Genomic DNA, 287,284 nt, shown 5'->3' on the forward strand with positions numbered 1-287,284 from the left:
TCAAGTTGGTTACCGACCATAAGCCCCTCATCCACATGCTCAGCTCAGGTGGCACCAAAGTGTCAACACCCCGATTAGCACGCATAGCAGCAAAACTGCAGGAATACACCTTCGAGGTGCAACACATCTCCGGATGGAAGAATTTGCAGGCAGACTGCATGTCAAGATTGCCAGAGGGCAAGGACAATGCCACCACTTTCTTACAAGAAGAATGCATTGTAGCATCCATTACAGATCTCAAGGCGCCCGACTACCTGGAACTCAGCGAAAAACACTGGATGGAAGAAGACGGAAAGGATCCTACCATGGTGAGAATCAGAGAATGGATCAAAAACGGATGGCCAGACGAAAGGGCAGTGCCAGAAGGTATGAGACCTTATTGGAAAGTGGCAGATGAGATCTCAGAAGCCGACGCCATAATTATGAAAACCGACCAGATAATCCCACCCGCAGGCATGAGAAAAATCATTCTGTGCAGGGCCCCTGCGGGCCATCTGGGGAACACCATGACACGTTGCAGAGTGAGAGAAGCCTACTGGTGGCCGTCCATGGACCTGGAGATCCGCACCATGATTGAGAGATGCCATGAGTGTCTCAACAGTGACAAGCGCCTGAAAATCGGACAGGCGCCCATGATTCCCACATAAACCCCGGAAGCGGTGTGGTCAAAAGTGGGTCTAGACTTCATAGGACCTTTGGAGACGATGGCGCCCGAGCATCGGTACGGCATAGTACTATTGGACTATTTATCGAAATGGTCGAGGCCGAGTTTGTTCCTAACATCACGACCGAAACCGTAATAGAGGTCCTGACGGCCATTTTTCAGAGCGAAGGGCTCCCCAACGAGTTAGTAACAGACAACGGAGTACAACTTATATCCAGAGACATGGAACTGTTTCTGAGGAAGCACAACATACACCAGAAGAAAGCAGCACTCTACCATCCCCAAGCAAATGGGCTCGTCGAGAGGGACAATAGGTTAATTAAGGGAGCCATCCAATTAGCAACCGCTTCAGGATTGGATCCCCTCAAAACAACAAAAGAGGCCATCGCAGCTCACAGACTGACCCCCAACGGGATCACCCAAATTTCTCCTTTTCGCATGCTGAGAGGGAGGAGAGCAGCATCCACGCTAGTACCGCCATGGTTGGCCAAAGTAAGAGAAGACGAAGAAGTAAACATGTCGGAAGTGGTGTGGAGAATAGAGAACAACAAGGCACGCATGAAAAGGTGGAGCGACAGAAGAAGAAGGACCAAACAAGAGTCAGAAGTAAAAGAAGGAGATTGGATCAAAATACGGTTACCGACCAAGGATCAGATCACGGGCTCACGGTTCAGCGGACCTGTGAAGGTGATTCACCGAGGAGCCAACGATGTCCGCACCGAAGATGGGCACACATGGAACATGGAAAGAGTAGCCACGTTTGAAAAGAGGCAAGAGAGAGAAAAGACTTATGAAAGGTCTGAAGCTGAAGGAGTAATGGACAATGAGAGGGGGGAAGAACGAGAGCCGGAGACAGACAGAAGAGAAGTTGAAGGAAATGAGATTCAAGTGGATGCCCCAACTCTCGAGCGAGAAAATGACCAGCAGGACGTGTGCAGTGAGAGAGGCGATCGTCCGCGAAGGGAACACAGAAGACCGGTGAGATACAATGACTATGTATTGCAATGAACTGCCTTTGCATTATCAGGGGGAGGTGTGTAGAGATATCGCAAGACCTGCTGGTCTCGCGAGATCTCATGCGCGGCCGGAAGTGCGGGCCCCGCGCGCTCTTCGAGGCATTCGAGCGGGAGAAAGCCACGGAGCAGGACGCGCTCCGGGGCGCTCCTCCCAAGAAGAGGCCTCCAAGCCGCAAGAGAGACTCTCAGCATGTACACGAGTTGTGTCGCAGCTCCAGGGCCTGTTGCCGATCATTGACTCATATCATATATGTTGCAGATTTACTTGAGTGGCACAGAAGAATAAAAGCACACAACTTACAACCACACCGCCTCCTATCATTTATTGTGAGAATTATACAACAAATTGCTCTAATAACTTACAGGTAATCTTCATTACTCTTAGTCGTACCCTTCCTCGTCACAGCATTTACTTCATGAGGCCCCTGCCTCCGATACAGGACTTTCTTCTATTTCTTTTCTTTTGTCTAACTTCTCCCCTTGACCCTCAGCTTCCTGTTTAACGTATTCAAGCCGCAGCATGGGAACCCCCGTAGGGAGGGAGAGGCGGGTCGTCAGTACTGTGACGAGGAAGAGTAGGATTAGGAGTAATGAAGATTGCTGGTAAGTAATCAGAGCATTACCTCCACGTCCACTCTTCCTCGACCCAGTACTTACTTCATGAGGCATACCATAGGAGCAACAGGGAGAGGTCCCAATGAGACACAGAGACAGAAGTGCAGCAACAAAAAAAACACCTTTATTGACTCCAATAATCACATCCCAACAGACAAAACACCAACCCTGAAGGAACCATCCCTAGAGTGAGAGACGTTCAACTGATAGTGGTTGACAAAGGTGCTCTGATCCGCCCAGGTTTCAGCCAAACCCCTGTAGAGAAACGCCCAAATCTTCTGTAGAGATAACAGCATCTGGCCAGGAAGCAGCCTAACCCCCTGGTAGATCGACCCTGAACGTAGTCAGGTACAGGCAGGCCAGAAACCAAATAGGACATGGAGACAACAGTACGGATCCACCGGCTAATGAAAACCACAGAGGCCTTACGCCCCGCTCCACGGGGCCACAAGTAACCAAGAGACTATCAGACTGCCGGAAAGGGGCAGTCCGAGCCAAATATTCCAGAACTGCCCGCCGCACCTTAATGGCATGCCAAGCCACCTCGTTCGGCGCCTGGGGTTTCTGAAAAACCGCAGGGAGAACCAGATCCTGAGAAGTGTGAAACTGAGACACAACTTTAGGCAGAAACTTGGGATCACACCGCAAAACCACAGAGTCCGGCAGAACTCTCAAGAAAGAGGGTTGACACAACAGAGCCCCAACCTCCCCAAGCCTATGGGCAGACGTGATGGCAATCAGGAAAGCAGTCTTCAGAGTAAGGTGCTTGATATCAATTTCCGACAGGAGCTCAAAGGGATGCCCCTGAAGGAACTTTAAGTCTGGAGGACGATCCCTGGGGGAAGGCCCTTATAGGTACAAGGATGGGAAGCAGAGACACCCCGAAGAAACTTCCCCACCAACACCTCCCCATCCAGGTGGCCATCAGAGTCCCCCAAGAGGATTTTAATGGAGGCCCATTGGGAGCAAGGTGTGGAGATCGCTATGCCCTTGTCAAAACCCTCCTGGAGGAACTGGAGAATAGCGGGTAGAGGGTAAGTGATGCAAGTACTCTCCCACCCTCGACACAGTCTGGGCCAAACTTTGCCAGTGTAGGCCAGGTAGCTTGTAGGTTCAACCCCTGCAGTTGCACGTTGCTCTGGCTCTCAGCAGCTGCGGGACAGGACGATCGTCTGTGGCGGGACAGTAGCCTTTTCTCAGCTCACGATGAAGAAAAGAGGACAGTTCCAGTGCAGCACATCACAGGGCACAAGGGGGCAGGCAGGCAAGGCTAATACAATAACCGTCACCACATCCGGGCAATGCAGGTACTGCAAATGCTCACGGCATGACACACTCTTTTAAATCGCGACCCAGAGGAGCTAGGACAACATTTGGCGGGAGAGGGCCCAGGACCACAAGCTAGCGATTCCCCAAGTCTCGAGTTTCAACTCGGAACAGCAGTGCTCCTATGCGATACCCCAGGTTCAAGCTTGTCAGTTTGCTGGATGGCCCAGGAACACTTCTGATGAGGCTCTTTTTGAGGGTAATCAGGAGGTGCTGAGAGTAGTTGTTCCCCCTACTCCAAAGGGTCGAAGCGCACTTGCAGGCCTTCTGTGGTGGATACAAGAGCAGGGGTCTGACGGAACAACAGCAGGCTCAGGGTGCCAAACCTTCCAGCACTTCTCTGGTGGTTCCAAAGGTCTCCTTTGGCAATTCAGGATACTTGGTCCTTATGTAGTTTGGAGAGAACTTCAGTTGATAGACCTGGAATGGATACAGAGCCCCCTCTCTCATCCGAAATTCGTTTCATGCTCAAATCTAGGATAGCCAACAAAAGATATGCTCTCTTGCATGAACGTCAGGCATGAACCAATCGCGGTCCACATTGGTTCCAGTCATTCAGGCATACCAGACATACTGGCACCAGTAGTGTAGATTGGGACCAGAGAGTCCCAATCCTCTTCCTGGGCATTAGCACACGTGACATGCAGGAGCCCGCGAAAGTTGTGGTTTTCACGGGTGGCTGCATGCCCAAAGCCCTTGTCTGATCGAGCTGGGGGAAGACAAAGGGACAAAATGGACAAAGGACAGAACAAAAGACTTTGTGCCACAGCCATTTCGGCAGTGGCCACAGTCTTGAGCCAAACGCAGTAAACGCAGTATGGTTAACTAAAAAGAATTACAAATACTATAAAAGTAAACTGCTGCCACCAGTTTGTCCTAGGCACACCTGTACAGTCACCAGAAAATCCTTAGAGTGTGTCTAGGGCCATAAAACAAAAGGACCCCTATGTGCGGTACTGTAAGGTACTTGGCACATAGATCAAAAGTTATCAAGAAATGACAACATAATCAAAGACTAAGGGAAATATAGTTTGTCAGTACTGACAGTATGAAGGACGTGTCAGTATCCCCATAACAGATGAACAAAAGCCCAGAGGAGTGCAGCTGAAGGCTGCGCTCCACAGAAAAAAGTCCGGTTAGGTTAGCCAAACAAAAGCAAAAAGTTTGGAGCGGTCCATAAACAGAGGGAAAATTGCACCTAAGGAAAATCTTCCCTAGCGGTGCTTTATTTGGCAAGAGTTAACTTAGTACGATTCTGCTCTGCACTGGCATCCTGGATATGCCGGTGAAGACATTCTTGGCCTCCTCATCCAGGCACCCGGGCAAATGGCACTAAGGTTGGCAGCTTGAACACTCCTTTCATGGGGGCAAAGCTCCCAGCTGAAACCAGTGACCGACCACTTCCCTTGCTGAAATCTCGTAACTCCCTCCATTCCTATCCTTTCCCTCTTTCCCCTTTTCTTTATTTGACCCTCCTCATTTCAATGTACATACTTACCTGTTAGCTGGCAGCTTAGCCCCATGGCAGACGCTGTCTCTTGTTGCAGTTCCCAAACCCCCCCACAACCCTCCTCAATCATTGGATTGCCCTGTGGCCATTACTAAGGACTTGTACCCCTGGGTGCCGTGCTCTAACTCCTGGTTGCAGTGGACCCTTGTGGTCTCAACCTGCACTTTTTTTATGTATACACCTCACAACTCCGCCTCGGGGCTCTGAAAAAACGAACAAAGTAGTGCTCAGTACGACAGTAAAATAGAGAGAAAATTGATACAGAAACAATATAGTTATGAGAGAGAGGGAGGGTAGTTTTCGGTTGCACCCGTGCTCGATCACTGTCTGGGGACTGGATAGGACCGGGATGTATAAAACCTTGCCTGGGGGAACGAAACGCCCCTCTGATCTTCTGCCACTGCCTAGATCCTGCCTCTGATCCGCAGACCGCCTCCGACGTTCAGCCCTGCGACTCTCTACCAGATATACAGACAAAGCCCGGCACCGTGGTGGATCCATCTCCGCTCCATCCTTTTTTGCACCCCTTGTCTCCCTATCCAGTCCTGTGTGATTGGTGCGGTACCCGGCTTAGCCGCATCAACACACACTTGCCCTCCGCAAGATAAATTAGAAAATTGGAACACTTATACTGCTTTATGGGGCATAGCTGCACCCCCCACCCCCCGATCTTGAAACATTTGACGCCCCCGCCCTTACCCCCTTCCCGAACCACCATCACCTTAGCCGGACAAAAACAATAGACACGAGTGGTGTGTGTTGAAAGAAAACACCTGCTGCGTGCTTTATTTGGCAAGAGTTAATTTACGGGTGCTCCGTGTACAGTGCATCACAGTGACAGGATTCTACTCTGCACTGGTGTTTTGTATATGCTGGTGAAGATATTCTTGGCCAACATAATTATAGGGAAGGTTACACAGAAGAATGGCACGTGCCAGTGATTATGACTTCTGCAAAACCTTAAATCCATCACTTTTTGTTTTGGTGGGAAACTGGACATCATTAACAAGGACTGTGTGTCGCTCACAGGTAATTGGATGTCACTGCTTATGATGTCATGTTGTGTGATGGCATTCTGTAGAATATAATTTCCCAGGACATCATCTGGGTCAAAAGTTGCACCAAATGGTTCACCCACCTACCCTACCCCACCCCACCCGCGCAAATTCAAAAGTTGTCACCACTTCACCTATTCCTTCAACCGCAGCCCTTTAAAAAAAAAAACACCTATGCAACTGGAAATCTTTGCAAAAGCATTAAACTAAATAATGCCCAGTACTGTGAGTTGTAAATTATGGCCATATGTGCCCTGAGTCACATTGAAATATTATGACCCCTATAAGTCTCTTTTTTCCATTTCATGGCACAGACAGAACATGTTGAAATGAGCAACAAGTTTTAACATGGAAATTACATTTGGGGAGATATAGTAGAAAAATAAGAATTAGAGATTTATTTCCACTGCATCGTCTGCCATTCAATGATAACTTTAAGTGTGAAAAGATTCTGATTATCAAATGGAGCAGCATGAAAAACCTTTAAAAAATATCCCCTGCCGAAACCCGGGATCGAACCAGGGACCTTTAGATCTTCAGTCTAACGCTCTCCCAACTGAGCTATTTCGGCTGATTGATTTTGCTCTTCGGTCGTCTTGCAAAGAAACAGACATCTGCAATCCTAGACCTCATTTCCTTCCTTTTTTGTTGTTGTAATATTGCCCCAGTTATAGCATCGGATTTTCCATTTCTTTGTTTATTCTGTAACCAGCAAGTACAATGGAACAAAACGGGTGGGATGTCAGGAAGGAGATCAATAGAGCTGCTCGCCAAATCATTTCGAAAGAAAAATCGCATTTTCGGCTCCAGGTGCAACTATCACGTGCACTCCATCGTGCCGTTTCTTGTAGATGTGTGATGGGCCCTTGGCTGTGTTCTAAGTTGATCTTTAAGTACTTTCGAACCAAACCCGCACGGTACTCTTGGTGTCAAAAAATCACGCGGTATACAGCCTGATAATGAATTTAAGGCATTGAAGTGCAACTATAGGGAGCAGGATCAATATTGAAATCACACGTATAAACAATGATATCTTTCACGTTGTGTGCTGGTCATTCAGCATGCTATTTGCAAGCGCTCGTACATGTATCCCTCGATAGCTCAGTTGGTAGAACGGAGGACTGTAGTGAGGTAATCGGATATCCTTAGGTCGCTGGTTCAAATCCGGCTCGAAGGACATTTTGCTAATAAAACACTTCTGCCACGTAATATCAATGGAAACCGCACACTTATACTGCGCTGTATTTGGTCACATTGAACGACCGGTTCTCAACATTTTTATGACTTTTGGAAACCAGATTGTGATCGTTTGTGCTGGTTGAAAGGTGAGTTGTCTTCCTTTTTAGCAGGACAAGGTTGCCTGTGCTCGGATTCTGTGTCAAGACTGGAGGCCCGAATTATGCTTACTCTTCTCTTTTCTCGAGCAGCATTAAAGCAAAGAATATTAAAAAGAAACCATCACAAAAACGACATTTCCCATTAAAACAGCTGTTTGTCGTCCGTTTATGATAGGTCGAATGTTGTTTCCATGTGACTATTGTATCCAATCCTCTCTAACTGCGTCCATAAACCTGGCTTCCTTTCTCTTCCCTTCCTCTTTCTTTGCTGCTTGGGCAGCAGTTAAGTCAAACTTTATTTACAATTGTGTAGAGATATGCGAGACCTACCGGTCTCGCGAGATCTCGTGCGCGGCCGGAAGTGCGGGCCCCGCACGCTCAGCGAGGCATTCGAGCGGGAGAAAGCCACGGAGCAGGACGTGCTCCCGGGCGCTCCTCCCAAGAAGAGGCCTCCAAGCCGCAAGAGAGACTCTCAGCATGTACACGAGTTGCATCGCAGCTCCAGGGCCTGTTGCCCATCATTGACTCATATCATATATGTTGCAGATTTACTTGAGTGGCACAGAAGAATAAAAGCACACAACTTGTAACCACACCGCCTCCTATCATTTATTGTGAGAATTACACAACATAATTGGCGACGAGGATCATCACTAAAACCCGCATGGAGCCATGCAAGGAGCGACACCACCACCGCCCTTCCTGCAAACTCCAGGTAGGCTTGCCATTCCGTGGACACAATGGCAACCCTTATTCACAACGTATGTAGAGGCCATGGGCGGTGCGGGCTACTCGGCGGCGAGACACAGAGCGATGTTACTAAATGCCCTGGGCGTTGAAGGACAGAGGGTGTTTGAGAGTCTCACCCCGGAGCCGGTAGCTGGTGATAATGATGATGAATTCAAGGAGGCTGTGCGAAGGATTGTTAAAAGGTTCGCCAGCAAGGAGAATACCGTCCTGCACAGGATTCGGTTCTACAGCCGCAAACAGGAGGCGTCCGAACCCGTTGATGATTATGTCACCAAACTGCGCGAACTGGCGGTGCTCTGCAGTTTTGGTAACAACGCTGAGACTCTCATCTGCGACATGCTGGTGGTCCACACCAACAGCAGAAAAGTACAAGATAAGTTCATTTTAGAGAAGGAATTGCAGCTGGAAAAAGCTATTGAAATAGCGAGAGCAGTTGAGGAGATGGTAGGCAGAAGGAAAGAATTTGCAAGCGGCCACGGCCCTACCGAATTTCAATCAGTGGCAATCCGCCCAAAGAAGGAGAGGCCGGTCCTCGATGCGAGAGAAGGAAAATGGGGGAAGAAAGAACCGTTGAAATGCCACAGGTGAACCAGCACGAAGCATCTAGACTTCGATAGAGAGTGCCCAGCAAGAGACAAGGAGTGCTCAGTATGCAAAAAGATTGGTCACTTCTCAATCATGTCTCGGTGGCGCAACAAGAAGATCACGAGTGTTAACGCTGAACACAACACAGAGAGGGATTCGTCCTCGGAAGATGAAGGGAGACCGACAGTCATCATGGTGAACAGCTCACGGGCCAGAAGGGAAAAGCCCCACTGTGCAATCAAAATAAATGGACTGGAAACAAGGGTCATGGCTGATTCGGGTTCTGATCTCACCATAATACCCCTACGCACGTACAAAGAGATGATGGGTACAGAGACGGTCCAAGTACTCAGCACACGGCACAAGCCTACAGTTTTTGGTGGTGCGTCTGTAGACTTGTTGGGCTACATCAAAGGGAAAGTAGAGTTCAAAGGAAGAGAGACCACCACCAAAGTTTACTTTAGTCAAGAAGGCCCAGCGGTATTAGGGTGGGACGACCAGGCGAAACTGAAAATCAAGCTGGACCCCAGCACAGAGGATCAGGTACTGTCAGTCAGTTGGAGGAGCGCACCAGTAGTGAAAAGTGATTACCCCAAACTATTTTTGGAAGAATCTGGTCACATCAAGGGCTTCGTCCACAAAATATTACTCAAAACCAACGCAGTTCCGGTCAAGCACAGATTAAGGCCAGTACCGACAACGGCAAGAGACACACTCAGAAGCCAACTGGACAGAATGAAGAAAGATGGCGTCATCGAAGAAATTGAAGCTTCTGAGTGGCTGAGCCCAGTGGTACTCATAAAGAAACAGAACTCACAAGAGCTAAGAGTATGCATTGACCTCCGCAGCCTAAACCCGGAAGTTATTGCAGACAGCTACCCGCTGCCGAGCATAAATGAGTTAATCCTCATGATGAAGGAAGCCAAAGTATTCTCGAAACTGGACATGAGGAACGCCTACCATCAAATTCAACTGCACAAGGAGTCCAAGCCACTCACCGCTTTCATCACCCTGTTTGGCACGTACGAGTTCACCAAAATGCCATTTGGTTTATCATCTGCAGCCTCAGCGTTTCAACGCATGATGGATGCTCTACTGCGGAACGTCAGGAACGTGGCTTATTTCCAGGATGACATCCTTATCTACGCAAAGGACGAACAGATGCACGACGTCACATTGAGAACAGTCCTCACCAAACTGCAAGAGGCGGGTGTGAGATTAAGGTACAAAAAATGTGTGTTCAAAGCAAAAGAAGTTGTGTATTTGTGGTACAAAATATCAGAGAAAGGTATAAGTCCCAAGCAAAACTTACTGCAGGCCTTAATTAAAGCTCCAGAACCCACCAACAAAGACGAAGTGAGGTCATTCCTCGGGATGGTGGAGTACTATGCAAAATTCATCCCCAAATTCTCAGAAACCTCAGCACCGCTCCGAGAGCTCCTCAAAAAAGGGTGGGAGTACAGGTGGCAGGAAGATCAGAAGAAAGCGGTGGAAAGCATAAAACAACACATAGTTGAAGCGCCATGCTTGCAACCGTTCAACCCAGAGTGGAGTACAGTCATGACTACAGACGCCAGTGCATATGGACTAGGGGCGGTCCTCACTCAGAAGAAGGGCGACACGGAACATGTGGTAGCGTTTGCCTCGAAAGCCCTATCGTCAGCTGAACAAAACTACTCCACCATAGAGAAGGAGATGTTAGCGTGTACATGGGCTGTGGAACATTTCAGGACATATGTGTGGGGCACGAAGTTCAAGTTGGTTACCGACCATAAGCCCCTCATCCACATGCTCAGCTCAGGTGGCACCAAAGTGTCAACACCCCGATTAGCACGCATAGCAGCAAAACTGCAGGAATACACCTTCGAGGTGCAACACATCTCCGGATGGAAGAATTTGCAGGCAGACTGCATGTCAAGATTGCCAGAGGGCAAGGACAATGCCACCACTTTCTTACAAGAAGAATGCATTGTAGCATCCATTACAGATCTCAAGGCGCCCGACTACCTGGAACTCAGCGAAAAACACTGGATGGAAGAAGACGGAAAGGATCCTACCATGGTGAGAATCAGAGAATGGATCAAAAACGGATGGCCAGACGAAAGGGCAGTGCCAGAAGGTATGAGACCTTATTGGAAAGTGGCAGATGAGATCTCAGAAGCCGACGGCATAATTATGAAAACCGACCAGATAATCCCACCCGCAGGCATGAGAAAAATCATTCTGTGCAGGGCCCCTGCGGGCCATCTGGGGAACACTATGACACGTTGCAGAGTGAGAGAAGCCTACTGGTGGCCGTCCATGGACCTGGAGATCCGCACCATGATTGAGAGATGCCATGAGTTTCTCAACAGTGACAAGCGCCTGAAAATCGGACAGGCGCCCATGATTCCCACATAAACCCCGGAAGCGGTGTGGTCAAAAGTGGGTCTAGACTTCATAGGACCTTTGGAGACGATGGCGCCCGAGCATCGGTACGGCATAGTACTAGTGGACTATTTATCGAAATGGTCGAGGCCGAGTTTGTTCCTAACATCACGACCGAAACCGTAATAGAGGTCCTGACGGCCATTTTTCAGAGCGAAGGGCTCCCCAACGAGTTAGTAACAGACAACGGAGTACAACTTATATCCAGAGACATGGAACTGTTTCTGAGGAAGCACAACATACACCAGAAGAAAGCAGCACTCTACCATCCCCAAGCAAATGGGCTCGTCGAGAGGGACAATAGGTTAATTAAGGGAGCCATCCAATTAGCAACCGCTTCAGGATTGGATCCCCTCAAAACAACAAAAGAGGCCATCGCAGCTCACAGACTGACCCCCAACGGGATCACCCAAATTTCTCCTTTTCGCATGCTGAGAGGGAGGAGAGCAGCATCCACGCTAGTACCGCCATGGTTGGCCAAAGTAAGAGAAGACGAAGAAGTAAACATGTCGGAAGTGGTGTGGAGAATAGAGAACAACAAGGCACGCATGAAAAGGTGGAGCGACAGAAGAAGAAGGACCAAACAAGAGTCAGAAGTAAAAGAAGGAGATTGGATCAAAATACGGTTACCGACCAAGGATCAGATCACGGGCTCACGGTTCAGCGGACCTGTGAAGGTGATTCACCGAGGAGCCAACCATGTCCGCACCGAAGATGGGCACACATGGAACATGGAAAGAGTAGCCACGTTTGAAAAGAGGCAAGAGAGAGAAAAGACTTATGAAAGGTCTGAAGCTGAAGGAGTAATGGACAATGAGAGGGGGGAAGAACGAGAGCCGGAGACAGACAGAAGAGAAGTTGAAGGAAATGAGATTCAAGTGGATGCCCCAACTCTCGAGCGAGAAAATGACCAGCAGGACGTGTGCAGTGAGAGAGGCGATCGTCCGCGAAGGGAACACAGAAGACCGGTGAGATACAATGACTATGTATTGCAATGAACTGCCTTTGCATTATCAGGGGGAGGTGTGTAGAGATATCGCAAGACCTGCTGGTCTCGCGAGATCTCATGCGCGGCCGGAAGTGCGGGCCCCGCGCGCTCAGCGAGGCATTCGAGCGGGAGAAAGCCACGGAGCAGGACGCGCTCCGGGGCGCTCCTCCCAAGAAGAGGCCTCCAAGCCGCAAGAGAGACTCTCAGCATGTACACGAGTTGTGTCGCAGCTCCAGGGCCTGTTGCCGATCATTGACTCATATCATATATGTTGCAGATTTACTTGAGTGGCACAGAAGAATAAAAGCACACAACTTGCAACCACACCGCCTCCTATCATTTATTGTGAGAATTATACAACAAATTGCTCTAATAACTTACAGGTAATCTTCATTACTCTTAGTCGTACCCTTCCTCGTCACAGCATTTACTTCATGAGGCCCCTGCCTCCGATAAAGGACTTTCTTCTATTTCTTTTCTTTTGTCTAACTTCTCCCCTTGACCCTCAGCTTCCTGTTTAACGTATTCAAGCCGCAGCATGGGAACCCCCGTAGGGAGGGAGAGGCGGGTCGTCAGTACTGTGACGAGGAAGAGTAGGATTAGGAGTAATGAAGATTGCTGGTAAGTAATCAGAGCATTACCTCCACGTCCACTCTTCCTCGACCCAGTACTTACTTCATGAGGCATACCATAGGAGCAACAGGGAGAGGTCCCAATGAGACACAGAGACAGAAGTGCAGCAACAAAAAAAACACCTTTATTGACTCCAATAATCACATCCCATCAGACAAAACACCAACCCTGAAGGAACCATCCCTAGAGTGAGAGACGTTCAACTGATAGTGGTTGACAAAGGTGCTCTGATCCGCCCAGGTTTCAGCCAAACCCCTGTAGAGAAACGCCCAAATCTTCTGTAGAGATAACAGCATCTGGCCAGGAAGCAGCCTAACCCCCTGGTAGATCGACCCTGAACGTGGTCAGGTACAGGCAGGCCAGAAACCAAATAGGACGTGGAGACAACAGTACGGATCCACCGGCTAATGAAAACCACAGAGGCCTTACGCCCCGCTCCACGGGGCCACAAGTAACCAAGAGACTATCAGACTGCCGGAAAGGGGCAGTCCGAGCCAAATATTCCAGAACTGCCCGCCGCACCTTAATGGCATGCCAAGCCACCTCGTTCGGCGCCTGGGGTTTCTGAAAAACCGCAGGGATAACCAGATCCTGAGAAGTGTGAAACTGAGACACAACTTTAGGCAGAAACTTGGGATCACACCGCAAAACCACAGAGTCCGGCAGAACTCTCAAGAAAGAGGGTTGACACAACAGAGCCCCAACCTCCCCAAGCCTATGGGCAGACGTGATGGCAATCAGGAAAGCAGTCTTCAGAGTAAGGTGCTTGATATCAATTTCCGACAGGAGCTCAAAGGGATGCCCCTGAAGGAACTTTAAGTCTGGAGGACGATCCCTGGGGGAAGGCCCTTAAAGGTACAAGGATGGGAAGCAGAGACACCCCGAAGAAACTTCCCCACCAACACCTCCCCATCCAGGTGGCCATCAGAGTCCCCCAAGAGGATTTTAATGGAGGCCCATTGGGAGCAAAGTGTGGAGATCGCTATGCCCTTGTCAAAACCCTCCTGGAGGAACTGGAGAATAGCGGGTAGAGGGTAAGTGATGCAAGTACTCTCCCACCCTCGACACAGTCTGGGCCAAACTTTGCCAGTGTAGGCCAGGTAGCTTGTAGGTTCAACCCCTGCAGTTGCACGTTGCTCTGGCTCTCAGCAGCTGCGGGACAGGACGATCGTCTGTGGCGGGACAGTAGCCTTTTCTCAGCTCACGATGAAGAAAAGAGGACAGTTCCAGTGCAGCACATCACAGGGCACAAGGGGGCAGGCAGGCAAGGCTAATACAATAACCGTCACCACATCCGGGCAATGCAGGTACTGCAAATGCTCACGGCATGACACACTCTTTTAAATCGCGACCCAGAGGAGCTAGGACAACATTTGGCGGGAGAGGGCCCAGGACCACAAACTAGCGATTCCCCAAGTCTCGAGTTTCAACTCGGAACAGCAGTGCTCCTATGCGATACCCCAGGTTCAAGCTTGTCAGTTTGCTGGATGGCCCAGGAACACTTCTGATGAGGCTCTTTTTGAGGGTAATCAGGAGGTGCTGAGAGTAGTTGTTCCCCCTACTCCAAAGGGTCGAAGCGCACTTGCAGGCCTTCTGTGGTGGATACAAGAGCAGGGGTCTGACGGAACAACAGCAGGCTCAGGGTGCCAAACCTTCCAGCACTTCTCTGGTGGTTCCAAAGGTCTCCTTTGGCAATTCAGGATACTTGGTCCTTATGTAGTTTGGAGAGAACTTCAGTTGATAGACCTGGAATGGATACAGAGCCCCCTCTCTCATCCGAAATTCGTTTCATGCTCAAATCTAGGATAGCCAACAAAAGATATGCTCTCTTGCATGAACGTCAGGCATGAACCAATCGCGGTCCACATTGGTTCCAGTCATTCAGGCATACCAGACATACTGGCACCAGTAGTGTAGATTGGGACCAGAGAGTCCCAATCCTCTTCCTGGGCATTAGCACACGTGACATGCAGGAGCCCGCGAAAGTTGTGGTTTTCACGGGTGGCTGCATGCCCAAAGCCCTTGTCTGATCGAGCTGGGGGAAGACAAAGGGACAAAATGGACAAAGGACAGAACAAAAGACTTTGTGCCACAGCCATTTCGGCAGTGGCCACAGTCTTGAGCCAAACGCAGTAAACGCAGTATGGTTAACTAAAAAGAATTACAAATACTATAAAAGTAAACTGCTGCCACCAGTTTGTCCTAGGCACACCTGTACAGTCACCAGAAAATCCTTAGAGTGTGTCTAGGGCCATAAAACAAAAGGACCCCTATGTGCGGTACTGTAAGGTACTTGGCACATAGATCAAAAGTTATCAAGAAATGACAACATAATCAAAGACTAAGGGAAATATAGTTTGTCAGTACTGACAGTATGAAGGACGTGTCAGTATCCCCATAACAGATGAACAAAAGCCCAGAGGAGTGCAGCTGAAGGCTGCGCTCCACAGAAAAAAGTCCGGTTAGGTTAGCCAAACAAAAGCAAAAAGTTTGGAGCGGTCCATAAACAGAGGGAAAATTGCACCTAAGGAAAATCTTCCCTAGCGGTGCTTTATTTGGCAAGAGTTAACTTAGTACGATTCTGCTCTGCACTGGCATCCTGGATATGCCGGTGAAGACATTCTTGGCCTCCTCATCCAGGCACCCGGGCAAATGGCACTAAGGTTGGCAGCTTGAACACTCCTTTCATGGGGGCAAAGCTCCCAGCTGAAACCAGTGACCGACCACTTCCCTTGCTGAAATCTCGTAACTCCCTCCATTCCTATCCTTTCCCTCTTTCCCCTTTTCTTTATTTGACCCTCCTCATTTCAATGTACATACTTACCTGTTAGCTGGCAGCTTAGCCCCATGGCAGACGCTGTCTCTTGTTGCAGTTCCCAAACCCCCCCACAACCCTCCTCAATCATTGGATTGCCCTGTGGCCATTACTAAGGACTTGTACCCCTGGGTGCCGTGCTCTAACTCCTGGTTGCAGTGGACCCTTGTGGTCTCAACCTGCACTTTTTTTATGTATACACCTCACAACTCCGCCTCGGGGCTCTGAAAAAACGAACAAAGTAGTGCTCAGTACGACAGTAAAATAGAGAGAAAATTGATACAGAAACAATATAGTTATGAGAGAGAGGGAGGGTAGTTTTCGGTTGCACCCGTGCTCGATCACTGTCTGGGGACTGGATAGGACCGGGATGTATAAAACCTTGCCTGGGGGAACGAAACGCCCCTCTGATCTTCTGCCACTGCCTAGATCCTGCCTCTGATCCGCAGACCGCCTCCGACGTTCAGCCCTGCGACTCTCTACCAGATATACAGACAAAGCCCGGCACCGTGGTGGGTCCATCTCCGCTCCATCCTTTTTTGCACCCCTTGTCTCCCTATCCAGTCCTGTGTGATTGGTGCGGTACCCGGCTTAGCCGCATCAACACACACTTGCCCTCCGCAAGATAAATTAGAAAATTGGAACACTTACACTGCTTCATGGGGCATAGCTGCACCCCCCACCCCCCGATCTTGAAACATTTGACGCCCCCGCCCTTACCCCCTTCCCGAACCACCATCACCTTAGCCGGACAAAAACAATAGACACGAGTGGTGTGTGTTGAAAGAAAACACCTGCTGCGTGCTTTATTTGGCAAGAGTTAATTTACGGGTGCTCCGTGTACAGTGCATCACAGTGACAGGATTCTACTCTGCACTGGTGTTTTGTATATGCTGGTGAAGATATTCTTGGCCAACATAATTATAGGGAAGGTTACACAGAAGAATGGCACGTGCCAGTGATTATGACTTCTGCAAAACCTTAAATCCATCACTTTTTGTTTTGGTGGGAAACTGGACATCATTAACAAGGACTGTGTGTCGCTCACAGGTAATTGGATGTCACTGCTTATGATGTCATGTTGTGTGATGGCATTCTGTAGAATATAATTTCCCAGGACATCATCTGGGTCAAAAGTTGCACCAAATGGTTCACCCACCTACCCTACCCCACCGCACCCGCGCAAATTCAAAAGTTGTCACCACTTCACCTATTCCTTCAACCGCAGCCCTTTAAAAAAAAAACACCAATGCAACTGGAAATCTTTGCAAAAGCATTAAACTAAATAATGCCCAGTACTGTGAGTTGTGAATTATGGCCATATGTGCCCTGAGTCACATTGAAATATTATGACCCCTATAAGTCTCTTTTCCATTTCATGGCACAGACAGAACATGTTGAAATGAGCAATAAGTTTTAACATGGAAATTACATTTGGGGAGATATAGTAGAAAAATAAGAATTAGAGATTTATTTCCACTGCATCGTCTGCCATTCAATGATAACTTTAAGTGTGAAAAGATTCTGATTATCAAATGGAGCAGCATGAAAAACCTTTAAAAAATATCCCCTGCCGAAACCCGGGATCGAACCAGGGACCTTTAGATCTTCAGTCTAACGCTCTCCCAACTGAGCTATTTCGGCTGATTGATTTTGCTCTTCGGTCGTCTTGCAAAGAAACAGACATCTGCAATCCTAGACCTCATTTCCTTCCTTTTTTGTTGTTGTAATATTGCCCCAGTTATAGCATCGGATTTTCCATTTCTTTGTTTATTCTGTAACCAGCAAGTACAATGGAACAAAACGGGTGGGATGTCAGGAAGGAGATCAATAGAGCTGCTCGCCAAATCATTTCGAAAGAAAAATCGCATTTTCGGCTCCAGGTGCAACTATCACGTGCACGGAGCCTCTCTCCATCGTGCTGTTTCTTGTAGATGTGTGATGGGCCCTTGGCTGTGTTCTAAGTTGATCTTTAAGTACTTTCGAACCAAACCCGCACGGTACTCTTGGTGTCAAAAAATCACGCGGTATACAGTCTGATAATGAATTTAAGGCATTGAAGTGCAACTATAGGGAGCAGGATCAATATTGAAATCACACGTATAAACAATGATATCTTTCACGTTGTGTGCTGGTCATTCAGCATGCCATTTGCAAGCGCTCGTTCATGTATCCTTCGATAGCTCAGTTGGTAGAGCGGAGGACTGTAGTGAGGTAATCAGGTATCCTTAGGTCGCTGGTTCAAATCCGGCTCGAAGGACATTTTGCTAATAAAACACTTCTGCCACGTAATATCAATGGAAACCGCACACTTATACTGCGCTGTATTTGGTCACATTGAACGACCGGTTCTCAACATTTTTATGACTTTTGGAAACCAGATTGTGATCGTTTGTGCTGGTTGAAAGGTGAGTTGTCTTCCTTTTTAGCAGGACAAGGTTGCCTGTGCTCGGATTCTGTGTCAAGACTGGAGGCCCGAATTATGCTTACTCTTCTCTTTTCTCGAGCAGCATTAAAGCAAAGAATATTAAAAAGAAACCATCACAAAAACGACATTTCCCATTAAAAAAGCTGTTTGTCGTCCGTTTATGATAGGTCGAATGTTGTTTCCATGTGACTATTGTATCCAATCCTCTCTAACTGCGTCCATAAACCTGGCTTCCTTTCTCTTCCCTTCCTCTTTCTTTGCTGCTTGGGCAGCAGTTAAGTCAAACTTTATTTACAATTGTGTAGAGATATGCGAGACCTACCGGTCTCGCGAGATCTCGTGCGCGGCCGGAAGTGCGGGCCCCGCACGCTCAGCGAGGCATTCGAGCGGGAGAAAGCCACGGAGCAGGACGTGCTCCCGGGCGCTCCTCCCAAGAAGAGGCCTCCAAGCCGCAAGAGAGACTCTCAGCATGTACACGAGTTGCATCGCAGCTCCAGGGCCTGTTGCCCATCATTGACTCATATCATATATGTTGCAGATTTACTTGAGTGGCACAGAAGAATAAAAGCACACAACTTGTAACCACACCGCCTCCTATCATTTATTGTGAGAATTACACAACATAATTGGCGACGAGGATCATCACTAAAACCCGCATGGAGCCATGCAAGGAGCGACACCACCACCGCCCTTCCTGCAAACTCCAGGTAGGCTTGCCATTCCGTGGACACAATGGCAACCCTTATTCACAACGTATGTAGAGGCCATGGGCGGTGCGGGCTACTCGGCGGCGAGACACAGAGCGATGTTACTAAATGCCCTGGGCGTTGAAGGACAGAGGGTGTTTGAGAGTCTCACCCCGGAGCCGGTAGCTGGTGATAATGATGATGAATTCAAGGAGGCTGTGCGAAGGATTGTTAAAAGGTTCGCCAGCAAGGAGAATACCGTCCTGCACAGGATTCGGTTCTACAGCCGCAAACAGGAGGCGTCCGAACCCGTTGATGATTATGTCACCAAACTGCGCGAACTGGCGGTGCTCTGCAGTTTTGGTAACAACGCTGAGACTCTCATCTGCGACATGCTGGTGGTCCACACCAACAGCAGAAAAGTACAAGATAAGTTCATTTTAGAGAAGGAATTGCAGCTGGAAAAAGCTATTGAAATAGCGAGAGCAGTTGAGGAGATGGTAGGCAGAAGGAAAGAATTTGCAAGCGGCCACGGCCCTACTGAATTTCAATCAGTGGCAATCCGCCCAAAGAAGGAGAGGCCGGTCCTCGATGCGAGAGAAGGAAAATGGGGGAAGAAAGAACCGTTGAAATGCCACAGGTGCACCAGCACGAAGCATCTAGACTTCTATAGAGAGTGCCCAGCAAGAGACAAGGAGTGCTCAGTATGCAAAAAGATTGGTCACTTCTCAATCATGTCTCGGTGGCGCAACAAGAAGATCACGAGTGTTAACGCTGAACACAACACAGAGAGGGATTCGTCCTCGGAAGATGAAGGGAGACCGACAGTCATCATGGTGAACAGCTCACGGGCCAGAAGGGAAAAGCCCCACTGTGCAATCAAAATAAATGGACTGGAAACAAGGGTCATGGCTGATTCGGGTTCTGATCTCACCATAATACCCCTACGCACGTACAAAGAGATGATGGGTACAGAGACGGTCCAAGTACTCAGCACACGGCACAAGCCTACAGTTTTTGGTGGTGCGTCTGTAGACTTGTTGGGCTACATCAAAGGGAAAGTAGAGTTCAAAGGAAGAGAGACCACCACCAAAGTTTACTTTAGTCAAGAAGGCCCAGCGGTATTAGGGTGGGACGACCAGGCGAAACTGAAAATCAAGCTGGACCCCAGCACAGAGGATCAGGTACTGTCAGTCAGTTGGAGGAGCGCACCAGTAGTGAAAAGTGATTACCCCAAACTATTTTTGGAAGAATCTGGTCACATCAAGGGCTTCGTCCACAAAATATTACTCAAAACCAACGCAGTTCCGGTCAAGCACAGATTAAGGCCAGTACCGACAACGGCAAGAGACACACTCAGAAGCCAACTGGACAGAATGAAGAAAGATGGCGTCATCGAAGAAATTGAAGCTTCTGAGTGGCTGAGCCCAGTGGTACTCATAAAGAAACAGAACTCACAAGAGCTAAGAGTATGCATTGACCTCCGCAGCCTAAACCCGGAAGTTATTGCAGACAGCTACCCGCTGCCGAGCATAAATGAGTTAATCCTCATGATGAAGGAAGCCAAAGTATTCTCGAAACTGGACATGAGGAACGCCTACCATCAAATTCAACTGCACAAGGAGTCCAAGCCACTCACCGCTTTCATCACCCTGTTTGGCACGTACCAGTTCACCAAAATGCCATTTGGTTTATCATCTGCAGCCTCAGCGTTTCAACGCATGATGGATGCTCTACTGCGGAACGTCAGGAACGTGGCTTATTTCCAGGATGACATCCTTATCTACGCAAAGGACGAACAGATGCACGACGTCACATTGAGAACAGTCCTCACCAAACTGCAAGAAGCGGGTGTGAGATTAAGGTACAAAAAATGTGTGTTCAAAGCAAAAGAAGTTGTGTATTTGTGGTACAAAATATCAGAGAAAGGTATAAGTCCCAAGCAAAACTTACTGCAGGCCTTAATTAAAGCTCCAGAACCCACCAACAAAGACGAAGTGAGGTCATTCCTCGGGATGGTGGAGTACTTTGCAAAATTCATCCCCAAATTCTCGGAAACCTCAGCACCGCTCCGAGAGCTCCTCAAAAAAGGGTCGGAGTACACGTGGCAGGAAGATCAGAAGAAAGCGGTGGAAAGCATAAAACAACACATAGTTGAAGCGCCATGCTTGCAACCGTTCAACCCAGAGTGGAGTACAGTCATGACTACAGACGCCAGTGCATATGGACTAGGGGCGGTCCTCACTCAGAAGAAGGGCGACACGGAACATGTGGTAGCGTTTGCCTCGAAAGCCCTATCGTCAGCTGAACAAAACTACTCCACCATAGAGAAGGAGATGTTAGCGTGTACATGGGCTGTGGAACATTTCAGGACATATGTGTGGGGCACGAAGTTCAAGTTGGTTACCGACCATAAGCCCCTCATCCACATGCTCAGCTCAGGTGGCACCAAAGTGTCAACACCCCGATTAGCACGCATAGCAGCAAAACTGCAGGAATACACCTTCGAGGTGCAACACATCTCCGGATGGAAGAATTTGCAGGCAGACTGCATGTCAAGATTGCCAGAGGGCAAGGACAATGCCACCACTTTCTTACAAGAAGAATGCATTGTAGCATCCATTACAGATCTCAAGGCGCCCGACTACCTGGAACTCAGCGAAAAACACTGGATGGAAGAAGACGGAAAGGATCCTACCATGGTGAGAATCAGAGAATGGATCAAAAACGGATGGCCAGACGAAAGGGCAGTGCCAGAAGGTATGAGACCTTATTGGAAAGTGGCAGATGAGATCTCAGAAGCCGACGGCATAATTATGAAAACCGACCAGATAATCCCACCCGCAGGCATGAGAAAAATCATTCTGTGCAGGGCCCCTGCGGGCCATCTGGGGAACACCATGACACGTTGCAGAGTGAGAGAAGCCTACTGGTGGCCGTCCATGGACCTGGAGATCCGCACCATGATTGAGAGATGCCATGAGTGTCTCAACAGTGACAAGCGCCTGAAAATCGGACAGGCGCCCATGATTCCCACATAAACCCCGGAAGCGGTGTGGTCAAAAGTGGGTCTAGACTTCATAGGACCTTTGGAGACGATGGCGCCCGAGCATCGGTACGGCATAGTACTATTGGACTATTTATCGAAATGGTCGAGGCCGAGTTTGTTCCTAACATCACGACCGAAACCGTAATAGAGGTCCTGACGGCCATTTTTCAGAGCGAAGGGCTCCCCAACGAGTTAGTAACAGACAACGGAGTACAACTTATATCCAGAGACATGGAACTGTTTCTGAGGAAGCACAACATACACCAGAAGAAAGCAGCACTCTACCATCCCCAAGCAAATGGGCTCGTCGAGAGGGACAATAGGTTAATTAAGGGAGCCATCCAATCAGCAACCGCTTCAGGATTGGATCCCCTCAAAACAACAAAAGAGGCCATCGCAGCTCACAGACTGACCCCCAACGGGATCACCCAAATTTCTCCTTTTCGCATGCTGAGAGGGAGGAGAGCAGCATCCACGCTAGTACCGCCATGGTTGGCCAAAGTAAGAGAAGACGAAGAAGTAAACATGTCGGAAGTGGTGTGGAGAATAGAGAACAACAAGGCACGCATGAAAAGGTGGAGCGACAGAAGAAGAAGGACCAAACAAGAGTCAGAAGTAAAAGAAGGAGATTGGATCAAAATACGGTTACCGACCAAGGATCAGATCACGGGCTCACGGTTCAGCGGACCTGTGAAGGTGATTCACCGAGGAGCCAACGATGTCCGCACCGAAGATGGGCACACATGGAACATGGAAAGAGTAGCCACGTTTGAAAAGAGGCAAGAGAGAGAAAAGACTTATGAAAGGTCTGAAGCTGAAGGAGTAATGGACAATGAGAGGGGGGAAGAACGAGAGCCGGAGACAGACAGAAGAGAAGTTGAAGGAAATGAGATTCAAGTGGATGCCCCAACTCTCGAGCGAGAAAATGACCAGCAGGACGTGTGCAGTGAGAGAGGCGATCGTCCGCGAAGGGAACACAGAAGACCGGTGAGATACAATGACTATGTATTGCAATGAACTGCCTTTGCATTATCAGGGGGAGGTGTGTAGAGATATCGCAAGACCTGCTGGTCTCGCGAGATCTCATGCGCGGCCGGAAGTGCGGGCCCCGCGCGCTCAGCGAGGCATTCGAGCGGGAGAAAGCCACGGAGCAGGACGCGCTCCGGGGCGCTCCTCCCAAGAAGAGGCCTCCAAGCCGCAAGAGAGACTCTCAGCATGTACACGAGTTGTGTCGCAGCTCCAGGGCCTGTTGCCGATCATTGACTCATATCATATATGTTGCAGATTTACTTGAGTGGCACAGAAGAATAAAAGCACACAACTTACAACCACACCGCCTCCTATCATTTATTGTGAGAATTATACAACAAATTGCTCTAATAACTTACAGGTAATCTTCATTACTCTTAGTCGTACCCTTCCTCGTCACAGCATTTACTTCATGAGGCCCCTGCCTCCGATACAGGACTTTCTTCTATTTCTTTTCTTTTGTCTAACTTCTCCCCTTGACCCTCAGCTTCCTGTTTAACGTATTCAAGCCGCAGCATGGGAACCCCCGTAGGGAGGGAGAGGCGGGTCGTCAGTACTGTGACGAGGAAGAGTAGGATTAGGAGTAATGAAGATTGCTGGTAAGTAATCAGAGCATTACCTCCACGTCCACTCTTCCTCGACCCAGTACTTACTTCATGAGGCATACCATAGGAGCAACAGGGAGAGGTCCCAATGAGACACAGAGACAGAAGTGCAGCAACAAAAAAAACACCTTTATTGACTCCAATAATCACATCCCAACAGACAAAACACCAACCCTGAAGGAACCATCCCTAGAGTGAGAGACGTTCAACTGATAGTGGTTGACAAAGGTGCTCTGATCCGCCCAGGTTTCAGCCAAACCCCTGTAGAGAAACGCCCAAATCTTCTGTAGAGATAACAGCATCTGGCCAGGAAGCAGCCTAACCCCCTGGTAGATCGACCCTGAACGTAGTCAGGTACAGGCAGGCCAGAAACCAAATAGGACATGGAGACAACAGTACGGATCCACCGGCTAATGAAAACCACAGAGGCCTTACGCCCCGCTCCACGGGGCCACAAGTAACCAAGAGACTATCAGACTGCCGGAAAGGGGCAGTCCGAGCCAAATATTCCAGAACTGCCCGCCGCACCTTAATGGCATGCCAAGCCACCTCGTTCGGCGCCTGGGGTTTCTGAAAAACCGCAGGGAGAACCAGATCCTGAGAAGTGTGAAACTGAGACACAACTTTAGGCAGAAACTTGGGATCACACCGCAAAACCACAGAGTCCGGCAGAACTCTCAAGAAAGAGGGTTGACACAACAGAGCCCCAACCTCCCCAAGCCTATGGGCAGACGTGATGGCAATCAGGAAAGCAGTCTTCAGAGTAAGGTGCTTGATATCAATTTCCGACAGGAGCTCAAAGGGATGCCCCTGAAGGAACTTTAAGTCTGGAGGACGATCCCTGGGGGAAGGCCCTTATAGGTACAAGGATGGGAAGCAGAGACACCCCGAAGAAACTTCCCCACCAACACCTCCCCATCCAGGTGGCCATCAGAGTCCCCCAAGAGGATTTTAATGGAGGCCCATTGGGAGCAAGGTGTGGAGATCGCTATGCCCTTGTCAAAACCCTCCTGGAGGAACTGGAGAATAGCGGGTAGAGGGTAAGTGATGCAAGTACTCTCCCACCCTCGACACAGTCTGGGCCAAACTTTGCCAGTGTAGGCCAGGTAGCTTGTAGGTTCAACCCCTGCAGTTGCACGTTGCTCTGGCTCTCAGCAGCTGCGGGACAGGACGATCGTCTGTGGCGGGACAGTAGCCTTTTCTCAGCTCACGATGAAGAAAAGAGGACAGTTCCAGTGCAGCACATCACAGGGCACAAGGGGGCAGGCAGGCAAGGCTAATACAATAACCGTCACCACATCCGGGCAATGCAGGTACTGCAAATGCTCACGGCATGACACACTCTTTTAAATCGCGACCCAGAGGAGCTAGGACAACATTTGGCGGGAGAGGGCCCAGGACCACAAGCTAGCGATTCCTCAAGTCTCGAGTTTCAACTCGGAACAGCAGTGCTCCTATGCGATACCCCAGGTTCAAGCTTGTCAGTTTGCTGGATGGCCCAGGAACACTTCTGATGAGGCTCTTTTTGAGGGTAATCAGGAGGTGCTGAGAGTAGTTGTTCCCCCTACTCCAAAGGGTCGAAGCGCACTTGCAGGCCTTCTGTGGTGGATACAAGAGCAGGGGTCTGACGGAACAACAGCAGGCTCAGGGTGCCAAACCTTCCAGCACTTCTCTGGTGGTTCCAAAGGTCTCCTTTGGCAATTCAGGATACTTGGTCCTTATGTAGTTTGGAGAGAACTTCAGTTGATAGACCTGGAATGGATACAGAGCCCCCTCTCTCATCCGAAATTCGTTTCATGCTCAAATCTAGGATAGCCAACAAAAGATATGCTCTCTTGCATGAACGTCAGGCATGAACCAATCGCGGTCCACATTGGTTCCAGTCATTCAGGCATACCAGACATACTGGCACCAGTAGTGTAGATTGGGACCAGAGAGTCCCAATCCTCTTCCTGGGCATTAGCACACGTGACATGCAGGAGCCCGCGAAAGTTGTGGTTTTCACGGGTGGCTGCATGCCCAAAGCCCTTGTCTGATCGAGCTGGGGGAAGACAAAGGGACAAAATGGACAAAGGACAGAACAAAAGACTTTGTGCCACAGCCATTTCGGCAGTGGCCACAGTCTTGAGCCAAACGCAGTAAACGCAGTATGGTTAACTAAAAAGAATTACAAATACTATAAAAGTAAACTGCTGCCACCAGTTTGTCCTAGGCACACCTGTACAGTCACCAGAAAATCCTTAGAGTGTGTCTAGGGCCATAAAACAAAAGGACCCCTATGTGCGGTACTGTAAGGTACTTGGCACATAGATCAAAAGTTATCAAGAAATGACAACATAATCAAAGACTAAGGGAAATATAGTTTGTCAGTACTGACAGTATGAAGGACGTGTCAGTATCCCCATAACAGATGAACAAAAGCCCAGAGGAGTGCAGCTGAAGGCTGCGCTCCACAGAAAAAAGTCCGGTTAGGTTAGCCAAACAAAAGCAAAAAGTTTGGAGCGGTCCATAAACAGAGGGAAAATTGCACCTAAGGAAAATCTTCCCTAGCGGTGCTTTATTTGGCAAGAGTTAACTTAGTACGATTCTGCTCTGCACTGGCATCCTGGATATGCCGGTGAAGACATTCTTGGCCTCCTCATCCAGGCACCCGGGCAAATGGCACTAAGGTTGGCAGCTTGAACACTCCTTTCATGGGGGCAAAGCTCCCAGCTGAAACCAGTGACCGACCACTTCCCTTGCTGAAATCTCGTAACTCCCTCCATTCCTATCCTTTCCCTCTTTCCCCTTTTCTTTATTTGACCCTCCTCATTTCAATGTACATACTTACCTGTTAGCTGGCAGCTTAGCCCCATGGCAGACGCTGTCTCTTGTTGCAGTTCCCAAACCCCCCCACAACCCTCCTCAATCATTGGATTGCCCTGTGGCCATTACTAAGGACTTGTACCCCTGGGTGCCGTGCTCTAACTCCTGGTTGCAGTGGACCCTTGTGGTCTCAACCTGCACTTTTTTTATGTATACACCTCACAACTCCGCCTCGGGGCTCTGAAAAAACGAACAAAGTAGTGCTCAGTACGACAGTAAAATAGAGAGAAAATTGATACAGAAACAATATAGTTATGAGAGAGAGGGAGGGTAGTTTTCGGTTGCACCCGTGCTCGATCACTGTCTGGGGACTGGATAGGACCGGGATGTATAAAACCTTGCCTGGGGGAACGAAACGCCCCTCTGATCTTCTGCCACTGCCTAGATCCTGCCTCTGATCCGCAGACCGCCTCCGACGTTCAGCCCTGCGACTCTCTACCAGATATACAGACAAAGCCCGGCACCGTGGTGGGTCCATCTCCGCTCCATCCTTTTTTGCACCCCTTGTCTCCCTATCCAGTCCTGTGTGATTGGTGCGGTACCCGGCTTAGCCGCATCAACACACACTTGCCCTCCGCAAGATAAATTAGAAAATTGGAACACTTATACTGCTTCATGGGGCATAGCTGCACCCCCCACCCCCCGATCTTGAAACATTTGACGCCCCCGCCCTTACCCCCTTCCCGAACCACCATCACCTTAGCCGGACAAAAACAATAGACACGAGTGGTGTGTGTTGAAAGAAAACACCTGCTGCGTGCTTTATTTGGCAAGAGTTAATTTACGGGTGCTCCGTGTACAGTGCATCACAGTGACAGGATTCTACTCTGCACTGGTGTTTTGTATATGCTGGTGAAGATATTCTTGGCCAACATAATTATAGGGAAGGTTACACAGAAGAATGGCACGTGCCAGTGATTATGACTTCTGCAAAACCTTAAATCCATCACTTTTTGTTTTGGTGGGAAACTGGACATCATTAACAAGGACTGTGTGTCGCTCACAGGTAATTGGATGTCACTGCTTATGATGTCATGTTGTGTGATGGCATTCTGTAGAATATAATTTCCCAGGACATCATCTGGGTCAAAAGTTGCACCAAATGGTTCACCCACCTACCCTACCCCACCCCACCCGCGCAAATTCAAAAGTTGTCACCACTTCACCTATTCCTTCAACCGCAGCCCTTTAAAAAAAAAAACACCTATGCAACTGGAAATCTTTGCAAAAGCATTAAACTAAATAATGCCCAGTACTGTGAGTTGTGAATTATGGCCATATGTGCCCTGAGTCACATTGAAATATTATGACCCCTATAAGTCTCTTTTCCATTTCATGGCACAGACAGAACATGTTGAAATGAGCAACAAGTTTTAACATGGAAATTACATTTGGGGAGATATAGTAGAAAAATAAGAATTAGCGATTTATTTCCACTGCATCGTCTGCCATTCAATGATAACTTTAAGTGTGAAAAGATTCTGATTATCAAATGGAGCAGCATGAAAAACCTTTAAAAAATATCCCCTGCCTATACCCGGGATCGAACCAGGGACCTTCAGATCTTCAGTCTAACGCTCTCCCAACTGAGCTATTTCGGCTGATTGATTGTGCTCTTCGGTCGTCTTGCAAAGAAACAGACATCTGCAATCCTAGACCTCATTTCCTTCCTTTTTTGTTGTTGTAATATTGCCCCAGTTATAGCATCGGATTTTCCATTTCTTTGTTTATTCTGTAACCAGCAAGTACAATGGAACAAAACGGGTGGGATGTCAGGAAGGAGATCAATAGAGCTGCTCGCCAAATCATTTCGAAAGAAAAATCGCATTTTCGGCTCCAGGTGCAACTATCACGTGCACGGAGCCTCTCTCCATCGTGCTGTTTCTTGTAGATGTGTGATGGGCCCTTGGCTGTGTTCTAAGTTGATCTTTAAGTACTTTCGAACCAAACCCGCACGGTACTCTTGGTGTCAAAAAATCACGCGGTATACAGCCTGATAATGAATTTAAGGCATTGAAGTGCAACTATAGGGAGCAGGATCAATATTGAAATCACACGTATAAACAATGATATCTTTCACGTTGTGTGCTGGTCATTCAGCATGCCATTTGCAAGCGCTCGTACATGTATCCTTCGATAGCTCAGTTGGTAGAGCGGAGGACTGTAGTGAGGTAATCAGATATCCTTAGGTCGCTGGTTCAAATCCGGCTCGAAGGACATTTTGCTAATAAAACACTTCTGCCACGTAATATCAATGGAAACCGCACACTTATACTGCGCTGTATTTGGTCACATTGAACGACCAGTTCTCAACATTTTTATGACTTTTGGAAACCAGATTGTGATCGTTTGTGCTGGTTGAAAGGTGAGTTGTCTTCCTTTTTAGCAGGACAAGGTTGCCTGTGCTCGGATTCTGTGTCAAGACTGGAGGCCCGAATTATGCTTACTCTTCTCTTTTCTCGAGCAGCATTAAAGCAAAGAATATTAAAAAGAAACCATCACAAAAACGACATTTCCCATTAAAACAGCTGTTTGTAGTCCGTTTATGATAGGTCGAATGTTGTTTCCATGTGACTATTGTATCCAATCCTCTCTAACTGCGTCCATAAACCTGGCTTCCTTTCTCTTCCCTTCCTCTTTCTTTGCTGCTTGGGCAGCAGTTAAGTCAAACTTTATTTACAATTGTGTAGAGATATGCGAGACCTACCGGTCTCGCGAGATCTCGTGCGCGGCCGGAAGTGCGGGCCCCGCACGCTCAGCGAGGCATTCGAGCGGGAGAAAGCCACGGAGCAGGACGTGCTCCCGGGCGCTCCTCCCAAGAAGAGGCCTCCAAGCCGCAAGAGAGACTCTCAGCATGTACACGAGTTGCATCGCAGCTCCAGGGCCTGTTGCCCATCATTGACTCATATCATATATGTTGCAGATTTACTTGAGTGGCACAGAAGAATAAAAGCACACAACTTGTAACCACACCGCCTCCTATCATTTATTGTGAGAATTACACAACATAATTGGCGACGAGGATCATCACTAAAACCCGCATGGAGCCATGCAAGGAGCGACACCACCACCGCCCTTCCTGCAAACTCCAGGTAGGCTTGCCATTCCGTGGACACAATGGCAACCCTTATTCACAACGTATGTAGAGGCCATGGGCGGTGCGGGCTACTCGGCGGCGAGACACAGAGCGATGTTACTAAATGCCCTGGGCGTTGAAGGACAGAGGGTGTTTGGGAGTCTCACCCCGGAGCCGGTAGCTGGTGATAATGATGATGAATTCAAGGAGGCTGTGCGAAGGATTGTTAAAAGGTTCGCCAGCAAGGAGAATACCGTCCTGCACAGGATTCGGTTCTACAGCCGCAAACAGGAGGCGTCCGAACCCGTTGATGATTATGTCACCAAACTGCGCGAACTGGCGGTGCTCTGCAGTTTTGGTAACAACGCTGAGACTCTCATCTGCGACATGCTGGTGGTCCACACCAACAGCAGAAAAGTACAAGATAAGTTCATTTTAGAGAAGGAATTGCAGCTGGAAAAAGCTATTGAAATAGCGAGAGCAGTTGAGGAGATGGTAGGCAGAAGGAAAGAATTTGCAAGCGGCCACGGCCCTACCGAAGTTCAATCAGTGGCAATCCGCCCAAAGAAGGAGAGGCCGGTCCTCGATGCGAGAGAAGGAAAATGGGGGAAGAAAGAACCGTTGAAATGCCACAGGTGCACCAGCACGAAGCATCTAGACTTCGATAGAGAGTGCCCAGCAAGAGACAAGGAGTGCTCAGTATGCAAAAAGATTGGTCACTTCTCAATCATGTCTCGGTGGCGCAACAAGAAGATCACGAGTGTTAACGCTGAACACAACACAGAGAGGGATTCGTCCTCGGAAGATGAAGGGAGACCGACAGTCATCATGGTGAACAGCTCACGGGCCAGAAGGGAAAAGCCCCACTGTGCAATCAAAATAAATGGACTGGAAACAAGGGTCATGGCTGATTCGGGTTCTGATCTCACCATAATACCCCTACGCACGTACAAAGAGATGATGGGTACAGAGACGGCCCAAGTACTCAGCACACGGCACAAGCCTACAGTTTTTGGTGGTGCGTCTGTAGACTTGTTGGGCTACATCAAAGGGAAAGTAGAGTTCAAAGGAAGAGAGACCACCACCAAAGTTTACTTTAGTCAAGAAGGCCCAGCGGTATTAGGGTGGGACGACCAGGTGAAACTGAAAATCAAGCTGGACCCCAGCACAGAGGATCAGGTACTGTCAGTCAGTTGGAGGAGCGCACCAGTAGTGAAAAGTGATTACCCCAAACTATTTTTGGAAGAATCTGGTCACATCAAGGGCTTCGTCCACAAAATATTACTCAAAACCAACGCAGTTCCGGTCAAGCACAGATTAAGGCCAGTACCGACAACGGCAAGAGACACACTCAGAAGCCAACTGGACAGAATGAAGAAAGATGGCGTCATCGAAGAAATTGAAGCTTCTGAGTGGCTGAGCCCAGTGGTACTCATAAAGAAACAGAACTCACAAGAGCTAAGAGTATGCATTGACCTCCGCAGCCTAAACCTGGAAGTTATTGCAGACAGCTACCCGCTGCCGAGCATAAATGAGTTAATCCTCATGATGAAGGAAGCCAAAGTATTCTCGAAACTGGACATGAGGAACGCCTACCATCAAATTCAACTGCACAAGGAGTCCAAGCCACTCACCGCTTTCATCACCCTGTTTGGCACGTACCAGTTCACCAAAATGCCATTTGGTTTATCATCTGCAGCCTCAGCGTTTCAACGCATGATGGATGCTCTACTGCGGAACGTCAGGAACGTGGCTTATTTCCAGGATGACATCCTTATCTACGCAAAGGACGAACAGATGCACGACGTCACATTGAGAACAGTCCTCACCAAACTGCAAGAAGCGGGTGTGAGATTAAGGTACAAAAAATGTGTGTTCAAAGCAAAAGAAGTTGTGTATTTGTGGTACAAAATATCAGAGAAAGGTATAAGTCCCAAGCAAAACTTACTGCAGGCCTTAATTAAAGCTCCAGAACCCACCAACAAAGACGAAGTGAGGTCATTCCTCGGGATGGTGGAGTACTATGCAAAATTCATCCCCAAATTCTCGGAAACCTCAGCACCGCTCCGAGAGCTCCTCAAAAAAGGGTCGGAGTACACGTGGCAGGAAGATCAGAAGAAAGCGGTGGAAAGCATAAAACAACACATAGTTGAAGCGCCATGCTTGCAACCGTTCAACCCAGAGTGGAGTACAGTCATGACTACAGACGCCAGTGCATATGGACATGGGGCGGTCCTCACTCAGAAGAAGGGCGACACGGAACATGTGGTAGCGTTTGCCTCGAAAGCCCTATCGTCAGCTGAACAAAACTACTCCACCATAGAGAAGGAGATGTTAGCGTGTACATGGGCTGTGGAACATTTCAGGACATATGTGTGGGGCACGAAGTTCAAGTTGGTTACCGACCATAAGCCCCTCATCCACATGCTCAGCTCAGGTGGCACCAAAGTGTCAACACCCCGATTAGCACGCATAGCAGCAAAACTGCAGGAATACACCTTCGAGGTGCAACACATCTCCGGATGGAAGAATTTGCAGGCAGACTGCATGTCAAGATTGCCAGAGGGCAAGGACAATGCCACCACTTTCTTACAAGAAGAATGCATTGTAGCATCCATTACAGATCTCAAGGCGCCCGACTACCTGGAACTCAGCGAAAAACACTGGATGGAAGAAGACGGAAAGGATCCTACCATGGTGAGAATCAGAGAATGGATCAAAAACGGATGGCCAGACGAAAGGGCAGTGCCAGAAGGTATGAGACCTTATTGGAAAGTGGCAGATGAGATCTCAGAAGCCGACGGCATAATTATGAAAACCGACCAGATAATCCCACCCGCAGGCATGAGAAAAATCATTCTGTGCAGGGCCCCTGCGGGCCATCTGGGGAACACCATGACACGTTGCAGAGTGAGAGAAGCCTACTGGTGGCCGTCCATGGACCTGGAGATCCGCACCATGATTGAGAGATGCCATGAGTGTCTCAACAGTGACAAGCGCCTGAAAATCGGACAGGCGCCCATGATTCCCACATAAACCCCGGAAGCGGTGTGGTCAAAAGTGGGTCTAGACTTCATAGGACCTTTGGAGACGATGGCGCCCGAGCATCGGTACGGCATAGTACTAGTGGACTATTTATCGAAATGGTCGAGGCCGAGTTTGTTCCTAACATCACGACCGAAACCGTAATAGAGGTCCTGACGGCCATTTTTCAGAGCGAAGGGCTCCCCAACGAGTTAGTAACAGACAACGGAGTACAACTTATATCCAGAGACATGGAACTGTTTCTGAGGAAGCACAACATACACCAGAAGAAAGCAGCACTCTACCATCCCCAAGCAAATGGGCTCGTCGAGAGGGACAATAGGTTAATTAAGGGAGCCATCCAATTAGCAACCGCTTCAGGATTGGATCCCCTCAAAACAACAAAAGAGGCCATCGCAGCTCACAGACTGACCCCCAACGGGATCACCCAAATTTCTCCTTTTCGCATGCTGAGAGGGAGGAGAGCAGCATCCACGCTAGTACCGCCATGGTTGGCCAAAGTAAGAGAAGACGAAGAAGTAAACATGTCGGAAGTGGTGTGGAGAATAGAGAACAACAAGGCATGCATGAAAAGGTGGAGCGACAGAAGAAGAAGGACCAAACAAGAGTCAGAAGTAAAAGAAGGAGATTGGATCAAAATACGGTTACCGACCAAGGATCAGATCACGGGCTCACGGTTCAGCGGACCTGTGAAGGTGATTCACCGAGGAGCCAACGATGTCCGCACCGAAGATGGGCACACATGGAACATGGAAAGAGTAGCCACGTTTGAAAAGAGGCAAGAGAGAGAAAAGACTTATGAAAGGTCTGAAGCTGAAGGAGTAATGGACAATGAGAGGGGGGAAGAACGAGAGCCGGAGACAGACAGAAGAGAAGTTGAAGGAAATGAGATTCAAGTGGATGCCCCAACTCTCGAGCGAGAAAATGACCAGCAGGACGTGTGCAGTGAGAGAGGCGATCGTCCGCGAAGGGAACACAGAAGACCGGTGAGATACAATGACTATGTATTGCAATGAACTGCCTTTGCATTATCAGGGGGAGGTGTGTAGAGATATCGCAAGACCTGCTGGTCTCGCGAGATCTCATGCGCGGCCGGAAGTGCGGGCCCCGCGCGCTCAGCGAGGCATTCGAGCGGGAGAAAGCCACGGAGCAGGACGCGCTCCGGGGCGCTCCTCCCAAGAAGAGGCCTCCAAGCCGCAAGAGAGACTCTCAGCATGTACACGAGTTGTGTCGCAGCTCCAGGGCCTGTTGCCGATCATTGACTCATATCATATATGTTGCAGATTTACTTGAGTGGCACAGAAGAATAAAAGCACACAACTTACAACCACACCGCCTCCTATCATTTATTGTGAGAATTATACAACAAATTGCTCTAATAACTTACAGGTAATCTTCATTACTCTTAGTCGTACCCTTCCTCGTCACAGCATTTACTTCATGAGGCCCCTGCCTCCGATACAGGACTTTCTTCTATTTCTTTTCTTTTGTCTAACTTCTCCCCTTGACCCTCAGCTTCCTGTTTAACGTATTCAAGCCGCAGCATGGGAACCCCCGTAGGGAGGGAGAGGCGGGTCGTCAGTACTGTGACGAGGAAGAGTAGGATTAGGAGTAATGAAGATTGCTGGTAAGTAATCAGAGCATTACCTCCACGTCCACTCTTCCTCGACCCAGTACTTACTTCATGAGGCATACCATAGGAGCAACAGGGAGAGGTCCCAATGAGACACAGAGACAGAAGTGCAGCAACAAAAAAAACACCTTTATTGACTCCAATAATCACATCCCAACAGACAAAACACCAACCCTGAAGGAACCATCCCTAGAGTGAGAGACGTTCAACTGATAGTGGTTGACAAAGGTGCTCTGATCCGCCCAGGTTTCAGCCAAACCCCTGTAGAGAAACGCCCAAATCTTCTGTAGAGATAACAGCATCTGGCCAGGAAGCAGCCTAACCCCCTGGTAGATCGACCCTGAACGTGGTCAGGTACAGGCAGGCCAGAAACCAAATAGGACATGGAGACAACAGTACGGATCCACCGGCTAATGAAAACCACAGAGGCCTTACGCCCCGCTCCACGGGGCCACAAGTAACCAAGAGACTATCAGACTGCCGGAAAGGGGCAGTCCGAGCCAAATATTCCAGAACTGCCCGCCGCACCTTAATGGCATGCCAAGCCACCTCGTTCGGCGCCTGGGGTTTCTGAAAAACCGCAGGGAGAACCAGATCCTGAGAAGTGTGAAACTGAGACACAACTTTAGGCAGAAACTTGGGATCACACCGCAAAACCACAGAGTCCGACAGAACTCTCAAGAAAGAGGGTTGACACAACAGAGCCCCAACCTCCCCAAGCCTATGGGCAGACGTGATGGCAATCAGGAAAGCAGTCTTCAGAGTAAGGTGCTTGATATCAATTTCCGACAGGCGCTCAAAGGGATGCCCCTGAAGGAACTTTAAGTCTGGAGGACGATCCCTGGGGGAAGGCCCTTATAGGTACAAGGATGGGAAGCAGAGACACCCCGAAGAAACTTCCCCACCAACACCTCCCCATCCAGGTGGCCATCAGAGTCCCCCAAGAGGATTTTAATGGAGGCCCATTGGGAGCAAAGTGTGGAGATCGCTATGCCCTTGTCAAAACCCTCCTGGAGGATCTGGAGAATAGCGGGTAGAGGGTAAGTGATGCAAGTACTCTCCCACCCTCGACACAGTCTGGGCCAAACTTTGCCAGTGTAGGCCAGGTAGCTTGTAGGTTCAACCCCTGCAGTTGCACGTTGCTCTGGCTCTCAGCAGCTGCGGGACAGGACGATCGTCTGTGGCGGGACAGTAGCCTTTTCTCAGCTCACGATGAAGAAAAGAGGACAGTTCCAGTGCAGCACATCACAGGGCACAAGGGGGCAGGCAGGCAAGGCTAATACAATAACCGTCACCACATCCGGGCAATGCAGGTACTGCAAATGCTCACGGCATGACACACTCTTTTAAATCGCGACCCAGAGGAGCTAGGACAACATTTGGCGGGAGAGGGCCCAGGACCACAAGCTAGCGATTCCCCAAGTCTCGAGTTTCAACTCGGAACAGCAGTGCTCCTATGCGATACCCCAGGTTCAAGCTTGTCAGTTTGCTGGATGGCCCAGGAACACTTCTGATGAGGCTCTTTTTGAGGGTAATCAGGAGGTGCTGAGAGTAGTTGTTCCCCCTACTCCAAAGGGTCGAAGCGCACTTGCAGGCCTTCTGTGGTGGATACAAGAGCAGGGGTCTGACGGAACAACAGCAGGCTCAGGGTGCCAAACCTTCCAGCACTTCTCTGGTGGTTCCAAAGGTCTCCTTTGGCAATTCAGGATACTTGGTCCTTATGTAGTTTGGAGAGAACTTCAGTTGATAGACCTGGAATGGATACAGAGCCCCCTCTCTCATCCGAAATTCGTTTCATGCTCAAATCTAGGATAGCCAACAAAAGATATGCTCTCTTGCATGAACGTCAGGCATGAACCAATCGCGGTCCACATTGGTTCCAGTCATTCAGGCATACCAGACATACTGGCACCAGTAGTGTAGATTGGGACCAGAGAGTCCCAATCCTCTTCCTGGGCATTAGCACACGTGACATGCAGGAGCCCGCGAAAGTTGTGGTTTTCACGGGTGGCTGCATGCCCAAAGCCCTTGTCTGATCGAGCTGGGGGAAGACAAAGGGACAAAATGGACAAAGGACAGAACAAAAGACTTTGTGCCACAGCCATTTCGGCAGTGGCCACAGTCTTGAGCCAAACGCAGTAAACGCAGTATGGTTAACTAAAAAGAATTACAAATACTATAAAAGTAAACTGCTGCCACCAGTTTGTCCTAGGCACACCTGTACAGTTACCAGAAAATCCTTAGAGTGTGTCTAGGGCCATAAAACAAAAGGACCCCTATGTGCGGTACTGTAAGGTACTTGGCACATAGATCAAAAGTTATCAAGAAATGACAACATAATCAAAGACTAAGGGAAATATAGTTTGTCAGTACTGACAGTATGAAGGACGTGTCAGTATCCCCATAACAGATGAACAAAAGCCCAGAGGAGTGCAGCTGAAGGCTGCGCTCCACAGAAAAAAGTCCGGTTAGGTTAGCCAAACAAAAGCAAAAAGTTTGGAGCGGTCCATAAACAGAGGGAAAATTGCACCTAAGGAAAATCTTCCCTAGCGGTGCTTTATTTGGCAAGAGTTAACTTAGTACGATTCTGCTCTGCACTGGCATCCTGGATATGCCGGTGAAGACATTCTTGGCCTCCTCATCCAGGCACCCGGGCAAATGGCACTAAGGTTGGCAGCTTGAACACTCCTTTCATGGGGGCAAAGCTCCCAGCTGAAACCAGTGACCGACCACTTCCCTTGCTGAAATCTCGTAACTCCCTCCATTCCTATCCTTTCCCTCTTTCCCCTTTTCTTTATTTGACCCTCCTCATTTCAATGTACATACTTACCTGTTAGCTGGCAGCTTAGCCCCATGGCAGACGCTGTCTCTTGTTGCAGTTCCCAAACCCCCCCACAACCCTCCTCAATCATTGGATTGCCCTGTGGCCATTACTAAGGACTTGTACCCCTGGGTGCCATGCTCTAACTCCTGGTTGCAGTGGACCCTTGTGGTCTCAACCTGCACTTTTTTTATGTATACACCTCACAACTCCGCCTCGGGGCTCTGAAAAAACGAACAAAGTAGTGCTCAGTACGACAGTAAAATAGAGAGAAAATTGATACAGAAACAATATAGTTATGAGAGAGAGGGAGGGTAGTTTTCGGTTGCACCCGTGCTCGATCACTGTCTGGGGACTGGATAGGACCGGGATGTATAAAACCTTGCCTGGGGGAACGAAACGCCCCTCTGATCTTCTGCCACTGCCTAGATCCTGCCTCTGATCCGCAGACCGCCTCCGACGTTCAGCCCTGCGACTCTCTACCAGATATACAGACAAAGCCCGGCACCGTGGTGGGTCCATCTCCGCTCCATCCTTTTTTGCACCCCTTGTCTCCCTATCCAGTCCTGTGTGATTGGTGCGGTACCCGGCTTAGCCGCATCAACACACACTTGCCCTCCGCAAGATAAATTAGAAAATTGGAACACTTATACTGCTTCATGGGGCATAGCTGCACCCCCCACCCCCCGATCTTGAAACATTTGACGCCCCCGCCCTTACCCCCTTCCCGAACCACCATCACCTTAGCCGGACAAAAACAATAGACACGAGTGGTGTGTGTTGAAAGAAAACACCTGCTGCGTGCTTTATTTGGCAAGAGTTAATTTACGGGTGCTCCGTGTACAGTGCATCACAGTGACAGGATTCTACTCTGCACTGGTGTTTTGTATATGCTGGTGAAGATATTCTTGGCCAACATAATTATAGGGAAGGTTACACAGAAGAATGGCACGTGCCAGTGATTATGACTTCTGCAAAACCTTAAATCCATCACTTTTTGTTTTGGTGGGAAACTGGACATCATTAACAAGGACTGTGTGTCGCTCACAGGTAATTGGATGTCACTGCTTATGATGTCATGTTGTGTGATGGCATTCTGTAGAATATAATTTCCCAGGACATCATCTGGGTCAAAAGTTGCACCAAATGGTTCACCCACCTACCCTACCCCACCCCACCCGCGCAAATTCAAAAGTTGTCACCACTTCACCTATTCCTTCAACCGCAGCCCTTTAAAAAAAAAAACACCTATGCAACTGGAAATCTTTGCAAAAGCATTAAACTAAATAATGCCCAGTACTGTGAGTTGTGAATTATGGCCATATGTGCCCTGAGTCACATTGAAATATTATGACCCCTATAAGTCTCTTTTCCATTTCATGGCACAGACAGAACATGTTGAAATGAGCAACAAGTTTTAACATGGAAATTACATTTGGGGAGATATAGTAGAAAAATAAGAATTAGCGATTTATTTCCACTGCATCGTCTGCCATTCAATGATAACTTTAAGTGTGAAAAGATTCTGATTATCAAATGGAGCAGCATGAAAAACCTTTAAAAAATATCCCCTGCCGAAACCCGGGATCGAACCAGGGACCTTTAGATCTTCAGTCTAACGCTCTCCCAACTGAGCTATTTCGGCTGATTGATTGTGCTCTTCGGTCGTCTTGCAAAGAAACAGACATCTGCAATCCTAGACCTCATTTCCTTCCTTTTTTGTTGTTGTAATATTGCCCCAGTTATAGCATCGGATTTTCCATTTCTTTGTTTATTCTGTAACCAGCAAGTACAATGGAACAAAACGGGTGGGATGTCAGGAAGGAGATCAATAGAGCTGCTCGCCAAATCATTTCGAAAGAAAAATCGCATTTTCGGCTCCAGGTGCAACTATCACGTGCACGGAGCCTCTCTCCATCGTGCTGTTTCTTGTAGATGTGTGATGGGCCCTTGGCTGTGTTCTAAGTTGATCTTTAAGTACTTTCGAACCGAACCCGCACGGTACTCTTGGTGTCAAAAAATCACGCGGTATACAGCCTGATAATGAATTTAAGGCATTGAAGTGCAACTATAGGGAGCAGGATCAATATTGAAATCACACGTATAAACAATGATATCTTTCACGTTGTGTGCTGGTCATTCAGCATGCTATTTGCAAGCGCTCGTCCATGTATCCCTCGATAGCTCAGTTGGTAGAGCGGAGGACTGTAGTGAGGTAATCGGATATCCTTAGGTCGCTGGTTCAAATCCGGCTCGAAGGACATTTTGCTAATAAAACACTTCTGCCACGTAATATCAATGGAAACCGCACACTTATACTGCGCTGTATTTGGTCACATTGAACGACCGGTTCTCAACATTTTTATGACTTTTGGAAACCAGATTGTGATCGTTTGTGCTGGTTGAAAGGTGAGTTGTCTTCCTTTTTAGCAGGACAAGGTTGCCTGTGCTCGGATTCTGTGTCAAGACTGGAGGCCCGAATTATGCTTACTCTTCTCTTTTCTCTAGCAGCATTAAAGCAAAGAATATTAAAAAGAAACCATCACAAAAACGACATTTCCCATTAAAACAGCTGTTTGTAGTCCGTTTATGATAGGTCGAATGTTGTTTCCATGTGACTATTGTATCCAATCCTCTCTAACTGCGTCCATAAACCTGGCTTCCTTTCTCTTCCCTTCCTCTTTCTTTGCTGCTTGGGCAGCAGTTAAGTCAAACTTTATTTACAATTGTGTAGAGATATGCGAGACCTACCGGTCTCGCGAGATCTCGTGCGCGGCCGGAAGTGCGGGCCCCGCACGCTCAGCGAGGCATTCGAGCGGGAGAAAGCCACGGAGCAGGACGTGCTCCCGGGCGCTCCTCCCAAGAAGAGGCCTCCAAGCCGCAAGAGAGACTCTCACATTGTACACGAGTTGCATCGCAGCTCCAGGGCCTGTTGCCCATCATTGACTCATATCATATATGTTGCAGATTTACTTGAGTGGCACAGAAGAATAAAAGCACACAACTTGTAACCACACCGCCTCCTATCATTTATTGTGAGAATTACACAACATAATTGGCGACGAGGATCATCACTAAAACCCGCATGGAGCCATGCAAGGAGCGACACCACCACCGCCCTTCCTGCAAACTCCAGGTAGGCTTGCCATTCCGTGGACACAATGGCAACCCTTATTCACAACGTATGTAGAGGCCATGGGCGGTGCGGGCTACTCGGCGGCGAGACACAGAGCGATGTTACTAAATGCCCTGGGCGTTGAAGGACAGAGGGTGTTTGAGAGTCTCACCCCGGAGCCGGTAGCTGGTGATAATGATGATGAATTCAAGGAGGCTGTGCGAAGGATTGTTAAAAGGTTCGCCAGCAAGGAGAATACCGTCCTGCACAGGATTCGGTTCTACAGCCGCAAACAGGAGGCGTCCGAACCCGTTGATGATTATGTCACCAAACTGCGCGAACTGGCGGTGCTCTGCAGTTTTGGTAACAACGCTGAGACTCTCATCTGCGACATGCTGGTGGTCCACACCAACAGCAGAAAAGTACAAGATAAGTTCATTTTAGAGAAGGAATTACAGCTGGAAAAAGCTATTGAAATAGCGAGAGCAGTTGAGGAGATGGTAGGCAGAAGGAAAGAATTTGCAAGCGGCCATGGCCCTACCGAAGTTCAATCAGTGGCAATCCGCCCAAAGAAGGAGAGGCCGGTCCTCGATGCGAGAGAAGGAAAATGGGGGAAGAAAGAACCGTTGAAATGCCACAGGTGCACCAGCACGAAGCATCTAGACTTCGATAGAGAGTGCCCAGCAAGAGACAAGGAGTGCTCAGTATGCAAAAAGATTGGTCACTTCTCAATCATGTCTCGGTGGCGCAACAAGAAGATCACGAGTGTTAACGCTGAACACAACACAGAGAGGGATTCGTCCTCGGAAGATGAAGGGAGACCGACAGTCATCATGGTGAACAGCTCACGGGCCAGAAGGGAAAAGCCCCACTGTGCAATCAAAATAAATGGACTGGAAACAAGGGTCATGGCTGATTCGGGTTCTGATCTCACCATAATACCCCTACGCACGTACAAAGAGATGATGGGTACAGAGACGGTCCAAGTACTCAGCACACGGCACAAGCCTACAGTTTTTGGTGGTGCGTCTGTAGACTTGTTGGGCTACATCAAAGGGAAAGTAGAGTTCAAAGGAAGAGAGACCACCACCAAAGTTTACTTTAGTCAAGAAGGCCCAGCGGTATTAGGGTGGGACGACCAGGCGAAACTGAAAATCAAGCTGGACCCCAGCACAGAGGATCAGGTACTGTCAGTCAGTTGGAGGAGCGCACCAGTAGTGAAAAGTGATTACCCCAAACTATTTTTGGAAGAATCTGGTCACATCAAGGGCTTCGTCCACAAAATATTACTCAAAACCAACGCAGTTCCGGTCAAGCACAGATTAAGGCCAGTACCGACAACGGCAAGAGACACACTCAGAAGCCAACTGGACAGAATGAAGAAAGATGGCGTCATCGAAGAAATTGAAGCTTCTGAGTGGCTGAGCCCAGTGGTACTCATAAAGAAACAGAACTCACAAGAGCTAAGAGTATGCATTGACCTCCGCAGCCTAAACCTGGAAGTTATTGCAGACAGCTACCCGCTGCCGAGCATAAATGAGTTAATCCTCATGATGAAGGAAGCCAAAGTATTCTCGAAACTGGACATGAGGAACGCCTACCATCAAATTCAACTGCACAAGGAGTCCAAGCCACTCACCGCTTTCATCACCCTGTTTGGCACGTACCAGTTCACCAAAATGCCATTTGGTTTATCATCTGCAGCCTCAGCGTTTCAACGCATGATGGATGCTCTACTGCGGAACGTCAGGAACGTGGCTTATTTCCAGGATGACATCCTTATCTACGCAAAGGACGAACAGATGCACGACGTCACATTGAGAACAGTCCTCACCAAACTGCAAGAAGCGGGTGTGAGATTAAGGTACAAAAAATGTGTGTTCAAAGCAAAAGAAGTTGTGTATTTGTGGTACAAAATATCAGAGAAAGGTATAAGTCCCAAGCAAAACTTACTGCAGGCCTTAATTAAAGCTCCAGAACCCACCAACAAAGACGAAGTGAGGTCATTCCTCGGGATGGTGGAGTACTATGCAAAATTCATCCCCAAATTCTCGGAAACCTCAGCACCGCTCCGAGAGCTCCTCAAAAAAGGGTCGGAGTACACGTGGCAGGAAGATCAGAAGAAAGCGGTGGAAAGCATAAAACAACACATAGTTGAAGCGCCATGCTTGCAACCGTTCAACCCAGAGTGGAGTACAGTCATGACTACAGACGCCAGTGCATATGGACTAGGGGCGGTCCTCACTCAGAAGAAGGGCGACACGGAACATGTGGTAGCGTTTGCCTCGAAAGCCCTATCGTCAGCTGAACAAAACTACTCCACCATAGAGAAGGAGATGTTAGCGTGTACATGGGCTGTGGAACATTTCAGGACATATGTGTGGGGCACGAAGTTCAAGTTGGTTACCGACCATAAGCCCCTCATCCACATGCTCAGCTCAGGTGGCACCAAAGTGTCAACACCCCGATTAGCACGCATAGCAGCAAAACTGCAGGAATACACCTTCGAGGTGCAACACATCTCCGGATGGAAGAATTTGCAGGCAGACTGCATGTCAAGATTGCCAGAGGGCAAGGACAATGCCACCACTTTCTTACAAGAAGAATGCATTGTAGCATCCATTACAGATCTCAAGGCGCCCGACTACCTGGAACTCAGCGAAAAACACTGGATGGAAGAAGACGGAAAGGATCCTACCATGGTGAGAATCAGAGAATGGATCAAAAACGGATGGCCAGACGAAAGGGCAGTGCCAGAAGGTATGAGACCTTATTGGAAAGTGGCAGATGAGATCTCAGAAGCCGACGGCATAATTATGAAAACCGACCAGATAATCCCACCCGCAGGCATGAGAAAAATCATTCTGTGCAGGGCCCCTGCGGGCCATCTGGGGAACACCATGACACGTTGCAGAGTGAGAGAAGCCTACTGGTGGCCGTCCATGGACCTGGAGATCCGCACCATGATTGAGAGATGCCATGAGTGTCTCAACAGTGACAAGCGCCTGAAAATCGGACAGGCGCCCATGATTCCCACATAAACCCCGGAAGCGGTGTGGTCAAAAGTGGGTCTAGACTTCATAGGACCTTTGGAGACGATGGCGCCTGAGCATCGGTACGGCATAGTACTAGTGGACTATTTATCGAAATGGTCGAGGCCGAGTTTGTTCCTAACATCACGACCGAAACCGTAATAGAGGTCCTGACGGCCATTTTTCAGAGCGAAGGGCTCCCCAACGAGTTAGTAACAGACAACGGAGTACAACTTATATCCAGAGACATGGAACTGTTTCTGAGGAAGCACAACATACACCAGAAGAAAGCAGCACTCTACCATCCCCAAGCAAATGGGCTCGTCGAGAGGGACAATAGGTTAATTAAGGGAGCCATCCAATTAGCAACCGCTTCAGGATTGGATCCCCTCAAAACAACAAAAGAGGCCATCGCAGCTCACAGACTGACCCCCAACGGGATCACCCAAATTTCTCCTTTTCGCATGCTGAGAGGGAGGAGAGCAGCATCCACGCTAGTACCGCCATGGTTGGCCAAAGTAAGAGAAGACGAAGAAGTAAACATGTCGGAAGTGGTGTGGAGAATAGAGAACAACAAGGCATGCATGAAAAGGTGGAGCGACAGAAGAAGAAGGACCAAACAAGAGTCAGAAGTAAAAGAAGGAGATTGGATCAAAATACGGTTACCGACCAAGGATCAGATCACGGGCTCACGGTTCAGCGGACCTGTGAAGGTGATTCACCGAGGAGCCAACGATGTCCGCACCGAAGATGGGCACACATGGAACATGGAAAGAGTAGCCACGTTTGAAAAGAGGCAAGAGAGAGAAAAGACTTATGAAAGGTCTGAAGCTGAAGGAGTAATGGACAATGAGAGGGGGGAAGAACGAGAGCCGGAGACAGACAGAAGAGAAGTTGAAGGAAATGAGATTCAAGTGGATGCCCCAACTCTCGAGCGAGAAAATGACCAGCAGGACGTGTGCAGTGAGAGAGGCGATCGTCCGCGAAGGGAACACAGAAGACCGGTGAGATACAATGACTATGTATTGCAATGAACTGCCTTTGCATTATCAGGGGGAGGTGTGTAGAGATATCGCAAGACCTGCTGGTCTCGCGAGATCTCATGCGCGGCCGGAAGTGCGGGCCCCGCGCGCTCAGCGAGGCATTCGAGCGGGAGAAAGCCACGGAGCAGGACGCGCTCCGGGGCGCTCCTCCCAAGAAGAGGCCTCCAAGCCGCAAGAGAGACTCTCAGCATGTACACGAGTTGTGTCGCAGCTCCAGGGCCTGTTGCCGATCATTGACTCATATCATATATGTTGCAGATTTACTTGAGTGGCACAGAAGAATAAAAGCACACAACTTACAACCACACCGCCTCCTATCATTTATTGTGAGAATTATACAACAAATTGCTCTAATAACTTACAGGTAATCTTCATTACTCTTAGTGGTACCCTTCCTCGTCACAGCATTTACTTCATGAGGCCCCTGCCTCCGATACAGGACTTTCTTCTATTTCTTTTCTTTTGTCTAACTTCTCCCCTTGACCCTCAGCTTCCTGTTTAACGTATTCAAGCCGCAGCATGGGAACCCCCGTAGGGAGGGAGAGGCGGGTCGTCAGTACTGTGACGAGGAAGAGTAGGATTAGGAGTAATGAAGATTGCTGGTAAGTAATCAGAGCATTACCTCCACGTCCACTCTTCCTCGACCCAGTACTTACTTCATGAGGCATACCATAGGAGCAACAGGGAGAGGTCCCAATGAGACACAGAGACAGAAGTGCAGCAACAAAAAAAACACCTTTATTGACTCCAATAATCACATCCCAACAGACAAAACACCAACCCTGAAGGAACCATCCCTAGAGTGAGAGACGTTCAACTGATAGTGGTTGACAAAGGTGCTCTGATCCGCCCAGGTTTCAGCCAAACCCCTGTAGAGAAACGCCCAAATCTTCTGTAGAGATAACAGCATCTGGCCAGGAAGCAGCCTAACCCCCTGGTAGATCGACCCTGAACGTGGTCAGGTACAGGCAGGCCAGAAACCAAATAGGACATGGAGACAACAGTACGGATCCACCGGCTAATGAAAACCACAGAGGCCTTACGCCCCGCTCCACGGGGCCACAAGTAACCAAGAGACTATCAGACTGCCGGAAAGGGGCAGTCCGAGCCAAATATTCCAGAACTGCCCGCCGCACCTTAATGGCATGCCAAGCCACCTCGTTCGGCGCCTGGGGTTTCTGAAAAACCGCAGGGAGAACCAGATCCTGAGAAGTGTGAAACTGAGACACAACTTTAGGCAGAAACTTGGGATCACACCGCAAAACCACAGAGTCCGGCAGAACTCTCAAGAAAGAGGGTTGACACAACAGAGCCCCAACCTCCCCAAGCCTATGGGCAGACGTGATGGCAATCAGGAAAGCAGTCTTCAGAGTAAGGTGCTTGATATCAATTTCCGACAGGCGCTCAAAGGGATGCCCCTGAAGGAACTTTAAGTCTGGAGGACGATCCCTGGGGGAAGGCCCTTATAGGTACAAGGATGGGAAGCAGAGACACCCCGAAGAAACTTCCCCACCAACACCTCCCCATCCAGGTGGCCATCAGAGTCCCCCAAGAGGATTTTAATGGAGGCCCATTGGGAGCAAAGTGTGGAGATCGCTATGCCCTTGTCAAAACCCTCCTGGAGGAACTGGAGAATAGCGGGTAGAGGGTAAGTGATGCAAGTACTCTCCCACCCTCGACACAGTCTGGGCCAAACTTTGCCAGTGTAGGCCAGGTAGCTTGTAGGTTCAACCCCTGCAGTTGCACGTTGCTCTGGCTCTCAGCAGCTGCGGGACAGGACGATCGTCTGTGGCGGGACAGTAGCCTTTTCTCAGCTCACGATGAAGAAAAGAGGACAGTTCCAGTGCAGCACATCACAGGGCACAAGGGGGCAGGCAGGCAAGGCTAATACAATAACCGTCACCACATCCGGGCAATGCAGGTACTGCAAATGCTCACGGCATGACACACTCTTTTAAATCGCGACCCAGAGGAGCTAGGACAACATTTGGCGGGAGAGGGCCCAGGACCACAAGCTAGCGATTCCCCAAGTCTCGAGTTTCAACTCGGAACAGCAGTGCTCCTATGCGATACCCCAGGTTCAAGCTTGTCAGTTTGCTGGATGGCCCAGGAACACTTCTGATGAGGCTCTTTTTGAGGGTAATCAGGAGGTGCTGAGAGTAGTTGTTCCCCCTACTCCAAAGGGTCGAAGCGCACTTGCAGGCCTTCTGTGGTGGATACAAGAGCAGGGGTCTGACGGAACAACAGCAGGCTCAGGGTGCCAAACCTTCCAGCACTTCTCTGGTGGTTCCAAAGGTCTCCTTTGGCAATTCAGGATACTTGGTCCTTATGTAGTTTGGAGAGAACTTCAGTTGATAGACCTGGAATGGATACAGAGCCCCCTCTCTCATCCGAAATTCGTTTCATGCTCAAATCTAGGATAGCCAACAAAAGATATGCTCTCTTGCATGAACGTCAGGCATGAACCAATCGCGGTCCACATTGGTTCCAGTCATTCAGGCATACCAGACATACTGGCACCAGTAGTGTAGATTGGGACCAGAGAGTCCCAATCCTCTTCCTGGGCATTAGCACACGTGACATGCAGGAGCCCGCGAAAGTTGTGGTTTTCACGGGTGGCTGCATGCCCAAAGCCCTTGTCTGATCGAGCTGGGGGAAGACAAAGGGACAAAATGGACAAAGGACAGAACAAAAGACTTTGTGCCACAGCCATTTCGGCAGTGGCCACAGTCTTGAGCCAAACGCAGTAAACGCAGTATGGTTAACTAAAAAGAATTATAAATACTATAAAAGTAAACTGCTGCCACCAGTTTGTCCTAGGCACACCTGTACAGTCACCAGAAAATCCTTAGAGTGTGTCTAGGGCCATAAAACAAAAGGACCCCTATGTGCGGTACTGTAAGGTACTTGGCACATAGATCAAAAGTTATCAAGAAATGACAACATAATCAAAGACTAAGGGAAATATAGTTTGTCAGTACTGACAGTATGAAGGACGTGTCAGTATCCCCATAACAGATGAACAAAAGCCCAGAGGAGTGCAGCTGAAGGCTGCGCTCCACAGAAAAAAGTCCGGTTAGGTTAGCCAAACAAAAGCAAAAAGTTTGGAGCGGTCCATAAACAGAGGGAAAATTGCACCTAAGGAAAATCTTCCCTAGCGGTGCTTTATTTGGCAAGAGTTAACTTAGTACGATTCTGCTCTGCACTGGCATCCTGGATATGCCGGTGAAGACATTCTTGGCCTCCTCATCCAGGCACCCGGGCAAATGGCACTAAGGTTGGCAGCTTGAACACTCCTTTCATGGGGGCAAAGCTCCCAGCTGAAACCAGTGACCGACCACTTCCCTTGCTGAAATCTCGTAACTCCCTCCATTCCTATCCTTTCCCTCTTTCCCCTTTTCTTTATTTGACCCTCCTCATTTCAATGTACATACTTACCTGTTAGCTGGCAGCTTAGCCCCATGGCAGACGCTGTCTCTTGTTGCAGTTCCCAAACCCCCCCACAACCCTCCTCAATCATTGGATTGCCCTGTGGCCATTACTAAGGACTTGTACCCCTGGGTGCCATGCTCTAACTCCTGGTTGCAGTGGACCCTTGTGGTCTCAACCTGCACTTTTTTTATGTATACACCTCACAACTCCGCCTCGGGGCTCTGAAAAAACGAACAAAGTAGTGCTCAGTACGACAGTAAAATAGAGAGAAAATTGATACAGAAACAATATAGTTATGAGAGAGAGGGAGGGTAGTTTTCGGTTGCACCCGTGCTCGATCACTGTCTGGGGACTGGATAGGACCGGGATGTATAAAACCTTGCCTGGGGGAACGAAACGCCCCTCTGATCTTCTGCCACTGCCTAGATCCTGCCTCTGATCCGCAGACCGCCTCCGACGTTCAGCCCTGCGACTCTCTACCAGATATACAGACAAAGCCCGGCACCGTGGTGGGTCCATCTCCGCTCCATCCTTTTTTGCACCCCTTGTCTCCCTATCCAGTCCTGTGTGATTGGTGCGGTACCCGGCTTAGCCGCATCAACACACACTTGCCCTCCGCAAGATAAATTAGAAAATTGGAACACTTATACTGCTTCATGGGGCATAGCTGCACCCCCCACCCCCCGATCTTGAAACATTTGACGCCCCCGCCCTTACCCCCTTCCCGAACCACCATCACCTTAGCCGGACAAAAACAATAGACACGAGTGGTGTGTGTTGAAAGAAAACACCTGCTGCGTGCTTTATTTGGCAAGAGTTAATTTACGGGTGCTCCGTGTACAGTGCATCACAGTGACAGGATTCTACTCTGCACTGGTGTTTTGTATATGCTGGTGAAGATATTCTTGGCCAACATAATTATAGGGAAGGTTACACAGAAGAATGGCACGTGCCAGTGATTATGACTTCTGCAAAACCTTAAATCCATCACTTTTTGTTTTGGTGGGAAACTGGACATCATTAACAAGGACTGTGTGTCGCTCACAGGTAATTGGATGTCACTGCTTATGATGTCATGTTGTGTGATGGCATTCTGTAGAATATAATTTCCCAGGACATCATCTGGGTCAAAAGTTGCACCAAATGGTTCACCCACCTACCCTACCCCACCCGCGCAAATTCAAAAGTTGTCACCACTTCACCTATTCCTTCAACCGCAGCCCTTTAAAAAAAAAAACACCTATGCAACTGGAAATCTTTGCAAAAGCATTAAACTAAATAATGCCCAGTACTGTGAGTTGTGAATTATGGCCATATGTGCCCTGAGTCACATTGAAATATTATGACCCCTATAAGTCTCTTTTCCATTTCATGGCACAGACAGAACATGTTGAAATGAGCAACAAGTTTTAACATGGAAATTACATTTGGGGAGATATAGTAGAAAAATAAGAATTAGCGATTTATTTCCACTGCATCGTCTGCCATTCAATGATAACTTTAAGTGTGAAAAGATTCTGATTATCAAATGGAGCAGCATGAAAAACCTTTAAAAAATATCCCCTGCCTATACCCGGGATCGAACCAGGGACCTTCAGATCTTCAGTCCAACGCTCTCCCAACTGAGCTATTTCGGCTGATTGATTGTGCTCTTCGGTCGTCTTGCAAAGAAACAGACATCTGCAATCCTAGACCTCATTTCCTTCCTTTTTTGTTGTTGTAATATTGCCCCAGTTATAGCATCGGATTTTCCATTTCTTTGTTTATTCTGTAACCAGCAAGTACAATGGAACAAAACGGGTGGGATGTCAGGAAGGAGATCAATAGAGCTGCTCGCCAAATCATTTCGAAAGAAAAATCGCATTTTCGGCTCCAGGTGCAACTATCACGTGCACGGAGCCTCTCTCCATCGTGCTGTTTCTTGTAGATGTGTGATGGGCCCTTGGCTGTGTTCTAAGTTGATCTTTAAGTACTTTCGAACCAAACCCGCACGGTACTCTTGGTGTCAAAAACTCACGCGGTATACAGCCTGATAATGAATTTAAGGCATTGAAGTGCAACTATAGGGAGCAGGATCAATATTGAAATCACACGTATAAACAATGATATCTTTCACGTTGTGTGCTGGTCATTCAGCATGCCATTTGCAAGCGCTCGTACATGTATCCTTCGATAGCTCAGTTGGTAGAGCGGAGGACTGTAGTGAGGTAATCAGATATCCTTAGGTCGCTGGTTCAAATCCGGCTCGAAGGACATTTTGCTAATAAAACACTTCTGCCACGTAATATCAATGGAAACCGCACACTTATACTGCGCTGTATTTGGTCACATTGAACGACCAGTTCTCAACATTTTTATGACTTTTGGAAACCAGATTGTGATCGTTTGTGCTGGTTGAAAGGTGAGTTGTCTTCCTTTTTAGCAGGACAAGGTTGCCTGTGCTCGGATTCTGTGTCAAGACTGGAGGCCCGAATTATGCTTACTCTTCTCTTTTCTCGAGCAGCATTAAAGCAAAGAATATTAAAAAGAAACCATCACAAAAACGACATTTCCCATTAAAACAGCTGTTTGTAGTCCGTTTATGATAGGTCGAATGTTGTTTCCATGTGACTATTGTATCCAATCCTCTCTAACTGCGTCCATAAACCTGGCTTCCTTTCTCTTCCCTTCCTCTTTCTTTGCTGCTTGGGCAGCAGTTAAGTCAAACTTTATTTACAATTGTGTAGAGATATGCGAGACCTACCGGTCTCGCGAGATCTCGTGCGCGGCCGGAAGTGCGGGCCCCGCACGCTCAGCGAGGCATTCGAGCGGGAGAAAGCCACGGAGCAGGACGTGCTCCCGGGCGCTCCTCCCAAGAAGAGGCCTCCAAGCCGCAAGAGAGACTCTCAGCATGTACACGAGTTGCATCGCAGCTCCAGGGCCTGTTGCCCATCATTGACTCATATCATATATGTTGCAGATTTACTTGAGTGGCACAGAAGAATAAAAGCACACAACTTGTAACCACACCGCCTCCTATCATTTATTGTGAGAATTACACAACATAATTGGCGACGAGGATCATCACTAAAACCCGCATGGAGCCATGCAAGGAGCGACACCACCACCGCCCTTCCTGCAAACTCCAGGTAGGCTTGCCATTCCGTGGACACAATGGCAACCCTTATTCACAACGTATGTAGAGGCCATGGGCGGTGCGGGCTACTCGGCGGCGAGACACAGAGCGATGTTACTAAATGCCCTGGGCGTTGAAGGACAGAGGGTGTTTGGGAGTCTCACCCCGGAGCCGGTAGCTGGTGATAATGATGATGAATTCAAGGAGGCTGTGCGAAGGATTGTTAAAAGGTTCGCCAGCAAGGAGAATACCGTCCTGCACAGGATTCGGTTCTACAGCCGCAAACAGGAGGCGTCCGAACCCGTTGATGATTATGTCACCAAACTGCGCGAACTGGCGGTGCTCTGCAGTTTTGGTAACAACGCTGAGACTCTCATCTGCGACATGCTGGTGGTCCACACCAACAGCAGAAAAGTACAAGATAAGTTCATTTTAGAGAAGGAATTGCAGCTGGAAAAAGCTATTGAAATAGCGAGAGCAGTTGAGGAGATGGTAGGCAGAAGGAAAGAATTTGCAAGCGGCCACGGCCCTACCGAAGTTCAATCAGTGGCAATCCGCCCAAAGAAGGAGAGGCCGGTCCTCGATGCGAGAGAAGGAAAATGGGGGAAGAAAGAACCGTTGAAATGCCACAGGTGCACCAGCACGAAGCATCTAGACTTCGATAGAGAGTGCCCAGCAAGAGACAAGGAGTGCTCAGTATGCAAAAAGATTGGTCACTTCTCAATCATGTCTCGGTGGCGCAACAAGAAGATCACGAGTGTTAACGCTGAACACAACACAGAGAGGGATTCGTCCTCGGAAGATGAAGGGAGACCGACAGTCATCATGGTGAACAGCTCACGGGCCAGAAGGGAAAAGCCCCACTGTGCAATCAAAATAAATGGACTGGAAACAAGGGTCATGGCTGATTCGGGTTCTGATCTCACCATAATACCCCTACGCACGTACAAAGAGATGATGGGTACAGAGACGGCCCAAGTACTCAGCACACGGCACAAGCCTACAGTTTTGGGTGGTGCGTCTGTAGACTTGTTGGGCTACATCAAAGGGAAAGTAGAGTTCAAAGGAAGAGAGACCACCACCAAAGTTTACTTTAGTCAAGAAGGCCCAGCGGTATTAGGGTGGGACGACCAGGCGAAACTGAAAATCAAGCTGGACCCCAGCACAGAGGATCAGGTACTGTCAGTCAGTTGGAGGAGCGCACCAGTAGTGAAAAGTGATTACCCCAAACTATTTTTGGAAGAATCTGGTCACATCAAGGGCTTCGTCCACAAAATATTACTCAAAACCAACGCAGTTCCGGTCAAGCACAGATTAAGGCCAGTACAGACAACGGCAAGAGACACACTCAGAAGCCAACTGGACAGAATGAAGAAAGATGGCGTCATCGAAGAAATTGAAGCTTCTGAGTGGCTGAGCCCAGTGGTACTCATAAAGAAACAGAACTCACAAGAGCTAAGAGTATGCATTGACCTCCGCAGCCTAAACCTGGAAGTTATTGCAGACAGCTACCCGCTGCCGAGCATAAATGAGTTAATCCTCATGATGAAGGAAGCCAAAGTATTCTCGAAACTGGACATGAGGAACGCCTACCATCAAATTCAACTGCACAAGGAGTCCAAGCCACTCACCGCTTTCATCACCCTGTTTGGCACGTACCAGTTCACCAAAATGCCATTTGGTTTATCATCTGCAGCCTCAGCGTTTCAACGCATGATGGATGCTCTACTGCGGAACGTCAGGAACGTGGCTTATTTCCAGGATGACATCCTTATCTACGCAAAGGACGAACAGATGCACGACATCACATTGAGAACCGTCCTCACCAAACTGCAAGAAGCGGGTGTGAGATTAAGGTACAAAAAATGTGTGTTCAAAGCAAAAGAAGTTGTGTATTTGTGGTACAAAATATCAGAGAAAGGTATAAGTCCCAAGCAAAACTTACTGCAGGCCTTAATTAAAGCTCCAGAACCCACCAACAAAGACGAAGTGAGGTCATTCCTCGGGATGGTGGAGTACTATGCAAAATTCATCCCCAAATTCTCGGAAACCTCAGCACCGCTCCGAGAGCTCCTCAAAAAAGGGTCGGAGTACACGTGGCAGGAAGATCAGAAGAAAGCGGTGGAAAGCATAAAACAACACATAGTTGAAGCGCCATGCTTGCAACCGTTCAACCCAGAGTGGAGTACAGTCATGACTACAGACGCCAGTGCATATGGACTAGGGGCGGTCCTCACTCAGAAGAAGGGCGACACGGAACATGTGGTAGCGTTTGCCTCGAAAGCCCTATCGTCAGCTGAACAAAACTACTCCACCATAGAGAAGGAGATGTTAGCGTGTACATGGGCTGTGGAACATTTCAGGACATATGTGTGGGGCACGAAGTTCAAGTTGGTTACCGACCATAAGCCCCTCATCCACATGCTCAGCTCAGGTGGCACCAAAGTGTCAACACCCCGATTAGCACGCATAGCAGCAAAACTGCAGGAATACACCTTCGAGGTGCAACACATCTCCGGATGGAAGAATTTGCAGGCAGACTGCATGTCAAGATTGCCAGAGGGCAAGGACAATGCCACCACTTTCTTACAAGAAGAATGCATTGTAGCATCCATTACAGATCTCAAGGCGCCCGACTACCTGGAACTCAGCGAAAAACACTGGATGGAAGAAGACGGAAAGGATCCTACCATGGTGAGAATCAGAGAATGGATCAAAAACGGATGGCCAGACGAAAGGGCAGTGCCAGAAGGTATGAGACCTTATTGGAAAGTGGCAGATGAGATCTCAGAAGCCGACGGCATAATTATGAAAACCGACCAGATAATCCCACCCGCAGGCATGAGAAAAATCATTCTGTGCAGGGCCCCTGCGGGCCATCTGGGGAACACCATGACATGTTGCAGAGTGAGAGAAGCCTACTGGTGGCCGTCCATGGACCTGGAGATCCGCACCATGATTGAGAGATGCCATGAGTGTCTCAACAGTGACAAGCGCCTGAAAATCGGACAGGCGCCCATGATTCCCACATAAACCCCGGAAGCGGTGTGGTCAAAAGTGGGTCTAGACTTCATAGGACCTTTGGAGACGATGGCGCCCGAGCATCGGTACGGCATAGTACTAGTGGACTATTTATCGAAATGGTCGAGGCCGAGTTTGTTCCTAACATCACGACCGAAACCGTAATAGAGGTCCTGACGGCCATTTTTCAGAGCGAAGGGCTCCCCAACGAGTTAGTAACAGACAACGGAGTACAACTTATATCCAGAGACATGGAACTGTTTCTGAGGAAGCACAACATACACCAGAAGAAAGCAGCACTCTACCATCCCCAAGCAAATGGGCTCGTCGAGAGGGACAATAGGTTAATTAAGGGAGCCATCCAATTAGCAACCGCTTCAGGATTGGATCCCCTCAAAACAACAAAAGAGGCCATCGCAGCTCACAGACTGACCCCCAACGGGATCACCCAAATTTCTCCTTTTCGCATGCTGAGAGGGAGGAGAGCAGCATCCACGCTAGTACCGCCATGGTTGGCCAAAGTAAGAGAAGACGAAGAAGTAAACATGTCGGAAGTGGTGTGGAGAATAGAGAACAACAAGGCATGCATGAAAAGGTGGAGCGACAGAAGAAGAAGGACCAAACAAGAGTCAGAAGTAAAAGAAGGAGATTGGATCAAAATACGGTTACCGACCAAGGATCAGATCACGGGCTCACGGTTCAGCGGACCTGTGAAGGTGATTCACCGAGGAGCCAACGATGTCCGCACCGAAGATGGGCACACATGGAACATGGAAAGAGTAGCCACGTTTGAAAAGAGGCAAGAGAGAGAAAAGACTTATGAAAGGTCTGAAGCTGAAGGAGTAATGGACAATGAGAGGGGGGAAGAACGAGAGCCGGAGACAGACAGAAGAGAAGTTGAAGGAAATGAGATTCAAGTGGATGCCCCAACTCTCGAGCGAGAAAATGACCAGCAGGACGTGTGCAGTGAGAGAGGCGATCGTCCGCGAAGGGAACACAGAAGACCGGTGAGATACAATGACTATGTATTGCAATGAACTGCCTTTGCATTATCAGGGGGAGGTGTGTAGAGATATCGCAAGACCTGCTGGTCTCGCGAGATCTCATGCGCGGCCGGAAGTGCGGGCCCCGCGCGCTCAGCGAGGCATTCGAGCGGGAGAAAGCCACGGAGCAGGACGCGCTCCGGGGCGCTCCTCCCAAGAAGAGGCCTCCAAGCCGCAAGAGAGACTCTCAGCATGTACACGAGTTGTGTCGCAGCTCCAGGGCCTGTTGCCGATCATTGACTCATATCATATATGTTGCAGATTTACTTGAGTGGCACAGAAGAATAAAAGCACACAACTTACAACCACACCGCCTCCTATCATTTATTGTGAGAATTATACAACAAATTGCTCTAATAACTTACAGGTAATCTTCATTACTCTTAGTGGTACCCTTCCTCGTCACAGCATTTACTTCATGAGGCCCCTGCCTCCGATACAGGACTTTCTTCTATTTCTTTTCTTTTGTCTAACTTCTCCCCTTGACCCTCAGCTTCCTGTTTAACGTATTCAAGCCGCAGCATGGGAACCCCCGTAGGGAGGGAGAGGCGGGTCGTCAGTACTGTGACGAGGAAGAGTAGGATTAGGAGTAATGAAGATTGCTGGTAAGTAATCAGAGCATTACCTCCACGTCCACTCTTCCTCGACCCAGTACTTACTTCATGAGGCATACCATAGGAGCAACAGGGAGAGGTCCCAATGAGACACAGAGACAGAAGTGCAGCAACAAAAAAAACACCTTTATTGACTCCAATAATCACATCCCAACAGACAAAACACCAACCCTGAAGGAACCATCCCTAGAGTGAGAGACGTTCAACTGATAGTGGTTGACAAAGGTGCTCTGATCCGCCCAGGTTTCAGCCAAACCCCTGTAGAGAAACGCCCAAATCTTCTGTAGAGATAACAGCATCTGGCCAGGAAGCAGCCTAACCCCCTGGTAGATCGACCCTGAACGTGGTCAGGTACAGGCAGGCCAGAAACCAAATAGGACATGGAGACAACAGTACGGATCCACCGGCTAATGAAAACCACAGAGGCCTTACGCCCCGCTCCACGGGGCCACAAGTAACCAAGAGACTATCAGACTGCCGGAAAGGGGCAGTCCGAGCCAAATATTCCAGAACTGCCCGCCGCACCTTAATGGCATGCCAAGCCACCTCGTTCGGCGCCTGGGGTTTCTGAAAAACCGCAGGGAGAACCAGATCCTGAGAAGTGTGAAACTGAGACACAACTTTAGGCAGAAACTTGGGATCACACCGCAAAACCACAGAGTCCGGCAGAACTCTCAAGAAAGAGGGTTGACACAACAGAGCCCCAACCTCCCCAAGCCTATGGGCAGACGTGATGGCAATCAGGAAAGCAGTCTTCAGAGTAAGGTGCTTGATATCAATTTCCGACAGGCGCTCAAAGGGATGCCCCTGAAGGAACTTTAAGTCTGGAGGACGATCCCTGGGGGAAGGCCCTTATAGGTACAAGGATGGGAAGCAGAGACACCCCGAAGAAACTTCCCCACCAACACCTCCCCATCCAGGTGGCCATCAGAGTCCCCCAAGAGGATTTTAATGGAGGCCCATTGGGAGCAAAGTGTGGAGATCGCTATGCCCTTGTCAAAACCCTCCTGGAGGAACTGGAGAATAGCGGGTAGAGGGTAAGTGATGCAAGTACTCTCCCACCCTCGACACAGTCTGGGCCAAACTTTGCCAGTGTAGGCCAGGTAGCTTGTAGGTTCAACCCCTGCAGTTGCACGTTGCTCTGGCTCTCAGCAGCTGCGGGACAGGACGATCGTCTGTGGCGGGACAGTAGCCTTTTCTCAGCTCACGATGAAGAAAAGAGGACAGTTCCAGTGCAGCACATCACAGGGCACAAGGGGGCAGGCAGGCAAGGCTAATACAATAACCGTCACCACATCCGGGCAATGCAGGTACTGCAAATGCTCACGGCATGACACACTCTTTTAAATCGCGACCCAGAGGAGCTAGGACAACATTTGGCGGGAGAGGGCCCAGGACCACAAGCTAGCGATTCCCCAAGTCTCGAGTTTCAACTCGGAACAGCAGTGCTCCTATGCGATACCCCAGGTTCAAGCTTGTCAGTTTGCTGGATGGCCCAGGAACACTTCTGATGAGGCTCTTTTTGAGGGTAATCAGGAGGTGCTGAGAGTAGTTGTTCCCCCTACTCCAAAGGGTCGAAGCGCACTTGCAGGCCTTCTGTGGTGGATACAAGAGCAGGGGTCTGACGGAACAACAGCAGGCTCAGGGTGCCAAACCTTCCAGCACTTCTCTGGTGGTTCCAAAGGTCTCCTTTGGCAATTCAGGATACTTGGTCCTTATGTAGTTTGGAGAGAACTTCAGTTGATAGACCTGGAATGGATACAGAGCCCCCTCTCTCATCCGAAATTCGTTTCATGCTCAAATCTAGGATAGCCAACAAAAGATATGCTCTCTTGCATGAACGTCAGGCATGAACCAATCGCGGTCCACATTGGTTCCAGTCATTCAGGCATACCAGACATACTGGCACCAGTAGTGTAGATTGGGACCAGAGAGTCCCAATCCTCTTCCTGGGCATTAGCACACGTGACATGCAGGAGCCCGCGAAAGTTGTGGTTTTCACGGGTGGCTGCATGCCCAAAGCCCTTGTCTGATCGAGCTGGGGGAAGACAAAGGGACAAAATGGACAAAGGACAGAACAAAAGACTTTGTGCCACAGCCATTTCGGCAGTGGCCACAGTCTTGAGCCAAACGCAGTAAACGCAGTATGGTTAACTAAAAAGAATTATAAATACTATAAAAGTAAACTGCTGCCACCAGTTTGTCCTAGGCACACCTGTACAGTCACCAGAAAATCCTTAGAGTGTGTCTAGGGCCATAAAACAAAAGGACCCCTATGTGCGGTACTGTAAGGTACTTGGCACATAGATCAAAAGTTATCAAGAAATGACAACATAATCAAAGACTAAGGGAAATATAGTTTGTCAGTACTGACAGTATGAAGGACGTGTCAGTATCCCCATAACAGATGAACAAAAGCCCAGAGGAGTGCAGCTGAAGGCTGCGCTCCACAGAAAAAAGTCCGGTTAGGTTAGCCAAACAAAAGCAAAAAGTTTGGAGCGGTCCATAAACAGAGGGAAAATTGCACCTAAGGAAAATCTTCCCTAGCGGTGCTTTATTTGGCAAGAGTTAACTTAGTACGATTCTGCTCTGCACTGGCATCCTGGATATGCCGGTGAAGACATTCTTGGCCTCCTCATCCAGGCACCCGGGCAAATGGCACTAAGGTTGGCAGCTTGAACACTCCTTTCATGGGGGCAAAGCTCCCAGCTGAAACCAGTGACCGACCACTTCCCTTGCTGAAATCTCGTAACTCCCTCCATTCCTATCCTTTCCCTCTTTCCCCTTTTCTTTATTTGACCCTCCTCATTTCAATGTACATACTTACCTGTTAGCTGGCAGCTTAGCCCCATGGCAGACGCTGTCTCTTGTTGCAGTTCCCAAACCCCCCCACAACCCTCCTCAATCATTGGATTGCCCTGTGGCCATTACTAAGGACTTGTACCCCTGGGTGCCATGCTCTAACTCCTGGTTGCAGTGGACCCTTGTGGTCTCAACCTGCACTTTTTTTATGTATACACCTCACAACTCCGCCTCGGGGCTCTGAAAAAACGAACAAAGTAGTGCTCAGTACGACAGTAAAATAGAGAGAAAATTGATACAGAAACAATATAGTTATGAGAGAGAGGGAGGGTAGTTTTCGGTTGCACCCGTGCTCGATCACTGTCTGGGGACTGGATAGGACCGGGATGTATAAAACCTTGCCTGGGGGAACGAAACGCCCCTCTGATCTTCTGCCACTGCCTAGATCCTGCCTCTGATCCGCAGACCGCCTCCGACGTTCAGCCCTGCGACTCTCTACCAGATATACAGACAAAGCCCGGCACCGTGGTGGGTCCATCTCCGCTCCATCCTTTTTTGCACCCCTTGTCTCCCTATCCAGTCCTGTGTGATTGGTGCGGTACCCGGCTTAGCCGCATCAACACACACTTGCCCTCCGCAAGATAAATTAGAAAATTGGAACACTTATACTGCTTCATGGGGCATAGCTGCACCCCCCACCCCCCGATCTTGAAACATTTGACGCCCCCGCCCTTACCCCCTTCCCGAACCACCATCACCTTAGCCGGACAAAAACAATAGACACGAGTGGTGTGTGTTGAAAGAAAACACCTGCTGCGTGCTTTATTTGGCAAGAGTTAATTTACGGGTGCTCCGTGTACAGTGCATCACAGTGACAGGATTCTACTCTGCACTGGTGTTTTGTATATGCTGGTGAAGATATTCTTGGCCAACATAATTATAGGGAAGGTTACACAGAAGAATGGCACGTGCCAGTGATTATGACTTCTGCAAAACCTTAAATCCATCACTTTTTGTTTTGGTGGGAAACTGGACATCATTAACAAGGACTGTGTGTCGCTCACAGGTAATTGGATGTCACTGCTTATGATGTCATGTTGTGTGATGGCATTCTGTAGAATATAATTTCCCAGGACATCATCTGGGTCAAAAGTTGCACCAAATGGTTCACCCACCTACCCTACCCCACCCGCGCAAATTCAAAAGTTGTCACCACTTCACCTATTCCTTCAACCGCAGCCCTTTAAAAAAAAAAACACCTATGCAACTGGAAATCTTTGCAAAAGCATTAAACTAAATAATGCCCAGTACTGTGAGTTGTGAATTATGGCCATATGTGCCCTGAGTTACATTGAAATATTATGACCCCTATAAGTCTCTTTTCCATTTCATGGCACAGACAGAACATGTTGAAATGAGCAACAAGTTTTAACATGGAAATTACATTTGGGGAGATATAGTAGAAAAATAAGAATTAGCGATTTATTTCCACTGCATCGTCTGCCATTCAATGATAACTTTAAGTGTGAAAAGATTCTGATTATCAAATGGAGCAGCATGAAAAACCTTTAAAAAATATCCCCTGCCTATACCCGGGATCGAACCAGGGACCTTCAGATCTTCAGTCCAACGCTCTCCCAACTGAGCTATTTCGGCTGATTGATTGTGCTCTTCGGTCGTCTTGCAAAGAAACAGACATCTGCAATCCTAGACCTCATTTCCTTCCTTTTTTGTTGTTGTAATATTGCCCCAGTTATAGCATCGGATTTTCCATTTCTTTGTTTATTCTGTAACCAGCAAGTACAATGGAACAAAACGGGTGGGATGTCAGGAAGGAGATCAATAGAGCTGCTCGCCAAATCATTTCGAAAGAAAAATCGCATTTTCGGCTCCAGGTGCAACTATCACGTGCACGGAGCCTCTCTCCATCGTGCTGTTTCTTGTAGATGTGTGATGGGCCCTTGGCTGTGTTCTAAGTTGATCTTTAAGTACTTTCGAACCAAACCCGCACGGTACTCTTGGTGTCAAAAAATCACGCGGTATACAGCCTGATAATGAATTTAAGGCATTGAAGTGCAACTATAGGGAGCAGGATCAATATTGAAATCACACGTATAAACAATGATATCTTTCACGTTGTGTGCTGGTCATTCAGCATGCCATTTGCAAGCGCTCGTACATGTATCCTTCGATAGCTCAGTTGGTAGAGCGGAGGACTGTAGTGAGGTAATCAGATATCCTTAGGTCGCTGGTTCAAATCCGGCTCGAAGGACATTTTGCTAATAAAACACTTCTGCCACGTAATATCAATGGAAACCGCACACTTGTACTGCGCTGTATTTGGTCACATTGAACGACCAGTTCTCAACATTTTTATGACTTTTGGAAACCAGATTGTGATCGTTTGTGCTGGTTGAAAGGTGAGTTGTCTTCCTTTTTAGCAGGACAAGGTTGCCTGTGCTCGGATTCTGTGTCAAGACTGGAGGCCCGAATTATGCTTACTCTTCTCTTTTCTCGAGCAGCATTAAAGCAAAGAATATTAAAAAGAAACCATCACAAAAACGACATTTCCCATTAAAACAGCTGTTTGTAGTCCGTTTATGATAGGTCGAATGTTGTTTCCATGTGACTATTGTATCCAATCCTCTCTAACTGCGTCCATAAACCTGGCTTCCTTTCTCTTCCCTTCCTCTTTCTTTGCTGCTTGGGCAGCAGTTAAGTCAAACTTTATTTACAATTGTGTAGAGATATGCGAGACCTACCGGTCTCGCGAGATCTCGTGCGCGGCCGGAAGTGCGGGCCCCGCACGCTCAGCGAGGCATTCGAGCGGGAGAAAGCCACGGAGCAGGACGTGCTCCCGGGCGCTCCTCCCAAGAAGAGGCCTCCAAGCCGCAAGAGAGACTCTCAGCATGTACACGAGTTGCATCGCAGCTCCAGGGCCTGTTGCCCATCATTGACTCATATCATATATGTTGCAGATTTACTTGAGTGGCACAGAAGAATAAAAGCACACAACTTGTAACCACACCGCCTCCTATCATTTATTGTGAGAATTACACAACATAATTGGCGACGAGGATCATCACTAAAACCCGCATGGAGCCATGCAAGGAGCGACACCACCACCGCCCTTCCTGCAAACTCCAGGTAGGCTTGCCATTCCGTGGACACAATGGCAACCCTTATTCACAACGTATGTAGAGGCCATGGGCGGTGCGGGCTACTCGGCGGCGAGACACAGAGCGATGTTACTAAATGCCCTGGGCGTTGAAGGACAGAGGGTGTTTGGGAGTCTCACCCCGGAGCCGGTAGCTGGTGATAATGATGATGAATTCAAGGAGGCTGTGCGAAGGATTGTTAAAAGGTTCGCCAGCAAGGAGAATACCGTCCTGCACAGGATTCGGTTCTACAGCCGCAAACAGGAGGCGTCCGAACCCGTTGATGATTATGTCACCAAACTGCGCGAACTGGCGGTGCTCTGCAGTTTTGGTAACAACGCTGAGACTCTCATCTGCGACATGCTGGTGGTCCACACCAACAGCAGAAAAGTACAAGATAAGTTCATTTTAGAGAAGGAATTGCAGCTGGAAAAAGCTATTGAAATAGCGAGAGCAGTTGAGGAGATGGTAGGCAGAAGGAAAGAATTTGCAAGCGGCCACGGCCCTACCGAAGTTCAATCAGTGGCAATCCGCCCAAAGAAGGAGAGGCCGGTCCTCGATGCGAGAGAAGGAAAATGGGGGAAGAAAGAACCGTTGAAATGCCACAGGTGCACCAGCACGAAGCATCTAGACTTCGATAGAGAGTGCCCAGCAAGAGACAAGGAGTGCTCAGTATGCAAAAAGATTGGTCACTTCTCAATCATGTCTCGGTGGCGCAACAAGAAGATCACGAGTGTTAACGCTGAACACAACACAGAGAGGGATTCGTCCTCGGAAGATGAAGGGAGACCGACAGTCATCATGGTGAACAGCTCACGGGCCAGAAGGGAAAAGCCCCACTGTGCAATCAAAATAAATGGACTGGAAACAAGGGTCATGGCTGATTCGGGTTCTGATCTCACCATAATACCCCTACGCACGTACAAAGAGATGATGGGTACAGAGACGGCCCAAGTACTCAGCACACGGCACAAGCCTACAGTTTTGGGTGGTGCGTCTGTAGACTTGTTGGGCTACATCAAAGGGAAAGTAGAGTTCAAAGGAAGAGAGACCACCACCAAAGTTTACTTTAGTCAAGAAGGCCCAGCGGTATTAGGGTGGGACGACCAGGCGAAACTGAAAATCAAGCTGGACCCCAGCACAGAGGATCAGGTACTGTCAGTCAGTTGGAGGAGCGCACCAGTAGTGAAAAGTGATTACCCCAAACTATTTTTGGAAGAATCTGGTCACATCAAGGGCTTCGTCCACAAAATATTACTCAAAACCAACGCAGTTCCGGTCAAGCACAGATTAAGGCCAGTACAGACAACGGCAAGAGACACACTCAGAAGCCAACTGGACAGAATGAAGAAAGATGGCGTCATCGAAGAAATTGAAGCTTCTGAGTGGCTGAGCCCAGTGGTACTCATAAAGAAACAGAACTCACAAGAGCTAAGAGTATGCATTGACCTCCGCAGCCTAAACCTGGAAGTTATTGCAGACAGCTACCCGCTGCCGAGCATAAATGAGTTAATCCTCATGATGAAGGAAGCCAAAGTATTCTCGAAACTGGACATGAGGAACGCCTACCATCAAATTCAACTGCACAAGGAGTCCAAGCCACTCACCGCTTTCATCACCCTGTTTGGCACGTACCAGTTCACCAAAATGCCATTTGGTTTATCATCTGCAGCCTCAGCGTTTCAACGCATGATGGATGCTCTACTGCGGAACGTCAGGAACGTGGCTTATTTCCAGGATGACATCCTTATCTACGCAAAGGACGAACAGATGCACGACATCACATTGAGAACCGTCCTCACCAAACTGCAAGAAGCGGGTGTGAGATTAAGGTACAAAAAATGTGTGTTCAAAGCAAAAGAAGTTGTGTATTTGTGGTACAAAATATCAGAGAAAGGTATAAGTCCCAAGCAAAACTTACTGCAGGCCTTAATTAAAGCTCCAGAACCCACCAACAAAGACGAAGTGAGGTCATTCCTCGGGATGGTGGAGTACTATGCAAAATTCATCCCCAAATTCTCGGAAACCTCAGCACCGCTCCGAGAGCTCCTCAAAAAAGGGTCGGAGTACACGTGGCAGGAAGATCAGAAGAAAGCGGTGGAAAGCATAAAACAACACATAGTTGAAGCGCCATGCTTGCAACCGTTCAACCCAGAGTGGAGTACAGTCATGACTACAGACGCCAGTGCATATGGACTAGGGGCGGTCCTCACTCAGAAGAAGGGCGACACGGAACATGTGGTAGCGTTTGCCTCGAAAGCCCTATCGTCAGCTGAACAAAACTACTCCACCATAGAGAAGGAGATGTTAGCGTGTACATGGGCTGTGGAACATTTCAGGACATATGTGTGGGGCACGAAGTTCAAGTTGGTTACCGACCATAAGCCCCTCATCCACATGCTCAGCTCAGGTGGCACCAAAGTGTCAACACCCCGATTAGCACGCATAGCAGCAAAACTGCAGGAATACACCTTCGAGGTGCAACACATCTCCGGATGGAAGAATTTGCAGGCAGACTGCATGTCAAGATTGCCAGAGGGCAAGGACAATGCCACCACTTTCTTACAAGAAGAATGCATTGTAGCATCCATTACAGATCTCAAGGCGCCCGACTACCTGGAACTCAGCGAAAAACACTGGATGGAAGAAGACGGAAAGGATCCTACCATGGTGAGAATCAGAGAATGGATCAAAAACAGATGGCCAGACGAAAGGGCAGTGCCAGAAGGTATGAGACCTTATTGGAAAGTGGCAGATGAGATCTCAGAAGCCGACGGCATAATTATGAAAACCGACCAGATAATCCCACCCGCAGGCATGAGAAAAATCATTCTGTGCAGGGCCCCTGCGGGCCATCTGGGGAACACCATGACATGTTGCAGAGTGAGAGAAGCCTACTGGTGGCCGTCCATGGACCTGGAGATCCGCACCATGATTGAGAGATGCCATGAGTGCCTCAACAGTGACAAGCGCCTGAAAATCGGACAGGCGCCCATGATTCCCACATAAACCCCGGAAGCGGTGTGGTCAAAAGTGGGTCTAGACTTCATAGGACCTTTGGAGACGATGGCGCCCGAGCATCGGTACGGCATAGTACTAGTGGACTATTTATCGAAATGGTCGAGGCCGAGTTTGTTCCTAACATCACGACCGAAACCGTAATAGAGGTCCTGACGGCCATTTTTCAGAGCGAAGGGCTCCCCAACGAGTTAGTAACAGACAACGGAGTACAACTTATATCCAGAGACATGGAACTGTTTCTGAGGAAGCACAACATACACCAGAAGAAAGCAGCACTCTACCATCCCCAAGCAAATGGGCTCGTCGAGAGGGACAATAGGTTAATTAAGGGAGCCATCCAATTAGCAACCGCTTCAGGATTGGATCCCCTCAAAACAACAAAAGAGGCCATCGCAGCTCACAGACTGACCCCCAACGGGATCACCCAAATTTCTCCTTTTCGCATGCTGAGAGGGAGGAGAGCAGCATCCACGCTAGTACCGCCATGGTTGGCCAAAGTAAGAGAAGACGAAGAAGTAAACATGTCGGAAGTGGTGTGGAGAATAGAGAACAACAAGGCATGCATGAAAAGGTGGAGCGACAGAAGAAGAAGGACCAAACAAGAGTCAGAAGTAAAAGAAGGAGATTGGATCAAAATACGGTTACCGACCAAGCATCAGATCACGGGCTCACGGTTCAGCGGACCTGTGAAGGTGATTCACCGAGGAGCCAACGATGTCCGCACCGAAGATGGGCACACATGGAACATGGAAAGAGTAGCCACGTTTGAAAAGAGGCAAGAGAGAGAAAAGACTTATGAAAGGTCTGAAGCTGAAGGAGTAATGGACAATGAGAGGGGGGAAGAACGAGAGCCGGAGACAGACAGAAGAGAAGTTGAAGGAAATGAGATTCAAGTGGATGCCCCAACTCTCGAGCGAGAAAATGACCAGCAGGACGTGTGCAGTGAGAGAGGCGATCGTCCGCGAAGGGAACACAGAAGACCGGTGAGATACAATGACTATGTATTGCAATGAACTGCCTTTGCATTATCAGGGGGAGGTGTGTAGAGATATCGCAAGACCTGCTGGTCTCGCGAGATCTCATGCGCGGCCGGAAGTGCGGGCCCCGCGCGCTCAGCGAGGCATTCGAGCGGGAGAAAGCCACGGAGCAGGACGCGCTCCGGGGCGCTCCTCCCAAGAAGAGGCCTCCAAGCCGCAAGAGAGACTCTCAGCATGTACACGAGTTGTGTCGCAGCTCCAGGGCCTGTTGCCGATCATTGACTCATATCATATATGTTGCAGATTTACTTGAGTGGCACAGAAGAATAAAAGCACACAACTTACAACCACACCGCCTCCTATCATTTATTGTGAGAATTATACAACAAATTGCTCTAATAACTTACAGGTAATCTTCATTACTCTTAGTCGTACCCTTCCTCGTCACAGCATTTACTTCATGAGGCCCCTGCCTCCGATACAGGACTTTCTTCTATTTCTTTTCTTTTGTCTAACTTCTCCCCTTGACCCTCAGCTTCCTGTTTAACGTATTCAAGCCGCAGCATGGGAACCCCCGTAGGGAGGGAGAGGCGGGTCGTCAGTACTGTGACGAGGAAGAGTAGGATTAGGAGTAATGAAGATTGCTGGTAAGTAATCAGAGCATTACCTCCACGTCCACTCTTCCTCGACCCAGTACTTACTTCATGAGGCATACCATAGGAGCAACAGGGAGAGGTCCCAATGAGACACAGAGACAGAAGTGCAGCAACAAAAAAAACACCTTTATTGACTCCAATAATCACATCCCAACAGACAAAACACCAACCCTGAAGGAACCATCCCTAGAGTGAGAGACGTTCAACTGATAGTGGTTGACAAAGGTGCTCTGATCCGCCCAGGTTTCAGCCAAACCCCTGTAGAGAAACGCCCAAATCTTCTGTAGAGATAACAGCATCTGGCCAGGAAGCAGCCTAACCCCCTGGTAGATCGACCCTGAACGTGGTCAGGTACAGGCAGGCCAGAAACCAAATAGGACATGGAGACAACAGTACGGATCCACCGGCTAATGAAAACCACAGAGGCCTTACGCCCCGCTCCACGGGGCCACAAGTAACCAAGAGACTATCAGACTGCCGGAAAGGGGCAGTCCGAGCCAAATATTCCAGAACTGCCCGCCGCACCTTAATGGCATGCCAAGCCACCTCGTTCGGCGCCTGGGGTTTCTGAAAAACCGCAGGGAGAACCAGATCCTGAGAAGTGTGAAACTGAGACACAACTTTAGGCAGAAACTTGGGATCACACCGCAAAACCACAGAGTCCGACAGAACTCTCAAGAAAGAGGGTTGACACAACAGAGCCCCAACCTCCCCAAGCCTATGGGCAGACGTGATGGCAATCAGGAAAGCAGTCTTCAGAGTAAGGTGCTTGATATCAATTTCCGACAGGCGCTCAAAGGGATGCCCCTGAAGGAACTTTAAGTCTGGAGGACGATCCCTGGGGGAAGGCCCTTATAGGTACAAGGATGGGAAGCAGAGACACCCCGAAGAAACTTCCCCACCAACACCTCCCCATCCAGGTGGCCATCAGAGTCCCCCAAGAGGATTTTAATGGAGGCCCATTGGGAGCAAAGTGTGGAGATCGCTATGCCCTTGTCAAAACCCTCCTGGAGGAACTGGAGAATAGCGGGTAGAGGGTAAGTGATGCAAGTACTCTCCCACCCTCGACACAGTCTGGGCCAAACTTTGCCAGTGTAGGCCAGGTAGCTTGTAGGTTCAACCCCTGCAGTTGCACGTTGCTCTGGCTCTCAGCAGCTGCGGGACAGGACGATCGTCTGTGGCGGGACAGTAGCCTTTTCTCAGCTCACGATGAAGAAAAGAGGACAGTTCCAGTGCAGCACATCACAGGGCACAAGGGGGCAGGCAGGCAAGGCTAATACAATAACCGTCACCACATCCGGGCAATGCAGGTACTGCAAATGCTCACGGCATGACACACTCTTTTAAATCGCGACCCAGAGGAGCTAGGACAACATTTGGCGGGAGAGGGCCCAGGACCACAAGCTAGCGATTCCCCAAGTCTCGAGTTTCAACTCGGAACAGCAGTGCTCCTATGCGATACCCCAGGTTCAAGCTTGTCAGTTTGCTGGATGGCCCAGGAACACTTCTGATGAGGCTCTTTTTGAGGGTAATCAGGAGGTGCTGAGAGTAGTTGTTCCCCCTACTCCAAAGGGTCGAAGCGCACTTGCAGGCCTTCTGTGGTGGATACAAGAGCAGGGGTCTGACGGAACAACAGCAGGCTCAGGGTGCCAAACCTTCCAGCACTTCTCTGGTGGTTCCAAAGGTCTCCTTTGGCAATTCAGGATACTTGGTCCTTATGTAGTTTGGAGAGAACTTCAGTTGATAGACCTGGAATGGATACAGAGCCCCCTCTCTCATCCGAAATTCGTTTCATGCTCAAATCTAGGATAGCCAACAAAAGATATGCTCTCTTGCATGAACGTCAGGCATGAACCAATCGCGGTCCACATTGGTTCCAGTCATTCAGGCATACCAGACATACTGGCACCAGTAGTGTAGATTGGGACCAGAGAGTCCCAATCCTCTTCCTGGGCATTAGCACACGTGACATGCAGGAGCCCGCGAAAGTTGTGGTTTTCACGGGTGGCTGCATGCCCAAAGCCCTTGTCTGATCGAGCTGGGGGAAGACAAAGGGACAAAATGGACAAAGGACAGAACAAAAGACTTTGTGCCACAGCCATTTCGGCAGTGGCCACAGTCTTGAGCCAAACGCAGTAAACGCAGTATGGTTAACTAAAAAGAATTACAAATACTATAAAAGTAAACTGCTGCCACCAGTTTGTCCTAGGCACACCTGTACAGTTACCAGAAAATCCTTAGAGTGTGTCTAGGGCCATAAAACAAAAGGACCCCTATGTGCGGTACTGTAAGGTACTTGGCACATAGATCAAAAGTTATCAAGAAATGACAACATAATCAAAGACTAAGGGAAATATAGTTTGTCAGTACTGACAGTATGAAGGACGTGTCAGTATCCCCATAACAGATGAACAAAAGCCCAGAGGAGTGCAGCTGAAGGCTGCGCTCCACAGAAAAAAGTCCGGTTAGGTTAGCCAAACAAAAGCAAAAAGTTTGGAGCGGTCCATAAACAGAGGGAAAATTGCACCTAAGGAAAATCTTCCCTAGCGGTGCTTTATTTGGCAAGAGTTAACTTAGTACGATTCTGCTCTGCACTGGCATCCTGGATATGCCGGTGAAGACATTCTTGGCCTCCTCATCCAGGCACCCGGGCAAATGGCACTAAGGTTGGCAGCTTGAACACTCCTTTCATGGGGGCAAAGCTCCCAGCTGAAACCAGTGACCGACCACTTCCCTTGCTGAAATCTCGTAACTCCCTCCATTCCTATCCTTTCCCTCTTTCCCCTTTTCTTTATTTGACCCTCCTCATTTCAATGTACATACTTACCTGTTAGCTAGCAGCTTAGCCCCATGGCAGACGCTGTCTCTTGTTGCAGTTCCCAAACCCCCCCACAACCCTCCTCAATCATTGGATTGCCCTGTGGCCATTACTAAGGACTTGTACCCCTGGGTGCCATGCTCTAACTCCTGGTTGCAGTGGACCCTTGTGGTCTCAACCTGCACTTTTTTTATGTATACACCTCACAACTCCGCCTCGGGGCTCTGAAAAAACGAACAAAGTAGTGCTCAGTACGACAGTAAAATAGAGAGAAAATTGATACAGAAACAATATAGTTATGAGAGAGAGGGAGGGTAGTTTTCGGTTGCACCCGTGCTCGATCACTGTCTGGGGACTGGATAGGACCGGGATGTATAAAACCTTGCCTGGGGGAACGAAACGCCCCTCTGATCTTCTGCCACTGCCTAGATCCTGCCTCTGATCCGCAGACCGCCTCCGACGTTCAGCCCTGCGACTCTCTACCAGATATACAGACAAAGCCCGGCACCGTGGTGGGTCCATCTCCGCTCCATCCTTTTTTGCACCCCTTGTCTCCCTATCCAGTCCTGTGTGATTGGTGCGGTACCCGGCTTAGCCGCATCAACACACACTTGCCCTCCGCAAGATAAATTAGAAAATTGGAACACTTATACTGCTTCATGGGGCATAGCTGCACCCCCCACCCCCCGATCTTGAAACATTTGACGCCCCCGCCCTTACCCCCTTCCCGAACCACCATCACCTTAGCCGGACAAAAACAATAGACACGAGTGGTGTGTGTTGAAAGAAAACACCTGCTGCGTGCTTTATTTGGCAAGAGTTAATTTACGGGTGCTCCGTGTACAGTGCATCACAGTGACAGGATTCTACTCTGCACTGGTGTTTTGTATATGCTGGTGAAGATATTCTTGGCCAACATAATTATAGGGAAGGTTACACAGAAGAATGGCACGTGCCAGTGATTATGACTTCTGCAAAACCTTAAATCCATCACTTTTTGTTTTGGTGGGAAACTGGACATCATTAACAAGGACTGTGTGTCGCTCACAGGTAATTGGATGTCACTGCTTATGATGTCATGTTGTGTGATGGCATTCTGTAGAATATAATTTCCCAGGACATCATCTGGGTCAAAAGTTGCACCAAATGGTTCACCCACCTACCCTACCCCACCCGCGCAAATTCAAAAGTTGTCACCACTTCACCTATTCCTTCAACCGCAGCCCTTTAAAAAAAAAAACACCTATGCAACTGGAAATCTTTGCAAAAGCATTAAACTAAATAATGCCCAGTACTGTGAGTTGTGAATTATGGCCATATGTGCCCTGAGTCACATTGAAATATTATGACCCCTATAAGTCTCTTTTCCATTTCATGGCACAGACAGAACATGTTGAAATGAGCAACAAGTTTTAACATGGAAATTACATTTGGGGAGATATAGTAGAAAAATAAGAATTAGCGATTTATTTCCACTGCATCGTCTGCCATTCAATGATAACTTTAAGTGTGAAAAGATTCTGATTATCAAATGGAGCAGCATGAAAAACCTTTAAAAAATATCCCCTGCCTATACCCGGGATCGAACCAGGGACCTTCAGATCTTCAGTCTAACGCTCTCCCAACTGAGCTATTTCGGCTGATTGATTGTGCTCTTCGGTCGTCTTGCAAAGAAACAGACATCTGCAATCCTAGACCTCATTTCCTTCCTTTTTTGTTGTTGTAATATTGCCCCAGTTATAGCATCGGATTTTCCATTTCTTTGTTTATTCTGTAACCAGCAAGTACAATGGAACAAAACGGGTGGGATGTCAGGAAGGAGATCAATAGAGCTGCTCGCCAAATCATTTCGAAAGAAAAATCGCATTTTCGGCTCCAGGTGCAACTATCACGTGCACGGAGCCTCTCTCCATCGTGCTGTTTCTTGTAGATGTGTGATGGGCCCTTGGCTGTGTTCTAAGTTGATCTTTAAGTACTTTCGAACCAAACCCGCACGGTACTCTTGGTGTCAAAAAATCACGCGGTATACAGCCTGATAATGAATTTAAGGCATTGAAGTGCAACTATAGGGAGCAGGATCAATATTGAAATCACACGTATAAACAATGATATCTTTCACGTTGTGTGCTGGTCATTCAGCATGCCATTTGCAAGCGCTCGTACATGTATCCTTCGATAGCTCAGTTGGTAGAGCGGAGGACTGTAGTGAGGTAATCAGATATCCTTAGGTCGCTGTTTCAAATCCGGCTCGAAGGACATTTTGCTAATAAAACACTTCTGCCACGTAATATCAATGGAAACCGCACACTTATACTGCGCTGTATTTGGTCACATTGAACGACCAGTTCTCAACATTTTTATGACTTTTGGAAACCAGATTGTGATCGTTTGTGCTGGTTGAAAGGTGAGTTGTCTTCCTTTTTAGCAGGACAAGGTTGCCTGTGCTCGGATTCTGTGTCAAGACTGGAGGCCCGAATTATGCTTACTCTTCTCTTTTCTCGAGCAGCATTAAAGCAAAGAATATTAAAAAAAACCATCACAAAAACGACATTTCCCATTAAAACAGCTGTTTGTAGTCCGTTTATGATAGGTCGAATGTTGTTTCCATGTGACTATTGTATCCAATCCTCTCTAACTGCGTCCATAAACCTGGCTTCCTTTCTCTTCCCTTCCTCTTTCTTTGCTGCTTGGGCAGCAGTTAAGTCAAACTTTATTTACAATTGTGTAGAGATATGCGAGACCTACCGGTCTCGCGAGATCTCGTGCGCGGCCGGAAGTGCGGGCCCCGCACGCTCAGCGAGGCATTCGAGCGGGAGAAAGCCACGGAGCAGGACGTGCTCCCGGGCGCTCCTCCCAAGAAGAGGCCTCCAAGCCGCAAGAGAGACTCTCAGCATGTACACGAGTTGCATCGCAGCTCCAGGGCCTGTTGCCCATCATTGACTCATATCATATATGTTGCAGATTTACTTGAGTGGCACAGAAGAATAAAAGCACACAACTTGTAACCACACCGCCTCCTATCATTTATTGTGAGAATTACACAACATAATTGGCGACGAGGATCATCACTAAAACCCGCATGGAGCCATGCAAGGAGCGACACCACCACCGCCCTTCCTGCAAACTCCAGGTAGGCTTGCCATTCCGTGGACACAATGGCAACCCTTATTCACAACGTATGTAGAGGCCATGGGCGGTGCGGGCTACTCGGCGGCGAGACACAGAGCGATGTTACTAAATGCCCTGGGCGTTGAAGGACAGAGGGTGTTTGGGAGTCTCACCCCGGAGCCGGTAGCTGGTGATAATGATGATGAATTCAAGGAGGCTGTGCGAAGGATTGTTAAAAGGTTCGCCAGCAAGGAGAATACCGTCCTGCACAGGATTCGGTTCTACAGCCGCAAACAGGAGGCGTCCGAACCCGTTGATGATTATGTCACCAAACTGCGCGAACTGGCGGTGCTCTGCAGTTTTGGTAACAACGCTGAGACTCTCATCTGCGACATGCTGGTGGTCCACACCAACAGCAGAAAAGTACAAGATAAGTTCATTTTAGAGAAGGAATTGCAGCTGGAAAAAGCTATTGAAATAGCGAGAGCAGTTGAGGAGATGGTAGGCAGAAGGAAAGAATTTGCAAGCGGCCACGGCCCTACCGAAGTTCAATCAGTGGCAATCCGCCCAAAGAAGGAGAGGCCGGTCCTCGATGCGAGAGAAGGAAAATGGGGGAAGAAAGAACCGTTGAAATGCCACAGGTGCACCAGCACGAAGCATCTAGACTTCGATAGAGAGTGCCCAGCAAGAGACAAGGAGTGCTCAGTATGCAAAAAGATTGGTCACTTCTCAATCATGTCTCGGTGGCGCAACAAGAAGATCACGAGTGTTAACGCTGAACACAACACAGAGAGGGATTCGTCCTCGGAAGATGAAGGGAGACCGACAGTCATCATGGTGAACAGCTCACGGGCCAGAAGGGAAAAGCCCCACTGTGCAATCAAAATAAATGGACTGGAAACAAGGGTCATGGCTGATTCGGGTTCTGATCTCACCATAATACCCCTACGCACGTACAAAGAGATGATGGGTACAGAGACGGCCCAAGTACTCAGCACACGGCACAAGCCTACAGTTTTTGGTGGTGCGTCTGTAGACTTGTTGGGCTACATCAAAGGGAAAGTAGAGTTCAAAGGAAGAGAGACCACCACCAAAGTTTACTTTAGTCAAGAAGGCCCAGCGGTATTAGGGTGGGACGACCAGGCGAAACTGAAAATCAAGCTGGACCCCAGCACAGAGGATCAGGTACTGTCAGTCAGTTGGAGGAGCGCACCAGTAGTGAAAAGTGATTACCCCAAACTATTTTTGGAAGAATCTGGTCACATCAAGGGCTTCGTCCACAAAATATTACTCAAAACCAACGCAGTTCCGGTCAAGCACAGATTAAGGCCAGTACAGACAACGGCAAGAGGCACACTCAGAAGCCAACTGGACAGAATGAAGAAAGATGGCGTCATCGAAGAAATTGAAGCTTCTGAGTGGCTGAGCCCAGTGGTACTCATAAAGAAACAGAACTCACAAGAGCTAAGAGTATGCATTGACCTCCGCAGCCTAAACCTGGAAGTTATTGCAGACAGCTACCCGCTGCCGAGCATAAATGAGTTAATCCTCATGATGAAGGAAGCCAAAGTATTCTCGAAACTGGACATGAGGAACGCCTACCATCAAATTCAACTGCACAAGGAGTCCAAGCCACTCACCGCTTTCATCACCCTGTTTGGCACGTACCAGTTCACCAAAATGCCATTTGGTTTATCATCTGCAGCCTCAGCGTTTCAACGCATGATGGATGCTCTACTGCGGAACGTCAGGAACGTGGCTTATTTCCAGGATGACATCCTTATCTACGCAAAGGACGAACAGATGCACGACGTCACATTGAGAACCGTCCTCACCAAACTGCAAGAAGCGGGTGTGAGATTAAGGTACAAAAAATGTGTGTTCAAAGCAAAAGAAGTTGTGTATTTGTGGTACAAAATATCAGAGAAAGGTATAAGTCCCAAGCAAAACTTACTGCAGGCCTTAATTAAAGCTCCAGAACCCACCAACAAAGACGAAGTGAGGTCATTCCTCGGGATGGTGGAGTACTATGCAAAATTCATCCCCAAATTCTCGGAAACCTCAGCACCGCTCCGAGAGCTCCTCAAAAAAGGGTCGGAGTACACGTGGCAGGAAGATCAGAAGAAAGCGGTGGAAAGCATAAAACAACACATAGTTGAAGCGCCATGCTTGCAACCGTTCAACCCAGAGTGGAGTACAGTCATGACTACAGACGCCAGTGCATATGGACTAGGGGCGGTCCTCACTCAGAAGAAGGGCGACACGGAACATGTGGTAGCGTTTGCCTCGAAAGCCCTATCGTCAGCTGAACAAAACTACTCCACCATAGAGAAGGAGATGTTAGCGTGTACATGGGCTGTGGAACATTTCAGGACATATGTGTGGGGCACGAAGTTCAAGTTGGTTACCGACCATAAGCCCCTCATCCACATGCTCAGCTCAGGTGGCACCAAAGTGTCAACACCCCGATTAGCACGCATAGCAGCAAAACTGCAGGAATACACCTTCGAGGTGCAACACATCTCCGGATGGAAGAATTTGCAGGCAGACTGCATGTCAAGATTGCCAGAGGGCAAGGACAATGCCACCACTTTCTTACAAGAAGAATGCATTGTAGCATCCATTACAGATCTCAAGGCGCCCGACTACCTGGAACTCAGCGAAAAACACTGGATGGAAGAAGACGGAAAGGATCCTACCATGGTGAGAATCAGAGAATGGATCAAAAACGGATGGCCAGACGAAAGGGCAGTGCCAGAAGGTATGAGACCTTATTGGAAAGTGGCAGATGAGATCTCAGAAGCCGACGGCATAATTATGAAAACCGACCAGATAATCCCACCCGCAGGCATGAGAAAAATCATTCTGTGCAGGGCCCCTGCGGGCCATCTGGGGAACACCATGACACGTTGCAGAGTGAGAGAAGCCTACTGGTGGCCGTCCATGGACCTGGAGATCCGCACCATGATTGAGAGATGCCATGAGTGTCTCAACAGTGACAAGCGCCTGAAAATCGGACAGGCGCCCATGATTCCCACATAAACCCCGGAAGCGGTGTGGTCAAAAGTGGGTCTAGACTTCATAGGACCTTTGGAGACGATGGCGCCCGAGCATCGGTACGGCATAGTACTAGTGGACTATTTATCGAAATGGTCGAGGCCGAGTTTGTTCCTAACATCACGACCGAAACCGTAAAAGAGGTCCTGACGGCCATTTTTCAGAGCGAAGGGCTCCCCAACGAGTTAGTAACAGACAACGGAGTACAACTTATATCCAGAGACATGGAACTGTTTCTGAGGAAGCACAACATACACCAGAAGAAAGCAGCACTCTACCATCCCCAAGCAAATGGGCTCGTCGAGAGGGACAATAGGTTAATTAAGGGAGCCATCCAATTAGCAACCGCTTCAGGATTGGATCCCCTCAAAACAACAAAAGAGGCCATCGCAGCTCACAGACTGACCCCCAACGGGATCACCCAAATTTCTCCTTTTCGCATGCTGAGAGGGAGGAGAGCAGCATCCACGCTAGTACCGCCATGGTTGGCCAAAGTAAGAGAAGACGAAGAAGTAAACATGTCGGAAGTGGTGTGGAGAATAGAGAACAACAAGGCACGCATGAAAAGGTGGAGCGACAGAAGAAGAAGGACCAAACAAGAGTCAGAAGTAAAAGAAGGAGATTGGATCAAAATACGGTTACCGACCAAGGATCAGATCACGGGCTCACGGTTCAGCGGACCTGTGAAGGTGATTCACCGAGGAGCCAACGATGTCCGCACCGAAGATGGGCACACATGGAACATGGAAAGAGTAGCCACGTTTGAAAAGAGGCAAGAGAGAGAAAAGACTTATGAAAGGTCTGAAGCTGAAGGAGTAATGGACAATGAGAGGGGGGAAGAACGAGAGCCGGAGACAGACAGAAGAGAAGTTGAAGGAAATGAGATTCAAGTGGATGCCCCAACTCTCGAGCGAGAAAATGACCAGCAGGACGTGTGCAGTGAGAGAGGCGATCGTCCGCGAAGGGAACACAGAAGACCGGTGAGATACAATGACTATGTATTGCAATGAACTGCCTTTGCATTATCAGGGGGAGGTGTGTAGAGATATCGCAAGACCTGCTGGTCTCGCGAGATCTCATGCGCGGCCGGAAGTGCGGGCCCCGCGCGCTCAGCGAGGCATTCGAGCGGGAGAAAGCCACGGAGCAGGACGCGCTCCGGGGCGCTCCTCCCAAGAAGAGGCCTCCAAGCCGCAAGAGAGACTCTCAGCATGTACACGAGTTGTGTCGCAGCTCCAGGGCCTGTTGCCGATCATTGACTCATATCATATATGTTGCAGATTTACTTGAGTGGCACAGAAGAATAAAAGCACACAACTTACAACCACACCGCCTCCTATCATTTATTGTGAGAATTATACAACAAATTGCTCTAATAACTTACAGGTAATCTTCATTACTCTTAGTGGTACCCTTCCTCGTCACAGCATTTACTTCATGAGGCCCCTGCCTCCGATACAGGACTTTCTTCTATTTCTTTTCTTTTGTCTAACTTCTCCCCTTGACCCTCAGCTTCCTGTTTAACGTATTCAAGCCGCAGCATGGGAACCCCCGTAGGGAGGGAGAGGCGGGTCGTCAGTACTGTGACGAGGAAGAGTAGGATTAGGAGTAATGAAGATTGCTGGTAAGTAATCAGAGCATTACCTCCACGTCCACTCTTCCTCGACCCAGTACTTACTTCATGAGGCATACCATAGGAGCAACAGGGAGAGGTCCCAATGAGACACAGAGACAGAAGTGCAGCAACAAAAAAAACACCTTTATTGACTCCAATAATCACATCCCAACAGACAAAACACCAACCCTGAAGGAACCATCCCTAGAGTGAGAGACGTTCAACTGATAGTGGTTGACAAAGGTGCTCTGATCCGCCCAGGTTTCAGCCAAACCCCTGTAGAGAAACGCCCAAATCTTCTGTAGAGATAACAGCATCTGGCCAGGAAGCAGCCTAACCCCCTGGTAGATCGACCCTGAACGTGGTCAGGTACAGGCAGGCCAGAAACCAAATAGGACATGGAGACAACAGTACGGATCCACCGGCTAATGAAAACCACAGAGGCCTTACGCCCCGCTCCACGGGGCCACAAGTAACCAAGAGACTATCAGACTGCCGGAAAGGGGCAGTCCGAGCCAAATATTCCAGAACTGCCCGCCGCACCTTAATGGCATGCCAAGCCACCTCGTTCGGCGCCTGGGGTTTCTGAAAAACCGCAGGGAGAACCAGATCCTGAGAAGTGTGAAACTGAGACACAACTTTAGGCAGAAACTTGGGATCACACCGCAAAACCACAGAGTCCGGCAGAACTCTCAAGAAAGAGGGTTGACACAACAGAGCCCCAACCTCCCCAAGCCTATGGGCAGACGTGATGGCAATCAGGAAAGCAGTCTTCAGAGTAAGGTGCTTGATATCAATTTCCGACAGGCGCTCAAAGGGATGCCCCTGAAGGAACTTTAAGTCTGGAGGACGATCCCTGGGGGAAGGCCCTTATAGGTACAAGGATGGGAAGCAGAGACACCCCGAAGAAACTTCCCCACCAACACCTCCCCATCCAGGTGGCCATCAGAGTCCCCCAAGAGGATTTTAATGGAGGCCCATTGGGAGCAAAGTGTGGAGATCGCTATGCCCTTGTCAAAACCCTCCTGGAGGATCTGGAGAATAGCGGGTAGAGGGTAAGTGATGCAAGTACTCTCCCACCCTCGACACAGTCTGGGCCAAACTTTGCCAGTGTAGGCCAGGTAGCTTGTAGGTTCAACCCCTGCAGTTGCACGTTGCTCTGGCTCTCAGCAGCTGCGGGACAGGACGATCGTCTGTGGCGGGACAGTAGCCTTTTCTCAGCTCACGATGAAGAAAAGAGGACAGTTCCAGTGCAGCACATCACAGGGCACAAGGGGGCAGGCAGGCAAGGCTAATACAATAACCGTCACCACATCCGGGCAATGCAGGTACTGCAAATGCTCACGGCATGACACACTCTTTTAAATCGCGACCCAGAGGAGCTAGGACAACATTTGGCGGGAGAGGGCCCAGGACCACAAGCTAGCGATTCCCCAAGTCTCGAGTTTCAACTCGGAACAGCAGTGCTCCTATGCGATACCCCAGGTTCAAGCTTGTCAGTTTGCTGGATGGCCCAGGAACACTTCTGATGAGGCTCTTTTTGAGGGTAATCAGGAGGTGCTGAGAGTAGTTGTTCCCCCTACTCCAAAGGGTCGAAGCGCACTTGCAGGCCTTCTGTGGTGGATACAAGAGCAGGGGTCTGACGGAACAACAGCAGGCTCAGGGTGCCAAACCTTCCAGCACTTCTCTGGTGGTTCCAAAGGTCTCCTTTGGCAATTCAGGATACTTGGTCCTTATGTAGTTTGGAGAGAACTTCAGTTGATAGACCTGGAATGGATACAGAGCCCCCTCTCTCATCCGAAATTCGTTTCATGCTCAAATCTAGGATAGCCAACAAAAGATATGCTCTCTTGCATGAACGTCAGGCATGAACCAATCGCGGTCCACATTGGTTCCAGTCATTCAGGCATACCAGACATACTGGCACCAGTAGTGTAGATTGGGACCAGAGAGTCCCAATCCTCTTCCTGGGCATTAGCACACGTGACATGCAGGAGCCCGCGAAAGTTGTGGTTTTCACGGGTGGCTGCATGCCCAAAGCCCTTGTCTGATCGAGCTGGGGGAAGACAAAGGGACAAAATGGACAAAGGACAGAACAAAAGACTTTGTGCCACAGCCATTTCGGCAGTGGCCACAGTCTTGAGCCAAACGCAGTAAACGCAGTATGGTTAACTAAAAAGAATTACAAATACTATAAAAGTAAACTGCTGCCACCAGTTTGTCCTAGGCACACCTGTACAGTTACCAGAAAATCCTTAGAGTGTGTCTAGGGCCATAAAACAAAAGGACCCCTATGTGCGGTACTGTAAGGTACTTGGCACATAGATCAAAAGTTATCAAGAAATGACAACATAATCAAAGACTAAGGGAAATATAGTTTGTCAGTACTGACAGTATGAAGGACGTGTCAGTATCCCCATAACAGATGAACAAAAGCCCAGAGGAGTGCAGCTGAAGGCTGCGCTCCACAGAAAAAAGTCCGGTTAGGTTAGCCAAACAAAAGCAAAAAGTTTGGAGCGGTCCATAAACAGAGGGAAAATTGCACCTAAGGAAAATCTTCCCTAGCGGTGCTTTATTTGGCAAGAGTTAACTTAGTACGATTCTGCTCTGCACTGGCATCCTGGATATGCCGGTGAAGACATTCTTGGCCTCCTCATCCAGGCACCCGGGCAAATGGCACTAAGGTTGGCAGCTTGAACACTCCTTTCATGGGGGCAAAGCTCCCAGCTGAAACCAGTGACCGACCACTTCCCTTGCTGAAATCTCGTAACTCCCTCCATTCCTATCCTTTCCCTCTTTCCCCTTTTCTTTATTTGACCCTCCTCATTTCAATGTACATACTTACCTGTTAGCTGGCAGCTTAGCCCCATGGCAGACGCTGTCTCTTGTTGCAGTTCCCAAACCCCCCCACAACCCTCCTCAATCATTGGATTGCCCTGTGGCCATTACTAAGGACTTGTACCCCTGGGTGCCATGCTCTAACTCCTGGTTGCAGTGGACCCTTGTGGTCTCAACCTGCACTTTTTTTATGTATACACCTCACAACTCCGCCTCGGGGCTCTGAAAAAACGAACAAAGTAGTGCTCAGTACGACAGTAAAATAGAGAGAAAATTGATACAGAAACAATATAGTTATGAGAGAGAGGGAGGGTAGTTTTCGGTTGCACCCGTGCTCGATCACTGTCTGGGGACTGGATAGGACCGGGATGTATAAAACCTTGCTTGGGGGAACGAAACGCCCCTCTGATCTTCTGCCACTGCCTAGATCCTGCCTCTGATCCGCAGACCGCCTCCGACGTTCAGCCCTGCGACTCTCTACCAGATATACAGACAAAGCCCGGCACCGTGGTGGGTCCATCTCCGCTCCATCCTTTTTTGCACCCCTTGTCTCCCTATCCAGTCCTGTGTGATTGGTGCGGTACCCGGCTTAGCCGCATCAACACACACTTGCCCTCCGCAAGATAAATTAGAAAATTGGAACACTTATACTGCTTCATGGGGCATAGCTGCACCCCCCACCCCCCGATCTTGAAACATTTGACGCCCCCGCCCTTACCCCCTTCCCGAACCACCATCACCTTAGCCGGACAAAAACAATAGACACGAGTGGTGTGTGTTGAAAGAAAACACCTGCTGCGTGCTTTATTTGGCAAGAGTTAATTTACGGGTGCTCCGTGTACAGTGCATCACAGTGACAGGATTCTACTCTGCACTGGTGTTTTGTATATGCTGGTGAAGATATTCTTGGCCAACATAATTATAGGGAAGGTTACACAGAAGAATGGCACGTGCCAGTGATTATGACTTCTGCAAAACCTTAAATCCATCACTTTTTGTTTTGGTGGGAAACTGGACATCATTAACAAGGACTGTGTGTCGCTCACAGGTAATTGGATGTCACTGCTTATGATGTCATGTTGTGTGATGGCATTCTGTAGAATATAATTTCCCAGGACATCATCTGGGTCAAAAGTTGCACCAAATGGTTCACCCACCTACCCTACCCCACCCGCGCAAATTCAAAAGTTGTCACCACTTCACCTATTCCTTCAACCGCAGCCCTTTAAAAAAAAAAACACCTATGCAACTGGAAATCTTTGCAAAAGCATTAAACTAAATAATGCCCAGTACTGTGAGTTGTGAATTATGGCCATATGTGCCCTGAGTCACATTGAAATATTATGACCCCTATAAGTCTCTTTTCCATTTCATGGCACAGACAGAACATGTTGAAATGAGCAACAAGTTTTAACATGGAAATTACATTTGGGGAGATATAGTAGAAAAATAAGAATTAGCGATTTATTTCCACTGCATCGTCTGCCATTCAATGATAACTTTAAGTGTGAAAAGATTCTGATTATCAAATGGAGCAGCATGAAAAACCTTTAAAAAATATCCCCTACCTATACCCGGGATCGAACCAGGGACCTTCAGATCTTCAGTCTAACGCTCTCCCAACTGAGCTATTTCGGCTGATTGATTGTGCTCTTCGGTCGTCTTGCAAAGAAACAGACATATGCAATCCTAGACCTCATTTCCTTCCTTTTTTGTTGTTGTAATATTGCCCCAGTTATAGCATCGGATTTTCCATTTCTTTGTTTATTCTGTAACCAGCAAGTACAATGGAACAAAACGGGTGGGATGTCAGGAAGGAGATCAATAGAGCTGCTCGCCAAATCATTTCGAAAGAAAAATCGCATTTTCGGCTCCAGGTGCAACTATCACGTGCACGGAGCCTCTCTCCATCGTGCTGTTTCTTGTAGATGTGTGATGGGCCCTTGGCTGTGTTCTAAGTTGATCTTTAAGTACTTTCGAACCAAACCCGCACGGTACTCTTGGTGTCAAAAAATCACGCGGTATACAGCCTGATAATGAATTTAAGGCATTGAAGTGCAACTATAGGGAGCAGGATCAATATTGAAATCACACGTATAAACAATGATATCTTTCACGTTGTGTGCTGGTCATTCAGCATGCCATTTGCAAGCGCTCGTACATGTATCCTTCGATAGCTCAGTTGGTAGAGCGGAGGACTGTAGTGAGGTAATCAGATATCCTTAGGTCGCTGGTTCAAATCCGGCTCGAAGGACATTTTGCTAATAAAACACTTCTGCCACGTAATATCAATGGAAACCGCACACTTATACTGCGCTGTATTTGGTCACATTGAACGACCAGTTCTCAACATTTTTATGACTTTTGGAAACCAGATTGTGATCGTTTGTGCTGGTTGAAAGGTGAGTTGTCTTCCTTTTTAGCAGGACAAGGTTGCCTGTGCTCGGATTCTGTGTCAAGACTGGAGGCCCGAATTATGCTTACTCTTCTCTTTTCTCGAGCAGCATTAAAGCAAAGAATATTAAAAAGAAACCATCACAAAAACGACATTTCCCATTAAAACAGCTGTTTGTAGTCCGTTTATGATAGGTCGAATGTTGTTTCCATGTGACTATTGTATCCAATCCTCTCTAACTGCGTCCATAAACCTGGCTTCCTTTCTCTTCCCTTCCTCTTTCTTTGCTGCTTGGGCAGCAGTTAAGTCAAACTTTATTTACAATTGTGTAGAGATATGCGAGACCTACCGGTCTCGCGAGATCTCGTGCGCGGCCGGAAGTGCGGGCCCCGCACGCTCAGCGAGGCATTCGAGCGGGAGAAAGCCACGGAGCAGGACGTGCTCCCGGGCGCTCCTCCCAAGAAGAGGCCTCCAAGCCGCAAGAGAGACTCTCAGCATGTACACGAGTTGCATCGCAGCTCCAGGGCCTGTTGCCCATCATTGACTCATATCATATATGTTGCAGATTTACTTGAGTGGCACAGAAGAATAAAAGCACACAACTTGTAACCACACCGCCTCCTATCATTTATTGTGAGAATTACACAACATAATTGGCGACGAGGATCATCACTAAAACCCGCATGGAGCCATGCAAGGAGCGACACCACCACCGCCCTTCCTGCAAACTCCAGGTAGGCTTGCCATTCCGTGGACACAATGGCAACCCTTATTCACAACGTATGTAGAGGCCATGGGCGGTGCGGGCTACTCGGCGGCGAGACACAGAGCGATGTTACTAAATGCCCTGGGCGTTGAAGGACAGAGGGTGTTTGGGAGTCTCACCCCGGAGCCGGTAGCTGGTGATAATGATGATGAATTCAAGGAGGCTGTGCGAAGGATTGTTAAAAGGTTCGCCAGCAAGGAGAATACCGTCCTGCACAGGATTCGGTTCTACAGCCGCAAACAGGAGGCGTCCGAACCCGTTGATGATTATGTCACCAAACTGCGCGAACTGGCGGTGCTCTGCAGTTTTGGTAACAACGCTGAGACTCTCATCTGCGACATGCTGGTGGTCCACACCAACAGCAGAAAAGTACAAGATAAGTTCATTTTAGAGAAGGAATTGCAGCTGGAAAAAGCTATTGAAATAGCGAGAGCAGTTGAGGAGATGGTAGGCAGAAGGAAAGAATTTGCAAGCGGCCACGGCCCTACCGAAGTTCAATCAGTGGCAATCCGCCCAAAGAAGGAGAGGCCGGTCCTCGATGCGAGAGAAGGAAAATGGGGGAAGAAAGAACCGTTGAAATGCCACAGGTGCACCAGCACGAAGCATCTAGACTTCGATAGAGAGTGCCCAGCAAGAGACAAGGAGTGCTCAGTATGCAAAAAGATTGGTCACTTCTCAATCATGTCTCGGTGGCGCAACAAGAAGATCACGAGTGTTAACGCTGAACACAACACAGAGAGGGATTCGTCCTCGGAAGATGAAGGGAGACCGACAGTCATCATGGTGAACAGCTCACGGGCCAGAAGGGAAAAGCCCCACTGTGCAATCAAAATAAATGGACTGGAAACAAGGGTCATGGCTGATTCGGGTTCTGATCTCACCATAATACCCCTACGCACGTACAAAGAGATGATGGGTACAGAGACGGCCCAAGTACTCAGCACACGGCACAAGCCTACAGTTTTTGGTGGTGCGTCTGTAGACTTGTTGGGCTACATCAAAGGGAAAGTAGAGTTCAAAGGAAGAGAGACCACCACCAAAGTTTACTTTAGTCAAGAAGGCCCAGCGGTATTAGGGTGGGACGACCAGGCGAAACTGAAAATCAAGCTGGACCCCAGCACAGAGGATCAGGTACTGTCAGTCAGTTGGAGGAGCGCACCAGTAGTGAAAAGTGATTACCCCAAACTATTTTTGGAAGAATCTGGTCACATCAAGGGCTTCGTCCACAAAATATTACTCAAAACCAACGCAGTTCCGGTCAAGCACAGATTAAGGCCAGTACAGACAACGGCAAGAGACACACTCAGAAGCCAACTGGACAGAATGAAGAAAGATGGCGTCATCGAAGAAATTGAAGCTTCTGAGTGGCTGAGCCCAGTGGTACTCATAAAGAAACAGAACTCACAAGAGCTAAGAGTATGCATTGACCTCCGCAGCCTAAACCTGGAAGTTATTGCAGACAGCTACCCGCTGCCGAGCATAAATGAGTTAATCCTCATGATGAAGGAAGCCAAAGTATTCTCGAAACTGGACATGAGGAACGTTTACCATCAAATTCAACTGCACAAGGAGTCCAAGCCACTCACCGCTTTCATCACCCTGTTTGGCACGTACCAGTTCACCAAAATGCCATTTGGTTTATCATCTGCAGCCTCAGCGTTTCAACGCATGATGGATGCTCTACTGCGGAACGTCAGGAACGTGGCTTATTTCCAGGATGACATCCTTATCTACGCAAAGGACGAACAGATGCACGACGTCACATTGAGAACCGTCCTCACCAAACTGCAAGAAGCGGGTGTGAGATTAAGGTACAAAAAATGTGTGTTCAAAGCAAAAGAAGTTGTGTATTTGTGGTACAAAATATCAGAGAAAGGTATAAGTCCCAAGCAAAACTTACTGCAGGCCTTAATTAAAGCTCCAGAACCCACCAACAAAGACGAAGTGAGGTCATTCCTCGGGATGGTGGAGTACTATGCAAAATTCATCCCCAAATTCTCGGAAACCTCAGCACCGCTCCGAGAGCTCCTCAAAAAAGGGTCGGAGTACACGTGGCAGGAAGATCAGAAGAAAGCGGTGGAAAGCATAAAACAACACATAGTTGAAGCGCCATGCTTGCAACCGTTCAACCCAGAGTGGAGTACAGTCATGACTACAGACGCCAGTGCATATGGACTAGGGGCGGTCCTCACTCAGAAGAAGGGCGACACGGAACATGTGGTAGCGTTTGCCTCGAAAGCCCTATCGTCAGCTGAACAAAACTACTCCACCATAGAGAAGGAGATGTTAGCGTGTACATGGGCTGTGGAACATTTCAGGACATATGTGTGGGGCACGAAGTTCAAGTTGGTTACCGACCATAAGCCCCTCATCCACATGCTCAGCTCAGGTGGCACCAAAGTGTCAACACCCCGATTAGCACGCATAGCAGCAAAACTGCAGGAATACACCTTCGAGGTGCAACACATCTCCGGATGGAAGAATTTGCAGGCAGACTGCATGTCAAGATTGCCAGAGGGCAAGGACAATGCCACCACTTTCTTACAAGAAGAATGCATTGTAGCATCCATTACAGATCTCAAGGCGCCCGACTACCTGGAACTCAGCGAAAAACACTGGATGGAAGAAGACGGAAAGGATCCTACCATGGTGAGAATCAGAGAATGGATCAAAAACGGATGGCCAGACGAAAGGGCAGTGCCAGAAGGTATGAGACCTTATTGGAAAGTGGCAGATGAGATCTCAGAAGCCGACGGCATAATTATGAAAACCGACCAGATAATCCCACCCGCAGGCATGAGAAAAATCATTCTGTGCAGGGCCCCTGCGGGCCATCTGGGGAACACCATGACACGTTGCAGAGTGAGAGAAGCCTACTGGTGGCCGTCCATGGACCTGGAGATCCGCACCATGATTGAGAGATGCCATGAGTGTCTCAACAGTGACAAGCGCCTGAAAATCGGACAGGCGCCCATGATTCCCACATAAACCCCGGAAGCGGTGTGGTCAAAAGTGGGTCTAGACTTCATAGGACCTTTGGAGACGATGGCGCCCGAGCATCGGTACGGCATAGTACTAGTGGACTATTTATCGAAATGGTCGAGGCCGAGTTTGTTCCTAACATCACGACCGAAACCGTAAAAGAGGTCCTGACGGCCATTTTTCAGAGCGAAGGGCTCCCCAACGAGTTAGTAACAGACAACGGAGTACAACTTATATCCAGAGACATGGAACTGTTTCTGAGGAAGCACAACATACACCAGAAGAAAGCAGCACTCTACCATCCCCAAGCAAATGGGCTCGTCGAGAGGGACAATAGGTTAATTAAGGGAGCCATCCAATTAGCAACCGCTTCAGGATTGGATCCCCTCAAAACAACAAAAGAGGCCATCGCAGCTCACAGACTGACCCCCAACGGGATCACCCAAATTTCTCCTTTTCGCATGCTGAGAGGGAGGAGAGCAGCATCCACGCTAGTACCGCCATGGTTGGCCAAAGTAAGAGAAGACGAAGAAGTAAACATGTCGGAAGTGGTGTGGAGAATAGAGAACAACAAGGCACGCATGAAAAGGTGGAGCGACAGAAGAAGAAGGACCAAACAAGAGTCAGAAGTAAAAGAAGGAGATTGGATCAAAATACGGTTACCGACCAAGGATCAGATCACGGGCTCACGGTTCAGCGGACCTGTGAAGGTGATTCACCGAGGAGCCAACGATGTCCGCACCGAAGATGGGCACACATGGAACATGGAAAGAGTAGCCACGTTTGAAAAGAGGCAAGAGAGAGAAAAGACTTATGAAAGGTCTGAAGCTGAAGGAGTAATGGACAATGAGAGGGGGGAAGAACGAGAGCCGGAGACAGACAGAAGAGAAGTTGAAGGAAATGAGATTCAAGTGGATGCCCCAACTCTCGAGCGAGAAAATGACCAGCAGGACGTGTGCAGTGAGAGAGGCGATCGTCCGCGAAGGGAACACAGAAGACCGGTGAGATACAATGACTATGTATTGCAATGAACTGCCTTTGCATTATCAGGGGGAGGTGTGTAGAGATATCGCAAGACCTGCTGGTCTCGCGAGATCTCATGCGCGGCCGGAAGTGCGGGCCCCGCGCGCTCAGCGAGGCATTCGAGCGGGAGAAAGCCACGGAGCAGGACGCGCTCCGGGGCGCTCCTCCCAAGAAGAGGCCTCCAAGCCGCAAGAGAGACTCTCAGCATGTACACGAGTTGTGTCGCAGCTCCAGGGCCTGTTGCCGATCATTGACTCATATCATATATGTTGCAGATTTACTTGAGTGGCACAGAAGAATAAAAGCACACAACTTACAACCACACCGCCTCCTATCATTTATTGTGAGAATTATACAACAAATTGCTCTAATAACTTACAGGTAATCTTCATTACTCTTAGTGGTACCCTTCCTCGTCACAGCATTTACTTCATGAGGCCCCTGCCTCCGATACAGGACTTTCTTCTATTTCTTTTCTTTTGTCTAACTTCTCCCCTTGACCCTCAGCTTCCTGTTTAACGTATTCAAGCCGCAGCATGGGAACCCCCGTAGGGAGGGAGAGGCGGGTCGTCAGTACTGTGACGAGGAAGAGTAGGATTAGGAGTAATGAAGATTGCTGGTAAGTAATCAGAGCATTACCTCCACGTCCACTCTTCCTCGACCCAGTACTTACTTCATGAGGCATACCATAGGAGCAACAGGGAGAGGTCCCAATGAGACACAGAGACAGAAGTGCAGCAACAAAAAAAACACCTTTATTGACTCCAATAATCACATCCCAACAGACAAAACACCAACCCTGAAGGAACCATCCCTAGAGTGAGAGACGTTCAACTGATAGTGGTTGACAAAGGTGCTCTGATCCGCCCAGGTTTCAGCCAAACCCCTGTAGAGAAACGCCCAAATCTTCTGTAGAGATAACAGCATCTGGCCAGGAAGCAGCCTAACCCCCTGGTAGATCGACCCTGAACGTGGTCAGGTACAGGCAGGCCAGAAACCAAATAGGACATGGAGACAACAGTACGGATCCACCGGCTAATGAAAACCACAGAGGCCTTACGCCCCGCTCCACGGGGCCACAAGTAACCAAGAGACTATCAGACTGCCGGAAAGGGGCAGTCCGAGCCAAATATTCCAGAACTGCCCGCCGCACCTTAATGGCATGCCAAGCCACCTCGTTCGGCGCCTGGGGTTTCTGAAAAACCGCAGGGAGAACCAGATCCTGAGAAGTGTGAAACTGAGACACAACTTTAGGCAGAAACTTGGGATCACACCGCAAAACCACAGAGTCCGACAGAACTCTCAAGAAAGAGGGTTGACACAACAGAGCCCCAACCTCCCCAAGCCTATGGGCAGACGTGATGGCAATCAGGAAAGCAGTCTTCAGAGTAAGGTGCTTGATATCAATTTCCGACAGGCGCTCAAAGGGATGCCCCTGAAGGAACTTTAAGTCTGGAGGACGATCCCTGGGGGAAGGCCCTTATAGGTACAAGGATGGGAAGCAGAGACACCCCGAAGAAACTTCCCCACCAACACCTCCCCATCCAGGTGGCCATCAGAGTCCCCCAAGAGGATTTTAATGGAGGCCCATTGGGAGCAAAGTGTGGAGATCGCTATGCCCTTGTCAAAACCCTCCTGGAGGATCTGGAGAATAGCGGGTAGAGGGTAAGTGATGCAAGTACTCTCCCACCCTCGACACAGTCTGGGCCAAACTTTGCCAGTGTAGGCCAGGTAGCTTGTAGGTTCAACCCCTGCAGTTGCACGTTGCTCTGGCTCTCAGCAGCTGCGGGACAGGACGATCGTCTGTGGCGGGACAGTAGCCTTTTCTCAGCTCACGATGAAGAAAAGAGGACAGTTCCAGTGCAGCACATCACAGGGCACAAGGGGGCAGGCAGGCAAGGCTAATACAATAACCGTCACCACATCCGGGCAATGCAGGTACTGCAAATGCTCACGGCATGACACACTCTTTTAAATCGCGACCCAGAGGAGCTAGGACAACATTTGGCGGGAGAGGGCCCAGGACCACAAGCTAGCGATTCCCCAAGTCTCGAGTTTCAACTCGGAACAGCAGTGCTCCTATGCGATACCCCAGGTTCAAGCTTGTCAGTTTGCTGGATGGCCCAGGAACACTTCTGATGAGGCTCTTTTTGAGGGTAATCAGGAGGTGCTGAGAGTAGTTGTTCCCCCTACTCCAAAGGGTCGAAGCGCACTTGCAGGCCTTCTGTGGTGGATACAAGAGCAGGGGTCTGACGGAACAACAGCAGGCTCAGGGTGCCAAACCTTCCAGCACTTCTCTGGTGGTTCCAAAGGTCTCCTTTGGCAATTCAGGATACTTGGTCCTTATGTAGTTTGGAGAGAACTTCAGTTGATAGACCTGGAATGGATACAGAGCCCCCTCTCTCATCCGAAATTCGTTTCATGCTCAAATCTAGGATAGCCAACAAAAGATATGCTCTCTTGCATGAACGTCAGGCATGAACCAATCGCGGTCCACATTGGTTCCAGTCATTCAGGCATACCAGACATACTGGCACCAGTAGTGTAGATTGGGACCAGAGAGTCCCAATCCTCTTCCTGGGCATTAGCACACGTGACATGCAGGAGCCCGCGAAAGTTGTGGTTTTCACGGGTGGCTGCATGCCCAAAGCCCTTGTCTGATCGAGCTGGGGGAAGACAAAGGGACAAAATGGACAAAGGACAGAACAAAAGACTTTGTGCCACAGCCATTTCGGCAGTGGCCACAGTCTTGAGCCAAACGCAGTAAACGCAGTATGGTTAACTAAAAAGAATTACAAATACTATAAAAGTAAACTGCTGCCACCAGTTTGTCCTAGGCACACCTGTACAGTTACCAGAAAATCCTTAGAGTGTGTCTAGGGCCATAAAACAAAAGGACCCCTATGTGCGGTACTGTAAGGTACTTGGCACATAGATCAAAAGTTATCAAGAAATGACAACATAATCAAAGACTAAGGGAAATATAGTTTGTCAGTACTGACAGTATGAAGGACGTGTCAGTATCCCCATAACAGATGAACAAAAGCCCAGAGGAGTGCAGCTGAAGGCTGCGCTCCACAGAAAAAAGTCCGGTTAGGTTAGCCAAACAAAAGCAAAAAGTTTGGAGCGGTCCATAAACAGAGGGAAAATTGCACCTAAGGAAAATCTTCCCTAGCGGTGCTTTATTTGGCAAGAGTTAACTTAGTACGATTCTGCTCTGCACTGGCATCCTGGATATGCCGGTGAAGACATTCTTGGCCTCCTCATCCAGGCACCCGGGCAAATGGCACTAAGGTTGGCAGCTTGAACACTCCTTTCATGGGGGCAAAGCTCCCAGCTGAAACCAGTGACCGACCACTTCCCTTGCTGAAATCTCGTAACTCCCTCCATTCCTATCCTTTCCCTCTTTCCCCTTTTCTTTATTTGACCCTCCTCATTTCAATGTACATACTTACCTGTTAGCTGGCAGCTTAGCCCCATGGCAGACGCTGTCTCTTGTTGCAGTTCCCAAACCCCCCCACAACCCTCCTCAATCATTGGATTGCCCTGTGGCCATTACTAAGGACTTGTACCCCTGGGTGCCATGCTCTAACTCCTGGTTGCAGTGGACCCTTGTGGTCTCAACCTGCACTTTTTTTATGTATACACCTCACAACTCCGCCTCGGGGCTCTGAAAAAACGAACAAAGTAGTGCTCAGTACGACAGTAAAATAGAGAGAAAATTGATACAGAAACAATATAGTTATGAGAGAGAGGGAGGGTAGTTTTCGGTTGCACCCGTGCTCGATCACTGTCTGGGGACTGGATAGGACCGGGATGTATAAAACCTTGCCTGGGGGAACGAAACGCCCCTCTGATCTTCTGCCACTGCCTAGATCCTGCCTCTGATCCGCAGACCGCCTCCGACGTTCAGCCCTGCGACTCTCTACCAGATATACAGACAAAGCCCGGCACCGTGGTGGGTCCATCTCCGCTCCATCCTTTTTTGCACCCCTTGTCTCCCTATCCAGTCCTGTGTGATTGGTGCGGTACCCGGCTTAGCCGCATCAACACACACTTGCCCTCCGCAAGATAAATTAGAAAATTGGAACACTTATACTGCTTCATGGGGCATAGCTGCACCCCCCACCCCCCGATCTTGAAACATTTGACGCCCCCGCCCTTACCCCCTTCCCGAACCACCATCACCTTAGCCGGACAAAAACAATAGACACGAGTGGTGTGTGTTGAAAGAAAACACCTGCTGCGTGCTTTATTTGGCAAGAGTTAATTTACGGGTGCTCCGTGTACAGTGCATCACAGTGACAGGATTCTACTCTGCACTGGTGTTTTGTATATGCTGGTGAAGATATTCTTGGCCAACATAATTATAGGGAAGGTTACACAGAAGAATGGCACGTGCCAGTGATTATGACTTCTGCAAAACCTTAAATCCATCACTTTTTGTTTTGGTGGGAAACTGGACATCATTAACAAGGACTGTGTGTCGCTCACAGGTAATTGGATGTCACTGCTTATGATGTCATGTTGTGTGATGGCATTCTGTAGAATATAATTTCCCAGGACATCATCTGGGTCAAAAGTTGCACCAAATGGTTCACCCACCTACCCTACCCCACCCGCGCAAATTCAAAAGTTGTCACCACTTCACCTATTCCTTCAACCGCAGCCCTTTAAAAAAAAAAACACCTATGCAACTGGAAATCTTTGCAAAAGCATTAAACTAAATAATGCCCAGTACTGTGAGTTGTGAATTATGGCCATATGTGCCCTGAGTCACATTGAAATATTATGACCCCTATAAGTCTCTTTTCCATTTCATGGCACAGACAGAACATGTTGAAATGAGCAACAAGTTTTAACATGGAAATTACATTTGGGGAGATATAGTAGAAAAATAAGAATTAGCGATTTATTTCCACTGCATCGTCTGCCATTCAATGATAACTTTAAGTGTGAAAAGATTCTGATTATCAAATGGAGCAGCATGAAAAACCTTTAAAAAATATCCCCTGCCTATACCCGGGATCGAACCAGGGACCTTCAGATCTTCAGTCTAACGCTCTCCCAACTGAGCTATTTCGGCTGATTGATTGTGCTCTTCGGTCGTCTTGCAAAGAAACAGACATCTGCAATCCTAGACCTCATTTCCTTCCTTTTTTGTTGTTGTAATATTGCCCCAGTTATAGCATCGGATTTTCCATTTCTTTGTTTATTCTGTAACCAGCAAGTACAATGGAACAAAACGGGTGGGATGTCAGGAAGGAGATCAATAGAGCTGCTCGCCAAATCATTTCGAAAGAAAAATCGCATTTTCGGCTCCAGGTGCAACTATCACGTGCACGGAGCCTCTCTCCATCGTGCTGTTTCTTGTAGATGTGTGATGGGCCCTTGGCTGTGTTCTAAGTTGATCTTTAAGTACTTTCGAACCAAACCCGCACGGTACTCTTGGTGTCAAAAAATCACGCGGTATACAGCCTGATAATGAATTTAAGGCATTGAAGTGCAACTATAGGGAGCAGGATCAATATTGAAATCACACGTATAAACAATGATATCTTTCACGTTGTGTGCTGGTCATTCAGCATGCCATTTGCAAGCGCTGGTACATGTATCCTTCGATAGCTCAGTTGGTAGAGCGGAGGACTGTAGTGAGGTAATCAGATATCCTTAGGTCGCTGGTTCAAATCCGGCTCGAAGGACATTTTGCTAATAAAACACTTCTGCCACGTAATATCAATGGAAACCGCACACTTATACTGCGCTGTATTTGGTCACATTGAACGACCAGTTCTCAACATTTTTATGACTTTTGGAAACCAGATTGTGATCGTTTGTGCTGGTTGAAAGGTGAGTTGTCTTCCTTTTTAGCAGGACAAGGTTGCCTGTGCTCGGATTCTGTGTCAAGACTGGAGGCCCGAATTATGCTTACTCTTCTCTTTTCTCGAGCAGCATTAAAGCAAAGAATATTAAAAAGAAACCATCACAAAAACGACATTTCCCATTAAAACAGCTGTTTGTAGTCCGTTTATGATAGGTCGAATGTTGTTTCCATGTGACTATTGTATCCAATCCTCTCTAACTGCGTCCATAAACCTGGCTTCCTTTCTCTTCCCTTCCTCTTTCTTTGCTGCTTGGGCAGCAGTTAAGTCAAACTTTATTTACAATTGTGTAGAGATATGCGAGACCTACCGGTCTCGCGAGATCTCGTGCGCGGCCGGAAGTGCGGGCCCCGCACGCTCAGCGAGGCATTCGAGCGGGAGAAAGCCACGGAGCAGGACGTGCTCCCGGGCGCTCCTCCCAAGAAGAGGCCTCCAAGCCGCAAGAGAGACTCTCAGCATGTACACGAGTTGCATCGCAGCTCCAGGGCCTGTTGCCCATCATTGACTCATATCATATATGTTGCAGATTTACTTGAGTGGCACAGAAGAATAAAAGCACACAACTTGTAACCACACCGCCTCCTATCATTTATTGTGAGAATTACACAACATAATTGGCGACGAGGATCATCACTAAAACCCGCATGGAGCCATGCAAGGAGCGACACCACCACCGCCCTTCCTGCAAACTCCAGGTAGGCTTGCCATTCCGTGGACACAATGGCAACCCTTATTCACAACGTATGTAGAGGCCATGGGCGGTGCGGGCTACTCGGCGGCGAGACACAGAGCGATGTTACTAAATGCCCTGGGCGTTGAAGGACAGAGGGTGTTTGGGAGTCTCACCCCGGAGCCGGTAGCTGGTGATAATGATGATGAATTCAAGGAGGCTGTGCGAAGGATTGTTAAAAGGTTCGCCAGCAAGGAGAATACCGTCCTGCACAGGATTCGGTTCTACAGCCGCAAACAGGAGGCGTCCGAACCCGTTGATGATTATGTCACCAAACTGCGCGAACTGGCGGTGCTCTGCAGTTTTGGTAACAACGCTGAGACTCTCATCTGCGACATGCTGGTGGTCCACACCAACAGCAGAAAAGTACAAGATAAGTTCATTTTAGAGAAGGAATTGCAGCTGGAAAAAGCTATTGAAATAGCGAGAGCAGTTGAGGAGATGGTAGGCAGAAGGAAAGAATTTGCAAGCGGCCACGGCCCTACCGAAGTTCAATCAGTGGCAATCCGCCCAAAGAAGGAGAGGCCGGTCCTCGATGCGAGAGAAGGAAAATGGGGGAAGAAAGAACCGTTGAAATGCCACAGGTGCACCAGCACGAAGCATCTAGACTTCGATAGAGAGTGCCCAGCAAGAGACAAGGAGTGCTCAGTATGCAAAAAGATTGGTCACTTCTCAATCATGTCTCGGTGGCGCAACAAGAAGATCACGAGTGTTAACGCTGAACACAACACAGAGAGGGATTCGTCCTCGGAAGATGAAGGGAGACCGACAGTCATCATGGTGAACAGCTCACGGGCCAGAAGGGAAAAGCCCCACTGTGCAATCAAAATAAATGGACTGGAAACAAGGGTCATGGCTGATTCGGGTTCTGATCTCACCATAATACCCCTACGCACGTACAAAGAGATGATGGGTACAGAGACGGCCCAAGTACTCAGCACACGGCACAAGCCTACAGTTTTTGGTGGTGCGTCTGTAGACTTGTTGGGCTACATCAAAGGGAAAGTAGAGTTCAAAGGAAGAGAGACCACCACCAAAGTTTACTTTAGTCAAGAAGGCCCAGCGGTATTAGGGTGGGACGACCAGGCGAAACTGAAAATCAAGCTGGACCCCAGCACAGAGGATCAGGTACTGTCAGTCAGTTGGAGGAGCGCACCAGTAGTGAAAAGTGATTACCCCAAACTATTTTTGGAAGAATCTGGTCACATCAAGGGCTTCGTCCACAAAATATTACTCAAAACCAACGCAGTTCCGGTCAAGCACAGATTAAGGCCAGTACAGACAACGGCAAGAGACACACTCAGAAGCCAACTGGACAGAATGAAGAAAGATGGCGTCATCGAAGAAATTGAAGCTTCTGAGTGGCTGAGCCCAGTGGTACTCATAAAGAAACAGAACTCACAAGAGCTAAGAGTATGCATTGACCTCCGCAGCCTAAACCTGGAAGTTATTGCAGACAGCTACCCGCTGCCGAGCATAAATGAGTTAATCCTCATGATGAAGGAAGCCAAAGTATTCTCGAAACTGGACATGAGGAACGCCTACCATCAAATTCAACTGCACAAGGAGTCCAAGCCACTCACCGCTTTCATCACCCTGTTTGGCACGTACCAGTTCACCAAAATGCCATTTGGTTTATCATCTGCAGCCTCAGCGTTTCAACGCATGATGGATGCTCTACTGCGGAACGTCAGGAACGTGGCTTATTTCCAGGATGACATCCTTATCTACGCAAAGGACGAACAGATGCACGACGTCACATTGAGAACCGTCCTCACCAAACTGCAAGAAGCGGGTGTGAGATTAAGGTACAAAAAATGTGTGTTCAAAGCAAAAGAAGTTGTGTATTTGTGGTACAAAATATCAGAGAAAGGTATAAGTCCCAAGCAAAACTTACTGCAGGCCTTAATTAAAGCTCCAGAACCCACCAACAAAGACGAAGTGAGGTCATTCCTCGGGATGGTGGAGTACTATGCAAAATTCATCCCCAAATTCTCGGAAACCTCAGCACCGCTCCGAGAGCTCCTCAAAAAAGGGTCGGAGTACACGTGGCAGGAAGATCAGAAGAAAGCGGTGGAAAGCATAAAACAACACATAGTTGAAGCGCCATGCTTGCAACCGTTCAACCCAGAGTGGAGTACAGTCATGACTACAGACGCCAGTGCATATGGACTAGGGGCGGTCCTCACTCAGAAGAAGGGCGACACGGAACATGTGGTAGCGTTTGCCTCGAAAGCCCTATCGTCAGCTGAACAAAACTACTCCACCATAGAGAAGGAGATGTTAGCGTGTACATGGGCTGTGGAACATTTCAGGACATATGTGTGGGGCACGAAGTTCAAGTTGGTTACCGACCATAAGCCCCTCATCCACATGCTCAGCTCAGGTGGCACCAAAGTGTCAACACCCCGATTAGCACGCATAGCAGCAAAACTGCAGGAATACACCTTCGAGGTGCAACACATCTCCGGATGGAAGAATTTGCAGGCAGACTGCATGTCAAGATTGCCAGAGGGCAAGGACAATGCCACCACTTTCTTACAAGAAGAATGCATTGTAGCATCCATTACAGATCTCAAGGCGCCCGACTACCTGGAACTCAGCGAAAAACACTGGATGGAAGAAGACGGAAAGGATCCTACCATGGTGAGAATCAGAGAATGGATCAAAAACGGATGGCCAGACGAAAGGGCAGTGCCAGAAGGTATGAGACCTTATTGGAAAGTGGCAGATGAGATCTCAGAAGCCGACGGCATAATTATGAAAACCGACCAGATAATCCCACCCGCAGGCATGAGAAAAATCATTCTGTGCAGGACCCCTGCGGGCCATCTGGGGAACACCATGACACGTTGCAGAGTGAGAGAAGCCTACTGGTGGCCGTCCATGGACCTGGAGATCCGCACCATGATTGAGAGATGCCATGAGTGTCTCAACAGTGACAAGCGCCTGAAAATCGGACAGGCGCCCATGATTCCCACATAAACCCCGGAAGCGGTGTGGTCAAAAGTGGGTCTAGACTTCATAGGACCTTTGGAGACGATGGCGCCCGAGCATCGGTACGGCATAGTACTAGTGGACTATTTATCGAAATGGTCGAGGCCGAGTTTGTTCCTAACATCACGACCGAAACCGTAAAAGAGGTCCTGACGGCCATTTTTCAGAGCGAAGGGCTCCCCAACGAGTTAGTAACAGACAACGGAGTACAACTTATATCCAGAGACATGGAACTGTTTCTGAGGAAGCACAACATACACCAGAAGAAAGCAGCACTCTACCATCCCCAAGCAAATGGGCTCGTCGAGAGGGACAATAGGTTAATTAAGGGAGCCATCCAATTAGCAACCGCTTCAGGATTGGATCCCCTCAAAACAACAAAAGAGGCCATCGCAGCTCACAGACTGACCCCCAACGGGATCACCCAAATTTCTCCTTTTCGCATGCTGAGAGGGAGGAGAGCAGCATCCACGCTAGTACCGCCATGGTTGGCCAAAGTAAGAGAAGACGAAGAAGTAAACATGTCGGAAGTGGTGTGGAGAATAGAGAACAACAAGGCACGCATGAAAAGGTGGAGCGACAGAAGAAGAAGGACCAAACAAGAGTCAGAAGTAAAAGAAGGAGATTGGATCAAAATACGGTTACCGACCAAGGATCAGATCACGGGCTCACGGTTCAGCGGACCTGTGAAGGTGATTCACCGAGGAGCCAACGATGTCCGCACCGAAGATGGGCACACATGGAACATGGAAAGAGTAGCCACGTTTGAAAAGAGGCAAGAGAGAGAAAAGACTTATGAAAGGTCTGAAGCTGAAGGAGTAATGGACAATGAGAGGGGGGAAGAACGAGAGCCGGAGACAGACAGAAGAGAAGTTGAAGGAAATGAGATTCAAGTGGATGCCCCAACTCTCGAGCGAGAAAATGACCAGCAGGACGTGTGCAGTGAGAGAGGCGATCGTCCGCGAAGGGAACACAGAAGACCGGTGAGATACAATGACTATGTATTGCAATGAACTGCCTTTGCATTATCAGGGGGAGGTGTGTAGAGATATCGCAAGACCTGCTGGTCTCGCGAGATCTCATGCGCGGCCGGAAGTGCGGGCCCCGCGCGCTCAGCGAGGCATTCGAGCGGGAGAAAGCCACGGAGCAGGACGCGCTCCGGGGCGCTCCTCCCAAGAAGAGGCCTCCAAGCCGCAAGAGAGACTCTCAGCATGTACACGAGTTGTGTCGCAGCTCCAGGGCCTGTTGCCGATCATTGACTCATATCATATATGTTGCAGATTTACTTGAGTGGCACAGAAGAATAAAAGCACACAACTTACAACCACACCGCCTCCTATCATTTATTGTGAGAATTATACAACAAATTGCTCTAATAACTTACAGGTAATCTTCATTACTCTTAGTGGTACCCTTCCTCGTCACAGCATTTACTTCATGAGGCCCCTGCCTCCGATACAGGACTTTCTTCTATTTCTTTTCTTTTGTCTAACTTCTCCCCTTGACCCTCAGCTTCCTGTTTAACGTATTCAAGCCGCAGCATGGGAACCCCCGTAGGGAGGGAGAGGCGGGTCGTCAGTACTGTGACGAGGAAGAGTAGGATTAGGAGTAATGAAGATTGCTGGTAAGTAATCAGAGCATTACCTCCACGTCCACTCTTCCTCGACCCAGTACTTACTTCATGAGGCATACCATAGGAGCAACAGGGAGAGGTCCCAATGAGACACAGAGACAGAAGTGCAGCAACAAAAAAAACACCTTTATTGACTCCAATAATCACATCCCAACAGACAAAACACCAACCCTGAAGGAACCATCCCTAGAGTGAGAGACGTTCAACTGATAGTGGTTGACAAAGGTGCTCTGATCCGCCCAGGTTTCAGCCAAACCCCTGTAGAGAAACGCCCAAATCTTCTGTAGAGATAACAGCATCTGGCCAGGAAGCAGCCTAACCCCCTGGTAGATCGACCCTGAACGTGGTCAGGTACAGGCAGGCCAGAAACCAAATAGGACATGGAGACAACAGTACGGATCCACCGGCTAATGAAAACCACAGAGGCCTTACGCCCCGCTCCACGGGGCCACAAGTAACCAAGAGACTATCAGACTGCCGGAAAGGGGCAGTCCGAGCCAAATATTCCAGAACTGCCCGCCGCACCTTAATGGCATGCCAAGCCACCTCGTTCGGCGCCTGGGGTTTCTGAAAAACCGCAGGGAGAACCAGATCCTGAGAAGTGTGAAACTGAGACACAACTTTAGGCAGAAACTTGGGATCACACCGCAAAACCACAGAGTCCGGCAGAACTCTCAAGAAAGAGGGTTGACACAACAGAGCCCCAACCTCCCCAAGCCTATGGGCAGACGTGATGGCAATCAGGAAAGCAGTCTTCAGAGTAAGGTGCTTGATATCAATTTCCGACAGGCGCTCAAAGGGATGCCCCTGAAGGAACTTTAAGTCTGGAGGACGATCCCTGGGGGAAGGCCCTTATAGGTACAAGGATGGGAAGCAGAGACACCCCGAAGAAACTTCCCCACCAACACCTCCCCATCCAGGTGGCCATCAGAGTCCCCCAAGAGGATTTTAATGGAGGCCCATTGGGAGCAAAGTGTGGAGATCGCTATGCCCTTGTCAAAACCCTCCTGGAGGAACTGGAGAATAGCGGGTAGAGGGTAAGTGATGCAAGTACTCTCCCACCCTCGACACAGTCTGGGCCAAACTTTGCCAGTGTAGACTAGGTAGCTTGTAGGTTCAACCCCTGCAGTTGCACGTTGCTCTGGCTCTCAGCAGCTGCGGGACAGGACGATCGTCTGTGGCGGGACAGTAGCCTTTTCTCAGCTCATGATGAAGAAAAGAGGACAGTTCCAGTGCAGCACATCACAGGGCACAAGGGGGCAGGCAGGCAAGGCTAATACAATAACCGTCACCACATCCGGGCAATGCAGGTACTGCAAATGCTCACGGCATGACACACTCTTTTAAATCGCGACCCAGAGGAGCTAGGACAACATTTGGCGGGAGAGGGCCCAGGACCACAAGCTAGCGATTCCCCAAGTCTCGAGTTTCAACTCGGAACAGCAGTGCTCCTATGCGATACCCCAGGTTCAAGCTTGTCAGTTTGCTGGATGGCCCAGGAACACTTCTGATGAGGCTCTTTTTGAGGGTAATCAGGAGGTGCTGAGAGTAGTTGTTCCCCCTACTCCAAAGGGTCGAAGCGCACTTGCAGGCCTTCTGTGGTGGATACAAGAGCAGGGGTCTGACGGAACAACAGCAGGCTCAGGGTGCCAAACCTTCCAGCACTTCTCTGGTGGTTCCAAAGGTCTCCTTTGGCAATTCAGGATACTTGGTCCTTATGTAGTTTGGAGAGAACTTCAGTTGATAGACCTGGAATGGATACAGAGCCCCCTCTCTCATCCGAAATTCGTTTCATGCTCAAATCTAGGATAGCCAACAAAAGATATGCTCTCTTGCATGAACGTCAGGCATGAACCAATCGCGGTCCACATTGGTTCCAGTCATTCAGGCATACCAGACATACTGGCACCAGTAGTGTAGATTGGGACCAGAGAGTCCCAATCCTCTTCCTGGGCATTAGCACACGTGACATGCAGGAGCCCGCGAAAGTTGTGGTTTTCACGGGTGGCTGCATGCCCAAAGCCCTTGTCTGATCGAGCTGGGGGAAGACAAAGGGACAAAATGGACAAAGGACAGAACAAAAGACTTTGTGCCACAGCCATTTCGGCAGTGGCCACAGTCTTGAGCCAAACGCAGTAAACGCAGTATGGTTAACTAAAAAGAATTACAAATACTATAAAAGTAAACTGCTGCCACCAGTTTGTCCTAGGCACACCTGTACAGTCACCAGAAAATCCTTAGAGTGTGTCTAGGGCCATAAAACAAAAGGACCCCTATGTGCGGTACTGTAAGGTACTTGGCACATAGATCAAAAGTTATCAAGAAATGACAACATAATCAAAGACTAAGGGAAATATAGTTTGTCAGTACTGACAGTATGAAGGACGTGTCAGTATCCCCATAACAGATGAACAAAAGCCCAGAGGAGTGCAGCTGAAGGCTGCGCTCCACAGAAAAAAGTCCGGTTAGGTTAGCCAAACAAAAGCAAAAAGTTTGGAGCGGTCCATAAACAGAGGGAAAATTGCACCTAAGGAAAATCTTCCCTAGCGGTGCTTTATTTGGCAAGAGTTAACTTAGCACGATTCTGCTCTGCACTGGCATCCTGGATATGCCGGTGAAGACATTCTTGGCCTCCTCATCCAGGCACCCGGGCAAATGGCACTAAGGTTGGCAGCTTGAACACTCCTTTCATGGGGGCAAAGCTCCCAGCTGAAACCAGTGACCGACCACTTCCCTTGCTGAAATCTCGTAACTCCCTCCATTCCTATCCTTTCCCTCTTTCCCCTTTTCTTTATTTGACCCTCCTCATTTCAATGTACATACTTACCTGTTAGCTGGCAGCTTAGCCCCATGGCAGACGCTGTCTCTTGTTGCAGTTCCCAAACCCCCCCACAACCCTCCTCAATCATTGGATTGCCCTGTGGCCATTACTAAGGACTTGTACCCCTGGGTGCCATGCTCTAACTCCTGGTTGCAGTGGACCCTTGTGGTCTCAACCTGCACTTTTTTTATGTATACACCTCACAACTCCGCCTCGGGGCTCTGAAAAAACGAACAAAGTAGTGCTCAGTACGACAGTAAAATAGAGAGAAAATTGATACAGAAACAATATAGTTATGAGAGAGAGGGAGGGTAGTTTTCGGTTGCACCCGTGCTCGATCACTGTCTGGGGACTGGATAGGACCGGGATGTATAAAACCTTGCCTGGGGGAACGAAACGCCCCTCTGATCTTCTGCCACTGCCTAGATCCTGCCTCTGATCCGCAGACCGCCTCCGACGTTCAGCCCTGCGACTCTCTACCAGATATACAGACAAAGCCCGGCACCGTGGTGGGTCCATCTCCGCTCCATCCTTTTTTGCACCCCTTGTCTCCCTATCCAGTCCTGTGTGATTGGTGCGGTACCCGGCTTAGCCGCATCAACACACAATTGCCCTCCGCAAGATAAATTAGAAAATTGGAACACTTATACTGCTTCATGGGGCATAGCTGCACCCCCCACCCCCCGATCTTGAAACATTTGACGCCCCCGCCCTTACCCCCTTCCCGAACCACCATCACCTTAGCCGGACAAAAACAATAGACACGAGTGGTGTGTGTTGAAAGAAAACACCTGCTGCGTGCTTTATTTGGCAAGAGTTAATTTACGGGTGCTCCGTGTACAGTGCATCACAGTGACAGGATTCTACTCTGCACTGGTGTTTTGTATATGCTGGTGAAGATATTCTTGGCCAACATAATTATAGGGAAGGTTACACAGAAGAATGGCACGTGCCAGTGATTATGACTTCTGCAAAACCTTAAATCCATCACTTTTTGTTTTGGTGGGAAACTGGACATCATTAACAAGGACTGTGTGTCGCTCACAGGTAATTGGATGTCACTGCTTATGATGTCATGTTGTGTGATGGCATTCTGTAGAATATAATTTCCCAGGACATCATCTGGGTCAAAAGTTGCACCAAATGGTTCACCCACCTACCCTACCCCACCCGCGCAAATTCAAAAGTTGTCACCACTTCACCTATTCCTTCAACCGCAGCCCTTTAAAAAAAAAAACACCTATGCAACTGGAAATCTTTGCAAAAGCATTAAACTAAATAATGCCCAGTACTGTGAGTTGTGAATTATGGCCATATGTGCCCTGAGTCACATTGAAATATTATGACCCCTATAAGTCTCTTTTCCATTTCATGGCACAGACAGAACATGTTGAAATGAGCAACAAGTTTTAACATGGAAATTACATTTGGGGAGATATAGTAGAAAAATAAGAATTAGCGATTTATTTCCACTGCATCGTCTGCCATTCAATGATAACTTTAAGTGTGAAAAGATTCTGATTATCAAATGGAGCAGCATGAAAAACCTTTAAAAAATATCCCCTGCCTATACCCGGGATCGAACCAGGGACCTTTAGATCTTCAGTCTAACGCTCTCCCAACTGAGCTATTTCGGCTGATTGATTATGCTCTTCGGCCGTCTTGCAAAGAAACAGACATCTGCAATCCTAGACCTCATTTCCTTCCTTTTTTGTTGTTGTAATATTGCCCCAGTTATAGCATCGGATTTTCCATTTCTTTGTTTATTCTGTAACCAGCAAGTACAATGGAAAAAAACGGGTGGGATGTCAGGAAGGAGATCAATAGAGCTGCTCGCCAAATCATTTCGAAAGAAAAATCGCATTTTCGGCTCCAGGTGCAACTATCACGTGCACGGAGCCTCTCTCCATCGTGCTGTTTCTTGTAGATGTGTGATGGGCACTTGGCTGTGTTCTAAGTTGATCTTTAAGTACTTTCGAACCAAACCCGCACGGTACTCTTGGTGTCAAAAAATCACGCGGTATACAGCCTGATAATGAATTTAAGGCATTGAAGTGCAACTATAGGGAGCAGGATCAATATTGAAATCACACGTATAAACAATGATATCTTTCACGTTGTGTGCTTGTCATTCAGCATGCCATTTGCAAGCGCTCGTACATGTATCCTTCGATAGCTCAGTTGGTAGAGCGGAGGACTGTAGTGAGGTAATCAGATATCCTTAGGTCGCTGGTTCAAATCCGGCTCGAAGGACATTTTGCTAATAAAACACTTCTGCCACGTAATATCAATGGAAACCGCACACTTATACTGCGCTGTATTTGGTCACATTGAACGACCAGTTCTCAACATTTTTATGACTTTTGGAAACCAGATTGTGATCGTTTGTGCTGGTTGAAAGGTGAGTTGTCTTCCTTTTTAGCAGGACAAGGTTGCCTGTGCTCGGATTCTGTGTCAAGACTGGAGGCCCGAATTATGCTTACTCTTCTCTTTTCTCGAGCAGCATTAAAGCAAAGAATATTAAAAAGAAACCATCACAAAAACGACATTTCCCATTAAAACAGCTGTTTGTAGTCCGTTTATGATAGGTCGAATGTTGTTTCCATGTGACTATTGTATCCAATCCTCTCTAACTGCGTCCATAAACCTGGCTTCCTTTCTCTTCCCTTCCTCTTTCTTTGCTGCTTGGGCAGCAGTTAAGTCAAACTTTATTTACAATTGTGTAGAGATATGCGAGACCTACCGGTCTCGCGAGATCTCGTGCGCGGCCGGAAGTGCGGGCCCCGCACGCTCAGCGAGGCATTCGAGCGGGAGAAAGCCACGGAGCAGGACGTGCTCCCGGGCGCTCCTCCCAAGAAGAGGCCTCCAAGCCGCAAGAGAGACTCTCAGCATGTACACGAGTTGCATCGCAGCTCCAGGGCCTGTTGCCCATCATTGACTCATATCATATATGTTGCAGATTTACTTGAGTGGCACAGAAGAATAAAAGCACACAACTTGTAACCACACCGCCTCCTATCATTTATTGTGAGAATTACACAACATAATTGGCGACGAGGATCATCACTAAAACCCGCATGGAGCCATGCAAGGAGCGACACCACCACCGCCCTTCCTGCAAACTCCAGGTAGGCTTGCCATTCCGTGGACACAATGGCAACCCTTATTCACAACGTATGTAGAGGCCATGGGCGGTGCGGGCTACTCGGCGGCGAGACACAGAGCGATGTTACTAAATGCCCTGGGCGTTGAAGGACAGAGGGTGTTTGGGAGTCTCACCCCGGAGCCGGTAGCTGGTGATAATGATGATGAATTCAAGGAGGCTGTGCGAAGGTTTGTTAAAAGGTTCGCCAGCAAGGAGAATACCGTCCTGCACAGGATTCGGTTCTACAGCCGCAAACACGAGGCGTCCGAACCCGTTGATGATTATGTCACCAAACTGCGCGAACTGGCGGTGCTCTGCAGTTTTGGTAACAACGCTGAGACTCTCATCTGCGACATGCTGGTGGTCCACACCAACAGCAGAAAAGTACAAGATAAGTTCATTTTAGAGAAGGAATTGCAGCTGGAAAAAGCTATTGAAATAGCGAGAGCAGTTGAGGAGATGGTAGGCAGAAGGAAAGAATTTGCAAGCGGCCACGGCCCTACCGAAGTTCAATCAGTGGCAATCCGCCCAAAGAAGGAGAGGCCGGTCCTCGATGCGAGAGAAGGAAAATGGGGGAAGAAAGAACCGTTGAAATGCCACAGGTGCACCAGCACGAAGCATCTAGACTTCGATAGAGAGTGCCCAGCAAGAGACAAGGAGTGCTCAGTATGCAAAAAGATTGGTCACTTCTCAATCATGTCTCGGTGGCGCAACAAGAAGATCACGAGTGTTAACGCTGAACACAACACAGAGAGGGATTCGTCCTCGGAAGATGAAGGGAGACCGACAGTCATCATGGTGAACAGCTCACGGGCCAGAAGGGAAAAGCCCCACTGTGCAATCAAAATAAATGGACTGGAAACAAGGGTCATGGCTGATTCGGGTTCTGATCTCACCATAATACCCCTACGCACGTACAAAGAGATGATGGGTACAGAGACGGCCCAAGTACTCAGCACACGGCACAAGCCTACAGTTTTTGGTGGTGCGTCTGTAGACTTGTTGGGCTACATCAAAGGGAAAGTAGAGTTCAAAGGAAGAGAGACCACCACCAAAGTTTACTTTAGTCAAGAAGGCCCAGCGGTATTAGGGTGGGACGACCAGGCGAAACTGAAAATCAAGCTGGACCCCAGCACAGAGGATCAGGTACTGTCAGTCAGTTGGAGGAGCGCACCAGTAGTGAAAAGTGATTACCCCAAACTATTTTTGGAAGAATCTGGTCACATCAAGGGCTTCGTCCACAAAATATTACTCAAAACCAACGCAGTTCCGGTCAAGCACAGATTAAGGCCAGTACAGACAACGGCAAGAGACACACTCAGAAGCCAACTGGACAGAATGAAGAAAGATGGCGTCATCGAAGAAATTGAAGCTTCTGAGTGGCTGAGCCCAGTGGTACTCATAAAGAAACAGAACTCACAAGAGCTAAGAGTATGCATTGACCTCCGCAGCCTAAACCTGGAAGTTATTGCAGACAGCTACCCGCTGCCGAGCATAAATGAGTTAATCCTCATGATGAAGGAAGCCAAAGTATTCTCGAAACTGGACATGAGGAACGCCTACCATCAAATTCAACTGCACAAGGAGTCCAAGCCACTCACCGCTTTCATCACCCTGTTTGGCACGTACCAGTTCACCAAAATGCCATTTGGTTTATCATCTGCAGCCTCAGCGTTTCAACGCATGATGGATGCTCTACTGCGGAACGTCAGGAACGTGGCTTATTTCCAGGATGACATCCTTATCTACGCAAAGGACGAACAGATGCACGACGTCACATTGAGAACCGTCCTCACCAAACTGCAAGAAGCGGGTGTGAGATTAAGGTACAAAAAATGTGTGTTCAAAGCAAAAGAAGTTGTGTATTTGTGGTACAAAATATCAGAGAAAGGTATAAGTCCCAAGCAAAACTTACTGCAGGCCTTAATTAAAGCTCCAGAACCCACCAACAAAGACGAAGTGAGGTCATTCCTCGGGATGGTGGAGTACTATGCAAAATTCATCCCCAAATTCTCGGAAACCTCAGCACCGCTCCGAGAGCTCCTCAAAAAAGGGTCGGAGTACACGTGGCAGGAAGATCAGAAGAAAGCGGTGGAAAGCATAAAACAACACATAGTTGAAGCGCCATGCTTGCAACCGTTCAACCCAGAGTGGAGTACAGTCATGACTACAGACGCCAGTGCATATGGACTAGGGGCGGTCCTCACTCAGAAGAAGGGCGACACGGAACATGTGGTAGCGTTTGCCTCGAAAGCCCTATCGTCAGCTGAACAAAACTACTCCACCATAGAGAAGGAGATGTTAGCGTGTACATGGGCTGTGGAACATTTCAGGACATATGTGTGGGGCACGAAGTTCAAGTTGGTTACCGACCATAAGCCCCTCATCCACATGCTCAGCTCAGGTGGCACCAAAGTGTCAACACCCCGATTAGCACGCATAGCAGCAAAACTGCAGGAATACACCTTCGAGGTGCAACACATCTCCGGATGGAAGAATTTGCAGGCAGACTGCATGTCAAGATTGCCAGAGGGCAAGGACAATGCCACCACTTTCTTACAAGAAGAATGCATTGTAGCATCCATTACAGATCTCAAGGCGCCCGACTACCTGGAACTCAGCGAAAAACACTGGATGGAAGAAGACGGAAAGGATCCTACCATGGTGAGAATCAGAGAATGGATCAAAAACGGATGGCCAGACGAAAGGGCAGTGCCAGAAGGTATGAGACCTTATTGGAAAGTGGCAGATGAGATCTCAGAAGCCGACGGCATAATTATGAAAACCGACCAGATAATCCCACCCGCAGGCATGAGAAAAATCATTCTGTGCAGGACCCCTGCGGGCCATCTGGGGAACACCATGACACGTTGCAGAGTGAGAGAAGCCTACTGGTGGCCGTCCATGGACCTGGAGATCCGCACCATGATTGAGAGATGCCATGAGTGTCTCAACAGTGACAAGCGCCTGAAAATCGGACAGGCGCCCATGATTCCCACATAAACCCCGGAAGCGGTGTGGTCAAAAGTGGGTCTAGACTTCATAGGACCTTTGGAGACGATGGCGCCCGAGCATCGGTACGGCATAGTACTAGTGGACTATTTATCGAAATGGTCGAGGCCGAGTTTGTTCCTAACATCACGACCGAAACCGTAAAAGAGGTCCTGACGGCCATTTTTCAGAGCGAAGGGCTCCCCAACGAGTTAGTAACAGACAACGGAGTACAACTTATATCCAGAGACATGGAACTGTTTCTGAGGAAGCACAACATACACCAGAAGAAAGCAGCACTCTACCATCCCCAAGCAAATGGGCTCGTCGAGAGGGACAATAGGTTAATTAAGGGAGCCATCCAATTAGCAACCGCTTCAGGATTGGATCCCCTCAAAACAACAAAAGAGGCCATCGCAGCTCACAGACTGACCCCCAACGGGATCACCCAAATTTCTCCTTTTCGCATGCTGAGAGGGAGGAGAGCAGCATCCACGCTAGTACCGCCATGGTTGGCCAAAGTAAGAGAAGACGAAGAAGTAAACATGTCGGAAGTGGTGTGGAGAATAGAGAACAACAAGGCACGCATGAAAAGGTGGAGCGACAGAAGAAGAAGGACCAAACAAGAGTCAGAAGTAAAAGAAGGAGATTGGATCAAAATACGGTTACCGACCAAGGATCAGATCACGGGCTCACGGTTCAGCGGACCTGTGAAGGTGATTCACCGAGGAGCCAACGATGTCCGCACCGAAGATGGGCACACATGGAACATGGAAAGAGTAGCCACGTTTGAAAAGAGGCAAGAGAGAGAAAAGACTTATGAAAGGTCTGAAGCTGAAGGAGTAATGGACAATGAGAGGGGGGAAGAACGAGAGCCGGAGACAGACAGAAGAGAAGTTGAAGGAAATGAGATTCAAGTGGATGCCCCAACTCTCGAGCGAGAAAATGACCAGCAGGACGTGTGCAGTGAGAGAGGCGATCGTCCGCGAAGGGAACACAGAAGACCGGTGAGATACAATGACTATGTATTGCAATGAACTGCCTTTGCATTATCAGGGGGAGGTGTGTAGAGATATCGCAAGACCTGCTGGTCTCGCGAGATCTCATGCGCGGCCGGAAGTGCGGGCCCCGCGCGCTCAGCGAGGCATTCGAGCGGGAGAAAGCCACGGAGCAGGACGCGCTCCGGGGCGCTCCTCCCAAGAAGAGGCCTCCAAGCCGCAAGAGAGACTCTCAGCATGTACACGAGTTGTGTCGCAGCTCCAGGGCCTGTTGCCGATCATTGACTCATATCATATATGTTGCAGATTTACTTGAGTGGCACAGAAGAATAAAAGCACACAACTTACAACCACACCGCCTCCTATCATTTATTGTGAGAATTATACAACAAATTGCTCTAATAACTTACAGGTAATCTTCATTACTCTTAGTGGTACCCTTCCTCGTCACAGCATTTACTTCATGAGGCCCCTGCCTCCGATACAGGACTTTCTTCTATTTCTTTTCTTTTGTCTAACTTCTCCCCTTGACCCTCAGCTTCCTGTTTAACGTATTCAAGCCGCAGCATGGGAACCCCCGTAGGGAGGGAGAGGCGGGTCGTCAGTACTGTGACGAGGAAGAGTAGGATTAGGAGTAATGAAGATTGCTGGTAAGTAATCAGAGCATTACCTCCACGTCCACTCTTCCTCGACCCAGTACTTACTTCATGAGGCATACCATAGGAGCAACAGGGAGAGGTCCCAATGAGACACAGAGACAGAAGTGCAGCAACAAAAAAAACACCTTTATTGACTCCAATAATCACATCCCAACAGACAAAACACCAACCCTGAAGGAACCATCCCTAGAGTGAGAGACGTTCAACTGATAGTGGTTGACAAAGGTGCTCTGATCCGCCCAGGTTTCAGCCAAACCCCTGTAGAGAAACGCCCAAATCTTCTGTAGAGATAACAGCATCTGGCCAGGAAGCAGCCTAACCCCCTGGTAGATCGACCCTGAACGTGGTCAGGTACAGGCAGGCCAGAAACCAAATAGGACATGGAGACAACAGTACGGATCCACCGGCTAATGAAAACCACAGAGGCCTTACGCCCCGCTCCACGGGGCCACAAGTAACCAAGAGACTATCAGACTGCCGGAAAGGGGCAGTCCGAGCCAAATATTCCAGAACTGCCCGCCGCACCTTAATGGCATGCCAAGCCACCTCGTTCGGCGCCTGGGGTTTCTGAAAAACCGCAGGGAGAACCAGATCCTGAGAAGTGTGAAACTGAGACACAACTTTAGGCAGAAACTTGGGATCACACCGCAAAACCACAGAGTCCGGCAGAACTCTCAAGAAAGAGGGTTGACACAACAGAGCCCCAACCTCCCCAAGCCTATGGGCAGACGTGATGGCAATCAGGAAAGCAGTCTTCAGAGTAAGGTGCTTGATATCAATTTCCGACAGGCGCTCAAAGGGATGCCCCTGAAGGAACTTTAAGTCTGGAGGACGATCCCTGGGGGAAGGCCCTTATAGGTACAAGGATGGGAAGCAGAGACACCCCGAAGAAACTTCCCCACCAACACCTCCCCATCCAGGTGGCCATCAGAGTCCCCCAAGAGGATTTTAATGGAGGCCCATTGGGAGCAAAGTGTGGAGATCGCTATGCCCTTGTCAAAACCCTCCTGGAGGAACTGGAGAATAGCGGGTAGAGGGTAAGTGATGCAAGTACTCTCCCACCCTCGACACAGTCTGGGCCAAACTTTGCCAGTGTAGACTAGGTAGCTTGTAGGTTCAACCCCTGCAGTTGCACGTTGCTCTGGCTCTCAGCAGCTGCGGGACAGGACGATCGTCTGTGGCGGGACAGTAGCCTTTTCTCAGCTCATGATGAAGAAAAGAGGACAGTTCCAGTGCAGCACATCACAGGGCACAAGGGGGCAGGCAGGCAAGGCTAATACAATAACCGTCACCACATCCGGGCAATGCAGGTACTGCAAATGCTCACGGCATGACACACTCTTTTAAATCGCGACCCAGAGGAGCTAGGACAACATTTGGCGGGAGAGGGCCCAGGACCACAAGCTAGCGATTCCCCAAGTCTCGAGTTTCAACTCGGAACAGCAGTGCTCCTATGCGATACCCCAGGTTCAAGCTTGTCAGTTTGCTGGATGGCCCAGGAACACTTCTGATGAGGCTCTTTTTGAGGGTAATCAGGAGGTGCTGAGAGTAGTTGTTCCCCCTACTCCAAAGGGTCGAAGCGCACTTGCAGGCCTTCTGTGGTGGATACAAGAGCAGGGGTCTGACGGAACAACAGCAGGCTCAGGGTGCCAAACCTTCCAGCACTTCTCTGGTGGTTCCAAAGGTCTCCTTTGGCAATTCAGGATACTTGGTCCTTATGTAGTTTGGAGAGAACTTCAGTTGATAGACCTGGAATGGATACAGAGCCCCCTCTCTCATCCGAAATTCGTTTCATGCTCAAATCTAGGATAGCCAACAAAAGATATGCTCTCTTGCATGAACGTCAGGCATGAACCAATCGCGGTCCACATTGGTTCCAGTCATTCAGGCATACCAGACATACTGGCACCAGTAGTGTAGATTGGGACCAGAGAGTCCCAATCCTCTTCCTGGGCATTAGCACACGTGACATGCAGGAGCCCGCGAAAGTTGTGGTTTTCACGGGTGGCTGCATGCCCAAAGCCCTTGTCTGATCGAGCTGGGGGAAGACAAAGGGACAAAATGGACAAAGGACAGAACAAAAGACTTTGTGCCACAGCCATTTCGGCAGTGGCCACAGTCTTGAGCCAAACGCAGTAAACGCAGTATGGTTAACTAAAAAGAATTACAAATACTATAAAAGTAAACTGCTGCCACCAGTTTGTCCTAGGCACACCTGTACAGTCACCAGAAAATCCTTAGAGTGTGTCTAGGGCCATAAAACAAAAGGACCCCTATGTGCGGTACTGTAAGGTACTTGGCACATAGATCAAAAGTTATCAAGAAATGACAACATAATCAAAGACTAAGGGAAATATAGTTTGTCAGTACTGACAGTATGAAGGACGTGTCAGTATCCCCATAACAGATGAACAAAAGCCCAGAGGAGTGCAGCTGAAGGCTGCGCTCCACAGAAAAAAGTCCGGTTAGGTTAGCCAAACAAAAGCAAAAAGTTTGGAGCGGTCCATAAACAGAGGGAAAATTGCACCTAAGGAAAATCTTCCCTAGCGGTGCTTTATTTGGCAAGAGTTAACTTAGCACGATTCTGCTCTGCACTGGCATCCTGGATATGCCGGTGAAGACATTCTTGGCCTCCTCATCCAGGCACCCGGGCAAATGGCACTAAGGTTGGCAGCTTGAACACTCCTTTCATGGGGGCAAAGCTCCCAGCTGAAACCAGTGACCGACCACTTCCCTTGCTGAAATCTCGTAACTCCCTCCATTCCTATCCTTTCCCTCTTTCCCCTTTTCTTTATTTGACCCTCCTCATTTCAATGTACATACTTACCTGTTAGCTGGCAGCTTAGCCCCATGGCAGACGCTGTCTCTTGTTGCAGTTCCCAAACCCCCCCACAACCCTCCTCAATCATTGGATTGCCCTGTGGCCATTACTAAGGACTTGTACCCCTGGGTGCCATGCTCTAACTCCTGGTTGCAGTGGACCCTTGTGGTCTCAACCTGCACTTTTTTTATGTATACACCTCACAACTCCGCCTCGGGGCTCTGAAAAAACGAACAAAGTAGTGCTCAGTACGACAGTAAAATAGAGAGAAAATTGATACAGAAACAATATAGTTATGAGAGAGAGGGAGGGTAGTTTTCGGTTGCACCCGTGCTCGATCACTGTCTGGGGACTGGATAGGACCGGGATGTATAAAACCTTGCCTGGGGGAACGAAACGCCCCTCTGATCTTCTGCCACTGCCTAGATCCTGCCTCTGATCCGCAGACCGCCTCCGACGTTCAGCCCTGCGACTCTCTACCAGATATACAGACAAAGCCCGGCACCGTGGTGGGTCCATCTCCGCTCCATCCTTTTTTGCACCCCTTGTCTCCCTATCCAGTCCTGTGTGATTGGTGCGGTACCCGGCTTAGCCGCATCAACACACAATTGCCCTCCGCAAGATAAATTAGAAAATTGGAACACTTATACTGCTTCATGGGGCATAGCTGCACCCCCCACCCCCCGATCTTGAAACATTTGACGCCCCCGCCCTTACCCCCTTCCCGAACCACCATCACCTTAGCCGGACAAAAACAATAGACACGAGTGGTGTGTGTTGAAAGAAAACACCTGCTGCGTGCTTTATTTGGCAAGAGTTAATTTACGGGTGCTCCGTGTACAGTGCATCACAGTGACAGGATTCTACTCTGCACTGGTGTTTTGTATATGCTGGTGAAGATATTCTTGGCCAACATAATTATAGGGAAGGTTACACAGAAGAATGGCACGTGCCAGTGATTATGACTTCTGCAAAACCTTAAATCCATCACTTTTTGTTTTGGTGGGAAACTGGACATCATTAACAAGGACTGTGTGTCGCTCACAGGTAATTGGATGTCACTGCTTATGATGTCATGTTGTGTGATGGCATTCTGTAGAATATAATTTCCCAGGACATCATCTGGGTCAAAAGTTGCACCAAATGGTTCACCCACCTACCCTACCCCACCCGCGCAAATTCAAAAGTTGTCACCACTTCACCTATTCCTTCAACCGCAGCCCTTTAAAAAAAAAAACACCTATGCAACTGGAAATCTTTGCAAAAGCATTAAACTAAATAATGCCCAGTACTGTGAGTTGTGAATTATGGCCATATGTGCCCTGAGTCACATTGAAATATTATGACCCCTATAAGTCTCTTTTCCATTTCATGGCACAGACAGAACATGTTGAAATGAGCAACAAGTTTTAACATGGAAATTACATTTGGGGAGATATAGTAGAAAAATAAGAATTAGCGATTTATTTCCACTGCATCGTCTGCCATTCAATGATAACTTTAAGTGTGAAAAGATTCTGATTATCAAATGGAGCAGCATGAAAAACCTTTAAAAAATATCCCCTGCCTATACCCGGGATCGAACCAGGGACCTTTAGATCTTCAGTCTAACGCTCTCCCAACTGAGCTATTTCGGCTGATTGATTATGCTCTTCGGCCGTCTTGCAAAGAAACAGACATCTGCAATCCTAGACCTCATTTCCTTCCTTTTTTGTTGTTGTAATATTGCCCCAGTTATAGCATCGGATTTTCCATTTCTTTGTTTATTCTGTAACCAGCAAGTACAATGGAAAAAAACGGGTGGGATGTCAGGAAGGAGATCAATAGAGCTGCTCGCCAAATCATTTCGAAAGAAAAATCGCATTTTCGGCTCCAGGTGCAACTATCACGTGCACGGAGCCTCTCTCCATCGTGCTGTTTCTTGTAGATGTGTGATGGGCACTTGGCTGTGTTCTAAGTTGATCTTTAAGTACTTTCGAACCAAACCCGCACGGTACTCTTGGTGTCAAAAAATCACGCGGTATACAGCCTGATAATGAATTTAAGGCATTGAAGTGCAACTATAGGGAGCAGGATCAATATTGAAATCACACGTATAAACAATGATATCTTTCACGTTGTGTGCTTGTCATTCAGCATGCCATTTGCAAGCGCTCGTACATGTATCCTTCGATAGCTCAGTTGGTAGAGCGGAGGACTGTAGTGAGGTAATCAGATATCCTTAGGTCGCTGGTTCAAATCCGGCTCGAAGGACATTTTGCTAATAAAACACTTCTGCCACGTAATATCAATGGAAACCGCACACTTATACTGCGCTGTATTTGGTCACATTGAACGACCAGTTCTCAACATTTTTATGACTTTTGGAAACCAGATTGTGATCGTTTGTGCTGGTTGAAAGGTGAGTTGTCTTCCTTTTTAGCAGGACAAGGTTGCCTGTGCTCGGATTCTGTGTCAAGACTGGAGGCCCGAATTATGCTTACTCTTCTCTTTTCTCGAGCAGCATTAAAGCAAAGAATATTAAAAAGAAACCATCACAAAAACGACATTTCCCATTAAAACAGCTGTTTGTAGTCCGTTTATGATAGGTCGAATGTTGTTTCCATGTGACTATTGTATCCAATCCTCTCTAACTGCGTCCATAAACCTGGCTTCCTTTCTCTTCCCTTCCTCTTTCTTTGCTGCTTGGGCAGCAGTTAAGTCAAACTTTATTTACAATTGTGTAGAGATATGCGAGACCTACCGGTCTCGCGAGATCTCGTGCGCGGCCGGAAGTGCGGGCCCCGCACGCTCAGCGAGGCATTCGAGCGGGAGAAAGCCACGGAGCAGGACGTGCTCCCGGGCGCTCCTCCCAAGAAGAGGCCTCCAAGCCGCAAGAGAGACTCTCAGCATGTACACGAGTTGCATCGCAGCTCCAGGGCCTGTTGCCCATCATTGACTCATATCATATATGTTGCAGATTTACTTGAGTGGCACAGAAGAATAAAAGCACACAACTTGTAACCACACCGCCTCCTATCATTTATTGTGAGAATTACACAACATAATTGGCGACGAGGATCATCACTAAAACCCGCATGGAGCCATGCAAGGAGCGACACCACCACCGCCCTTCCTGCAAACTCCAGGTAGGCTTGCCATTCCGTGGACACAATGGCAACCCTTATTCACAACGTATGTAGAGGCCATGGGCGGTGCGGGCTACTCGGCGGCGAGACACAGAGCGATGTTACTAAATGCCCTGGGCGTTGAAGGACAGAGGGTGTTTGGGAGTCTCACCCCGGAGCCGGTAGCTGGTGATAATGATGATGAATTCAAGGAGGCTGTGCGAAGGATTGTTAAAAGGTTCGCCAGCAAGGAGAATACCGTCCTGCACAGGATTCGGTTCTACAGCCGCAAACAGGAGGCGTCCGAACCCGTTGATGATTATGTCACCAAACTGCGCGAACTGGCGGTGCTCTGCAGTTTTGGTAACAACGCTGAGACTCTCATCTGCGACATGCTGGTGGTCCACACCAACAGCAGAAAAGTACAAGATAAGTTCATTTTAGAGAAGGAATTGCAGCTGGAAAAAGCTATTGAAATAGCGAGAGCAGTTGAGGAGATGGTAGGCAGAAGGAAAGAATTTGCAAGCGGCCACGGCCCTACCGAAGTTCAATCAGTGGCAATCCGCCCAAAGAAGGAGAGGCCGGTCCTCGATGCGAGAGAAGGAAAATGGGGGAAGAAAGAACCGTTGAAATGCCACAGGTGCACCAGCACGAAGCATCTAGACTTCGATAGAGAGTGCCCAGCAAGAGACAAGGAGTGCTCAGTATGCAAAAAGATTGGTCACTTCTCAATCATGTCTCGGTGGTGCAACAAGAAGATCACGAGTGTTAACGCTGAACACAACACAGAGAGGGATTCGTCCTCGGAAGATGAAGGGAGACCGACAGTCATCATGGTGAACAGCTCACGGGCCAGAAGGGAAAAGCCCCACTGTGCAATCAAAATAAATGGACTGGAAACAAGGGTCATGGCTGATTCGGGTTCTGATCTCACCATAATACCCCTACGCACGTACAAAGAGATGATGGGTACAGAGACGGCCCAAGTACTCAGCACACGCCACAAGCCTACAGTTTTTGGTGGTGCGTCTGTAGACTTGTTGGGCTACATCAAAGGGAAAGTAGAGTTCAAAGGAAGAGAGACCACCACCAAAGTTTACTTTAGTCAAGAAGGCCCAGCGGTATTAGGGTGGGACGACCAGGCGAAACTGAAAATCAAGCTGGACCCCAGCACAGAGGATCAGGTACTGTCAGTCAGTTGGAGGAGCGCACCAGTAGTGAAAAGTGATTACCCCAAACTATTTTTGGAAGAATCTGGTCACATCAAGGGCTTCGTCCACAAAATATTACTCAAAACCAACGCAGTTCCGGTCAAGCACAGATTAAGGCCAGTACAGACAACGGCAAGAGACACACTCAGAAGCCAACTGGACAGAATGAAGAAAGATGGCGTCATCGAAGAAATTGAAGCTTCTGAGTGGCTGAGCCCAGTGGTACTCATAAAGAAACAGAACTCACAAGAGCTAAGAGTATGCATTGACCTCCGCAGCCTAAACCTGGAAGTTATTGCAGACAGCTACCCGCTGCCGAGCATAAATGAGTTAATCCTCATGATGAAGGAAGCCAAAGTATTCTCGAAACTGGACATGAGGAACGCCTACCATCAAATTCAACTGCACAAGGAGTCCAAGCCACTCACCGCTTTCATCACCCTGTTTGGCACGTACCAGTTCACCAAAATGCCATTTGGTTTATCATCTGCAGCCTCAGCGTTTCAACGCATGATGGATGCTCTACTGCGGAACGTCAGGAACGTGGCTTATTTCCAGGATGACATCCTTATCTACGCAAAGGACGAACAGATGCACGACGTCACATTGAGAACAGTCCTCACCAAACTGCAAGAAGCGGGTGTGAGATTAAGGTACAAAAAATGTGTGTTCAAAGCAAAAGAAGTTGTGTATTTGTGGTACAAAATATCAGAGAAAGGTATAAGTCCCAAGCAAAACTTACTGCAGGCCTTAATTAAAGCTCCAGAACCCACCAACAAAGACGAAGTGAGGTCATTCCTCGGGATGGTGGAGTACTATGCAAAATTCATCCCCAAATTCTCGGAAACCTCAGCACCGCTCCGAGAGCTCCTCAAAAAAGGGTCGGAGTACACGTGGCAGGAAGATCAGAAGAAAGCGGTGGAAAGCATAAAACAACACATAGTTGAAGCGCCATGCTTGCAACCGTTCAACCCAGAGTGGAGTACAGTCATCACTACAGATGCCAGTGCATATGGACTAGGGGCGGTCCTCACTCAGAAGAAGGGCGACACGGAACATGTGGTAGCGTTTGCCTCGAAAGCCCTATCGTCAGCTGAACAAAACTACTCCACCATAGAGAAGGAGATGTTAGCGTGTACATGGGCTGTGGAACATTTCAGGACATATGTGTGGGGCACGAAGTTCAAGTTGGTTACCGACCATAAGCCCCTCATCCACATGCTCAGCTCAGGTGGCACCAAAGTGTCAACACCCCGATTAGCACGCATAGCAGCAAAACTGCAGGAATACACCTTCGAGGTGCAACACATCTCCGGATGGAAGAATTTGCAGGCAGACTGCATGTCAAGATTGCCAGAGGGCAAGGACAATGCCACCACTTTCTTACAAGAAGAATGCATTGTAGCATCCATTACAGATCTCAAGGCGCCCGACTACCTGGAACTCAGCGAAAAACACTGGATTGAAGAAGACGGAAAGGATCCTACCATGGTGAGAATCAGAGAATGGATCAAAAACGGATGGCCAGACGAAAGGGCAGTGCCAGAAGGTATGAGACCTTATTGGAAAGTGGCAGATGAGATCTCAGAAGCCGACGGCATAATTATGAAAACCGACCAGATAATCCCACCCGCAGGCATGAGAAAAATCATTCTGTGCAGGGCCCCTGCGGGCCATCTGGGGAACACCATGACACGTTGCAGAGTGAGAGAAGCCTACTGGTGGCCGTCCATGGACCTGGAGATCCGCACCATGATTGAGAGATGCCATGAGTGTCTCAACAGTGACAAGCGCCTGAAAATCGGACAGGCGCCCATGATTCCCACATAAACCCCGGAAGCGGTGTGGTCAAAAGTGGGTCTAGACTTCATAGGACCTTTGGAGACGATGGCGCCCGAGCATCGGTACGGCATAGTACTAGTGGACTATTTATCGAAATGGTCGAGGCCGAGTTTGTTCCTAACATCACGACCGAAACCGTAATAGAGGTCCTGACGGCCATTTTTCAGAGCGAAGGGCTCCCCAACGAGTTAGTAACAGACAACGGAGTACAACTTATATCCAGAGACATGGAACTGTTTCTGAGGAAGCACAACATACACCAGAAGAAAGCAGCACTCTACCATCCCCAAGCAAATGGGCTCGTCGAGAGGGACAATAGGTTAATTAAGGGAGCCATCCAATTAGCAACCGCTTCAGGATTGGATCCCCTCAAAACAACAAAAGAGGCCATCGCAGCTCACAGACTGACCCCCAACGGGATCACCCAAATTTCTCCTTTTCGCATGCTGAGAGGGAGGAGAGCAGCATCCACGCTAGTACCGCCATGGTTGGCCAAAGTAAGAGAAGACGAAGAAGTAAACATGTCGGAAGTGGTGTGGAGAATAGAGAACAACAAGGCATGCATGAAAAGGTGGAGCGACAGAAGAAGAAGGACCAAACAAGAGTCAGAAGTAAAAGAAGGAGATTGGATCAAAATACGGTTACCGACCAAGGATCAGATCACGGGCTCACGGTTCAGCGGACCTGTGAAGGTGATTCACCGAGGAGCCAACGATGTCCGCACCGAAGATGGGCACACATGGAACATGGAAAGAGTAGCCACGTTTGAAAAGAGGCAAGAGAGAGAAAAGACTTATGAAAGGTCTGAAGCTGAAGGAGTAATGGACAATGAGAGGGGGGAAGAACGAGAGCCGGAGACAGACAGAAGAGAAGTTGAAGGAAATGAGATTCAAGTGGATGCCCCAACTCTCGAGCGAGAAAATGACCAGCAGGACGTGTGCAGTGAGAGAGGCGATCGTCCGCGAAGGGAACACAGAAGACCGGTGAGATACAATGACTATGTATTGCAATGAACTGCCTTTGCATTATCAGGGGGAGGTGTGTAGAGATATCGCAAGACCTGCTGGTCTCGCGAGATCTCATGCGCGGCCGGAAGTGCGGGCCCCGCGCGCTCAGCGAGGCATTCGAGCGGGAGAAAGCCACGGAGCAGGACGCGCTCCGGGGCGCTCCTCCCAAGAAGAGGCCTCCAAGCCGCAAGAGAGACTCTCAGCATGTACACGAGTTGTGTCGCAGCTCCAGGGCCTGTTGCCGATCATTGACTCATATCATATATGTTGCAGATTTACTTGAGTGGCACAGAAGAATAAAAGCACACAACTTACAACCACACCGCCTCCTATCATTTATTGTGAGAATTATACAACAAATTGCTCTAATAACTTACAGGTAATCTTCATTACTCTTAGTCGTACCCTTCCTCGTCACAGCATTTACTTCATGAGGCCCCTGCCTCCGATACAGGACTTTCTTCTATTTCTTTTCTTTTGTCTAACTTCTCCCCTTGACCCTCAGCTTCCTGTTTAACGTATTCAAGCCGCAGCATGGGAACCCCCGTAGGGAGGGAGAGGCGGGTCGTCAGTACTGTGACGAGGAAGAGTAGGATTAGGAGTAATGAAGATTGCTGGTAAGTAATCAGAGCATTACCTCCACGTCCACTCTTCCTCGACCCAGTACTTACTTCATGAGGCATACCATAGGAGCAACAGGGAGAGGTCCCAATGAGACACAGAGACAGAAGTGCAGCAACAAAAAAAACACCTTTATTGACTCCAATAATCACATCCCAACAGACAAAACACCAACCCTGAAGGAACCATCCCTAGAGTGAGAGACGTTCAACTGATAGTGGTTGACAAAGGTGCTCTGATCCGCCCAGGTTTCAGCCAAACCCCTGTAGAGAAACGCCCAAATCTTCTGTAGAGATAACAGCATCTGGCCAGGAAGCAGCCTAACCCCCTGGTAGATCGACCCTGAACGTGGTCAGGTACAGGCAGGCCAGAAACCAAATAGGACATGGAGACAACAGTACGGATCCACCGGCTAATGAAAACCACAGAGGCCTTACGCCCCGCTCCACGGGGCCACAAGTAACCAAGAGACTATCAGACTGCCGGAAAGGGGCAGTCCGAGCCAAATATTCCAGAACTGCCCGCCGCACCTTAATGGCATGCCAAGCCACCTCGTTCGGCGCCTGGGGTTTCTGAAAAACCGCAGGGAGAACCAGATCCTGAGAAGTGTGAAACTGAGACACAACTTTAGGCAGAAACTTGGGATCACACCGCAAAACCACAGAGTCCGACAGAACTCTCAAGAAAGAGGGTTGACACAACAGAGCCCCAACCTCCCCAAGCCTATGGGCAGACGTGATGGCAATCAGGAAAGCAGTCTTCAGAGTAAGGTGCTTGATATCAATTTCCGACAGGCGCTCAAAGGGATGCCCCTGAAGGAACTTTAAGTCTGGAGGACGATCCCTGGGGGAAGGCCCTTATAGGTACAAGGATGGGAAGCAGAGACACCCCGAAGAAACTTCCCCACCAACACCTCCCCATCCAGGTGGCCATCAGAGTCCCCCAAGAGGATTTTAATGGAGGCCCATTGGGAGCAAAGTGTGGAGATCGCTATGCCCTTGTCAAAACCCTCCTGGAGGATCTGGAGAATAGCGGGTAGAGGGTAAGTGATGCAAGTACTCTCCCACCCTCGACACAGTCTGGGCCAAACTTTGCCAGTGTAGGCCAGGTAGCTTGTAGGTTCAACCCCTGCAGTTGCACGTTGCTCTGGCTCTCAGCAGCTGCGGGACAGGACGATCGTCTGTGGCGGGACAGTAGCCTTTTCTCAGCTCACGATGAAGAAAAGAGGACAGTTCCAGTGCAGCACATCACAGGGCACAAGGGGGCAGGCAGGCAAGGCTAATACAATAACCGTCACCACATCCGGGCAATGCAGGTACTGCAAATGCTCACGGCATGACACACTCTTTTAAATCGCGACCCAGAGGAGCTAGGACAACATTTGGCGGGAGAGGGCCCAGGACCACAAGCTAGCGATTCCCCAAGTCTCGAGTTTCAACTCGGAACAGCAGTGCTCCTATGCGATACCCCAGGTTCAAGCTTGTCAGTTTGCTGGATGGCCCAGGAACACTTCTGATGAGGCTCTTTTTGAGGGTAATCAGGAGGTGCTGAGAGTAGTTGTTCCCCCTACTCCAAAGGGTCGAAGCGCACTTGCAGGCCTTCTGTGGTGGATACAAGAGCAGGGGTCTGACGGAACAACAGCAGGCTCAGGGTGCCAAACCTTCCAGCACTTCTCTGGTGGTTCCAAAGGTCTCCTTTGGCAATTCAGGATACTTGGTCCTTATGTAGTTTGGAGAGAACTTCAGTTGATAGACCTGGAATGGATACAGAGCCCCCTCTCTCATCCGAAATTCGTTTCATGCTCAAATCTAGGATAGCCAACAAAAGATATGCTCTCTTGCATGAACGTCAGGCATGAACCAATCGCGGTCCACATTGGTTCCAGTCATTCAGGCATACCAGACATACTGGCACCAGTAGTGTAGATTGGGACCAGAGAGTCCCAATCCTCTTCCTGGGCATTAGCACACGTGACATGCAGGAGCCCGCGAAAGTTGTGGTTTTCACGGGTGGCTGCATGCCCAAAGCCCTTGTCTGATCGAGCTGGGGGAAGACAAAGGGACAAAATGGACAAAGGACAGAACAAAAGACTTTGTGCCACAGCCATTTCGGCAGTGGCCACAGTCTTGAGCCAAACGCAGTAAACGCAGTATGGTTAACTAAAAAGAATTACAAATACTATAAAAGTAAACTGCTGCCACCAGTTTGTCCCAGGCACACCTGTACAGTCACCAGAAAATCCTTAGAGTGTGTCTAGGGCCATAAAACAAAAGGACCCCTATGTGCGGTACTGTAAGGTACTTGGCACATAGATCAAAAGTTATCAAGAAATGACAACATAATCAAAGACTAAGGGAAATATAGTTTGTCAGTACTGACAGTATGAAGGACGTGTCCGTATCCCCATAACAGATGAACAAAAGCCCAGAGGAGTGCAGCTGAAGGCTGCGCTCCACAGAAAAAAGTCCGGTTAGGTTAGCCAAACAAAAGCAAAAAGTTTGGAGCGGTCCATAAACAGAGGGAAAATTGCACCTAAGGAAAATCTTCCCTAGCGGTGCTTTATTTGGCAAGAGTTAACTTAGTACGATTCTGCTCTGCACTGGCATCCTGGATATGCCGGTGAAGACATTCTTGGCCTCCTCATCCAGGCACCCGGGCAAATGGCACTAAGGTTGGCAGCTTGAACACTCCTTTCATGGGGGCAAAGCTCCCAGCTGAAACCAGTGACCGACCACTTCCCTTGCTGAAATCTCGTAACTCCCTCCATTCCTATCCTTTCCCTCTTTCCCCTTTTCTTTATTTGACCCTCCTCATTTCAATGTACATACTTACCTGTTAGCTGGCAGCTTAGCCCCATGGCAGACGCTGTCTCTTGTTGCAGTTCCCAAACCCCCCCACAACCCTCCTCAATCATTGGATTGCCCTGTGGCCATTACTAAGGACTTGTACCCCTGGGTGCCATGCTCTAACTCCTGGTTGCAGTGGACCCTTGTGGTCTCAACCTGCACTTTTTTTATGTATACACCTCACAACTCCGCCTCGGGGCTCTGAAAAAACCGAACAAAGTAGTGCTCAGTACGACAGTAAAATAGAGAGAAAATTGATACAGAAACAATATAGTTATGAGAGAGAGGGAGGGTAGTTTTCGGTTGCACCCGTGCTCGATCACTGTCTGGGGACTGGATAGGACCGGGATGTATAAAACCTTGCCTGGGGGAACGAAACGCCCCTCTGATCTTCTGCCACTGCCTAGATCCTGCCTCTGATCCGCAGACCGCCTCCGACGTTCAGCCCTGCGACTCTCTACCAGATATACAGACAAAGCCCGGCACCGTGGTGGGTCCATCTCCGCTCCATCCTTTTTTGCACCCCTTGTCTCCCTATCCAGTCCTGTGTGATTGGTGCGGTACCCGGCTTAGCCGCATCAACACACACTTGCCCTCCGCAAGATAAATTAGAAAATTGGAACACTTATACTGCTTCATGGGGCATAGCTGCACCCCCCACCCCCCGATCTTGAAACATTTGACGCCCCCGCCCTTACCCCCTTCCCGAACCACCATCACCTTAGCCGGACAAAAACAATAGACACGAGTGGTGTGTGTTGAAAGAAAACACCTGCTGCGTGCTTTATTTGGCAAGAGTTAATTTACGGGTGCTCCGTGTACAGTGCATCACAGTGACAGGATTCTACTCTGCACTGGTGTTTTGTATATGCTGGTGAAGATATTCTTGGCCAACATAATTATAGGGAAGGTTACACAGAAGAATGGCACGTGCCAGTGATTATGACTTCTGCAAAACCTTAAATCCATCACTTTTTGTTTTGGTGGGAAACTGGACATCATTAACAAGGACTGTGTGTCGCTCACAGGTAATTGGATGTCACTGCTTATGATGTCATGTTGTGTGATGGCATTCTGTAGAATATAATTTCCCAGGACATCATCTGGGTCAAAAGTTGCACCAAATGGTTCACCCACCTACCCTACCCCACCCGCGCAAATTCAAAAGTTGTCACCACTTCACCTATTCCTTCAACCGCAGCCCTTTAAAAAAAAAAACACCTATGCAACTGGAAATCTTTGCAAAAGCATTAAACTAAATAATGCCCAGTACTGTGAGTTGTGAATTATGGCCATATGTGCCCTGAGTCACATTGAAATATTATGACCCCTATAAGTCTCTTTTCCATTTCATGGCACAGACAGAACATGTTGAAATGAGCAACAAGTTTTAACATGGAAATTACATTTGGGGAGATATAGTAGAAAAATAAGAATTAGCGATTTATTTCCACTGCATCGTCTGCCATTCAATGATAACTTTAAGTGTGAAAAGATTCTGATTATCAAATGGAGCAGCATGAAAAACCTTTAAAAAATATCCCCTGCCTATACCCGGGATCGAACCAGGGACCTTCAGATCTTCAGTCTAACGCTCTCCCAACTGAGCTATATCGGCTGATTGATTGTGCTCTTCGGTCGTCTTGCAAAGAAACAGACATCTGCAATCCTAGACCTCATTTCCTTCCTTTTTTGTTGTTGTAATATTGCCCCAGTTATAGCATCGGATTTTCCATTTCTTTGTTTATTCTGTAACCAGCAAGTACAATGGAACAAAACGGGTGGGATGTCAGGAAGGAGATCAATAGAGCTGCTCGCCAAATCATTTCGAAAGAAAAATCGCATTTTCGGCTCCAGGTGCAACTATCACGTGCACGGAGCCTCTCTCCATCGTGCTGTTTCTTGTAGATGTGTGATGGGCCCTTGGCTGTGTTCTAAGTTGATCTTTAAGTACTTTCGAACCAAACCCGCACGGTACTCTTGGTGTCAAAAAATCACGCGGTATACAGCCTGATAATGAATTTAAGGCATTGAAGTGCAACTATAGGGAGCAGGATCAATATTGAAATCACACGTATAAACAATGATATCTTTCACGTTGTGTGCTGGTCATTCAGCATGCCATTTGCAAGCGCTCGTACATGTATCCTTCGATAGCTCAGTTGGTAGAGCGGAGGACTGTAGTGAGGTAATCAGATATCCTTAGGTCGCTGGTTCAAATCCGGCTCGAAGGACATTTTGCTAATAAAACACTTCTGCCACGTAATATCAATGGAAACCGCACACTTATACTGCTCTGTATTTGGTCACATTGAACGACCAGTTCTCAACATTTTTATGACTTTTGGAAACCAGATTGTGATCGTTTGTGCTGGTTGAAAGGTGAGTTGTCTTCCTTTTTAGCAGGACAAGGTTGCCTGTGCTCGGATTCTGTGTCAAGACTGGAGGCCCGAATTATGCTTACTCTTCTCTTTTCTCGAGCAGCATTAAAGCAAAGAATATTAAAAAGAAACCATCACAAAAACAACATTTCCCATTAAAACAGCTGTTTGTAGTCCGTTTATGATAGGTCGAATGTTGTTTCCATGTGACTATTGTATCCAATCCTCTCTAACTGCGTCCATAAACCTGGCTTCCTTTCTCTTCCCTTCCTCTTTCTTTGCTGCTTGGGCAGCAGTTAAGTCAAACTTTATTTACAATTGTGTAGAGATATGCGAGACCTACCGGTCTCGCGAGATCTCGTGCGCGGCCGGAAGTGCGGGCCCCGCACGCTCAGCGAGGCATTCGAGCGGGAGAAAGCCACGGAGCAGGACGTGCTCCCGGGCGCTCCTCCCAAGAAGAGGCCTCCAAGCCGCAAGAGAGACTCTCAGCATGTACACGAGTTGCATCGCAGCTCCAGGGCCTGTTGCCCATCATTGACTCATATCATATATGTTGCAGATTTACTTGAGTGGCACAGAAGAATAAAAGCACACAACTTGTAACCACACCGCCTCCTATCATTTATTGTGAGAATTACACAACATAATTGGCGACGAGGATCATCACTAAAACCCGCATGGAGCCATGCAAGGAGCGACACCACCACCGCCCTTCCTGCAAACTCCAGGTAGGCTTGCCATTCCGTGGACACAATGGCAACCCTTATTCACAACGTATGTAGAGGCCATGGGCGGTGCGGGCTACTCGGCGGCGAGACACAGAGCGATGTTACTAAATGCCCTGGGCGTTGAAGGACAGAGGGTGTTTGGGAGTCTCACCCCGGAGCCGGTAGCTGGTGATAATGATGATGAATTCAAGGAGGCTGTGCGAAGGATTGTTAAAAGGTTCGCCAGCAAGGAGAATACCGTCCTGCACAGGATTCGGTTCTACAGCCGCAAACAGGAGGCGTCCGAACCCGTTGATGATTATGTCACCAAACTGCGCGAACTGGCGGTGCTCTGCAGTTTTGGTAACAACGCTGAGACTCTCATCTGCGACATGCTGGTGGTCCACACCAACAGCAGAAAAGTACAAGATAAGTTCATTTTAGAGAAGGAATTGCAGCTGGAAAAAGCTATTGAAATAGCGAGAGCAGTTGAGGAGATGGTAGGCAGAAGGAAAGAATTTGCAAGCGGCCACGGCCCTACCGAAGTTCAATCAGTGGCAATCCGCCCAAAGAAGGAGAGGCCGGTCCTCGATGCGAGAGAAGGAAAATGGGGGAAGAAAGAACCGTTGAAATGCCACAGGTGCACCAGCACGAAGCATCTAGACTTCGATAGAGAGTGCCCAGCAAGAGACAAGGAGTGCTCAGTATGCAAAAAGATTGGTCACTTCTCAATCATGTCTCGGTGGCGCAACAAGAAGATCACGAGTGTTAACGCTGAACACAACACAGAGAGGGATTCGTCCTCGGAAGATGAAGGGAGACCGACAGTCATCATGGTGAACAGCTCACGGGCCAGAAGGGAAAAGCCCCACTGTGCAATCAAAATAAATGGACTGGAAACAAGGGTCATGGCTGATTCGGGTTCTGATCTCACCATAATACCCCTACGCACGTACAAAGAGATGATGGGTACAGAGACGGTCCAAGTACTCAGCACACGGCACAAGCCTACAGTTTTTGGTGGTGCGTCTGTAGACTTGTTGGGCTACATCAAAGGGAAAGTAGAGTTCAAAGGAAGAGAGACCACCACCAAAGTTTACTTTAGTCAAGAAGGCCCAGCGGTATTAGGGTGGGACGACCAGGCGAAACTGAAAATCAAGCTGGACCCCAGCACAGAGGATCAGGTACTGTCAGTCAGTTGGAGGAGCGCACCAGTAGTGAAAAGTGATTACCCCAAACTATTTTTGGAAGAATCTGGTCACATCAAGGGCTTCGTCCACAAAATATTACTCAAAACCAACGCAGTTCCGGTCAAGCACAGATTAAGGCCAGTACCGACAACGGCAAGAGACACACTCAGAAGCCAACTGGACAGAATGAAGAAAGATGGCGTCATCGAAGAAATTGAAGCTTCTGAGTGGCTGAGCCCAGTGGTACTCATAAAGAAACAGAACTCACAAGAGCTAAGAGTATGCATTGACCTCCGCAGCCTAAACCTGGAAGTTATTGCAGACAGCTACCCGCTGCCGAGCATAAATGAGTTAATCCTCATGATGAAGGAAGCCAAAGTATTCTCGAAACTGGACATGAGGAACGCCTACCATCAAATTCAACTGCACAAGGAGTCCAAGCCACTCACCGCTTTCATCACCCTGTTTGGCACGTACCAGTTCACCAAAATGCCATTTGGTTTATCATCTGCAGCCTCAGCGTTTCAACGCATGATGGATGCTCTACTGCGGAACGTCAGGAACGTGGCTTATTTCCAGGATGACATCCTTATCTACGCAAAGGACGAACAGATGCACGACGTCACATTGAGAACAGTCCTCACCAAACTGCAAGAAGCGGGTGTGAGATTAAGGTACAAAAAATGTGTGTTCAAAGCAAAAGAAGTTGTGTATTTGTGGTACAAAATATCAGAGAAAGGTATAAGTCCCAAGCAAAACTTACTGCAGGCCTTAATTAAAGCTCCAGAACCCACCAACAAAGACGAAGTGAGGTCATTCCTCGGGATGGTGGAGTACTATGCAAAATTCATCCCCAAATTCTCGGAAACCTCAGCACCGCTCCGAGAGCTCCTCAAAAAAGGGTCGGAGTACACGTGGCAGGAAGATCAGAAGAAAGCGGTGGAAAGCATAAAACAACACATAGTTGAAGCGCCATGCTTGCAACCGTTCAACCCAGAGTGGAGTACAGTCATGACTACAGACGCCAGTGCATATGGACTAGGGGCGGTCCTCACTCAGAAGAAGGGCGACACGGAACATGTGGTAGCGTTTGCCTCGAAAGCCCTATCGTCAGCTGAACAAAACTACTCCACCATAGAGAAGGAGATGTTAGCGTGTACATGGGCTGTGGAACATTTCAGGACATATGTGTGGGGCACGAAGTTCAAGTTGGTTACCGACCATAAGCCCCTCATCCACATGCTCAGCTCAGGTGGCACCAAAGTGTCAACACCCCGATTAGCACGCATAGCAGCAAAACTGCAGGAATACACCTTCGAGGTGCAACACATCTCCGGATGGAAGAATTTGCAGGCAGACTGCATGTCAAGATTGCCAGAGGGCAAGGACAATGCCACCACTTTCTTACAAGAAGAATGCATTGTAGCATCCATTACAGATCTCAAGGCGCCCGACTACCTGGAACTCAGCGAAAAACACTGGATGGAAGAAGACGGAAAGGATCCTACCATGGTGAGAATCAGAGAATGGATCAAAAACGGATGGCCAGACGAAAGGGCAGTGCCAGAAGGTATGAGACCTTATTGGAAAGTGGCAGATGAGATCTCAGAAGCCGACGGCATAATTATGAAAACCGACCAGATAATCCCACCCGCAGGCATGAGAAAAATCATTCTGTGCAGGGCCCCTGCGGGCCATCTGGGGAACACCATGACACGTTGCAGAGTGAGAGAAGCCTACTGGTGGCCGTCCATGGACCTGGAGATCCGCACCATGATTGAGAGATGCCATGAGTGTCTCAACAGTGACAAGCGCCTGAAAATCGGACAGGCGCCCATGATTCCCACATAAACCCCGGAAGCGGTGTGGTCAAAAGTGGGTCTAGACTTCATAGGACCTTTGGAGACGATGGCGCCCGAGCATCGGTACGGCATAGTACTAGTGGACTATTTATCGAAATGGTCGAGGCCGAGTTTGTTCCTAACATCACGACCGAAACCGTAATAGAGGTCCTGACGGCCATTTTTCAGAGCGAAGGGCTCCCCAACGAGTTAGTAACAGACAACGGAGTACAACTTATATCCAGAGACATGGAACTGTTTCTGAGGAAGCACAACATACACCAGAAGAAAGCAGCACTCTACCATCCCCAAGCAAATGGGCTCGTCGAGAGGGACAATAGGTTAATTAAGGGAGCCATCCAATTAGCAACCGCTTCAGGATTGGATCCCCTCAAAACAACAAAAGAGGCCATCGCAGCTCACAGACTGACCCCCAACGGGATCACCCAAATTTCTCCTTTTCGCATGCTGAGAGGGAGGAGAGCAGCATCCACGCTAGTACCGCCATGGTTGGCCAAAGTAAGAGAAGACGAAGAAGTAAACATGTCGGAAGTGGTGTGGAGAATAGAGAACAACAAGGCACGCATGAAAAGGTGGAGCGACAGAAGAAGAAGGACCAAACAAGAGTCAGAAGTAAAAGAAGGAGATTGGATCAAAATACGGTTACCGACCAAGGATCAGATCACGGGCTCACGGTTCAGCGGACCTGTGAAGGTGATTCACCGAGGAGCCAACGATGTCCGCACCGAAGATGGGCACACATGGAACATGGAAAGAGTAGCCACGTTTGAAAAGAGGCAAGAGAGAGAAAAGACTTATGAAAGGTCTGAAGCTGAAGGAGTAATGGACAATGAGAGGGGGGAAGAACGAGAGCCGGAGACAGACAGAAGAGAAGTTGAAGGAAATGAGATTCAAGTGGATGCCCCAACTCTCGAGCGAGAAAATGACCAGCAGGACGTGTGCAGTGAGAGAGGCGATCGTCCGCGAAGGGAACACAGAAGACCGGTGAGATACAATGACTATGTATTGCAATGAACTGCCTTTGCATTATCAGGGGGAGGTGTGTAGAGATATCGCAAGACCTGCTGGTCTCGCGAGATCTCATGCGCGGCCGGAAGTGCGGGCCCCGCGCGCTCAGCGAGGCATTCGAGCGGGAGAAAGCCACGGAGCAGGACGCGCTCCGGGGCGCTCCTCCCAAGAAGAGGCCTCCAAGCCGCAAGAGAGACTCTCAGCATGTACACGAGTTGTGTCGCAGCTCCAGGGCCTGTTGCCGATCATTGACTCATATCATATATGTTGCAGATTTACTTGAGTGGCACAGAAGAATAAAAGCACACAACTTACAACCACACCGCCTCCTATCATTTATTGTGAGAATTATACAACAAATTGCTCTAATAACTTACAGGTAATCTTCATTACTCTTAGTGGTACCCTTCCTCGTCACAGCATTTACTTCATGAGGCCCCTGCCTCCGATACAGGACTTTCTTCTATTTCTTTTCTTTTGTCTAACTTCTCCCCTTGACCCTCAGCTTCCTGTTTAACGTATTCAAGCCGCAGCATGGGAACCCCCGTAGGGAGGGAGAGGCGGGTCGTCAGTACTGTGACGAGGAAGAGTAGGATTAGGAGTAATGAAGATTGCTGGTAAGTAATCAGAGCATTACCTCCACGTCCACTCTTCCTCGACCCAGTACTTACTTCATGAGGCATACCATAGGAGCAACAGGGAGAGGTCCCAATGAGACACAGAGACAGAAGTGCAGCAACAAAAAAAACACCTTTATTGACTCCAATAATCACATCCCAACAGACAAAACACCAACCCTGAAGGAACCATCCCTAGAGTGAGAGACGTTCAACTGATAGTGGTTGACAAAGGTGCTCTGATCCGCCCAGGTTTCAGCCAAACCCCTGTAGAGAAACGCCCAAATCTTCTGTAGAGATAACAGCATCTGGCCAGGAAGCAGCCTAACCCCCTGGTAGATCGACCCTGAACGTGGTCAGGTACAGGCAGGCCAGAAACCAAATAGGACATGGAGACAACAGTACGGATCCACCGGCTAATGAAAACCACAGAGGCCTTACGCCCCGCTCCACGGGGCCACAAGTAACCAAGAGACTATCAGACTGCCGGAAAGGGGCAGTCCGAGCCAAATATTCCAGAACTGCCCGCCGCACCTTAATGGCATGCCAAGCCACCTCGTTCGGCGCCTGGGGTTTCTGAAAAACCGCAGGGAGAACCAGATCCTGAGAAGTGTGAAACTGAGACACAACTTTAGGCAGAAACTTGGGATCACACCGCAAAACCACAGAGTCCGGCAGAACTCTCAAGAAAGAGGGTTGACACAACAGAGCCCCAACCTCCCCAAGCCTATGGGCAGACGTGATGGCAATCAGGAAAGCAGTCTTCAGAGTAAGGTGCTTGATATCAATTTCCGACAGGCGCTCAAAGGGATGCCCCTGAAGGAACTTTAAGTCTGGAGGACGATCCCTGGGGGAAGGCCCTTATAGGTACAAGGATGGGAAGCAGAGACACCCCGAAGAAACTTCCCCACCAACACCTCCCCATCCAGGTGGCCATCAGAGTCCCCCAAGAGGATTTTAATGGAGGCCCATTGGGAGCAAAGTGTGGAGATCGCTATGCCCTTGTCAAAACCCTCCTGGAGGAACTGGAGAATAGCGGGTAGAGGGTAAGTGATGCAAGTACTCTCCCACCCTCGACACAGTCTGGGCCAAACTTTGCCAGTGTAGGCTAGGTAGCTTGTAGGTTCAACCCCTGCAGTTGCACGTTGCTCTGGCTCTCAGCAGCTGCGGGACAGGACGATCGTCTGTGGCGGGACAGTAGCCTTTTCTCAGCTCATGATGAAGAAAAGAGGACAGTTCCAGTGCAGCACATCACAGGGCACAAGGGGGCAGGCAGGCAAGGCTAATACAATAACCGTCACCACATCCGGGCAATGCAGGTACTGCAAATGCTCACGGCATGACACACTCTTTTAAATCGCGACCCAGAGGAGCTAGGACAACATTTGGCGGGAGAGGGCCCAGGACCACAAGCTAGCGATTCCCCAAGTCTCGAGTTTCAACTCGGAACAGCAGTGCTCCTATGCGATACCCCAGGTTCAAGCTTGTCAGTTTGCTGGATGGCCCAGGAACACTTCTGATGAGGCTCTTTTTGAGGGTAATCAGGAGGTGCTGAGAGTAGTTGTTCCCCCTACTCCAAAGGGTCGAAGCGCACTTGCAGGCCTTCTGTGGTGGATACAAGAGCAGGGGTCTGACGGAACAACAGCAGGCTCAGGGTGCCAAACCTTCCAGCACTTCTCTGGTGGTTCCAAAGGTCTCCTTTGGCAATTCAGGATACTTGGTCCTTATGTAGTTTGGAGAGAACTTCAGTTGATAGACCTGGAATGGATACAGAGCCCCCTCTCTCATCCGAAATTCGTTTCATGCTCAAATCTAGGATAGCCAACAAAAGATATGCTCTCTTGCATGAACGTCAGGCATGAACCAATCGCGGTCCACATTGGTTCCAGTCATTCAGGCATACCAGACATACTGGCACCAGTAGTGTAGATTGGGACCAGAGAGTCCCAATCCTCTTCCTGGGCATTAGCACACGTGACATGCAGGAGCCCGCGAAAGTTGTGGTTTTCACGGGTGGCTGCATGCCCAAAGCCCTTGTCTGATCGAGCTGGGGGAAGACAAAGGGACAAAATGGACAAAGGACAGAACAAAAGACTTTGTGCCACAGCCATTTCGGCAGTGGCCACAGTCTTGAGCCAAACGCAGTAAACGCAGTATGGTTAACTAAAAAGAATTACAAATACTATAAAAGTAAACTGCTGCCACCAGTTTGTCCTAGGCACACCTGTACAGTCACCAGAAAATCCTTAGAGTGTGTCTAGGGCCATAAAACAAAAGGACCCCTATGTGCGGTACTGTAAGGTACTTGGCACATAGATCAAAAGTTATCAAGAAATGACAACATAATCAAAGACTAAGGGAAATATAGTTTGTCAGTACTGACAGTATGAAGGACGTGTCAGTATCCCCATAACAGATGAACAAAAGCCCAGAGGAGTGCAGCTGAAGGCTGCGCTCCACAGAAAAAAGTCCGGTTAGGTTAGCCAAACAAAAGCAAAAAGTTTGGAGCGGTCCATAAACAGAGGGAAAATTGCACCTAAGGAAAATCTTCCCTAGCGGTGCTTTATTTGGCAAGAGTTAACTTAGTACGATTCTGCTCTGCACTGGCATCCTGGATATGCCGGTGAAGACATTCTTGGCCTCCTCATCCAGGCACCCGGGCAAATGGCACTAAGGTTGGCAGCTTGAACACTCCTTTCATGGGGGCAAAGCTCCCAGCTGAAACCAGTGACCGACCACTTCCCTTGCTGAAATCTCGTAACTCCCTCCATTCCTATCCTTTCCCTCTTTCCCCTTTTCTTTATTTGACCCTCCTCATTTCAATGTACATACTTACCTGTTAGCTGGCAGCTTAGCCCCATGGCAGACGCTGTCTCTTGTTGCAGTTCCCAAACCCCCCCACAACCCTCCTCAATCATTGGATTGCCCTGTGGCCATTACTAAGGACTTGTACCCCTGGGTGCCATGCTCTAACTCCTGGTTGCAGTGGACCCTTGTGGTCTCAACCTGCACTTTTTTTATGTATACACCTCACAACTCCGCCTCGGGGCTCTGAAAAAACGAACAAAGTAGTGCTCAGTACGACAGTAAAATAGAGAGAAAATTGATACAGAAACAATATAGTTATGAGAGAGAGGGAGGGTAGTTTTCGGTTGCACCCGTGCTCGATCACTGTCTGGGGACTGGATAGGACCGGGATGTATAAAACCTTGCCTGGGGGAACGAAACGCCCCTCTGATCTTCTGCCACTGCCTAGATCCTGCCTCTGATCCGCAGACCGCCTCCGACGTTCAGCCCTGCGACTCTCTACCAGATATACAGACAAAGCCCGGCACCGTGGTGGGTCCATCTCCGCTCCATCCTTTTTTGCACCCCTTGTCTCCCTATCCAGTCCTGTGTGATTGGTGCGGTACCCGGCTTAGCCGCATCAACACACACTTGCCCTCCGCAAGATAAATTAGAAAATTGGAACACTTATACTGCTTCATGGGGCATAGCTGCACCCCCCACCCCCCGATCTTGAAACATTTGACGCCCCCGCCCTTACCCCCTTCCCGAACCACCATCACCTTAGCCGGACAAAAACAATAGACACGAGTGGTGTGTGTTGAAAGAAAACACCTGCTGCGTGCTTTATTTGGCAAGAGTTAATTTACGGGTGCTCCGTGTACAGTGCATCACAGTGACAGGATTCTACTCTGCACTGGTGTTTTGTATATGCTGGTGAAGATATTCTTGGCCAACATAATTATAGGGAAGGTTACACAGAAGAATGGCACGTGCCAGTGATTATGACTTCTGCAAAACCTTAAATCCATCACTTTTTGTTTTGGTGGGAAACTGGACATCATTAACAAGGACTGTGTGTCGCTCACAGGTAATTGGATGTCACTGCTTATGATGTCATGTTGTGTGATGGCATTCTGTAGAATATAATTTCCCAGGACATCATCTGGGTCAAAAGTTGCACCAAATGGTTCACCCACCTACCCTACCCCACCCGCGCAAATTCAAAAGTTGTCACCACTTCACCTATTCCTTCAACCGCAGCCCTTTAAAAAAAAAAACACCTATGCAACTGGAAATCTTTGCAAAAGCATTAAACTAAATAATGCCCAGTACTGTGAGTTGTGAATTATGGCCATATGTGCCCTGAGTCACATTGAAATATTATGACCCCTATAAGTCTCTTTTCCATTTCATGGCACAGACAGAACATGTTGAAATGAGCAACAAGTTTTAACATGGAAATTACATTTGGGGAGATATAGTAGAAAAATAAGAATTAGCGATTTATTTCCACTGCATCGTCTGCCATTCAATGATAACTTTAAGTGTGAAAAGATTCTGATTATCAAATGGAGCAGCATGAAAAACCTTTAAAAAATATCCCCTGCCTATACCCGGGATCGAACCAGGGACCTTCAGATCTTCAGTCTAACGCTCTCCCAACTGAGCTATTTCGGCTGATTGATTGTGCTCTTCGGTCGTCTTGCAAAGAAACAGACATCTGCAATCCTAGACCTCATTTCCTTCCTTTTTTGTTGTTGTAATATTGCCCCAGTTATAGCATCGGATTTTCCATTTCTTTGTTTATTCTGTAACCAGCAAGTACAATGGAACAAAACGGGTGGGATGTCAGGAAGGAGATCAATAGAGCTGCTCGCCAAATCATTTCGAAAGAAAAATCGCATTTTCGGCTCCAGGTGCAACTATCACGTGCACGGAGCCTCTCTCCATCGTGCTGTTTCTTGTAGATGTGTGATGGGCCCTTGGCTGTGTTCTAAGTTGATCTTTAAGTACTTTCGAACCAAACCCGCACGGTACTCTTGGTGTCAAAAAATCACGCGGTATACAGCCTGATAATGAATTTAAGGCATTGAAGTGCAACTATAGGGAGCAGGATCAATATTGAAATCACACGTATAAACAATGATATCTTTCACGTTGTGTGCTGGTCATTCAGCATGCCATTTGCAAGCGCTCGTACATGTATCCTTCGATAGCTCAGTTGGTAGAGCGGAGGACTGTAGTGAGGTAATCAGATATCCTTAGGTCGCTGGTTCAAATCCGGCTCGAAGGACATTTTGCTAATAAAACACTTCTGCCACGTGATATCAATGGAAACCGCACACTTATACTGCTCTGTATTTGGTCACATTGAACGACCAGTTCTCAACATTTTTATGACTTTTGGAAACCAGATTGTGATCGTTTGTGCTGGTTGAAAGGTGAGTTGTCTTCCTTTTTAGCAGGACAAGGTTGCCTGTGCTCGGATTCTGTGTCAAGACTGGAGGCCCGAATTATGCTTACTCTTCTCTTTTCTCGAGCAGCATTAAAGCAAAGAATATTAAAAAGAAACCATCACAAAAACGACATTTCCCATTAAAACAGCTGTTTGTAGTCCGTTTATGATAGGTCGAATGTTGTTTCCATGTGACTATTGTATCCAATCCTCTCTAACTGCGTCCATAAACCTGGCTTCCTTTCTCTTCCCTTCCTCTTTCTTTGCTGCTTGGGCAGCAGTTAAGTCAAACTTTATTTACAATTGTGTAGAGATATGCGAGACCTACCGGTCTCGCGAGATCTCGTGCGCGGCCGGAAGTGCGGGCCCCGCACGCTCAGCGAGGCATTCGAGCGGGAGAAAGCCACGGAGCAGGACGTGCTCCCGGGCGCTCCTCCCAAGAAGAGGCCTCCAAGCCGCAAGAGAGACTCTCAGCATGTACACGAGTTGCATCGCAGCTCCAGGGCCTGTTGCCCATCATTGACTCATATCATATATGTTGCAGATTTACTTGAGTGGCACAGAAGAATAAAAGCACACAACTTGTAACCACACCGCCTCCTATCATTTATTGTGAGAATTACACAACATAATTGGCGACGAGGATCATCACTAAAACCCGCATGGAGCCATGCAAGGAGCGACACCACCACCGCCCTTCCTGCAAACTCCAGGTAGGCTTGCCATTCCGTGGACACAATGGCAACCCTTATTCACAACGTATGTAGAGGCCATGGGCGGTGCGGGCTACTCGGCGGCGAGACACAGAGCGATGTTACTAAATGCCCTGGGCGTTGAAGGACAGAGGGTGTTTGGGAGTCTCACCCCGGAGCCGGTAGCTGGTGATAATGATGATGAATTCAAGGAGGCTGTGCGAAGGATTGTTAAAAGGTTCGCCAGCAAGGAGAATACCGTCCTGCACAGGATTCGGTTCTACAGCCGCAAACAGGAGGCGTCCGAACCCGTTGATGATTATGTCACCAAACTGCGCGAACTGGCGGTGCTCTGCAGTTTTGGTAACAACGCTGAGACTCTCATCTGCGACATGCTGGTGGTCCACACCAACAGCAGAAAAGTACAAGATAAGTTCATTTTAGAGAAGGAATTGCAGCTGGAAAAAGCTATTGAAATAGCGAGAGCAGTTGAGGAGATGGTAGGCAGAAGGAAAGAATTTGCAAGCGGCCACGGCCCTACCGAAGTTCAATCAGTGGCAATCCGCCCAAAGAAGGAGAGGCCGGTCCTCGATGCGAGAGAAGGAAAATGGGGGAAGAAAGAACCGTTGAAATGCCACAGGTGCACCAGCACGAAGCATCTAGACTTCGATAGAGAGTGCCCAGCAAGAGACAAGGAGTGCTCAGTATGCAAAAAGATTGGTCACTTCTCAATCATGTCTCGGTGGCGCAACAAGAAGATCACGAGTGTTAACGCTGAACACAACACAGAGAGGGATTCGTCCTCGGAAGATGAAGGGAGACCGACAGTCATCATGGTGAACAGCTCACGGGCCAGAAGGGAAAAGCCCCACTGTGCAATCAAAATAAATGGACTGGAAACAAGGGTCATGGCTGATTCGGGTTCTGATCTCACCATAATACCCCTACGCACGTACAAAGAGATGATGGGTACAGAGACGGTCCAAGTACTCAGCACACGGCACAAGCCTACAGTTTTTGGTGGTGCGTCTGTAGACTTGTTGGGCTACATCAAAGGGAAAGTAGAGTTCAAAGGAAGAGAGACCACCACCAAAGTTTACTTTAGTCAAGAAGGCCCAGCGGTATTAGGGTGGGACGACCAGGCGAAACTGAAAATCAAGCTGGACCCCAGCACAGAGGATCAGGTACTGTCAGTCAGTTGGAGGAGCGCACCAGTAGTGAAAAGTGATTACCCCAAACTATTTTTGGAAGAATCTGGTCACATCAAGGGCTTCGTCCACAAAATATTACTCAAAACCAACGCAGTTCCGGTCAAGCACAGATTAAGGCCAGTACCGACAACGGCAAGAGACACACTCAGAAGCCAACTGGACAGAATGAAGAAAGATGGCGTCATCGAAGAAATTGAAGCTTCTGAGTGGCTGAGCCCAGTGGTACTCATAAAGAAACAGAACTCACAAGAGCTAAGAGTATGCATTGACCTCCGCAGCCTAAACCTGGAAGTTATTGCAGACAGCTACCCGCTGCCGAGCATAAATGAGTTAATCCTCATGATGAAGGAAGCCAAAGTATTCTCGAAACTGGACATGAGGAACGCCTACCATCAAATTCAACTGCACAAGGAGTCCAAGCCACTCACCGCTTTCATCACCCTGTTTGGCACGTACCAGTTCACCAAAATGCCATTTGGTTTATCATCTGCAGCCTCAGCGTTTCAACGCATGATGGATGCTCTACTGCGGAACGTCAGGAACGTGGCTTATTTCCAGGATGACATCCTTATCTACGCAAAGGACGAACAGATGCACGACGTCACATTGAGAACAGTCCTCACCAAACTGCAAGAAGCGGGTGTGAGATTAAGGTACAAAAAATGTGTGTTCAAAGCAAAAGAAGTTGTGTATTTGTGGTACAAAATATCAGAGAAAGGTATAAGTCCCAAGCAAAACTTACTGCAGCCTTAATTAAAGCTCCAGAACCCACCAACAAAGACGAAGTGAGGTCATTCCTCGGGATGGTGGAGTACTATGCAAAATTCATCCCCAAATTCTCGGAAACCTCAGCACCGCTCCGAGAGCTCCTCAAAAAAGGGTCGGAGTACACGTGGCAGGAAGATCAGAAGAAAGCGGTGGAAAGCATAAAACAACACATAGTTGAAGCGCCATGCTTGCAACCGTTCAACCCAGAGTGGAGTACAGTCATGACTACAGACGCCAGTGCATATGGACTAGGGGCGGTCCTCACTCAGAAGAAGGGCGACACGGAACATGTGGTAGCGTTTGCCTCGAAAGCCCTATCGTCAGCTGAACAAAACTACTCCACCATAGAGAAGGAGATGTTAGCGTGTACATGGGCTGTGGAACATTTCAGGACATATGTGTGGGGCACGAAGTTCAAGTTGGTTACCGACCATAAGCCCCTCATCCACATGCTCAGCTCAGGTGGCACCAAAGTGTCAACACCCCGATTAGCACGCATAGCAGCAAAACTGCAGGAATACACCTTCGAGGTGCAACACATCTCCGGATGGAAGAATTTGCAGGCAGACTGCATGTCAAGATTGCCAGAGGGCAAGGACAATGCCACCACTTTCTTACAAGAAGAATGCATTGTAGCATCCATTACAGATCTCAAGGCGCCCGACTACCTGGAACTCAGCGAAAAACACTGGATGGAAGAAGACGGAAAGGATCCTACCATGGTGAGAATCAGAGAATGGATCAAAAACGGATGGCCAGACGAAAGGGCAGTGCCAGAAGGTATGAGACCTTATTGGAAAGTGGCAGATGAGATCTCAGAAGCCGACGGCATAATTATGAAAACCGACCAGATAATCCCACCCGCAGGCATGAGAAAAATCATTCTGTGCAGGGCCCCTGCGGGCCATCTGGGGAACACCATGACACGTTGCAGAGTGAGAGAAGCCTACTGGTGGCCGTCCATGGACCTGGAGATCCGCACCATGATTGAGAGATGCCATGAGTGTCTCAACAGTGACAAGCGCCTGAAAATCGGACAGGCGCCCATGATTCCCACATAAACCCCGGAAGCGGTGTGGTCAAAAGTGGGTCTAGACTTCATAGGACCTTTGGAGACGATGGCGCCCGAGCATCGGTACGGCATAGTACTAGTGGACTATTTATCGAAATGGTCGAGGCCGAGTTTGTTCCTAACATCACGACCGAAACCGTAATAGAGGTCCTGACGGCCATTTTTCAGAGCGAAGGGCTCCCCAACGAGTTAGTAACAGACAACGGAGTACAACTTATATCCAGAGACATGGAACTGTTTCTGAGGAAGCACAACATACACCAGAAGAAAGCAGCACTCTACCATCCCCAAGCAAATGGGCTCGTCGAGAGGGACAATAGGTTAATTAAGGGAGCCATCCAATTAGCAACCGCTTCAGGATTGGATCCCCTCAAAACAACAAAAGAGGCCATCGCAGCTCACAGACTGACCCCCAACGGGATCACCCAAATTTCTCCTTTTCGCATGCTGAGAGGGAGGAGAGCAGCATCCACGCTAGTACCGCCATGGTTGGCCAAAGTAAGAGAAGACGAAGAAGTAAACATGTCGGAAGTGGTGTGGAGAATAGAGAACAACAAGGCACGCATGAAAAGGTGGAGCGACAGAAGAAGAAGGACCAAACAAGAGTCAGAAGTAAAAGAAGGAGATTGGATCAAAATACGGTTACCGACCAAGGATCAGATCACGGGCTCACGGTTCAGCGGACCTGTGAAGGTGATTCACCGAGGAGCCAACGATGTCCGCACCGAAGATGGGCACACATGGAACATGGAAAGAGTAGCCACGTTTGAAAAGAGGCAAGAGAGAGAAAAGACTTATGAAAGGTCTGAAGCTGAAGGAGTAATGGACAATGAGAGGGGGGAAGAACGAGAGCCGGAGACAGACAGAAGAGAAGTTGAAGGAAATGAGATTCAAGTGGATGCCCCAACTCTCGAGCGAGAAAATGACCAGCAGGACGTGTGCAGTGAGAGAGGCGATCGTCCGCGAAGGGAACACAGAAGACCGGTGAGATACAATGACTATGTATTGCAATGAACTGCCTTTGCATTATCAGGGGGAGGTGTGTAGAGATATCGCAAGACCTGCTGGTCTCGCGAGATCTCATGCGCGGCCGGAAGTGCGGGCCCCGCGCGCTCAGCGAGGCATTCGAGCGGGAGAAAGCCACGGAGCAGGACGCGCTCCGGGGCGCTCCTCCCAAGAAGAGGCCTCCAAGCCGCAAGAGAGACTCTCAGCATGTACACGAGTTGTGTCGCAGCTCCAGGGCCTGTTGCCGATCATTGACTCATATCATATATGTTGCAGATTTACTTGAGTGGCACAGAAGAATAAAAGCACACAACTTACAACCACACCGCCTCCTATCATTTATTGTGAGAATTATACAACAAATTGCTCTAATAACTTACAGGTAATCTTCATTACTCTTAGTGGTACCCTTCCTCGTCACAGCATTTACTTCATGAGGCCCCTGCCTCCGATACAGGACTTTCTTCTATTTCTTTTCTTTTGTCTAACTTCTCCCCTTGACCCTCAGCTTCCTGTTTAACGTATTCAAGCCGCAGCATGGGAACCCCCGTAGGGAGGGAGAGGCGGGTCGTCAGTACTGTGACGAGGAAGAGTAGGATTAGGAGTAATGAAGATTGCTGGTAAGTAATCAGAGCATTACCTCCACGTCCACTCTTCCTCGACCCAGTACTTACTTCATGAGGCATACCATAGGAGCAACAGGGAGAGGTCCCAATGAGACACAGAGACAGAAGTGCAGCAACAAAAAAAACACCTTTATTGACTCCAATAATCACATCCCAACAGACAAAACACCAACCCTGAAGGAACCATCCCTAGAGTGAGAGACGTTCAACTGATAGTGGTTGACAAAGGTGCTCTGATCCGCCCAGGTTTCAGCCAAACCCCTGTAGAGAAACGCCCAAATCTTCTGTAGAGATAACAGCATCTGGCCAGGAAGCAGCCTAACCCCCTGGTAGATCGACCCTGAACGTGGTCAGGTACAGGCAGGCCAGAAACCAAATAGGACATGGAGACAACAGTACGGATCCACCGGCTAATGAAAACCACAGAGGCCTTACGCCCCGCTCCACGGGGCCACAAGTAACCAAGAGACTATCAGACTGCCGGAAAGGGGCAGTCCGAGCCAAATATTCCAGAACTGCCCGCCGCACCTTAATGGCATGCCAAGCCACCTCGTTCGGCGCCTGGGGTTTCTGAAAAACCGCAGGGAGAACCAGATCCTGAGAAGTGTGAAACTGAGACACAACTTTAGGCAGAAACTTGGGATCACACCGCAAAACCACAGAGTCCGGCAGAACTCTCAAGAAAGAGGGTTGACACAACAGAGCCCCAACCTCCCCAAGCCTATGGGCAGACGTGATGGCAATCAGGAAAGCAGTCTTCAGAGTAAGGTGCTTGATATCAATTTCCGACAGGCGCTCAAAGGGATGCCCCTGAAGGAACTTTAAGTCTGGAGGACGATCCCTGGGGGAAGGCCCTTATAGGTACAAGGATGGGAAGCAGAGACACCCCGAAGAAACTTCCCCACCAACACCTCCCCATCCAGGTGGCCATCAGAGTCCCCCAAGAGGATTTTAATGGAGGCCCATTGGGAGCAAAGTGTGGAGATCGCTATGCCCTTGTCAAAACCCTCCTGGAGGAACTGGAGAATAGCGGGTAGAGGGTAAGTGATGCAAGTACTCTCCCACCCTCGACACAGTCTGGGCCAAACTTTGCCAGTGTAGGCTAGGTAGCTTGTAGGTTCAACCCCTGCAGTTGCACGTTGCTCTGGCTCTCAGCAGCTGCGGGACAGGACGATCGTCTGTGGCGGGACAGTAGCCTTTTCTCAGCTCATGATGAAGAAAAGAGGACAGTTCCAGTGCAGCACATCACAGGGCACAAGGGGGCAGGCAGGCAAGGCTAATACAATAACCGTCACCACATCCGGGCAATGCAGGTACTGCAAATGCTCACGGCATGACACACTCTTTTAAATCGCGACCCAGAGGAGCTAGGACAACATTTGGCGGGAGAGGGCCCAGGACCACAAGCTAGCGATTCCCCAAGTCTCGAGTTTCAACTCGGAACAGCAGTGCTCCTATGCGATACCCCAGGTTCAAGCTTGTCAGTTTGCTGGATGGCCCAGGAACACTTCTGATGAGGCTCTTTTTGAGGGTAATCAGGAGGTGCTGAGAGTAGTTGTTCCCCCTACTCCAAAGGGTCGAAGCGCACTTGCAGGCCTTCTGTGGTGGATACAAGAGCAGGGGTCTGACGGAACAACAGCAGGCTCAGGGTGCCAAACCTTCCAGCACTTCTCTGGTGGTTCCAAAGGTCTCCTTTGGCAATTCAGGATACTTGGTCCTTATGTAGTTTGGAGAGAACTTCAGTTGATAGACCTGGAATGGATACAGAGCCCCCTCTCTCATCCGAAATTCGTTTCATGCTCAAATCTAGGATAGCCAACAAAAGATATGCTCTCTTGCATGAACGTCAGGCATGAACCAATCGCGGTCCACATTGGTTCCAGTCATTCAGGCATACCAGACATACTGGCACCAGTAGTGTAGATTGGGACCAGAGAGTCCCAATCCTCTTCCTGGGCATTAGCACACGTGACATGCAGGAGCCCGCGAAAGTTGTGGTTTTCACGGGTGGCTGCATGCCCAAAGCCCTTGTCTGATCGAGCTGGGGGAAGACAAAGGGACAAAATGGACAAAGGACAGAACAAAAGACTTTGTGCCACAGCCATTTCGGCAGTGGCCACAGTCTTGAGCCAAACGCAGTAAACGCAGTATGGTTAACTAAAAAGAATTACAAATACTATAAAAGTAAACTGCTGCCACCAGTTTGTCCTAGGCACACCTGTACAGTCACCAGAAAATCCTTAGAGTGTGTCTAGGGCCATAAAACAAAAGGACCCCTATGTGCGGTACTGTAAGGTACTTGGCACATAGATCAAAAGTTATCAAGAAATGACAACATAATCAAAGACTAAGGGAAATATAGTTTGTCAGTACTGACAGTATGAAGGACGTGTCAGTATCCCCATAACAGATGAACAAAAGCCCAGAGGAGTGCAGCTGAAGGCTGCGCTCCACAGAAAAAAGTCCGGTTAGGTTAGCCAAACAAAAGCAAAAAGTTTGGAGCGGTCCATAAACAGAGGGAAAATTGCACCTAAGGAAAATCTTCCCTAGCGGTGCTTTATTTGGCAAGAGTTAACTTAGTACGATTCTGCTCTGCACTGGCATCCTGGATATGCCGGTGAAGACATTCTTGGCCTCCTCATCCAGGCACCCGGGCAAATGGCACTAAGGTTGGCAGCTTGAACACTCCTTTCATGGGGGCAAAGCTCCCAGCTGAAACCAGTGACCGACCACTTCCCTTGCTGAAATCTCGTAACTCCCTCCATTCCTATCCTTTCCCTCTTTCCCCTTTTCTTTATTTGACCCTCCTCATTTCAATGTACATACTTACCTGTTAGCTGGCAGCTTAGCCCCATGGCAGACGCTGTCTCTTGTTGCAGTTCCCAAACCCCCCCACAACCCTCCTCAATCATTGGATTGCCCTGTGGCCATTACTAAGGACTTGTACCCCTGGGTGCCATGCTCTAACTCCTGGTTGCAGTGGACCCTTGTGGTCTCAACCTGCACTTTTTTTATGTATACACCTCACAACTCCGCCTCGGGGCTCTGAAAAAACGAACAAAGTAGTGCTCAGTACGACAGTAAAATAGAGAGAAAATTGATACAGAAACAATATAGTTATGAGAGAGAGGGAGGGTAGTTTTCGGTTGCACCCGTGCTCGATCACTGTCTGGGGACTGGATAGGACCGGGATGTATAAAACCTTGCCTGGGGGAACGAAACGCCCCTCTGATCTTCTGCCACTGCCTAGATCCTGCCTCTGATCCGCAGACCGCCTCCGACGTTCAGCCCTGCGACTCTCTACCAGATATACAGACAAAGCCCGGCACCGTGGTGGGTCCATCTCCGCTCCATCCTTTTTTGCACCCCTTGTCTCCCTATCCAGTCCTGTGTGATTGGTGCGGTACCCGGCTTAGCCGCATCAACACACACTTGCCCTCCGCAAGATAAATTAGAAAATTGGAACACTTATACTGCTTCATGGGGCATAGCTGCACCCCCCACCCCCCGATCTTGAAACATTTGACGCCCCCGCCCTTACCCCCTTCCCGAACCACCATCACCTTAGCCGGACAAAAACAATAGACACGAGTGGTGTGTGTTGAAAGAAAACACCTGCTGCGTGCTTTATTTGGCAAGAGTTAATTTACGGGTGCTCCGTGTACAGTGCATCACAGTGACAGGATTCTACTCTGCACTGGTGTTTTGTATATGCTGGTGAAGATATTCTTGGCCAACATAATTATAGGGAAGGTTACACAGAAGAATGGCACGTGCCAGTGATTATGACTTCTGCAAAACCTTAAATCCATCACTTTTTGTTTTGGTGGGAAACTGGACATCATTAACAAGGACTGTGTGTCGCTCACAGGTAATTGGATGTCACTGCTTATGATGTCATGTTGTGTGATGGCATTCTGTAGAATATAATTTCCCAGGACATCATCTGGGTCAAAAGTTGCACCAAATGGTTCACCCACCTACCCTACCCCACCCGCGCAAATTCAAAAGTTGTCACCACTTCACCTATTCCTTCAACCGCAGCCCTTTAAAAAAAAAAACACCTATGCAACTGGAAATCTTTGCAAAAGCATTAAACTAAATAATGCCCAGTACTGTGAGTTGTGAATTATGGCCATATGTGCCCTGAGTCACATTGAAATATTATGACCCCTATAAGTCTCTTTTCCATTTCATGGCACAGACAGAACATGTTGAAATGAGCAACAAGTTTTAACATGGAAATTACATTTGGGGAGATATAGTAGAAAAATAAGAATTAGCGATTTATTTCCACTGCATCGTCTGCCATTCAATGATAACTTTAAGTGTGAAAAGATTCTGATTATCAAATGGAGCAGCATGAAAAACCTTTAAAAAATATCCCCTGCCTATACCCGGGATCGAACCAGGGACCTTTAGATCTTCAGTCTAACGCTCTCCCAACTGAGCTATTTCGGCTGATTGATTATGCTCTTCGGTCGTCTTGCAAAGAAACAGACATCTGCAATCCTAGACCTCATTTCCTTCCTTTTTTGTTGTTGTAATATTGCCCCAGTTATAGCATCGGATTTTCCATTTCTTTGTTTATTCTGTAACCAGCAAGTACAATGGAACAAAACGGGTGGGATGTCAGGAAGGAGATCAATAGAGCTGCTCGCCAAATCATTTCGAAAGAAAAATCGCATTTTCGGCTCCAGGTGCAACTATCACGTGCACGGAGCCTCTCTCCATCGTGCTGTTTCTTGTAGATGTGTGATGGGCCCTTGGCTGTGTTCTAAGTTGATCTTTAAGTACTTTCGAACCAAACCCGCTCGGTACTCTTGGTGTCAAAAAATCACGCGGTATACAGCCTGATAATGAATTTAAGGCATTGAAGTGCAACTATAGGGAGCAGGATCAATATTGAAATCACACGTATAAACAATGATATCTTTCACGTTGTGTGCTGGTCATTCAGCATGCCATTTGCAAGCGCTCGTACATGTATCCTTCGATAGCTCAGTTGGTAGAGCGGAGGACTGTAGTGAGGTAATCAGATATCCTTAGGTCGCTGGTTCAAATCCGGCTCGAAGGACATTTTGCTAATAAAACACTTCTGCCACGTAATATCAATGGAAACCGCACACTTATACTGCGCTGTATTTGGTCACATTGAACGACCAGTTCTCAACATTTTTATGACTTTTGGAAACCAGATTGTGATCGTTTGTGCTGGTTGAAAGGTGAGTTGTCTTCCTTTTTAGCAGGACAAGGTTGCCTGTGCTCGGATTCTGTGTCAAGACTGGAGGCCCGAATTATGCTTACTCTTCTCTTTTCTCGAGCAGCATTAAAGCAAAGAATATTAAAAAGAAACCATCACAAAAACGACATTTCCCATTAAAACAGCTGTTTGTCGTCCGTTTATGATAGGTCGAATGTTGTTTCCATGTGACTATTGTATCCAATCCTCTCTAACTGCGTCCATAAACCTGGCTTCCTTTCTCTTCCCTTCCTCTTTCTTTGCTGCTTGGGCAGCAGTTAAGTCAAACTTTATTTACAATTGTGTAGAGATATGCGAGACCTACCGGTCTCGCGAGATCTCGTGCGCGGCCGGAAGTGCGGGCCCCGCACGCTCAGCGAGGCATTCGAGCGGGAGAAAGCCACGGAGCAGGACGTGCTCCCGGGCGCTCCTCCCAAGAAGAGGCCTCCAAGCCGCAAGAGAGACTCTCAGCATGTACACGAGTTGCATCGCAGCTCCAGGGCCTGTTGCCCATCATTGACTCATATCATATATGTTGCAGATTTACTTGAGTGGCACAGAAGAATAAAAGCACACAACTTGTAACCACACCGCCTCCTATCATTTATTGTGAGAATTACACAACATAATTGGCGACGAGGATCATCACTAAAACCCGCATGGAGCCATGCAAGGAGCGACACCACCACCGCCCTTCCTGCAAACTCCAGGTAGGCTTGCCATTCCGTGGACACAATGGCAACCCTTATTCACAACGTATGTAGAGGCCATGGGCGGTGCGGGCTACTCGGCGGCGAGACACAGAGCGATGTTACTAAATGCCCTGGGCGTTGAAGGACAGAGGGTGTTTGAGAGTCTCACCCCGGAGCCGGTAGCTGGTGATAATGATGATGAATTCAAGGAGGCTGTGCGAAGGATTGTTAAAAGGTTCGCCAGCAAGGAGAATACCGTCCTGCACAGGATTCGGTTCTACAGCCGCAAACAGGAGGCGTCCGAACCCGTTGATGATTATGTCACCAAACTGCGCGAACTGGCGGTGCTCTGCAGTTTTGGTAACAACGCTGAGACTCTCATCTGCGACATGCTGGTGGTCCACACCAACAGCAGAAAAGTACAAGATAAGTTCATTTTAGAGAAGGAATTGCAGCTGGAAAAAGCTATTGAAATAGCGAGAGCAGTTGAGGAGATGGTAGGCAGAAGGAAAGAATTTGCAAGCGGCCACGGCCCTACCGAAGTTCAATCAGTGGCAATCCGCCCAAAGAAGGAGAGGCCGGTCCTCGATGCGAGAGAAGGAAAATGGGGGAAGAAAGAACCGTTGAAATGCCACAGGTGCACCAGCACGAAGCATCTAGACTTCGATAGAGAGTGCCCAGCAAGAGACAAGGAGTGCTCAGTATGCAAAAAGATTGGTCACTTCTCAATCATGTCTCGGTGGCGCAACAAGAAGATCACGAGTGTTAACGCTGAACACAACACAGAGAGGGATTCGTCCTCGGAAGATGAAGGGAGACCGACAGTCATCATGGTGAACAGCTCACGGGCCAGAAGGGAAAAGCCCCACTGTGCAATCAAAATAAATGGACTGGAAACAAGGGTCATGGCTGATTCGGGATCTGATCTCACCATAATACCCCTACGCACGTACAAAGAGATGATGGGTACAGAGACGGTCCAAGTACTCAGCACACAGCACAAGCCTACAGTTTTTGGTGGTGCGTCTGTAGACTTGTTGGGCTACATCAAAGGGAAAGTAGAGTTCAAAGGAAGAGAGACCACCACCAAAGTTTACTTTAGTCAAGAAGGCCCAGCGGTATTAGGGTGGGACGACCAGGCGAAACTGAAAATCAAGCTGGACCCCAGCACAGAGGATCAGGTACTGTCAGTCAGTTGGAGGAGCGCACCAGTAGTGAAAAGTGATTACCCCAAACTATTTTTGGAAGAATCTGGTCACATCAAGGGCTTCGTCCACAAAATATTACTCAAAACCAACGCAGTTCCGGTCAAGCACAGATTAAGGCCAGTACCGACAACGGCAAGAGACACACTCAGAAGCCAACTGGACAGAATGAAGAAAGATGGCGTCATCGAAGAAATTGAAGCTTCTGAGTGGCTGAGCCCAGTGGTACTCATAAAGAAACAGAACTCACAAGAGCTAAGAGTATGCATTGACCTCCGCAGCCTAAACCTGGAAGTTATTGCAGACAGCTACCCGCTGCCGAGCATAAATGAGTTAATCCTCATGATGAAGGAAGCCAAAGTATTCTCGAAACTGGACATGAGGAACGCCTACCATCAAATTCAACTGCACAAGGAGTCCAAGCCACTCACCGCTTTCATCACCCTGTTTGGCACGTACCAGTTCACCAAAATGCCATTTGGTTTATCATCTGCAGCCTCAGCGTTTCAACGCATGATGGATGCTCTACTGCGGAACGTCAGGAACGTGGCTTATTTCCAGGATGACATCCTTATCTACGCAAAGGACGAACAGATGCACGACGTCACATTGAGAACAGTCCTCACCAAACTGCAAGAAGCGGGTGTGAGATTAAGGTACAAAAAATGTGTGTTCAAAGCAAAAGAAGTTGTGTATTTGTGGTACAAAATATCAGAGAAAGGTATAAGTCCCAAGCAAAACTTACTGCAGGCCTTAATTAAAGCTCCAGAACCCACCAACAAAGACGAAGTGAGGTCATTCCTCGGGATGGTGGAGTACTATGCAAAATTCATCCCCAAATTCTCGGAAACCTCAGCACCGCTCCGAGAGCTCCTCAAAAAAGGGTCGGAGTACACGTGGCAGGAAGATCAGAAGAAAGCGGTGGAAAGCATAAAACAACACATAGTTGAAGCGCCATGCTTGCAACCGTTCAACCCAGAGTGGAGTACAGTCATGACTACAGACGCCAGTGCATATGGACTAGGGGCGGTCCTCACTCAGAAGAAGGGCGACACGGAACATGTGGTAGCGTTTGCCTCGAAAGCCCTATCGTCAGCTGAACAAAACTACTCCACCATAGAGAAGGAGATGTTAGCGTGTACATGGGCTGTGGAACATTTCAGGACATATGTGTGGGGCACGAAGTTCAAGTTGGTTACCGACCATAAGCCCCTCATCCACATGCTCAGCTCAGGTGGCACCAAAGTGTCAACACCCCGATTAGCACGCATAGCAGCAAAACTGCAGGAATACACCTTCGAGGTGCAACACATCTCCGGATGGAAGAATTTGCAGGCAGACTGCATGTCAAGATTGCCAGAGGGCAAGGACAATGCCACCACTTTCTTACAAGAAGAATGCATTGTAGCATCCATTACAGATCTCAAGGCGCCCGACTACCTGGAACTCAGCGAAAAACACTGGATGGAAGAAGACGGAAAGGATCCTACCATGGTGAGAATCAGAGAATGGATCAAAAACGGATGGCCAGACGAAAGGGCAGTGCCAGAAGGTATGAGACCTTATTGGAAAGTGGCAGATGAGATCTCAGAAGCCGACGGCATAATTATGAAAACCGACCAGATAATCCCACCCGCAGGCATGAGAAAAATCATTCTGTGCAGGGCCCCTGCGGGCCATCTGGGGAACACCATGACACGTTGCAGAGTGAGAGAAGCCTACTGGTGGCCGTCCATGGACCTGGAGATCCGCACCATGATTGAGAGATGCCATGAGTGTCTCAACAGTGACAAGCGCCTGAAAATCGGACAGGCGCCCATGATTCCCACATAAACCCCGGAAGCGGTGTGGTCAAAAGTGGGTCTAGACTTCATAGGACCTTTGGAGACGATGGCGCCTGAGCATCGGTACGGCATAGTACTAGTGGACTATTTATCGAAATGGTCGAGGCCGAGTTTGTTCCTAACATCACGACCGAAACCGTAATAGAGGTCCTGACAGCCATTTTTCAGAGCGAAGGGCTCCCCAACGAGTTAGTAACAGACAACGGAGTACAACTTATATCCAGAGACATGGAACTGTTTCTGAGGAAGCACAACATACACCAGAAGAAAGCAGCACTCTACCATCCCCAAGCAAATGGGCTCGTCGAGAGGGCCAATAGGTTAATTAAGGGAGCCATCCAATTAGCAACCGCTTCAGGATTGGATCCCCTCAAAACAACAAAAGAGGCCATCGCAGCTCACAGACTGACCCCCAACGGGATCACCCAAATTTCTCCTTTTCGCATGCTGAGAGGGAGGAGAGCAGCATCCACGCTAGTACCGCCATGGTTGGCCAAAGTAAGAGAAGACGAAGAAGTAAACATGTCGGAAGTGGTGTGGAGAATAGAGAACAACAAGGCATGCATGAAAAGGTGGAGCGACAGAAGAAGAAGGACCAAACAAGAGTCAGAAGTAAAAGAAGGAGATTGGATCAAAATACGGTTACCGACCAAGGATCAGATCACGGGCTCACGGTTCAGCGGACCTGTGAAGGTGATTCACCGAGGAGCCAACGATGTCCGCACCGAAGATGGGCACACATGGAACATGGAAAGAGTAGCCACGTTTGAAAAGAGGCAAGAGAGAGAAAAGACTTATGAAAGGTCTGAAGCTGACGGAGTAATGGACAATGAGAGGGGGGAAGAACGAGAGCCGGAGACAGACAGAAGAGAAGTTGAAGGAAATGAGATTCAAGTGGATGCCCCAACTCTCGAGCGAGAAAATGACCAGCAGGACGTGTGCAGTGAGAGAGGCGATCGTCCGCGAAGGGAACACAGAAGACCGGTGAGATACAATGACTATGTATTGCAATGAACTGCCTTTGCATTATCAGGGGGAGGTGTGTAGAGATATCGCAAGACCTGCTGGTCTCGCGAGATCTCATGCGCGGCCGGAAGTGCGGGCCCCGCGCGCTCAGCGAGGCATTCGAGCGGGAGAAAGCCACGGAGCAGGACGCGCTCCGGGGCGCTCCTCCCAAGAAGAGGCCTCCAAGCCGCAAGAGAGACTCTCAGCATGTACACGAGTTGTGTCGCAGCTCCAGGGCCTGTTGCCGATCATTGACTCATATCATATATGTTGCAGATTTACTTGAGTGGCACAGAAGAATAAAAGCACACAACTTACAACCACACCGCCTCCTATCATTTATTGTGAGAATTATACAACAAATTGCTCTAATAACTTACAGGTAATCTTCATTACTCTTAGTGGTACCCTTCCTCGTCACAGCATTTACTTCATGAGGCCCCTGCCTCCGATACAGGACTTTCTTCTATTTCTTTTCTTTTGTCTAACTTCTCCCCTTGACCCTCAGCTTCCTGTTTAACGTATTCAAGCCGCAGCATGGGAACCCCCGTAGGGAGGGAGAGGCGGGTCGTCAGTACTGTGACGAGGAAGAGTAGGATTAGGAGTAATGAAGATTGCTGGTAAGTAATCAGAGCATTACCTCCACGTCCACTCTTCCTCGACCCAGTACTTACTTCATGAGGCATACCATAGGAGCAACAGGGAGAGGTCCCAATGAGACACAGAGACAGAAGTGCAGCAACAAAAAAAACACCTTTATTGACTCCAATAATCACATCCCAACAGACAAAACACCAACCCTGAAGGAACCATCCCTAGAGTGAGAGACGTTCAACTGATAGTGGTTGACAAAGGTGCTCTGATCCGCCCAGGTTTCAGCCAAACCCCTGTAGAGAAACGCCCAAATCTTCTGTAGAGATAACAGCATCTGGCCAGGAAGCAGCCTAACCCCCTGGTAGATCGACCCTGAACGTGGTCAGGTACAGGCAGGCCAGAAACCAAATAGGACATGGAGACAACAGTACGGATCCACCGGCTAATGAAAACCACAGAGGCCTTACGCCCCGCTCCACGGGGCCACAAGTAACCAAGAGACTATCAGACTGCCGGAAAGGGGCAGTCCGAGCCAAATATTCCAGAACTGCCCGCCGCACCTTAATGGCATGCCAAGCCACCTCGTTCGGCGCCTGGGGTTTCTGAAAAACCGCAGGGAGAACCAGATCCTGAGAAGTGTGAAACTGAGACACAACTTTAGGCAGAAACTTGGGATCACACCGCAAAACCACAGAGTCCGGCAGAACTCTCAAGAAAGAGGGTTGACACAACAGAGCCCCAACCTCCCCAAGCCTATGGGCAGACGTGATGGCAATCAGGAAAGCAGTCTTCAGAGTAAGGTGCTTGATATCAATTTCCGACAGGCGCTTAAAGGGATGCCCCTGAAGGAACTTTAAGTCTGGAGGACGATCCCTGGGGGAAGGCCCTTATAGGTACAAGGATGGGAAGCAGAGACACCCCGAAGAAACTTCCCCACCAACACCTCCCCATCCAGGTGGCCATCAGAGTCCCCCAAGAGGATTTTAATGGAGGCCCATTGGGAGCAAAGTGTGGAGATCGCTATGCCCTTGTCAAAACCCTCCTGGAGGAACTGGAGAATAGCGGGTAGAGGGTAAGTGATGCAAGTACTCTCCCACCCTCGACACAGTCTGGGCCAAACTTTGCCAGTGTAGGCTAGGTAGCTTGTAGGTTCAACCCCTGCAGTTGCACGTTGCTCTGGCTCTCAGCAGCTGCGGGACAGGACGATCGTCTGTGGCGGGACAGTAGCCTTTTCTCAGCTCACGATGAAGAAAAGAGGACAGTTCCAGTGCAGCACATCACAGGGCACAAGGGGGCAGGCAGGCAAGGCTAATACAATAACCGTCACCACATCCGGGCAATGCAGGTACTGCAAATGCTCACGGCATGACACACTCTTTTAAATCGCGACCCAGAGGAGCTAGGACAACATTTGGCGGGAGAGGGCCCAGGACCACAAGCTAGCGATTCCCCAAGTCTCGAGTTTCAACTCGGAACAGCAGTGCTCCTATGCGATACCCCAGGTTCAAGCTTGTCAGTTTGCTGGATGGCCCAGGAACACTTCTGATGAGGCTCTTTTTGAGGGTAATCAGGAGGTGCTGAGAGTAGTTGTTCCCCCTACTCCAAAGGGTCGAAGCGCACTTGCAGGCCTTCTGTGGTGGATACAAGAGCAGGGGTCTGACGGAACAACAGCAGGCTCAGGGTGCCAAACCTTCCAGCACTTCTCTGGTGGTTCCAAAGGTCTCCTTTGGCAATTCAGGATACTTGGTCCTTATGTAGTTTGGAGAGAACTTCAGTTGATAGACCTGGAATGGATACAGAGCCCCCTCTCTCATCCGAAATTCGTTTCATGCTCAAATCTAGGATAGCCAACAAAAGATATGCTCTCTTGCATGAACGTCAGGCATGAACCAATCGCGGTCCACATTGGTTCCAGTCATTCAGGCATACCAGACATACTGGCACCAGTAGTGTAGATTGGGACCAGAGAGTCCCAATCCTCTTCCTGGGCATTAGCACACGTGACATGCAGGAGCCCGCGAAAGTTGTGGTTTTCACGGGTGGCTGCATGCCCAAAGCCCTTGTCTGATCGAGCTGGGGGAAGACAAAGGGACAAAATGGACAAAGGACAGAACAAAAGACTTTGTGCCACAGCCATTTCGGCAGTGGCCACAGTCTTGAGCCAAACGCAGTAAACGCAGTATGGTTAACTAAAAAGAATTACAAATACTATAAAAGTAAACTGCTGCCACCAGTTTGTCCTAGGCACACCTGTACAGTCACCAGAAAATCCTTAGAGTGTGTCTAGGGCCATAAAACAAAAGGACCCCTATGTGCGGTACTGTAAGGTACTTGGCACATAGATCAAAAGTTATCAAGAAATGACAACATAATCAAAGACTAAGGGAAATATAGTTTGTCAGTACTGACAGTATGAAGGACGTGTCAGTATCCCCATAACAGATGAACAAAAGCCCAGAGGAGTGCAGCTGAAGGCTGCGCTCCACAGAAAAAAGTCCGGTTAGGTTAGCCAAACAAAAGCAAAAAGTTTGGAGCGGTCCATAAACAGAGGGAAAATTGCACCTAAGGAAAATCTTCCCTAGCGGTGCTTTATTTGGCAAGAGTTAACTTAGTACGATTCTGCTCTGCACTGGCATCCTGGATATGCCGGTGAAGACATTCTTGGCCTCCTCATCCAGGCACCCGGGCAAATGGCACTAAGGTTGGCAGCTTGAACACTCCTTTCATGGGGGCAAAGCTCCCAGCTGAAACCAGTGACCGACCACTTCCCTTGCTGAAATCTCGTAACTCCCTCCATTCCTATCCTTTCCCTCTTTCCCCTTTTCTTTATTTGACCCTCCTCATTTCAATGTACATACTTACCTGTTAGCTGGCAGCTTAGCCCCATGGCAGACGCTGTCTCTTGTTGCAGTTCCCAAACCCCCCCACAACCCTCCTCAATCATTGGATTGCCCTGTGGCCATTACTAAGGACTTGTACCCCTGGGTGCCATGCTCTAACTCCTGGTTGCAGTGGACCCTTGTGGTCTCAACCTGCACTTTTTTTATGTATACACCTCACAACTCCGCCTCGGGGCTCTGAAAAAACGAACAAAGTAGTGCTCAGTACGACAGTAAAATAGAGAGAAAATTGATACAGAAACAATATAGTTATGAGAGAGAGGGAGGGTAGTTTTCGGTTGCACCCGTGCTCGATCACTGTCTGGGGACTGGATAGGACCGGGATGTATAAAACCTTGCCTGGGGGAACGAAACGCCCCTCTGATCTTCTGCCACTGCCTAGATCCTGCCTCTGATCCGCAGACCGCCTCCGACGTTCAGCCCTGCGACTCTCTACCAGATATACAGACAAAGCCCGGCACCGTGGTGGGTCCATCTCCGCTCCATCCTTTTTTGCACCCCTTGTCTCCCTATCCAGTCCTGTGTGATTGGTGCGGTACCCGGCTTAGCCGCATCAACACACACTTGCCCTCCGCAAGATAAATTAGAAAATTGGAACACTTATACTGCTTCATGGGGCATAGCTGCACCCCCCACCCCCCGATCTTGAAACATTTGACGCCCCCGCCCTTACCCCCTTCCCGAACCACCATCACCTTAGCCGGACAAAAACAATAGACACGAGTGGTGTGTGTTGAAAGAAAACACCTGCTGCGTGCTTTATTTGGCAAGAGTTAATTTACGGGTGCTCCGTGTACAGTGCATCACAGTAACAGGATTCTACTCTGCACTGGTGTTTTGTATATGCTGGTGAAGATATTCTTGGCCAACATAATTATAGGGAAGGTTACACAGAAGAATGGCACGTGCCAGTGATTATGACTTCTGCAAAACCTTAAATCCATCACTTTTTGTTTTGGTGGGAAACTGGACATCATTAACAAGGACTGTGTGTCGCTCACAGGTAATTGGATGTCACTGCTTATGATGTCATGTTGTGTGATGGCATTCTGTAGAATATAATTTCCCAGGACATCATCTGGGTCAAAAGTTGCACCAAATGGTTCACCCACCTACCCTACCCCACCCGCGCAAATTCAAAAGTTGTCACCACTTCACCTATTCCTTCAACCGCAGCCCTTTAAAAAAAAAAACACCTATGCAACTGGAAATCTTTGCAAAAGCATTAAACTAAATAATGCCCAGTACTGTGAGTTGTGAATTATGGCCATATGTGCCCTGAGTCACATTGAAATATTATGACCCCTATAAGTCTCTTTTCCATTTCATGGCACAGACAGAACATGTTGAAATGAGCAACAAGTTTTAACATGGAAATTACATTTGGGGAGATATAGTAGAAAAATAAGAATTAGCGATTTATTTCCACTGCATCGTCTGCCATTCAATGATAACTTTAAGTGTGAAAAGATTCTGATTATCAAATGGAGCAGCATGAAAAACCTTTAAAAAATATCCCCTGCCTATACCCGGGAACGAACCAGGGACCTTTAGATCTTCAGTCTAACGCTCTCCCAACTGAGCTATTTCGGCTGATTGATTATGCTCTTCGGTCGTCTTGCAAAGAAACAGACATCTGCAATCCTAGACCTCATTTCCTTCCTTTTTTGTTGTTGTAATATTGCCCCAGTTATAGCATCGGATTTTCCATTTCTTTGTTTATTCTGTAACCAGCAAGTACAATGGAACAAAACGGGTGGGATGTCAGGAAGGAGATCAATAGAGCTGCTCGCCAAATCATTTCGAAAGAAAAATCGCATTTTCGGCTCCAGGTGCAACTATCACGTGCACGGAGCCTCTCTCCATCGTGCTGTTTCTTGTAGATGTGTGATGGGCCCTTGGCTGTGTTCTAAGTTGATCTTTAAGTACTTTCGAACCAAACCCGCACGGTACTCTTGGTGTCAAAAAATCACGCGGTATACAGCCTGATAATGAATTTAAGGCATTGAAGTGCAACTATAGGGAGCAGGATCAATATTGAAATCACACGTATAAACAATGATATCTTTCACGTTGTGTGCTGGTCATTCAGCATGCCATTTGCAAGCGCTCGTATATGTATCCTTCGATAGCTCAGTTGGTAGAGCGGAGGACTGTAGTGAGGTAATCAGATATCCTTAGGTCGCTGGTTCAAATCCGGCTCGAAGGACATTTTGCTAATAAAACACTTCTGCCACGTAATATCAATGGAAACCGCACACTTATACTGCGCTGTATTTGGTCACATTGAACGACCAGTTCTCAACATTTTTATGACTTTTGGAAACCAGATTGTGATCGTTTGTGCTGGTTGAAAGGTGAGTTGTCTTCCTTTTTAGCAGGACAAGGTTGCCTGTGCTCGGATTCTGTGTCAAGACTGGAGGCCCGAATTATGCTTACTCTTCTCTTTTCTCGAGCAGCATTAAAGCAAAGAATATTAAAAAGAAACCATCACAAAAACGACATTTCCCATTAAAACAGCTGTTTGTCGTCCGTTTATGATAGGTCGAATGTTGTTTCCATGTGACTATTGTATCAAATCCTCTCTAACTGCGTCCATAAACCTGGCTTCCTTTCTCTTCCCTTCCTCTTTCTTTGCTGCTTGGGCAGCAGTTAAGTCAAACTTTATTTACAATTGTGTAGAGATATGCGAGACCTACCGGTCTCGCGAGATCTCGTGCGCGGCCGGAAGTGCGGGCCCCGCACGCTCAGCGAGGCATTCGAGCGGGAGAAAGCCACGGAGCAGGACTTGCTCCCGGGCGCTCCTCCCAAGAAGAGGCCTCCAAGCCGCAAGAGAGACTCTCAGCATGTACACGAGTTGCATCGCAGCTCCAGGGCCTGTTGCCCATCATTGACTCATATCATATATGTTGCAGATTTACTTGAGTGGCACAGAAGAATAAAAGCACACAACTTGTAACCACACCGCCTCCTATCATTTATTGTGAGAATTACACAACATAATTGGCGACGAGGATCATCACTAAAACCCGCATGGAGCCATGCAAGGAGCGACACCACCACCGCCCTTCCTGCAAACTCCAGGTAGGCTTGCCATTCCGTGGACACAATGGCAACCCTTATTCACAACGTATGTAGAGGCCATGGGCGGTGCGGGCTACTCGGCGGCGAGACACAGAGCGATGTTACTAAATGCCCTGGGCGTTGAAGGACAGAGGGTGTTTGAGAGTCTCACCCCGGAGCCGGTAGCTGGTGATAATGATGATGAATTCAAGGAGGCTGTGCGAAGGATTGTTAAAAGGTTCGCCAGCAAGGAGAATACCGTCCTGCACAGGATTCGGTTCTACAGCCGCAAACAGGAGGCGTCCGAACCCGTTGATGATTATGTCACCAAACTGCGCGAACTGGCGGTGCTCTGCAGTTTTGGTAACAACGCTGAGACTCTCATCTGCGACATGCTGGTGGTCCACACCAACAGCAGAAAAGTACAAGATAAGTTCATTTTAGAGAAGGAATTGCAGCTGGAAAAAGCTATTGAAATAGCGAGAGCAGTTGAGGAGATGGTAGGCAGAAGGAAAGAATTTGCAAGCGGCCACGGCCCTACCGAAGTTCAATCAGTGGCAATCCGCCCAAAGAAGGAGAGGCCGGTCCTCGATGCGAGAGAAGGAAAATGGGGGAAGAAAGAACCGTTGAAATGCCACAGGTGCACCAGCAAGAAGCATCTAGACTTCGATAGAGAGTGCCCAGCAAGAGACAAGGAGTGCTCAGTATGCAAAAAGATTGGTCACTTCTCAATCATGTCTCGGTGGCGCAACAAGAAGATCACGAGTGTTAACGCTGAACACAACACAGAGAGGGATTCGTCCTCGGAAGATGAAGGGAGACCGACAGTCATCATGGTGAACAGCTCACGGGCCAGAAGGGAAAAGCCCCACTGTGCAATCAAAATAAATGGACTGGAAACAAGGGTCATGGCTGATTCGGGTTCTGATCTCACCATAATACCCCTACGCACGTACAAAGAGATGATGGGTACAGAGACGGTCCAAGTACTCAGCACACGGCACAAGCCTACAGTTTTTGGTGGTGCGTCTGTAGACTTGTTGGGCTACATCAAAGGGAAAGTAGAGTTCAAAGGAAGAGAGACCACCACCAAAGTTTACTTTAGTCAAGAAGGCCCAGCGGTATTAGGGTGGGACGACCAGGCGAAACTGAAAATCAAGCTGGACCCCAGCACAGAGGATCAGGTACTGTCAGTCAGTTGGAGGAGCGCACCAGTAGTGAAAAGTGATTACCCCAAACTATTTTTGGAAGAATCTGGTCACATCAAGGGCTTCGTCCACAAAATATTACTCAAAACCAACGCAGTTCCGGTCAAGCACAGATTAAGGCCAGTACCGACAACGGCAAGAGACACACTCAGAAGCCAACTGGACAGAATGAAGAAAGATGGCGTCATCGAAGAAATTGAAGCTTCTGAGTGGCTGAGCCCAGTGGTACTCATAAAGAAACAGAACTCACAAGAGCTAAGAGTATGCATTGACCTCCGCAGCCTAAACCTGGAAGTTATTGCAGACAGCTACCCGCTGCCGAGCATAAATGAGTTAATCCTCATGATGAAGGAAGCCAAAGTATTCTCGAAACTGGACATGAGGAACGCCTACCATCAAATTCAACTGCACAAGGAGTCCAAGCCACTCACCGCTTTCATCACCCTGTTTGGCACGTACCAGTTCACCAAAATGCCATTTGGTTTATCATCTGCAGCCTCAGCGTTTCAACGCATGATGGATGCTCTACTGCGGAACGTCAGGAACGTGGCTTATTTCCAGGATGACATCCTTATCTACGCAAAGGACGAACAGATGCACGACGTCACATTGAGAACAGTCCTCACCAAACTGCAAGAAGCGGGTGTGAGATTAAGGTACAAAAAATGTGTGTTCAAAGCAAAAGAAGTTGTGTATTTGTGGTACAAAATATCAGAGAAAGGTATAAGTCCCAAGCAAAACTTACTGCAGGCCTTAATTAAAGCTCCAGAACCCACCAACAAAGACGAAGTGAGGTCATTCCTCGGGATGGTGGAGTACTATGCAAAATTCATCCCCAAATTCTCGGAAACCTCAGCACCGCTCCGAGAGCTCCTCAAAAAAGGGTCGGAGTACACGTGGCAGGAAGATCAGAAGAAAGCGGTGGAAAGCATAAAACAACACATAGTTGAAGCGCCATGCTTGCAACCGTTCAACCCAGAGTGGAGTACAGTCATGACTACAGACGCCAGTGCATATGGACTAGGGGCGGTCCTCACTCAGAAGAAGGGCGACACGGAACATGTGGTAGCGTTTGCCTCGAAAGCCCTATCGTCAGCTGAACAAAACTACTCCACCATAGAGAAGGAGATGTTAGCGTGTACATGGGCTGTGGAACATTTCAGGACATATGTGTGGGGCACGAAGTTCAAGTTGGTTACCGACCATAAGCCCCTCATCCACATGCTCAGCTCAGGTGGCACCAAAGTGTCAACACCCCGATTAGCACGCATAGCAGCAAAACTGCAGGAATACACCTTCGAGGTGCAACACATCTCCGGATGGAAGAATTTGCAGGCAGACTGCATGTCAAGATTGCCAGAGGGCAAGGACAATGCCACCACTTTCTTACAAGAAGAATGCATTGTAGCATCCATTACAGATCTCAAGGCGCCCGACTACCTGGAACTCAGCGAAAAACACTGGATGGAAGAAGACGGAAAGGATCCTACCATGGTGAGAATCAGAGAATGGATCAAAAACGAATGGCCAGACGAAAGGGCAGTGCCAGAAGGTATGAGACCTTATTGGAAAGTGGCAGATGAGATCTCAGAAGCCGACGGCATAATTATGAAAACCGACCAGATAATCCCACCCGCAGGCATGAGAAAAATCATTCTGTGCAGGGCCCCTGCGGGCCATCTGGGGAACACCATGACACGTTGCAGAGTGAGAGAAGCCTACTGGTGGCCGTCCATGGACCTGGAGATCCGCACCATGATTGAGAGATGCCATGAGTGTCTCAACAGTGACAAGCGCCTGAAAATCGGACAGGCGCCCATGATTCCCACATAAACCCCGGAAGCGGTGTGGTCAAAAGTGGGTCTAGACTTCATAGGACCTTTGGAGACGATGGCGCCTGAGCATCGGTACGGCATAGTACTAGTGGACTATTTATCGAAATGGTCGAGGCCGAGTTTGTTCCTAACATCACGACCGAAACCGTAATAGAGGTCCTGACGGCCATTTTTCAGAGCGAAGGGCTCCCCAACGAGTTAGTAACAGACAACGGAGTACAACTTATATCCAGAGACATGGAACTGTTTCTGAGGAAGCACAACATACACCAGAAGAAAGCAGCACTCTACCATCCCCAAGCAAATGGGCTCGTCGAGAGGGACAATAGGTTAATTAAGGGAGCCATCCAATTAGCAACCGCTTCAGGATTGGATCCCCTCAAAACAACAAAAGAGGCCATCGCAGCTCACAGACTGACCCCCAACGGGATCACCCAAATTTCTCCTTTTCGCATGCTGAGAGGGAGGAGAGCAGCATCCACGCTAGTACCGCCATGGTTGGCCAAAGTAAGAGAAGACGAAGAAGTAAACATGTCGGAAGTGGTGTGGAGAATAGAGAACAACAAGGCATGCATGAAAAGGTGGAGCGACAGAAGAAGAAGGACCAAACAAGAGTCAGAAGTAAAAGAAGGAGATTGGATCAAAATACGGTTACCGACCAAGGATCAGATCACGGGCTCACGGTTCAGCGGACCTGTGAAGGTGATTCACCGAGGAGCCAACGATGTCCGCACCGAAGATGGGCACACATGGAACATGGAAAGAGTAGCCACGTTTGAAAAGAGGCAAGAGAGAGAAAAGACTTATGAAAGGTCTGAAGCTGAAGGAGTAATGGACAATGAGAGGGGGGAAGAACGAGAGCCGGAGACAGACAGAAGAGAAGTTGAAGGAAATGAGATTCAAGTGGATGCCCCAACTCTCGAGCGAGAAAATGACCAGCAGGACGTGTGCAGTGAGAGAGGCGATCGTCCGCGAAGGGAACACAGAAGACCGGTGAGATACAATGACTATGTATTGCAATGAACTGCCTTTGCATTATCAGGGGGAGGTGTGTAGAGATATCGCAAGACCTGCTGGTCTCGCGAGATCTCATGCGCGGCCGGAAGTGCGGGCCCCGCGCGCTCAGCGAGGCATTCGAGCGGGAGAAAGCCACGGAGCAGGACGCGCTCCGGGGCGCTCCTCCCAAGAAGAGGCCTCCAAGCCGCAAGAGAGACTCTCAGCATGTACACGAGTTGTGTCGCAGCTCCAGGGCCTGTTGCCGATCATTGACTCATATCATATATGTTGCAGATTTACTTGAGTGGCACAGAAGAATAAAAGCACACAACTTACAACCACACCGCCTCCTATCATTTATTGTGAGAATTATACAACAAATTGCTCTAATAACTTACAGGTAATCTTCATTACTCTTAGTGGTACCCTTCCTCGTCACAGCATTTACTTCATGAGGCCCCTGCCTCCGATACAGGACTTTCTTCTATTTCTTTTCTTTTGTCTAACTTCTCCCCTTGACCCTCAGCTTCCTGTTTAACGTATTCAAGCCGCAGCATGGGAACCCCCGTAGGGAGGGAGAGGCGGGTCGTCAGTACTGTGACGAGGAAGAGTAGGATTAGGAGTAATGAAGATTGCTGGTAAGTAATCAGAGCATTACCTCCACGTCCACTCTTCCTCGACCCAGTACTTACTTCATGAGGCATACCATAGGAGCAACAGGGAGAGGTCCCAATGAGACACAGAGACAGAAGTGCAGCAACAAAAAAAACACCTTTATTGACTCCAATAATCACATCCCAACAGACAAAACACCAACCCTGAAGGAACCATCCCTAGAGTGAGAGACGTTCAACTGATAGTGGTTGACAAAGGTGCTCTGATCCGCCCAGGTTTCAGCCAAACCCCTGTAGAGAAACGCCCAAATCTTCTGTAGAGATAACAGCATCTGGCCAGGAAGCAGCCTAACCCCCTGGTAGATCGACCCTGAACGTGGTCAGGTACAGGCAGGCCAGAAACCAAATAGGACATGGAGACAACAGTACGGATCCACCGGCTAATGAAAACCACAGAGGCCTTACGCCCCGCTCCACGGGGCCACAAGTAACCAAGAGACTATCAGACTGCCGGAAAGGGGCAGTCCGAGCCAAATATTCCAGAACTGCCCGCCGCACCTTAATGGCATGCCAAGCCACCTCGTTCGGCGCCTGGGGTTTCTGAAAAACCGCAGGGAGAACCAGATCCTGAGAAGTGTGAAACTGAGACACAACTTTAGGCAGAAACTTGGGATCACACCGCAAAACCACAGAGTCCGGCAGAACTCTCAAGAAAGAGGGTTGACACAACAGAGCCCCAACCTCCCCAAGCCTATGGGCAGACGTGATGGCAATCAGGAAAGCAGTCTTCAGAGTAAGGTGCTTGATATCAGTTTCCGACAGGCGCTCAAAGGGATGCCCCTGAAGGAACTTTAAGTCTGGAGGACGATCCCTGGGGGAAGGCCCTTATAGGTACAAGGATGGGAAGCAGAGACACCCCGAAGAAACTTCCCCACCAACACCTCCCCATCCAGGTGGCCATCAGAGTCCCCCAAGAGGATTTTAATGGTTGCCCATTGGGAGCAAAGTGTGGAGATCGCTATGCCCTTGTCAAAACCCTCCTGGGGGAACTGGAGAATAGCGGGTAGAGGGTAAGTGATGCAAGTACTCTCCCACCCTCGACACAGTCTGGGCCAAACTTTGCCAGTGTAGGCTAGGTAGCTTGTAGGTTCAACCCCTGCAGTTGCACGTTGCTCTGGCTCTCAGCAGCTGCGGGACAGGACGATCGTCTGTGGCGGGACAGTAGCCTTTTCTCAGCTCACGATGAAGAAAAGAGGACAGTTCCAGTGCAGCACATCACAGGGCACAAGGGGGCAGGCAGGCAAGGCTAATACAATAACCGTCACCACATCCGGGCAATGCAGGTACTGCAAATGCTCACGGCATGACACACTCTTTTAAATTGCGACCCAGAGGAGCTAGGACAACATTTGGCGGGAGAGGGCCCAGGACCACAAGCTAGCGATTCCCCAAGTCTCGAGTTTCAACTCGGAACAGCAGTGCTCCTATGCGATACCCCAGGTTCAAGCTTGTCAGTTTGCTGGATGGCCCAGGAACACTTCTGATGAGGCTCTTTTTGAGGGTAATCAGGAGGTGCTGAGAGTAGTTGTTCCCCCTACTCCAAAGGGTCGAAGCGCACTTGCAGGCCTTCTGTGGTGGATACAAGAGCAGGGGTCTGACGGAACAACAGCAGGCTCAGGGTGCCAAACCTTCCAGCACTTCTCTGGTGGTTCCAAAGGTCTCCTTTGGCAATTCAGGATACTTGGTCCTTATGTAGTTTGGAGAGAACTTCAGTTGATAGACCTGGAATGGATACAGAGCCCCCTCTCTCATCCGAAATTCGTTTCATGCTCAAATCTAGGATAGCCAACAAAAGATATGCTCTCTTGCATGAACGTCAGGCATGAACCAATCGCGGTCCACATTGGTTCCAGTCATTCAGGCATACCAGACATACTGGCACCAGTAGTGTAGATTGGGACCAGAGAGTCCCAATCCTCTTCCTGGGCATTAGCACACGTGACATGCAGGAGCCCGCGAAAGTTGTGGTTTTCACGGGTGGCTGCATGCCCAAAGCCCTTGTCTGATCGAGCTGGGGGAAGACAAAGGGACAAAATGGACAAAGGACAGAACAAAAGACTTTGTGCCACAGCCATTTCGGCAGTGGCCACAGTCTTGAGCCAAACGCAGTAAACGCAGTATGGTTAACTAAAAAGAATTACAAATACTATAAAAGTAAACTGCTGCCACCAGTTTGTCCTAGGCACACCTGTACAGTCACCAGAAAATCCTTAGAGTGTGTCTAGGGCCATAAAACAAAAGGACCCCTATGTGCGGTACTGTAAGGTACTTGGCACATAGATCAAAAGTTATCAAGAAATGACAACATAATCAAAGACTAAGGGAAATATAGTTTGTCAGTACTGACAGTATGAAGGACGTGTCAGTATCCCCATAACAGATGAACAAAAGCCCAGAGGAGTGCAGCTGAAGGCTGCGCTCCACAGAAAAAAGTCTGGTTAGGTTAGCCAAACAAAAGCAAAAAGTTTGGAGCGGTCCATAAACAGAGGGAAAATTGCACCTAAGGAAAATCTTCCCTAGCGGTGCTTTATTTGGCAAGAGTTAACTTAGTACGATTCTGCTCTGCACTGGCATCCTGGATATGCCGGTGAAGACATTCTTGGCCTCCTCATCCAGGCACCCGGGCAAATGGCACTAAGGTTGGCAGCTTGAACACTCCTTTCATGGGGGCAAAGCTCCCAGCTGAAACCAGTGACCGACCACTTCCCTTGCTGAAATCTCGTAACTCCCTCCATTCCTATCCTTTCCCTCTTTCCCCTTTTCTTTATTTGACCCTCCTCATTTCAATGTACATACTTACCTGTTAGCTGGCAGCTTAGCCCCATGGCAGACGCTGTCTCTTGTTGCAGTTCCCAAACCCCCCCCACAACCCTCCTCAATCATTGGATTGCCCTGTGGCCATTACTAAGGACTTGTACCCCTGGGTGCCGTGCTCTAACTCCTGGTTGCAGTGGACCCTTGTGGTCTCAACCTGCACTTTTTTTATGTATACACCTCACAACTCCGCCTCGGGGCTCTGAAAAAACGAACAAAGTAGTGCTCAGTACGACAGTAAAATAGAGAGAAAATTGATACAGAAACAATATAGTTATGAGAGAGAGGGAGGGTAGTTTTCGGTTGCACCCGTGCTCGATCACTGTCTGGGGACTGGATAGGACCGGGATGTATAAAACCTTGCCTGGGGGAACGAAACGCCCCTCTGATCTTCTGCCACTGCCTAGATCCTGCCTCTGATCCGCAGACCGCCTCCGACGTTCAGCCCTGCGACTCTCTACCAGATATACAGACAAAGCCCGGCACCGTGGTGGGTCCATCTCCGCTCCATCCTTTTTTGCACCCCTTGTCTCCCTATCCAGTCCTGTGTGATTGGTGCGGTACCCGGCTTAGCCGCATCAACACACACTTGCCCTCCGCAAGATAAATTAGAAAATTGGAACACTTATACTGCTTCATGGGGCATAGCTGCACCCCCCACCCCCCGATCTTGAAACATTTGACGCCCCCGCCCTTACCCCCTTCCCGAACCACCATCACCTTAGCCGGACAAAAACAATAGACACGAGTGGTGTGTGTTGAAAGAAAACACCTGCTGCGTGCTTTATTTGGCAAGAGTTAATTTACGGGTGCTCCGTGTACAGTGCATCACAGTGACAGGATTCTACTCTGCACTGGTGTTTTGTATATGCTGGTGAAGATATTCTTGGCCAACATAATTATAGGGAAGGTTACACAGAAGAATGGCACGTGCCAGTGATTATGACTTCTGCAAAACCTTAAATCCATCACTTTTTGTTTTGGTGGGAAACTGGACATCATTAACAAGGACTGTGTGTCGCTCACAGGTAATTGGATGTCACTGCTTATGATGTCATGTTGTGTGATGGCATTCTGTAGAATATAATTTCCCAGGACATCATCTGGGTCAAAAGTTGCACCAAATGGTTCACCCACCTACCCTACCCCACCCGCGCAAATTCAAAAGTTGTCACCACTTCACCTATTCCTTCAACCGCAGCCCTTTAAAAAAAAAAACACCTATGCAACTGGAAATCTTTGCAAAAGCATTAAACTAAATAATGCCCAGTACTGTGAGTTGTGAATTATGGCCATATGTGCCCTGAGTCACATTGAAATATTATGACCCCTATAAGTCTCTTTTCCATTTCATGGCACAGACAGAACATGTTGAAATGAGCAACAAGTTTTAACATGGAAATTACATTTGGGGAGATATAGTAGAAAAATAAGAATTAGCGATTTATTTCCACTGCATCGTCTGCCATTCAATGATAACTTTAAGTGTGAAAAGATTCTGATTATCAAATGGAGCAGCATGAAAAACCTTTAAAAAATATCCCCTGCCTATACCCGGGATCGAACCAGGGACCTTTAGATCTTCAGTCTAACGCTCTCCCAACTGAGCTATTTCGGCTGATTGATTATGCTCTTCGGTCGTCTTGCAAAGAAACAGACATCTGCAATCCTAGACCTCATTTCCTTCCTTTTTTGTTGTTGTAATATTGCCCCAGTTATAGCATCGGATTTTCCATTTCTTTGTTTATTCTGTAACCAGCAAGTACAATGGAACAAAACGGGTGGGATGTCAGGAAGGAGATCAATAGAGCTGCTCGCCAAATCATTTCGAAAGAAAAATCGCATTTTCGGCTCCAGGTGCAACTATCACGTGCACGGAGCCTCTCTCCATCGTGCTGTTTCTTGTAGATGTGTGATGGGCCCTTGGCTGTGTTCTAAGTTGATCTTTAAGTACTTTCAAACCAAACCCGCACGGTACTCTTGGTGTCAAAAAATCACGCGGTATACAGCCTGATAATGAATTTAAGGCATTGAAGTGCAACTATAGGGAGCAGGATCAATATTGAAATCACACGTATAAACAATGATATCTTTCACGTTGTGTGCTGGTCATTCAGCATGCCATTTGCAAGCGCTCTTACATGTATCCTTCGATAGCTCAGTTGGTAGAGCGGAGGACTGTAGTGAGGTAATCAGATATCCTTAGGTCGCTGGTTCAAATCCGGCTCGAAGGACATTTTGCTAATAAAACACTTCTGCCACGTAATATCAATGGAAACCGCACACTTATACTGCGCTGTATTTGGTCACATTGAACGACCAGTTCTCAACATTTTTATGACTTTTGGAAACCAGATTGTGATCGTTTGTGCTGGTTGAAAGGTGAGTTGTCTTCCTTTTTAGCAGGACAAGGTTGCCTGTGCTCGGATTCTGTGTCAAGACTGGAGGCCCGAATTATGCTTACTCTTCTCTTTTCTCGAGCAGCATTAAAGCAAAGAATATTAAAAAGAAACCATCACAAAAACGACATTTCCCATTAAAACAGCTGTTTGTCGTCCGTTTATGATAGGTCGAATGTTGTTTCCATGTGACTATTGTATCCAATCCTCTCTAACTGCGTCCATAAACCTGGCTTCCTTTCTCTTCCCTTCCTCTTTCTTTGCTGCTTGGGCAGCAGTTAAGCCAAACTTTATTTACAATTGTGTAGAGATATGCGAGACCTACCGGTCTCGCGAGATCTCGTGCGCGGCCGGAAGTGCGGGCCCCGCACGCTCAGCGAGGCATTCGAGCGGGAGAAAGCCACGGAGCAGGACGTGCTCCCGGGCGCTCCTCCCAAGAAGAGGCCTCCAAGCCGCAAGAGAGACTCTCAGCATGTACACGAGTTGCATCGCAGCTCCAGGGCCTGTTGCCCATCATTGACTCATATCATATATGTTGCAGATTTACTTGAGTGGCACAGAAGAATAAAAGCACACAACTTGTAACCACACCGCCTCCTATCATTTATTGTGAGAATTACACAACATAATTGGCGACGAGGATCATCACTAAAACCCGCATGGAGCCATGCAAGGAGCGACACCACCACCGCCCTTCCTGCAAACTCCAGGTAGGCTTGCCATTCCGTGGACACAATGGCAACCCTTATTCACAACGTATGTAGAGGCCATGGGCGGTGCGGGCTACTCGGCGGCGAGACACAGAGCGATGTTACTAAATGCCCTGGGCGTTGAAGGACAGAGGGTGTTTGAGAGTCTCACCCCGGAGCCGGTAGCTGGTGATAATGATGATGAATTCAAGGAGGCTGTGCGAAGGATTGTTAAAAGGTTCGCCAGCAAGGAGAATACCGTCCTGCACAGGATTCGGTTCTACAGCCGCAAACAGGAGGCGTCCGAACCCGTTGATGATTATGTCACCAAACTGCGCGAACTGGCGGTGCTCTGCAGTTTTGGTAACAACGCTGAGACTCTCATCTGCGACATGCTGGTGGTCCACACCAACAGCAGAAAAGTACAAGATAAGTTCATTTTAGAGAAGGAATTGCAGCTGGAAAAAGCTATTGAAATAGCGAGAGCAGTTGAGGAGATGGTAGGCAGAAGGAAAGAATTTGCAAGCGGCCACGGCCCTACCGAAGTTCAATCAGTGGCAATCCGCCCAAAGAAGGAGAGGCCGGTCCTCGATGCGAGAGAAGGAAAATGGGGGAAGAAAGAACCGTTGAAATGCCACAGGTGCACCAGCACGAAGCATCTAGACTTCGATAGAGAGTGCCCAGCAAGAGACAAGGAGTGCTCAGTATGCAAAAAGATTGGTCACTTCTCAATCATGTCTCGGTGGCGCAACAAGAAGATCACGAGTGTTAACGCTGAACACAACACAGAGAGGGATTCGTCCTCGGAAGATGAAGGGAGACCGACAGTCATCATGGTGAACAGCTCACGGGCCAGAAGGGAAAAGCCCCACTGTGCAATCAAAATAAATGGACTGGAAACAAGGGTCATGGCTGATTCGGGTTCTGATCTCACCATAATACCCCTACGCACGTACAAAGAGATGATGGGTACAGAGACGGTCCAAGTACTCAGCACACGGCACAAGCCTACAGTTTTTGGTGGTGCGTCTGTAGACTTGTTGGGCTACATCAAAGGGAAAGTAGAGTTCAAAGGAAGAGAGACCACCACCAAAGTTTACTTTAGTCAAGAAGGCCCAGCGGTATTAGGGTGGGACGACCAGGCGAAACTGAAAATCAAGCTGGACCCCAGCACAGAGGATCAGGTACTGTCAGTCAGTTGGAGGAGCGCACCAGTAGTGAAAAGTGATTACCCCAAACTATTTTTGGAAGAATCTGGTCACATCAAGGGCTTCGTCCACAAAATATTACTCAAAACCAACGCAGTTCCGGTCAAGCACAGATTAAGGCCAGTACCGACAACGGCAAGAGACACACTCAGAAGCCAACTGGACAGAATGAAGAAAGATGGCGTCATCGAAGAAATTGAAGCTTCTGAGTGGCTGAGCCCAGTGGTACTCATAAAGAAACAGAACTCACAAGAGCTAAGAGTATGCATTGACCTCCGCAGCCTACACCTGGAAGATATTGCAGACAGCAACCCGCTGCCGAGCATAAATGAGTTAATCCTCATGATGAAGGAAGCCAAAGTATTCTCGAAACTGGACATGAGGAACGCCTACCATCAAATTCAACTGCACAAGGAGTCCAAGCCACTCACCGCTTTCATCACCCTGTTTGGCACGTACCAGTTCACCAAAATGCCATTTGGTTTATCATCTGCAGCCTCAGCGTTTCAACGCATGATGGATGCTCTACTGCGGAACGTCAGGAACGTGGCTTATTTCCAGGATGACATCCTTATCTACGCAAAGGACGAACAGATGCACGACGTCACATTGAGAACAGTCCTCACCAAACTGCAAGAAGCGGGTGTGAGATTAAGGTACAAAAAATGTGTGTTCAAAGCAAAAGAAGTTGTGTATTTGTGGTACAAAATATCAGAGAAAGGTATAAGTCCCAAGCAAAACTTACTGCAGGCCTTAATTAAAGCTCCAGAACCCACCAACAAAGACGAAGTGAGGTCATTCCTCGGGATGGTGGAGTACTATGCAAAATTCATCCCCAAATTCTCGGAAACCTCAGCACCGCTCCGAGAGCTCCTCAAAAAAGGGTCGGAGTACACGTGGCAGGAAGATCAGAAGAAAGCGGTGGAAAGCATAAAACAACACATAGTTGAAGCGCCATGCTTGCAACCGTTCAACCCAGAGTGGAGTACAGTCATGACTACAGACGCCAGTGCATATGGACTAGGGGCGGTCCTCACTCAGAAGAAGGGCGACACGGAACATGTGGTAGCGTTTGCCTCGAAAGCCCTATCGTCAGCTGAACAAAACTACTCCACCATAGAGAAGGAGATGTTAGCGTGTACATGGGCTGTGGAACATTTCAGGACATATGTGTGGGGCACGAAGTTCAAGTTGGTTACCGACCATAAGCCCCTCATCCACATGCTCAGCTCAGGTGGCACCAAAGTGTCAACACCCCGATTAGCACGCATAGCAGCAAAACTGCAGGAATACACCTTCGAGGTGCAACACATCTCCGGATGGAAGAATTTGCAGGCAGACTGCATGTCAAGATTGCCAGAGGGCAAGGACAATGCCACCACTTTCTTACAAGAAGAATGCATTGTAGCATCCATTACAGATCTCAAGGCGCCCGACTACCTGGAACTCAGCGAAAAACACTGGATGGAAGAAGACGGAAAGGATCCTACCATGGTGAGAATCAGAGAATGGATCAAAAACGGATGGCCAGACGAAAGGGCAGTGCCAGAAGGTATGAGACCTTATTGGAAAGTGGCAGATGAGATCTCAGAAGCCGACGGCATAATTATGAAAACCGACCAGATAATCCCACCCGCAGGCATGAGAAAAATCATTCTGTGCAGGGCCCCTGCGGGCCATCTGGGGAACACCATGACACGTTGCAGAGTGAGAGAAGCCTACTGGTGGCCGTCCATGGACCTGGAGATCCGCACCATGATTGAGAGATGCCATGAGTGTCTCAACAGTGACAAGCGCCTGAAAATCGGACAGGCGCCCATGATTCCCACATAAACCCCGGAAGCGGTGTGGTCAAAAGTGGGTCTAGACTTCATAGGACCTTTGGAGACGATGGCGCCTGAGCATCGGTACGGCATAGTACTAGTGGACTATTTATCGAAATGGTCGAGGCCGAGTTTGTTCCTAACATCACGACCGAAACCGTAATAGAGGTCCTGACGGCCATTTTTCAGAGCGAAGGGCTCCCCAACGAGTTAGTAACAGACAACGGAGTACAACTTATATCCAGAGACATGGAACTGTTTCTGAGGAAGCACAACATACACCAGAAGAAAGCAGCACTCTACCATCCCCAAGCAAATGGGCTCGTCGAGAGGGACAATAGGTTAATTAAGGGAGCCATCCAATTAGCAACCGCTTCAGGATTGGATCCCCTCAAAACAACAAAAGAGGCCATCGCAGCTCACAGACTGACCCCCAACGGGATCACCCAAATTTCTCCTTTTCGCATGCTGAGAGGGAGGAGAGCAGCATCCACGCTAGTACCGCCATGGTTGGCCAAAGTAAGAGAAGACGAAGAAGTAAACATGTCGGAAGTGGTGTGGAGAATAGAGAACAACAAGGCATGCATGAAAAGGTGGAGCGACAGAAGAAGAAGGACCAAACAAGAGTCAGAAGTAAAAGAAGGAGATTGGATCAAAATACGGTAACCGACCAAGGATCAGATCACGGGCTCACGGTTCAGCGGACCTGTGAAGGTGATTCACCGAGGAGCCAACGATGTCCGCACCGAAGATGGGCACACATGGAACATGGAAAGAGTAGCCACGTTTGAAAAGAGGCAAGAGAGAGAAAAGACTTATGAAAGGTCTGAAGCTGAAGGAGTAATGGACAATGAGAGGGGGGAAGAACGAGAGCCGGAGACAGACAGAAGAGAAGTTGAAGGAAATGAGATTCAAGTGGATGCCCCAACTCTCGAGCGAGAAAATGACCAGCAGGACGTGTGCAGTGAGAGAGGCGATCGTCCGCGAAGGGAACACAGAAGACCGGTGAGATACAATGACTATGTATTGCAATGAACTGCCTTTGCATTATCAGGGGGAGGTGTGTAGAGATATCGCAAGACCTGCTGGTCTCGCGAGATCTCATGCGCGGCCGGAAGTGCGGGCCCCGCGCGCTCAGCGAGGCATTCGAGCGGGAGAAAGCCACGGAGCAGGACGCGCTCCGGGGCGCTCCTCCCAAGAAGAGGCCTCCAAGCCGCAAGAGAGACTCTCAGCATGTACACGAGTTGTGTCGCAGCTCCAGGGCCTGTTGCCGATCATTGACTCATATCATATATGTTGCAGATTTACTTGAGTGGCACAGAAGAATAAAAGCACACAACTTACAACCACACCGCCTCCTATCATTTATTGTGAGAATTATACAACAAATTGCTCTAATAACTTACAGGTAATCTTCATTACTCTTAGTCGTACCCTTCCTCGTCACAGCATTTACTTCATGAGGCCCCTGCCTCCGATACAGGACTTTCTTCTATTTCTTTTCTTTTGTCTAACTTCTCCCCTTGACCCTCAGCTTCCTGTTTAACGTATTCAAGCCGCAGCATGGGAACCCCCGTAGGGAGGGAGAGGCGGGTCGTCAGTACTGTGACGAGGAAGAGTAGGATTAGGAGTAATGAAGATTGCTGGTAAGTAATCAGAGCATTACCTCCACGTCCACTCTTCCTCGACCCAGTACTTACTTCATGAGGCATACCATAGGAGCAACAGGGAGAGGTCCCAATGAGACACAGAGACAGAAGTGCAGCAACAAAAAAAACACCTTTATTGACTCCAATAATCACATCCCAACAGACAAAACACCAACCCTGAAGGAACCATCCCTAGAGTGAGAGACGTTCAACTGATAGTGGTTGACAAAGGTGCTCTGATCCGCCCAGGTTTCAGCCAAACCCCTGTAGAGAAACGCCCAAATCTTCTGTAGAGATAACAGCATCTGGCCAGGAAGCAGCCTAACCCCCTGGTAGATCGACCCTGAACGTGGTCAGGTACAGGCAGGCCAGAAACCAAATAGGACATGGAGACAACAGTACGGATCCACCGGCTAATGAAAACCACAGAGGCCTTACGCCCCGCTCCACGGGGCCACAAGTAACCAAGAGACTATCAGACTGCCGGAAAGGGGCAGTCCGAGCCAAATATTCCAGAACTGCCCGCCGCACCTTAATGGCATGCCAAGCCACCTCGTTCGGCGCCTGGGGTTTCTGAAAAACCGCAGGGAGAACCAGATCCTGAGAAGTGTGAAACTGAGACACAACTTTAGGCAGAAACTTGGGATCACACCGCAAAACCACAGAGTCCGGCAGAACTCTCAAGAAAGAGGGTTGACACAACAGAGCCCCAACCTCCCCAAGCCTATGGGCAGACGTGATGGCAATCAGGAAAGCAGTCTTCAGATTAAGGTGCTTGATATCAATTTCCGACAGGCGCTCAAAGGGATGCCCCTGAAGGAACTTTAAGTCTGGAGGACGATCCCTGGGGGAAGGCCCTTATAGGTACAAGGATGGGAAGCAGAGACACCCCGAAGAAACTTCCCCACCAACACCTCCCCATCCAGGTGGCCATCAGAGTCCCCCAAGAGGATTTTAATGGAGGCCCATTGGGAGCAAAGTGTGGAGATCGCTATGCCCTTGTCAAAACCCTCCTGGAGGAACTGGAGAATAGCGGGTAGAGGGTAAGTGATGCAAGTACTCTCCCACCCTCGACACAGTCTGGGCCAAACTTTGCCAGTGTAGGCTAGGTAGCTTGTAGGTTCAACCCCTGCAGTTGCACGTTGCTCTGGCTCTCAGCAGCTGCGGGACAGGACGATCGTCTGTGGCGGGACAGTAGCCTTTTCTCAGCTCACGATGAAGAAAAGAGGACAGTTCCAGTGCAGCACATCACAGGGCACAAGGGGGCAGGCAGGCAAGGCTAATACAATAACCGTCACCACATCCGGGCAATGCAGGTACTGCAAATGCTCACGGCATGACACACTCTTTTAAATCGCGACCCAGAGGAGCTAGGACAACATTTGGCGGGAGAGGGCCCAGGACCACAAGCTAGCGATTCCCCAAGTCTCGAGTTTCAACTCGGAACAGCAGTGCTCCTATGCGATACCCCAGGTTCAAGCTTGTCAGTTTGCTGGATGGCCCAGGAACACTTCTGATGAGGCTCTTTTTGAGGGTAATCAGGAGGTGCTGAGAGTAGTGGTTCCCCCTACTCCAAAGGGTCGAAGCGCACTTGCAGGCCTTCTGTGGTGGATACAAGAGCAGGGGTCTGACGGAACAACAGCAGGCTCAGGGTGCCAAACCTTCCAGCACTTCTCTGGTGGTTCCAAAGGTCTCCTTTGGCAATTCAGGATACTTGGTCCTTATGTAGTTTGGAGAGAACTTCAGTTGATAGACCTGGAATGGATACAGAGCCCCCTCTCTCATCCGAAATTCGTTTCATGCTCAAATCTAGGATAGCCAACAAAAGATATGCTCTCTTGCATGAACGTCAGGCATGAAGCACTCGCGGTCCACATTGGTTCCAGTCATTCAGGCATACCAGACATACTGGCACCAGTAGTGTAGATTGGGACCAGAGAGTCCCAATCCTCTTCCTGGGCATTAGCACACGTGACATGCAGGAGCTCGCGAAAGTTGTGGTTTTCACGGGTGGCTGCATGCCCAAAGCCCTTGTCTGATCGAGCTGGGGGAAGACAAAGGGACAAAATGGACAAAGGACAGAACAAAAGACTTTGTGCCACAGCCATTTCGGCAGTGGCCACAGTCTTGAGCCAAACGCAGTAAACGCAGTATGGTTAACTAAAAAGAATTACAAATACTATAAAAGTAAACTGCTGCCACCAGTTTGTCCTAGGCACACCTGTACAGTCACCAGAAAATCCTTAGAGTGTGTCTAGGGCCATAAAACAAAAGGACCCCTATGTGCGGTACTGTAAGGTACTTGGCACATAGATCAAAAGTTATCAAGAAATGACAACATAATCAAAGACTAAGGGAAATATAGTTTGTCAGTACTGACAGTATGAAGGACGTGTCAGTATCCCCATAACAGATGAACAAAAGCCCAGAGGAGTGCAGCTGAAGGCTGCGCTCCACAGAAAAAAGTCCGGTTAGGTTAGCCAAACAAAAGCAAAAAGTTTGGAGCGGTCCATAAACAGAGGGAAAATTGCACCTAAGGAAAATCTTCCCTAGCGGTGCTTTATTTGGCAAGAGTTAACTTAGTACGATTCTGCTCTGCACTGGCATCCTGGATATGCCGGTGAAGACATTCTTGGCCTCCTCATCCAGGCACCCGGGCAAATGGCACTAAGGTTGGCAGCTTGAACACTCCTTTCATGGGGGCAAAGCTCCCAGCTGAAACCAGTGACCGACCACTTCCCTTGCTGAAATCTCGTAACTCCCTCCATTCCTATCCTTTCCCTCTTTCCCCTTTTCTTTATTTGACCCTCCTCATTTCAATGTACATACTTACCTGTTAGCTGGCAGCTTAGCCCCATGGCAGACGCTGTCTCTTGTTGCAGTTCCCAAACCCCCCCACAACCCTCCTCAATCATTGGATTGCCCTGTGGCCATTACTAAGGACTTGTACCCCTGGGTGCCATGCTCTAACTCCTGGTTGCAGTGGACCCTTGTGGTCTCAACCTGCACTTTTTTTATGTATACACCTCACAACTCCGCCTCGGGGCTCTGAAAAAACGAACAAAGTAGTGCTCAGTACGACAGTAAAATAGAGAGAAAATTGATACAGAAACAATATAGTTATGAGAGAGAGGGAGGGTAGTTTTCGGTTGCACCCGTGCTCGATCACTGTCTGGGGACTGGATAGGACCGGGATGTATAAAACCTTGCCTGGGGGAACGAAACGCCCCTCTGATCTTCTGCCACTGCCTAGATCCTGCCTCTGATCCGCAGACCGCCTCCGACGTTCAGCCCTGCGACTCTCTACCAGATATACAGACAAAGCCCGGCACCGTGGTGGGTCCATCTCCGCTCCATCCTTTTTTGCACCCCTTGTCTCCCTATCCAGTCCTGTGTGATTGGTGCGGTACCCGGTTTAGCCGCATCAACACACACTTGCCCTCCGCAAGATAAATTAGAAAATTGGAACACTTATACTGCTTCATGGGGCATAGCTGCACCCCCCACCCCCCGATCTTGAAACATTTGACGCCCCCGCCCTTACCCCCTTCCCGAACCACCATCACCTTAGCCGGACAAAAACAATAGACACGAGTGGTGTGTGTTGAAAGAAAACACCTGCTGCGTGCTTTATTTGGCAAGAGTTAATTTACGGGTGCTCCGTGTACAGTGCATCACAGTGACAGGATTCTACTCTGCACTGGTGTTTTGTATATGCTGGTGAAGATATTCTTGGCCAACATAATTATAGGGAAGGTTACACAGAAGAATGGCACGTGCCAGTGATTATGACTTCTGCAAAACCTTAAATCCATCACTTTTTGTTTTGGTGGGAAACTGGACATCATTAACAAGGACTGTGTGTCGCTCACAGGTAATTGGATGTCACTGCTTATGATGTCATGTTGTGTGATGGCATTCTGTAGAATATAATTTCCCAGGACATCATCTGGGTCAAAAGTTGCACCAAATGGTTCACCCACCTACCCTACCCCACCCGCGCAAATTCAAAAGTTGTCACCACTTCACCTATTCCTTCAACCGCAGCCCTTTAAAAAAAAAAACACCTATGCAACTGGAAATCTTTGCAAAAGCATTAAACTAAATAATGCCCAGTACTGTGAGTTGTGAATTATGGCCATATGTGCCCTGAGTCACATTGAAATATTATGACCCCTATAAGTCTCTTTTCCATTTCATGGCACAGACAGAACATGTTGAAATGAGCAACAAGTTTTAACATGGAAATTACATTTGGGGAGATATAGTAGAAAAATAAGAATTAACGATTTATTTCCACTGCATCGTCTGCCATTCAATGATAACTTTAAGTGTGAAAAGATTCTGATTATCAAATGGAGCAGCATGAAAAACCTTTAAAAAATATCCCCTGCCTATACCCGGGATCGAACCAGGGACCTTTAGATCTTCAGTCTAACGCTCTCCCAACTGAGCTATTTCGGCTGATTGATTATGCTCTTCGGCCGTCTTGCAAAGAAACAGACATCTGCAATCCTAGACCTCATTTCCTTCCTTTTTTGTTGTTGTAATATTGCCCCAGTTATAGCATCGGATTTTCCATTTCTTTGTTTATTCTGTAACCAGCAAGTACAATGGAAAAAAACGGGTGGGATGTCAGGAAGGAGATCAATAGAGCTGCTCGCCAAATCATTTCGAAAGAAAAATCGCATTTTCGGCTCCAGGTGCAACTATCACGTGCACGGAGCCTCTCTCCATCGTGCTGTTTCTTGTAGATGTGTGATGGGCCCTTGGCTGTGTTCTAAGTTGATCTTTAAGTACTTTCGAACCAAACCCGCACGGTACTCTTGGTGTCAAAAAATCACGCGGTATACAGCCTGATAATGAATTTAAGGCATTGAAGTGCAACTATAGGGAGCAGGATCAATATTGAAATCACACGTATAAACAATGATATCTTTCACGTTGTGTGCTGGTCATTCAGCATGCCATTTGCAAGCGCTCGTACATGTATCCTTCGATAGCTCAGTTGGTAGAGCGGAGGACTGTAGTGAGGTAATCAGATATCCTTAGGTCGCTGGTTCAAATCCGGCTCGAAGGACATTTTGCTAATAAAACACTTCTGCCACGTAATATCAATGGAAACCGCACACTTATACTGCGCTGTATTTGGTCACATTGAACGACCAGTTCTCAACATTTTTATGACTTTTGGAAACCAGATTGTGATCGTTTGTGCTGGTTGAAAGGTGAGTTGTCTTCCTTTTTAGCAGGACAAGGTTGCCTGTGCTCGGATTCTGTGTCAAGACTGGAGGCCCGAATTATGCTTACTCTTCTCTTTTCTCGAGCAGCATTAAAGCAAAGAATATTAAAAAGAAACCATCACAAAAACGACATTTCCCATTAAAACAGCTGTTTGTAGTCCGTTTATGATAGGTCGAATGTTGTTTCCATGTGACTATTGTATCCAATCCTCTCTAACTGCGTCCATAAACCTGGCTTCCTTTCTCTTCCCTTCCTCTTTCTTTGCTGCTTGGGCAGCAGTTAAGTCAAACTTTATTTACAATTGTGTAGAGATATGCGAGTCCTACCGGTCTCGCGAGATCTCGTGCGCGGCCGGAAGTGCGGGCCCCGCACGCTCAGCGAGGCATTCGAGCGGGAGAAAGCCACGGAGCAGGACGTGCTCCCGGGCGCTCCTCCCAAGAAGAGGCCTCCAAGCCGCAAGAGAGACTCTCAGCATGTACACGAGTTGCATCGCAGCTCCAGGGCCTGTTGCCCATCATTGACTCATATCATATATGTTGCAGATTTACTTGAGTGGCACAGAAGAATAAAAGCACACAACTTGTAACCACACCGCCTCCTATCATTTATTGTGAGAATTACACAACATAATTGGCGACGAGGATCATCACTAAAACCCGCATGGAGCCATGCAAGGAGCGACACCACCACCGCCCTTCCTGCAAACTCCAGGTAGGCTTGCCATTCCGTGGACACAATGGCAACCCTTATTCACAACGTATGTAGAGGCCATGGGCGGTGCGGGCTACTCGGCGGCGAGACACAGAGCGATGTTACTAAATGCCCTGGGCGTTGAAGGACAGAGGGTGTTTGAGAGTCTCACCCCGGAGCCGGTAGCTGGTGATAATGATGATGAATTCAAGGAGGCTGTGCGAAGGATTGTTAAAAGGTTCGCCAGCAAGGAGAATACCGTCCTGCACAGGATTCGGTTCTACAGCCGCAAACAGGAGGCGTCCGAACCCGTTGATGATTATGTCACCAAACTGCGCGAACTGGCGGTGCTCTGCAGTTTTGGTAACAACGCTGAGACTCTCATCTGCGACATGCTGGTGGTCCACACCAACAGCAGAAAAGTACAAGATAAGTTCATTTTAGAGAAGGAATTGCAGCTGGAAAAAGCTATTGAAATAGCGAGAGCAGTTGAGGAGATGGTAGGCAGAAGGAAAGAATTTGCAAGCGGCCACGGCCCTACCGAAGTTCAATCAGTGGCAATCCGCCCAAAGAAGGAGAGGCCGGTCCTCGATGCGAGAGAAGGAAAATGGGGGAAGAAAGAACCGTTGAAATGCCACAGGTGCACCAGCACGAAGCATCTAGACTTCGATAGAGAGTGCCCAGCAAGAGACAAGGAGTGCTCAGAATGCAAAAAGATTGGTCACTTCTCAATCATGTCTCGGTGGCGCAACAAGAAGATCACGAGTGTTAACGCTGAACACAACACAGAGAGGGATTCGTCCTCGGAAGATGAAGGGAGACCGACAGTCATCATGGTGAACAGCTCACGGGCCAGAAGGGAAAAGCCCCACTGTGCAATCAAAATAAATGGACTGGAAACAAGGGTCATGGCTGATTCGGGTTCTGATCTCACCATAATACCCCTACGCACGTACAAAGAGATGATGGGTACAGAGACGGTCCAAGTACTCAGCACACGGCACAAGCCTACAGTTTTTGGTGGTGCGTCTGTAGACTTGTTGGGCTACATCAAAGGGAAAGTAGAGTTCAAAGGAAGAGAGACCACCACCAAAGTTTACTTTAGTCAAGAAGGCCCAGCGGTATTAGGGTGGGATGACCAGGCGAAACTGAAAATCAAGCTGGACCCCAGCACAGAGGATCAGGTACTGTCAGTCAGTTGGAGGAGCGCACCAGTAGTGAAAAGTGATTACCCCAAACTATTTTTGGAAGAATCTGGTCACATCAAGGGCTTCGTCCACAAAATATTACTCAAAACCAACGCAGTTCCGGTCAAGCACAGATTAAGGCCAGTACCGACAACGGCAAGAGACACACTCAGAAGCCAACTGGACAGAATGAAGAAAGATGGCGTCATCGAAGAAATTGAAGCTTCTGAGTGGCTGAGCCCAGTGGTACTCATAAAGAAACAGAACTCACAAGAGCTAAGAGTATGCATTGACCTCCGCAGCCTAAACCTGGAAGTTATTGCAGACAGCTACCCGCTGCCGAGCATAAATGAGTTAATCCTCATGATGAAGGAAGCCAAAGTATTCTCGAAACTGGACATGAGGAACGCCTACCATCAAATTCAACTGCACAAGGAGTCCAAGCCACTCACCGCTTTCATCACCCTGTTTGGCACGTACCAGTTCACCAAAATGCCATTTGGTTTATCATCTGCAGCCTCAGCGTTTCAACGCATGATGGATGCTCTACTGCGGAACGTCAGGAACGTGGCTTATTTCCAGGATGACATCCTTATCTACGCAAAGGACGAACAGATGCACGACGTCACATTGAGAACAGTCCTCACCAAACTGCAAGAAGCGGGTGTGAGATTAAGGTACAAAAAATGTGTGTTCAAAGCAAAAGAAGTTGTGTATTTGTGGTACAAAATATCAGAGAAAGGTATAAGTCCCAAGCAAAACTTACTGCAGGCCTTAATTAAAGCTCCAGAACCCACCAACAAAGACGAAGTGAGGTCATTCCTCGGGATGGTGGAGTACTATGCAAAATTCATCCCCAAATTCTCGGAAACCTCAGCACCGCTCCGAGAGCTCCTCAAAAAAGGGTCGGAGTACACGTGGCAGGAAGATCAGAAGAAAGCGGTGGAAAGCATAAAACAACACATAGTTGAAGCGCCATGCTTGCAACCGTTCAACCCAGAGTGGAGTACAGTCATGACTACAGACGCCAGTGCATATGGACTAGGGGCGGTCCTCACTCAGAAGAAGGGCGACACGGAACATGTGGTAGCGTTTGCCTCGAAAGCCCTATCGTCAGCTGAACAAAACTACTCCACCATAGAGAAGGAGATGTTAGCGTGTACATGGGCTGTGGAACATTTCAGGACATATGTGTGGGGCACGAAGTTCAAGTTGGTTACCGACCATAAGCCCCTCATCCACATGCTCAGCTCAGGTGGCACCAAAGTGTCAACACCCCGATTAGCACGCATAGCAGCAAAACTGCAGGAATACACCTTCGAGTTGCAACACATCTCCGGATGGAAGAATTTGCAGGCAGACTGCATGTCAAGATTGCCAGAGGGCAAGGACAATGCCACCACTTTCTTACAAGAAGAATGCATTGTAGCATCCATTACAGATCTCAAGGCGCCCGACTACCTGGAACTCAGCGAAAAACACTGGATGGAAGAAGACGGAAAGGATCCTACCATGGTGAGAATCAGAGAATGGATCAAAAACGGATGGCCAGACGAAAGGGCAGTGCCAGAAGGTATGAGACCTTATTGGAAAGTGGCAGATGAGATCTCAGAAGCCGACGGCATAATTATGAAAACCGACCAGATAATCCCACCCGCAGGCATGAGAAAAATCATTCTGTGCAGGGCCCCTGCGGGCCATCTGGGGAACACCATGACACGTTGCAGAGTGAGAGAAGCCTACTGGTGGCCGTCCATGGACCTGGAGATCCGCACCATGATTGAGAGATGCCATGAGTGTCTCAACAGTGACAAGCGCCTGAAAATCGGACAGGCGCCCATGATTCCCACATAAACCCCGGAAGCGGTGTGGTCAAAAGTGGGTCTAGACTTCATAGGACCTTTGGAGACGATGGCGCCCGAGCATCGGTACGGCATAGTACTAGTGGACTATTTATCGAAATGGTCGAGGCCGAGTTTGTTCCTAACATCACGACCGAAACCGTAATAGAGGTCCTGACGGCCATTTTTCAGAGCGAAGGGCTCCCCAACGAGTTAGTAACAGACAACGGAGTACAACTTATATCCAGAGACATGGAACTGTTTCTGAGGAAGCACAACATACACCAGAAGAAAGGAGCACTCTACCATCCCCAAGCAAATGGGCTCGTCGAGAGGGACAATAGGTTAATTAAGGGAGCCATCCAATTAGCAACCGCTTCAGGATTGGATCCCCTCAAAACAACAAAAGAGGCCATCGCAGCTCACAGACTGACCCCCAACGGGATCACCCAAATTTCTCCTTTTCGCATGCTGAGAGGGAGGAGAGCAGCATCCACGCTAGTACCGCCATGGTTGGCCAAAGTAAGAGAAGACGAAGAAGTAAACATGTCGGAAGTGGTGTGGAGAATAGAGAACAACAAGGCACGCATGAAAAGGTGGAGCGACAGAAGAAGAAGGACCAAACAAGAGTCAGAAGTAAAAGAAGGAGATTGGATCAAAATACGGTTACCGACCAAGGATCAGATCACGGGCTCACGGTTCAGCGGACCTGTGAAGGTGATTCACCGAGGAGCCAACGATGTCCGCACCGAAGATGGGCACACATGGAACATGGAAAGAGTAGCCACGTTTGAAAAGAGGCAAGAGAGAGAAAAGACTTATGAAAGGTCTGAAGCTGAAGGAGTAATGGACAATGAGAGGGGGGAAGAACGAGAGCCGGAGACAGACAGAAGAGAAGTTGAAGGAAATGAGATTCAAGTGGATGCCCCAACTCTCGAGCGAGAAAATGACCAGCAGGACGTGTGCAGTGAGAGAGGCGATCGTCCGCGAAGGGAACACAGAAGACCGGTGAGATACAATGACTATGTATTGCAATGAACTGCCTTTGCATTATCAGGGGGAGGTGTGTAGAGATATCGCAAGACCTGCTGGTCTCGCGAGATCTCATGCGCGGCCGGAAGTGCGGGCCCCGCGCGCTCAGCGAGGCATTCGAGCGGGAGAAAGCCACGGAGCAGGACGCGCTCCGGGGCGCTCCTCCCAAGAAGAGGCCTCCAAGCCGCAAGAGAGACTCTCAGCATGTACACGAGTTGTGTCGCAGCTCCAGGGCCTGTTGCCGATCATTGACTCATATCATATATGTTGCAGATTTACTTGAGTGGCACAGAAGAATAAAAGCACACAACTTACAACCACACCGCCTCCTATCATTTATTGTGAGAATTATACAACAAATTGCTCTAATAACTTACAGGTAATCTTCATTACTCTTAGTCGTACCCTTCCTCGTCACAGCATTTACTTCATGAGGCCCCTGCCTCCGATACAGGACTTTCTTCTATTTCTTTTCTTTTGTCTAACTTCTCCCCTTGACCCTCAGCTTCCTGTTTAACGTATTCAAGCCGCAGCATGGGAACCCCCGTAGGGAGGGAGAGGCGGGTCGTCAGTACTGTGACGAGGAAGAGTAGGATTAGGAGTAATGAAGATTGCTGGTAAGTAATCAGAGCATTACCTCCACGTCCACTCTTCCTCGACCCAGTACTTACTTCATGAGGCATACCATAGGAGCAACAGGGAGAGGTCCCAATGAGACACAGAGACAGAAGTGCAGCAACAAAAAAAACACCTTTATTGACTCCAATAATCACATCCCAACAGACAAAACACCAACCCTGAAGGAACCATCCCTAGAGTGAGAGACGTTCAACTGATAGTGGTTGACAAAGGTGCTCTGATCCGCCCAGGTTTCAGCCAAACCCCTGTAGAGAAACGCCCAAATCTTCTGTAGAGATAACAGCATCTGGCCAGGAAGCAGCCTAACCCCCTGGTAGATCGACCCTGAACGTAGTCAGGTACAGGCAGGCCAGAAACCAAATAGGACATGGAGACAACAGTACGGATCCACCGGCTAATGAAAACCACAGAGGCCTTACGCCCCGCTCCACGGGGCCACAAGTAACCAAGAGACTATCAGACTGCCGGAAAGGGGCAGTCCGAGCCAAATATTCCAGAACTGCCCGCCGCACCTTAATGGCATGCCAAGCCACCTCGTTCGGCGCCTGGGGTTTCTGAAAAACCGCAGGGAGAACCAGATCCTGAGAAGTGTGAAACTGAGACACAACTTTAGGCAGAAACTTGGGATCACACCGCAAAACCACAGAGTCCGGCAGAACTCTCAAGAAAGAGGGTTGACACAACAGAGCCCCAACCTCCCCAAGCCTATGGGCAGACGTGATGGCAATCAGGAAAGCAGTCTTCAGAGTAAGGTGCTTGATATCAATTTCCGACAGGAGCTCAAAGGGATGCCCCTGAAGGAACTTTAAGTCTGGAGGACGATCCCTGGGGGAAGGCCCTTATAGGTACAAGGATGGGAAGCAGAGACACCCCGAAGAAACTTCCCCACCAACACCTCCCCATCCAGGTGGCCATCAGAGTCCCCCAAGAGGATTTTAATGGAGGCCCATTGGGAGCAAAGTGTGGAGATCGCTATGCCCTTGTCAAAACCCTCCTGGAGGAACTGGAGAATAGCGGGTAGAGGGTAAGTGATGCAAGTACTCTCCCACCCTCGACACAGTCTGGGCCAAACTTTGCCAGTGTAGGCCAGGTAGCTTGTAGGTTCAACCCCTGCAGTTGCACGTTGCTCTGGCTCTCAGCAGCTGCGGGACAGGACGATCGTCTGTGGCGGGACAGTAGCCTTTTCTCAGCTCACGATGACGAAAAGAGGACAGTTCCAGTGCAGCACATCACAGGGCACAAGGGGGCAGGCAGGCAAGGCTAATACAATAACCGTCACCACATCCGGGCAATGCAGGTACTGCAAATGCTCACGGCATGACACACTCTTTTAAATCGCGACCCAGAGGAGCTAGGACAACATTTGGCGGGAGAGGGCCCAGGACCACAAGCTAGCGATTCCCCAAGTCTCGAGTTTCAACTCGGAACAGCAGTGCTCCTATGCGATACCCCAGGTTCAAGCTTGTCAGTTTGCTGGATGGCCCAGGAACACTTCTGATGAGGCTCTTTTTGAGGGTAATCAGGAGGTGCTGAGAGTAGTTGTTCCCCCTACTCCAAAGGGTTGAAGCGCACTTGCAGGCCTTCTGTGGTGGATACAAGAGCAGGGGTCTGACGGAACAACAGCAGGCTCAGGGTGCCAAACCTTCCAGCACTTCTCTGGTGGTTCCAAAGGTCTCCTTTGGCAATTCAGGATACTTGGTCCTTATGTAGTTTGGAGAGAACTTCAGTTGATAGACCTGGAATGGATACAGAGCCCCCTCTCTCATCCGAAATTCGTTTCATGCTCAAATCTAGGATAGCCAACAAAAGATATGCTCTCTTGCATGAACGTCAGGCATGAAGCAATCGCGGTCCACATTGGTTCCAGTCATTCAGGCATACCAGACATACTGGCACCAGTAGTGTAGATTGGGACCAGAGAGTCCCAATCCTCTTCCTGGGCATTAGCACACGTGACATGCAGGAGCCCGCGAAAGTTGTGGTTTTCACGGGTGGCTGCATGCCCAAAGCCCTTGTCTGATCGAGCTGGGGGAAGACAAAGGGACAAAATGGACAAAGGACAGAACAAAAGACTTTGTGCCACAGCCATTTCGGCAGTGGCCACAGTCTTGAGCCAAACGCAGTAAACGCAGTATGGTTAACTAAAAAGAATTACAAATACTATAAAAGTAAACTGCTGCCACCAGTTTGTCCTAGGCACACCTGTACAGTCACCAGAAAATCCTTAGAGTGTGTCTAGGGCCATAAAACAAAAGGACCCCTATGTGCGGTACTGTAAGGTACTTGGCACATAGATCAAAAGTTATCAAGAAATGACAACATAATCAAAGACTAAGGGAAATATAGTTTGTCAGTACTGACAGTATGAAGGACGTGTCAGTATCCCCATAACAGATGAACAAAAGCCCAGAGGAGTGCAGCTGAAGGCTGCGCTCCACAGAAAAAAGTCCGGTTAGGTTAGCCAAACAAAAGCAAAAAGTTTGGAGCGGTCCATAAACAGAGGGAAAATTGCACCTAAGGAAAATCTTCCCTAGCGGTGCTTTATTTGGCAAGAGTTAACTTAGTACGATTCTGCTCTGCACTGGCATCCTGGATATGCCGGTGAAGACATTCTTGGCCTCCTCATCCAGGCACCCGGGCAAATGGCACTAAGGTTGGCAGCTTGAACACTCCTTTCATGGGGGCAAAGCTCCCAGCTGAAACCAGTGACCGACCACTTCCCTTGCTGAAATCTCGTAACTCCCTCCATTCCTATCCTTTCCCTCTTTCCCCTTTTCTTTATTTGACCCTCCTCATTTCAATGTACATACTTACCTGTTAGCTGGCAGCTTAGCCCCATGGCAGACGCTGTCTCTTGTTGCAGTTCCCAAACCCCCCCACAACCCTCCTCAATCATTGGATTGCCCTGTGGCCATTACTAAGGACTTGTACCCCTGGGTGCCGTGCTCTAACTCCTGGTTGCAGTGGACCCTTGTGGTCTCAACCTGCACTTTTTTTATGTATACACCTCACAACTCCGCCTCGGGGCTCTGAAAAAACGAACAAAGTAGTGCTCAGTACGACAGTAAAATAGAGAGAAAATTGATACAGAAACAATATAGTTATGAGAGAGAGGGAGGGTAGTTTTCGGTTGCACCCGTGCTCGATCACTGTCTGGGGACTGGATAGGACCGGGATGTATAAAACCTTGCCTGGGGGAACGAAACGCCCCTCTGATCTTCTGCCACTGCCTAGATCCTGCCTCTGATCCGCAGACCGCCTCCGACGTTCAGCCCTGCGACTCTCTACCAGATATACAGACAAAGCCCGGCACCGTGGTGGGTCCATCTCCGCTCCATCCTTTTTTGCACCCCTTGTCTCCCTATCCAGTCCTGTGTGATTGGTGCGGTACCCGGCTTAGCCGCATCAACACACACTTGCCCTCCGCAAGATAAATTAGAAAATTGGAACACTTATACTGCTTCATGGGGCATAGCTGCACCCCCCACCCCCCGATCTTGAAACATTTGACGCCCCCGCCCTTACCCCCTTCCCGAACCACCATCACCTTAGCCGGACAAAAACAATAGACACGAGTGGTGTGTGTTGAAAGAAAACACCTGCTGCGTGCTTTATTTGGCAAGAGTTAATTTACGGGTGCTCCGTGTACAGTGCATCACAGTGACAGGATTCTACTCTGCACTGGTGTTTTGTATATGCTGGTGAAGATATTCTTGGCCAACATAATTATAGGGAAGGTTACACAGAAGAATGGCACGTGCCAGTGATTATGACTTCTGCAAAACCTTAAATCCATCACTTTTTGTTTTGGTGGGAAACTGGACATCATTAACAAGGACTGTGTGTCGCTCACAGGTAATTGGATGTCACTGCTTATGATGTCATGTTGTGTGATGGCATTCTGTAGAATATAATTTCCCAGGGCATCATCTGGGTCAAAAGTTGCACCAAACGGTTCACCCACCTACCCTACCCCACCCCACCCGCGCAAATTCAAAAGTTGTCACCACTTCACCTATTCCTTCAACCGCAGCCCTTTAAAAAAAAAACACCTATGCAACTGGAAATCTTTGCAAAAGCATTAAACTAAATAATGCCCAGTACTGTGAGTTGTGAATTATGGCCATATGTGCCCTGAGTCACATTGAAATATTATGACCCCTATAAGTCTCTTTTCCATTTCATGGCACAGACAGAACATGTTGAAATGAGCAACAAGTTTTAACATGGAAATTACATTTGGGGAGATATAGTAGAAAAATAAGAATTAGAGATTTATTTCCACTGCATCGTCTGCCATTCAATGATAACTTTAAGTGTGAAAAGATTCTGATTATCAAATGGAGCAGCATGAAAAACCTTTAAAAAATATCCCCTGCCGAAACCCGGGATCGAACCAGGGACCTTTAGATCTTCAGTCTAACGCTCTCCCAACTGAGCTATTTCGGCTGATTGATTGTGCTCTTCGGTCGTCTTGCAAAGAAACAGACATCTGCAATCCTAGACCTCATTTCCTTCCTTTTTTGTTGTTGTAATATTGCCCCAGTTATAGCATCGGATTTTCCATTTCTTTGTTTATTCTGTAACCAGCAAGTACAATGGAACAAAACGGGTGGGATGTCAGGAAGGAGATCAATAGAGCTGCTCGCCAAATCATTTCGAAAGAAAAATCGCATTTTCGGCTCCAGGTGCAACTATCACGTGCACTCCATCGTGCCGTTTCTTGTAGATGTGTGATGGGCCCTTGGCTGTGTTCTAAGTTGATCTTTAAGTACTTTCGAACCAAACCCGCACGGTACTCTTGGTGTCAAAAAATCACGCGGTATACAGCCTGATAATGAATTTAAGGCATTGAAGTGCAACTATAGGGAGCAGGATCAATATTGAAATCACACGTATAAACAATGATATCTTTCACGTTGTGTGCTGGTCATTCAGCATGCCATTTGCAAGCGCTCGTACATGTATCCTTCGATAGCTCAGTTGGTAGAGCGGAGGACTGTAGTGAGGTAATCAGATATCCTTAGGTCGCTGGTTCAAATCCGGCTCGAAGGACATTTTGCTAATAAAACACTTCTGCCACGTAATATCAATGGAAACCGCACACTTATACTGCGCTGTATTTGGTCACATTGAACGACCGGTTCTCAACATTTTTATGACTTTTGGAAACCAGATTGTGATCGTTTGTGCTGGTTGAAAGGTGAGTTGTCTTCCTTTTTAGCAGGACAAGGTTGCCTGTGCTCGGATTCTGTGTCAAGACTGGAGGCCCGAATTATGCTTACTCTTCTCTTTTCTCGAGCAGCATTAAAGCAAAGAATATTAAAAAGAAACCATCACAAAAACGACATTTCCCATTAAAACAGCTGTTTGTAGTCCGTTTATGATAGGTCGAATGTTGTTTCCATGTGACTATTGTATCCAATCCTCTCTAACTGCGTCCATAAACCTGGCTTCCTTTCTCTTCCCTTCCTCTTTCTTTGCTGCTTGGGCAGCAGTTAAGTCAAACTTTATTTACAATTGTGTAGAGATATGCGAGACCTACCGGTCTCGCGAGATCTCGTGCGCGGCCGGAAGTGCGGGCCCCGCACGCTCAGCGAGGCATTCGAGCGGGAGAAAGCCACGGAGCAGGATGTGCTCCCGGGCGCTCCTCCCAAGAAGAGGCCTCCAAGCCGCAAGAGAGACTCTCACATTGTACACGAGTTGCATCGCAGCTCCAGGGCCTGTTGCCCATCATTGACTCATATCATATATGTTGCAGATTTACTTGAGTGGCACAGAAGAATAAAAGCACACAACTTGTAACCACACCGCCTCCTATCATTTATTGTGAGAATTACACAACATAATTGGCGACGAGGATCATCACTAAAACCCGCATGGAGCCATGCAAGGAGCGACACCACCACCGCCCTTCCTGCAAACTCCAGGTAGGCTTGCCATTCCGTGGACACAATGGCAACCCTTATTCACAACGTATGTAGAGGCCATGGGCGGTGCGGGCTACTCGGCGGCGAGACACAGAGCGATGTTACTAAATGCCCTGGGCGTTGAAGGACAGAGGGTGTTTGAGAGTCTCACCCCGGAGCCGGTAGCTGGTGATAATGATGATGAATTCAAGGAGGCTGTGCGAAGGATTGTTAAAAGGTTCGCCAGCAAGGAGAATACCGTCCTGCACAGGATTCGGTTCTACAGCCGCAAACAGGAGGCATCCGAACCCGTTGATGATTATGTCACCAAACTGCGCGAACTGGCGGTGCTCTGCAGTTTTGGTAACAACGCTGAGACTCTCATCTGCGACATGCTGGTGGTCCACACCAACAGCAGAAAAGTACAAGATAAGTTCATTTTAGAGAAGGAATTGCAGCTGGAAAAAGCTATTGAAATAGCGAGAGCAGTTGAGGAGATGGTAGGCAGAAGGAAAGAATTTGCAAGCGGCCACGGCCCTACCGAAGTTCAATCAGTGGCAATCCGCCCAAAGAAGGAGAGGCCGGTCCTCGATGCGAGAGAAGGAAAATGGGGGAAGAAAGAACCGTTGAAATGCCACAGGTGCACCAGCACGAAGCATCTAGACTTCGATAGAGAGTGCCCAGCAAGAGACAAGGAGTGCTCAGTATGCAAAAAGATTGGTCACTTCTCAATCATGTCTCGGTGGCGCAACAAGAAGATCACGAGTGTTAACGCTGAACACAACACAGAGAGGGATTCGTCCTCGGAAGATGAAGGGAGACCGACAGTCATCATGGTGAACAGCTCACGGGCCAGAAGGGAAAAGCCCCACTGTGCAATCAAAATAAATGGACTGGAAACAAGGGTCATGGCTGATTCGGGTTCTGATCTCACCATAATACCCCTACGCACGTACAAAGAGATGATGGGTACAGAGACGGTCCAAGTACTCAGCACACGGCACAAGCCTACAGTTTTTGGTGGTGCGTCTGTAGACTTGTTGGGCTACATCAAAGGGAAAGTAGAGTTCAAAGGAAGAGAGACCACCACCAAAGTTTACTTTAGTCAAGAAGGCCCAGCGGTATTAGGGTGGGACGACCAGGCGAAACTGAAAATCAAGCTGGACCCCAGCACAGAGGATCAGGTACTGTCAGTCAGTTGGAGGAGCGCACCAGTAGTGAAAAGTGATTACCCCAAACTATTTTTGGAAGAATCTGGTCACATCAAGGGCTTCGTCCACAAAATATTACTCAAAACCAACGCAGTTCCGGTCAAGCACAGATTAAGGCCAGTACCGACAACGGCAAGAGACACACTCAGAAGCCAACTGGACAGAATGAAGAAAGATGGCGTCATCGAAGAAATTGAAGCTTCTGAGTGGCTGAGCCCAGTGGTACTCATAAAGAAACAGAACTCACAAGAGCTAAGAGTATGCATTGACCTCCGCAGCCTAAACCTGGAAGTTATTGCAGACAGCTACCCGCTGCCGAGCATAAATGAGTTAATCCTCATGATGAAGGAAGCCAAAGTATTCTCGAAACTGGACATGAGGAACGCCTACCATCAAATTCAACTGCACAAGGAGTCCAAGCCACTCACCGCTTTCATCACCCTGTTTGGCACGTACCAGTTCACCAAAATGCCATTTGGTTTATCATCTGCAGCCTCAGCGTTTCAACGCATGATGGATGCTCTACTGCGGAACGTCAGGAACGTGGCTTATTTCCAGGATGACATCCTTATCTACGCAAAGGACGAACAGATGCACGACGTCACATTGAGAACAGTCCTCACCAAACTGCAAGAAGCGGGTGTGAGATTAAGGTACAAAAAATGTGTGTTCAAAGCAAAAGAAGTTGTGTATTTGTGGTACAAAATATCAGAGAAAGGTATAAGTCCCAAGCAAAACTTACTGCAGGCCTTAATTAAAGCTCCAGAACCCACCAACAAAGACGAAGTGAGGTCATTCCTCGGGATGGTGGAGTACTATGCAAAATTCATCCCCAAATTCTCAGAAACCTCAGCACCGCTCCGAGAGCTCCTCAAAAAAGGGTCGGAGTACACGTGGCAGGAAGATCAGAAGAAAGCGGTGGAAAGCATAAAACAACACATAGTTGAAGCGCCATGCTTGCAACCGTTCAACCCAGAGTGGAGTACAGTCATGACTACAGACGCCAGTGCATATGGACTAGGGGCGGTCCTCACTCAGAAGAAGGGCGACACGGAACATGTGGTAGCGTTTGCCTCGAAAGCCCTATCGTCAGCTGAACAAAACTACTCCACCATAGAGAAGGAGATGTTAGCGTGTACATGGGCTGTGGAACATTTCAGGACATATGTGTGGGGCACGAAGTTCAAGTTGGTTACCGACCATAAGCCCCTCATCCACATGCTCAGCTCAGGTGGCACCAAAGTGTCAACACCCCGATTAGCACGCATAGCAGCAAAACTGCAGGAATACACCTTCGAGGTGCAACACATCTCCGGATGGAAGAATTTGCAGGCAGACTGCATGTCAAGATTGCCAGAGGGCAAGGACAATGCCACCACTTTCTTACAAGAAGAATGCATTGTAGCATCCATTACAGATCTCAAGGCGCCCGACTACCTGGAACTCAGCGAAAAACACTGGATGGAAGAAGACGGAAAGGATCCTACCATGGTGAGAATCAGAGAATGGATCAAAAACGGATGGCCAGACGAAAGGGCAGTGCCAGAAGGTATGAGACCTTATTGGAAAGTGGCAGATGAGATCTCAGAAGCCGACGGCATAATTATGAAAACCGACCAGATAATCCCACCCGCAGGCATGAGAAAAATCATTCTGTGCAGGGCCCCTGCAGGCCATCTGGGGAACACCATGACACGTTGCAGAGTGAGAGAAGCCTACTGGTGGCCGTCCATGGACCTGGAGATCCGCACCATGATTGAGAGATGCCATGAGTGTCTCAACAGTGACAAGCGCCTGAAAATCGGACAGGCGCCCATGATTCCCACATAAACCCCGGAAGCGGTGTGGTCAAAAGTGGGTCTAGACTTCATAGGACCTTTGGAGACGATGGCGCCTGAGCATCGGTACGGCATAGTACTAGTGGACTATTTATCGAAATGGTCGAGGCCGAGTTTGTTCCTAACATCACGACCGAAACCGTAATAGAGGTCCTGACGGCCATTTTTCAGAGCGAAGGGCTCCCCAACGAGTTAGTAACAGACAACGGAGTACAACTTATATCCAGAGACATGGAACTGTTTCTGAGGAAGCACAACATACACCAGAAGAAAGCAGCACTCTACCATCCCCAAGCAAATGGGCTCTTCGAGAGGGACAATAGGTTAATTAAGGGAGCCATCCAATTAGCAACCGCTTCAGGATTGGATCCCCTCAAAACAACAAAAGAGGCCATCGCAGCTCACAGACTGACCCCCAACGGGATCACCCAAATTTCTCCTTTTCGCATGCTGAGAGGGAGGAGAGCAGCATCCACGCTGGTACCGCCATGGTTGGCCAAAGTAAGAGAAGACGAAGAAGTAAACATGTCGGAAGTGGTGTGGAGAATAGAGAACAACAAGGCATGCATGAAAAGGTGGAGCGACAGAAGAAGAAGGACCAAACAAGAGTCAGAAGTAAAAGAAGGAGATTGGATCAAAATACGGTTACCGACCAAGGATCAGATCACGGGCTCACGGTTCAGCGGACCTGTGAAGGTGATTCACCGAGGAGCCAACGATGTCCGCACCGAAGATGGGCACACATGGAACATGGAAAGAGTAGCCACGTTTGAAAAGAGGCAAGAGAGAGAAAAGACTTATGAAAGGTCTGAAGCTGAAGGAGTAATGGACAATGAGAGGGGGGAAGAACGAGAGCCGGAGACAGACAGAAGAGAAGTTGAAGGAAATGAGATTCAAGTGGATGCCCCAACTCTCGAGCGAGAAAATGACCAGCAGGACGTGTGCAGTGAGAGAGGCGATCGTCCGCGAAGGGAACACAGAAGACCGGTGAGATACAATGACTATGTATTGCAATGAACTGCCTTTGCATTATCAGGGGGAGGTGTGTAGAGATATCGCAAGACCTGCTGGTCTCGCGAGATCTCATGCGCGGCCGGAAGTGCGGGCCCCGCGCGCTCAGCGAGGCATTCGAGCGGGAGAAAGCCACGGAGCAGGACGCGCTCCGGGGCGCTCCTCCCAAGAAGAGGCCTCCAAGCCGCAAGAGAGACTCTCAGCATGTACACGAGTTGTGTCGCAGCTCCAGGGCCTGTTGCCGATCATTGACTCATATCATATATGTTGCAGATTTACTTGAGTGGCACAGAAGAATAAAAGCACACAACTTACAACCACACCGCCTCCTATCATTTATTGTGAGAATTATACAACAAATTGCTCTAATAACTTACAGGTAATCTTCATTACTCTTAGTCGTACCCTTCCTCGTCACAGCATTTACTTCATGAGGCCCCTGCCTCCGATACAGGACTTTCTTCTATTTCTTTTCTTTTGTCTAACTTCTCCCCTTGACCCTCAGCTTCCTGTTTAACATATTCAAGCCGCAGCATGGGAACCCCCGTAGGGAGGGAGAGGCGGGTCGTCAGTACTGTGACGAGGAAGAGTAGGATTAGGAGTAATGAAGATTGCTGGTAAGTAATCAGAGCATTACCTCCACGTCCACTCTTCCTCGACCCAGTACTTACTTCATGAGGCATACCATAGGAGCAACAGGGAGAGGTCCCAATGAGACACAGAGACAGAAGTGCAGCAACAAAAAAAACACCTTTATTGACTCCAATAATCACATCCCAACAGACAAAACACCAACCCTGAAGGAACCATCCCTAGAGTGAGAGACGTTCAACTGATAGTGGTTGACAAAGGTGCTCTGATCCGCCCAGGTTTCAGCCAAACCCCTGTAGAGAAACGCCCAAATCTTCTGTAGAGATAACAGCATCTGGCCAGGAAGCAGCCTAACCCCCTGGTAGATCGACCCTGAACGTGGTCAGGTACAGGCAGGCCAGAAACCAAATAGGACATGGAGACAACAGTACGGATCCACCGGCTAATGAAAACCACAGAGGCCTTACGCCCCGCTCCACGGGGCCACAAGTAACCAAGAGACTATCAGACTGCCGGAAAGGGGCAGTCCGAGCCAAATATTCCAGAACTGCCCGCTGCACCTTAATGGCATGCCAAGCCACCTCGTTCGGCGCCTGGGGTTTCTGAAAAACCGCAGGGAGAACCAGATCCTGAGAAGTGTGAAACTGAGACACAACTTTAGGCAGAAACTTGGGATCACACCGCAAAACCACAGAGTCCGGCAGAACTCTCAAGAAAGAGGGTTGACACAACAGAGCCCCAACCTCCCCAAGCCTATGGGCAGACGTGATGGCAATCAGGAAAGCAGTCTTCAGAGTAAGGTGCTTGATATCAATTTCCGACAGGCGCTCAAAGGGATGCCCCTGAAGGAACTTTAAGTCTGGAGGACGATCCCTGGGGGAAGGCCCTTATAGGTACAAGGATGGGAAGCAGAGACACCCCGAAGAAACTTCCCCACCAACACCTCCCCATCCAGGTGGCCATCAGAGTCCCCCAAGAGGATTTTAATGGAGGCCCATTGGGAGCAAAGTGTGGAGATCGCTATGCCCTTGTCAAAACCCTCCTGGAGGAACTGGAGAATAGCGGGTAGAGGGTAAGTGATGCAAGTACTCTCCCACCCTCGACACAGTCTGGGCCAAACTTTGCCAGTGTAGGCCAGGTAGCTTGTAGGTTCAACCCCTGCAGTTGCATGTTGCTCTGGCTCTCAGCAGCTGCGGGACAGGACGATCGTCTGTGGCGGGACAGTAGCCTTTTCTCAGCTCACGATGAAGAAAAGAGGACAGTTCCAGTGCAGCACATCACAGGGCACAAGGGGGCAGGCAGGCAAGGCTAATAAAATAACCGTCACCACATCCGGGCAATGCAGGTACTGCAAATGCTCACGGCATGACACACTCTTTTAAATCGCGACCCAGAGGAGCTAGGACAACATTTGGCGGGAGAGGGCCCAGGACCACAAGCTAGCGATTCCCCAAGTCTCGAGTTTCAACTCGGAACAGCAGTGCTCCTATGCGATACCCCAGGTTCAAGCTTGTCAGTTTGCTGGATGGCCCAGGAACACTTCTGATGAGGCTCTTTTTGAGGGTAATCAGGAGGTGCTGAGAGTAGTTGTTCCCCCTACTCCAAAGGGTCGAAGCGCACTTGCAGGCCTTCTGTGGTGGATACAAGAGCAGGGGTCTGACGGAACAACAGCAGGCTCAGGGTGCCAAACCTTCCAGCACTTCTCTGGTGGTTCCAAAGGTCTCCTTTGGCAATTCAGGATACTTGGTCCTTATGTAGTTTGGAGAGAACTTCAGTTGATAGACCTGGAATGGATACAGAGCCCCCTCTCTCATCCGAAATTCGTTTCATGCTCAAATCTAGGATAGCCAACAAAAGATATGCTCTCTTGCATGAACGTCAGGCATGAACCAATCGCGGTCCACATTGGTTCCAGTCATTCAGGCATACCAGACATACTGGCACCAGTAGTGTAGATTGGGACCAGAGAGTCCCAATCCTCTTCCTGGGCATTAGCACACGTGACATGCAGGAGCCCGCGAAAGTTGTGGTTTTCACGGGTGGCTGCATGCCCAAAGCCCTTGTCTGATCGAGCTGGGGGAAGACAAAGGGACAAAATGGACAAAGGACAGAACAAAAGACTTTGTGCCACAGCCATTTCGGCAGTGGCCACAGTCTTGAGCCAAACACAGTAAACGCAGTATGGTTAACTAAAAAGAATTACAAATACTATAAAAGTAAACTGCTGCCACCAGTTTGTCCTAGGCACACCTGTACAGTCACCAGAAAATCCTTAGAGTGTGTCTAGGGCCATAAAACAAAAGGACCCCTATGTGCGGTACTGTAAGGTACTTGGCACATAGATCAAAAGTTATCAAGAAATGACAACATAATCAAAGACTAAGGGAAATATAGTTTGTCAGTACTGACAGTATGAAGGACGTGTCAGTATCCCCATAACAGATGAACAAAAGCCCAGAGGAGTGCAGCTGAAGGCTGCGCTCCACAGAAAAAAGTCCGGTTAGGTTAGCCAAACAAAAGCAAAAAGTTTGGAGCGGTCCATAAACAGAGGGAAAATTGCACCTAAGGAAAATCTTCCCTAGCGGTGCTTTATTTGGCAAGAGTTAACTTAGTACGATTCTGCTCTGCACTGGCATCCTGGATATGCCGGTGAAGACATTCTTGGCCTCCTCATCCAGGCACCCGGGCAAATGGCACTAAGGTTGGCAGCTTGAACACTCCTTTCATGGGGGCTAAGCTCCCAGCTGAAACCAGTGACCGACCACTTCCCTTGCTGAAATCTCGTAACTCCCTCCATTCCTATCCTTTCCCTCTTTCCCCTTTTCTTTATTTGACCCTCCTCATTTCAATGTACATACTTACCTGTTAGCTGGCAGCTTAGCCCCATGGCAGACGCTGTCTCTTGTTGCAGTTCCCAAACCCCCCCACAACCCTCCTCAATCATTGGATTGCCCTGTGGCCATTACTAAGGACTTGTACCCCTGGGTGCCATGCTCTAACTCCTGGTTGCAGTGGACCCTTGTGGTCTCAACCTGCACTTTTTTTATGTATACACCTCACAACTCCGCCTCGGGGCTCTGAAAAAACGAACAAAGTAGTGCTCAGTACGACAGTAAAATAGAGAGAAAATTGATACAGAAACAATATAGTTATGAGAGAGAGGGAGGGTAGTTTTCGGTTGCACCCGTGCTCGATCACTGTCTGGGGACTGGATAGGACCGGGATGCATAAAACCTTGCCTGGGGGAACGAAACGCCCCTCTGATCTTCTGCCACTGCCTAGATCCTGCCTCTGATCCGCAGACCGCCTCCGACGTTCAGCCCTGCGACTCTCTACCAGATATACAGACAAAGCCCGGCACCGTGGTGGGTCCATCTCCGCTCCATCCTTTTTTGCACCCCTTGTCTCCCTATCCAGTCCTGTGTGATTGGTGCGGTACCCGGCTTAGCCGCATCAACACACACTTGCCCTCCGCAAGATAAATTAGAAAATTGGAACACTTATACTGCTTCATGGGGCATAGCTGCACCCCCCACCCCCCGATCTTGAAACATTTGATGCCCCCGCCCTTACCCCCTTCCCGAACCACCATCACCTTAGCCGGACAAAAACAATAGACACGAGTGGTGTGTGTTGAAAGAAAACACCTGCTGCGTGCTTTATTTGGCAAGAGTTAATTTACGGGTGCTCCGTGTACAGTGCATCACAGTGACAGGATTCTACTCTGCACTGGTGTTTTGTATATGCTGGTGAAGATATTCTTGGCCAACATAATTATAGGGAAGGTTACACAGAAGAATGGCACGTGCCAGTGATTATGACTTCTGCAAAACCTTAAATCCATCACTTTTTGTTTTGGTGGGAAACTGGACATCATTAACAAGGACTGTGTGTCGCTCACAGGTAATTGGATGTCACTGCTTATGATGTCATGTTGTGTGATGGCATTCTGTAGAATATAATTTCCCAGGACATCATCTGGGTCAAAAGTTGCACCAAATGGTTCACCCACCTACCCTACCCCACCCGCGCAAATTCAAAAGTTGTCACCACTTCACCTATTCCTTCAACCGCAGCCCTTTTAAAAAAAAAACACCTATGCAACTGGAAATCTTTGCAAAAGCATTAAACTAAATAATGCCCAGTACTGTGAGTTGTGAATTATGGCCATATGTGCCCTGAGTCACATTGAAATATTATGACCCCTATAAGTCTCTTTTCCATTTCATGGCACAGACAGAACATGTTGAAATGAGCAACAAGTTTTAACATGGAAATTACATTTGGGGAGATATAGTAGAAAAATAAGAATTAGCGATTTATTTCCACTGCATCGTCTGCCATTCAATGATAACTTTAAGTGTGAAAAGATTCTGATTATCAAATGGAGCAGCATGAAAAACCTTTAAAAAATATCCCCTGCCTATACCGGGGATCGAACCAGGGATCTTTAGATCTTCAGTCTAACGCTCTCCCAACTGAGCTATTTCGGCTGAGTGATTGTGCTCTTCGGTCGTCTTGCAAAGAAACAGACATCTGCAATCCTAGACCTCATTTCCTTCCTTTTTTGTTGTTGTAATATTGCCCCAGTTATAGCATCGGATTTTCCATTTCTTTGTTTATTCTGTAACCAGCAAGTACAATGGAACAAAACGGGTGGGATGTCAGGAAGGAGATCAATAGAGCTGCTCGCCAAATCATTTCGAAAGAAAAATCGCATTTTCGGCTCCAGGTGCAACTATCACGTGCACGGAGCCTCTCTCCATCGTGCTGTTTCTTGTAGATGTGTGATGGGCCCTTGGCTGTGTTCTAAGTTGATCTTTAAGTACTTTCGAACCAAACCCGCACGGTACTCTTGGTGTCAAAAAATCACGCGGTATACAGCCTGATAATGAATTTAAGGCATTGAAGTGCAACTATAGGGAGCAGGATCAATATTGAAATCACACGTACAAACAATGATATCTTTCACGTTGTGTGCTGGTCATTCAGCATGCCATTTGCAAGCGCTCGTACATGTATCCTTCGATAGCTCAGTTGGTAGAGCGGAGGACTGTAGTGAGGTAATCAGATATCCTTAGGTCGCTGGTTCAAATCCGGCTCGAAGGACATTTTGCTAATAAAACACTTCTTGCCACGTAATATCAATGGAAACCGCACACTTATACTGCGCTGTATTTGGTCACATTGAACGACCGGTTCTCAACATTTTTATGACTTTTGGAAACCAGATTGTGATCGTTTGTGCTGGTTGAAAGGTGAGTTGTCTTCCTTTTTAGCAGGACAAGGTTGCCTGTGCTCGGATTCTGTGTCAAGACTGGAGGCCCGAATTATGCTTACTCTTCTCTTTTCTCGAGCAGCATTAAAGAAAAGAATATTAAAAAGAAACCATCACAAAAACGACATTTCCCATTAAAACAGCTGTTTGTAGTCCGTTTATGATAGGTCGAATGTTGTTTCCATGTGACTATTGTATCCAATCCTCTCTAACTGCGTCCATAAACCTGGCTTCCTTTCTCTTCCCTTCCTCTTTCTTTGCTGCTTGGGCAGCAGTTAAGTCAAACTTTATTTACAATTGTGTAGAGATATGCGAGACCTACCGGTCTCGCGAGATCTCGTGCGCGGCCGGAAGTGCGGGCCCCGCACGCTCAGCGAGGCATTCGAGCGGGAGAAAGCCACGGAGCAGGACGTGCTCCCGGGCGCTCCTCCCAAGAAGAGGCCTCCAAGCCGCAAGAGAGACTCTCACATTGTACACGAGTTGCATCGCAGCTCCAGGGCCTGTTGCCCATCATTGACTCATATCATATATGTTGCAGATTTACTTGAGTGGCACAGAAGAATAAAAGCACACAACTTGTAACCACACCGCCTCCTATCATTTATTGTGAGAATTACACAACATAATTGGCGACGAGGATCATCACTAAAACCCGCATGGAGCCATGCAAGGAGCGACACCACCACCGCCCTTCCTGCAAACTCCAGGTAGGCTTGCCATTCCGTGGACACAATGGCAACCCTTATTCACAACGTATGTAGAGGCCATGGGCGGTGCGGGCTACTCGGCGGCGAGACACAGAGCGATGTTACTAAATGCCCTGGGCGTTGAAGGACAGAGGGTGTTTGAGAGTCTCACCCCGGAGCCGGTAGCTGGTGATAATGATGATGAATTCAAGGAGGCTGTGCGAAGGATTGTTAAAAGGTTCGCCAGCAAGGAGAATACCGTCCTGCACAGGATTCGGTTCTACAGCCGCAAACAGGAGGCGTCCGAACCCGTTGATGATTATGTCACCAAACTGCGCGAACTGGCGGTGCTCTGCAGTTTTGGTAACAACGCTGAGACTCTCATCTGCGACATGCTGGTGGTCCACACCAACAGCAGAAAAGTACAAGATAAGTTCATTTTAGAGAAGGAATTGCAGCTGGAAAAAGCTATTGAAATAGCGAGAGCAGTTGAGGAGATGGTAGGCAGAAGGAAAGAATTTGCAAGCGGCCACGGCCCTACCGAAGTTCAATCAGTGGCAATCCGCCCAAAGAAGGAGAGGCCGGTCCTCGATGCGAGAGAAGGAAAATGGGGGAAGAAAGAACCGTTGAAATGCCACAGGTGCACCAGCACGAAGCATCTAGACTTCGATAGAGAGTGCCCAGCAAGAGACAAGGAGTGCTCAGTATGCAAAAAGATTGGTCACTTCTCAATCATGTCTCGGTGGCGCAACAAGAAGATCACGAGTGTTAACGCTGAACACAACACAGAGAGGGATTCGTCCTCGGAAGATGAAGGGAGACCGACAGTCATCATGGTGAACAGCTCACGGGCCAGAAGGGAAAAGCCCCACTGTGCAATCAAAATAAATGGACTGGAAACAAGGGTCATGGCTGATTCGGGTTCTGATCTCACCATAATACCCCTACGCACGTACAAAGAGATGATGGGTACAGAGACGGTCCAAGTACTCAGCACACGGCACAAGCCTACAGTTTTTGGTGGTGCGTCTGTAGACTTGTTGGGCTACATCAAAGGGAAAGTAGAGTTCAAAGGAAGAGAGACCACCACCAAAGTTTACTTTAGTCAAGAAGGCCCAGCGGTATTAGGGTGGGACGACCAGGCGAAACTGAAAATCAAGCTGGACCCCAGCACAGAGGATCAGGTACTGTCAGTCAGTTGGAGGAGCGCACCAGTAGTGAAAAGTGATTACCCCAAACTATTTTTGGAAGAATCTGGTCACATCAAGGGCTTCGTTCACAAAATATTACTCAAAACCAACGCAGTTCCGGTCAAGCACAGATTAAGGCCAGTACCGACAACGGCAAGAGACACACTCAGAAGCCAACTGGACAGAATGAAGAAAGATGGCGTCATCGAAGAAATTGAAGCTTCTGAGTGGCTGAGCCCAGTGGTACTCATAAAGAAACAGAACTCACAAGAGCTAAGAGTATGCATTGACCTCCGCAGCCTAAACCTGGAAGTTATTGCAGACAGCTACCCGCTGCCGAGCATAAATGAGTTAATCCTCATGATGAAGGAAGCCAAAGTATTCTCGAAACTGGACATGAGGAACGCCTACCATCAAATTCAACTGCACAAGGAGTCCAAGCCACTCACCGCTTTCATCACCCTGTTTGGCACGTACCAGTTCACCAAAATGCCATTTGGTTTATCATCTGCAGCCTCAGCGTTTCAACGCATGATGGATGCTCTACTGCGGAACGTTAGGAACGTGGCTTATTTCCAGGATGACATCCTTATCTACGCAAAGGACGAACAGATGCACGACGTCACATTGAGAACAGTCCTCACCAAACTGCAAGAAGCGGGTGTGAGATTAAGGTACAAAAAATGTGTGTTCCAACCAAAAGAAGTTGTGTATTTGTGGTACAAAATATCAGAGAAAGGTATAAGTCCCGAGCAAAACTTACTGCAGGCCTTAATTAAAGCTCCAGAACCCACCAACAAAGACGAAGTGAGGTCATTCCTCGGGATGGCGGAGTACTATGCAAAATTCATCCCCAAATTCTCGGAAACCTCAGCACCGCTCCGAGAGCTCCTCAAAAAAGGGTCGGAGTACACGTGGCAGGAAGATCAGAAGAAAGCGGTGGAAAGCATAAAACAACACATAGTTGAAGCGCCATGCTTGCAACCGTTCAACCCAGAGTGGAGTACAGTCATGACTACAGACGCCAGTGCATATGGACTAGGGGCGGTCCTCACTCAGAAGAAGGGCGACACGGAACATGTGGTAGCGTTTGCCTCGAAAGCCCTATCGTCAGCTGAACAAAACTACTCCACCATAGAGAAGGAGATGTTAGCGTGTACATGGGCTGTGGAACATTTCAGGACATATGTGTGGGGCACGAAGTTCAAGTTGGTTACCGACCATAAGCCCCTCATCCACATGCTCAGCTCAGGTGGCACCAAAGTGTCAACACCCGATTAGCACGCATAGCAGCAAAACTGCAGGAATACACCTTCGAGGTGCAACACATCTCCGGATGGAAGAATTTGCAGGCAGACTGCATGTCAAGATTGCCAGAGGGCAAGGACAATGCCACCACTTTCTTACAAGAAGAATGCATTGTAGCATCCATTACAGATCTCAAGGCGCCCGACTACCTGGAACTCAGCGAAAAACACTGGATGGAAGAAGACGGAAAGGATCCTACCATGGTGAGAATCAGAGAATGGATCAAAAACGGATGGCCAGACGAAAGGGCAGTGCCAGAAGGTATGAGACCTTATTGGAAAGTGGCAGATGAGATCTCAGAAGCTGACGGCATAATTATGAAAACCGAACAGATAATCCTGCCCGCAGGCATGAGAAAAATCATTCTGTGCAGGGCCCCTGCGGGCCATCTGGGGAACACCATGACACGTTGCAGAGTGAGAGAAGCCTACTGGTGGCCGTCCATGGACCTGGAGATCCGCACCATGATTGAGAGATGCCATGAGTGTCTCAACAGTGACAAGCGCCTGAAAATCGGACAGGCGCCCATGATTCCCACATAAACCCCGGAAGCGGTGTGGTCAAAAGTGGGTCTAGACTTCATAGGACCTTTGGAGACGATGGCGCCCGAGCATCGGTACGGCATAGTACTAGTGGACTATTTATCGAAATGGTCGAGGCCGAGTTTGTTCCTAACATCACGACCGCAACCGTAATAGAGGTCCTGACGGCCATTTTTCAGAGCGAAGGGCTCCCCAACGAGTTAGTAACAGACAACGGAGTACAACTTATATCCAGAGACATGGAACTGTTTCTGAGGAAGCACAACATACACCAGAAGAAAGCAGCACTCTACCATCCCCAAGCAAATGGGCTCTTCGAGAGGGACAATAGGTTAATTAAGGGAGCCATCCAATTAGCAACCGCTTCAGGATTGGATCCCCTCAAAACAACAAAAGAGGCCATCGCAGCTCACAGACTGACCCCCAACGGGATCACCCAAATTTCTCCTTTTCGCATGCTGAGAGGGAGGAGAGCAGCATCCACGCTAGTACCGCCATGGTTGGCCAAAGTAAGAGAAGACGAAGAAGTAAACATGTCGGAAGTGGTGTGGAGAATAGAGAACAACAAGGCATGCATGAAAAGGTGGAGCGACAGAAGAAGAAGGACAAAACAAGAGTCAGAAGTAAAAGAAGGAGATTGGATCAAAATACGGTTACCGACCAAGGATCAGATCACGGGCTCACGGTTCAGCGGACCTGTGAAGGTGATTCACCGAGGAGCCAACGATGTCCGCACCGAAGATGGGCACACATGGAACATGGAAAGAGTAGCCACGTTTGAAAAGAGGCAAGAGAGAGAAAAGACTTATGAAAGGTCTGAAGCTGAAGGAGTAATGGACAATGAGAGGGGGGAAGAACGAGAGCCGGAGACAGACAGAAGAGAAGTTGAAGGAAATGAGATTCAAGTGGATGCCCCAACTCTCGAGCGAGAAAATGACCAGCAGGACGTTTGCAGTGAGAGAGGCGATCGTCCGCGAAGGGAACACAGAAGACCGGTGAGATACAATGACTATGTATTGCAATGAACTGCCTTTGCATTATCAGGGGGAGGTGTGTAGAGATATCGCAAGACCTGCTGGTCTCGCGAGATCTCATGCGCGGCCGGAAGTGCGGGCCCCGCGCGCTCAGCGAGGCATTCGAGCGGGAGAAAGCCACGGAGCAGGACGCGCTCCGGGGCGCTCCTCCCAAGAAGAGGCCTCCAAGCCGCAAGAGAGACTCTCAGCATGTACACGAGTTGTGTCGCAGCTCCAGGGCCTGTTGCCGATCATTGACTCATATCATATATGTTGCAGATTTACTTGAGTGGCACAGAAGAATAAAAGCACACAACTTACAACCACACCGCCTCCTATCATTTATTGTGAGAATTATACAACAAATTGCTCTAATAACTTACAGGTAATCTTCATTACTCTTAGTCGTACCCTTCCTCGTCACAGCATTTACTTCATGAGGCCCCTGCCTCCGATACAGGACTTTCTTCTATTTCTTTTCTTTTGTCTAACTTCTCCCCTTGACCCTCAGCTTCCTGTTTAACGTATTCAAGCCGCAGCATGGGAACCCCCGTAGGGAGGGAGAGGCGGGTCGTCAGTACTGTGACGAGGAAGAGTAGGATTAGGAGTAATGAAGATTGCTGGTAAGTAATCAGAGCATTACCTCCACGTCCACTCTTCCTCGACCCAGTACTTACTTCATGAGGCATACCATAGGAGCAACAGGGAGAGGTCCCAATGAGACACAGAGACAGAAGTGCAGCAACAAAAAAAACACCTTTATTGACTCCAATAATCACATCCCAACAGACAAAACACCAACCCTGAAGGAACCATCCCTAGAGTGAGAGACGTTCAACTGATAGTGGTTGACAAAGGTGCTCTGATCCGCCCAGGTTTCAGCCAAACCCCTGTAGAGAAACGCCCAAATCTTCTGTAGAGATAACAGCATCTGGCCAGGAAGCAGCCTAACCCCCTGGTAGATCGACCCTGAACGTGGTCAGGTACAGGCAGGCCAGAAACCAAATAGGACATGGAGACAACAGTACGGATCCACCGGCTAATGAAAACCACAGAGGCCTTACGCCCCGCTCCACGGGGCCACAAGTAACCAAGAGACTATCAGACTGCCGGAAAGGGGCAGTCCGAGCAAAATATTCCAGAACTGCCCGCTGCACCTTAATGGCATGCCAAGCCACCTCGTTCGGCGCCTGGGGTTTCTGAAAAACCGCAGGGAGAACCAGATCCTGAGAAGTGTGAAACTGAGACACAACTTTAGGCAGAAACTTGGGATCACACCGCAAAACCACAGAGTCCGGCAGAACTCTCAAGAAAGAGGGTTGACACAACAGAGCCCCAACCTCCCCAAGCCTATGGGCAGACGTGATGGCAATCAGGAAAGCAGTCTTCAGAGTAAGGTGCTTGATATCAATTTCCGACAGGCGCTCAAAGGGATGCCCCTGAAGGAACTTTAAGTCTGGAGGACGATCCCTGGGGGAAGGCCCTTATAGGTACAAGGATGGGAAGCAGAGACACCCCGAAGAAACTTCCCCACCAACACCTCCCCATCCAGGTGGCCATCAGAGTCCCCCAAGAGGATTTTAATGGAGGCCCATTGGGAGCAAAGTGTGGAGATCGCTATGCCCTTGTCAAAACCCTCCTGGAGGAACTGGAGAATAGCGGGTAGAGGGTAAGTGATGCAAGTACTCTCCCACCCTCGACACAGTCTGGGCCAAACTTTGCCAGTGTAGGCCAGGTAGCTTGTAGGTTCAACCCCTGCAGTTGCACGTTGCTCTGGCTCTCAGCAGCTGCGGGACAGGACGATCGTCTGTGGCGGGACAGTAGCCTTTTCTCAGCTCACGATGAAGAAAAGAGGACAGTTCCAGTGCAGCACATCACAGGGCACAAGGGGGCAGGCAGGCAAGGCTAATACAATAACCGTCACCACATCCGGGCGATGCAGGTACTGCAAATACTGCAAATGCTCACGGCATGGCACACTCTTTTAAATCGCGACCCAGAGGAGCTAGGACAACATTTGGCGGGAGAGGGCCCAGGACCACAAGCTAGCGATTCCCCAAGTCTCGAGTTTCAACTCGGAACAGCAGTGCTCCTATGCGATACCCCAGGTTCAAGCTTGTCAGTTTGCTGGATGGCCCAGGAACACTTCTGATGAGGCTCTTTTTGAGGGTAATCAGGAGGTGCTGAGAGTAGTTGTTCCCCCTACTCCAAAGGGTCGAAGCGCAATTGCAGGCCTTCTGTGGTGGATACAAGAGCAGGGGTCTGACGGAACAACAGCAGGCTCAGGGTGCCAAACCTTCCAGCACTTCTCTGGTGGTTCCAAAGGTCTCCTTTGGCAATTCAGGATACTTGGTCCTTATGTAGTTTGGAGAGAACTTCAGTTGATAGACCTGGAATGGATACAGAGCCCCCTCTCTCATCCGAAATTCGTTTCATGCTCAAATCTAGGATAGCCAACAAAAGATATGCTCTCTTGCATGAACGTCAGGCATGAACCAATCGCGGTCCACATTGGTTCCAGTCATTCAGGCATACCAGACATACTGGCACCAGTAGTGTAGATTGGGACCAGAGAGTCCCAATCCTCTTCCTGGGCATTAGCACACGTGACATGCAGCAGCCCGCGAAAGTTGTGGTTTTCACGGGTGGCTGCATGCCCAAAGCCCTTGTCTGATCGAGCTGGGGGAAGACAAAGGGACAAAATGGACAAAGGACAGAACAAAAGACTTTGTGCCACAGCCATTTCGGCAGTGGCCACAGTCTTGAGCCAAACGCAGTAAACGCAGTATGGTTAACTAAAAAGAATTACAAATACTATAAAAGTAAACTGCTGCCACCAGTTTGTCCTAGGCACACCTGTACAGTCACCAGAAAATCCTTAGAGTGTGTCTAGGGCCATAAAACAAAAGGACCCCTATGTGCGGTACTGTAAGGTACTTGGCACATAGATCAAAAGTTATCAAGAAATGACAACATAATCAAAGACTAAGGGAAATATAGTTTGTCAGTACTGACAGTATGAAGGACGTGTCAGTATCCCCATAACAGATGAACAAAAGCCCAGAGGAGTGCAGCTGAAGGCTGCGCTCCACAGAAAAAAGTCCGGTTAGGTTAGCCAAACAAAAGCAAAAAGTTTGGAGCGGTCCATAAACAGAGGGAAAATTGCACCTAAGGAAAATCTTCCCTAGCCGTGCTTTATTTGGCAAGAGTTAACTTAGTACGATTCTGCTCTGCACTGGCATCCTGGATATGCCGGTGAAGACATTCTTGGCCTCCTCATCCAGGCACCCGGGCAAATGGCACTAAGGTTGGCAGCTTGAACACTCCTTTCATGGGGGCAAAGCTCCCAGCTGAAACCACTGACCGACCACTTCCCTTGCTGAAATCTCGTAACTCCCTCCATTCCTATCCTTTCCCTCTTTCCCCTTTTCTTTATTTGACCCTCCTCATTTCAATGTACATACTTACCTGTTAGCTGGCAGCTTAGCCCCATGGCAGACGCTGTCCCTTGTTGCAGTTCCCAAACCCGCCCACAACCCTCCTCAATCATTGGATTGCCCTGTGGCCATTACTAAGGACTTGTACCCCTGGGTGCCGTGCTCTAACTCCTGGTTGCAGTGGACCCTTGTGGTCTCAACCTGCACTTTTTTTATGTATACACCTCATAACTCCGCCTCGGGGCTCTGAAAAAACGAACAAAGTAGTGCTCAGTACGACAGTAAAATAGAGAGAAAATTGATACAGAAACAATATAGTTATGAGAGAGAGGGAGGGTAGTTTTCGGTTGCACCCGTGCTCGATCACTGTCTGGGGACTGGATAGGACCGGGATGTATAAAACCTTGCCTGGGGGAACGAAACGCCCCTCTGATCTTCTGCCACTGCCTAGATCCTGCCTCTGATCCGCAGACCGCCTCCGACGTTCAGCCCTGCGACTCTCTACCAGATATACAGACAAAGCCCGGCACCGTGGTGGGTCCATCTCCGCTCCATCCTTTTTTGCACCCCTTGGCTCCCTATCCAGTCCTGTGTGATTGGTGCGGTACCCGGCTTAGCCGCATCAACACACACTTGCCCTCCGCAAGATAAATTAGAAAATTGGAACACTTATACTGCTTCATGGGGCATAGCTGCACCCCCCACCCCCCGATCTTGAAACATTTGACGCCCCCGCTCTTTCCCCCTTCCCGAACCACCATCACCTTAGCCGGACAAAAACAATAGACACGAGTGGTGTGTGTTGAAAGAAAACACCTGCTGCGTGCTTTATTTGGCAAGAGTTAATTTACGGGTGCTCCGTGTACAGTGCATCACAGTGACAGGATTCTACTCTGCACTGGTGTTTTGTATATGCTGGTGAAAATATTCTTGGCCAACATAATTATAGGGAAGGTTACACAGAAGAATGGCACGTGCCAGTGATTATGACTTCTGCAAAACCTTAAATCCATCACTTTTTGTTTTGGTGGGAAACTGGACATCATTAACAAGGACTGTGTGTCGCTCACAGGTAATTGGATGTCACTGCTTATGATGTCATGTTGTGTGATGGCATTCTGTAGAATATAATTTCCCAGGACATCATCTGGGTCAAAAGTTGCACCAAATGGTTCACCCACCTACCCTACCCCACCCGCGCAAATTCAAAAGTTGTCACCACTTCACCTATTCCTTCAACCGCAGCCCTTTAAAAAAAAAACACCTATGCAACTGGAAATCTTTGCAAAAGCATTAAACTAAATAATGCCCAGTACTGTGAGTTGTGAATTATGGCCATATGTGCCCTGAGTCACATTGAAATATTATGACCCCTATAAGTCTCTTTTCCATTTCATGGCACAGACAGAACATGTTGAAATGAGCAACAAGTTTTAACATGGAAATTACATTTGGGGAGATATAGTAGAAAAATAAGAATTAGCGATTTATTTCCACTGCATCGTCTGCCATTCAATGATAACTTTAAGTGTGAAAAGATTCTGATTATCAAATGGAGCAGCATGAAAAACCTTTAAAAAATATCCCCTGCCGAAACCCGGGATCGAACCAGGGACCTTTAGATCTTCAGTCTAACGCTCTCCCAACTGAGCTATTTCGGCTGATTGATTGTGCTCTTCGGTCGTCTTGCAAAGAAACAGACATCTGCAATCCTAGACCTCATTTCCTTCCTTTTTTGTTGTTGTAATATTGCCCCAGTTATAGCATCGGATTTTCCATTTCTTTGTTTATTCTGTAACCAGCAAGTACAATGGAACAAAACGGGTGGGATGTCAGGAAGGAGATCAATAGAGCTGCTCGCCAAATCATTTCGAAAGAAAAATCGCATTTTCGGCTCCAGGTGCAACTATCACGTGCACGGAGCCTCTCTCCATCGTGCTGTTTCTTGTAGATGTGTGATGGGCCCTTGGCTGTGTTCTAAGTTGATCTTTAAGTACTTTCGAACCAAACCCGCACGGTACTCTTGGTGTCAAAAAATCACGCGGTATACAGCCTGATAATGAATTTAAGGCATTGAAGTGCAACTATAGGGAGCAGGATCAATATTGAAATCACACGTACAAACAATGATATCTTTCACGTTGTGTGCTGGTCATTCAGCATGCCATTTGCAAGCGCTCGTACATGTATCCTTCGATAGCTCAGTTGGTAGAGCGGAGGACTGTAGTGAGGTAATCAGATATCCTTAGGTCGCTGGTTCAAATCCGGCTCGAAGGACATTTTGCTAATAAAACACTTCTTGCCACGTAATATCAATGGAACCCGCACACTTATACTGCGCTGTATTTGGTCACATTGAACGACCGGTTCTCAACATTTTTATGACTTTTGGAAACCAGATTGTGATCGTTTGTGCTGGTTGAAAGGTGAGTTGTCTTCCTTTTTAGCAGGACAAGGTTGCCTGTGCTCGGATTCTGTGTCAAGACTGGAGGCCCGAATTATGCTTACTCTTCTCTTTTCTCGAGCAGCATTAAAGAAAAGAATATTAAAAAGAAACCATCACAAAAACGACATTTCCCATTAAAACAGCTGTTTGTAGTCCGTTTATGATAGGTCGAATGTTGTTTCCATGTGACTATTGTATCCAATCCTCTCTAACTGCGTCCATAAACCTGGCTTCCTTTCTCTTCCCTTCCTCTTTCTTTGCTGCTTGGGCAGCAGTTAAGTCAAACTTTATTTACAATTGTGTAGAGATATGCGAGACCTACCGGTCTCGCGAGATCTCGTGCGCGGCCGGAAGTGCGGGCCCCGCACGCTCAGCGAGGCATTCGAGCGGGAGAAAGCCACGGAGCAGGACGTGCTCCCGGGCGCTCCTCCCAAGAAGAGGCCTCCAAGCCGCAAGAGAGACTCTCACATTGTACACGAGTTGCATCGCAGCTCCAGGGCCTGTTGCCCATCATTGACTCATATCATATATGTTGCAGATTTACTTGAGTGGCACAGAAGAATAAAAGCACACAACTTGTAACCACACCGCCTCCTATCATTTATTGTGAGAATTACACAACATAATTGGCGACGAGGATCATCACTAAAACCCGCATGGAGCCATGCAAGGAGCGACACCACCACCGCCCTTCCTGCAAACTCCAGGTAGGCTTGCCATTCCGTGGACACAATGGCAACCCTTATTCACAACGTATGTAGAGGCCATGGGCGGTGCGGGCTACTCGGCGGCGAGACACAGAGCGATGTTACTAAATGCCCTGGGCGTTGAAGGACAGAGGGTGTTTGAGAGTCTCACCCCGGAGCCGGTAGCTGGTGATAATGATGATGAATTCAAGGAGGCTGTGCGAAGGATTGTTAAAAGGTTCGCCAGCAAGGAGAATACCGTCCTGCACAGGATTCGGTTCTACAGCCGCAAACAGGAGGCGTCCGAACCCGTTGATGATTATGTCACCAAACTGCGCGAACTGGCGGTGCTCTGCAGTTTTGGTAACAACGCTGAGACTCTCATCTGCGACATGCTGGTGGTCCACACCAACAGCAGAAAAGTACAAGATAAGTTCATTTTAGAGAAGGAATTGCAGCTGGAAAAAGCTATTGAAATAGCGAGAGCAGTTGAGGAGATGGTAGGCAGAAGGAAAGAATTTGCAAGCGGCCACGGCCCTACCGAAGTTCAATCAGTGGCAATCCGCCCAAAGAAGGAGAGGCCGGTCCTCGATGCGAGAGAAGGAAAATGGGGGAAGAAAGAACCGTTGAAATGCCACAGGTGCACCAGCACGAAGCATCTAGACTTCGATAGAGAGTGCCCAGCAAGAGACAAGGAGTCCTCAGTATGCAAAAAGATTGGTCACTTCTCAATCATGTCTCGGTGGCGCAACAAGAAGATCACGAGTGTTAACGCTGAACACAACACAGAGAGGGATTCGTCCTCGGAAGATGAAGGGAGACCGACAGTCATCATGGTGAACAGCTCACGGGCCAGAAGGGAAAAGCCCCACTGTGCAATCAAAATAAATGGACTGGAAACAAGGGTCATGGCTGATTCGGGTTCTGATCTCACCATAATACCCCTACGCACGTACAAAGAGATGATGGGTACAGAGACGGTCCAAGTACTCAGCACACGGCACAAGCCTACAGTTTTTGGTGGTGCGTCTGTAGACTTGTTGGGCTACATCAAAGGGAAAGTAGAGTTCAAAGGAAGAGAGACCACCACCAAAGTTTACTTTAGTCAAGAAGGCCCAGCGGTATTAGGGTGGGACGACCAGGCGAAACTGAAAATCAAGCTGGACCCCAGCACAGAGGATCAGGTACTGTCAGTCAGTTGGAGGAGCGCACCAGTAGTGAAAAGTGATTACCCCAAACTATTTTTGGAAGAATCTGGTCACATCAAGGGCTTCGTCCACAAAATTTTACTCAAAACCAACGCAGTTCCGGTCAAGCACAGATTAAGGCCAGTACCGACAACGGCAAGAGACACACTCAGAAGCCAACTGGACAGAATGAAGAAAGATGGCGTCATCGAAGAAATTGAAGCTTCTGAGTGGCTGAGCCCAGTGGTACTCATAAAGAAACAGAACTCACAAGAGCTAAGAGTATGCATTGACCTCCGCAGCCTAAACCTGGAAGTTATTGCAGACAGCTACCCGCTGCCGAGCATAAATGAGTTAATCCTCATGATGAAGGAAGCCAAAGTATTCTCGAAACTGGACATGAGGAACGCCTACCATCAAATTCAACTGCACAAGGAGTCCAAGCCACTCACCGCTTTCATCACCCTGTTTGGCACGTACCAGTTCACCAAAATGCCATTTGGTTTATCATCTGCAGCCTCAGCGTTTCAACGCATGATGGATGCTCTACTGCGGAACGTCAGGAACGTGGCTTATTTCCAGGATGACATCCTTATCTACGCAAAGGACGAACAGATGCACGACGTCACATTGAGAACAGTCCTCACCAAACTGCAAGAAGCGGGTGTGAGATTAAGGTACAAAAAATGTGTGTTCAAACCAAAAGAAGTTGTGTATTTGTGGTACAAAATATCAGAGAAAGGTATAAGTCCCGAGCAAAACTTACTGCAGGCCTTAATTAAAGCTCCAGAACCCACCAACAAAGACGAAGTGAGGTCATTCCTCGGGATGGCGGAGTACTATGCAAAATTCATCCCCAAATTCTCGGAAACCTCAGCACCGCTCCGAGAGCTCCTCAAAAAAGGGTCGGAGTACACGTGGCAGGAAGATCAGAAGAAAGCGGTGGAAAGCATAAAACAACACATAGTTGAAGCGCCATGCTTGCAACCGTTCAACCCAGAGTGGAGTACAGTCATGACTACAGACGCCAGTGCATATGGACTAGGGGCGGTCCTCACTCAGAAGAAGGGCGACACGGAACATGTGGTAGCGTTTGCCTCGAAAGCCCTATCGTCAGCTGAACAAAACTACTCCACCATAGAGAAGGAGATGTTAGCGTGTACATGGGCTGTGGAACATTTCAGGACATATGTGTGGGGCACGAAGTTCAAGTTGGTTACCGACCATAAGCCCCTCATCCACATGCTCAGCTCAGGTGGCACCAAAGTGTCAACACCCGATTAGCACGCATAGCAGCAAAACTGCAGGAATACACCTTCGAGGTGCAACACATCTCCGGATGGAAGAATTTGCAGGCAAACTGCATGTCAAGATTGCCAGAGGGCAAGGACAATGCCACCACTTTCTTACAAGAAGAATGCATTGTAGCATCCATTACAGATCTCAAGGCGCCCGACTACCTGGAACTCAGCGAAAAACACTGGATGGAAGAAGACGGAAAGGATCCTACCATGGTGAGAATCAGAGAATGGATCAAAAACGGATGGCCAGACGAAAGGGCAGTGCCAGAAGGTATGAGACCTTATTGGAAAGTGGCAGATGAGATCTCAGAAGCTGACGGCATAATTATGAAAACCGAACAGATAATCCTGCCCGCAGGCATGAGAAAAATCATTCTGTGCAGGGCCCCTGCGGGCCATCTGGGGAACACCATGACACGTTGCAGAGTGAGAGAAGCCTACTGGTGGCCGTCCATGGACCTGGAGATCCGCACCATGATTGAGAGATGCCATGAGTGTCTCAACAGTGACAAGCGCCTGAAAATCGGACAGGCGCCCATGATTCCCACATAAACCCCGGAAGCGGTGTGGTCAAAAGTGGGTCTAGACTTCATAGGACCTTTGGAGACGATGGCGCCCGAGCATCGGTACGGCATAGTACTAGTGGACTATTTATCGAAATGGTCGAGGCCGAGTTTGTTCCTAACATCACGACCGCAACCGTAATAGAGGTCCTGACGGCCATTTTTCAGAGCGAAGGGCTCCCCAACGAGTTAGTAACAGACAACGGAGTACAACTTATATCCAGAGACATGGAACTGTTTCTGAGGAAGCACAACATACACCAGAAGAAAGCAGCACTCTACCATCCCCAAGCAAATGGGCTCGTCGAGAGGGACAATAGGTTAATTAAGGGAGCCATCCAATTAGCAACCGCTTCAGGATTGGATCCCCTCAAAACAACAAAAGAGGCCATCGCAGCTCACAGACTGACCCCCAACGGGATCACCCAAATTTCTCCTTTTCGCATGCTGAGAGGGAGGAGAGCAGCATCCACGCTAGTACCGCCATGGTTGGCCAAAGTAAGAGAAGACGAAGAAGTAAACATGTCGGAAGTGGTGTGGAGAATAGAGAACAACAAGGCACGCATGAAAAGGTGGAGCGACAGAAGAAGAAGGACCAAACAAGAGTCAGAAGTAAAAGAAGGAGATTGGATCAAAATACGGTTACCGACCAAGGATCAGATCACGGGCTCACGGTTCAGCGGACCTGTGAAGGTGATTCACCGAGGAGCCAACCATGTCCGCACCGAAGATGGGCACACATGGAACATGGAAAGAGTAGCCACGTTTGAAAAGAGGCAAGAGAGAGAAAAGACTTATGAAAGGTCTGAAGCTGAAGGAGTAATGGACAATGAGAGGGGGGAAGAACGAGAGCCGGAGACAGACAGAAGAGAAGTTGAAGGAAATGAGATTCAAGTGGATGCCCCAACTCTCGAGCGAGAAAATGACCAGCAGGACGTGTGCAGTGAGAGAGGCGATCGTCCGCGAAGGGAACACAGAAGATCGGTGAGATACAATGACTATGTATTGCAATGAACTGCCTTTGCATTATCAGGGGGAGGTGTGTAGAGATATCGCAAGACCTTCTGGTCTCGCGAGATCTCATGCGCGGCCGGAAGTGCAGGCCCCGCGCGCTCAGCGAGGCATTCGAGCGGGAGAAAGCCAAGGAGCAGGACGCGCTCCGGGGCGCTCCTCCCAAGAAGAGGCCTCCAAGCCGCAAGAGAGACTCTCAGCATGTACACGAGTTGTGTCGCAGCTCCAGGGCCTGTTGCCGATCATTGACTCATATCATATATGTTGCAGATTTACTTGAGTGGCACAGAAGAATAAAAGCACACAACTTGCAACCACACCGCCTCCTATCATTTATTGTGAGAATTATACAACAAATTGCTCTAATAATTTACAGGTAATCTTCATTACTCTTAGTCGTACCCTTCCTCGTCACAGCATTTACTTCATGAGGCCCCTGCCTCCGATACAGGACTTTCTTCTATTTCTTTTCTTTTGTCTAACTTCTCCCCTTGACCCTCAGCTTCCTGTTTAACGTATTCAAGCCGCAGCATGGGAACCCCCGTAGGGAGGGAGAGGCGGGTCGTCAGTACTGTGACGAGGAAGAGTAGGATTAGGAGTAATGAAGATTGCTGGTAAGTAATCAGAGCATTACCTCCACGTCCACTCTTCCTCGACCCAGTACTTACTTCATGAGGCATACCATAGCAGCAACAGGGAGAGGTCCCAATGAGACACAGAGACAGAAGTGCAGCAACAAAAAAAACACCTTTATTGACTCCAATAATCACATCCCAACAGACAAAACACCACCCTGAAGGAACCATCCCTAGAGTGAGAGACGTTCAACTGATAGTGGTTGACAAAGGTGCTCTGATCCGCCCAGGTTTCAGCCAAACCCCTGTAGAGAAACGCCCAAATCTTCTGTAGAGATAACAGCATCTGGCCAGGAAGCAGCCTAACCCCCTGGTAGATCGACCCTGAACTTGGTCAGGTACAGGCAGGCCAGAAACCAAATAGGACATGGAGACAACAGTACGGATCCACCGGCTAATGAAAACCACAGAGGCCTTACGCCCCGCTCCACGGGGCCACAAGTAACCAAGAGACTATCAGACTGCCGGAAAGGGGCAGTCCGAGCCAAATATTCCAGAACTACCCGCCGCACCTTAATGGCATGCCAAGCCACCTCGTTCGGCGCCTGGGGTTTCTGAAAAACCGCAGGGAGAACCAGATCCTGAGAAGTGTGAAACTGAGACACAACTTTAGGCAGAAACTTGGGATCACACCGCAAAACCACAGAGTCCGGCAGAACTCTCAAGAAAGAGGGTTGACACAACAGAGCCCCAACCTCCCCCAGCCTATGGGCAGACGTGATGGCAATCAGGAAAGCAGTCTTCAGAGTAAGGTGCTTGATATCAATTTCCGACAGGAGCTCAAAGGGATGCCCCTGAAGGAACTTTAAGTCTGGAGGACGATCCCTGGGGGAAGGCCCTTATAGGTACAAGGACGGGAAGCAGAGACACCCCGAAGAAACTTCCCCACCAACACCTCCCCATCCAGGTGGCCATCAGAGTCCCCCAAGAGGATTTTAATGGAGGCCCATTGGGAGCAAAGTGTGGAGATCGCTATGCCCTTGTCAAAACCCTCCTGGAGGAACTGGAGAATAGCGGGTAGACGGTAAGTGATGCAAGTACTCTCCCACCCTCGACACAGTCTGGGCCAAACTTTGCCAGTGTAGGCCAGGTAGCTTGTAGGTTCAACCCCAGCAGTTGCACGTTGCTCTGGCTCTGAGCAGCTGCGGGACAGGACGATCGTCTGTGGCAGGACAGTAGCCTTTTCTCAGCTCACGATGAAGAAAAGAGGACAGTTCCAGTGCAGCACATCACAGGGCACAAGGGGGCAGGCAGGCAAGTCTAATACAATAACCGTCACCACATCCGGGCGATGCAGGTACTGCAAATACTGCAAATGCTCACGGCATGGCACACTCTTTTAAATCGCGACCCAGAGGAGCTAGGACAACATTTGGCGGGAGAGGGCCCAGGACCACAAGCTAGCGATTCCCCAAGTCTCGAGTTTCAACTCGGAACAGCAGTGCTCCTATGCGATACCCCAGGTTCAAGCTTGTCAGTTTGCTGGATGGCCCAGGAACACTTCTGATGAGGCTCTTTTTGAGGGTAATCAGGAGGTGCTGAGAGTAGTTGTTCCCCCTACTCCAAAGGGTCGAAGCGCAATTGCAGGCCTTCTGTGGTGGATACAAGAGCAGGGGTCTGACGGAACAACAGCAGGCTCAGGGTGCCAAACCTTCCAGCACTTCTCTGGTGGTTCCAAAGGTCTCCTTTGGCAATTCAGGATACTTGGTCCTTATGTAGTTTGGAGAGAACTTCAGTTGATAGACCTGGAATGGATACAGAGCCCCCTCTCTCATCCGAAATTCGTTTCATGCTCAAATCTAGGATAGCCAACAAAAGATATGCTCTCTTGCATGAACGTCAGGCATGAACCAATCGCGGTCCACATTGGTTCCAGTCATTCAGGCATACCAGACATACTGGCACCAGTAGTGTAGATTGGGACCAGAGAGTCCCAATCCTCTTCCTGGGCATTAGCACACGTGACATGCAGCAGCCCGCGAAAGTTGTGGTTTTCACGGGTGGCTGCATGCCCAAAGCCCTTGTCTGATCGAGCTGGGGGAAGACAAAGGGACAAAATGGACAAAGGACAGAACAAAAGACTTTGTGCCACAGCCATTTCGGCAGTGGCCACAGTCTTGAGCCAAACGCAGTAAACGCAGTATGGTTAACTAAAAAGAATTACAAATACTATAAAAGTAAACTGCTGCCACCAGTTTGTCCTAGGCACACCTGTACAGTCACCAGAAAATCCTTAGAGTGTGTCTAGGGCCATAAAACAAAAGGACCCCTATGTGCGGTACTGTAAGGTACTTGGCACATAGATCAAAAGTTATCAAGAAATGACAACATAATCAAAGACTAAGGGAAATATAGTTTGTCAGTACTGACAGTATGAAGGACGTGTCAGTATCCCCATAACAGATGAACAAAAGCCCAGAGGAGTGCAGCTGAAGGCTGCGCTCCACAGAAAAAAGTCCGGTTAGGTTAGCCAAACAAAAGCAAAAAGTTTGGAGCGGTCCATAAACAGAGGGAAAATTGCACCTAAGGAAAATCTTCCCTAGCCGTGCTTTATTTGGCAAGAGTTAACTTAGTACGATTCTGCTCTGCACTGGCATCCTGGATATGCCGGTGAAGACATTCTTGGCCTCCTCATCCAGGCACCCGGGCAAATGGCACTAAGGTTGGCAGCTTGAACACTCCTTTCATGGGGGCAAAGCTCCCAGCTGAAACCACTGACCGACCACTTCCCTTGCTGAAATCTCGTAACTCCCTCCATTCCTATCCTTTCCCTCTTTCCCCTTTTCTTTATTTGACCCTCCTCATTTCAATGTACATACTTACCTGTTAGCTGGCAGCTTAGCCCCATGGCAGACGCTGTCCCTTGTTGCAGTTCCCAAACCCGCCCACAACCCTCCTCAATCATTGGATTGCCCTGTGGCCATTACTAAGGACTTGTACCCCTGGGTGCCGTGCTCTAACTCCTGGTTGCAGTGGACCCTTGTGGTCTCAACCTGCACTTTTTTTATGTATACACCTCATAACTCCGCCTCGGGGCTCTGAAAAAACGAACAAAGTAGTGCTCAGTACGACAGTAAAATAGAGAGAAAATTGATACAGAAACAATATAGTTATGAGAGAGAGGGAGGGTAGTTTTCGGTTGCACCCGTGCTCGATCACTGTCTGGGGACTGGATAGGACCGGGATGTATAAAACCTTGCCTGGGGGAACGAAACGCCCCTCTGATCTTCTGCCACTGCCTAGATCCTGCCTCTGATCCGCAGACCGCCTCCGACGTTCAGCCCTGCGACTCTCTACCAGATATACAGACAAAGCCCGGCACCGTGGTGGGTCCATCTCCGCTCCATCCTTTTTTGCACCCCTTGGCTCCCTATCCAGTCCTGTGTGATTGGTGCGGTACCCGGCTTAGCCGCATCAACACACACTTGCCCTCCGCAAGATAAATTAGAAAATTGGAACACTTATACTGCTTCATGGGGCATAGCTGCACCCCCCACCCCCCGATCTTGAAACATTTGACGCCCCCGCTCTTTCCCCCTTCCCGAACCACCATCACCTTAGCCGGACAAAAACAATAGACACGAGTGGTGTGTGTTGAAAGAAAACACCTGCTGCGTGCTTTATTTGGCAAGAGTTAATTTACGGGTGCTCCGTGTACAGTGCATCACAGTGACAGGATTCTACTCTGCACTGGTGTTTTGTATATGCTGGTGAAAATATTCTTGGCCAACATAATTATAGGGAAGGTTACACAGAAGAATGGCACGTGCCAGTGATTATGACTTCTGCAAAACCTTAAATCCATCACTTTTTGTTTTGGTGGGAAACTGGACATCATTAACAAGGACTGTGTGTCGCTCACAGGTAATTGGATGTCACTGCTTATGATGTCATGTTGTGTGATGGCATTCTGTAGAATATAATTTCCCAGGACATCATCTGGGTCAAAAGTTGCACCAAATGGTTCACCCACCTACCCTACCCCACCCGCGCAAATTCAAAAGTTGTCACCACTTCACCTATTCCTTCAACCGCAGCCCTTTAAAAAAAAAAACACCTATGCAACTGGAAATCTTTGCAAAAGCATTAAACTAAATAATGCCCAGTACTGTGAGTTGTGAATTATGGCCATATGTGCCCTGAGTCACATTGAAATATTATGACCCCTATAAGTCTCTTTTCCATTTCATGGCACAGACAGAACATGTTGAAATGAGCAACAAGTTTTAACATGGAAATTACATTTGGGGAGATATAGTAGAAAAATAAGAATTAGCGATTTATTTCCACTGCATCGTCTGCCATTCAATGATAACTTTAAGTGTGAAAAGATTCTGATTATCAAATGGAGCAGCATGAAAAACCTTTAAAAAATATCCCCTGCCTATACCGGGGATCGAACCAGGGACCTTTAGATATTCAGTCTAACGCTCTCCCAACTGAGCTATTTCGGCTGATTGATTGTGCTCTTCGGTCGTCTTGCAAAGAAACAGACATCTGCAATCCTAGACCTCATTTCCTTCCTTTTTTGTTGTTGTAATATTGCCCCAGTTATAGCATCGGATTTTCCATTTCTTTGTTTATTCTGTAACCAGCAAGTACAATGGAACAAAACGGGTGGGATGTCAGGAAGGAGATCAATAGAGCTGCTCGCCAAATCATTTCGAAAGAAAAATCGCATTTTCGGCTCCAGGTGCAACTATCACGTGCACGGAGCCTCTCTCCATCGTGCTGTTTCTTGTAGATGTGTGATGGGCCCTTGGCTGTGTTCTAAGTTGATCTTTAAGTACTTTCGAACCAAACCCGCACGGTACTCTTGGTGTCAAAAAATCACGCGGTATACAGCCTGATAATGAATTTAAGGCATTGAAGTGCAACTATAGGGAGCAGGATCAATATTGAAATCACACGTACAAACAATGATATCTTTCACGTTGTGTGCTGGTCATTCAGCATGCCATTTGCAAGCGCTCGTACATGTATCCTTCGATAGCTCAGTTGGTAGAGCGGAGGACTGTAGTGAGGTAATCAGATATCCTTAGGTCGCTGCAGGGACGTCATTTCACCAAAATGCCAGGGGTAGGGGAAGTGGCATCACACGACCCTTGACCCCCTGATGACATCACAGGAAGTGATGTCATTTGACCCCACCCCGAAGTGATATCGCGGGAAGCGATGGAACACGACCTTTCACCCGTTGCCAAAACAGGAAGTGACATCACAGCATTGTACACTACGAAAAATATGGTTACGATATCACTATAATGTGATGTACATTTCATGCAAGAATGGATCGCCATATGTAGCGTTAAGATCAGTGTGTATAGGCCCATATTACCAAATTACTGTGAATGCAAGCAGACGTCCATGACCAAATAATAATGATGTGTTATTATATAGCACTTACGCTTAAGCGCTTTATATAGAAAAAATATACACCCAATATCACCCAACCTGTCTTGGTACTCATTTATCGACCTCGGAAGGATGAAAGGCTGAGTTGAGGCGTTTAAGAACAGACTAAATCAGTGACTCACCCCCTGAAGTGTGCCTGAAATAAACCTTTAATGAGTCTAGCAATTATTGTACAGAATTCCAGGAAGACACATTATTTGGTTTCCTATTCTTTCTTATTTAGGGTCAGTGCTAAAAGTGCTAGGCTTGTGGCACTCCTGTTCTTATTTTTCTTATTTATTTTTTAAAGGGCCTGTACATGAGAGCCAGCCACTCCAGGACCTTGCATTACAAAAAACGAAAACAAAAAAAATACGATTTCTTTTTTCTTTTTTTTTTCTTTTTTTTTACAGAGGTCGCAAGGGAGACCTCAGAGGTCGCAGTTGCGACCTCTGGCGACCCCCAAATGACGTCCCTGGGTCGCTGGTTCAAATCCGGCTCGAAGGACATTTTGCTAATAAAACACTTCTTGCCACGTAATATCAATGGAAACCGCACACTTATACTGCGCTGTATTTGGTCACATTGAACGACCGGTTCTCAACATTTTTATGACTTTTGGAAACCAGATTGTGATCGTTTGTGCTGGTTGAAAGGTGAGTTGTCTTCCTTTTTAGCAGGACAAGGTTGCCTGTGCTCGGATTCTGTGTCAAGACTGGAGGCCCGAATTATGCTTACTCTTCTCTTTTCTCGAGCAGCATTAAAGAAAAGAATATTAAAAAGAAACCATCACAAAAACGACATTTCCCATTAAAACAGCTGTTTGTAGTCCGTTTATGATAGGTCGAATGTTGTTTCCATGTGACTATTGTATCCAATCCTCTCTAACTGCGTCCATAAACCTGGCTTCCTTTCTCTTCCCTTCCTCTTTCTTTGCTGCTTGGGCAGCAGTTAAGTCAAACTTTATTTACAATTGTGTAGAGATATGCGAGACCTACCGGTCTCGCGAGATCTCGTGCGCGGCCGGAAGTGCGGGCCCCGCACGCTCAGCGAGGCATTCGAGCGGGAGAAAGCCACGGAGCAGGACGTGCTCCCGGGCGCTCCTCCCAAGAAGAGGCCTCCAAGCCGCAAGAGAGACTCTCACATTGTACACGAGTTGCATCGCAGCTCCAGGGCCTGTTGCCCATCATTGACTCATATCATATATGTTGCAGATTTACTTGAGTGGCACAGAAGAATAAAAGCACACAACTTGTAACCACACCGCCTCCTATCATTTATTGTGAGAATTACACAACATAATTGGCGACGAGGATCATCACTAAAACCCGCATGGAGCCATGCAAGGAGCGACACCACCACCGCCCTTCCTGCAAACTCCAGGTAGGCTTGCCATTCCGTGGACACAATGGCAACCCTTATTCACAACGTATGTAGAGGCCATGGGCGGTGCGGGCTACTCGGCGGCGAGACACAGAGCGATGTTACTAAATGCCCTGGGCGTTGAAGGACAGAGGGTGTTTGAGAGTCTCACCCCGGAGCCGGTAGCTGGTGATAATGATGATGAATTCAAGGAGGCTGTGCGAAGGATTGTTAAAAGGTTCGCCAGCAAGGAGAATACCGTCCTGCACAGGATTCGGTTCTACAGCCGCAAACAGGAGGCGTCCGAACCCGTTGATGATTATGTCACCAAACTGCGCGAACTGGCGGTGCTCTGCAGTTTTGGTAACAACGCTGAGACTCTCATCTGCGACATGCTGGTGGTCCACACCAACAGCAGAAAAGTACAAGATAAGTTCATTTTAGAGAAGGAATTGCAGCTGGAAAAAGCTATTGAAATAGCGAGAGCAGTTGAGGAGATGGTAGGCAGAAGGAAAGAATTTGCAAGCGGCCACGGCCCTACCGAAGTTCAATCAGTGGCAATCCGCCCAAAGAAGGAGAGGCCGGTCCTCGATGCGAGAGAAGGAAAATGGGGGAAGAAAGAACCGTTGAAATGCCACAGGTGCACCAGCACGAAGCATCTAGACTTCGATAGAGAGTGCCCAGCAAGAGACAAGGAGTGCTCAGTATGCAAAAAGATTGGTCACTTCTCAATCATGTCTCGGTGGCGCAACAAGAAGATCACGAGTGTTAACGCTGAACACAACACAGAGAGGGATTCGTCCTCGGAAGATGAAGGGAGACCGACAGTCATCATGGTGAACAGCTCACGGGCCAGAAGGGAAAAGCCCCACTGTGCAATCAAAATAAATGGACTGGAAACAAGGGTCATGGCTGATTCGGGTTCTGATCTCACCATAATACCCCTACGCACGTACAAAGAGATGATGGGTACAGAGACGGTCCAAGTACTCAGCACACGGCACAAGCCTACAGTTTTTGGTGGTGCGTCTGTAGACTTGTTGGGCTACATCAAAGGGAAAGTAGAGTTCAAAGGAAGAGAGACCACCACCAAAGTTTACTTTAGTCAAGAAGGCCCAGCGGTATTAGGGTGGGACGACCAGGCGAAACTGAAAATCAAGCTGGACCCCAGCACAGAGGATCAGGTACTGTCAGTCAGTTGGAGGAGCGCACCAGTAGTGAAAAGTGATTACCCCAAACTATTTTTGGAAGAATCTGGTCACATCAAGGGCTTCGTTCACAAAATATTACTCAAAACCAACGCAGTTCCGGTCAAGCACAGATTAAGGCCAGTACCGACAACGGCAAGAGACACACTCAGAAGCCAACTGGACAGAATGAAGAAAGATGGCGTCATCGAAGAAATTGAAGCTTCTGAGTGGCTGAGCCCAGTGGTACTCATAAAGAAACAGAACTCACAAGAGCTAAGAGTATGCATTGACCTCCGCAGCCTAAACCTGGAAGTTATTGCAGACAGCTACCCGCTGCCGAGCATAAATGAGTTAATCCTCATGATGAAGGAAGCCAAAGTATTCTCGAAACTGGACATGAGGAACGCCTACCATCAAATTCAACTGCACAAGGAGTCCAAGCCACTCACCGCTTTCATCACCCTGTTTGGCACGTACCAGTTCACCAAAATGCCATTTGGTTTATCATCTGCAGCCTCAGCGTTTCAACGCATGATGGATGCTCTACTGCGGAACGTCAGGAACGTGGCTTATTTCCAGGATGACATCCTTATCTACGCAAAGGACGAACAGATGCACGACGTCACATTGAGAACAGTCCTCACCAAACTGCAAGAAGCGGGTGTGAGATTAAGGTACAAAAAATGTGTGTTCAAACCAAAAGAAGTTGTGTATTTGTGGTACAAAATATCAGAGAAAGGTATAAGTCCCGAGCAAAACTTACTGCAGGCCTTAATTAAAGCTCCAGAACCCACCAACAAAGACGAAGTGAGGTCATTCCTCGGGATGGCGGAGTACTATGCAAAATTCATCCCCAAATTCTCGGAAACCTCAGCACCGCTCCGAGAGCTCCTCAAAAAAGGGTCGGAGTACACGTGGCAGGAAGATCAGAAGAAAGCGGTGGAAAGCATAAAACAACACATAGTTGAAGCGCCATGCTTGCAACCGTTCAACCCAGAGTGGAGTACAGTCATGACTACAGACGCCAGTGCATATGGACTAGGGGCGGTCCTCACTCAGAAGAAGGGCGACACGGAACATGTGGTAGCGTTTGCCTCGAAAGCCCTATCGTCAGCTGAACAAAACTACTCCACCATAGAGAAGGAGATGTTAGCGTGTACATGGGCTGTGGAACATTTCAGGACATATGTGTGGGGCACGAAGTTCAAGTTGGTTACCGACCATAAGCCCCTCATCCACATGCTCAGCTCAGGTGGCACCAAAGTGTCAACACCCGATTAGCACGCATAGCAGCAAAACTGCAGGAATACACCTTCGAGGTGCAACACATCTCCGGATGGAAGAATTTGCAGGCAGACTGCATGTCAAGATTGCCAGAGGGCAAGGACAATGCCACCACTTTCTTACAAGAAGAATGCATTGTAGCATCCATTACAGATCTCAAGGCGCCCGACTACCTGGAACTCAGCGAAAAACACTGGATGGAAGAAGACGGAAAGGATCCTACCATGGTGAGAATCAGAGAATGGATCAAAAACGGATGGCCAGACGAAAGGGCAGTGCCAGAAGGTATGAGACCTTATTGGAAAGTGGCAGATGAGATCTCAGAAGCTGACGGCATAATTATGAAAACCGAACAGATAATCCTGCCCGCAGGCATGAGAAAAATCATTCTATGCAGGGCCCCTGCGGGCCATCTGGGGAACACCATGACACGTTGCAGAGTGAGAGAAGCCTACTGGTGGCCGTCCATGGACCTGGAGATCCGCACCATGATTGAGAGATGCCATGAGTGTCTCAACAGTGACAAGCGCCTGAAAATCGGACAGGCGCCCATGATTCCCACATAAACCCCGGAAGCGGTGTGGTCAAAAGTGGGTCTAGACTTCATAGGACCTTTGGAGACGATGGCGCCCGAGCATCGGTACGGCATAGTACTAGTGGACTATTTATCGAAATGGTCGAGGCCGAGTTTGTTCCTAACATCACGACCGCAACCGTAATAGAGGTCCTGACGGCCATTTTTCAGAGCGAAGGGCTCCCCAACGAGTTAGTAACAGACAACGGAGTACAACTTATATCCAGAGACATGGAACTGTTTCTGAGGAAGCACAACATACACCAGAAGAAAGCAGCACTCTACCATCCCCAAGCAAATGGGCTCTTCGAGAGGGACAATAGGTTAATTAAGGGAGCCATCCAATTAGCAACCGCTTCAGGATTGGATCCCCTCAAAACAACAAAAGAGGCCATCGCAGCTCACAGACTGACCCCCAACGGGATCACCCAAATTTCTCCTTTTCGCATGCTGAGAGGGAGGAGAGCAGCATCCACGCTAGTACCGCCATGGTTGGCCAAAGTAAGAGAAGACGAAGAAGTAAACATGTCGGAAGTGGTGTGGAGAATAGAGAACAACAAGGCATGCATGAAAAGGTGGAGCGACAGAAGAAGAAGGACAAAACAAGAGTCAGAAGTAAAAGAAGGAGATTGGATCAAAATACGGTTACCGACCAAGGATCAGATCACGGGCTCACGGTTCAGCGGACCTGTGAAGGTGATTCACCGAGGAGCCAACGATGTCCGCACCGAAGATGGGCACACATGGAACATGGAAAGAGTGGCCACGTTTGAAAAGAGGCAAGAGAGAGAAAAGACTTATGAAAGGTCTGAAGCTGAAGGAGTAATGGACAATGAGAGGGGGGAAGAACGAGAGCCGGAGACAGACAGAAGAGAAGTTGAAGGAAATGAGATTCAAGTGGATGCCCCAACTCTCGAGCGAGAAAATGACCAGCAGGACGTTTGCAGTGAGAGAGGCGATCGTCCGCGAAGGGAACACAGAAGACCGGTGAGATACAATGACTATGTATTGCAATGAACTGCCTTTGCATTATCAGGGGGAGGTGTGTAGAGATATCGCAAGACCTGCTGGTCTCGCGAGATCTCATGCGCGGCCGGAAGTGCGGGCCCCGCGCGCTCAGCGAGGCATTCGAGCGGGAGAAAGCCACGGAGCAGGACGCGCTCCGGGGCGCTCCTCCCAAGAAGAGGCCTCCAAGCCGCAAGAGAGACTCTCAGCATGTACACGAGTTGTGTCGCAGCTCCAGGGCCTGTTGCCGATCATTGACTCATATCATATATGTTGCAGAATTACTTGAGTGGCACAGAAGAATAAAAGCACACAACTTACAACCACACCGCCTCCTATCATTTATTGTGAGAATTATACAACAAATTGCTCTAATAACTTACAGGTAATCTTCATTACTCTTAGTCGTACCCTTCCTCGTCACAGCATTTACTTCATGAGGCCCCTGCCTCCGATACAGGACTTTCTTCTATTTCTTTTCTTTTGTCTAACTTCTCCCCTTGACCCTCAGCTTCCTGTTTAACGTATTCAAGCCGCAGCATGGGAACCCCCGTAGGGAGGGAGAGGCGGGTCGTCAGTACTGTGACGAGGAAGAGTAGGATTAGGAGTAATGAAGATTGCTGGTAAGTAATCAGAGCATTACCTCCACGTCCACTCTTCCTCGACCCAGTACTTACTTCATGAGGCATACCATAGGAGCAACAGGGAGAGGTCCCAATGAGACACAGAGACAGAAGTGCAGCAACAAAAAAAACACCTTTATTGACTCCAATAATCACATCCCAACAGACAAAACACCAACCCTGAAGGAACCATCCCTAGAGTGAGAGACGTTCAACTGATAGTGGTTGACAAAGGTGCTCTGATCCGCCCAGGTTTCAGCCAAACCCCTGTAGAGAAACGCCCAAATCTTCTGTAGAGATAACAGCATCTGGCCAGGAAGCAGCCTAACCCCCTGGTAGATCGACCCTGAACGTGGTCAGGTACAGGCAGGCCAGAAACCAAATAGGACATGGAGACAACAGTACGGATCCACCGGCTAATGAAAACCACAGAGGCCTTACGCCCCGCTCCACGGGGCCACAAGTAACCAAGAGACTATCAGACTGCCGGAAAGGGGCAGTCCGAGCCAAATATTCCAGAACTGCCCGCTGCACCTTAATGGCATGCCAAGCCACCTCGTTCGGCGCCTGGGGTTTCTGAAAAACCGCAGGGAGAACCAGATCCTGAGAAGTGTGAAACTGAGACACAACTTTAGGCAGAAACTTGGGATCACACCGCAAAACCACAGAGTCCGGCAGAACTCTCAAGAAAGAGGGTTGACACAACAGAGCCCCAACCTCCCCAAGCCTATGGGCAGACGTGATGGCAATCAGGAAAGCAGTCTTCAGAGTAAGGTGCTTGATATCAATTTCCGACAGGCGCTCAAAGGGATGCCCCTGAAGGAACTTTAAGTCTGGAGGACGATCCCTGGGGGAAGGCCCTTATAGGTACAAGGATGGGAAGCAGAGACACCCCGAAGAAACTTCCCCACCAACACCTCCCCATCCAGGTGGCCATCAGAGTCCCCCAAGAGGATTTTAATGGAGGCCCATTGGGAGCAAAGTGTGGAGATCGCTATGCCCTTGTCAAAACCCTCCTGGAGGAACTGGAGAATAGCGGGTAGAGGGTAAGTGATGCAAGTACTCTCCCACCCTCGACACAGTCTGGGCCAAACTTTGCCAGTGTAGGCCAGGTAGCTTGTAGGTTCAACCCCTGCAGTTGCACGTTGCTCTGGCTCTCAGCAGCTGCGGGACAGGACGATCGTCTGTGGCGGGACAGTAGCCTTTTCTCAGCTCACGATGAAGAAAAGAGGACAGTTCCAGTGCAGCACATCACAGGGCACAAGGGGGCAGGCAGGCAAGGCTAATACAATAACCGTCACCACATCCGGGCAATGCAGGTACTGCAAATGCTCACGGCATGACACACTCTTTTAAATCGCGACCCAGAGGAGCTAGGACAACATTTGGCGGGAGAGGGCCCAGGACCACAAGCTAGCGATTCCCCAAGTCTCGAGTTTCAACTCGGAACAGCAGTGCTCCTATGCGATACCCCAGGTTCAAGCTTGTCAGTTTGCTGGATGGCCCAGGAACACTTCTGATGAGGCTCTTTTTGAGGGTAATCAGGAGGTGCTGAGAGTAGTTGTTCCCCCTACTCCAAAGGGTCGAAGCGCACTTGCAGGCCTTCTGTGGTGGATACAAGAGCAGGGGTCTGACGGAACAACAGCAGGCTCAGGGTGCCAAACCTTCCAGCACTTCTCTGGTGGTTCCAAAGGTCTCCTTTGGCAATTCAGGATACTTGGTCCTTATGTAGTTTGGAGAGAACTTCAGTTGATAGACCTGGAATGGATACAGAGCCCCCTCTCTCATCCGAAATTCGTTTCATGCTCAAATCTAGGATAGCCAACAAAAGATATGCTCTCTTGCATGAACGTCAGGCATGAACCAATCGCGGTCCACATTGGTTCCAGTCATTCAGGCATACCAGACATACTGGCACCAGTAGTGTAGATTGGGACCAGAGAGTCCCAATCCTCTTCCTGGGCATTAGCACACGTGACATGCAGGAGCCCGCGAAAGTTGTGGTTTTCACGGGTGGCTGCATGCCCAAAGCCCTTGTCTGATCGAGCTGGGGGAAGACAAAGGGACAAAATGGACAAAGGACAGAACAAAAGACTTTGTGCCACAGCCATTTCGGCAGTGGCCACAGTCTTGAGCCAAACACAGTAAACGCAGTATGGTTAACTAAAAAGAATTACAAATACTATAAAAGTAAACTGCTGCCACCAGTTTGTCCTAGGCACACCTGTACAGTCACCAGAAAATCCTTAGAGTGTGTCTAGGGCCATAAAACAAAAGGACCCCTATGTGCGGTACTGTAAGGTACTTGGCACATAGATCAAAAGTTATCAAGAAATGACAACATAATCAAAGACTAAGGGAAATATAGTTTGTCAGTACTGACAGTATGAAGGACGTGTCAGTATCCCCATAACAGATGAACAAAAGCCCAGAGGAGTGCAGCTGAAGGCTGCGCTCCACAGAAAAAAGTCCGGTTAGGTTAGCCAAACAAAAGCAAAAAGTTTGGAGCGGTCCATAAACAGAGGGAAAATTGCACCTAAGGAAAATCTTCCCTAGCGGTGCTTTATTTGGCAAGAGTTAACTTAGTACGATTCTGCTCTGCACTGGCATCCTGGATATGCCGGTGAAGACATTCTTGGCCTCCTCATCCAGGCACCCGGGCAAATGGCACTAAGGTTGGCAGCTTGAACACTCCTTTCATGGGGGCAAAGCTCCCAGCTGAAACCAGTGACCGACCACTTCCCTTGCTGAAATCTCGTAACTCCCTCCATTCCTATCCTTTCCCTCTTTCCCCTTTTCTTTATTTGACCCTCCTCATTTCAATGTACATACTTACCTGTTAGCTGGCAGCTTAGCCCCATGGCAGACGCTGTCTCTTGTTGCAGTTCCCAAACCCCCCCACAAGCCTCCTCAATCATTGGATTGCCCTGTGGCCATTACTAAGGACTTGTACCCCTGGGTGCCATGCTCTAACTCCTGGTTGCAGTGGACCCTTGTGGTCTCAACCTGCACTTTTTTTATGTATACACCTCACAACTCCGCCTCGGGGCTCTGAAAAAACGAACAAAGTAGTGCTCAGTACGACAGTAAAATAGAGAGAAAATTGATACAGAAACAATATAGTTATGAGAGAGAGGGAGGGTAGTTTTCGGTTGCACCCGTGCTCGATCACTGTCTGGGGACTGGATAGGACCGGGATGTATAAAACCTTGCCTGGGGGAACGAAACGCCCCTCTGATCTTCTGCCACTGCCTAGATCCTGCCTCTGATCCGCAGACCGCCTCCGACGTTCAGCCCTGCGACTCTCTACCAGATATACAGACAAAGCCCGGCACCGTGGTGGGTCCATCTCCGCTCCATCCTTTTTTGCACCCCTTGTCTCCCTATCCAGTCCTGTGTGATTGGTGCGGTACCCGGCTTAGCCGCATCAACACACACTTGCCCTCCGCAAGATAAATTAGAAAATTGGAACACTTATACTGCTTCATGGGGCATAGCTGCACCCCCCACCCCCCGATCTTGAAACATTTGACGCCCCCGCCCTTACCCCCTTCCCGAACCACCATCACCTTAGCCGGACAAAAACAATAGACACGAGTGGTGTGTGTTGAAAGAAAACACCTGCTGCGTGCTTTATTTGGCAAGAGTTAATTTACGGGTGCTCCGTGTACAGTGCATCACAGTGACAGGATTCTACTCTGCACTGGTGTTTTGTATATGCTGGTGAAGATATTCTTGGCCAACATAATTATAGGGAAGGTTACACAGAAGAATGGCACGTGCCAGTGATTATGACTTCTGCAAAACCTTAAATCCATCACTTTTTGTTTTGGTGGGAAACTGGACATCATTAACAAGGACTGTGTGTCGCTCACAGGTAATTGGATGTCACTGCTTATGATGTCATGTTGTGTGATGGCATTCTGTAGAATATAATTTCCCAGGACATCATCTGGGTCAAAAGTTGCACCAAATGGTTCACCCACCTACCCTACCCCACCCGCGCAAATTCAAAAGTTGTCACCACTTCACCTATTCCTTCAACCGCAGCCCTTTAAAAAAAAAACACCTATGCAACTGGAAATCTTTGCAAAAGCATTAAACTAAATAATGCCCAGTACTGTGAGTTGTGAATTATGGCCATATGTGCCCTGAGTCACATTGAAATATTATGACCCCTATAAGTCTCTTTTCCATTTCATGGCACAGACAGAACATGTTGAAATGAGCAACAAGTTTTAACATGGAAATTACATTTGGGGAGATATAGTAGAAAAATAAGAATTAGCGATTTATTTCCACTGCATCGTCTGCCATTCAATGATAACTTTAAGTGTGAAAAGATTCTGATTATCAAATGGAGCAGCATGAAAAACCTTTAAAAAATATCCCCTGCCGAAACCCGGGATCGAACCAGGGACCTTTAGATCTTCAGTCTAACGCTCTCCCAACTGAGCTATTTCGGCTGATTGATTGTGCTCTTCGGTCGTCTTGCAAAGAAACAGACATCTGCAATCCTAGACCTCATTTCCTTCCTTTTTTGTTGTTGTAATATTGCCCCAGTTATAGCATCGGATTTTCCATTTCTTTGTTTATTCTGTAACCAGCAAGTACAATGGAACAAAACGGGTGGGATGTCAGGAAGGAGATCAATAGAGCTGCTCGCCAAATCATTTCGAAAGAAAAATCGCATTTTCGGCTCCAGGTGCAACTATCACGTGCACGGAGCCTCTCTCCATCGTGCTGTTTCTTGTAGATGTGTGATGGGCCCTTGGCTGTGTTCTAAGTTGATCTTTAAGTACTTTCGAACCAAACCCGCACGGTACTCTTGGTGTCAAAAAATCACGCGGTATACAGCCTGATAATGAATTTAAGGCATTGAAGTGCAACTATAGGGAGCAGGATCAATATTGAAATCACACGTACAAACAATGATATCTTTCACGTTGTGTGCTGGTCATTCAGCATGCCATTTGCAAGCGCTCGTACATGTATCCTTCGATAGCTCAGTTGGTAGAGCGGAGGACTGTAGTGAGGTAATCAGATATCCTTAGGTCGCTGGTTCAAATCCTGCTCGAAGGACATTTTGCTAATAAAACACTTCTTGCCACGTAATATCAATGGAACCCGCACACTTATACTGCGCTGTATTTGGTCACATTGAACGACCGGTTCTCAACATTTTTATGACTTTTGGAAACCAGATTGTGATCGTTTGTGCTGGTTGAAAGGTGAGTTGTCTTCCTTTTTAGCAGGACAAGGTTGCCTGTGCTCGGATTCTGTGTCAAGACTGGAGGCCCGAATTATGCTTACTCTTCTCTTTTCTCGAGCAGCATTAAAGAAAAGAATATTAAAAAGAAACCATCACAAAAACGACATTTCCCATTAAAACAGCTGTTTGTAGTCCGTTTATGATAGGTCGAATGTTGTTTCCATGTGACTATTGTATCCAATCCTCTCTAACTGCGTCCATAAACCTGGCTTCCTTTCTCTTCCCTTCCTCTTTCTTTGCTGCTTGGGCAGCAGTTAAGTCAAACTTTATTTACAATTGTGTAGAGATATGCGAGACCTACCGGTCTCGCGAGATCTCGTGCGCGGCCGGAAGTGCGGGCCCCGCACGCTCAGCGAGGCATTCGAGCGGGAGAAAGCCACGGAGCAGGACGTGCTCCCGGGCGCTCCTCCCAAGAAGAGGCCTCCAAGCCGCAAGAGAGACTCTCACATTGTACACGAGTTGCATCGCAGCTCCAGGGCCTGTTGCCCATCATTGACTCATATCATATATGTTGCAGATTTACTTGAGTGGCACAGAAGAATAAAAGCACACAACTTGTAACCACACCGCCTCCTATCATTTATTGTGAGAATTACACAACATAATTGGCGACGAGGATCATCACTAAAACCCGCATGGAGCCATGCAAGGAGCGACACCACCACCGCCCTTCCTGCAAACTCCAGGTAGGCTTGCCATTCCGTGGACACAATGGCAACCCTTATTCACAACGTATGTAGAGGCCATGGGCGGTGCGGGCTACTCGGCGGCGAGACACAGAGCGATGTTACTAAATGCCCTGGGCGTTGAAGGACAGAGGGTGTTTGAGAGTCTCACCCCGGAGCCGGTAGCTGGTGATAATGATGATGAATTCAAGGAGGCTGTGCGAAGGATTGTTAAAAGGTTCGCCAGCAAGGAGAATACCGTCCTGCACAGGATTCGGTTCTACAGCCGCAAACAGGAGGCGTCCGAACCCGTTGATGATTATGTCACCAAACTGCGCGAACTGGCGGTGCTCTGCAGTTTTGGTAACAACGCTGAGACTCTCATCTGCGACATGCTGGTGGTCCACACCAACAGCAGAAAAGTACAAGATAAGTTCATTTTAGAGAAGGAATTGCAGCTGGAAAAAGCTATTGAAATAGCGAGAGCAGTTGAGGAGACGGTAGGCAGAAGGAAAGAATTTGCAAGCGGCCACGGCCCTACCGAAGTTCAATCAGTGGCAATCCGCCCAAAGAAGGAGAGGCCGGTCCTCGATGCGAGAGAAGGAAAATGGGGGAAGAAAGAACCGTTGAAATGCCACAGGTGCACCAGCACGAAGCATCTAGACTTCGATAGAGAGTGCCCAGCAAGAGACAAGGAGTCCTCAGTATGCAAAAAGATTGGTCACTTCTCAATCATGTCTCGGTGGCGCAACAAGAAGATCACGAGTGTTAACGCTGAACACAACACAGAGAGGGATTCGTCCTCGGAAGATGAAGGGAGACCGACAGTCATCATGGTGAACAGCTCACGGGCCAGAAGGGAAAAGCCCCACTGTGCAATCAAAATAAATGGACTGGAAACAAGGGTCATGGCTGATTCGGGTTCTGATCTCACCATAATACCCCTACGCACGTACAAAGAGATGATGGGTACAGAGACGGTCCAAGTACTCAGCACACGGCACAAGCCTACAGTTTTTGGTGGTGCGTCTGTAGACTTGTTGGGCTACATCAAAGGGAAAGTAGAGTTCAAAGGAAGAGAGACCACCACCAAAGTTTACTTTAGTCAAGAAGGCCCAGCGGTATTAGGGTGGGACGACCAGGCGAAACTGAAAATCAAGCTGGACCCCAGCACAGAGGATCAGGTACTGTCAGTCAGTTGGAGGAGCGCACCAGTAGTGAAAAGTGATTACCCCAAACTATTTTTGGAAGAATCTGGTCACATCAAGGGCTTCGTCCACAAAATATTACTCAAAACCAACGCAGTTCCGGTCAAGCACAGATTAAGGCCAGTACCGACAACGGCAAGAGACACACTCAGAAGCCAACTGGACAGAATGAAGAAAGATGGCGTCATCGAAGAAATTGAAGCTTCTGAGTGGCTGAGCCCAGTGGTACTCATAAAGAAACAGAACTCACAAGAGCTAAGAGTATGCATTGACCTCCGCAGCCTAAACCTGGAAGTTATTGCAGACAGCTACCCGCTGCCGAGCATAAATGAGTTAATCCTCATGATGAAGGAAGCCAAAGTATTCTCGAAACTGGACATGAGGAACGCCTACCATCAAATTCAACTGCACAAGGAGTCCAAGCCACTCACCGCTTTCATCACCCTGTTTGGCACGTACCAGTTCACCAAAATGCCATTTGGTTTATCATCTGCAGCCTCAGCGTTTCAACGCATGATGGATGCTCTACTGCGGAACGTCAGGAACGTGGCTTATTTCCAGGATGACATCCTTATCTACGCAAAGGACGAACAGATGCACGACGTCACATTGAGAACAGTCCTCACCAAACTGCAAGAAGCGGGTGTGAGATTAAGGTACAAAAAATGTGTGTTCAAACCAAAAGAAGTTGTGTATTTGTGGTACAAAATATCAGAGAAAGGTATAAGTCCCGAGCAAAACTTACTGCAGGCCTTAATTAAAGCTCCAGAACCCACCAACAAAGACGAAGTGAGGTCATTCCTCGGGATGGCGGAGTACTATGCAAAATTCATCCCCAAATTCTCGGAAACCTCAGCACCGCTCCGAGAGCTCCTCAAAAAAGGGTCGGAGTACACGTGGCAGGAAGATCAGAAGAAAGCGGTGGAAAGCATAAAACAACACATAGTTGAAGCGCCATGCTTGCAACCGTTCAACCCAGAGTGGAGTACAGTCATGACTACAGACGCCAGTGCATATGGACTAGGGGCGGTCCTCACTCAGAAGAAGGGCGACACGGAACATGTGGTAGCGTTTGCCTCGAAAGCCCTATCGTCAGCTGAACAAAACTACTCCACCATAGAGAAGGAGATGTTAGCGTGTACATGGGCTGTGGAACATTTCAGGACATATGTGTGGGGCACGAAGTTCAAGTTGGTTACCGACCATAAGCCCCTCATCCACATGCTCAGCTCAGGTGGCACCAAAGTGTCAACACCCGATTAGCACGCATAGCAGCAAAACTGCAGGAATACACCTTCGAGGTGCAACACATCTCCGGATGGAAGAATTTGCAGGCAAACTGCATGTCAAGATTGCCAGAGGGCAAGGACAATGCCACCACTTTCTTACAAGAAGAATGCATTGTAGCATCCATTACAGATCTCAAGGCGCCCGACTACCTGGAACTCAGCGAAAAACACTGGATGGAAGAAGACGGAAAGGATCCTACCATGGTGAGAATCAGAGAATGGATCAAAAACGGATGGCCAGACGAAAGGGCAGTGCCAGAAGGTATGAGACCTTATTGGAAAGTGGCAGATGAGATCTCAGAAGCTGACGGCATAATTATGAAAACCGAACAGATAATCCTGCCCGCAGGCATGAGAAAAATCATTCTGTGCAGGGCCCCTGCGGGCCATCTGGGGAACACCATGACACGTTGCAGAGTGAGAGAAGCCTACTGGTGGCCGTCCATGGACCTGGAGATCCGCACCATGATTGAGAGATGCCATGAGTGTCTCAACAGTGACAAGCGCCTGAAAATCGGACAGGCGCCCATGATTCCCACATAAACCCCGGAAGCGGTGTGGTCAAAAGTGGGTCTAGACTTCATAGGACCTTTGGAGACGATGGCGCCCGAGCATCGGTACGGCATAGTACTAGTGGACTATTTATCGAAATGGTCGAGGCCGAGTTTGTTCCTAACATCACGACCGCAACCGTAATAGAGGTCCTGACGGCCATTTTTCAGAGCGAAGGGCTCCCCAACGAGTTAGTAACAGACAACGGAGTACAACTTATATCCAGAGACATGGAACTGTTTCTGAGGAAGCACAACATACACCAGAAGAAAGCAGCACTCTACCATCCCCAAGCAAATGGGCTCGTCGAGAGGGACAATAGGTTAATTAAGGGAGCCATCCAATTAGCAACCGCTTCAGGATTGGATCCCCTCAAAACAACAAAAGAGGCCATCGCAGCTCACAGACTGACCCCCAACGGGATCACCCAAATTTCTCCTTTTCGCATGCTGAGAGGGAGGAGAGCAGCATCCACGCTAGTACCGCCATGGTTGGCCAAAGTAAGAGAAGACGAAGAAGTAAACATGTCGGAAGTGGTGTGGAGAATAGAGAACAACAAGGCACGCATGAAAAGGTGGAGCGACAGAAGAAGAAGGACCAAACAAGAGTCAGAAGTAAAAGAAGGAGATTGGATCAAAATACGGTTACCGACCAAGGATCAGATCACGGGCTCACGGTTCAGCGGACCTGTGAAGGTGATTCACCGAGGAGCCAACCATGTCCGCACCGAAGATGGGCACACATGGAACATGGAAAGAGTAGCCACGTTTGAAAAGAGGCAAGAGAGAGAAAAGACTTATGAAAGGTCTGAAGCTGAAGGAGTAATGGACAATGAGAGGGGGGAAGAACGAGAGCCGGAGACAGACAGAAGAGAAGTTGAAGGAAATGAGATTCAAGTGGATGCCCCAACTCTCGAGCGAGAAAATGACCAGCAGGACGTGTGCAGTGAGAGAGGCGATCGTCCGCGAAGGGAACACAGAAGATCGGTGAGATACAATGACTATGTATTGCAATGAACTGCCTTTGCATTATCAGGGGGAGGTGTGTAGAGATATCGCAAGACCTTCTGGTCTCGCGAGATCTCATGCGCGGCCGGAAGTGCAGGCCCCGCGCGCTCAGCGAGGCATTCGAGCGGGAGAAAGCCACGGAGCAGGACGCGCTCCGGGGCGCTCCTCCCAAGAAGAGGCCTCCAAGCCGCAAGAGAGACTCTCAGCATGTACACGAGTTGTGTCGCAGCTCCAGGGCCTGTTGCCGATCATTGACTCATATCATATATGTTGCAGATTTACTTGAGTGGCACAGAAGAATAAAAGCACACAACTTGCAACCACACCGCCTCCTATCATTTATTGTGAGAATTATACAACAAATTGCTCTAATAATTTACAGGTAATCTTCATTACTCTTAGTCGTACCCTTCCTCGTCACAGCATTTACTTCATGAGGCCCCTGCCTCCGATACAGGACTTTCTTCTATTTCTTTTCTTTTGTCTAACTTCTCCCCTTGACCCTCAGCTTCCTGTTTAACGTATTCAAGCCGCAGCATGGGAACCCCCGTAGGGAGGGAGAGGCGGGTCGTCAGTACTGTGACGAGGAAGAGTAGGATTAGGAGTAATGAAGATTGCTGGTAAGTAATCAGAGCATTACCTCCACGTCCACTCTTCCTCGACCCAGTACTTACTTCATGAGGCATACCATAGCAGCAACAGGGAGAGGTCCCAATGAGACACAGAGACAGAAGTGCAGCAACAAAAAAAAACACCTTTATTGACTCCAATAATCACATCCCAACAGACAAAACACCACCCTGAAGGAACCATCCCTAGAGTGAGAGACGTTCAACTGATAGTGGTTGACAAAGGTGCTCTGATCCGCCCAGGTTTCAGCCAAACCCCTGTAGAGAAACGCCCAAATCTTCTGTAGAGATAACAGCATCTGGCCAGGAAGCAGCCTAACCCCCTGGTAGATCGACCCTGAACTTGGTCAGGTACAGGCAGGCCAGAAACCAAATAGGACATGGAGACAACAGTACGGATCCACCGGCTAATGAAAACCACAGAGGCCTTACGCCCCGCTCCACGGGGCCACAAGTAACCAAGAGACTATCAGACTGCCGGAAAGGGGCAGTCCGAGCCAAATATTCCAGAACTACCCGCCGCACCTTAATGGCATGCCAAGCCACCTCGTTCGGCGCCTGGGGTTTCTGAAAAACCGCAGGGAGAACCAGATCCTGAGAAGTGTGAAACTGAGACACAACTTTAGGCAGAAACTTGGGATCACACCGCAAAACCACAGAGTCCGGCAGAACTCTCAAGAAAGAGGGTTGACACAACAGAGCCCCAACCTCCCCCAGCCTATGGGCAGACGTGATGGCAATCAGGAAAGCAGTCTTCAGAGTAAGGTGCTTGATATCAATTTCCGACAGGAGCTCAAAGGGATGCCCCTGAAGGAACTTTAAGTCTGGAGGACGATCCCTGGGGGAAGGCCCTTATAGGTACAAGGACGGGAAGCAGAGACACCCCGAAGAAACTTCCCCACCAACACCTCCCCATCCAGGTGGCCATCAGAGTCCCCCAAGAGGATTTTAATGGAGGCCCATTGGGAGCAAAGTGTGGAGATCGCTATGCCCTTGTCAAAACCCTCCTGGAGGAACTGGAGAATAGCGGGTAGACGGTAAGTGATGCAAGTACTCTCCCACCCTCGACACAGTCTGGGCCAAACTTTGCCAGTGTAGGCCAGGTAGCTTGTAGGTTCAACCCCAGCAGTTGCACGTTGCTCTGGCTCTGAGCAGCTGCGGGACAGGACGATCGTCTGTGGCAGGACAGTAGCCTTTTCTCAGCTCACGATGAAGAAAAGAGGACAGTTCCAGTGCAGCACATCACAGGGCACAAGGGGGCAGGCAGGCAAGGCTAATACAATAACCGTCACCACATCCGGGCGATGCAGGTACTGCAAATACTGCAAATGCTCACGGCATGGCACACTCTTTTAAATCGCGACCCAGAGGAGCTAGGACAACATTTGGCGGGAGAGGGCCCAGGACCACAAGCTAGCGATTCCCCAAGTCTCGAGTTTCAACTCGGAACAGCAGTGCTCCTATGCGATACCCCAGGTTCAAGCTTGTCAGTTTGCTGGATGGCCCAGGAACACTTCTGATGAGGCTCTTTTTGAGGGTAATCAGGAGGTGCTGAGAGTAGTTGTTCCCCCTACTCCAAAGGGTCGAAGCGCAATTGCAGGCCTTCTGTGGTGGATACAAGAGCAGGGGTCTGACGGAACAACAGCAGGCTCAGGGTGCCAAACCTTCCAGCACTTCTCTGGTGGTTCCAAAGGTCTCCTTTGGCAATTCAGGATACTTGGTCCTTATGTAGTTTGGAGAGAACTTCAGTTGATAGACCTGGAATGGATACAGAGCCCCCTCTCTCATCCGAAATTCGTTTCATGCTCAAATCTAGGATAGCCAACAAAAGATATGCTCTCTTGCATGAACGTCAGGCATGAACCAATCGCGGTCCACATTGGTTCCAGTCATTCAGGCATACCAGACATACTGGCACCAGTAGTGTAGATTGGGACCAGAGAGTCCCAATCCTCTTCCTGGGCATTAGCACACGTGACATGCAGCAGCCCGCGAAAGTTGTGGTTTTCACGGGTGGCTGCATGCCCAAAGCCCTTGTCTGATCGAGCTGGGGGAAGACAAAGGGACAAAATGGACAAAGGACAGAACAAAAGACTTTGTGCCACAGCCATTTCGGCAGTGGCCACAGTCTTGAGCCAAACGCAGTAAACGCAGTATGGTTAACTAAAAAGAATTACAAATACTATAAAAGTAAACTGCTGCCACCAGTTTGTCCTAGGCACACCTGTACAGTCACCAGAAAATCCTTAGAGTGTGTCTAGGGCCATAAAACAAAAGGACCCCTATGTGCGGTACTGTAAGGTACTTGGCACATAGATCAAAAGTTATCAAGAAATGACAACATAATCAAAGACTAAGGGAAATATAGTTTGTCAGTACTGACAGTATGAAGGACGTGTCAGTATCCCCATAACAGATGAACAAAAGCCCAGAGGAGTGCAGCTGAAGGCTGCGCTCCACAGAAAAAAGTCCGGTTAGGTTAGCCAAACAAAAGCAAAAAGTTTGGAGCGGTCCATAAACAGAGGGAAAATTGCACCTAAGGAAAATCTTCCCTAGCCGTGCTTTATTTGGCAAGAGTTAACTTAGTACGATTCTGCTCTGCACTGGCATCCTGGATATGCCGGTGAAGACATTCTTGGCCTCCTCATCCAGGCACCCGGGCAAATGGCACTAAGGTTGGCAGCTTGAACACTCCTTTCATGGGGGCAAAGCTCCCAGCTGAAACCACTGACCGACCACTTCCCTTGCTGAAATCTCGTAACTCCCTCCATTCCTATCCTTTCCCTCTTTCCCCTTTTCTTTATTTGACCCTCCTCATTTCAATGTACATACTTACCTGTTAGCTGGCAGCTTAGCCCCATGGCAGACGCTGTCCCTTGTTGCAGTTCCCAAACCCGCCCACAACCCTCCTCAATCATTGGATTGCCCTGTGGCCATTACTAAGGACTTGTACCCCTGGGTGCCGTGCTCTAACTCCTGGTTGCAGTGGACCCTTGTGGTCTCAACCTGCACTTTTTTTATGTATACACCTCATAACTCCGCCTCGGGGCTCTGAAAAAACGAACAAAGTAGTGCTCAGTACGACAGTAAAATAGAGAGAAAATTGATACAGAAACAATATAGTTATGAGAGAGAGGGAGGGTAGTTTTCGGTTGCACCCGTGCTCGATCACTGTCTGGGGACTGGATAGGACCGGGATGTATAAAACCTTGCCTGGGGGAACGAAACGCCCCTCTGATCTTCTGCCACTGCCTAGATCCTGCCTCTGATCCGCAGACCGCCTCCGACGTTCAGCCCTGCGACTCTCTACCAGATATACAGACAAAGCCCGGCACCGTGGTGGGTCCATCTCCGCTCCATCCTTTTTTGCACCCCTTGGCTCCCTATCCAGTCCTGTGTGATTGGTGCGGTACCCGGCTTAGCCGCATCAACACACACTTGCCCTCCGCAAGATAAATTAGAAAATTGGAACACTTATACTGCTTCATGGGGCATAGCTGCACCCCCCACCCCCCGATCTTGAAACATTTGACGCCCCCGCTCTTTCCCCCTTCCCGAACCACCATCACCTTAGCCGGACAAAAACAATAGACACGAGTGGTGTGTGTTGAAAGAAAACACCTGCTGCGTGCTTTATTTGGCAAGAGTTAATTTACGGGTGCTCCGTGTACAGTGCATCACAGTGACAGGATTCTACTCTGCACTGGTGTTTTGTATATGCTGGTGAAAATATTCTTGGCCAACATAATTATAGGGAAGGTTACACAGAAGAATGGCACGTGCCAGTGATTATGACTTCTGCAAAACCTTAAATCCATCACTTTTTGTTTTGGTGGGAAACTGGACATCATTAACAAGGACTGTGTGTCGCTCACAGGTAATTGGATGTCACTGCTTATGATGTCATGTTGTGTGATGGCATTCTGTAGAATATAATTTCCCAGGACATCATCTGGGTCAAAAGTTGCACCAAATAGTTCACCCACCTACCCTACCCCACCCGCGCAAATTCAAAAGTTGTCACCACTTCACCTATTCCTTCAACCGCAGCCCTTTAAAAAAAAAAACACCTATGCAACTGGAAATCTTTGCAAAAGCATTAAACTAAATAATGCCCAGTACTGTGAGTTGTGAATTATGGCCATATGTGCCCTGAGTCACATTGAAATATTATGACCCCTATAAGTCTCTTTTCCATTTCATGGCACAGACAGAACATGTTGAAATGAGCAACAAGTTTTAACATGGAAATTACATTTGGGGAGATATAGTAGAAAAATAAGAATTAGCGATTTATTTCCACTGCATCGTCTGCCATTCAATGATAACTTTAAGTGTGAAAAGATTCTGATTATCAAATGGAGCAGCATGAAAAACCTTTAAAAAATATCCCCTGCCTATACCCGGGAACGAACCAGGGACCTTTAGATCTTCAGTCTAACGCTCTCCCAACTGAGCTATTTCGGCTGATTGATTATGCTCTTCGGTCGTCTTGCAAAGAAACAGACATCTGCAATCCTAGACCTCATTTCCTTCCTTTTTTGTTGTTGTAATATTGCCCCAGTTATAGCATCGGATTTTCCATTTCTTTGTTTATTCTGTAACCAGCAAGTACAATGGAACAAAACGGGTGGGATGTCAGGAAGGAGATCAATAGAGCTGCTCGCCAAATCATTTCGAAAGAAAAATCGCATTTTCGGCTCCAGGTGCAACTATCACGTGCACGGAGCCTCTCTCCATCGTGCTGTTTCTTGTAGATGTGTGATGGGCCCTTGGCTGTGTTCTAAGTTGATCTTTAAGTACTTTCGAACCAAACCCGCACGGTACTCTTGGTGTCAAAAAATCACGCGGTATACAGCCTGATAATGAATTTAAGGCATTGAAGTGCAACTATAGGGAGCAGGATCAATATTGAAATCACACGTACAAACAATGATATCTTTCACGTTGTGTGCTGGTCATTCAGCATGCCATTTGCAAGCACTCGTACATGTATCCTTCGATAGCTCAGTTGGTAGAGCGGAGGACTGTAGTGAGGTAATCAGATATCCTTAGGTCGCTGGTTCAAATCCGGCTCGAAGGACATTTTGCTAATAAAACACTTCTTGCCACGTAATATCAATGGAAACCGCACACTTATACTGCGCTGTATTTGGTCACATTGAACGACCGGTTCTCAACATTTTTATGACTTTTGGAAACCAGATTGTGATCGTTTGTGCTGGTTGAAAGGTGAGTTGTCTTCCTTTTTAGCAGGACAAGGTTGCCTGTGCTCGGATTCTGTGTCAAGACTGGAGGCCCGAATTATGCTTACTCTTCTCTTTTCTCGAGCAGCATTAAAGAAAAGAATATTAAAAAGAAACCATCACAAAAACGACATTTCCCATTAAAACAGCTGTTTGTAGTCCGTTTATGATAGGTCGAATGTTGTTTCCATGTGACTATTGTATCCAATCCTCTCTAACTGCGTCCATAAACCTGGCTTCCTTTCTCTTCCCTTCCTCTTTCTTTGCTGCTTGGGCAGCAGTTAAGTCAAACTTTATTTACAATTGTGTAGAGATATGCGAGACCTACCGGTCTCGCGAGATCTCGTGCGCGGCCGGAAGTGCGGGTCCCGCACGCTCAGCGAGGCATTCGAGCGGGAGAAAGCCACGGAGCAGGACGTGCTCCCGGGCGCTCCTCCCAAGAAGAGGCCTCCAAGCCGCAAGAGAGACTCTCACATTGTACACGAGTTGCATCGCAGCTCCAGGGCCTGTTGCCCATCATTGACTCATATCATATATGTTGCAGATTTACTTGAGTGGCACAGAAGAATAAAAGCACACAACTTGTAACCACACCGCCTCCTATCATTTATTGTGAGAATTACACAACATAATTGGCGACGAGGATCATCACTAAAACCCGCATGGAGCCATGCAAGGAGCGACACCACCACCGCCCTTCCTGCAAACTCCAGGTAGGCTTGCCATTCCGTGGACACAATGGCAACCCTTATTCACAACGTATGTAGAGGCCATGGGCGGTGCGGGCTACTCGGCGGCGAGACACAGAGCGATGTTACTAAATGCCCTGGGCGTTGAAGGACAGAGGGTGTTTGAGAGTCTCACCCCGGAGCCGGTAGCTGGTGATAATGATGATGAATTCAAGGAGGCTGTGCGAAGGATTGTTAAAAGGTTCGCCAGCAAGGAGAATACCGTCCTGCACAGGATTCGGTTCTACAGCCGCAAACAGGAGGCGTCCGAACCCGTTGATGATTATGTCACCAAACTGCGCGAACTGGCGGTGCTCTGCAGTTTTGGTAACAACGCTGAGACTCTCATCTGCGACATGCTGGTGGTCCACACCAACAGCAGAAAAGTACAAGATAAGTTCATTTTAGAGAAGGAATTGCAGCTGGAAAAAGCTATTGAAATAGCGAGAGCAGTTGAGGAGATGGTAGGCAGAAGGAAAGAATTTGCAAGCGGCCACGGCCCTACCGAAGTTCAATCAGTGGCAATCCGCCCAAAGAAGGAGAGGCCGGTCCTCGATGCGAGAGAAGGAAAATGGGGGAAGAAAGAACCGTTGAAATGCCACAGGTGCACCAGCACGAAGCATCTAGACTTCGATAGAGAGTGCCCAGCAAGAGACAAGGAGTCCTCAGTATGCAAAAAGATTGGTCACTTCTCAATCATGTCTCGGTGGCGCAACAAGAAGATCACGAGTGTTAACGCTGAACACAACACAGAGAGGGATTCGTCCTCGGAAGATGAAGGGAGACCGACAGTCATCATGGTGAACAGCTCACGGGCCAGAAGGGAAAAGCCCCACTGTGCAATCAAAATAAATGGACTGGAAACAAGGGTCATGGCTGATTCGGGTTCTGATCTCACCATAATACCCCTACGCACGTACAAAGAGATGATGGGTACAGAGACGGTCCAAGTACTCAGCACACGGCACAAGCCTACAGTTTTTGGTGGTGCGTCTGTAGACTTGTTGGGCTACATCAAAGGGAAAGTAGAGTTCAAAGGAAGAGAGACCACCACCAAAGTTTACTTTAGTCAAGAAGGCCCAGCGGTATTAGGGTGGGACGACCAGGCGAAACTGAAAATCAAGCTGGACCCCAGCACAGAGGATCAGGTACTGTCAGTCAGTTGGAGGAGCGCACCAGTAGTGAAAAGTGATTACCCCAAACTATTTTTGGAAGAATCTGGTCACATCAAGGGCTTCGTCCACAAAATATTACTCAAAACCAACGCAGTTCCGGTCAAGCACAGATTAAGGCCAGTACCGACAACGGCAAGAGACACACTCAGAAGCCAACTGGACAGAATGAAGAAAGATGGCGTCATCGAAGAAATTGAAGCTTCTGAGTGGCTGAGCCCAGTGGTACTCATAAAGAAACAGAACTCACAAGAGCTAAGAGTATGCATTGACCTCCGCAGCCTAAACCTGGAAGTTATTGCAGACAGCTACCCGCTGCCGAGCATAAATGAGTTAATCCTCATGATGAAGGAAGCCAAAGTATTCTCGAAACTGGACATGAGGAACGCCTACCATCAAATTCAACTGCACAAGGAGTCCAAGCCACTCACCGCTTTCATCACCCTGTTTGGCACGTACCAGTTCACCAAAATGCCATTTGGTTTATCATCTGCAGCCTCAGCGTTTCAACGCATGATGGATGCTCTACTGCGGAACGTCAGGAACGTGGCTTATTTCCAGGATGACATCCTTATCTACGCAAAGGACGAACAGATGCACGACGTCACATTGAGAACAGTCCTCACCAAACTGCAAGAAGCGGGTGTGAGATTAAGGTACAAAAAATGTGTGTTCAAACCAAAAGAAGTTGTGTATTTGTGGTACAAAATATCAGAGAAAGGTATAAGTCCCGAGCAAAACTTACTGCAGGCCTTAATTAAAGCTCCAGAACCCACCAACAAAGACGAAGTGAGGTCATTCCTCGGGATGGCGGAGTACTATGCAAAATTCATCCCCAAATTCTCGGAAACCTCAGCACCGCTCCGAGAGCTCCTCAAAAAAGGGTCGGAGTACACGTGGCAGGAAGATCAGAAGAAAGCGGTGGAAAGCATAAAACAACACATAGTTGAAGCGCCATGCTTGCAACCGTTCAACCCAGAGTGGAGTACAGTCATGACTACAGACGCCAGTGCATATGGACTAGGGGCGGTCCTCACTCAGAAGAAGGGCGACACGGAACATGTGGTAGCGTTTGCCTCGAAAGCCCTATCGTCAGCTGAACAAAACTACTCCACCATAGAGAAGGAGATGTTAGCGTGTACATGGGCTGTGGAACATTTCAGGACATATGTGTGGGGCACGAAGTTCAAGTTGGTTACCGACCATAAGCCCCTCATCCACATGCTCAGCTCAGGTGGCACCAAAGTGTCAACACCCGATTAGCACGCATAGCAGCAAAACTGCAGGAATACACCTTCGAGGTGCAACACATCTCCGGATGGAAGAATTTGCAGGCAGACTGCATGTCAAGATTGCCAGAGGGCAAGGACAATGCCACCACTTTCTTACAAGAAGAATGCATTGTAGCATCCATTACAGATCTCAAGGCGCCCGACTACCTGGAACTCAGCGAAAAACACTGGATGGAAGAAGACGGAAAGGATCCTACCATGGTGAGAATCAGAGAATGGATCAAAAACGGATGGCCAGACGAAAGGGCAGTGCCAGAAGGTATGAGACCTTATTGGAAAGTGGCAGATGAGATCTCAGAAGCTGACGGCATAATTATGAAAACCGAACAGATAATCCTGCCCGCAGGCATGAGAAAAATCATTCTGTGCAGGGCCCCTGCGGGCCATCTGGGGAACACCATGACACGTTGCAGAGTGAGAGAAGCCTACTGGTGGCCGTCCATGGACCTGGAGATCCGCACCATGATTGAGAGATGCCATGAGTGTCTCAACAGTGACAAGCGCCTGAAAATCGGACAGGCGCCCATGATTCCCACATAAACCCCGGAAGCGGTGTGGTCAAAAGTGGGTCTAGACTTCATAGGACCTTTGGAGACGATGGCGCCCGAGCATCGGTACGGCATAGTACTAGTGGACTATTTATCGAAATGGTCGAGGCCGAGTTTGTTCCTAACATCACGACCGCAACCGTAATAGAGGTCCTGACGGCCATTTTTCAGAGCGAAGGGCTCCCCAACGAGTTAGTAACAGACAACGGAGTACAACTTATATCCAGAGACATGGAACTGTTTCTGAGGAAGCACAACATACACCAGAAGAAAGCAGCACTCTACCATCCCCAAGCAAATGGGCTCGTCGAGAGGGACAATAGGTTAATTAAGGGAGCCATCCAATTAGCAACCGCTTCAGGATTGGATCCCCTCAAAACAACAAAAGAGGCCATCGCAGCTCACAGACTGACCCCCAACGGGATCACCCAAATTTCTCCTTTTCGCATGCTGAGAGGGAGGAGAGCAGCATCCACGCTAGTACCGCCATGGTTGGCCAAAGTAAGAGAAGACGAAGAAGTAAACATGTCGGAAGTGGTGTGGAGAATAGAGAACAACAAGGCACGCATGAAAAGGTGGAGCGACAGAAGAAGAAGGACCAAACAAGAGTCAGAAGTAAAAGAAGGAGATTGGATCAAAATACGGTTACCGACCAAGGATCAGATCACGGGCTCACGGTTCAGCGGACCTGTGAAGGTGATTCACCGAGGAGCCAACCATGTCCGCACCGAAGATGGGCACACATGGAACATGGAAAGAGTAGCCACGTTTGAAAAGAGGCAAGAGAGAGAAAAGACTTATGAAAGGTCTGAAGCTGAAGGAGTAATGGACAATGAGAGGGGGGAAGAACGAGAGCCGGAGACAGACAGAAGAGAAGTTGAAGGAAATGAGATTCAAGTGGATGCCCCAACTCTCGAGCGAGAAAATGACCAGCAGGACGTGTGCAGTGAGAGAGGCGATCGTCCGCGAAGGGAACACAGAAGATCGGTGAGATACAATGACTATGTATTGCAATGAACTGCCTTTGCATTATCAGGGGGAGGTGTGTAGAGATATCGCAAGACCTTCTGGTCTCGCGAGATCTCATGCGCGGCCGGAAGTGCAGGCCCCGCGCGCTCAGCGAGGCATTCGAGCGGGAGAAAGCCACGGAGCAGGACGCGCTCCGGGGCGCTCCTCCCAAGAAGAGGCCTCCAAGCCGCAAGAGAGACTCTCAGCATGTACACGAGTTGTGTCGCAGCTCCAGGGCCTGTTGCCGATCATTGACTCATATCATATATGTTGCAGATTTACTTGAGTGGCACAGAAGAATAAAAGCACACAACTTGCAACCACACCGCCTCCTATCATTTATTGTGAGAATTATACAACAAATTGCTCTAATAATTTACAGGTAATCTTCATTACTCTTAGTCGTACCCTTCCTCGTCACAGCATTTACTTCATGAGGCCCCTGCCTCCGATACAGGACTTTCTTCTATTTCTTTTCTTTTGTCTAACTTCTCCCCTTGACCCTCAGCTTCCTGTTTAACGTATTCAAGCCGCAGCATGGGAACCCCCGTAGGGAGGGAGAGGCGGGTCGTCAGTACTGTGACGAGGAAGAGTAGGATTAGGAGTAATGAAGATTGCTGGTAAGTAATCAGAGCATTACCTCCACGTCCACTCTTCCTCGACCCAGTACTTACTTCATGAGGCATACCATAGCAGCAACAGGGAGAGGTCCCAATGAGACACAGAGACAGAAGTGCAGCAACAAAAAAAAACACCTTTATTGACTCCAATAATCACATCCCAACAGACAAAACACCAACCCTGAAGGAACCATCCCTAGAGTGAGAGACGTTCAACTGATAGTGGTTGACAAAGGTGCTCTGATCCGCCCAGGTTTCAGCCAAACCCCTGTAGAGAAACGCCCAAATCTTCTGTAGAGATAACAGCATCTGGCCAGGAAGCAGCCTAACCCCCTGGTAGATCGACCCTGAACTTGGTCAGGTACAGGCAGGCCAGAAACCAAATAGGACATGGAGACAACAGTACGGATCCACCGGCTAATGAAAACCACAGAGGCCTTACGCCCCGCTCCACGGGGCCACAAGTAACCAAGAGACTATCAGACTGCCGGAAAGGGGCAGTCCGAGCCAAATATTCCAGAACTACCCGCCGCACCTTAATGGCATGCCAAGCCACCTCGTTCGGCGCCTGGGGTTTCTGAAAAACCGCAGGGAGAACCAGATCCTGAGAAGTGTGAAACTGAGACACAACTTTAGGCAGAAACTTGGGATCACACCGCAAAACCACAGAGTCCGGCAGAACTCTCAAGAAAGAGGGTTGACACAACAGAGCCCCAACCTCCCCCAGCCTATGGGCAGACGTGATGGCAATCAGGAAAGCAGTCTTCAGAGTAAGGTGCTTGATATCAATTTCCGACAGGAGCTCAAAGGGATGCCCCTGAAGGAACTTTAAGTCTGGAGGACGATCCCTGGGGGAAGGCCCTTATAGGTACAAGGACGGGAAGCAGAGACACCCCGAAGAAACTTCCCCACCAACACCTCCCCATCCAGGTGGCCATCAGAGTCCCCCAAGAGGATTTTAATGGAGGCCCATTGGGAGCAAAGTGTGGAGATCGCTATGCCCTTGTCAAAACCCTCCTGGAGGAACTGGAGAATAGCGGGTAGACGGTAAGTGATGCAAGTACTCTCCCACCCTCGACACAGTCTGGGCCAAACTTTGCCAGTGTAGGCCAGGTAGCTTGTAGGTTCAACCCCAGCAGTTGCACGTTGCTCTGGCTCTGAGCAGCTGCGGGACAGGACGATCGTCTGTGGCAGGACAGTAGCCTTTTCTCAGCTCACGATGAAGAAAAGAGGACAGTTCCAGTGCAGCACATCACAGGGCACAAGGGGGCAGGCAGGCAAGGCTAATACAATAACCGTCACCACATCCGGGCGATGCAGGTACTGCAAATACTGCAAATGCTCACGGCATGGCACACTCTTTTAAATCGCGACCCAGAGGAGCTAGGACAACATTTGGCGGGAGAGGGCCCAGGACCACAAGCTAGCGATTCCCCAAGTCTCGAGTTTCAACTCGGAACAGCAGTGCTCCTATGCGATACCCCAGGTTCAAGCTTGTCAGTTTGCTGGATGGCCCAGGAACACTTCTGATGAGGCTCTTTTTGAGGGTAATCAGGAGGTGCTGAGAGTAGTTGTTCCCCCTACTCCAAAGGGTCGAAGCGCAATTGCAGGCCTTCTGTGGTGGATACAAGAGCAGGGGTCTGACGGAACAACAGCAGGCTCAGGGTGCCAAACCTTCCAGCACTTCTCTGGTGGTTCCAAAGGTCTCCTTTGGCAATTCAGGATACTTGGTCCTTATGTAGTTTGGAGAGAACTTCAGTTGATAGACCTGGAATGGATACAGAGCCCCCTCTCTCATCCGAAATTCGTTTCATGCTCAAATCTAGGATAGCCAACAAAAGATATGCTCTCTTGCATGAACGTCAGGCATGAACCAATCGCGGTCTACATTGGTTCCAGTCATTCAGGCATACCAGACATACTGGCACCAGTAGTGTAGATTGGGACCAGAGAGTCCCAATCCTCTTCCTGGGCATTAGCACACGTGACATGCAGCAGCCCGCGAAAGTTGTGGTTTTCACGGGTGGCTGCATGCCCAAAGCCCTTGTCTGATCGAGCTGGGGGAAGACAAAGGGACAAAATGGACAAAGGACAGAACAAAAGACTTTGTGCCACAGCCATTTCGGCAGTGGCCACAGTCTTGAGCCAAACGCAGTAAACGCAGTATGGTTAACTAAAAAGAATTACAAATACTATAAAAGTAAACTGCTGCCACCAGTTTGTCCTAGGCACACCTGTACAGTCACCAGAAAATCCTTAGAGTGTGTCTAGGGCCATAAAACAAAAGGACCCCTATGTGCGGTACTGTAAGGTACTTGGCACATAGATCAAAAGTTATCAAGAAATGACAACATAATCAAAGACTAAGGGAAATATAGTTTGTCAGTACTGACAGTATGAAGGACGTGTCAGTATCCCCATAACAGATGAACAAAAGCCCAGAGGAGTGCAGCTGAAGGCTGCGCTCCACAGAAAAAAGTCCGGTTAGGTTAGCCAAACAAAAGCAAAAAGTTTGGAGCGGTCCATAAACAGAGGGAAAATTGCACCTAAGGAAAATCTTCCCTAGCCGTGCTTTATTTGGCAAGAGTTAACTTAGTACGATTCTGCTCTGCACTGGCATCCTGGATATGCCGGTGAAGACATTCTTGGCCTCCTCATCCAGGCACCCGGGCAAATGGCACTAAGGTTGGCAGCTTGAACACTCCTTTCATGGGGGCAAAGCTCCCAGCTGAAACCACTGACCGACCACTTCCCTTGCTGAAATCTCGTAACTCCCTCCATTCCTATCCTTTCCCTCTTTCCCCTTTTCTTTATTTGACCCTCCTCATTTCAATGTACATACTTACCTGTTAGCTGGCAGCTTAGCCCCATGGCAGACGCTGTCCCTTGTTGCAGTTCCCAAACCCGCCCACAACCCTCCTCAATCATTGGATTGCCCTGTGGCCATTACTAAGGACTTGTACCCCTGGGTGCCGTGCTCTAACTCCTGGTTGCAGTGGACCCTTGTGGTCTCAACCTGCACTTTTTTTATGTATACACCTCATAACTCCGCCTCGGGGCTCTGAAAAAACGAACAAAGTAGTGCTCAGTACGACAGTAAAATAGAGAGAAAATTGATACAGAAACAATATAGTTATGAGAGAGAGGGAGGGTAGTTTTCGGTTGCACCCGTGCTCGATCACTGTCTGGGGACTGGATAGGACCGGGATGTATAAAACCTTGCCTGGGGGAACGAAACGCCCCTCTGATCTTCTGCCACTGCCTAGATCCTGCCTCTGATCCGCAGACCGCCTCCGACGTTCAGCCCTGCGACTCTCTACCAGATATACAGACAAAGCCCGGCACCGTGGTGGGTCCATCTCCGCTCCATCCTTTTTTGCACCCCTTGGCTCCCTATCCAGTCCTGTGTGATTGGTGCGGTACCCGGCTTAGCCGCATCAACACACACTTGCCCTCCGCAAGATAAATTAGAAAATTGGAACACTTATACTGCTTCATGGGGCATAGCTGCACCCCCCACCCCCCGATCTTGAAACATTTGACGCCCCCGCTCTTTCCCCCTTCCCGAACCACCATCACCTTAGCCGGACAAAAACAATAGACACGAGTGGTGTGTGTTGAAAGAAAACACCTGCTGCGTGCTTTATTTGGCAAGAGTTAATTTACGGGTGCTCCGTGTACAGTGCATCACAGTGACAGGATTCTACTCTGCACTGGTGTTTTGTATATGCTGGTGAAAATATTCTTGGCCAACATAATTATAGGGAAGGTTACACAGAAGAATGGCACGTGCCAGTGATTATGACTTCTGCAAAACCTTAAATCCATCACTTTTTGTTTTGGTGGGAAACTGGACATCATTAACAAGGACTGTGTGTCGCTCACAGGTAATTGGATGTCACTGCTTATGATGTCATGTTGTGTGATGGCATTCTGTAGAATATAATTTCCCAGGACATCATCTGGGTCAAAAGTTGCACCAAATGGTTCACCCACCTACCCTACCCTACCCTACCCCACCCCACCCGCGCAAATTCAAAAGTTGTCACCACTTCACCTATTCCTTCAACCGCAGCCCTTTAAAAAAAAAACACCTATGCAACTGGAAATCTTTGCAAAAGCATTAAACTAAATAATGCCCAGTACTGTGAGTTGTGAATTATGGCCATATGTGCCCTGAGTCACATTGAAATATTATGACCCCTATAAGTCTCTTTTCCATTTCATGGCACAGACAGGACATGTTGAAATGAGCAACAAGTTTTAACATGGAAATTACATTTGGGGAGATATGGTAGAAAAATAAGAATTAGAGATTTATTTCCACTGCATCGTCTGCCATTCAATGATAACTTTAAGTGTGAAAAGATTCTGATTATCAAATGGAGCAGCATGAAAAACCTTTAAAAAATATCCCCTGCCTATACCGGGGATCGAACCAGGGACCTTTAGATCTTCAGTCTAACGCTCTCCCAACTGAGCTATTTCGGCTGATTGATCGTGCTCTTCGGTCGTCTTGTAAAGAAACAGACATCTGCAATCCTAGACCTCATTTCCTTCCTTTTTTGTTGTTGTAATATTGCCCCAGTTATAGCATCGGATTTTCCATTTCTTTGTTTATTCTGTAACCAGCAAGTACAATGGAACAAAACGGGTGGGATGTCAGGAAGGAGATCAATAGAGCTGCTCGCCAAATCATTTCGAAAGAAAAATCGCATTTTCGGCTCCAGGTGCAACTATCACGTGCACTCCATCGTGCCGTTTCTTGTAGATGTGTGATGGGCCCTTGGCTGTGTTCTAAGTTGATCTTTAAGTACTTTCGAACCAAACCCGCACGGTACTCTTGGTGTCAAAAAATCACGCGGTATACAGCCTGATAATGAATTTAAGGCATTGAAGTGCAACTATAGGGAGCAGGTTCAATATTGAAATCACACGTATAAACAATGATATCTTTCACGTTGTGTGCTGGTCATTCAGCATGCCATTTGCAAGCGCTTGTACATGTATCCTTCGATAGCTCAGTTGGTAGAGCGGAGGACTGTAGTGAGGTAATCAGATATCCTTAGGTCGCTGGTTCAAATCCGGCTCGAAGGACATTTTGCTAATAAAACACTTCTGCCACGTAATATCAATGGAAACCGCACACTTATACTGCGCTGTATTTGGTCACATTGAACGACCAGTTCTCAACATTTTTATGACTTTTGGAAACCAGATTGTGATCGTTTGTGCTGGTTGAAAGGTGAGTTGTCTTCCTTTTTAGCAGGACAAGGTTGCCTGTGCTCGGATTCTGTGTCAAGACTGGAGGCCCGAATTATGCGTACTCTTCTCTTTTCTCGAGCAGCATTAAAGCAAAGAATATTAAAAAGAAACCATCACAAAAACGACATTTCCCATTAAAACAGCTGTTTGTAGCCCGTTTATGATAGGTCGAATGTTGTTTCCATGTGACTATTGTATCCAATCCTCTCTAACTGCGTCCATAAACCTGGCTTCCTTTCTCTTCCCTTCCTCTTTCTTTGCTGCTTGGGCAGCAGTTAAGTCAAACTTTATTTACAATTGTGTAGAGATATGCGAGACCTACCGGTCTCGCGAGATCTCGTGCGCGGCCGGAAGTGCGGGCCCCGCACGCTCAGCGAGGCATTCGAGCGGGAGAAAGCCACGGAGCAGGACGTGCTCCTGGGCGCTCCTCCCAAGAAGAGGCCTCCAAGCCGCAAGAGAGACTCTCAGCATGTACACGAGTTGCATCGCAGCTCCAGGGCCTGTTGCCCATCATTGACTCATATCATATATGTTGCAGATTTACTTGAGTGGCACAGAAGAATAAAAGCACACAACTTGTAACCACACCGCCTCCTATCATTTATTGTGAGAATTACACAACATAATTGGCGACGAGGATCATCACTAAAACCCGCATGGAGCCATGCAAGGAGTGACACCACCACCGCCCTTCCTGCAAACTCCAGGTAGGCTTGCCATTCCGTGGACACAATGACAACCCTTATTCACAACGTATGTAGAGGCCATGGGCGGTGCGGGCTACTCGGCGGCGAGACACAGAGCGATGTTACTAAATGCCCTGGGCGTTGAAGGACAGAGGGTGTTTGAGAGTCTCACCCCAGAGCCGGTAGCTGGTGATAATGATGATGAATTCAAGGAGGCTGTGCGAAGGATTGTTAAAAGGTTCGCCAGCAAGGAGAATACCGTCCTGCACAGGATTCGGTTCTACAGCCGCAAACAGGAGGCGTCCGAACCAGTTGATGATTATGTCACCAAACTGCGCGAACTGGCGGTGCTCTGCAGTTTTGGTAACAACGCTGAGACTCTCATCTGCGACATGCTGGTGGTCCACACCAACAGCAGAAAAGTACAAGATAAGTTCATTTTAGAGAAGGAATTGCAGCTGGAAAAAGCTATTGAAATAGCAAGAGCAGTTGAGGAGATGGTAGGCAGAAGGAAAGAATTTGCAAGCGGCCACGGCCCTACCGAAGTTCAATCAGTGGCAATCCGCCCAAAGAAGGAGAGGCCGGTCCTCGATGCGAGAGAAGGAAAATGGGGGAAGAAAGAACCGTTGAAATGCCACAGGTGCACCAGCACAAAGCATCTAGACTTCGATAGAGAGTGCCCAGCAAGAGACAAGGAGTGCTCAGTATGCAAAAAGATTGGTCACTTCTCAATCATGTCTCGGTGGCGCAACAAGAAGATCACGAGTGTTAACGCTGAACACAACACAGAGAGGGATTCGTCCTCGGAAGATGAAGGGAGACCGACAGTCATCATGGTGAACAGCTCACGGGCCAGAAGGGAAAAGCCCCACTGTGCAATCAAAATAAATGGACTGGAAACAAGGGTCATGGCTGATTCGGGTTCTGATCTCACCATAATACAATACCCCTACGCACGTACAAAGAGATGATGGGTACAGAGACGGTCCAAGTACTCAGCACACGGCACAAGCCTACAGTTTTTGGTGGTGCGTCTGTAGACTTGTTGGGCTACATCAAAGGGAAAGTAGAGTTCAAAGGAAGAGAGACCACCACCAAAGTTTACTTTAGTCAAGAAGGCCCAGCGGTATTAGGGTGGGACGACCAGGCGAAACTGAAAATCAAGCTGGACCCCAGCACAGAGGATCAGGTACTGTCAGTCAGTTGGAGGAGCGCACCAGTAGTGAAAAGTGATTACCCCAAACTATTTTTGGAAGAATCTGGTCACATCAAGGGCTTCGTCCACAAAATATTACTCAAAACCAACGCAGTTCCGGTCAAGCACAGATTAAGGCCAGTACCGACAACGGCAATAGACACACTCAGAAGCCAACTGGACAGAATGAAGAAAGATGGCGTCATCGAAGAAATTGAAGCTTCTGAGTGGCTGAGCCCAGTGGTACTCATAAAGAAACAGAACTCACAAGAGCTAAGAGTATGCATTGACCTCCGCAGCCTAAACCTGGAAGTTATTGCAGACAGCTACCCGCTGCCGAGCATAAATGAGTTAATCCTCATGATGAAGGAAGCCAAAGTATTCTCGAAACTGGACATGAGGAACGCCTACCATCAAATTCAACTGCACAAGGAGTCCAAGCCACTCACCGCTTTCATCACCCTGTTTGGCACGTACCAAAATGCCATTTGGTTTATCATCTGCAGCCTCAGCGTTTCAACGCATGATGGATGCTCTACTGCGGAACGTCAGGAACGTGGCTTATTTCCAGGATGACATCCTTATCTACGCAAAGGACGAACAGATGCACGACGTCACATTGAGAACAGTCCTCACCAAACTGCAAGAAGCGGGTGTGAGATTAAGGTACAAAAAATGTGTGTTCAAAGCAAAAGAAGTTGTGTATTTGTGGTACAAAATATCAGAGAAAGGTATAAGTCCCAAGCAAAACTTACTGCAGGCCTTAATTAAAGCTCCAGAACCCACCAACAAAGACGAAGTGAGGTCATTCCTCGGGATGGCGGAGTACTATGCAAAATTCATCCCCAAATTCTCGGAAACCTCAGCACCGCTCCGAGAGCTCCTCAAAAAAGGGTCGGAGTACATGTGGCAGGAAGATCAGAAGAAAGCGGTGGAAAGCATAAAACAACACATAGTTGAAGCGCCATGCTTGCAACCGTTCAACCCAGAGTGGAGTACAGTCATGACTACAGACGCCAGTGCATATAGACTAGGGGCGGTCCTCACTCAGAAGAAGGGCGACACGGAACATGTGGTAGCGTTTGCCTCGAAAGCCCTATCGTCAGCTGAACAAAACTACTCCACCATAGAGAAGGAGATGTTAGCGTGTACATGGGCTGTGGAACATTTCAGGACATATGTGTGGGGCACGAAGTTCAAGTTGGTTACCGACCATAAGCCCCTCATCCACATGCTCAGCTCAGGTGGCACCAAAGTGTCAACACCCCGATTAGCACGCATAGCAGCAAAACTGCAGGAATACACCTTCGAGGTGCAACACATCTCCGGATGGAAGAATTTGCAGGCAGACTGCATGTCAAGATTGCCAGAGGGCAAGGACAATGCCACCACTTTCTTACAAGAAGAATGCATTGTAGCATCCATTACAGATCTCAAGGCGCCCGACTACCTGGAACTCAGCGAAAAACACTGGATGGAAGAAGACGGAAAGGATCCTACCATGGTGAGAATCAGAGAATGGATCAAAAACGGATGGCCAGACGAAAGGGCAGTGCCAGAAGGTATGAGACCTTATTGGAAAGTGGCAGATGAGATCTCAGAAGCCGACGGCATAATTATGAAAACCGACCAGATAATCCCGCCCGCAGGCATGAGAAAAATCATTCTGTGCAGGGCCCCTGCGGGCCATCTGTGGAACACCATGACACGTTGCAGAGTGAGAGAAGCCTACTGGTGGCCGTCCATGGACCTGGAGATCCGCACCATGATTGAGAGATGCCATGAGTGTCTCAACAGTGACAAGCGCCTGAAAATCGGACAGGCGCCCATGATTCCCACATAAACCCCGGAAGCGGTGTGGTCAAAAGTGGGTCTAGACTTCATAGGACCTTTGGAGACGATGGCGCCCGAGCATCGGTACGGCATAGTACTAGTGGACTATTTATCGAAATGGTCGAGGCCGAGTTTGTTCCTAACATCACGACCGCAACCGTAATAGAGGTCCTGACGGCCATTTTTCAGAGCGAAGGGCTCCCCAACGAGTTAGTAACAGACAACGGAGTACAACTTATATCCAGAGACATGGAACTGTTTCTGAGGAAGCACAACATACACCAGAAGAAAGCAGCACTCTACCATCCCCAAGCAAATGGGCTCGTCGAGAGGGACAATAGGTTAATTAAGGGAGCCATCCAATTAGCAACCGCTTCAGGATTGGATCCCCTCAAAACAACAAAAGAGGCCATCGCAGCTCACAGACTGACCCCCAACGGGATCACCCAAATTTCTCCTTTTCGCATGCTGAGAGGGAGGAGAGCAGCATCCACGCTAGTACCGCCATGGTTGGCCAAAGTAAGAGAAGACGAAGAAGTAAACATGTCGGAAGTGGTGTGGAGAATAGAGAACAACAAGGCACGCATGAAAAGGTGGAGCGACAGAAGAAGAAGGACCAAACAAGAGTCAGAAGTAAAAGAAGGAGATTGGATCAAAATACGGTTACCGACCAAGGATCAGATTACAGGCTCACGGTTCAGCGGACCTGTGAAGGTGATTCACCGAGGAGCCAACCATGTCCGCACCGAAGATGGGCACACATGGAACATGGAAAGAGTAGCCACGTTTGAAAAGAGGCAAGAGAGAGAAAAGACTTATGAAAGGTCTGAAGCTGAAGGAGTAATGGACAATGAGAGGGGGGAAGAACGAGAGCCGGAGACAGACAGAAGAGAAGTTGAAGGAAATGAGATTCAAGTGGATGCCCCAACTCTCGAGCGAGAAAATGACCAGCAGGACGTGTGCAGTGAGAGAGGCGATCGTCCGCGAAGGGAACACAGAAGACCGGTGAGATACAATGACTATGTATTGCAATGAACTGCCTTTGCATTATCAGGGGGAGGTGTGTAGAGATATCGCAAGACCTGCTGGTCTCGCGAGATCTCATGCGCGGCCGGAAGTGCGGGCCCCGCGCGCTCAGCGAGGCATTCGAGCGGGAGAAAGCCACGGAGCAGGACGCGCTCCGCGGTGCTCCTCCCAAGAAGAGGCCTCCAAGCCGCAAGAGAGACTCTCAGCATGTACACGAGTTGTGTCGCAGCTCCAGGGCCTGTTGCCGATCATTGACTCATATCATATATGTTGCAGATTTACTTGAGTGGCACAGAAGAATAAAAGCACACAACTTGCAACCACACCGCCTCCTATCATTTATTGTGAGAATTATACAACAAATTGCTCTAATAACTTACAGGTAATCTTCATTACTCTTAGTCGTACCCTTCCTCGTCACAGCATTTACTTCATGAGGCCCCTGCCTCCGATACAGGACTTTCTTCTATTTCTTTTCTTTTGTCTAACTTCTCCCCTTGACCCTCAGCTTCCTGTTTAACGTATTCAAGCCGCAGCATGGGAACCCCCGTAGGGAGGGAGAGGCGGGTCGTCAGTACTGTGACGAGGAAGAGTAGGATTAGGAGTAATGAAGATTGCTGGTAAGTAATCAGAGCATTACCTCCACGTCCACTCTTCCTCGACCCAGTACTTACTTCATGAGTCATACCATAGCAGCAACAGGGAGAGGTCCCAATGAGACACAGAGACAGAAGTGCAGCAACAAAAAAAACACCTTTATTGACTCCAATAATCACATCCCAACAGACAAAACACCAACCCTGAAGGAACCATCCCTAGAGTGAGAGACGTTCAACTGATAGTGGTTGACAAAGGTGCTCTGATCCGCCCAGGTTTCAGCCAAACCCCTGTAGAGAAACGCCCAAATCTTCTGTAGAGATAACAGCATCTGGCCAGGAAGCAGCCTAACCCCCTGGTAGATCGACCCTGAACTTGGTCAGGTACAGGCAGGCCAGAAACCAAATAGGACATGGAGACAACAGTACGGATCCACCGGCTAATGAAAACCACAGAGGCCTTACGCCCCGCTCCACGGGGCCACAAGTAACCAAGAGACTATCAGACTGCCGGAAAGGGGCAGTCCGAGCCAAATATTCCAGAACTACCCGCCGCACCTTAATGGCATGCCAAGCCACCTCGTTCGGCGCCTGGGGTTTCTGAAAAACCGCAGGGAGAACCAGATCCTGAGAAGTGTGAAACTGAGACACAACTTTAGGCAGAAACTTGGGATCAAACCGCAAAACCACAGAGTCCGGCAGAACTCTCAAGAAAGAGGGTTGACACAACAGAGCCCCAACCTCCCCCAGCCTATGGGCAGCCGTGATGGCAATCAGGAAAGCAGTCTTCAGAGTAAGGTGCTTGATATCAATTTCCGACAGGAGCTCAAAGGGATGCCCCTGAAGGAACTTTAAGTCTGGAGGACGATCCCTGGGGGAAGGCCCTTATAGGTACAAGGACGGGAAGCAGAGACACCCCGAAGAAACTTCCCCACCAACACCTCCCCATCCAGGTGGCCATCAGAGTCCCCCAAGAGGATTTTAATGGAGGCCCATTGGGAGCAAAGTGTGGAGATGGCTATGCCCTTGTCAAAACCCTCCTGGAGGAACTGGAGAATAGCGGGTAGACGGTAAGTGATGCAAGTACTCTCCCACCCTCGACACAGTCTGGGCCAAACTTTGCCAGTGTAGGCCAGGTAGCTTGTAGGTTCAACCCCAGCAGTTGCACGTTGCTCTGGCTCTCAGCAGCTGCGGGACAGGACGATCGTCTGTGGCAGGACAGTAGCCTTTTCTCAGCTCACGATGAAGAAAAGAGGACAGTTCCAGTGCAGCACATCACAGGGCACAAGGGGGCAGGCAGGCAAGGCTAATACAATAACCGTCACCACATCCGGGCAATGCAGGTACTGCAAATGCTCACGGCATGACACACTCTTTTAAATCGCGACCCAGAGGAGCTAGGACAACATTTGGCGGGAGAGGGCCCAGGACCACAAGCTAGTGATTCCCCAAGTCTCGAGTTTCAACTCGGAACAGCAGTGCTCCTATGCGATACCCCAGGTTCAAGCTTGTCAGTTTGCTGGATGGCCCAGGAACACTTCTGATGAGGCTCTTTTTGAGGGTAATCAGGAGGTGCTGAGAGTAGTTGTTCCCCCTACTCCAAAGGGTCGAAGCGCACTTGCAGGCCTTCTGTGGTGGATACAAGAGCAGGGGTCTGACGGAACAACAGCAGGCTCAGGGTGCCAAACCTTCCAGCACTTCTCTGGTGGTTCCAAAGGTCTCCTTTGGCAATTCAGGATACTTGGTCCTTATGTAGTTTGGAGAGAACTTCAGTTGATAGACCTGGAATGGATACAGAGCCCCCTCTCTCATCCGAAATTCGTTTCATGCTCAAATCTAGGATAGCCAACAAAAGATATGCTCTCTTGCATGAACGTCAGGCATGAACCAATCGCGGTCCACATTGGTTCCAGTCATTCAGGCATACCAGACATACTGGCACCAGTAGTGTAGATTGGGACCAGAGAGTCCCAATCCTCTTCCTGGGCATTAGCACACGTGACATGCAGGAGCCCGCGAAAGTTGTGGTTTTCACGGGTGGCTGCATGCCCAAAGCCCTTGTCTGATCGAGCTGGGGGAAGACAAAGGGACAAAATGGACAAAGGACAGAACAAAAGACTTTGTGCCACAGCCATTTCGGCAGTGGCCACAGTCTTGAGCCAAACGCAGTAAACGCAGTATGGTTAACTAAAAAGAATTACAAATACTATAAAAGTAAACTGCTGCCACCAGTTTGTCCTAGGCACACCTGTACAGTCACCAGAAAATCCTTAGAGTGTGTCTAGGGCCATAAAACAAAAGGACCCCTATGTGCGGTACTGTAAGGTACTTGGCACATAGATCAAAAGTTATCAAGAAATGACAACATAATCAAAGACTAAGGGAAATATAGTTTGTCAGTACTGACAGTATGAAGGACGTGTCAGTATCCCCATAACAGATGAACAAAAGCCCAGAGGAGTGCAGCTGAAGGCTGCGCTCCACAGAAAAAAGTCTGGTTAGGTTATCCAAACAAAAGCAAAAAGTTTGGAGCGGTCCATAAACAGAGGGAAAATTGCACCTAAGGAAAATCTTCCCTAGCCGTGCTTTATTTGGCAAGAGTTAACTTAGTACGATTCTGCTCTGCACTGGCATCCTGGATATGCCGGTGAAGACATTCTTGGCCTCCTCATCCAGGCACCCGGGCAAATGGCACTAAGGTTGGCAGCTTGAACACTCCTTTCATGGGGGCAAAGCTCCCAGCTGAAACCACTGACCGACCACTTCCCTTGCTGAAATCTCGTAACTCCCTCCATTCCTATCCTTTCCCTCTTTCCCCTTTTCTTTATTTGACCCTCCTCATTTCAATGTACATACTTACCTGTTAGCTGGCAGCTTAGCCCCATGGCAGACGCTGTCTCTTGTTGCAGTTCCCAAACCCCCCCACAACCCTCCTCAATCATTGGATTGCCCTGTGGCCATTACTAAGGACTTGTACCCCTGGGTGCCGTGCTCTAACTCCTGGTTGCAGTGGACCCTTGTGGTCTCAACCTGCACTTTTTTTATGTATACACCTCATAACTCCGCCTCGGGGCTCTGAAAAAACGAACAAAGTAGTGCTCAGTACGACAGTAAAATAGAGAGAAAATTGATACAGAAACAATATAGTTATGAGAGAGAGGGAGGGTAGTTTTCGGTTGCACCCGTGCTCGATCACTGTCTGGGGACTGGATAGGATCGGGATGTATAAAACCTTGCCTGGGGGAACGAAACGCCCCTCTGATCTTCTGCCACTGCCTAGATCCTGCCTCTGATCCGCAGACCGCCTCCGACGTTCAGCCCTGCGACTCTCTACCAGATATACAGACAAAGCCCGGCACCGTGGTGGGTCCATCTCCGCTCCATCCTTTTTTGCACCCCTTGTCTCCCTATCCAGTCCTGTGTGATTGGTGCGGTACCCGGCTTAGCCGCATCAACACACACTTGCCCTCCGCAAGATAAATTAGAAAATTGGAACACTTATACTGCTTCATGGGGCATAGCTGCACCCCCCACCCCCCGATCTTGAAACATTTGACGCCCCCGCCCTTACCCCCTTCCCGAACCACCATCACCTTAGCCGGACAAAAACAATAGACACGAGTGGTGTGTGTTGAAAGAAAACACCTGCTGCGTGCTTTATTTGGCAAGAGTTAATTTACGGGTGCTCCGTGTACAGTGCATCACAGTGACAGGATTCTACTCTGCACTGGTGTTTTGTATATGCTGGTGAAGATATTCTTGGCCAACATAATTATAGGGAAGGTTACACAGAAGAATGGCACGTGCCAGTGATTATGACTTCTGCAAAACCTTAAATCCATCACTTTTTGTTTTGGTGGGAAACTGGACATCATTAACAAGGACTGTGTGTCGCTCACAGGTAATTGGATGTCACTGCTTATGATGTCATGTTGTGTGATGGCATTCTGTAGAATATAATTTCCCAGGACATCATCTGGGTCAAAAGTTGCACCAAATGGTTCACCCACCTACCCTACCCTACCTTACCCTACCCCACCCCACCCGCGCAAATTCAAAAGTTGTCACCACTTCACCTATTCCTTCAACCGCAGCCCTTTAAAAAAAAAAACACCTATGCAACTGGAAATCTTTGCAAAAGCATTAAACTAAATAATGCCCAGTTACTGTGAGTTGTGAATTATGGCCATATGTGCCCTGAGTCACATTGAAATATTATGAGCCCTATAAGTCTCTTTTCCATTTCATGGCACAGACAGGACATGTTGAAATGAGCAACAAGTTTTAACATGGAAATTACATTTGGGGAGATATGGTAGAAAAATGAGAATTAGAGATTTATTTCCACTGCATCGTCTGCCATTCAATGATAACTTTAAGTGTGAAAAGATTCTGATTATCAAATGGAGCAGCATGAAAAACCTTTAAAAAATATCCCCTGCCGAAACCCGGGATCGAACCAGGGACCTTTAGATCTTCAGTCTAACGCTCTCCCAACTGAGCTATTTCGGCTGATTGAGTGTGCTCTTCGGTCGTCTTGCAAAGAAACAGACATCTGCAATCCTAGACCTCATTTCCTTCCTTTTTTGTTGTTGTAATATTGCCCCAGTTATAGCATCGGATTTTCCATTTCTTTGTTTATTCTGTAACCAGCAAGTACAATGGAACAAAACGGGTGGGATGTCAGGAAGGAGATCAATAGAGCTGCTCGCCAAATCATTTCGAAAGAAAAATCGCATTTTCGGCTCCAGGTGCAACTATCACGTGCACGGAGCCTCTCTCCATCGTGCCGTTTCTTGTAGATGTGTGATGGGCCCTTGGCTGTGTTCTAAGTTGATCTTTAAGTACTTTCGAACCAAACCCGCACGGTACTCTTGGTGTCAAAAAATCACGCGGTATACAGCCTGATAATGAATTTAAGGCATTGAAGTGCAACTATAGGGAGCAGGATCAATATTGAAATCACACGTATAAACAATGATATCTTTCACGTTGTGTGCTGGTCATTCAGCATGCCATTTGCAAGCGTTTGTACATGTATCCTTCGATAGCTCAGTTGGGAGAGCGGAGGACTGTAGTGAGGTAATTAGATATCCTTAGGTCGCTGGTCCGGCTCGAAGGACATTTTGCTAATAAAACACTTCTGCCACGTAATATCAATGGAAACCGCACACTTATACTGCGCTGTATTTGGTCACATTGAACGACCGGTTCTCAACATTTTTATGACTTTTGGAAACCAGATTGTGATCGTTTGTGCTGGTTGAAAGGTGAGTTGTCTTCCTTTTTAGCAGGACAAGGTTGCCTGTGCTCGGATTCTGTGTCAAGACTGGAGGCCCGAATTATGCTTACTCTTCTCTTTTCTCGAGCAGCATTAAAGCAAAGAATATTAAAAAGAAACCATCACAAAAACGACATTTCCCATTAAAACAGCTGTTTGTAGTCCGTTTATGATAGGTCGAATGTTGTTTCCATGTGACTATTGTATCCAATCCTCTCTAACTGCGTCCATAAACCTGGCTTCCTTTCTCTTCCCTTCCTCTTTCTTTGCTGCTTGGGCAGCAGTTAAGTCAAACTTTATTTACAATTGTGTAGAGATATGCGAGACCTACCGGTCTCGTGAGATCTCGTGCGCGGCCGGAAGTGCGGGCCCTGCACGTTCAGCGAGGCATTCGAGCGGGAGAAAGCCACAGAGCAGGACGTGCTCCCGGGCGCTCCTCCCAAGAAGAGGCCTCCAAGCCGCAAGAGGGACTCTCAGCATGTACACGAGTTGCATCGCAGCTCCAGGGCCTGTTGCCCATCATTGACTCATATCATATATGTTGCAGATTTACTTGAGTGGCACAGAAGAATAAAAGCACACAACTTGTAACCACACCGCCTCCTATCATTTATTGTGAGAATTACACAACATAATTGGCGACGAGGATCATCACTAAAACCCGCATGGAGCCATGCAAGGAGGGACACCACCACCGCCCTTCCTGCAAACTCCAGGTAGGCTTGCCATTCCGTGGACACAATGACAACCCTTATTCACAACGTATGTAGAGGCCATGGGCGGTGCGGGCTACTCGGCGGCGAGACACAGAGCGATGTTACTAAATGCCCTGGGCGTTGAAGGACAGAGGGTGTTTGAGAGTCTCACCCCAGAGCCGGTAGCTGGTGATAATGATGATGAATTCAAGGAGGCTGTGCGAAGGATTGTTAAAAGGTTCGCCAGCAAGGAGAATACCGTCCTGCACAGGATTCGGTTCTACAGCCGCAAACAGGAGGCGTCCGAACCCGTTGATGATTATGTCACCAAACTGCGCGAACTGGCGGTGCTCTGCAGTTTTGGTAACAACGCTGAGACTCTCATCTGCGACATGCTGGTGGTCCACACCAACAGCAGAAAAGTACAAGATAAGTTCATTTTAGAGAAGGAATTGCAGCTGGAAAGAGCTATTGAAATAGCAAGAGCAGTTGAGGAGATGGTGGCAGAAGGAAAGAATTTGCAAGCGGCCACGGCCCTACCGAAGTTCAATCAGTGGCAATCCGCCCAAAGAAGGAGAGGCCGGTCCTCGATGCGAGAGAAGGAAAATGGGGGAAGAAAGAACCGTTGAAATGCCACAGGTGCACCTGCACGAAGCATCTAGACTTCGATAGAGAGTGCCCAGCAAGAGACAAGGAGTGCTCAGTATGCAAAAAGATTGGTCACTTCTCAATCATGTCTCGGTGGCGCAACAAGAAGATCACGAGTGTTAACGCTGAACACAACACAGAGAGGGATTCGTCCTCGGAAGATGAAGGGAGACCGACAGTCATCATGGTGAACAGCTCACGGGCCAGAAGGGAAAAGCCCCACTGTGCAATCAAAATAAATGGACTGGAAACAAGGGTCATGGCTGATTCGGGTTCTGATCTCACCATAATACCCCTACGCACGTACAAAGAGATGATGGGTACAGAGACGGTCCAAGTACTCAGCACACGGCACAAGCCTACAGTTTTTGGTGGTGCGTCTGTAGACTTGTTGGGCTACATCAAAGGGAAAGTAGAGTTCAAAGGAAGAGAGACCACCACCAAAGTTTACTTTAGTCAAGAAGGCCCAGCGGTATTAGGGTGGGACGACCAGGCGAAACTGAAAATCAAGCTGGACCCCAGCACAGAGGATCAGGTACTGTCAGTCAGTTGGAGGAGCGCACCAGTAGTGAAAAGTGATTACCCCAAACTATTTTTGGAAGAATCTGGTCACATCAAGGGCTTCGTCCACAAAATATTACTCAAAACCAACGCAGTTCCGGTCAAGCACAGATTAAGGCCAGTACCGACAACGGCAAGAGACACACTCAGAAGCCAACTGGACAGAATGAAGAAAGATGGCGTCATCGAAGAAATTGAAGCTTCTGAGTGGCTGAGCCCAGTGGTACTCATAAAGAAACAGAACTCACAAGAGCTAAGAGTATGCATTGACCTCCGCAGCCTAAACCTGGAAGTTATTGCAGACAGCTACCCGCTGCCGAGCATAAATGAGTTAATCCTCATGATGAAGGAAGCCAAAGTATTCTCGAAACTGGACATGAGGAACGCCTACCATCAAATTCAACTGCACAAGGAGTCCAAGCCACTCACCGCTTTCATCACCCTGTTTGGCACGTACCAGTTCACCAAAATGCCATTTGGTTTATCATCTGCAGCCTCAGCGTTTCAACGCATGATGGATGCTCTACTGCGGAACGTCAGGAACGTGGCTTATTTCCAGGATGACATCCTTATCTACGCAAAGGACGAACAGATGCACGACGTCACATTGAGAACAGTCCTCACCAAACTGCAAGAAGCGGGTGTGAGATTAAGGTACAAAAAATGTGTGTTCAAAGCAAAAGAAGTTGTGTATTTGTGGTACAAAATATCAGAGAAAGGTATAAGTCCCAAGCAAAACTTACTGCAGGCCTTAATTAAAGCTCCAGAACCCACCAACAAAGACGAAGTGAGGTCATTCCTCGGGATGGCGGAGTACTATGCAAAATTCATCCCCAAATTCTCGGAAACCTCAGCACCGCTCCGAGAGCTCCTCAAAAAAGGGTCGGAGTACACGTGGCAGGAAGATCAGAAGAAAGCGGTGGAAAGCATAAAACAACACATAGTTGAAGCACCATGCTTGCAACCGTTCAACCCAGAGTGGAGTACAGTCATGACTACAGACGCCAGTGCATATGGACTAGGGGCGGTCCTCACTCAGAAGAAGGGCGACACGGAACATGTGGTAGCGTTTGCCTCGAAAGCCCTATCGTCAGCTGAACAAAACTACTCCACCATAGAGAAGGAGATGTTAGCGTGTACATGGGCTGTGGAACATTTCAGGACATATGTGTGGGGCACGAAGTTCAAGTTGGTTACCGACCATAAGCCCCTCATCCACATGCTCAGCTCAGGTGGCACCAAAGTGTCAACACCCCGATTAGCACGCATAGCAGCAAAACTGCAGGAATGCACCTTCGAGGTGCAACACATCTCCGGATGGAAGAATTTGCAGGCAGACTGCATGTCAAGATTGCCAGAGGGCAAGGACAATGCCACCACTTTCTTACAAGAAGAATGCATTGTAGCATCCATTACAGATCTCAAGGCGCCCGACTACCTGGAACTCAGCGAAAAACACTGGATGGAAGAAGACGGAAAGGATCCTACCATGGTGAGAATCAGAGAATGGATCAAAAACGGATGGCCAGACGAAAGGGCAGTGCCAGAAGGTATGAGACCTTATTGGAAAGTGGCAGATGAGATCTCAGAAGCCGACGGCATAATTATGAAAACCGACCAGATAATCCCGCCCGCAGGCATGAGAAAAATCATTCTGTGCAGGGCCCCTGCGGGCCATCTGTGGAACACCATGACACGTTGCAGAGTGAGAGAAGCCTACTGGTGGCCGTCCATGGACCTGGAGATCCGCACCATGATTGAGAGATGCCATGAGTGTCTCAACAGTGACAAGCGCCTGAAAATCGGACAGGCGCCCATGATTCCCACATAAACCCCGGAAGCGGTGTGGTCAAAAGTGGGTCTAGACTTCATAGGACCTTTGGAGACGATGGCGCCCGAGCATCGGTACGGCATAGTACTAGTGGACTATTTATCGAAATGGTCGAGGCCGAGTTTGTTCCTAACATCACGACCGCAACCGTAATAGAGGTCCTGACGGCCATTTTTCAGAGCGAAGGGCTCCCCAACGAGTTAGTAACAGACAACGGAGTACAACTTATATCCAGAGACATGGAACTGTTTCTGAGGAAGCACAACATACACCAGAAGAAAGCAGCACTCTACCATCCCCAAGCAAATGGGCTCGTCGAGAGGGACAATAGGTTAATTAAGGGAGCCATCCAATTAGCAACCGCTTCAGGATTGGATCCCCTCAAAACAACAAAAGAGGCCATCGCAGCTCACAGACTGACCCCCAACGGGATCACCCAAATTTCTCCTTTTCGCATGCTGAGAGGGAGGAGAGCAGCATCCACGCTAGTACCGCCATGGTTGGCCAAAGTAAGAGAAGACGAAGAAGTAAACATGTCGGAAGTGGTGTGGAGAATAGAGAACAACAAGGCACGCATGAAAAGGTGGAGCGACAGAAGAAGAAGGACCAAACAAGAGTCAGAAGTAAAAGAAGGAGATTGGATCAAAATACGGTTACCGACCAAGGATCAGATTACAGGCTCACGGTTCAGCGGACCTGTGAAGGTGATTCACCGAGGAGCCAACCATGTCCGCACCGAAGATGGGCACACATGGAACATGGAAAGAGTAGCCACGTTTGAAAAGAGGCAAGAGAGAGAAAAGACTTATGAAAGGTCTGAAGCTGAAGGAGTAATGGACAATGAGAGGGGGGAAGAACGAGAGCCGGAGACAGACAGAAGAGAAGTTGAAGGAAATGAGATTCAAGTGGATGCCCCAACTCTCGAGCGAGAAAATGACCAGCAGGACGTGTGCAGTGAGAGAGGCGATCGTCCGCGAAGGGAACACAGAAGACCGGTGAGATACAATGACTATGTATTGCAATGAACTGCCTTTGCATTATCAGGGGGAGGTGTGTAGAGATATCGCAAGACCTGCTGGTCTCGCGAGATCTCATGCGCGGCCGGAAGTGCGGGCCCCGCGCGCTCAGCGAGGCATTCGAGCGGGAGAAAGCCACGGAGCAGGACGCGCTCCGCGGTGCTCCTCCCAAGAAGAGGCCTCCAAGCCGCAAGAGAGACTCTCAGCATGTACACGAGTTGTGTCGCAGCTCCAGGGCCTGTTGCCGATCATTGACTCATATCATATATGTTGCAGATTTACTTGAGTGGCACAGAAGAATAAAAGCACACAACTTGCAACCACACCGCCTCCTATCATTTATTGTGAGAATTATACAACAAATTGCTCTAATAACTTACAGGTAATCTTCATTACTCTTAGTCGTACCCTTCCTCGTCACAGCATTTACTTCATGAGGCCCCTGCCTCCGATACAGGACTTTCTTCTATTTCTTTTCTTTTGTCTAACTTCTCCCCTTGACCCTCAGCTTCCTGTTTAACGTATTCAAGCCGCAGCATGGGAACCCCCGTAGGGAGGGAGAGGCGGGTCGTCAGTACTGTGACGAGGAAGAGTAGGATTAGGAGTAATGAAGATTGCTGGTAAGTAATCAGAGCATTACCTCCACGTCCACTCTTCCTCGACCCAGTACTTACTTCATGAGGCATACCATAGCAGCAACAGGGAGAGGTCCCAATGAGACACAGAGACAGAAGTGCAGCAACAAAAAAAACACCTTTATTGACTCCAATAATCACATCCCAACAGACAAAACACCAACCCTGAAGGAACCATCCCTAGAGTGAGAGACGTTCAACTGATAGTGGTTGACAAAGGTGCTCTGATCCGCCCAGGTTTCAGCCAAACCCCTGTAGAGAAACGCCCAAATCTTCTGTAGAGATAACAGCATCTGGCCAGGAAGCAGCCTAACCCCCTGGTAGATCGACCCTGAACTTGGTCAGGTACAGGCAGGCCAGAAACCAAATAGGACATGGAGACAACAGTACGGATCCACCGGCTAATGAAAACCACAGAGGCCTTACGCCCCGCTCCACGGGGCCACAAGTAACCAAGAGACTATCAGACTGCCGGAAAGGGGCAGTCCGAGCCAAATATTCCAGAACTACCCGCCGCACCTTAATGGCATGCCAAGCCACCTCGTTCGGCGCCTGGGGTTTCTGAAAAACCGCAGGGAGAACCAGATCCTGAGAAGTGTGAAACTGAGACACAACTTTAGGCAGAAACTTGGGATCACACCGCAAAACCACAGAGTCCGGCAGAACTCTCAAGAAAGAGGGTTGACACAACAGAGCCCCAACCTCCCCCAGCCTATGGGCAGCCGTGATGGCAATCAGGAAAGCAGTCTTCAGAGTAAGGTGCTTGATATCAATTTCCGACAGGAGCTCAAAGGGATGCCCCTGAAGGAACTTTAAGTCTGGAGGACGATCCCTGGGGGAAGGCCCTTATAGGTACAAGGACGGGAAGCAGAGACACCCCGAAGAAACTTCCCCACCAACACCTCCCCATCCAGGTGGCCATCAGAGTCCCCCAAGAGGATTTTAATGGAGGCCCATTGGGAGCAAAGTGTGGAGATCGCTATGCCCTTGTCAAAACCCTCCTGGAGGAACTGGAGAATAGCGGGTAGACGGTAAGTGATGCAAGTACTCTCCCACCCTCGACACAGTCTGGGCCAAACTTTGCCAGTGTAGGCCAGGTAGCTTGTAGGTTCAACCCCAGCAGTTGCACGTTGCTCTGGCTCTCAGCAGCTGCGGGACAGGACGATCGTCTGTGGCAGGACAGTAGCCTTTTCTCAGCTCACGATGAAGAAAAGAGGACAGTTCCAGTGCAGCACATCACAGGGCACAAGGGGGCAGGCAGGCAAGGCTAATACAATAACCGTCACCACATCCGGGCAATGCAGGTACTGCAAATGCTCACGGCATGACACACTCTTTTAAATCGCGACCCAGAGGAGCTAGGACAACATTTGGCGGGAGAGGGCCCAGGACCACAAGCTAGTGATTCCCCAAGTCTCGAGTTTCAACTCGGAACAGCAGTGCTCCTATGCGATACCCCAGGTTCAAGCTTGTCAGTTTGCTGGATGGCCCAGGAACACTTCTGATGAGGCTCTTTTTGAGGGTAATCAGGAGGTGCTGAGAGTAGTTGTTCCCCCTACTCCAAAGGGTCGAAGCGCACTTGCAGGCCTTCTGTGGTGGATACAAGAGCAGGGGTCTGACGGAACAACAGCAGGCTCAGGGTGCCAAACCTTCCAGCACTTCTCTGGTGGTTCCAAAGGTCTCCTTTGGCAATTCAGGATACTTGGTCCTTATGTAGTTTGGAGAGAACTTCAGTTGATAGACCTGGAATGGATACAGAGCCCCCTCTCTCATCCGAAATTCGTTTCATGCTCAAATCTAGGATAGCCAACAAAAGATATGCTCTCTTGCATGAACGTCAGGCATGAACCAATCGCGGTCCACATTGGTTCCAGTCATTCAGGCATACCAGACATACTGGCACCAGTAGTGTAGATTGGGACCAGAGAGTCCCAATCCTCTTCCTGGGCATTAGCACACGTGACATGCAGGAGCCCGCGAAAGTTGTGGTTTTCACGGGTGGCTGCATGCCCAAAGCCCTTGTCTGATCGAGCTGGGGGAAGACAAAGGGACAAAATGGACAAAGGACAGAACAAAAGACTTTGTGCCACAGCCATTTCGGCAGTGGCCACAGTCTTGAGCCAAACGCAGTAAACGCAGTATGGTTAACTAAAAAGAATTACAAATACTATAAAAGTAAACTGCTGCCACCAGTTTGTCCTAGGCACACCTGTACAGTCACCAGAAAATCCTTAGAGTGTGTCTAGGGCCATAAAACAAAAGGACCCCTATGTGCGGTACTGTAAGGTACTTGGCACATAGATCAAAAGTTATCAAGAAATGACAACATAATCAAAGACTAAGGGAAATATAGTTTGTCAGTACTGAAGTATGAAGGACGTGTCAGTATCCCCATAACAGATGAACAAAAGCCCAGAGGAGTGCAGCTGAAGGCTGCGCTCCACAGAAAAAAGTCCGGTTAGGTTTTCCAAACAAAAGCAAAAAGTTTGGAGCGGTCCATAAACAGAGGGAAAATTGCACCTAAGGAAAATCTTCCCTAGCCGTGCTTTATTTGGCAAGAGTTAACTTAGTACGATTCTGCTCTGCACTGGCATCCTGGATATGCCGGTGAAGACATTCTTGGCCTCCTCATCCAGGCACCCGGGCAAATGGCACTAAGGTTGGCAGCTTGAACACTCCTTTCATGGGGGCAAAGCTCCCAGCTGAAACCACTGACCGACCACTTCCCTTGCTGAAATCTCGTAACTCCCTCCATTCCTATCCTTTCCCTCTTTCCCCTTTTCTTTATTTGACCCTCCTCATTTCAATGTACATACTTACCTGTTAGCTGGCAGCTTAGCCCCATGGCAGACGCTGTCTCTTGTTGCAGTTCCCAAACCCCCCCACAACCCTCCTCAATCATTGGATTGCCCTGTGGCCATTACTAAGGACTTGTACCCCTGGGTGCCGTGCTCTAACTCCTGGTTGCAGTGGACCCTTGTGGTCTCAACCTGCACTTTTTTTATGTATACACCTCATAACTCCGCCTCGGGGCTCTGAAAAAACGAACAAAGTAGTGCTCAGTACGACAGTAAAATAGAGAGAAAATTGATACAGAAACAATATAGTTATGAGAGAGAGGGAGGGTAGTTTTCGGTTGCACCCGTGCTCGATCACTGTCTGGGGACTGGATAGGACCGGGATGTATAAAACCTTGCCTGGGGGAACGAAACGCCCCTCTGATCTTCTGCCACTGCCTAGATCCTGCCTCTGATCCGCAGACCGCCTCCGACGTTCAGCCCTGCGACTCTCTACCAGATATACAGACAAAGCCCGGCACCGTGGTGGGTCCATCTCCGCTCCATCCTTTTTTGCACCCCTTGTCTCCCTATCCAGTCCTGTGTGATTGGTGCGGTACCCGGCTTAGCCGCATCAACACACACTTGCCCTCCGCAAGATAAATTAGAAAATTGGAACACTTATACTGCTTCATGGGGCATAGCTGCACCCCCCACCCCCCGATCTTGAAACATTTGACGCCCCCGCCCTTACCCCCTTCCCGAACCACCATCACCTTAGCCGGACAAAAACAATAGACACGAGTGGTGTGTGTTGAAAGAAAACACCTGCTGCGTGCTTTATTTGGCAAGAGTTAATTTACGGGTGCTCCGTGTACAGTGCATCACAGTGACAGGATTCTACTCTGCACTGGTGTTTTGTATATGCTGGTGAAGATATTCTTGGCCAACATAATTATAGGGAAGGTTACACAGAAGAATGGCACGTGCCAGTGATTATGACTTCTGCAAAACCTTAAATCCATCACTTTTTGTTTTGGTGGGAAACTGGACATCATTAACAAGGACTGTGTGTCGCTCACAGGTAATTGGATGTCACTGCTTATGATGTCATGTTGTGTGATGGCATTCTGTAGAATATAATTTCCCAGGACATCATCTGGGTCAAAAGTTGCACCAAATGGTTCACCCACCTACCCTACCCTACCCTACCCTACCCCACCCCACCCGCGCAAATTCAAAAGTTGTCACCACTTCACCTATTCCTTCAACCGCAGCCCTTTAAAAAAAAAAACACCTATGCAACTGGAAATCTTTGCAAAAGCATTAAACTAAATAATGCCCAGTTACTGTGAGTTGTGAATTATGGCCATATGTGCCCTGAGTCACATTGAAATATTATGAGCCCTATAAGTCTCTTTTCCATTTCATGGCACAGACAGGACATGTTGAAATGAGCAACAAGTTTTAACATGGAAATTACATTTGGGGAGATATGGTAGAAAAATGAGAATTAGAGATTTATTTCCACTGCATCGTCTGCCATTCAATGATAACTTTAAGTGTGAAAAGATTCTGATTATCAAATGGAGCAGCATGAAAAACCTTTAAAAAATATCCCCTGCCGAAACCCGGGATCGAACCAGGGACCTTTAGATCTTCAGTCTAACGCTCTCCCAACTGAGCTATTTCGGCTGATTGAGTGTGCTCTTCGGTCGTCCTGCAAAGAAACAGACATCTGCAATCCTAGACCTCATTTCCTTCCTTTTTTGTTGTTGTAATATTGCCCCAGTTATAGCATCGGATTTTCCATTTCTTTGTTTATTCTGTAACCAGCAAGTACAATGGAACAAAACGGGTGGGATGTCAGGAAGGAGATCAATAGAGCTGCTCGCCAAATCATTTCGAAAGAAAAATCGCATTTTCGGCTCCAGGTGCAACTATCACGTGCACGGAGCCTCTCTCCATCGTGCCGTTTCTTGTAGATGTGTGATGGGCCCTTGGCTGTGTTCTAAGTTGATCTTTAAGTACTTTCGAACCAAACCCGCACGGTACTCTTGGTGTCAAAAAATCACGCGGTATACAGCCTGATAATGAATTTAAGGCATTGAAGTGCAACCATAGGGAGCAGGATCAATATTGAAATCACACGTATAAACAATGATATCTTTCACGTTGTGTGCTGGTCATTCAGCATGCCATTTGCAAGCGTTTGTACATGTATCCTTCGATAGCTCAGTTGGGAGAGCGGAGGACTGTAGTGAGGTAATTAGATATCCTTAGGTCGCTGGTCCGGCTCGAAGGACATTTTGCTAATAAAACACTTCTGCCACGTAATATCAATGGAAACCGCACACTTATACTGCGCTGTATTTGGTCACATTGAACGACCGGTTCTCAACATTTTTATGACTTTTGGAAACCAGATTGTGATCGTTTGTGCTGGTTGAAAGGTGAGTTGTCTTCCTTTTTAGCAGGACAAGGTTGCCTGTGCTCGGATTCTGTGTCAAGACTGGAGGCCCGAATTATGCTTACTCTTCTCTTTTCTCGAGCAGCATTAAAGCAAAGAATATTAAAAAGAAACCATCACAAAAACGACATTTCCCATTAAAACAGCTGTTTGTAGTCCGTTTATGATAGGTCGAATGTTGTTTCCATGTGACTATTGTATCCAATCCTCTCTAACTGCGTCCATAAACCTGGCTTCCTTTCTCTTCCCTTCCTCTTTCTTTGCTGCTTGGGCAGCAGTTAAGTCAAACTTTATTTACAATTGTGTAGAGATATGCGAGACCTACCGGTCTCGTGAGATCTCGTGCGCGGCCGGAAGTGCGGGCCCTGCACGTTCAGCGAGGAATTCGAGCGGGAGAAAGCCACAGAGCAGGACGTGCTCCCGGGCGCTCCTCCCAAGAAGAGGCCTCCAAGCCGCAAGAGAGACTCTCAGCATGTACACGAGTTGCATCGCAGCTCCAGGGCCTGTTGCCCATCATTGACTCATATCATATATGTTGCAGATTTACTTGAGTGGCACAGAAGAATAAAAGCACACAACTTGTAACCACACCGCCTCCTATCATTTATTGTGAGAATTACACAACATAATTGGCGACGAGGATCATCACTAAAACCCGCATGGAGCCATGCAAGGAGTGACACCACCACCGCCCTTCCTGCAAACTCCAGGTAGGCTTGCCATTCCGTGGACACAATGACAACCCTTATTCACAACGTATGTAGAGGCCATGGGCGGTGCGGGCTACTCGGCGGCGAGACACAGAGCGATGTTACTAAATGCCCTGGGCGTTGAAGGACAGAGGGTGTTTGAGAGTCTCACCCCAGAGCCGGTAGCTGGTGATAATGATGATGAATTCAAGGAGGCTGTGCGAAGGATTGTTAAAAGGTTCGCCAGCAAGGAGAATACCGTCCTGCACAGGATTCGGTTCTACAGCCGCAAACAGGAGGCGTCCGAACCCGTTGATGATTATGTCACCAAACTGCGCGAACTGGCGGTGCTCTGCAGTTTTGGTAACAACGCTGAGACTCTCATCTGCGACATGCTGGTGGTCCACACCAACAGCAGAAAAGTACAAGATAAGTTCATTTTAGAGAAGGAATTGCAGCTGGAAAGAGCTATTGAAATAGCAAGAGCAGTTGAGGAGATGGTGGCAGAAGGAAAGAATTTGCAAGCGGCCACGGCCCTACCGAAGTTCAATCAGTGGCAATCCGCCCAAAGAAGGAGAGGCCGGTCCTCGATGCGAGAGAAGGAAAATGGGGGAAGAAAGAACCGTTGAAATGCCACAGGTGCACCAGCACGAAGCATCTAGACTTTGATAGAGAGTGCCCAGCAAGAGACAAGGAGTGCTCAGTATGCAAAAAGATTGGTCACTTCTCAATCATGTCTCGGTGGCGCAACAAGAAGATCACGAGTGTTAACGCTGAACACAACACAGAGAGGGATTCGTCCTCGGAAGATGAAGGGAGACCGACAGTCATCATGGTGAACAGCTCACGGGCCAGAAGGGAAAAGCCCCACTGTGCAATCAAAATAAATGGACTGGAAACAAGGGTCATGGCTGATTCGGGTTCTGATCTCACCATAATACCCCTACGCACGTACAAAGAGATGATGGGTACAGAGACGGTCCAAGTACTCAGCACACGGCACAAGCCTACAGTTTTTGGTGGTGCGTCTGTAGACATGTTGGGCTACATCAAAGGGAAAGTAGAGTTCAAAGGAAGAGAGACCACCACCAAAGTTTACTTTAGTCAAGAAGGCCCAGCGGTATTAGGGTGGGACGACCAGGCGAAACTGAAAATCAAGCTGGACCCCAGCACAGAGGATCAGGTACTGTCAGTCAGTTGGAGGAGCGCACCAGTAGTGAAAAGTGATTACCCCAAACTATTTTTGGAAGAATCTGGTCACATCAAGGGCTTCGTCCACAAAATATTACTCAAAACCAACGCAGTTCCGGTCAAGCACAGATTAAGGCCAGTACCGACAACGGCAAGAGACACACTCAGAAGCCAACTGGACAGAATGAAGAAAGATGGCGTCATCGAAGAAATTGAAGCTTCTGAGTGGCTGAGCCCAGTGGTACTCATAAAGAAACAGAACTCACAAGAGCTAAGAGTATGCATTGACCTCCGCAGCCTAAACCTGGAAGTTATTGCAGACAGCTACCCGCTGCCGAGCATAAATGAGTTAATCCTCATGATGAAGGAAGCCAAAGTATTCTCGAAACTGGACATGAGGAACGCCTACCATCAAATTCAACTGCACAAGGAGTCCAAGCCACTCACCGCTTTCATCACCCTGTTTGGCACGTACCAGTTCACCAAAATGCCATTTGGTTTATCATCTGCAGCCTCAGCGTTTCAACGCATGATGGATGCTCTACTGCGGAACGTCAGGAACGTGGCTTATTTCCAGGATGACATCCTTATCTACGCAAAGGACGAACAGATGCACGACGTCACATTGAGAACAGTCCTCACCAAACTGCAAGAAGCGGGTGTGAGATTAAGGTACAAAAAATGTGTGTTCAAAGCAAAAGAAGTTGTGTATTTGTGGTACAAAATATCAGAGAAAGGTATAAGTCCCAAGCAAAACTTACTGCAGGCCTTAATTAAAGCTCCAGAACCCACCAACAAAGACGAAGTGAGGTCATTCCTCGGGATGGCGGAGTACTATGCAAAATTCATCCCCAAATTCTCGGAAACCTCAGCACCGCTCCGAGAGCTCCTCAAAAAAGGGTCGGAGTACACGTGGCAGGAAGATCAGAAGAAAGCGGTGGAAAGCATAAAACAACACATAGTTGAAGCGCCATGCTTGCAACCGTTCAACCCAGAGTGGAGTACAGTCATGACTACAGACGCCAGTGCATATGGACTAGGGGCGGTCCTCACTCAGAAGAAGGGCGACACGGAACATGTGGTAGCGTTTGCCTCGAAAGCCCTATCGTCAGCTGAACAAAACTACTCCACCATAGAGAAGGAGATGTTAGCGTGTACATGGGCTGTGGAACATTTCAGGACATATGTGTGGGGCACGAAGTTCAAGTTGGTTACCGACCATAAGCCCCTCATCCACATGCTCAGCTCAGGTGGCACCAAAGTGTCAACACCCCGATTAGCACGCATAGCAGCAAAACTGCAGGAATACACCTTCGAGGTGCAACACATCTCCGGGTGGAAGAATTTGCAGGCAGACTGCATGTCAAGATTGCCAGAGGGCAAGGACAATGCCACCACTTTCTTACAAGAAGAATGCATTGTAGCATCCATTACAGATCTCAAGGCGCCCGACTACCTGGAACTCAGCGAAAAACACTGGATGGAAGAAGACGGAAAGGATCCTACCATGGTGAGAATCAGAGAATGGATCAAAAACGGATGGCCAGACGAAAGGGCAGTGCCAGAAGGTGTGAGACCTTATTGGAAAGTGGCAGATGAGATCTCAGAAGCCGACGGCATAATTATGAAAACCGACCAGATAATCCCGCCCGCAGGCATGAGAAAAATCATTCTGTGCAGGGCCCCTGCGGGCCATCTGGGGAACACCATGACACGTTGCAGAGTGAGAGAAGCCTACTGGTGGCCGTCCATGGACCTGGAGATCCGCACCATGATTGAGAGATGCCATGAGTGTCTCAACAGTGACAAGCGCCTGAAAATCGGACAGGCGCCCATGATTCCCACATAAACCCCGGAATCGGTGTGGTCAAAAGTGGGTCTAGACTTCATAGGACCTTTGGAGACGATGGCGCCCGAGCATCGGTACGGCATAGTACTAGTGGACTATTTATCGAAATGGTCGAGGCCGAGTTTGTTCCTAACATCACGACCGCAACCGTAATAGAGGTCCTGACGGCCATTTTTCAGAGCGAAGGGCTCCCCAACGAGTTAGTAACAGACAACGGAGTACAACTTATATCCAGAGACATGGAACTGTTTCTGAGGAAGCACAACATACACCAGAAGAAAGCAGCACTCTACCATCCCCAAGCAAATGGGCTCGTCGAGAGGGACAATAGGTTAATTAAGGGAGCCATCCAATTAGCAACCGCTTCAGGATTGGATCCCCTCAAAACAACAAAAGAGGCCATCGCAGCTCACAGACTGACCCCCAACGGGATCACCCAAATTTCTCCTTTTCGCATGCTGAGAGGGAGGAGAGCAGCATCCACGCTAGTACCGCCATGGTTGGCCAAAGTAAGAGAAGACGAAGAAGTAAACATGTCGGAAGTGGTGTGGAGAATAGAGAACAACAAGGCACGCATGAAAAGGTGGAGCGACAGAAGAAGAAGGACCAAACAAGAGTCAGAAGTAAAAGAAGGAGATTGGATCAAAATACGGTTACCGACCAAGGATCAGATCACGGGCTCACGGTTCAGCGGACCTGTGAAGGTGATTCACCGAGGAGCCAACCATGTCCGCACCGAAGATGGGCACACATGGAACATGGAAAGAGTAGCCACGTTTGAAAAGAGGCAAGAGAGAGAAAAGACTTATGAAAGGTCTGAAGCTGAAGGAGTAATGGACAATGAGAGGGGGGAAGAACGAGAGCCGGAGACAGACAGAAGAGAAGTTGAAGGAAATGAGATTCAAGTGGATGCCCCAACTCTCGAGCGAGAAAATGACCAGCAGGACGTGTGCAGTGAGAGAGGCGATCGTCCGCGAAGGGAACACAGAAGATCGGTGAGATACAATGACTATGTATTGCAATGAACTGCCTTTGCATTATCAGGGGGAGGTGTGTAGAGATATCGCAAGACCTTCTGGTCTCGCGAGATCTCATGCGCGGCTGGAAGTGCAGGCCCCGCGCGCTCAGCGAGGCATTCGAGCGGGAGAAAGCCACGGAGCAGGACGCGCTCCGGGGCGCTCCTCCCAAGAAGAGGCCTCCAAGCCGCAAGAGAGACTCTCAGCATGTACACGAGTTGTGTCGCAGCTCCAGGGCCTGTTGCCGATCATTGACTCATATCATATATGTTGCAGATTTACTTGAGTGGCACAGAAGAATAAAAGCACACAACTTGCAACCACACCGCCTCCTATCATTTATTGTGAGAATTATACAACAAATTGCTCTAATAACTTACAGGTAATCTTCATTACTCTTAGTCGTACCCTTCCTCGTCACAGCATTTACTTCATGAGGCCCCTGCCTCCGATACAGGACTTTCTTCTATTTCTTTTCTTTTGTCTAACTTCTCCCCTTGACCCTCAGCTTCCTGTTTAACGTATTCAAGCCGCAGCATGGGAACCCCCGTAGGGAGGGAGAGGCGGGTCGTCAGTACTGTGACGAGGAAGAGTAGGATTAGGAGTAATGAAGATTGCTGGTAAGTAATCAGAGCATTACCTCCACGTCCACTCTTCCTCGACCCAGTACTTACTTCATGAGGCATACCATAGCAGCAACAGGGAGAGGTCCCAATGAGACACAGAGACAGAAGTGCAGCAACAAAAAAAAACACCTTTATTGACTCCAATAATCACATCCCAACAGACAAAACACCAACCCTGAAGGAACCATCCCTAGAGTGAGAGACGTTCAACTGATAGTGGTTGACAAAGGTGCTCTGATCCGCCCAGGTTTCAGCCAAACCCCTGTAGAGAAACGCCCAAATCTTCTGTAGAGATAACAGCATCTGGCCAGGAAGCAGCCTAACCCCCTGGTAGATCGACCCTGAACTTGGTCAGGTACAGGCAGGCCAGAAACCAAATAGGACATGGAGACAACAGTACGGATCCACCGGCTAATGAAAACCACAGAGGCCTTACGCCCCGCTCCACGGGGCCACAAGTAACCAAGAGACTATCAGACTGCCGGAAAGGGGCAGTCCGAGCCAAATATTCCAGAACTACCCGCCGCACCTTAATGGCATGCCAAGCCACCTCGTTCGGCGCCTGGGGTTTCTGAAAAACCGCAGGGAGAACCAGATCCTGAGAAGTGTGAAACTGAGACACAACTTTAGGCAGAAACTTGGGATCACACCGCAAAACCACAGAGTCCGGCAGAACTCTCAAGAAAGAGGGTTGACACAACAGAGCCCCAACCTCCCCCAGCCTATGGGCAGACGTGATGGCAATCAGGAAAGCAGTCTTCAGAGTAAGGTGCTTGATATCAATTTCCGACAGGAGCTCAAAGGGATGCCCCTGAAGGAACTTTAAGTCTGGAGGACGATCCCTGGGGGAAGGCCCTTATAGGTACAAGGACGGGAAGCAGAGACACCCCGAAGAAACTTCCCCACCAACACCTCCCCATCCAGGTGGCCATCAGAGTCCCCCAAGAGGATTTTAATGGAGGCCCATTGGGAGCAAAGTGTGGAGATCGCTATGCCCTTGTCAAAACCCTCCTGGAGGAACTGGAGAATAGCGGGTAGACGGTAAGTGATGCAAGTACTCTCCCACCCTCGACACAGTCTGGGCCAAACTTTGCCAGTGTAGGCCAGGTAGCTTGTAGGTTCAACCCCAGCAGTTGCACGTTGCTCTGGCTCTGAGCAGCTGCGGGACAGGACGATCGTCTGTGGCAGGACAGTAGCCTTTTCTCAGCTCACGATGAAGAAAAGAGGACAGTTCCAGTGCAGCACATCACAGGGCACAAGGGGGCAGGCAGGCAAGGCTAATACAATAACCGTCACCACATCCGGGCGATGCAGGTACTGCAAATACTGCAAATGCTCACGGCATGGCACACTCTTTTAAATCGCGACCCAGAGGAGCTAGGACAACATTTGGCGGGAGAGGGCCCAGGACCACAAGCTAGCGATTCCCCAAGTCTCGAGTTTCAACTCGGAACAGCAGTGATCCTATGCGATACCCCAGGTTCAAGCTTGTCAGTTTGCTGGATGGCCCAGGAACACTTCTGATGAGGCTCTTTTTGAGGGTAATCAGGAGGTGCTGAGAGTAGTTGTTCCCCCTACTCCAAAGGGTCGAAGCGCAATTGCAGGCCTTCTGTGGTGGATACAAGAGCAGGGGTCTGACGGAACAACAGCAGGCTCAGGGTGCCAAACCTTCCAGCACTTCTCTGGTGGTTCCAAAGGTCTCCTTTGGCAATTCAGGATACTTGGTCCTTATGTAGTTTGGAGAGAACTTCAGTTGATAGACCTGGAATGGATACTGAGCCCCCTCTCTCATCCGAAATTCGTTTCATGCTCAAATCTAGGATAGCCAACAAAAGATATGCTCTCTTGCATGAACGTCAGGCATGAACCAATCGCGGTCCACATTGGTTCCAGTCATTCAGGCATACCAGACATACTGGCACCAGTAGTGTAGATTGGGACCAGAGAGTCCCAATCCTCTTCCTGGGCATTAGCACACGTGACATGCAGGAGCCCGCGAAAGTTGTGGTTTTCACGGGTGGCTGCATGCCCAAAGCCCTTGTCTGATCGAGCTGGGGGAAGACAAAGGGACAAAATGGACAAAGGACAGAACAAAAGACTTTGTGCCACAGCCATTTCGGCAGTGGCCACAGTCTTGAGCCAAACGCAGTAAACGCAGTATGGTTAACTAAAAAGAATTACAAATACTATAAAAGTAAACTGCTGCCACCAGTTTGTCCTAGGCACACCTGTACAGTCACCAGAAAATCCTTAGAGTGTGTCTAGGGCCATAAAACAAAAGGACCCCTATGTGCGGTACTGTAAGGTACTTGGCACATAGATCAAAAGTTATCAAGAAATGACAACATAATCAAAGACTAAGGGAAATATAGTTTGTCAGTACTGACAGTATGAAGGACGTGTCAGTATCCCCATAACAGATGAACAAAAGCCCAGAGGAGTGCAGCTGAAGGCTGCGCTCCACAGAAAAAAGTCCGGTTAGGTTAGCCAAACAAAAGCAAAAAGTTTGGAGCGGTCCATAAACAGAGGGAAAATTGCACCTAAGGAAAATCTTCCCTAGCCGTGCTTTATTTGGCAAGAGTTAACTTAGTACGATTCTGCTCTGCACTGGCATCCTGGATATGCCGGTGAAGACATTCTTGGCCTCCTCATCCAGGCACCCGGGCAAATGGCACTAAGGTTGGCAGCTTGAACACTCCTTTCATGGGGGCAAAGCTCCCAGCTGAAACCACTGACCGACCACTTCCCTTGCTGAAATCTCGTAACTCCCTCCATTCCTATCCTTTCCCTCTTTCCCCTTTTCTTTATTTGACCCTCCTCATTTCAATGTACATACTTACCTGTTAGCTGGCAGCTTAGCCCCATGGCAGACGCTGTCCCTTGTTGCAGTTCCCAAACCCGCCCACAACCCTCCTCAATCATTGGATTGCCCTGTGGCCATTACTAAGGACTTGTACCCCTGGGTGCCGTGCTCTAACTCCTGGTTGCAGTGGACCCTTGTGGTCTCAACCTGCACTTTTTTTATGTATACACCTCATAACTCCGCCTCGGGGCTCTGAAAAAACGAACAAAGTAGTGCTCAGTACGACAGTAAAATAGAGAGAAAATTGATACAGAAACAATATAGTTATGAGAGAGAGGGAGGGTAGTTTTCGGTTGCACCCGTGCTCGATCACTGTCTGGGGACTGGATAGGACCGGGATGTATAAAACCTTGCCTGGGGGAACGAAACGCCCCTCTGATCTTCTGCCACTGCCTAGATCCTGCCTCTGATCCGCAGACCGCCTCCGACGTTCAGCCCTGCGACTCTCTACCAGATATACAGACAAAGCCCGGCACCGTGGTGGGTCCATCTCCGCTCCATCCTTTTTTGCACCCCTTGTCTCCCTATCCAGTCCTGTGTGATTGGTGCGGTACCCGGCTTAGCCGCATCAACACACACTTGCCCTCCGCAAGATAAATTAGAAAATTGGAACACTTATACTGCTTCATGGGGCATAGCTGCACCCCCCACCCCCCGATCTTGAAACATTTGACGCCCCCGCTCTTACCCCCTTCCCGAACCACCATCACCTTAGCCGGACAAAAACAATAGACACGAGTGGTGTGTGTTGAAAGAAAACACCTGCTGCGTGCTTTATTTGGCAAGAGTTAATTTACGGGTGCTCCGTGTACAGTGCATCACAGTGACAGGATTCTACTCTGCACTGGTGTTTTGTATATGCTGGTGAAAATATTCTTGGCCAACATAATTATAGGGAAGGTTACACAGAAGAATGGCACGTGCCAGTGATTATGACTTCTGCAAAACCTTAAATCCATCACTTTTTGTTTTGGTGGGAAACTGGACATCATTAACAAGGACTGTGTGTCGCTCACAGGTAATTGGATGTCACTGCTTATGATGTCATGTTGTGTGATGGCATTCTGTAGAATATAATTTCCCAGGACATCATCTGGGTCAAAAGTTGCACCAAATGGTTCACCCACCTACCCTACCCTACCCTACCCCACCCCACCCGCGCAAATTCAAAAGTTGTCACCACTTCACCTATTCCTTCAATCGCAGCCCTTTAAAAAAAAAACACCAATGCAACTGGAAATCTTTGCAAAAGCATTAAACTAAATAATGCCCAGTACTGTGAGTTGTGAATTATGGCCATATGTGCCCTGAGTCACATTGAAATATTATGACCCCTATAAGTCTCTTTTCCATTTCATGGCACAGACAGGACATGTTGAAATGAGCAACAAGTTTTAACATGGAAATTACATTTGGGGAGATATAGTAGAAAAATAAGAATTAGAGATTTATTTCCACTGCATCGTCTGCCATTCAATGATAACTTTAAGTGTGAAAAGATTCTGATTATCAAATGGAGCAGCATGAAAAACCTTTAAAAAATATCCCCTGCCTATACCGGGGATCGAACCAGGGACCTTTAGATATTCAGTCTAACGCTCTCCCAACTGAGCTATTTCGGCTGATTGATTGTGCTCTTCGGTCGTCTTGCAAAGAAACAGACATCTGCAATCCTAGACCTCATTTCCTTCCTTTTTTGTTGTTGTAATATTGCCCCAGTTATAGCATCGGATTTTCCATTTCTTTGTTTATTCTGTAACCAGCAAGTACAATGGAACAAAACGGGTGGGATGTCAGGAAGGAGATCAATAGAGCTGCTCGCCAAATCATTTCGAAAGAAAAATCGCATTTTCGGCTCCAGGTGCAACTATCACGTGCACTCCATCGTGCCGTTTCTTGTAGATGTGTGATGGGCCCTTGGCTGTGTTCTAAGTTGATCTTTAAGTACTTTCGAACCAAACCCGCACGGTACTCTTGGTGTCAAAAAATCACGCGGTATACAGCCTGATAATGAATTTAAGGCATTGAAGTGCAACTATAGGGAGCAGGATCAATATTGAAATCACACGTATAAACAATGATATCTTTCACGTTGTGTGCTGGTCATTCAGCATGCCATTTGCAAGCGCTCGTACATGTATCCTTCGATAGCTCAGTTGGTAGAGCGGAGGACTGTAGTGAGGTAATCAGATATCCTTAGGTCGCTGGTTCAAATCCGGCTCGAAGGACATTTTGCTAATAAAACACTTCTGCCACGTAATATCAATGGAAACCGCACACTTATACTGCGCTGTATTTGGTCACATTGAACGACCGGTTCTCAACATTTTTATGACTTTTGGAAACCAGATTGTGATCGTTTGTGCTGGTTGAAAGGTGAGTTGTCTTCCTTTTTAGCAGGACAAGGTTGCCTGTGCTCGGATTCTGTGTCAAGACTGGAGGCCCGAATTATGCTTACTCTTCTCTTTTCTCGAGCAGCATTAAAGCAAAGAGTATTAAAAAGAAACCATCACAAAAACGACATTTCCCATTAAAACAGCTGTTTGTAGTCCGTTTATGATAGGTCGAATGTTGTTTCCATGTGACTATTGTATCCAATCCTCTCTAACTGCGTCCATAAACCTGGCTTCCTTTCTCTTCCCTTCCTCTTTCTTTGCTGCTTGGGCAGCAGTTAAGTCAAACTTTATTTACAATTGTGTAGAGATATGCGAGACCTACCGGTCTCGTGAGATCTCGTGCGCGGCCGGAAGTGCGGGCCCCGCACGTTCAGCGAGGCATTCGAGCGGGAGAAAGCCACAGAGCAGGACGTGCTCCCGGGCGCTCCTCCCAAGAAGAGGCCTCCAAGCCGCAAGAGAGACTCTCAGCATGTACACGAGTTGCATCGCAGCTCCAGGGCCTGTTGCCCATCATTGACTCATATCATATATGTTGCAGATTTACTTGAGTGGCACAGAAGAATAAAAGCACACAACTTGTAACCACACCGCCTCCTATCATTTATTGTGAGAATTACACAACATAATTGGCGACGAGGAACATCACTAAAACCCGCATGGAGCCATGCAAGGAGTGACACCACCACCGCCCTTCCTGCAAACTCCAGGTAGGCTTGCCATTCCGTGGACACAATGACAACCCTTATTCACAACGTATGTAGAGGCCATGGGCGGTGCGGGCTACTCGGCGGCGAGACACAGAGCGATGTTACTAAATGCCCTGGGCGTTGAAGGACAGAGGGTGTTTGAGAGTCTCACCCCAGAGCCGGTAGCTGGTGATAATGATGATGAATTCAAGGAGGCTGTGCGAAGGATTGTTAAAAGGTTCGCCAGCAAGGAGAATACCGTCCTGCACAGGATTCGGTTCTACAGCCGCAAACAGGAGGCGTCCGAACCCGTTGATGATTATGTCACCAAACTGCGCGAACTGGCGGTGCTCTGCAGTTTTGGTAACAACGCTGAGACTCTCATCTGCGACATGCTGGTGGTCCACACCAACAGCAGAAAAGTACAAGATAAGTTCATTTTAGAGAAGGAATTGCAGCTGGAAAGAGCTATTGAAATAGCAAGAGCAGTTGAGGAGATGGTGGCAGAAGGAAAGAATTTGCAAGCGGCCACGGCCCTACCGAAGTTCAATCAGTGGCAATCCGCCCAAAGAAGGAGAGGCCGGTCCTCGATGCGAGAGAAGGAAAATGGGGGAAGAAAGAACCGTTGAAATGCCACAGGTGCACCAGCACGAAGCATCTAGACTTCGATAGAGAGTGCCCAGCAAGAGACAAGGAGTGCTCAGTATGCAAAAAGATTGGTCACTTCTCAATCATGTCTCGGTGGCGCAACAAGAAGATCACGAGTGTTAACGCTGAACACAACACAGAGAGGGATTCGTCCTCGGAAGATGAAGGGAGACCGACAGTCATCATGGTGAACAGCTCACGGGCCAGAAGGGAAAAGCCCCACTGTGCAATCAAAATAAATGGACTGGAAACAAGGGTCATGGCTGATTCGGGTTCTGATCTCACCATAATACCCCTACGCACGTACAAAGAGATGATGGGTACAGAGACGGTCCAAGTACTCAGCACACGGCACAAGCCTACAGTTTTTGGTGGTGCGTCTGTAGACTTGTTGGGCTACATCAAAGGGAAAGTAGAGTTCAAAGGAAGAGAGACCACCACCAAAGTTTACTTTAGTCAAGAAGGCCCAGCGGTATTAGGGTGGGACGACCAGGCGAAACTGAAAATCAAGCTGGACCCCAGCACAGAGGATCAGGTACTGTCAGTCAGTTGGAGGAGCGCACCAGTAGTGAAAAGTGATTACCCCAAACTATTTTTGGAAGAATCTGGTCACATCAAGGGCTTCGTCCACAAAATATTACTCAAAACCAACGCAGTTCCGGTCAAGCACAGATTAAGGCCAGTACCGACAACGGCAAGAGACACACTCAGAAGCCAACTGGACAGAATGAAGAAAGATGGCGTCATCGAAGAAATTGAAGCTTCTGAGTGGCTGAGCCCAGTGGTACTCATAAAGAAACAGAACTCACAAGAGCTAAGAGTATGCATTGACCTCCGCAGCCTAAACCTGGAAGTTATTGCAGACAGCTACCCGCTGCCGAGCATAAATGAGTTAATCCTCATGATGAAGGAAGCCAAAGTATTCTCGAAACTGGACATGAGGAACGCCTACCATCAAATTCAACTGCACAAGGAGTCCAAGCCACTCACCGCTTTCATCACCCTGTTTGGCACGTACCAGTTCACCAAAATGCCATTTGGTTTATCATCTGCAGCCTCAGCGTTTCAACGCATGATGGATGCTCTACTGCGGAACGTCAGGAACGTGGCTTATTTCCAGGATGACATCCTTATCTACGCAAAGGACGAACAGATGCACGACGTCACATTGAGAACAGTCCTCACCAAACTGCAAGAAGCGGGTGTGAGATTAAGGTACAAAAAATGTGTGTTCAAAGCAAAAGAAGTTGTGTATTTGTGGTACAAAATATCAGAGAAAGGTATAAGTCCCAAGCAAAACTTATTGCAGGCCTTAATTAAAGCTCCAGAACCCACCAACAAAGACGAAGTGAGGTCATTCCTCGGGATGGCGGAGTACTATGCAAAATTCATCCCCAAATTCTCGGAAACCTCAGCACCGCTCCGAGAGCTCCTCAAAAAAGGGTCGGAGTACATGTGGCAGGAAGATCAGAAGAAAGCGGTGGAAAGCATAAAACAACACATAGTTGAAGCGCCATGCTTGCAACCGTTCAACCCAGAG

At 48.6% G+C, this 287,284-nt stretch overlaps 47 non-coding genes across 47 annotated transcripts; 20 read left to right on the forward strand and 27 right to left on the reverse strand.

The window, feature by feature from the left end:
- Positions 1–6,684: 6,684 nt before the first annotated feature.
- TRNAF-GAA (transfer RNA phenylalanine (anticodon GAA)) lies at positions 6,685–6,757 on the reverse strand. Its single transcript has one exon. It is a non-coding gene; the product is annotated as a tRNA-Phe (tRNA).
- A 10,535-nt stretch (positions 6,758–17,292) lies between these two features.
- On the reverse strand, positions 17,293–17,365 carry TRNAF-GAA (transfer RNA phenylalanine (anticodon GAA)). Its single transcript has one exon. It is a non-coding gene; the product is annotated as a tRNA-Phe (tRNA).
- A 529-nt stretch (positions 17,366–17,894) lies between these two features.
- Positions 17,895–17,981, forward strand: TRNAY-GUA (transfer RNA tyrosine (anticodon GUA)). Its single transcript is given in 2 exon segments — positions 17,895–17,931; positions 17,946–17,981. It is a non-coding gene; the product is annotated as a tRNA-Tyr (tRNA).
- Positions 17,982–27,911: 9,930 nt separating this feature from the next.
- Positions 27,912–27,984, reverse strand: TRNAF-GAA (transfer RNA phenylalanine (anticodon GAA)). The gene has a single exon. It is a non-coding gene; the product is annotated as a tRNA-Phe (tRNA).
- Positions 27,985–28,513: 529 nt separating this feature from the next.
- On the forward strand, positions 28,514–28,600 carry TRNAY-GUA (transfer RNA tyrosine (anticodon GUA)). Its single transcript is given in 2 exon segments — positions 28,514–28,550; positions 28,565–28,600. It is a non-coding gene; the product is annotated as a tRNA-Tyr (tRNA).
- A 9,930-nt stretch (positions 28,601–38,530) lies between these two features.
- TRNAF-GAA (transfer RNA phenylalanine (anticodon GAA)) lies at positions 38,531–38,603 on the reverse strand. Its single transcript has one exon. It is a non-coding gene; the product is annotated as a tRNA-Phe (tRNA).
- A 10,541-nt stretch (positions 38,604–49,144) lies between these two features.
- On the reverse strand, positions 49,145–49,217 carry TRNAF-GAA (transfer RNA phenylalanine (anticodon GAA)). Its single transcript has one exon. It is a non-coding gene; the product is annotated as a tRNA-Phe (tRNA).
- A 529-nt stretch (positions 49,218–49,746) lies between these two features.
- TRNAY-GUA (transfer RNA tyrosine (anticodon GUA)) lies at positions 49,747–49,833 on the forward strand. The gene is given in 2 exon segments: positions 49,747–49,783; positions 49,798–49,833. It is a non-coding gene; the product is annotated as a tRNA-Tyr (tRNA).
- Positions 49,834–59,758: 9,925 nt separating this feature from the next.
- TRNAF-GAA (transfer RNA phenylalanine (anticodon GAA)) lies at positions 59,759–59,831 on the reverse strand. The gene has a single exon. It is a non-coding gene; the product is annotated as a tRNA-Phe (tRNA).
- Positions 59,832–60,360: 529 nt separating this feature from the next.
- Positions 60,361–60,447, forward strand: TRNAY-GUA (transfer RNA tyrosine (anticodon GUA)). The gene is given in 2 exon segments: positions 60,361–60,397; positions 60,412–60,447. It is a non-coding gene; the product is annotated as a tRNA-Tyr (tRNA).
- A 9,925-nt stretch (positions 60,448–70,372) lies between these two features.
- Positions 70,373–70,445, reverse strand: TRNAF-GAA (transfer RNA phenylalanine (anticodon GAA)). The gene has a single exon. It is a non-coding gene; the product is annotated as a tRNA-Phe (tRNA).
- A 10,540-nt stretch (positions 70,446–80,985) lies between these two features.
- TRNAF-GAA (transfer RNA phenylalanine (anticodon GAA)) lies at positions 80,986–81,058 on the reverse strand. Its single transcript has one exon. It is a non-coding gene; the product is annotated as a tRNA-Phe (tRNA).
- A 529-nt stretch (positions 81,059–81,587) lies between these two features.
- TRNAY-GUA (transfer RNA tyrosine (anticodon GUA)) lies at positions 81,588–81,674 on the forward strand. The gene is given in 2 exon segments: positions 81,588–81,624; positions 81,639–81,674. It is a non-coding gene; the product is annotated as a tRNA-Tyr (tRNA).
- A 9,925-nt stretch (positions 81,675–91,599) lies between these two features.
- On the reverse strand, positions 91,600–91,672 carry TRNAF-GAA (transfer RNA phenylalanine (anticodon GAA)). Its single transcript has one exon. It is a non-coding gene; the product is annotated as a tRNA-Phe (tRNA).
- A 529-nt stretch (positions 91,673–92,201) lies between these two features.
- On the forward strand, positions 92,202–92,288 carry TRNAY-GUA (transfer RNA tyrosine (anticodon GUA)). Its single transcript is given in 2 exon segments — positions 92,202–92,238; positions 92,253–92,288. It is a non-coding gene; the product is annotated as a tRNA-Tyr (tRNA).
- A 9,925-nt stretch (positions 92,289–102,213) lies between these two features.
- TRNAF-GAA (transfer RNA phenylalanine (anticodon GAA)) lies at positions 102,214–102,286 on the reverse strand. Its single transcript has one exon. It is a non-coding gene; the product is annotated as a tRNA-Phe (tRNA).
- Positions 102,287–102,815: 529 nt separating this feature from the next.
- TRNAY-GUA (transfer RNA tyrosine (anticodon GUA)) lies at positions 102,816–102,902 on the forward strand. Its single transcript is given in 2 exon segments — positions 102,816–102,852; positions 102,867–102,902. It is a non-coding gene; the product is annotated as a tRNA-Tyr (tRNA).
- A 9,925-nt stretch (positions 102,903–112,827) lies between these two features.
- TRNAF-GAA (transfer RNA phenylalanine (anticodon GAA)) lies at positions 112,828–112,900 on the reverse strand. The gene has a single exon. It is a non-coding gene; the product is annotated as a tRNA-Phe (tRNA).
- A 529-nt stretch (positions 112,901–113,429) lies between these two features.
- On the forward strand, positions 113,430–113,516 carry TRNAY-GUA (transfer RNA tyrosine (anticodon GUA)). Its single transcript is given in 2 exon segments — positions 113,430–113,466; positions 113,481–113,516. It is a non-coding gene; the product is annotated as a tRNA-Tyr (tRNA).
- A 9,926-nt stretch (positions 113,517–123,442) lies between these two features.
- Positions 123,443–123,515, reverse strand: TRNAF-GAA (transfer RNA phenylalanine (anticodon GAA)). Its single transcript has one exon. It is a non-coding gene; the product is annotated as a tRNA-Phe (tRNA).
- A 529-nt stretch (positions 123,516–124,044) lies between these two features.
- TRNAY-GUA (transfer RNA tyrosine (anticodon GUA)) lies at positions 124,045–124,131 on the forward strand. The gene is given in 2 exon segments: positions 124,045–124,081; positions 124,096–124,131. It is a non-coding gene; the product is annotated as a tRNA-Tyr (tRNA).
- A 9,925-nt stretch (positions 124,132–134,056) lies between these two features.
- TRNAF-GAA (transfer RNA phenylalanine (anticodon GAA)) lies at positions 134,057–134,129 on the reverse strand. The gene has a single exon. It is a non-coding gene; the product is annotated as a tRNA-Phe (tRNA).
- Positions 134,130–134,658: 529 nt separating this feature from the next.
- TRNAY-GUA (transfer RNA tyrosine (anticodon GUA)) lies at positions 134,659–134,745 on the forward strand. Its single transcript is given in 2 exon segments — positions 134,659–134,695; positions 134,710–134,745. It is a non-coding gene; the product is annotated as a tRNA-Tyr (tRNA).
- Positions 134,746–144,669: 9,924 nt separating this feature from the next.
- Positions 144,670–144,742, reverse strand: TRNAF-GAA (transfer RNA phenylalanine (anticodon GAA)). Its single transcript has one exon. It is a non-coding gene; the product is annotated as a tRNA-Phe (tRNA).
- A 529-nt stretch (positions 144,743–145,271) lies between these two features.
- On the forward strand, positions 145,272–145,358 carry TRNAY-GUA (transfer RNA tyrosine (anticodon GUA)). The gene is given in 2 exon segments: positions 145,272–145,308; positions 145,323–145,358. It is a non-coding gene; the product is annotated as a tRNA-Tyr (tRNA).
- A 9,925-nt stretch (positions 145,359–155,283) lies between these two features.
- Positions 155,284–155,356, reverse strand: TRNAF-GAA (transfer RNA phenylalanine (anticodon GAA)). Its single transcript has one exon. It is a non-coding gene; the product is annotated as a tRNA-Phe (tRNA).
- Positions 155,357–155,885: 529 nt separating this feature from the next.
- Positions 155,886–155,972, forward strand: TRNAY-GUA (transfer RNA tyrosine (anticodon GUA)). The gene is given in 2 exon segments: positions 155,886–155,922; positions 155,937–155,972. It is a non-coding gene; the product is annotated as a tRNA-Tyr (tRNA).
- A 9,926-nt stretch (positions 155,973–165,898) lies between these two features.
- On the reverse strand, positions 165,899–165,971 carry TRNAF-GAA (transfer RNA phenylalanine (anticodon GAA)). Its single transcript has one exon. It is a non-coding gene; the product is annotated as a tRNA-Phe (tRNA).
- Positions 165,972–166,500: 529 nt separating this feature from the next.
- Positions 166,501–166,587, forward strand: TRNAY-GUA (transfer RNA tyrosine (anticodon GUA)). Its single transcript is given in 2 exon segments — positions 166,501–166,537; positions 166,552–166,587. It is a non-coding gene; the product is annotated as a tRNA-Tyr (tRNA).
- Positions 166,588–176,512: 9,925 nt separating this feature from the next.
- On the reverse strand, positions 176,513–176,585 carry TRNAF-GAA (transfer RNA phenylalanine (anticodon GAA)). Its single transcript has one exon. It is a non-coding gene; the product is annotated as a tRNA-Phe (tRNA).
- Positions 176,586–177,114: 529 nt separating this feature from the next.
- TRNAY-GUA (transfer RNA tyrosine (anticodon GUA)) lies at positions 177,115–177,201 on the forward strand. The gene is given in 2 exon segments: positions 177,115–177,151; positions 177,166–177,201. It is a non-coding gene; the product is annotated as a tRNA-Tyr (tRNA).
- Positions 177,202–187,130: 9,929 nt separating this feature from the next.
- TRNAF-GAA (transfer RNA phenylalanine (anticodon GAA)) lies at positions 187,131–187,203 on the reverse strand. The gene has a single exon. It is a non-coding gene; the product is annotated as a tRNA-Phe (tRNA).
- A 519-nt stretch (positions 187,204–187,722) lies between these two features.
- TRNAY-GUA (transfer RNA tyrosine (anticodon GUA)) lies at positions 187,723–187,809 on the forward strand. Its single transcript is given in 2 exon segments — positions 187,723–187,759; positions 187,774–187,809. It is a non-coding gene; the product is annotated as a tRNA-Tyr (tRNA).
- Positions 187,810–197,734: 9,925 nt separating this feature from the next.
- TRNAF-GAA (transfer RNA phenylalanine (anticodon GAA)) lies at positions 197,735–197,807 on the reverse strand. Its single transcript has one exon. It is a non-coding gene; the product is annotated as a tRNA-Phe (tRNA).
- Positions 197,808–198,336: 529 nt separating this feature from the next.
- TRNAY-GUA (transfer RNA tyrosine (anticodon GUA)) lies at positions 198,337–198,423 on the forward strand. Its single transcript is given in 2 exon segments — positions 198,337–198,373; positions 198,388–198,423. It is a non-coding gene; the product is annotated as a tRNA-Tyr (tRNA).
- Positions 198,424–208,356: 9,933 nt separating this feature from the next.
- On the reverse strand, positions 208,357–208,429 carry TRNAF-GAA (transfer RNA phenylalanine (anticodon GAA)). The gene has a single exon. It is a non-coding gene; the product is annotated as a tRNA-Phe (tRNA).
- Positions 208,430–208,958: 529 nt separating this feature from the next.
- TRNAY-GUA (transfer RNA tyrosine (anticodon GUA)) lies at positions 208,959–209,045 on the forward strand. Its single transcript is given in 2 exon segments — positions 208,959–208,995; positions 209,010–209,045. It is a non-coding gene; the product is annotated as a tRNA-Tyr (tRNA).
- Positions 209,046–218,978: 9,933 nt separating this feature from the next.
- TRNAF-GAA (transfer RNA phenylalanine (anticodon GAA)) lies at positions 218,979–219,051 on the reverse strand. The gene has a single exon. It is a non-coding gene; the product is annotated as a tRNA-Phe (tRNA).
- Positions 219,052–230,422: 11,371 nt separating this feature from the next.
- TRNAF-GAA (transfer RNA phenylalanine (anticodon GAA)) lies at positions 230,423–230,495 on the reverse strand. Its single transcript has one exon. It is a non-coding gene; the product is annotated as a tRNA-Phe (tRNA).
- A 10,550-nt stretch (positions 230,496–241,045) lies between these two features.
- TRNAF-GAA (transfer RNA phenylalanine (anticodon GAA)) lies at positions 241,046–241,118 on the reverse strand. The gene has a single exon. It is a non-coding gene; the product is annotated as a tRNA-Phe (tRNA).
- Positions 241,119–241,647: 529 nt separating this feature from the next.
- TRNAY-GUA (transfer RNA tyrosine (anticodon GUA)) lies at positions 241,648–241,734 on the forward strand. The gene is given in 2 exon segments: positions 241,648–241,684; positions 241,699–241,734. It is a non-coding gene; the product is annotated as a tRNA-Tyr (tRNA).
- Positions 241,735–251,683: 9,949 nt separating this feature from the next.
- TRNAF-GAA (transfer RNA phenylalanine (anticodon GAA)) lies at positions 251,684–251,756 on the reverse strand. The gene has a single exon. It is a non-coding gene; the product is annotated as a tRNA-Phe (tRNA).
- A 519-nt stretch (positions 251,757–252,275) lies between these two features.
- TRNAY-GUA (transfer RNA tyrosine (anticodon GUA)) lies at positions 252,276–252,362 on the forward strand. Its single transcript is given in 2 exon segments — positions 252,276–252,312; positions 252,327–252,362. It is a non-coding gene; the product is annotated as a tRNA-Tyr (tRNA).
- A 9,943-nt stretch (positions 252,363–262,305) lies between these two features.
- On the reverse strand, positions 262,306–262,378 carry TRNAF-GAA (transfer RNA phenylalanine (anticodon GAA)). Its single transcript has one exon. It is a non-coding gene; the product is annotated as a tRNA-Phe (tRNA).
- A 10,554-nt stretch (positions 262,379–272,932) lies between these two features.
- On the reverse strand, positions 272,933–273,005 carry TRNAF-GAA (transfer RNA phenylalanine (anticodon GAA)). The gene has a single exon. It is a non-coding gene; the product is annotated as a tRNA-Phe (tRNA).
- Positions 273,006–283,563: 10,558 nt separating this feature from the next.
- Positions 283,564–283,636, reverse strand: TRNAF-GAA (transfer RNA phenylalanine (anticodon GAA)). Its single transcript has one exon. It is a non-coding gene; the product is annotated as a tRNA-Phe (tRNA).
- Positions 283,637–284,155: 519 nt separating this feature from the next.
- TRNAY-GUA (transfer RNA tyrosine (anticodon GUA)) lies at positions 284,156–284,242 on the forward strand. Its single transcript is given in 2 exon segments — positions 284,156–284,192; positions 284,207–284,242. It is a non-coding gene; the product is annotated as a tRNA-Tyr (tRNA).
- Positions 284,243–287,284: the final 3,042 nt, after the last annotated feature.

This window comes from Ambystoma mexicanum, assembly GCF_040938575.1.
Source record: "Ambystoma mexicanum isolate Mex_15411 chromosome 12 unlocalized genomic scaffold, UKY_AmexF1_1 Mex_chr12_unloc.2, whole genome shotgun sequence".
Taxonomy (NCBI): Eukaryota; Metazoa; Chordata; class Amphibia; order Caudata; family Ambystomatidae; genus Ambystoma; species Ambystoma mexicanum.